Source organism: Panthera onca, chromosome Y, assembly GCF_046562875.1.
Source record: "Panthera onca isolate mPanOnc1 chromosome Y, mPanOnc1 haplotype 2, whole genome shotgun sequence".
Classification (NCBI taxonomy): domain Eukaryota; kingdom Metazoa; phylum Chordata; class Mammalia; order Carnivora; family Felidae; genus Panthera; species Panthera onca.
Window position 1 is genome coordinate 18,616,282 of NC_138358.1, and position 278,628 is coordinate 18,894,909.

At 39.0% G+C, this 278,628-nt stretch overlaps 2 protein-coding genes and 1 pseudogene across 2 annotated transcripts; 2 read left to right on the top strand and 1 right to left on the bottom strand.

Moving 5' to 3' along the window:
* Positions 1-59,995: 59,995 nt before the first annotated feature.
* LOC145714880 (uncharacterized) lies at positions 59,996-63,935 on the bottom strand. The gene is made up of 6 exons (XM_081794411.1): positions 62,152-63,935; positions 61,382-61,459; positions 61,126-61,237; positions 60,888-61,033; positions 60,710-60,794; positions 59,996-60,178 (listed from the first exon to the last, which is right to left on the bottom strand). Exons 1-6 carry the CDS (start codon positions 63,373-63,375, stop codon positions 60,150-60,152), a joined length of 1,674 nt encoding a protein of 557 aa, XP_081650537.1. The 5' UTR covers positions 63,376-63,935; the 3' UTR covers positions 59,996-60,149.
* A 41,134-nt stretch (positions 63,936-105,069) lies between these two features.
* LOC145715077 (cullin-4B-like) lies at positions 105,070-242,980 on the top strand. The gene is given in 20 exon segments (XM_081794660.1): positions 105,070-105,287; positions 108,949-109,064; positions 112,809-112,912; positions 113,172-113,241; positions 115,864-115,937; positions 116,580-116,742; positions 116,843-116,934; positions 118,132-118,233; positions 118,992-119,059; positions 129,421-129,539; positions 154,385-154,577; positions 155,376-155,480; positions 155,951-156,061; positions 185,386-185,471; positions 186,050-186,157; positions 187,272-187,385; positions 208,168-208,273; positions 208,346-208,518; positions 240,790-240,942; positions 242,465-242,980. Coding segments are annotated over 20 exon segments (2,361 nt in total). The 5' UTR covers positions 105,070-105,079; the 3' UTR covers positions 242,561-242,980.
* On the top strand, positions 122,676-124,114 carry LOC145714934 (cyclin-A2 pseudogene; annotated as a pseudogene).
* Positions 242,981-278,628: the final 35,648 nt, after the last annotated feature.

A 278,628-nucleotide genomic window follows, 5' to 3' on the forward strand; every position in this document is an offset into this window, starting at 1 on the left:
CTGAATTTGTCTGGTTGGAACTTTGTGGCAGTTTTTTTGTGTATGTTACTTAAATCATGTTTTTAATTTACAGCCAAGTTTGTTAGCATATAGGACAACAATGAATGATTTCAGGAGTAGATTCCTTAATGCCCCTTACCCATTTAGTCCACTACCCACCCCTTCCACAACCCCTCCAGTAACCCTCTGTTTATTCTTCATATTTAAGAGTCTCTTTTGTTTTGTCCCCTCCCTGTTTTTATATTATTTTTGCTTCCCTTTCTTCATTTTCATCTGTTTTGTATCCCGAAGTCCTCATATGAGTGAAGTTATATATTTGTCTTTCTCTGACTGACTAATTTCACTTAGCATAATACCCTCTAGTTCTCCATGTAATTGTAAATGTCAAGATTTTATTCATTATGATTGTCGAGTAATACCCCAGTGTGTGTGTGTGTGTGTGTGTGTGTGTGTGTGTGTGTGTGAATTCATCCATTAATGGACGTTTGGGCTCTTTCCATACTTTGGCTACTGCTGATAGTGCTGCTATAAACATTGGGGTGCATGTGCCCCTTCAAAAAGCATACCTGTAACCCTTAGGTAAATACCTAGTAGTGCAATTGCTGGGTTGTAGGGTAGTTCTATTTTTAGTTTTTTGAGGAACCTCCATACTGTTTCCCAGAGTGGCTGCACCATCTCGCATTCCCACCAACAATGAAAAAGAGATACTCTTTCTCCACGTTCTCGCCAACATCTGTTGTTGCCTGTGTTGTTAATGTTAGCCATTCTGACATGTGTGAGCTGATATCTCATTGTGATTTTTATTTGTATTTCCCTGATGATAAGTGATGTTGAGCATTTTTTTTTTCATGTGTCTATTGGCCATCTGGATGTCATCTCTGGAGAAGTGTCTATTCGTGCCTTTTGCCAATTTCTTCACTGAATTGCTTGTTCGTTGGGTGTTGAATTTGATAAGTTCTTTATAGATTTTGCATAATAACCCTTTACCTGATATGGCACTTGAAAATATCTTCCCCCATTGCAATTTCTGCCTTTTAGTTTTGCTGATTGTTTCCTGTGCTGTGCAGAAGCACTTTATTCTGATGATGTCCCAATAGTTCATTTTTGCTTTTGTTTCCTTTGTCTCTGGAGACGTGTTGAGTAAGAATTTCTGCGACCAAGTTCAAAGAGGCTTATGTTTGCTTTCTCCTTGACGATTTTGATGGCTTCCTGCCTTACATTGAGGTCTTTCATCCACTTTGAGTTTATTTTTGTGTTTGGTGTAAGAAAGTGGTCCAGGTTCATTCTTCTGCATGTCACTGTCCAGTTTTCCTAGCACCACTTGCTGAAGACACTGTCTTTATTCCATTGGATACTCTTTCCTGCTTTGTCAAAGACTAGTTGGTCATACATTTGTGGGTCCATTTCTGGGTTCTCTCTTCTGTTCCATTGATCTGAGTGTCTGTTCTTGTGCCAGTATCATACTGTCTTGATAATTACAGCTTTATAATAGAGCTTGAAGTCCTGGATTGTGATGCCTCCTGCTTTGTTTTTCTTTTTTAAAGTTGCTTTGGCTATTCTGGGTCTTTTCTGGTTCCATACAAATTTCAGGATTGCTTGTTCTAGCTCTGTGAAGAATTCAGGTGTTATTTCAATAGGGATTGCACTGAATATGTAGATTGCTTTGGGTAGTATTAACATTTTAACAGTATTTGTCTTCCAATACAGGAGCATGGAATCTTTTTCCATTTTTGGTGTTTCTTCTTTAATTTCTTTCATAGGCTTTCTATAGTTTTTAGTGTATAGATTTTCACCTCTTTGTTTACATTTATTCCTAGGTATTTTATGGTTTTTGGTGCAGTTGTAAGTGGGGTCAGTTCCTTGATTTCTCTTTCTGTTGCTTCATTTTTAGTGTATAGAAATACAACCGATTTCTGTCCATTGATTTTATATCCTGCCACATTGCTGAATTCATGGATCAGTTCTAGCAGTTTTTCAGTGGAATATTTTGGATTTTCCATATATAGTATCATGTCATCTGCAAAGAGTGAAAATTTGATCTCCTCCTGGCTAATTTGGATGTCTTTTATTTCTTTGTGTTGTCTGATTGCTGAGGCTAATACTTCCAATATTTTGTTGAATAACAGTGGCGAGAGTGGACATCTCTGTTTTCTTCCTAACCTAAGTGGGAAATCTCACAGTTTTTCCACATTGAAGATGATATTAGGCTTGGGTCTTTCTTTTATGGCTTTTATAACCTCAAGGTATGATAGTTCAATAGGTACTTTCTTGAGGGTTTCTATAAAGAAGCGATGCTGCATTTTGTCAAATGCTTAATCTGCATCTATTAAGAGTATCATGTGGTTCCTGTTCTTTATTTTATTTATGTGATGATTCACATTGATTGTTTTTGCAGATTTTGAACCAGGCCTGAATGCCAGGTATAAATGCCACTTGGTCATGATGTGTATTTTTTTTTTTTTTTTTTTTTTTTTTTTTTTTTTACTGTATTGCTGGATCCGGTTGACTAATATCTTGTTGAGGATTTTTGCTTCCATGTTCATCAGGGAAATTGGTCCACAACTCTCTTTTTTGGGGGGCCTTTGTCTGGTTTGGGAACCAAGGGAATGCTCGCTTCATAGAAAGAATTTGGAGGTTTTCCTTCCATTTCTATTTTATGCAACAGGTTCAAAAGAATAGGTGTTAACTCTTCTTTCAATGTTTGGTAGAAATCCCCGTAGAAAGCCATCTGTCCCTGAACTTCTGTTTCTTTGGGAGATTTTTGATTACTAATTTGATTTCTTTCCAGGTAATGGATCTCTTCAAATTTTCCACATCTCCTTTTTTCTGTTTTGGTAGTTCATATGTTTCTAAGAATTTGTCCATTCTTCCATATTGACCATTTTATTGGCATATAATTGCTCATAATATTCTCTTATTATTGTTTTTATTTTTGCTGTGTTGGTTGTGACTCTCCTTTTTCATTCTTGGTTTTATTTATTTGTGTCTTTCCTTTTTGTTTTTGATCAAAATGCCTAGTGGGTTATCAATTTGGTTAATTCTTTCAAGAACCTACTTCTGGTTTTATTGTTCTGTTCTACTTCTTTCTTTTTTGTTTCAGTAGCATTGATTTCTGCTCTAATCCTTATTATTTCCTGTCTTCTGCTTGTCTTGGGTTTTATTTGCTGTTCTTATTCCAGCTCTGTAAGGTGTAATGTTAGGTTGCATATCTGAGACCTTTCCTCCCCTTTAGGAAGGCCTGGATTGGTATATACTTCCCTCTTATGACCGCCTTTGCTACACCCCAGAAGTTTTGGGTTGTGCTGTTATCATTTTCATTGACTTCCATCTATTTTTTAATTTTTTTTGTTAGCCAATTAATTCTTTAGTAGGATGTTCTTTAGTCTCCAAGTATTTTTTTATGTTTCCAAATCTTTTCTTGTTGATTTTCAGTTTCAGTGCATTGTGGTCTGAAAGTATGCATGGTCTGACCTCAATCCTTTTTGTACTGGTTGAGGACTTATTTGTGTTCCAGTATGTGATCTATTCTGGAGAACATTCTATGTGCACTAAAGGAGAATGTGTATTCCGCTGTTTTAGGATGAAATGTTCTCAATATATCTATTGAGTCCACCTGGTCCAGTGTGTTATTCAAAGCCATTGTTTCCTTCTTGGTTTTCTGTTTATATGATCTGCTCACTGTTGTAAGTGGTGTGTTGAAGTCCCCTACTATTATGATAATATTATCATATTATCAATGAGTTTCTTTTGTTAGTGATTAACTTTTTTATATATTTGGGTGCTGCCACCTTTGGAGCAAAAATGTTTATAAGTGTTGATCTTCTAGGTGGATATACCCTTTAATTATGTTACAATGCCCTTCTTCATCTCTTGTTACAGTTGTTATTTTAAAGTCTATATTGTCTGATGTAAGGATGGCTACCCCGACTTTCTTTGTTTACCATTAGAATGATAGATGGTTCTCCATCCCTTAGCTTTCAGTCTAAATTTGTCTTTAGGTCTCTTGCAAGTGGGTCTCTTGTAAACAGAATATAGATGGATCTTTTTTTCTTATTCATTCTGTTACCTTTTGATTGGGCATTTAGTTATCTGACATTTAGAGTGAGAACTGAAAGATATAAACTTATTGCCATTATGTTGCCTGTAGAGCTGGAGTTTCTGGTGGTGTTCTCTGGTCCGTTACAGTCTTGCTTTTGGTCTTTTTTTTTCTTTTTTTTTTTTCCATCTTTTCTCCCCTCAGAGAATCCCCCTTAAAATTTCTTGCAGAACTGGTTTATTGGTCACGAACTCTGAACTTTTGTTTGCCTGGGAAACTTTAATTTCTCCTTCAATTTTGAATGACAACCTTTCTGGATAAAAAAATTCTTGGCTGCGTATTTTTTCGAATTCAGCACATTGAATATATCCTCTGCTCCTTTCTGGTCTGCCACATTTCTGTGCATAAGTCTGCTGCAAACCTTATCTGTCTTCCTTTGTAGATAAAGACTTTTTTCCCCTTGCTGCTTTCATGATTCTTTCCTTGCTTGAGTATCTTGTGAATTTGACTACAATGGCTTGTTGATGGTCAGGTTTTGTTGAATCTGATGGGAGTCCTATGTGCTTCCTGGGTTTTGATGTCTGTGTCTTTCCCCAGGTTAGGAAAGTTTTCTGCTATGATTTGCTCACATAACCCTTCTACCCCTATTTATCTCTCTTCCTCTTCTAGGACTCCTATGATTCTGGTGTTGTTCCTTTTTAATGAGTCACTGATTTCTCTAATTCTTAAATTGTGCTGTTTTGCCCCAGTCTCCCATTTTTTTCTGTTTCTTTATTCTCCACAATTTTTCCTCTACATCACTGATTTGCTGCTCTGCTTCTTCCATTCTTGCCACCATGGTATCCTTTGAGATGGCAGCCCAGTTATAGCATTTTTTATTTCATCCTGACTAGCTTTTACTTCTTTTATATCTGCAGAAAGGGATCCTAATCTATTTTCAACCCAAGATAGTATTCTTATTATCATGATTCTGAATTCTGGTTCAGACATTTTGCTTGTATCTGTATTGAATAAGTCCCTCACTGTAGTTTCTTCCTGCTCTTTCTTTCAGTGTGAATTACTTCCTTTCATCACTTTGAAGGATGAAAATGCATAAATACAGTTAAAAATATTAAGTTAAAAACATTAAAAACAACACAAAAATCAAATAAATGATGGTAGATCCTAGTTTCGCTTTGGTCTGGTTGTTGAAAGAGCCTGGTAATTATAGAAAAAAAGGAAACATAAGAAATGAAAAAAGGGGAAGGAAGGTTTGAAATTTTGAATAAATAAATACAATGAAATAGAATAAAATGAAATGATGGAAGTAAAATAGAACTTGAAAATTTTCAAAAAAAATAAAATTTGATAAAATTTGAAGAAAATATTTTTAATAAAAATGGAAAATGAAAATAAATTTTTTCTCTCTTGTTTGAAGAAAAAGAAAAGAAACAAAAAAGAGAAAAAATTGAATACATGGACCAGCGAACAGAGTTAAATACAATTGAAATTACCTCGTTTTCAATTAGAAGTCAGACTAGGAAGCACTTTATAGTTCGTAAACCAAGCAGGCAAAGAGATTTGTGGTATTCCTGAAGAGCAAGGTTGGCATAGTTGGGTGGGGCTTAGTGTAAAGACTCTGTTCTCCATGAGATAACGCTGCTTAGCTTACTGGGACTAGATGCTGCTGCTTAGCTTACTGGGGTGGGTTGTTGTGATGCTTGTAGGCGTATAAGTGCATGCATGAGAGGGGGGAAAATCACCCCACCCAGCTACCCACTCTCTGGTTCAGAACTCTTTGTTCTCCCTGGTAAGCAATTGGACACTCATTCTTTGCTTCCAGCTTCTTCCCAATCCCTGCTTTTATAATGTCCATGACCAAGCCATCAGGTTGCCAGGTGGCACCTCCCTCCTGAGTTTTATCTCAGACCTGGCTGTGTGTTTCCACGCCCTCACTTCTGAGGGACTGTGGCTTTGTACCACTTGACCATCTGGGGAAGGGTCTCACCAAGCAATGGCCAGGTGCCAGCCACACACAGGAACTTTACAGGACCATGTTCCTGCCAATGCCAAGAGACAGCAGCTGGATGCCAGCCCACCCCAGAAAAAGTCCAGAGAATGTAGCAGCAGCATTTCAGGGACTATAGAAAATCACAACACACATCTAGCACCAGGCTTCACAATTAACGTCCCTTTTCCAGCACCAGTGAATGTAGTTGTTTCCTGGGGTCTGCCAGGATCTTTGCCTGTGGGGTGGCCACACAGCCTGTACCAAATGTCCATCCAGCAGGGGAACCGCCTCTCTCATGAGGACCAAGTACACTCAGACCTCACTCTCTGCTCCTGGAGATTCACCCTTCCCAGCAGAGGACCACCAGGTATTGAGATTGCTAGATTCTGTGCTTCCCCTGTTTATAGAGTCTTAGTGGAATTTAAACCCTTTCTTTTCTCCTTTCTCCCTTTTTTCTTCAGTGTCCATGGTGTTTCCACTTTTCCACTTTCTTCCCAGCTGTTTTTAGGGGTGTACTTTTCCCCATACTCTCCTCCCATCTCTGTCCCCTCTCTGCAAGTAAACACAGTTCTCTTCCCTCTGCAGCTTCTCACTCCCACACTTCACCTCTCTGCACTGTGTGCCTACTGAGTTCTGTGGTTCAGGTTGTGCATATTGTTGTGTTAATCCTCAAATCAGTTTGATAGTTGTGCAGGATGGTTTAATGTTGATCTGGCTGCATTTCATGGACACAAGATGTCAAAAAGCTTCCAGGCTCTTCCATCATCTTGGCCTCTCTGTTACCCAATATCAGGTATAGATTCTCACCTACCAAGTCTCTCCGATTTCCACCAGAATAACAGAGTGGGGCTGCCAGAGGAGACTGAACAGGAGACTGCTGAATATCAGGCAGATCATGTCTTCTCTCTGTTGCAATTCCTCATTCCTTCACAACCTCACCATTTTACGAAACCGTTGGCAAAAATGGGCCAACGTTGTTCCTGGTCAGGGAGCCAAATGTTACAGAACCTGGTCTGGACCACCCAATGGAAGAACCAAGCAGAACTTGGAGATGTTGGAAACCAGGAGGTTTAATTCAAACTAGCGGGTCCAGAGGAGATTACTCTCCAGAGGTCTGAATTGTGCTTTAGTTTCTGCATTTTTATTGCAGGTGTCTGATTTTGTGCTTACTACTAGATTTCTATGTAACATCCTATACTAAATGAGCATTTGAAAACTAGAATAGCCTCACTTTAGAGATAACAAGTTTCTGCACAATTGACTATGCTATGTTTTATGTTTCCAGAAATGATAAGACCAGATTCCTGATACAATGAAGAACTGACTGATGAAAGAATTTCCATGTTCGTCCTCAGATATCTTCTTTATGGGTTGGTTATGCAATCCAACCAGCTCCCATTTCCCCTATTTTCTAGTATACAAGAACATAAATCTTAGGGTAGGGACTATTGGGACAAATAACCTGCTATTTTATTAGCTTGGTAGCCTCCAAAATAAAGTGGATTTATGTACCCCGACTTTGTGCCAGTCAATATACTGGTTTTAAATGATTGTGTCAAGTTATTCAATTATTAAATATTAATTTAATAAAAGTTATTTACATATTAAATAGTATTATTTATTCATTAAAATCAATATAAATAATATATAAATATTATTGCATTATAATATATATTACATATATCATAATGTATTATTAGTAATATATTATTATGTATATTATTTTTGTATTATTGTAAGGATGCAGATAAAAAAGAACTTTCTTACATTCTTTGGGAATTGAAACTGGAACAGTCACTCTGGAAAGAGTATGGAGGTATTAAATAGTTAAACATAGATCTGCATTTTGAACAAGTAATTGAGCTATTACATTTTTAATCAAGGACACAAAATACAGATGACAAGGACACATACATAAAATATTAGTAGCAGCATAATCAATAACATAGTCAAACTGTGAAAGAGAACTAATGCCCGTTAACAGATGAATGATATATAGTGGAATACTCCTAAGCCATTGAAAACACTGAAATTCTGCCATTTGTAATGACATCCTTGTAGTTATAGTTTATTATGTACATTAAATAAATAAGTCAGACAAAGAAATATACCATATTAATTCACAGGATGTACAAACAATAGGGAAAATGAGCCCTCTTGCATTATGAACATTAATTAAACTCCTACTTCATTTTCATTCTTTCAGTTACTGTGCCAATGATGCTAGAGCAAATGAGAGGGGCAAATGTGGTTGGATAGTACTGGCAGCACTATGTGATATATGTGAAATCTTTACCCTCCTTCTGCTACACTGAAGCACTAAAACACTTCTATAATTAAAGCCATGGAATTAAATCACAACACATATGAGGATGTGAGTGAAAAAAACTTTCCCTTAAATTGTTTGTTTCTGTCACACCCAGGGGTTGAGGTGAGCTTCTTTAACCTACCTGTGTTTGTGGTGTCTGTAATTTCTTTTTTGTGTGTGGTTGACTTCAAGCTTAATAGGATTGTGGTCTGAAAATATGCATGCTGTGAAATCAATCATTTTTTACTTGTCAAGGCTGTTACCTCAATATTCTTCAAATGTGGGGACAGTCTTGTGTGTATTCCCACCATAGTACATTTTAAAGATAGCATCACACTTTTGGTGATGTTATCCCTGTGTTATGAACTTGATATCTGAGATGTCATAATGTACATAGGTGTTTTTTCTCTCACTTTAAGTAATGATAGTTTTCAGTTATATTTTCCTTTCGTTTGAGTTATATAGCTAGCATAATTCAAACTTTCAGGATTAGAATTGAGGTTTTCACTTATATACAACATCAGCAATCAACATAGCAAGTGACCAATTAGATTCGTAGCCATCATCCATCTATCCCATCTTCTACTACATCCCTCCATTAAAACTCAGTTTGTTCTCTATCCTTAAGAGACTCCTTTTGTGTTTCCCTCTCCTTATTTTGAAATATTATTCATGTGTTTATCTGTCTTGTTTCTTAACTTCCATATCTCTAACTCTATGTATCTATGTACCTATGTATCTATGTATCTATCTATGTATCTATCTATCTATCTATCTATCTATCTATCTATCTATCTATATCTATCTATCATCTATCTATCATCTATCTATCATCATCAATCTAGACTATATTATCTATACATGTCTTATCTATATCTATATCAATATATCCATATAGATCTCAACAAATATATTAGGTGTCTCTATATTGCATGGCTTTTCAATGCTGCTAACAATATTGGGATGCATGTCCCCATTCAAGTCTGTAGTTTTGTATCATGGAGGTAATTACTTAAAAGGCCAATACTGGAATGTAGTGGGGTTCTCTTTTTATGTTTTTGTGAAACGTACATACTATTCTTCAGACTGCCAGGCACAATTTGAATTCCCACCAGTCGTGCAAGAGCATTTACCTCTCTCTGCATAGTTACCATAACCTGTTGTTTCTTGTGTTGTTGATTTTAGTCATCCTGACCATTGTGGAGTGGTAACTCACTTGGTTGTTTTTTTTTGTTTGTTTGTTTGTTTTTTTATTTTCTTGAAATGAGAGACGTCAAGCACTGTTCATTTTTCTCCTAGCCATGTGTTTCTTTGTTGTTGTTGTTGTTGTTCGTTTTTGTTTTTGTTTTAGTTGTTATTTTGTTTTGCTTTTTGAAAATATCTGTTCACATCTTCTATTCGTATGTTACCTGTTTTCTTTTGGAATGTGTGTGTTGAGACTATCATTTCTTTATATATTTTGAATAGTAAAATTTCATTAGACATGCCATGTGATTTTTGGCTTCTCTTACTTCATAATCTTCCTTTTAGCCATTTCAATAGTTTCCTATGTTATATAATTGATTTTTGTCTTTTTTAAAGTCCCAATATTTCATGTTTGCTTTTGGATCCCTTGCATGGATGGTGACGTATCTAGTAGGGAGTTACTCAGGGAAAGATCAGAGGTTTCTGTCTGTTCTCCTCTTGAGTTTAAAAGACTCTCTGCTTCTACTTTGGATATTTCATTCATTTTGTATTTATTTTTTGTCTATAGTGTCAGAAAGTGGACCATTTTGATTCCTCTATACATTCACCCTTTTGCCCACCCCATTCATTGAAGACACTCTCTTTTTTCCATTGGATACTCCTTTCTCTGTGTCAGAGATAAATTTATCATACAGTTGTGTGTCAATTTCTGGCGTTATGATTCCATTTCCTTGTTATTTGTGTCTGTTTTTGTTCAGTACAATACTGTCTTGATGCCTAGAGGATTGTAATATAGTTTGAAATACAGAATTGTGATGTTTCCACTTTTGTGTGTCTCTTTTAAAGTATTTCTTTGAACAGTCAGAAAATTTGTTTCCATACTAATTTTAGACTTGTTTAGTTGGGCTCTGTGAAAATGATGGGGGCTTGTTGATGGGGATTACATTAAGTGTGTAGAATGCTTTTACATCATATAGACATTTGAACATTATTAACTTCTAATCTATGAGCATGGAGTGCTTAGTCATTTCTTTTTCCATCTTCAATTTTTTTCAATATTGCTCTATAGTTTTCAGAACATAGAGGTTTTCCCCTCTAATTGTTTTTTTTTTCCTTCTAGTTGTCTTGTGTTTCATACAATTGTAAAAGGGTTGAAATGTGTGATTTCTTTTTCTGCTGGATTCTTATTGGTGTATACAAATGTGATTGGTACCAGCACATTAGTTTTATATCCTTAGGCTTTACTGAAGTCAAGTATCTCTTTATCAATTTTTCATAAATTCTACCAAGTTTTCTACATAGATATTAGGTGGAAAAAAACAGTTATTTTGTGCTACACTTGGAACCTTCCAATATTCCCACCATATATCATGTTTTTTCAGCCAATGATGCCCATTTGTCTAAATTACAAACATCTCACATCCCCAAGATTCCAATGTCAAAGTTACCTCATACCTCTGCTGCACCAGTTTCAACACCAACGCATCAACCATCCTTGTACATCAATCCAATTACATCTTATCTGTTAAGAGACTACTAATTTATGCAAGAGAACAGTGATCCCAGTGAAGGTAAGCATATATAAAAGAAATAGCCCTTATTTTTCTCTATAAAACAGAAACCTACCAGAAACCTTTATTTCTCTTTCTGTGTTTGATGAAAATATAAATCAAAATGGGTTACTATCATATATTTGTCCTTAGAGACTTTCTTCATGGTGGAAATTTAAAAGCAACCAGTTTGAAATTAATTGGCAGGGTTATGTCCTCGGGGAGGTCATAATGGACATAATCAGGTAATAAACGTAGACAGAGCAAGTAGGAAATGAGATAGGATTTAACCCAATATAAAGCAAATGATCTAAAGTGGTATAGTGTTAGAAGAGAAGACAGATCCTGATAAAATATACAAAAGGCAAATACAGGATTAATTTTTATCATTTTTAAGTTACATCACATCTGTGTAGGTACATTACCAGGAATACCTTGAATTAATGGGCCAAAAGGTTTGAAAAAAAAATGTATTTCATGCCTCACAGGAGAGCCTATTCTAGCCAGCCCTGGAACCATTATCTCATAAGTGGAACCATTATCTAATAAGTGGACAGTCAATGATTTGACTGTCTCCCATTTGTTGACACTAGAGGAGCACACTTACAAAATGTGGTATCTTTGAAAACTTAAACCATTGTAGGTCAAGAATGTCCAGGGAATGAAGCTTTGCTATCATACTGGAACATCAAGACTGAAAAATGGTCCACATTTTGATTGCTGAAGCATCATGATAGCATTGAGAGAGGGTTAATGTGTCATCTCCTTTCTGATCATTGCCAAGTGATATAAGTGGCAGACGGAGGAAAGAATCACAATGGTAGTATGCATATTTGTGTACATCAGAAACAGAAGGTCCTCAATTTGTAAGCTTAATCTCTATAGATGGCATTATTGTCTTAACAGTGACTGTATTGTCAGGGAGAGTGACAATATACATTTCAGGAGGGTAGAACAGCACCAGGAAAATTTCTGACTCATCCTACTTTGGGCCTTCCCTTATATATCCTCAGCTCAATGACCATTATATGCTCTTTTCACATTATGTGCCACATAGGGGATGATTTTGACTTTCCTCTATGCAGATTTTCGTATGCAAACATCTAGGTTGTGGGAACACCCTATAACATGACACCTGTGTCTCCAGAGGGGAGGAAACACGTGTGTGTGTGTGTGTGTGTGTGTGTGTGTGTGTGTGTGTGTGTGTGTGTGCTTGAGTGTGTACGGGTGTAACAAGTGCATGTTCTGAATGGTGAGAGAGTGCATTGTTCTGTATCAAGTATGGAATTGGCTTACATATCAGTGGATCACAGCTTTGGATCTCAGGAAATCTCTGGAAAATGAGGATCTCATTGAAGCCAGCAGCAGTCTTTCAGGTTGGTAAGTGAGAGATATGGTTTCTCCCCAGAGAGTAGTTTTCACATCTTACTACAAACCTGATTTGATGTTAGAGATAATATAGTGCAGCCATGAATAGGACCTAGGAGGCACCCACCATCTACAAAATCCTCTAGGGCACTAGATCTTTTGAATGGTATCAATAACTCTTCTCTGTCTCTATCTCCATTCTTAACTGCACTTAGGTTTTGGTTTGGGTATTTTGATGAAATAGCCATAGTTATTTGGCATTGAACCTGGATTTGAAAACAATAACGTCTTGTCTTGCTGCCATCTTCAAAGACTAAAAACAACTAAAAGACATCATTTGGAAAGAAGGGCCCCATCCTAGTCGTGGATGACAAAATCCACCCTTAAACACCATTTGCATCAGAGAAATTACTTCAAGATCCCAGAAGTGTTTCCTTAGCCCTCAGGCTGAGAAGGTGGACCTACATTGTAAATGGTAGTAAAGTGATGTTTTTGTTAATATGCCACTCTCATCATAAAATGCAAAGAACCTGCAGGAAAACTTGTGGCCGAGGATGTTTGTCCTTCATAGATTTGTCAGGAGGCAAGAGACTGTAGGCTAGAGGCACACTTAACTTTCTCACTCCTATAAAGTCAGTAGGCAAAGATGACATTTTATCTGAGCTCTAATCTCAAATGGTTACTGAGAACCCATATTTGATGCCACTTCATTCAGCAGGTTGTATTGACAGGAGAGACACCAGTCAGGGGAATACCACTGATTATATTTGTAAGCAGTGGCAAGGTAGATTTGAAAAGACATCAACTCATAGCTCAAGGGACTGAGGCAAAACATCTTGAGTGGTACAGCCTGTGCTTATATCTTGGTGTTTGGTATAGTAGTAGCTCCACCTGTTTTCATTATTTAGGATTGCTTTGGTTTCTAGGAATCTTTGGTGGTATCTTTAAACACTGTGCATATTCTTCATTGTACTATTGTGAATATCATGGATATTATTTTAAATGTTTTGTATGTATGTATGTATGTATGTATGTACGCATGTATGTATGTATTTTGAAACAGAGTGTGAGAACAGCAGTGGGTTAAGGGTAGAGGGTGATAGAAATAATCTCAAGCAGGCTCCCCACAGTCACTGCATCGTTGGACTTGGGCTTTAACACATGCAGTGAGAGGGTGAACTGCATGAAATCAAGAGTTGAACATTTCATTGACTGGGCCAAAAACGTGCTGGTTATATTTTGATAGGGATTGCCTGAAAACTATACAGGGTACTAGGTAGCATGCCCACTTCAACCTTAATTGTTTTCTCATATCCCAGGGATGGAAAACCTTTCCATTTGATATGGGTGTCTTAAAAATGGTCCTTGAAGCTTTATACTTTTTGGAGTAGAGATCATTCATCTCCTTTGTGTAATTAATACCTATGTATTTTTTACATTTAGTACACGTGCACATGATAAAATGATATTGATATAATTATGTTCTCCTTCAGCTAAATCATTATTGGTCTCTGCCAATGCCACAGACTTCAGTATAGGAGGTATGTATCCCACAAATTCAGTGACCTCATTGATCATACCTAGTGGTTTTTGCTGTTACACTTATGAGAATCTTTTTGGTATTATTATACAGGATAATATAAGATTCACTGGGAGATCATTTTCTTCTTCCTTAACTGTTAAAGTCTTAGAAGTATCTTGTACCTACTGCTGTGGGTGACCCTCCAAGAGAATGCTGTATGAAAGTGCAGAAAGTGGGCATTCTTGTCTTAGAAAATTCAGTCTATGATTTTCACCACTGAGTCCCAGACTACTGGTTTTGTTCCATATATGGCCTGAAATGGACACAGGTGTGTCCTCTAGAGCTAATTTGATCAAATAATTTACCTTATCACTATCTGTTGTAATATTCCATTGATTTAATTTTTTTTTCTTTTGAAGTGGAGTATAATTTGAAAAGGGTCATGAATATTCATGCACACTTACACTCACGAATCAACCCCAACTGATCATGCATAATGATTTTTATCATGTTTTCTGTGGGGGGAGGTCATTACGCTAATGTTTGTTTCAAATGATTATATCTATGTTTTCAGGTAGTTGTGCTTGTGTTCTTTTTTGGTAGTATCACCATGTGGGTTTGGATCAGGGTTTTCCTGACATCATGAAATTAATTTAGAATCTGTGTTCCTCACCAATATTTTGGATTTTATTCAGAATACCAGTTATGAACTAACCCTTAAATATTTGGTAGACTTCACAGGTATGGACACATGGTCCTATGCACTGCTTAATTGGGAGATTTCTGTATACTGGTGGTCATTGCCAGTCAAAGCAGCTAGTTTGCCCACAATTCATGATAAGATACCTTGAAAACTTTTCTCTCCTTGCTCATTGGGTTTTTCAAGATGACTCGTTTGTCAGCTATGTGCATTTCTTCTGGATGGTCCAATATGGTAGCATATATATTTGCACATAATTCTCTTCTAACTCTTGCATTTCTGGATTGTGATTGTTCTTTCATCTCCTAATATTCTATTTACCTCTGTTGGAGTTTTCACTCTGAATATTTTTGATAAAGTAGATTTAAACAATAACACAATAAATTGGTGTACAAAGTCATCAATTTTCTGAAGCTTCTCAGAGGTCCATCTCCAGATTAAAGACTCTTCTACTGTTTTTTATTGTTTAGTATATTCCTCTACTGAAATCTTTCTTGGGGCCCTCTCTCTACTACTCAAGAGCTTTACTGGTTCTTCTGCCTTTGATAGCTATAGGTTGAACATTACCTCCTACATTAGGCTTTGTTCTGATGTGTTCAGGTAGACCTCTATCTATTGCTAACATCTTTTCTCTGAGATGAAACATTTTTGAATTCCAAAGATTTTCAAATATTGTGTTTTCCAGTTTAGTGGTCTCTATGCATGTCTTATTTTCATTAGTCTGATTACATGTAGTCCCAGTCCTTTTTGATAGCATGTTATTTTGCCTCCAAGTTGTGTTCTTCCTGTGTTTTGTTTGTGGTTGATTGATTGCTCTGTATAGCATTGTGTTTGGAGACACTGTAATAAACAAGTTCAATTATTTTGAATTGGCACTGACCAGTTTTCTTGCCGTAGAGGTGATTTATCATTTGAAAAAAATGGTCTATGTGTTCTTGAGAAGAATGTATAATATTACAATTATTGGTTTGATTATGATGAATATATGTCACTAACTTCTGATATGTCATTTGTAAATATCTTTTCCCATTCCATTGGTTGTCTTTTAGTTTTGTTGATTGTTTCTTTTGCAGTTCAGAAGCTTTTTATATTCATGAGGTCCCAATAGTTCATTTTTGCTCTTAATTCCCTTGCCTTTGGAAGTGTGTCAAGTAAGAAATTACTGCAGCTGAGGTCACAGAGGTTTTTTCCTGCTTTCTTTTCTAGGGTTTTGATGGTGTCCTGTCTCACACTCAGGTCCTTTATCCATTTTGAGTTTATTTTTCTGAATGGTCCAGACTTGCTGGATAAAGGATTCTTGGCTGCATATTTTTTTCTGGTCATCACATTGAATATTTCCTGCCATTCATTTCTGGCCTGCCAAGTTTCAGTAGATAGGTCTGCTACTACCCTTTTGTGTTTACCTTTGTAAGTCAGGGCCATTTATCCCTAGTTGCTTCCAGAATTGTCTTTATCCTTGTATTTTGCCAATTTCACTATGATATGTCCAGCACAAGATTCATTCAAGTTTGCTCTGAAGGGTGTTCTCTGTGCCTCTTGGATTTCAGTGCCTGTTTCCTTCTTCAGATCAGGGAAGTTCCCAGCTATGATTTGTTCAAGTACACCTTCAGCCCCTTTTTCTCTACCTTCTTAGTCTGGAATTCCTATGATACAGATATTGTTACATTTGGTTGCATCACTTAGTTCTCTAATTAATCCCTTCATAATCCCTTCATAATCATGGATTTTTTATCTTATTTTTCTCAGCTTCCTCTTTTTCCATAATTTTATCTTCCAAATCACCTGTTCTCTCCACCTTTTCAATCTGTGCTATGGGCACCTCTATTTTATTTTGCATGTCATGCATAGAATTTTTTAGTTCCTCATGACTATTTCTTACTACCTTGATCTCTGTAGCAATAGATTCTCTGCTGTTCCTATGCCTTTTTCAAGCCCAGCAATTAATTTTATGACTATTATTCTAAATTCTTGTTCCATTATATTGCTTAAATTGTGTTGATAAATTTGTTAGTTGTCTCTATTTCCTGGAGTTTCTTTTGAGGATAATTCTTTCTTTTTATAATTTTGGCTAGTCTCTGTCATAGCTCTCAACTGCAGGATACTTCCCCTGTGCTGTCTGGAGAAACTTGTGTTGGTGGGCAGGGCTGCAGTCAGACCAGATGTTTGCCACCAGCCCACTGCTGGGGCCACATTCAGACTGGTGTGACTTTGTCTTCCCCTCTCCCAGGGGCAAGACTCACTGTGGAGTGGTGTGGCCCCTGTCTGGGCTGCTTTCACACTGCCAGGCTTGTGGTGCTGCTTTGATGGGATCTGGCCAAGGACGTATTAGATGGGGTGGATCCACAAGGTGCACAGGGTCAGATGGAGTAGGCTTAGCTAGCTTTGCCATGGGTGGTCCCCTGTGGGAGGGGCCATGCAGCACTGGAAGGGAGCCAGGCCCCTGGGAGTGAGAGATTCACAGAAGTACAGTGTTGGGTATTTGCTCAGTGCAAGCAAGTTCAATGCTGTCAACTGGTTCCCTTTGGAATTTCAGTCAGGGGATGGGAAAGGGAAATGGCACTTGCCGGTGCCTTTGTTCCCCCACCACTGTTGAGCTCTGTCCTTCAGGGCTCAACAACTCTCCCTCCTGGCTTCCTCTCACCCTCCCTGCTCTCTGAGAGCAGAGCTGTTGACTTTTAACATTCTAGATGTTAAGACTGCTGGCTGTCAGAACTCATGGGTCTGGCCCCTCCACTTTTGAAAGCCAGACTTCGGGGGCTCTACCTTGCCCAGCGGGCTGTCCCTCCACCACCTTGGCTCCCTTCTGCCAGTCCATATAGCACACACAGCCTCTCCGCCCTTCCTACCCTCTTCTGTGGGCCTCTTGTCTGTGCTTGGCTGTGGAGAGTCTGCTCTGCTAGTCTCCTGGTAGTTTTCTGGGTTATTTAGGCCTATGTGGGTGGAATATAAGCAATCAGCGGGACAAAGTGAGCCCAGCATCCTCCTACACATCCATCTTCCGAGCCTATTTGAAATATCTTTATTTTAAAGACAGGATTTGATCTATAAAATTGAAGGTGTTCCTGGGAAAATACTTGGACAAATTAATATAAGTGCAAAATGTGGACATGAATCCTATATATTTGCCTTTCCAGATTGAGCCAGAACTACACTACACTACACTACACTACACTACACTACACTACACGACACTATCCATTTTAACTTCCTGTAATCATGTTGAACTAAATCAGATATTACTTTTGACCAGTCCTTATTGAAATTTTTGACCAAATATTCACATTCTAATTTCTCTCTGTCAAATATCATGTGCATTATACTTCTTAGTTATTTTGTGTTTGTCTTTAACTCTTTCTTAATGTTTCTATTCCCATTTGGATTGTTTCTCCCAAGACTGCTGATATACTCTGACTTGCTTATGGTGTGTTGTTATGTGTGTTGATATTGCTCATATTTCAGGAAGCTGTTCTCTCACAGCAGCAAACAGTTTGCATGGTTAGTGTTTGTTCTTAGCAGCTTTCACGAAGCTTAGAGAAAATTACCTAATTGTGTGTCTTAAAAGCAAAGCATAGAAATAGTCTATGTGAATGGACTTTAGGAAATTCAATTCCATTAAAACCAATTCATTACCTATCAATAAATGGTATTTCACAAAGCCATATGAAAAGTAATGAAAAAGTTCATTTATATGTAAAAGTTCACAGATAGGAAATGTTTTCACCTTTTAAACATAATTGCTTTTGCAACCAGCATATTTCATCCACAATCACACCATACACAATAAATTCAGAACACATTACAAGAACCATTCACCATGGTCAATTGGAATCCATCCCTGCATGAAAGGATGACTTAAACTATGTGAATCAATAAAGATGATAACTTAAATTAACAAACAGAAGAAGAGAATCTTGCAGAAGGTCAAAAGTGATACATATGAGGCATATGTGTTTGTTCAATTCCTTTTCTTAAAAAAAATTTTACACCCACTGAAATTAAAGTGATCTGCAAGGTGCACACTTGAACAATGTTACCTAGAAGACTCTCCCACATTTGAACAAATATTACCTTGAATTCACCATGAAGTAATTCAAGAAGTTCAAGAGGCTACATTTGAAAACTCATGAAGGAAGCTATGTGTGCAAAGATATCAAAGCCAGGAAAGGACACTTCCTCAAAATAAACTATATATAAAATTGAAGTGGAGAAGCCCTATCCTTCAAGAAAGTGTATGCAAAGACCCGCAACCAAATAGCACAAACGGGTGTTCTAGGCCTTGATGAAGTGGGATTTATACCAGGATGTATGTAATTATGAGGCAATATATGCACTCCCATCAACGTGAAAGTTCAAAATATTAGAAGGACAGAATAATCCTCTGAAATCTCAAGACATGCAAGAATATTTCTTGCCATAATGACACCTTGTCAGGACATAATCCCAAGTACGTTTAGATGGAACACACATCTATACACTGAAAGCCATAGTGGACAAACCCATGGGCCTATTCTACATGGTGGTAGGAATGGAAAGTATTTCCTCCACAATCAGGAAAGATATCCATGTTGTGTACAAGATCCAATAGCCTGAGGCTGACATTATTACTGAGTAGGTAGTGTATAATATTATTTATTTAAAAAGAAAAAAGATGTTGATATAGGTTCTTGTGTAAAGCAACCTGGAAGCCTGAATATCTAATTAATTGGTGACGTGAAACAAAACCAAAAGGAAAATAATTTCTTCTAACTAATTGAAGAGGGCCCTAGCACAGTTAAATCTTATGAAGACTGAAATTGAATGTAGTTATCAGGGATTGGATCATGTTGAAATGAGAGATTTCATGTTGAAACCTTCTCCTGGGGACTTCAAAAATGGTTGGTAGAATGTTAGTGCTTGTGGACCTCAGATGGAACACACTACCTTCCAATGAACTGTATGTCTGGTAGGGACTGAAATTGTAAATATCCGTGATTTCTCACTTATTCCCATGGAAATCATGTGGATATGAAGGATATCCATTGTCAGAAGTACATAATACGTTTATCAATATTAAGAAACTGAAGAAAGGATATCTAGTCAAAATTTTAGAAATATTAATTCTTCTTCACAACTGTTAACCATCTACTGACCTAATGAAACTTCTTAGAACTTCTTTCTGTGTTACCCAGCAACAAGAGTGATTCTTATTAAATCCAGAATATCCGTTCCCTGCTAAGTGGGTCACAATTCTTCTCCTCCCAATGATCTTCTCCCTTATGTTCTTCAATATGAATTCTGTATTCTAGACAGCTTCCCTGCCTGAGGTGAGATACTTGCAGCTTCATGCTATCTTCTTTGTGTACCAGAAACATGGAAGACAAGACCCACGTCTAAATCCATTACGTCCTTGTCTTTCAGAAGGTATGTAGGCCAACAAAACATGCTATCTCTAATAATAAAACAAATGACCTCCAAAGCCATTAAAAGACAATCTGGCACCTTAATGTATATTGCCAAGTCAAAGAATCCAATTGGAAGGTCTACAATCTTCCTGTAGATGACAAGGTGTCATCTACAATACATGTAGATGATATTTGGGAGAGGACAAATGAAGGAGACAGCAAAAAAATTGAGTTCTTACATGGGCTATGGAAATATATCAGGACAACTTTTAGTGATAAAATTTACTTTCAGGAGACCCTGCCCTACTAGGCAGATATAGCTCTGAATATTTCTTCATTTGACCCTTAAGCTTCTGTAAGAAAAAGTTGGGGGTTCCTCTTTCTCCTGTTGTTTTTCAAAAGCCCTGGTCATATTCTGAAGAATGTGATGGAAAATGTTATTGCATAAAAATAGTAATCCAGAGAGCCAGACCCTATCTTCATGACTACTAACATTAGGTCCAATTTAAAATGTTCTATGTGAAGCTGACAGTTATACGGTTACCATCTTCCTACAAAATGTTTTGGACCAGTGGAATGGGAAAGGAAAACTCAACCTGAAGAGAGTAATGGAAATCTGGCAAAGGGCACAATGAAACTAGCAAATGACATAACTACTAATGGGAAAATCAAGAATTTTAAATGGAAATAAAGCTCTTGAATCTGAAAAGAAAACCAACTCTGAGAACTATGGGTTGGTGTAAAATTTAAGAATTCATTCAGAATAGAAGAACACAAATAACAGCATATCTTTGAACATTGAGAACTATAGGAAGAACAACAAACTCAAGTGTATCAGACGAAGGAAAGAGGACATGGAGGAACTCAAAGAAATGACATATTGGCTTGAAAAATATTGAGGATGTGAATTCTTGTTTTAAATATATGTCATGTTAATGCAAAAGAAGAAAATACTACCCTGAGAGATTAAAAAGGACACAATACAAAGTAAATGAGAAATGAAAGCTTAGTCGCTGTGATTGACCCTAGAGCAATAAAAAGGGTAACAGATATTATTGTAAACAATTTCCTGCACAGCACCATAGGGATAACCCAGAAATAATTCAAAAATTCCTAACAAACTCCATGAAACCAAACTGTATCCTTTAGATGAAGAGATTTTGACAGGCTCAATAACATGGAAGGATAGTTATCATCAAAGATAAAAACCTGCAACGAAGAGGGCCTATGACCAGATATCTATACAGAGGAACTGTTTCCCCCATTTGAGAAAACATTATCTCCAATACAACATGAAATACTCTTAAGCGTTCAAACACTGGGATTCGAAACTCATGGTAAGATGCCATGTATGCAAACATACCAACGGCAACAAAGGTAACTCCCCCAAAGTAAACTATACATAAAAAGAAAGTATAGAGCCACAACCCTAATGAATATGTATGCAAACATTCTCAACCAAATACAGGACACTGCATCTGGGAAAACATTCAGAGGATCTTAGGCCATTATAAGGTAGGATAAATGCCTGTACTATAAGGATGAGTTAACCTATGCAAGCCCATCAATGTGAAAGTTCATTCACATAAAAGGACAGAAGAATCCTTTGAGCTCTCTAGACATCTAGGAACAGCACTTCTGTAATGGCCCCCTGTCAGGACAAAATTACCAACAAGTACGTGTAGATGGAACACAATTTTATGCACTGCAAGCCATATCTTGAAAACCTAAGTCTCATATTCTATTTGGTTGTGAGAAATAGAACGTATATCTTCCATAATCATTAAAAATATCATGTTGTGGACAGTATCCAAATCACAGGACAAATTGGTAAAACACGATATTGTTAATTAAAAAAAAGAAGAAATTACTGATATAGGTCGCTGTGTGGAGGACCTAGAAGTCAAATGTTTTAATAAACTGACCAAATGAAGAAATCATAAAAGGAGCATATTGTCTACTGCCAAACTGAAAAGGGTAAAAGTACAGTTAAATTTATGGAGTCAGACAGTTAATGTAAGACTACAGTGGCTGGGGACATGTCAAAAGGGAATTATTTTCATGGGTACAATATTTCATTATGGTAAGGTAAAAACCCTTTAAGGAAGGTTGGTGATTTTGAACCTGCGATGGATTACAGTAAATAACATTAGACTATATGCTTAACAGTGTTTGAAATTGGAAATAGTATTCATATGTCATTGATTGGTATAGACACCCTGCTGATGTAAAGGATAACTATTTTGTATAGCATGTGATAACCTTCAAAAATTAAATAGCCTAAGGCAACGATATTTTACCAAAATTTTAGAAAAAGGGATTTATCCTTCACAACTGTTCATGCTTTACTGACAACATGGAACTTCTTACAACTTCTGTCAGTGTTAGAAAACAACTAGAGTTATTCTGGTTAAATCCTAAACATCAGTTAACTGCTATGTGGACCACAATTCTCCTTCCATTGCTCCTCTCCCTTATGCTCTTTGAAATGGATTCTATCACAGTGATATCTGGAGAAGTCACCTGGCTGGTATGATCTTTCTTTTCGCTTCCTGATTGTTTCTTTTTGTACCAGAAACATTCATATCAAGATACAAACCGAAATCCATTACACATATCTCTTTTGGCAGATATAAGGTCAAATACAAAGTGCTGTTTCTAATAATGAAACAAATGACCTATGAAGTCATTAAAAGACAGCCAGATATATTAAATTTATATTGCTAAGTCAAAGAAGCCAATTGGAAAGGTTTACTGTCTTCCTGTTGACATTCATGAAGATGATGTTCCAGGAAAGTACAAATGACACAGTAAAATTTTGAGCAGTTACAGGTGTTAGAGTAGGAGGGAAATATGAGTAGGTAAGCAAGAGAATATGTAGGTTTTGAAAGGATTTTAGAAAACGCTGCTGCTGAATACATGAGATGACATTATTCAGCATTTACAGGACGTACTTATAATGGGCAAAGTAAGCCCTCCTACAGTATAAACATGAATTAATAATCCTGATTTTCAGCTCTTTAGTTTTAAAAATAACGGTGTCAAGCTGATGCTAGAATGAAGGTGAGGGGCAACTGTGGTTGGGGTGGTACTGAGAGAATTATCTGAAGTATGTGAAGTCTGTAGCCACTATCTACATTAAAAACACAACACACATGAGCATGGGAGTGGAATGATCTTCCCCATAAATCGTTCATTCTGTCATGTCCAGGGCTCGTCAGGAGAATTATTAAACTTGGTTTCTTCAAGCCAATCCCATCAGTCAAGGTGCACTTCGACTTACCTATCTAAACCAGCTCTTATCTCTGAAAGATTTGTTCTTTTGTTCCTACAGTAAGATTAGTTCTTGATCTAGAAATTGATTGATAAGTTGTTAAATGGACTAGGTTGGTCATTGCTGTTAATATAATATTCACCTTTCTTATATTGAGGCACTTAAATATATAGATGTATAGGCAGATTAAACATCTCTCTGTACATATACACACACCCCATTCATGGTTTTTTTCCCCTAGATTTTTGAAATCATTTGCCATGGACCTTTTCAAGTTTTCAATGGACACTATTCAAATGTATACTTCGAAATGGCAAACACTGTGAGGTTACATAACATATTTGTTATCTGATATACTTACCATTTGTTTACATGGGGGGTAGGTGTGAATATATTTAAGGTCTTCTCTCTTGACATTTTTGTACAATAAAATGCAGTGTTGTTATATAGTCTCATTTAATGCGAGAGTAGACATCATGAAACTATTCAGCGAATAATGAAAACTTATGCACCTTGACTTATGCACATTCCACACATTAAGCCTAGTACTAAATCATAGAAACCACTGTGAGTGTAGAACCACTGACAGTCCATGTTTTCCTCTTTTTGGATGTCATGTGCAAGCAAGATGACATGTCATTTGGTATTTGAGGAGCTTACTTTCATTAGTGTAAATTTTGAAGGTACATCTGTATGGATACAAATGGATAATTTTATTATCTATCTATCTATCTATCTATCTATCTATCTATCTATCTATCTATCATCTATCTATCATCTATCATCTATATATTTATTGGATGGCTTAATAATATTCCCCATTGCTTGAATTCCACATTATCTTTATTTGAGAGCTACTAATAGAGACATTCTTTCTTTCTATATTTTTCATCGTGTTCATTCTGGCAATTTACACTTGAGTGCAGCCACATTCTTGAGACTAGGATATAATTTCCTTGACATCTAAATACAGAGATGGAATAACTAATGTTCTGTAACTGCATGGAGCTACATGAATAGTTACTTCTTTCATGGTTATACATTTTCAATTTTCAAATACTTTGAAAACAGCTTTACCTTTACTCTAAATCATGCCAAATTTGACATGTCTTATTTTATGTTAAGTGATATTGTGACATGTGTGTCATGATATATAGTGTGCTTTTCATCCGCATTTCCCTGATGGGTTGTATTTGGCATTCTTTAGACAACTGTAGAGCATCTGTATCATCTCTTTGGCATTGTCCAATTGCACCTATTATCCAATAGAAAATTTGACCTTTGTTGATTTTTAAAAATTTTTCTTCTTCCCCTTCTTCTTCTTCCTCTCCTTCTCCTTCTCCTTCCTTCTTCTCCTTCTCCTCCTCCTCCTCCCCCTCTTCCTCCTCCTCCTCCTTCTTCTTCTCCTTCTCCTTTCCTCTTTTTCTTATTCTTATTCTTATTCTTATTCTTATTCTTATTCTTATTCTTATTCTTATTCTTTTTCTTATTCTTATTCTTATTCTTATTCTTATTCTTATTCTTATTCTTATTCTTATTCTTATTCTTATTCTTATTCTTATTCTCTCTTCATCATTTGTTGCAGAAACCTATGGCTTCCTAATGTACAGAACATATTTGCAGAGATTCTTTGTTGTTCTTTGGTTTCAGTCTTATGTTCTGTCTTTATCTCAAATGGCTTTGGTTTTGGTTTTTGTTGCATGATTGGTATCTAATGCTGTTCTTTCTTGGCATGTGGTTGTCAGATATTACAAAGCTCATAAGGAAGCAGCTATATTTTCATCGTTGTGTGGTTTTAGAACTTTTGCTGAAAATTTTGGATACATTGAAACAAAGGTCTGTCCATTTATGTATATCTTTCTAAATTGCCTACATTGGTGTTTTGTATTTTGATGTAAACCTTTTATCTTATTGTGAATCTTACTGATAGTTTAGGTATCATTTTGAACATACTTATAAATATGTTTCTTTACTTGTCTTTGGCATAGCAGTTGTTACTATGTAGAAATATTTGTGTTATTCTTGTATTGATACTCTACCTTATCCTTTCCAGAATTTGTTTATCAGTTTGAAACACTTTTGTAGTTTGTTTGTTTCCTGAAAGAGAGGTACCCAGTGGGGAGAGACATAGCTATAGAGGGTCAGAAATTTCTCTATGATGAAAATAAAGAACACAATGTGACTTCAACTCATACTGTGATATCCTGATCTGAGCCAGAGTTGAATATTTAACCGAGTACTTCACACAGGAACCCCATTTCTGAAATTTTCGTTCCTACATCATGTCATCCATTAGCTGAAAGAATTGTACTGTTTTGTGTCATTTTCCCTTTCCTGGAAACATTGTCAGGGATATGTCAATAATATGTCAATAAACATATTGAATAGGATATGTCAATATTGAACATATTGAATAGAATATGTTCTATTGAATAGAATTAGAATATGTTCTAAACATATTGAATAGAATATGTCAATAAACATATTGAATAGGATTGATGGCAGTGTGCCTCTGGGTTTCACCTTTGTTCCAAAGGATCCCTGGGTGTCTTTCAACACTGTATGTGATAAGAGCTATCATTATCAGACCTTTATTATGATGAGGTACATTCCATTAAAGCTAATTTGATGAATGTATCTATAATGAAATAGTAGCATGAAGTCAGATGTTTTCTTTATATCTATTGAGCTCCATTTATGGTTATGCTCTTGGTGTTGTTAATGTGGGTTGTCATGTTTATGGATTCATACCGGTTGAGTAATCTTTTCATGTAGTAATGGACCTCAGCTTATCATGGGTGATGATCCTTGAAAAGTGTGTGAATTCAGTATGTAATATCATATTGTTGATGGAATATTCTGACTGAAAAATTAGTTATAGTTGGATGAAGAGGTCATTCTTTTTCTTTAATTGTTTTAAAGTCTTTCATCATTTTGAGTGTGGATTTGGTAAAATTCCATTTGTTTCTATATAAATAATCAGTTAATGCACTTCAGATTTACTGAAGGTCACTCATGCACTTAAGGTGCAGAATATCAAATTTTGAAAGCTGCATTAAACTAAAAAAATCTATGAAGGATACATACTTGTTGCAGTTATGAAAACATAACAGCCTCCTAAAATGTGTTAAAGATCAATATATTTATTGACTGCTTAAGCCAACCTACAGTGTCTGTGTTACGATAAGGACATGTGGATCTCTTTTGTGTAAATAGGGACAAAGATATACAAAAGAGAAATACAGAAAGAAAAAGAAGGAAAGAAAGAGAGAAAGAGAGAAAGAGAAAGAAAGAAAGAAAGAAAGAAAGAAAGAAAGAAAGAAAGAAAGAAAGAAAGAAAGAAAGAAAGAAAGGAAGGAAGGAAGGAAGGAAGGAAGGAAGGAAGGAAGGAAGGAAGGAAGGAAGGAAGGAAGGAAGGAAGAGGAAAGAAACAAAGAAAGAGAGAAAGAAAGAGAGAGAGAGAGAGAGAGAGAGAGAGAGAGAGAGAGAAAGGAAGGAAGGAAGGAAGGAAGGAAGGAAGGAAGGAAGGAAGGAAGGAAGGAAGGAAGGAAGAAAGGAAGAAAGAAAGAAAGAGGAAGGGAGGGAGGGAGGGAGGGAGGGAGGATGAGAAAGGGAGAAAGGGAGAATGGAAGAATGGGTGAAAAGGAGAAAGAAGAGAGGATTACTTTTGCTGTTTGGGATATGTTGTGATCCCATTCAAATTTTTTGGATGTCTCTTCTAATTCTCTGTATGCTGCTTTTATCTCTTGCTAGGAATTTTTAAAATCCATACAATGTTCTGGGTAGTATATCCATTTTAAATTATTGGTACTTACAATCCTTCAGTGTGGAAATTGTGCTTTTTTGGGTCTCAAAGTATTGTGCTCTCTCAATAGTTTATGATCTGGGGAATAAAGGTCTTTTGCCTGTTGCACAAGTTCCTTCTGAAGAATTTGATTATTTTGGTTTGTATTCACATGACATAGTTTATTCAATTGATCTTTGGGATAATTATAGTTAGTGAGATGAATAACAATTATTCTTAGAAGATTTTTTGGTAACTTTTGTAATGATTTTCACATGATTAATTAATTAATAACTAATTAATTGATATATATAAATATAAAATAAATAAATAAATACAGAAAATAAATACGGAAAATAAATAAATAAAATTACACACACACACACACACACACACACACACACACACACACACAGAGTGGTTGTGAGAGAGGGTAAGGCAGAGATTGAGGGATTTTAAAGCAAGCTACTACAGACTTACCAAAATTCAGCAGAGGGTCTCTATTCAAAGAACCTGGGATTCTGATTTTAGTTGAAATGACGAGTCATCCTCAAATGACTGATTCAGTTACACGCCACAATTTAGGGAGTCTTTTAGAGAGTGTGTTGTCATGCGTACGGTAGTTTTATTCTTCCTTAACCAGCAGATGATTGTAATTACATGTTTTGTGTGTGATCATGATAGGTATAACCTCCGAGGTGAACGATGCGTAAAAGTGGAGAGAGTGGTATTCCTTGTCTTGTTCCTGATCTCCAAAAACCTACTTGCAGAGTTTACCTTTGAGTTTGACATTAGAGGTAGGGTTTCATCTATGACAGGTGCAGGCTTGAGGAATGTTTCATTGAAGCCTACTGTGTGGAGAGATTTTACTTAGAAATTATGTATTCTTTTGCCACATGCTCTTTCTGCACATTGTTTTTGTCTTTTGTTTTGTTAGTGTGGATATCACGTTGATTGATTGGTGAATAATGAAGTGTTCTTATATTCTTGGAATCAAACTCCTTGCTGTCTATTCATGTATTGTTGAATATGTTTTGCTAATATTCACTTTTGGTATTTGCATCTATATTCTTGACAGAAATATGCCTGTAGTTTTCTTTTTTGGTCATGTCTGTATCTGCTTTGGAGTCATGGTATTCTTAACATGCTGAAATGAGTGTAGTTCTATTATTTTCCTCCCACTGCTTTGGAATAGTTTCAGAGAAGGTAAAACGTGTCCTCATGTACACCAAATTTCTGCCAAAAGCATTGTTTTTTTTTTTTTAATTAATGTGTATTTTATTTTTGAGAGAGAGAGAGAGAGGGAGAAAGTATGAATGGGGGAGGTGAAGACAGAGAGACACACACACAGAACTAGAAGCAGATTCTAGGCTTTCAGCCATGAGCACAGAGCTTCGTGTGGGTCTCTAACCAAGGGACCAGGAGATCATGATTTGTGCTGAAGTCAGATGCTTAACCAACTGAGCTACTCAGGTGCCCCAGTGTATTGGTTTTAAATGAGCAAACCCACTTTGTGCAAACAGGAATGACAATTTACATCATGAGAGCCCCAGTTTGAGAACTGAAATAGAAACACTCAAAAACCTTCTGAGAAATTTAAATGACAAAATTATCCTCTTAATTGGGGAAAAGGATAGGCACAATTTTGAAAGTAAATGAATAAACATTGATATGACATAAAGCTAATAGAGAAATATGTTATATAAAATTATCAAATGTCACAGTGATATTTTAAATGCAGGGAATAGTATATAGACAACTTGGGTGATATTCTTTCAAGGTGTTGGTGGCAGATTACAAACCAAAGCTATTATAAAAAACAAAATTGTATAATAATTCTCAATTTTAAAAATTACAAACCTGACAACCAGGAATATATGATAACCTCAAGTTCTCAAAAATCAAGTAGAGGTAAAGCAATGTTCATTCAAAGTGCCTGGCTGCATCACTTACTAGAGTTTAAGACTTTTATCTTGTAATTATGATTGAAGTACAAATAGGCTATAGAGCCTAATAGGAAAAAATACATATTGCAAATAAGATATATAGGGCATTCAATTTGAAAAATAACTTAAAGGCCCAACCCTATTATACCTGAAGAAACTTAATAGGTCCTCTGAAACATTAAAGATGGACTATTTCCCAGAAAGATACCCATGGACATCAGAGACCAGAATAGATGGTTAACATCATACCTTGTCAAGGAATTAACAATTAAAACCACAATGAATGCCACCTCAAACCTGTCTGAATGACTAAATTTAAAAACACAAGACAGAACTGATGTTGGTAAGGATGCGAGAAAAAAAGACCCTCTTTCACTGTTTAGGAATATAAACTGGTGTAAGCCACCCTAGAAATTCTGTGGAGGTATCTAAAGAAAATAAACATAGACCTGAACTATGAACGAGCAATTGTACAATTACATTTTTAACCAAGGAAAAAAATAGAGATGCCAAGTGACACATGCACAATTTTGTTAATAGCAGCATTATTAAAAAAAAAAACATAGCTAAAAGGTGAAAGAGTGCTAATGTCCATCAACAGATGAATGGTATATACTGGAGTTTTACTCAGTCATTGAAAACAATGAAATTCTGCCATTTTCAGTGGTGTGGTTGTCTTTATAATGTAGTATACTACATGAAATAAGTCAATCAGACAGAAAAATATCATGGGGTTTTACAAGTGTGGGACTTAGAAACAAAAGAAATGAATATATGAGAAGAAAAAAAAAAGGACAAGGGGAGTCCCACAAGGGATTCTTAACTATGGAGAGTAAAATGATGGTTAATGGAGGAAGGTTGGTGGGGTCAAGGAAGAATGAGTCATGAAAATTAAGGGAGCCACTTGTTAGGGTGAAAACTTGGTGCTGTATGTCTGAGATAAATAACTAAATTTGACTCCTGAAATCAAAATTTCCCCAAATGTTCACAAAGTGGAGTTTCAAGGTAAATTTCACACAGAGAAAAACCCCATGAATGACAAATATAAACGATATAAAAGTCAACTGATACTCATGTCATTCAAAATGATGTCCAATTCAATATTGCGTCAATGAAGTTATATAAATCTAATAGAAGCTAAATTGTAATAAGTATGTTTTCAATCCGTGAGGTGGAAATTAAAGGTCCGCTGTTAGAGGGATCATGAAAAACTCGGAAATGGGTGCAATAAAAACAACACGTTTCCTAAAAACTAAAGTCTGTGAAGGTACTCAAAGGTAAAACAATTCATGAAACCATAGAAATAGGAAACACAACACAGGAACTCAGTGGTATGGTACCATGTTATGGTGGTAGGGAAATTTAGTGACATAAAGGTATACTTGAAGAAAATGGAAAGATGAAGTAGTAACATATCTTTACACATGGAGGAACAAGGACAATCAAGAATGTCAGAAGAAAGGAAACTACATTTCAGAACACAAAGAAATGACATAATGCCCAGAAAAACTATTCAAACTCTCTTTGAAGTACCTATGAAAATTTCAACCACATGCTAAAATGGACAAAACCATCAGCTCTCCTGACTGAGCAAACTGACATATCAGGCAAAGAAAAACAGAAAGGAAATTGAACTCACAATGACTGTCTGTTGCAACATTCACAGGTTTTCAAGAATTACTGTGAACAATAGCTATACTCCACCACAAGGAATTGCTGAGAAATATTGAGTAAACTCCCACACAGAGTGTACAAATATTATATCTTAAATACATAGAAGACATGAAAAAAAAGGTAAGGAGATTGAATGTCACATGTGGAACCCTTCCTTAGTGGAAAGCCCATGACCAGAATGTATCCTGGTAAATTGTAAATTATTTTTAAAGAACCATTAACGTTAAACCTATGTGCATCCTCCACAAAGTGCAAGATGCTACATTTCCTACCTCATGTTAGGAGGTCTGGTTTGCAATACCAGAACATTACACTAAAAATAAATTAATAAGAGAATGCGTAGAGAGTCATAACATTAAGGAATATCTATTGAAAATGCCTCATAATGGACACCTGAGTGGTTAAGTGATTGAGCGTATGACTTTGGCTCAGGAACTACAGATATATGATCCCCTGTGGGAAGAACATAGAAGACTAATAAACAATGAGGTAAGTAAATGAAGCAGAACACAGGAAATATGTTCTTTGTTACCATACTAAAGATGAATATAGAGCAGTTAAACTTATGGAGAAAAAGTTGTCATCTCTTCTCTTTCTTCACAACTTATTTATGAGGGTCATTTTTCTATGTGATAAATCTGGCTAGGGATTTATCACTTTAATGATTGATTCAGTTTACCTTCAGTTTAGTTGTTGATCTTCTGTTCTGGAAGTTTTTCTCTCCTTATTTCTATATAGTTTATTTTTGCTCTATTCTTTATTGTTTCCTATCTTCTGCCAGCTTTAGCCTTTATTTGCTGTTTGTTTGTTTGTTTTTCTTCACTGATAGGTGTTAGGTTACATTTCCTTTCTGAGCCTTTCTTCATTTTCATGTAGGCATGTATTCTTATATTATACTCTTTTATGACCATATTTCTTCACCCCTAATTTTCAGACAGTTATGTTTTAATTTCTTTAGTTACCTGATATTTTTCAATTCTTCTTTAATTTCCTCATTAAACCATTAATTCTTCAGTAGGATCTTCTTTAACCTTCCTGTGTTTGTGATATCTGCCTTGGGTTTTTCCCCTGTGGTTGACTTAAAGTTTAATAAGATTGTGGTCTGACAATATGCATGCTATAGAATACATTTTTTGAGGGAAGATTGTTACCATGTGGGTGATCTGTAATCAAGAATGTTCCCTGGTCACTTGAAAGGAATGTGTGTTTGTTATTTTAGAAGGAAATGTGAATATATATTTTAAGTCCTTTGTTTCATCAAAACCTTTGCTGACTAGCTTTTTTTTTTTTTTGCCTTGATGATCTGGTTATTGCTGTAAGTGGGGTATTCAAGTGCCCTCTGTTATTATTATTAATTGCTTTATGTATTTGGGGGGTCCTATTGAGGAGCATCAACATTTGGAACTTTTTAATCCTCTAGATGAGTATACTTAATTATGATAGTGCCCTCTTGTTCGCTGTAAGAATAGGGATTCTGGTTTCTTTTGTTGTATATTAGCATAATAGAAATGTTTCAACTTCTCTCTTAACTATGAATGTTCCTTAAGGTGTACAAGTCTCCTGTAAGCACATGTCCTTGGGCCTTGTTTATTATGGATGTTGTTAACCTAGCTTAAATTGGAACAATTAGTCAATTTCCATTCAGAGGGATCATTGGCAGATATGAATTTAAGGCTGTTATGTTAGCTGTAATTTCTGTTTTCTGGTGAAGCTCCTTGTTCATTTCTAATCTAGTTGCTTTTGCTCTCTCTCTCCCACTCAAAAGAGTGTTCTATCTATCTATCTATCTATCTATCTATCTATCTATCTATCTATCTATATCATCTATCTATCATCCATCTATCTGTCTATTTATCTATCTATCTATCTATCTATCTATCTATCTATCTATCTATCTATTATCTATCTATCTATCTATCTATCTATCTATCTATCTATCTATCATCTATCTATCATCTATCATTATCTATCTATCTATCTTTCTATCTATCTATCTATCTATCTATCTATCTATCTATCTATCTATTATCTATCATCTATCTATCTATCTATCTATCTATCTATCTATCTATCTATCATCTATTATTATCTATCTATCTATCTATCTATCTATCTATCTATCTATCTAATCTATCTATCATCTATCTATCTATTATCTATCTAATCTATCTATCTATCTATCTATCTATCTATCTATCTATCTATCATCTATCTATCTATTATCTATCATCTATCTATCTATCTATCATCTATCTATCTATCTATCTATCTATCTATCTATCTATCTATCTATCATCTATTATTATCTATCTATCATCTATCTATCTATCTATCTATCTATCTATCTATCTATCTATCTAATCTATCTATCATCTATCTATCTATTATCTATCTATCTATCTATCTATCTATCTATCTATCTATCTATCTATCTATCATCACCTCATCTGTCAACTATCTATCATCTCTAAATATATCTTGACAAATATATTCATTGTCTCTCCATGGCAAGGTTATGAATTCAATACTGCTAGCAACATTTGGATACAGGTCCCCCAATATATATGTAGTTTTGTAACATGGAAGTAATTACCTAGTAGAGTATTGCTGGAATGTAGGGTAGTTCTGTTCTTAGGATTTGTTGAAACTTTCATATTCTTCTCTAGAAAGGCTGCACCAGCTTGAATTCTCATCAATAATGCAAGAATATTTCACTTTCTCCACATCTCACCACCGCCTGTTTGTTCCTGTGTTGTTAATTTTCATCATTCTGACCATCATGGAGTGGTAAATCATCATGGTTGTTATTTGTATTTACCTGAGATGAGAGTTGTTTAGATTAATTCATTTATGTCCTAAACATCTGTATGTCTTTTCTGGAAAAAAAAATCTATTCATGTATCCTGTCCACATATCACCAGGTGTGTTTGTTTGTTTGTTTGTTTGCTGTTGTTTTGAGGTGGATGTGTGTTGAGATTAATCTTTTAATAGATTTTTAACAGAACAATTTTATCAGATATGTAATTTGTTGTTGTCTACTCCCACTCCATAATCTTCCTTTTGGCTTTTTTTTTATAGGACCTTGTGTTACGTTAGTGATTTTTATCCTTATGAAGTCCCAATAGTTCATGTTTTTCCCCTTGCATGGTGATGTGTCTGGTAGGAAATTCCCAAAGCAAGATCAAAGAGTATGCTGTCTATGTTCTGTGGGATTTAAGTGGCTTCCTCCTTCTCCTTTAGGTCATTCATTGATTTTGCATTTAGTGTGTGTGTGTGTGTGTGTGTGTGTGTGTGTGTGTGTGTGTGTGTGTGTGTTGTGGTGTGGTGTGTCTGAGAGAGGTCACACTTTCATTCCTCTGCGTGTTCACCCTATTGCCCAACCCCATTCATTGAAGAGACTCTCTTTTTCCACTGGGTATACTTTTCTACTTGGCAAAGGTGACCTTATCACACAGTTGTGGAACCACTTCTGGATTTCTGATTCTGTTTCATTGTTCAACATATCTGTTTTTGTCCAGTAACATAGTGCCTTCATGTCTAGAGGACTGTGATATAAATTTAAACTCAGGTTTTGATGCCTCCCCTTGGTGCTATTCTTTCAGAGCATTTCTTTGGATATTCAGGAACATTTTGCTTCCATACAAATTTTAGAGTTGTTTACTCAAGCTCTGCCTTAAATGATAATGAGACGTTGACAGGGATTTCATTAGTTGAGTATATTGTTTTTAGGTATTTTAGACATTTGAACATTGTTAATTCTTCCAAAATATGAGCATAGAATGCTTTGCCATTTCTCTTTCTTCTCTTCAAATTATTTCATATGTGTTCTATTGTTCTTAGAGTATATAAATTTTGCATCTCTAGTTCTTTTCTCTGTGAGGTATCTTCTGTTTCATACAATTGTAAATATTTCCATAACATTCCATAAACGTTTCCACAATATTCTGTTTTAACCTTTGCAGTTCAGAGTTGTGGGTGTTCTTTCAGATCCTTCTGCTGTTCTATTTCTATTTCTTGGAGTTCTCTCTCTCTCAAAGTTTTGCTGAAGTGTTCAGTAATGATTTCAGAAGTAGAATCCAGTTATTCCAGTAATTCTCCTACATATGACACCTAGAGGTCCTCCCAACAATTGTCCTCCTTAATCCCTTTTGCCCGTGCAGCCCAATTACCACACCTCAAACCCCTCCAGCAACCCTCAGATTTTTCTCTGTGTGAGGTGATACTTCATTCTGGTTTTGATTTGTATTTCCCTGATAGTGAGTGATGTTGAGCATTTGTTCATGTGTCTGTTATGGATATGAATATTTTCTTTGGAAAAGTTTCTATTCATGTCATTTGTCTTTTTATTCACTTATTTGTGTTTTGGGTGTTCAGTCTGATATGTTCTTAATATATTTTGAATAGTGTCTCTTTATCTGATACGTTATTTACAAATATTGTCTCTCCTTCCATTGGTTGCTTTTCAGTTTTGCTGATTGTTTCCTTCTCCATGCAGAAACTCATTATCTTGATGATGTCCCAATTGATCACTTTTGCTTTTGTTTACCTTACTTCTGGAGACGTATTGAGTACTTCTTACTCAACTTCTTTTCTGTGGCTGAATTCAAAGACATTTTTCCCTGATTTCTCCTCTAGAATTTTGCTGTCTCCTGTCTTACATTTAGGTCCTTCATCCACTTTGAGTTTATTCTTCTGTACGGTGTAATAAAGTGATACAGCTTCATTCTTTTGTACATCAATGTCCAGTTTTCTCAAAGCCATTTGCTGAAGAGTCTGTCTTTATCACATTGGATATTTCTGCCTGCTTTGTGAAAGATTAGTTGGCCTTACTTTGGTTGGTCCATTTCTGGATTCTCATTTCTGTTCCATTTATCTATATGTCTGTTTTTGTGCCAGTACCATGCTGTCCTGATAATTACATGTTTGTAATACATCATGAAATCCGGAATTGTTATGCTTTCTTTTTCAGGATTGCTTTGGTTATTTGGGGTCTTTTGTGATTCCACACAAATTTCAGGATTGTTTGTTCTAGCTCTGTGAAGAATGCTGGTGTCTTTTTGAGAGGTATTGCATTGAATATGTAGTTTACTTTGGGTAGTATTGACATTTTAATTCACTTTATTCTTCCAACCAATTGGGGTTTTTTCCAGTTTGTGTGTGTGTGTGTATGTGTGTGTGTGTGTGTGTGTGTGTGTGTGTCTTCTTCAATATCTGTCATGAACTTTCTATAGTTTATAGAACTTAACATTTTTCATCTCTTTGGTTAGGTTTATTCCTAGGCATTTTATGGATTTTGGTGCAATTGGAAATGGGATCAATTCCTTAGTTTCTCTTCATGCAGCTTCATTATTAGTGTATAGAAATGCAACTGATTTCTGGGCATTGATTTTGCATCCTGTGACTATGATGGATTCATGGATCAGTTATAGCAGATTTTTATTGGAATATTTTGGGTTTTCCATGTAGAAGATCATGTTGTCTGTGAAAAGTGAAAGTTTGACTTCCTCTTTGCTGATTTGGATGCCCCTTGTTCTTCTCCAATTGCAGAAGGGAGAAATTCCAACACTATGTTGAATAATAGTGATGAGAGTGGATATCCTTGTCATGTTCCTGAACTTAGGGGGAATGCTCTGTTTTTCCCCATCGAGGATGATATTAGTGGTGGGAATTTTTTGTATAGCTTTTATGATATTGAGGTATAACTCATCTATCCCTACTTTCTTGAGGGTTTTTATCAAGTCAGGATGCTGTATTTTGTCAATTGCTTTCTATGCATCTATTGAGAGGATCAGGTGGTTCTTATTCTTACTTTTATTGGTGTTATATATCAGATTGATTGACTTGTGACTATTGAACCAGCCCTGCATCCCAGGTATAAATCCCAATTGATCGTGGTGAATAAATGTTTTAATGTATCACTAGATCCTGTTTGATAGTATCTTGTTGAGAATTTTTGCATCCATATTCATCAGGGAAATTGGTCTGTAGTTCACCTTTTTTGTGGAGTCTCTGGTTTTGTAATCAAGGTAACGCTGACCTCAGGGTACTTGTTTGGAAGCTTACCATTTCTATTTTTGGAACAGATTCAAAAGCATAGATGTTATCTCTTCTTTCAATGTTTGGTAGAATTCCACTTGAAAGACATATGCCCCTGGACTCTTTTGGGGGGATTAATTTTTAAATAATTAATTCAATTTCTTTACTGCTTGTGGATCTCTTCACGTTATCTATGTCTTCCTGTTAGTGTTGGTAGTTTATAGGTTTCTAAGAATTTGTCCATCTCTTCCCAATTTATTGCCATATCATTCATCATGATACTCTCTTATTATAATTCGTATTTCTGTAGTGTTGGTTGTGGTCTCTCCTCTTTCATTCTTGATTTTATTTCTTTGGGTCCTTTCATTTTTCTTTTGATATATCTGACTAAAGGACTATCTATTTGTTTATTCTTTCAAAAACAAGCTCCCCATTTCGTTGAAATGTATGAATTTTTTTATTTCAGTATCACTGATTTTTGCTATAATATTTATTAATTCCTGGCTTCTGCTGTTTTTTTGGTTTTATTTGCTCTTCTTTTGCCAACTCTTTATGGTGCCAGGTTATGTTGTATATATGAGGTCTAGATTGCTGTATACTGCCCTTTTATGATTGCCTGTGCTGCCTCCCAGAAATTTGCTGTGTCATGTTATCATTTTCATTGGCTTCTGTGTACTTTTTAGTTTACTTTTTAATTTATTGGTTAATCCACTCATTCTTTAGTAGAATGTTCCTTAATCTCCAAGATGTATGGTCTTTCCAAATTTTTTCTTGTGGTTGATTCTGAATTCCATAGCATTGTGTTCTAGAAATATGCATATTTTTTCATTGTTAAGGTCTGATTTTTGTACCAGAACATGATCTATTCTGTATAATGTTTCATATTCACTCAAAAATGTGTATTCTGCTGCTTTAAGAGGAAATGCTCTGAATGTATCTCTTAAGCCCATGTGGTCCAGTGTGCCATTCAGCGCCATTGTTTCCTTGTTGATCTTCTGGTTAGATGATCTGTCCTTTGTTGTAAGTGGAGTGTTGAAGTCCAGTACTAATGGTATTGTTATCACTGAGTTTCATCATGTTTGGGATTGATTTATTAATATATTTGGGTGCCTCCACTTTGGGAGTATACATGTTTACAATTGCTAGGTGTTCCTGGTGGAGAAAACCATTAATTATAGTTTACTGGAGTCCTGCAACTCTTAATACCATCTTCATTTTAAAATATAGTTGGTATGATATAAGTATGTCTACTGAAGCTTTCTTGTGGTGACCATTATGTGATGTATGGTTCTGCATCTCCTTCCTTTCAATATGAAGGTGACTTTAGGTATAAGTAGGGTCTCTTTTAAACAGAATCTACATGGATCTTATTTTCTTATCCATTATTTAAAAAAAAAAACAAACTTGAAATTCTTATTTATTTTTCACGGAAAGAGAGAGACAGAGGGGTACAGAGAGGGAAAGAGAGACACAGAGAGAAAGGGAGAGACTGAGGGAGGAGTAGACAGTGAGGGAGACACAGAATCTGAAGCAGGCTCCAGGCTTTGAGCTGTCAGCACAGAGCCTGACACAAGGCTTGAACTCACATACTGTGATATCATGACCTGAGATGAAGTTGGATGCTTAACCAATGGAACCATCCAGAAGCCCCCTTTCTTATCCATTCTGATACAACATGTCATTTGATAGGAGTGTTGAGTCCATTGAATTTAGGGTGAGTACTGAAAGATATTACATTATTTTCACTGTATTGCATGTAGAGTTGGAGTTTCTGGTGGTGTTCTCTGGTCTTTTCTAGTCTTTGTTGCCCTTAGCATTTTTTAAAAATTTTGTCTTGTCTTTTTTCCCTTTTGAGAGTCCCCTTTAAAATTTCTTGTAGGATTGGTTTAGTGGTCATGACTCCTTTAGTTTTTGTTTGTCTGGGATTTCTTTATCCTTCTATTTTGAATGACAGACTAATTGGATAAAGAAATATTGTCTGCAGGGGAACCCGGGTGGCTCATTCAGTTAAGCGTCTGACTTTGGCTCAGGTCATGAAGTAACAGTTCATGAGTTATGCTGACAGCTCAGAACCTGGAGTCTGCTTCAGATTCTGTGTCTCCTTTTCTCTCTGCCCCTCTCCAGCATGCTCTCTCTCTCTCTCTCTTTCAAAAATAAATGAACATTAAAACAAAATAATTCTTGGCTGAAAAAAATTCCATTCAACACATTGAATATATCCTGCCACTCCTGTCTGGCTTGCCAAATTTCTGTAGATAGGTCAGGATGAGAACCTGATCTGTCTTCCCTTTAGGTTAATGTTTTTATCCCTTGTTTCTTTCATCATTCTTTCCTTGTCTGTATATTTTGTGAATTTGACGGTGATATTCTTTATTCATAGCTTGTTCTTGTTGAATCTAATGGGAGTTATGTGTGCTTCTTGGATTGATATCTGTGTCTCTCCCAATATTATGAACGTTTTCTAACATAATTTTCTCACATAAAACTTCTATACCTTTTTCTCTCTCTTCACCTTTTGGGACTCCTATTATTTGGGTGTTATTCCTTTTTAATAAATCACTAAGTTTTCTAAATTTTGTTTGTTGCTATTTTGCCTTAATTTGCCTCTCTTTTTCTTCTTTATCATTTTCCATAATTTTGTCTTCAGTATCGCTGATTCCCTACTGTTTCATCCATCATTGGTGTATGGCATCCATTCCAGTTTACATCTCATTTATAGAATTTTTCATTTCATCCTGACTAGATTTTGCTTCTTTTATCTCTGCAAAAAGTGATTCTATCTTTTTTCACCCAAGCTAATATTCTTATTATCATGATTCTAAATTATATTTCAGACAGCTTGTGTATCTATGTTGATTAAGTCTCTGTCATTTCTTCCTGTTCTTTCTTTTGGGGTGAACTCCTTCATTTTTTTTTTTTTTTTATTTTGGAGGAATGAAATACTTAAAAAATAATATTGAAAACTTAAAAATTTAAAACAACACAGAAAATCAAATGCAGGAAACTACGTCCAAGGTGTGTTTCATTTTGTTGTTGAAGGAAGCTTGCCATATTATAGAAAAAAGGGAAGGAAAAGAAAGGGAAAAAGTATGAAAGTGTTTAAAAATTGGAGAAATGTATACTAAAATGTAATAAGTTAAATGAAGAAAATGAAATATAATGTAAAAAATTACAAAAAATATTTTAAAACACTAAAAAGAAAAAAGAAAAAAAATAATGGTCAATAAAAACAAGTTTTATGTCTCTGTATCCAAGATAAAGAAAAGCAAGGACAAAAAGAAAAATAAACAAATAAACAAATGAAATGAATAGATGAACTAGCAAATAGAATGAAACACAAATTGAGTTGTACCCAATCCCCCTAGAACACAAACTATGTAGCACTCTATAGTCTATACTCTAAGTAGGTGGAGAGATTTGTGGTGGTCCTCCAGAACACGTGCTGGGAGGGCACTAGTGGAAGGGTTTGGTGTAATGGCTCCATTCTTTATTAGGTGGCACGGCTTAGATTACTGGAGTGGTTTGTTGTAGTGAACATGTATGTTTGTGCATGCATGGGAGAGGTGAAAATGGCATCACCAATCTTCTAATTTCTGTCACAGGAAAACTGCACCCTCACCTTGTCAAAACGAGTCAAGCATGCCTCCTTTGTCCCAGGCTTCTGTTTATCCCCTACATCTGCACTGTCTGAGTCCAAACGATCAGCATGTCAGATGTCACCTCCCTTCAGAATTTTATCACAGATGGTGCTATGTTTCCAAAACACTCACTTCTAACAATCCTGCAGTTTGGACCTGCTCCAACCCTCTGGGGGAGTGTCTTGCCACGCAATGATGGAGTTCTGGCTTGCCCCACCAACTTTCTTGCCATTATGCTGTGAAAGATTCAGATATTATAACCAGTTATCAGCTTTCCCCATAAAAAGGTTCCTGTGGTCATGCATCAGCAACAATTCAGAGATTATGGCAAATCACAACACACAGGCAGCACCAGATTTCACTGCATTTTGGCACTTTATTGCAATGCCAGTAAAACATGGTGGTTCTCTGGGGCCCATTGGGAACTTTGCTTATGGAGAGGCTGTATGACCTCCACCAAATGTATGCCAAACATTGGAACCACTTCTCCCCATGTGACTGATGGAACCCTCAACCTCACTGGCTGCTCCTGGGATTTCACCCTACCTCCCAATCAGAGTACAGCCCAGGATTGAGCTCCAGAATTTCCAACTCTGCACTACTCTGTTTACAGAATGTTATTGGTATTGAAACACTCTTCTTTCTCCACATCAATGGTTTTGGGGTCAGGCCTCTGTGAGTGTTTTCACTCTTTCTCTTTCTCTCCAGCTACTTTCAGGAAGAGTGATTTTCCTGAGTGATTCCGATGTGCCACTCTCTCTCCCATTTTCCCAGTCCTCTCTCCACAAAAATGTTCCCTACCCTCCCCAGTTCCTTCTCTCTCCCCCAGTGCACCCTCTACATCACACACCTGACAGTTTCTGTGGCTCAAGTTATGCAGGTTGTTGTGGATATTTGAAATACGGAAGGAGTTGTGTCCTTGTAAGAACATGGAGCTCCTTCCTATTCTACCAATAGTCAAATTGGTGGGGATAGCACAAATCCTCACAAATGAGTTGCTTCAAAGGAATGGAAACCAAATGAAGGATGGTTAAATTTTTGTATATGCAACTTAAATTAGGAGCAACCTGTACAAATGGAAGCACAAATCTGTCATGAGAGTGTGTGAAGGAAATGAAATCATATTTTTATTGTAGAAGAAAAAGGAATTTATGTGTGTAATTTACATAAGTAATTTATGGTAAACACAGTTATTATATAGTTTGCAGCAGTAGATGAGTGGAAATGCATCATGTCATGAGGTAGTTTTGAAAAAAAAATACCTATGAGTTACATAATAGAATGACATTGAAATGGAAGGAGACCAATGGCTTAAAGTATAATGCAGGACTTATAATCAAATGTTCTTAAGATAAGAGGGTTATAGATAAATGCATTGCTTGACATATGCCACTATGAAGGCTAAATTACAATAAGTTCACTACACATCTTCGACTTTCTATTTTCCTTACTTTGTTCTTTCTATCCTTGTTTGTTTCTTTCCTTCCTTCTTTTTCCCCAATTTTCCCCCTTCTTTTTCTTCCTTTTGAATTGTAAATCCCATAGGAGAGATATCTGCTACTCCTTTCTAGAATGCAGATACATTCTGTGTTTTTTTCAGGGTTTGATATTCATGGTAGTATCACTCATATTTCAGGGGACTTTCCTTGTCTTAATATTCAACACAGTTGGTGTAGTTAGAATGTATCCTCAGTTTCATTCAGCTTAGGAAAAATAAACTCACTTTGAACCTTGAGGGCAAGGAATAGACATATTCTGTGTGAGTGGCCTTTAGAAACCCAGTGTCACTAAACTAATTCATTAACTATGAATAAATGGTATTTCAGGTATAGCCACATACAAAATGATGTAAGACTGTAAAAAATTTTAATGATATGAACTGTTGTTCAACTTCAATATAAGTGCTCTTTTATCCATCATATTTTACCACAAATGAAATTGTGCACAATAAACTCAACACATTGCCAGGATCACCCACATGATCAATTGAAATCCAATCCTTCAAAGGATCCAAACTATAAGAATCAATAAATATGACAAACCACATGAACAATCAAAGAGAACCACTTAAAGGTAACAAATGCTACAGACGAGGACTCTTTTTTATTCAACACCTTTTATTTAATTTTTATTAACATTTATTTTTGAGAGACAGAGAGAGCATGAGGAGGGGAAGGGTAGAGGGAGAAGTAGATACAGAATTGGGAGCAGGCTCCAGGCTCTGAGCTCTCAGAACAGAGTCTGATGTGGGGTGGGGCTCGATCTCATGAATCCTGAGATCATGACTTGAGCTGAAGTTGGATACTTAACCTTCTGAGTCACCCAGGTGCCTCAAAACTTTTTATTGATGAAAAAATTCATTAAACTAGCTTAAACCAAATGTTCCTGGCACTCTTTAACATGATGATAATGGAATTTATATTCACATTCAATAAAACCAACACTGATGTTTCCTTTGGACCAAACTTGTCCCTAAGATGTACACACTCATCTATCCATTTCAATTTACTGCTAGGAAAAGGTACCAGAACAATATCAGTAGACAAGAAAACAAAGATGCTGCAAAAAAAGAAAAACACCTGCTCTGTAGATGACATGAACTTATAGGCAGAAAGTCTCAGAGATGTTTCACACCATTAACTAAATTCAGGTAAGTAGAAGACCATGATCAATACTAAAAATCAACAGACTTTCTACCCAGTAAATACTATAACGTCAAATTTATGAGGGGGGAATTATCTTACGTACAATTGCACCCATAAAAATACCTCATCTACAAAGATTAGGCAATGAGTTGAAACCTCTACATAACAAAAAATAGTCCACTTTCAGGCAAAAAATGGACAGACGTTTGTGTCCATGACTTACTGAAACTGTTGTGCAGTGTATTAAAACCATTCAACAACTGGAGAATGTCTTCTTGAAGACATTTTGCTATGTACACATACCCTGTGTGCACTTGCTCAACTTTTCCTTCCACTCAAGGCCTTACAAACACTCAATGTTCTACTCTCTCTTTAGTTTGATTTTTACCACAATTTCATGGACACAGAATCTGTCAGATGATGGTATTCCTTTTTTTTAAAGGCACTCTGTTCAATTTAGGAATATGCATTTACATTCCTCCATGACTTTGGTTGGTTTGATGCAGCATTTGTTTTCCTCACTGGAATTAACACGTTTTGTTGGTCAACATATATTTCTGAATATAGAGGGTGGAGAAATGGATTCAGGTGTGTGTTGGCTCTCAGGATTTTGGTAGACAGAGAAGGAAGCTAAAGAGAAAGTCATCTGAAGTGTCGCCTCAAACATTGTGAGAATCTCCAGGACTCCAAGGTGACAAAGTTTGTGTCCATTGTTGCTGAAGCCTTTGAGAAAATTACTAACAGAACTCAACAATGAAATGCTAGCACCCTCCATATGAGACTCAGACATCTGAAAAATCACATGCAAATCTTTTACTTTAGAGACATGTTTCACACCATAAACACAAATCAAGGCAACATGGGTGAAATGCATGGCTTTAAATGTAAATCCAAAACCCAAGAAACTTCAGAAAAATCTAGGAATATTTTGTGCATATTAGGAAGCCATAAAAACTCCATGAAATAAAACTAATAAAACTTAAAAGAAAACAAGAACAGCCATATTTTCCAATGAGCATTGGGTACAAAAGTCATTTTCCAATCAAAAGAGGAACATGGAAACTAGCAGCTCAGTGAAACAAAGATTTAACCAACTTTCTTGCAAGAGAGGATGTCTGAAGGACAGGCACCCTCTGAGAGATAATAGGCGTCAATTTATCTCCTGGTGTGCATGTCCTTCCTCTGGTTCCTCAATGGCTGAGTACTACAGAGGTTGCAGCCTTTCCTGGACATCACCTATGCACCTGTAAGGCAAAAAGTAGTCTGACTGAAACAAAAATACATTATCTGAAGTGACCCACAGACTTTCATTCCTACTTCCCTTTATTCTATGACCCTTGCCCATTGCAAAGCCCATGGAACAAAGTCCCACAAACTAAGTCTGAGAAAGTAATCCCAGGAAACACGGAGGCAAAACTAAGCACTTGAAAATAAGCCCGAGGAATGGAGATGGGAAGAAAAAGAACCAGGAAAGTGAAGACTCTAAAGGCATGTGACTCCATTGTGTGGGTGGGTGGGTGTGTTTATACATATTTCCAGTATGTTGTAAACCTGTTATTGGACAACACAGCTTTCATTTAGTATTTCTGAAAAGGAATCCCCTACTTCTCACAATCCCTCCTCTTCCTTTCTGTGTTGATTCCATTTTCACTTATATTTCACTTATATTTTCTTCACTTATATTTTCACTTATATTTCCTTCCTTTTTGAAGTCTTGCTCAAACATGTTTAGCAGGTGTTGCCTCTGCTTCTCATAGTTAGTGTTATATTTCAACAATAATAGGTTATTTGGGGCATAAGGCACAACCATTTTTTTATTTATAGCAATGAGTCTTGGACTAGTGCCCTTACACAGGAGATAATGCAGCACGTTAGAGTCATTAAAAGTCCAACTGAGGTTATTAGAGAGGTTAGAATCAAAGTGACCATTCCTTTCCATTTAGCAAACCATTTTTCTAAAATGTCACTTTAAGGGTCGTTGTGCTCAGTTTTATGCTAATTCAGTGGCTAGAGTTGTTAGTGCCTGCACAGACTTGGTGACGGTGCCATCTGGAGAAGTGTTGTTAAGGAGAAAGGTACAACATTGGTCTCCTAATATAACACAAAAGAAAGATTCCCTCTTTCTCTGCTGGCAACATGTATAAGGCTATCCTATTCTTTCATGCCATTTTAGTGGTAGCATCTAACTGACTGGATATTCCTTGAAGTTGAAATTGATAAACATTTCCTAATTTTAGTGTATGTAATTAATCCAGTCCACATTCTTATCAATGGTAAACCACCAGTAGAGTGACGGCTGAAATTCGGCAACTGTCTGATTCCTGGCTTTCAACTCAGTGGAGACCCCCTTGGGACTTGTATTGCACCAATGTACACTCCTACTGGAATAAAAATATCCCTGTAAAGCCCTATGGTTACTGTGAGGATGTCACTACATTTATCAATTTGATGGAATGCCAAGGTGAATGGAATGGCCAATTCCAGTCCAAGTGGGTGGCCACAGGTGAAGTAGGCTCCTATTATAAGTAGGCTCCACAAAAATCTGCTCATGGAATGTGCAAGTTAGAATTGTTGTGGCTCTATTCACCAGTGGCATTTATAATGTGCATGCAGGTCAGCCAATATACCACGTTTGTTGAATTGTTACCCATGACTTGAGAAACAGGAAGAGTGATTCCTTGTCCCTAAGGAGGAAGAGGGAATCACCTTTTGTTCTTCCCTCTGTAGTGTGTGAAAAAGCAATGAGAAGATCATGCAGGTCTCATTTCCCCAGGCATCCTTTACTGATAGAGAGCCATCATGCAACCCATTCCTGCAAGGTCAGTATCCCATCCAAAGGAAAAAGGAACTATTTTCCCCTTTAGCTTTCCTACAGCATAAGCATAACAATTGCTTTTGTTAACCTTCTGCACAGAGAATTGGACCCATTCTACCCAGGCATGAAACGTCTAGATTGCATATCCTGTCTAGATTGCAATGGTTTGTGTCAGGTCTTTGATTTCAACTTTGGTCATCTTCTTTGGATCAATAATGGGAGATCTTAAATACCCTCTTGGACCTGTGGTTAGTCGAGGCATACAAGGGATGAGATTGTCAACGACTGTCCCACTGGGTTGGTTTTTTAAACTTTGACTCCAAATCCATTTGTTCCAGGTACCACACTTGGGTCCTCCTCTGCAGTGAGTGGGCCGTCAATACTTTGAAGCATAAGGTTACACTTTAAGTTCTGGCAATTTTTCAGTGTAATAATGTAGTTCCTTCATTCCCTTTATTTTTTCCTTGGTGAACTGACCCCTTAAGGTGACCTTGGTACACTAGGGATGAGGCACAGGAGTCTGAATTCCTATTTCAGGGAGATTCCCTTGGCAATTTCATCAACAAATCGATTCCCTGCTGTTTCAAAGGAATTTCCCTTCTGATGACATGCTATATGTATTGTGGCTATTTCAATAAGAAGGAAGAGATTTTTCTAAACCTCTTTTATCAGTTCCGCATGAACCAATTCCTTCCCTTTATTATTCATGACACCTCTTTCCTTCCAAATCTTTCCAAAGTGTGTACAATTCCAAAATCATGCTTGGAATCAGTATAGATTGTCCCTTCCTTCCTGAAAGCAGCTTTAAAGTCTGATCAGAGCAAACAATTCACAAGTTTGGGCTGGCCAACTGTTGGGAAATCTCCCTTTCTCTCATACTGATGGTTCTTGTCCATTGACAACAACATACCCATTATTCCTTGTACCAGTGATCATTTGGGAGGACCCTTCTATAAATGACCTTAAGCCCATATGGACTGGTACTGCACTCCAATCTGGTCTGACCTACCGTGATAAATCAATGAAGTCCAAACAACTGTAGCTTAATTCCTCCATGTCATTTGGCTTTCCTGCACTCATAAACCTGGCTGGTTAACACAACTATCTGCAGTCAGGATTAAATCACCTTTCACCAAAACTATGGCCGCATACTTTAGAATTCAATAATAATTTAGCCTATGCCCCACCTCCTGAAGGAAAATAGTTCAGACATGCTGAGAAGTGTTAAATAATAGGTTTTCCCCCAAAGGTTAGCTTCCTGCTCTCTTCTGTTAGGAGGGAAGTGGCTGCTACAGCCTGGACACATTCTGGTCAACCCATAGACACAGGCTCTAACAGCTTGGACATGTATGTAACTGGGTCTTTTCCCTTCCCATTTTTAAATTATAATTTATTATCAAATTGGCTTACATACGACACCCAGGCCTCCTCCTAACAAGTGTCATCCTCAATTCCCATCAGTCATTTTCCCTCTCAGCCTCCCCTTCATCCACCCTCATTTTGTTTTCTGTGTTTAAGTCTCTTGTGCTTTCTCTCCCTCGCTCTCTCTGTAAGTTTTCCCCCCTTCTCTTCCCCCATGGACTTCTGTTAAGTTTCTCAAAATCCACATATGAGTGAAAACATATGGTTATCGGTCTTTCTCTGACTTATCTCAATCAGCATAATACTCTCCAGATCCATCCATGTTGCTGCAAATGGTCATATTTCATTCTTTCTCATTTCCAACTAGTATTCCATTGTATATGTAAACCACATCCCCTCCCCCCACCCCTGCCATCTACTGTCATGAAGAAGTAGAAAGTCTTCTCCAGATGGGGGTTTCCAAACCAGGTCTGCTAATAAAACCTGCTTTAATCTCTTTGCGTATGCAGTTCTTTGTCAGTCCGTTTTAGATTCTGGGGTCTTCCTCCAGTATTATTAGGTATACGTCTTTAGTCCTCTGAGCATAAGACTCAGTCCACAATTTACTATAGCATAATAAGCCCAAAATTTTCCTCAGCTCCCTCTTTTTTGTGTGTGGGCTGTGGTAGTTATTAATTATTCCAGCTTTTCTTTCAGGGTTGATATTTCACTTAGCTTCACTGATAAGATGCACTTAATATTTAACTTCCCTTTCCACAGAGTGCAACTTGCTTTGAAACACCCTAAGCCATTGTTGTCATAGCAAGTTAAGCAAACCTATAGTGGCCTTGGAAACTTTGGTCTGATCTTCCCCTGAAATCAGGAATTCATCTATATAATGTAAGAGTTTTGAGTCCCATGGGGCAAAAGCTTTTATTCTATAGATTCCAGGATTTGACTAAAGTAACTGGGGCCTCATTAAAGCCCTGTGGCAATACCATCTGGTGGTATCATTGCTTAGCGGTATTGTTCAGGGTTCTTTCATTCACAGGTAAAGAGATCTCTGTTCTCTGGGTTTAGGGACAGGCCCAAAGGTATCTTTAAAATCCACGACTCTAAACAATTCACACTTACAAAGAATTATCTGAGGAAGGTATAAAGAATTATGGTCCACAGTGTGTTCTTCCTGAACTGTTTTTTTACTCCCAAGTCTTGCACCAAATCATACAACCCAAGTGGATTTCACACTGGAACTACTGTAGTGTTTTATGAGGACACAAACAATCCTTGACAAGATCTGCAATCCCCCGCTGGAGTCATTTACTTTTCCCTCTACTGGAATAGGAGACTCCTTCAGCATCCTATTTCACCTGGTTGTTTTCAGAAAATTTTATTGGGGGAATTTGAAGTCTGCTCTGTTTCCCTCTTTAACCCTTACCTCTAGATGTTCCCTGCTTTCTTCTTCTTCCTTGAGGAAAGCTATTAGAACTTCAGTTTGGCCTCTCTCAATCCCTATATTCAAGCCCAACTGCATAATGGGGTCTCTGCCAAGGGGCTTGACTCCCACTTCAGGAACGAATACTAAAGACTCATCTGTTTCCAGTCTAAGTTCTTACAGTCATGGCTTCAAATACAGGAACCTGAAATCACTCCCTTTTTACCCATGAAAGCAAAATATTTTCCGGCAAGAATTGTCCTTTGTGGCCTAAACATCGGGAGGAATGGGCTGCTCCACTGTGAAACAAGAAGGTTGTATCTTCTCCCATGGGCCCCATCTTGAAACTTCTCAGATTCCTGGTCTAGCAAAGGGGAACACCTGAACCTCCTTATAAATCCATCAGGGAAGTCACAGTCTCTTCCTTCCTCCATAGGCAACACACCTTTTTAAAGTGGCCAGACTGTCTGAATGTATACCATTGGTTTTCTTCTTCTACTCCTCGCATTCCTCACATTTTATTTTGTTCCATCTGATTCCTCACTTCCCCCAAGGAGTTCTCTATTTCTTCCTTTCCTTTCAATCAACTTATACACAGTGGTTATCATGATCTTTTCTTTCTGTTTTTGCCTCTCTTTGCAAGTACAGTTTGTGCCTCTCAGAGCAATTCTGTCTGCTTCTCATTCCATTTATCCATCTGCAGTAACTTTCTGTTAATATTAGGCCAACTTCTAGTGATAAATTAAGCTTCAGAGCACCCTTCCCACTGGGTCCTCTGGATCTAGGCCTGAATATTTCCTCATTTGATTCCTAAGCCTCTGTAGTAAAGCCATTGGTGTTTCCTTCTCTTATTGCTGTATCTCAAAAATCTTGATGATATTCTGAGATCTTGGAGCTGATCCACTGATACCATGGATTACTAGTGTTCTTAATTCCTGCATCCTAACTCTGTGCCAAGGATCATTATTGTCCCAACCAGAGTCTAGAGTGAAACTTTCATTCAGCTGGCTGTACTACTGGCCAGGTGGGTGCTCTCTCTCTCCCAAATAGATATTGCAGCTCTCTTGGTCACTCCTTATTGCTCTCTGTCAAATGTCATATCCATGATAGACATAAGCTCACCCTAGGAAAAACTATTACGTCCTCAAAACTGATCAACCCGATCTGCCAAACCCAACGGATCATTCAACAGTGGTTTCATTTCCTTCTTGAAATTACTCACCTTACCTGCAGCAAATGACCAATCTAACCTCTCCCTACCCCAAATGGACCTCCCTTAATGGGAATAATGTAGGACCCTTTCATGAGACTCAGGAAGGAAGAGGAGAGTTCTCTATGTCCTTTTTACATTGTTACAGTTACCTCCTGAGATTTGGTTACAAACCAGTGAAGGTGGAAGGTTCCTCATGCCCATGGGAATTCTCTATTTTATTCCCTCCTACCCCTCCTGTGTTGAGCTGGGGATTATAAGAGGAGAGCTACAAGAGAGGGAGTTCTAACACTTATACCTTAGAGATTCCTGTTATTCTCTTTTTTTGTGTGTGTAAAGAGGAAACAGGGAGAGTTCTCAGTGGACAGCAGAGTGTATTCTGTCTCCTCTATTGTACCAGAACTTTTGTAATTCTCATAAAGGACTAGAGCTTTGCAGAACCAGTGTCCTCTGAGCCAAACGAAGACCAAAAAAAAAAAAAAACAGGTTTATTTTTAATTGGGTGCCTCGTTGAAACTAAGCTACAGAATTTGATCATCATACTAGAGTTGGGAGTTGGGAGTCTAGTTAGGAGTTGGGAGTCTAGTTGGGAGTCTAGTCTAGTTGGGAGTCTTTGGGTCATTGATTCCATCTTATTGCTGACAAACTGCCTCTTCAGGGGCGCATAGGTGGTTCAGTCAGTTAAGCATTTGACTCACAGTTTCAGTTCAGGTCATGGTCTCATGGTTTCATGAATTCGAGCCCCATGTCAGGCTCTGTGCTGACAGTGCATAACCTGCTTGAGATACTCTCACTCCCTCTCTCTACCCTTCCCTGCTCATGTTGTCTCTGTTGCTTTCAAAAAATAAATAAAACTTAAAAATTTAAAATAAAAACAAAACAAACTGCCTCTTCAAATGTTCTGTTTTGAAATTGAGCTTTGGAGGATGACCCATTTATAGGACTATAGCCATTGTTTTCTAAGTAGCCTTATTTGATAAGGATGAATGTTTTCATAATAGTCACTTAACGATATTTTGTATGTCTGCAGTGCGAATTACTTTTCCAGCTCCTTAGTTTACCTATTGATATACTGGTGATCTCTCTCTTTGTTATTTGGTGAATCTGAGTAAATATGCCATCAATTTTCCTGGGGTCATCATACATTCAGCTCATATTATCCAAAATCTATTCTAATGCTTGCAGTCCTGTATTTCATTTCCTTATGCTCTAATCAATTTTTACTACCCTCCATATTCTGGTCATGATCTGTTGTAGTTTATTTTCAAATTTCTCAATTGAAACATAAATTTAAATTTTACCTGTTTCTTGACATAGTTCTGTGATGCTAAAACAATTGTGCTAAGAGCAAATATTACTAGGTTCAAAAGAATTTGTTCCCATTCTGCTTTTAAGTTTCTATGTCTCCATGTGTGCTTTTATCTTTCATTCTTTATTGAGGTCAGCATGTACTAATTCATCATTTAGTGCTACATTATTTTCCCATGGATTGTGTCTTTACACACATTTTGTTTTCTGATTGATTTCTATTTTGTAGCATTGCAATTGGGTTGTGCTTTGCACAATAGGATTTCTATCATTTTGATTCATAGGAACTTATTTGGGAACCTTATATGTAAAATATTCTAAGGAAGTGTGCATATGCATAAGAGATTGTTTCACACCATTTTGGGGTGGAATGTGATGTAAATCTGCTCAGTATGGTAAAAGGTGACACTCCCAGCCCTGTATTATTGTTGTTTCTCAGTATGCATGACCTAAACATTGATGTGGCTAAAGTGTGATTTTTTTTTTCTATTCATGTGTCCCTTTGGCTTGTATTCTGTATTTGATTGATTGTTTTGTTGTTGGTTCAGGAATAGTTCACATTGTCTTGTACTTCCTGTTGGACTATTCTGTTACAAATTATGGATTGTTATTCTATGTCTGTGGTTGCAGTCTATATTTTGATTTATCTACCTAATCTATGTATTGCTAACCTACCTTCCTGTTTGCTTTTGTTTGCATACTACATATTGTCCAGTCCTTCCTCCTTTGTATACACATGTTTGTTTAGGTATGAAAAGAGACAATTCTAATAGCTTTTAGAAGAGTATGGGGTGATCTGGGTGGTTCATTGGTTAAGCATCTGACCTCAGCGCAGACAATGAACTCTGGGTTCAGGAGTTTGAGCCATGTGTTAGGCTCAAAGCCTGGAGCTTGCTTTGGATTCTTTGTCTCCTTGATGCCCCTGCCCTGCTTACAGTCGGTCTATCTCTCTCTCTGAAATATAAATTAACCTTAAATAATAAATTAACCTTAAATAATTAGAAAAATAAGACTATTGGTGGGTTGGATATAATCCATCATCCTTTGTCATTTAGTAATGCCAGCCTTCCATTAATATTCAATTGTAGGTTTATTTATTGAATATTATTAATATTCAATTCTAGGTCATTTAGTAACACCAGTCTTCCATTAATATTCAATTCTGGGTTTATTACTGAGGATGATGGGATTATTCATAATGCTTGGCTAACTAAATTGTAACCTGGAGATTTATGGTGGGTGACTTAAACTTGGGAGGGGTTTCCGTCTCTTGAAATGCCTGCCTGCAAGGTGTTATCACATTCTTTGAAGAATTCCTTTATCTATACATTCTATACAAAGTTTAGCAAAACAATAGGATACATAGACCCCTGCTGCCTATCTCTGATTTGATTAGTCTCTTCGGACTGTAGACCTTTGAGTGTGTGTGTGTGTGTGTGTGTGTGTGTGTGTGTGTGTGCAAGCATGCACATGGTTGGAGACTGTGTAACCCAGATGGAGTGTGTGTGTCTTCCTATTCTCTAACTAAGGGCAGGGGCATGCTTACCTCAAAAGATAGCAGTGTGTGTCCAAATTCCTCTCTTTTATGGAATAACTTGAAAAGGTACACAGGCTATGAATGTCAGAGTTGGGTGTGTGGACCCACTATATGCCCAGTTTCACAGCTAATTGTTTCCTTCCAGTATCTGCTCTGAGTGAAGGGTGCTTGAAGTTCGTGTAGCCTGGGGAAACTTGTTTAGTGTCCCCACGTAACACAAGAGAGCAACCCAAAGGCCACCTTTGGTTCAGACGTGGAGAAGGCAGCTGTAACTATCCAAGTCACCCCCCAAAATCCACTCATATCAGAAGCTGTGCGTTTGAGCCTAGACCACACCCAACCCAGTGTCCAGGTACCTTTCTCCCTGCTCCCTTTCCTCTCCTCGCCTCCAGGGGGCCATCGCCCTGAGGCACCCTGCTCTCAGTGCTGCTGCACAACAGCCCAAGCCAACACCACCAGCACAAGGAAGGATACCGCCTGGGCCCAGAAGCCAGGGATGTGCTTGATGACGGCCCTTCTGTGATCCAGGTGAGAAATCCGCCTCCGAAGAATCCTGCGCTTCAGCCGCCATAAGGCCCTGGAATCCTGGGCATTCCCAGCGCTGATCTCCAGCTGAAGACGCTCCAGCGCTGCCAGCGGGTCCTGGGCTGAGGCAGGACGCAGCGCTGGCTCTTGCTGCTGCAGCGGCTGTGAGAGCTGGGGCCCCTCCTCCGCCTCTGCATCTGCCTGGCGCTTCTCCTCTTGCTCCTGAATCTCCTCCTGCTGCTGTCTCTCAACTTCCACCTCCTCCTCCTCGTGCATGTCCTCTGCTTCTGGCTTGGCTTCCTCAGAATTCTCCTCTCCAGCCACCTCATCCTTGGTCGCCTCGCCGTCCTCTTCCTCCTCCCCGATCACCACCTCAGCCGCCACCATTCCGTCATCCAATATCAGCACCAATTCCTCCGCTGGGCTTGCCACCTGTATCTCACACCCGGCCTGGGGTTCCTGCACAGGATGGGTGCTTGCCGCCCCTGAACCTGGGGACTGAGGCCAGCCCACGCCCTCCAGCGCCCCTGCATTCCCGCGGGGCCGGGACTCTCCACCTTTCGCATCCGGGACGATCAGGGCCCAGGGTCGGCGGGAATCTCCGCTTTGTCCGGACCGCGACACGCTGGCCATGACGCTCGGCCCCGGCCCCAGTGTAGCTAGGGCAGCCTCAGGACAAGGACAGGAAACGGCAGCAGGTGGGGGGAGCCTTGGCCGCAAGACCATGAGCTCCCTGAAGCCTCCCGCCGCAGCCCGCCAAAGTTGAGCGCAGGCGCACAGGCTCTGGGATTTGAGGACTCCGCATTGGCTGTGGCTGCTGTGGAGGAGGGGCCGAGACAGAGGCAGTGAAGAGTGTGCGCATGCGGCCTGGGGGCGAAGTGGTTCCAGGGCAGGTCAGGCCAGCTGGCCAGGTTCGGGGAGCAATCAGTTGCAAGACAGCAAGACAGGGTGCTGGCCGCCAGCAAGCGCGCGCCAATGGCCGGTCCAGGCTCTGGAGCGAGTGCCAAGGTGCCAGCGTGGCCCCCGTTTGCCGCATGTCCTCTTCAGCGCTGTCACCTTCCAGGCCTCACTTGCGAGGTCCCCGGTATCGCGCAGTCTGTGGTCGCTTGTACACCCTTTCCCCAGAGGCCTCACTACGGGCACCAGAGCATTCAGCACAGGATCGTCCACGCCGTGAGCCACTCCCTGCTCCGTCCCTTGCCCCTTCTTCATGAAGCTGGGGCAAGGCCTGGAGAAGTCCTTAGTGTCACGCCTACCGGGGCCACATGGCCGTCCGCACGGTATCTCCTCCTTGGCCGTCAGGCTGAGGGCGGCGGTAAGATGGGTGCCCACCCAGAACCAGTGACACCCACCCTAGACCCACCCCACCGCCATGTCCTTGCAAGAAAACAGCTCAGTAGACCTCACTGCACTGCAATTCAGAGCAAAGAACAACCCCCAGAGCACCATCTGCCACTGGTGCCCTACTGATCTCCGTACAGAGCGCCAGGGAGATGGGGTAGTAGGATTTAGCAGCTTGCTCCGGTCCTGAAATCTAACCTTCCACTAAAAGGAGGACGACTCCAACCACGCAGGGCACGTAGGGGCCCTTCACCGAGAATTGCAAACTTGTCTGTGTCTGTCTCTGAGAAAGCCCTGTGCCTGCTTTCACTAGTACACACAAAAGCAGACGAGATCCCTTCCCATTTCCCAGGCACCAACAAGAATTCTGAAGAAGCATGCACCCAGACACAGATGGTCCACTGAGAGAGACAGCGAAAAAGAGACACACAGAGAGACAGAGCTATAGAGGGAGAGAGAGAGACACGTGCTAGCAGAGCAGATGAAGGAAGGACGAGTGGAGGGGAAGACCGGCCTGGAGAGGGAGAGTCCGGGGAGATTGGCGGGAGAGACAGGGAGGAGGAGCAAGACAAGAAGAGACAGAGGGGCACCTATTACAAGGAAGACAGGCGGAGACAGGGGGAGGCATTAGTGATGGAGAGGAGGGAGACGAAGACAAAGAGAGCTGGAAGGAAAGTGGGAGGGAGGGACAGGAAGAAGACAAGGGAGGGGGAGGTAAGGAGAGGGTAGGAGGAAGGAGAGCAGGGGCAGCCGAGGCGGAGACAGGTGGGCTGACTCTGAAGACAGGGCAACTGCAGTGTGCACTTTCACCTGGTGAAATTCACCTGTGCAATTTGCACAGAGATGAATGCTGTACAGTGGTCAGCCCTCAGCACAAAAGGCACCGCTCCCACCTGGACCTTAAGGGCAGTCTGAAACGATCGCTGAACTAGAAGGAAGCTGCAATGAGGTCATTGGGGGTGAGGAAGAGGGCACCGCAGGGAAGAAAACAAGGACCCGTTCCCCACAGGGCTGCTGGAAGCCCTGCACTTACCAGCAGGAGACAGGAAACGGGACTGCCGGAAAGACACAGCAGAGATTTAGGCAGAGCACGTGCGGGAAGAAATCACGTCCCAAAGCTCGGCAAATTCAAGCAAAAGCAGAGGCTGCACATCCATGAATGTGAACGCTTTCCGAGTGGAACCAACGAAGTTCTCACAGATGCCCAGGAAATGTGCTCAACTCTGAGGCCCCCTCGCCTCTGGCAAGCTTCTCATCCAAAGCGACTCATCACAGAGAAAGGGTGGACCGTGAGCAAAAGAGCCAAGGTCTCCTTCGGATCCCCGGACGCAGACAGGTGATCCGCCCAGTAATTTCAAGCCAACGTATGGTGATAAAGGTTACCTTCCACCACAGTGATGGAGGAAACTCGCACCCGAGGGGAGGACAATGAGTGAGAACCGCATCCCAGGCTATAAGCTAAGGACAGACCATCAAGCTGTATTGGAAGGTCACGAGACCGTGACTCAAATGTCTGTACAGACACAGAGCGTCTGCAGAAGCACGAGGGCTGGATAGTTGTAAGCAGGTAGCAGGATTTCTAAGTCTGGGCTGCCTGTATGATACGAAAGGCTAACACGTGCAAGCAGAGCTATGCCCATGTGATGCGGATCAGCCTCCTGAGGCGGTACTTTGTACCCTGTGGAGGACCTGGGAGACGCATGCAGGCGGGCTCCTTGTGCACCTCTGCCACCAGGCACACATGTGGGAAACGTAGGGCCAAAGGGTTTGCCGCCGGGCTTAGTGTGGCTCACCCTTCTGCGGGTGCATTGAGCATCAGTGCAGAAAGCACTGGGCTCACTGAAAGAAGCCAGCCCCTGACAGAAGCACAGTGGTGGTGAGCCCTGCCTGATGGATTCCTGAGGAGACTAAAGGAGTTAAAGGCATGCAGTCCACCAGAGAGTAGAGTGGTGCTAATCAGGGGAGGGTGCGATGAGGAGGTGTCGGGGCTCGGGTGTGAAGATGCAGTCATGCCATGTGCATGAGTTCTGGAGATCTAACTTGCACAGGGCAGCCGTAAGCAATGCTTCGCCGCCTCGTCAGAATTCTCAGAGGCAAGTGCTCTCACCACAAACAAAGAGGGGTCGCTGAGAAATGTCCCGGTGAAGGTGGCTGGACGGAGCGCTTGCACGTGAAGGATACGGGCACATCCGTCACTGCCCGTTGTGTCCCTCAGGCACGCACTAGTCCTGGTGGACTAAGCTGAGCTCAGAACCCAGCAGTCAAAGGTGTCAGCCTCGTTCCTGCAAACATGAATCAGACTCCCAGGTAGGACGTAATGGACAAATTAGGGACCAGAACACACAGGAGGCACACGGAAACGAGACACACACTGGCAGGGGGAAGTCTCTCCCAGCCAGGAACATGCCACGTGGCAAAAGAGTAAGTGGGAAAACATTGCCGGTCCGCTTTTCACAATTTACGCCTGCATCTGCAACGTGCAGGCCAGTGACGTTTGAGCCCCTCGGGCGCAGAGGGTTTGAAAACAGAAGGACAGAAAATAGAGGTGTGACGGAATGCTCACAGCAAGCCAGCTGCATTTGGGGACATTAACTGGCTGGCAGTGAGTGCATGGCCAATCCTCTGACGAAGGTCCTACAGGCACGGAAGGATTTCTGGCTCCTGGAACATAGAACAGAACACGCAGAAGCCCCTCCACCTGACAGCAGGACAGCAACTGGATCTGTCAGTGGAAGAAAGGGGTTGAATGCAGAGGGAAGCACACTCAAGCGCAGAAGCATACACCAAAGACAAGACAGGCCACCAGAGCCACAGCTGACCCAACACACAGGTGTGCAGAGACGAAGGCGGTTACACGGGTACAGCTGTGCCCACTTAGGCCAGGCAAGGAGGCATCACCAGAGAGGTGTCGGCACAGGCAAAGCCAGGAAAAGACACAAACACGCCAGGGCTCACTCAGGGAGACAGAGGAGCACAGGCAATGCGAGACATTTCCTGTGAACAGAGAACAACGTGACGATCCCGACAGGCCAATGAGACACGTGTGGTTCAGAGACATGGAAGTCAGAAGGCTCCTGAATTGCTGAGGGTGTCCTCTCTCGAGGGACAGCACTCTGGAGCCCACACACGCTGATGTTGGGGTGGAAGAGGCCGCTGGGCAGCAGATACAGTTGTGCAGGGGGTTTAGCAGCTCCTGGACCCTAGGGCTCCCCGGGGAGAGCTGCGGATACGGGAGGACACCCGGGGATGCCGGGTGTGCAGCATGAGGGCTGTAATCCCTCGGACACAGAGCACCGAGGCCTCTGCCCACGGACCTCAAGTGTCCACACTTGAGGGTTTGGCTCTGGGTGCCGTAGTGTATTCCACACCCACACTTTGTCCGTACCTTGTCTTTGGGACAGGCCGGGCGGAAATGTCACCCTGGCCCCTAAGGAGGTATTGGCTGGAGATATTAACATGTGGGGGACCCTGTGTTCACCTGTCCCCTAAAGTGTTCCTGCTCGGCAAGACCTATCAAGTAACGGCCTGCTTGTGCAGGAAGATGCCCCAAAGGGCCCAGCCTCATGACCACTGAGGCCGTATTCCCACTGCACAATCACTGGCCATACTTTCTTTGGATGTTCACACCCAAAGACTCGGGTCAGCACTGGGAGCTTTTCCAGGGTACCCTGACATTTACCCATCAAGCAGCTGAGAAGACGTGCCTCTCCAGCCAGTGTGCAGACAGCAGCGAGAGAAAGGCCTGCCTTCCCTTCTAGAGAGTGCGACAGCCTCTGCCCTGGAAGAGGTAAGGCTTGGTCGCACAGATCCTCAACTCCACAGCGTGCTGACACCCCGCTGACCATGTTGTCTGCATATGATAGGGGCAAGAGGCCTCCATGCATTGGGACTGCCCACGCCTTCTCTGGAATAGACCCACTGCAGAGAAGGCTCTTGTACTGCAGAGCTGTGCAGTGGGGATCCTGGGGAGCTTGGGAAGCTTGGGAGACAGGAATATTAGTGTCGGGATGTCAGTGTCAGGCACGCTGTGCTGGGGGCCGTGTTACATGGGGATACAGAAGAGCCTGCGATGGACAAGGCTGAACTCTGTCTACTGCACTGCTCGCACGGTGGAGCTTTTGCCCCATCCCTAGCACAGACATCTCTGGCAAGCAGCCATCTGCTGTGTAAGGAGTATCCCAGCACTCACGTCTTTGCAGGTGAGGCTCGTCCCAGTCCTTTCTAAGCTCCAGGCCTGCCGGGGACCTCTGCACAGAATGCTAAGGCCTCACAAGTCCATCGTTCCCTATGTGGCTGAGGCAGCCTTTGTCCTGGCACTCAGGCAAAGGAACACAGGCTGCCTGGGACGAGGCGACCTCCCTGAGCGCCTGCTGGTGTTTGCACTTGGGAGTCTTCTCACAAGTCTCACATGGCGTGTTGGACACACGGCTTAAGCCTGTGGACACAGAGGAAGAGCATCACCCGACTCATCACGGCTGATGATGAGAGGGCAGAGGGCACACGGGAGAGGTTGGCGTGTTCGTGCCCTTGAAGAGCCCCACCTCCCCGCGACCCTCCCCTCTGTTGGCTTGCAATCTGGGCCACCCATTCGTAACCAGAGGTCTTTTCAGAAACAGCAAAGTTCACACAAGGGCATCAGCACTAGGACTCCTTCAGGAGTCTTGTGTGTGTGTGTGTGTGTGTGTGTGTGTGTGAGAATAAGTGAAGCGGTGTTTGGGAGGCTCAGCTTCAGGAAGTGGAACCAGAAAAGTTGGCTGTGATTTTGGAGTTGCGTGAGACTGTAGTGGGCTGTTTTCTCTGCAGTGTGTATGTTGTCCCTGTCAACTCTGCCCGAAGCAGAACTTCATCGGTCTTACCCACCCACTCTGCCTCTGGTCCCTCGGTTCCTTCCCCTGGACACCAATCTTACAACCTGCTCACAATCCCTCAAATATGTGTGGCTGGTCCTGAGATCCTGACCTTGTCCACAAGACAGTCTGCATTGGTAGACGTCTGAAAACCAGAGGGTAATCAACCCTGGGAATTCCTCCCTGTGTGGCGGTTCAGTCAACATGACTGAGGGTGTCCCCATGCGGGATTCTGGGGGCACCATCATGGACATGCCCAAACCCTGAATATTGGACATCCCTGGCCTGTGCTGGCCTCTCCATTTCCTTGAATTTCCTCATTTTCACAGGAAAGCTATGAACCTGGGCACTAGGCTTTCTCTCAGGTTTGTGCCCTGGCCTCCCTCACTCAAGTCCCCATTGCTTCAATCTTACTGACCTCACATGCAATCCCAATGTGTGACCCATCCCTACGGACAATGTCCTACGTCCCGCCCTTCCTTGGAACTCCAATGTGCAGGCACAGAACACTTACACCTCTGGACAGCCGCATGTATACATGGACACGCCCCAGAGCAAACCTGAGAGGAAGACACACACAAACACTTCATGCTGTTTATCTCCCATTCTATATTTCTTCAAATGTATTGGACCCCCGCCCTGCGCCACGTGTCACCACCACCCTTGTCCTTATTTCATGGCCAGGAGAATCTTGTGGACCATCGGCGAGCATCGGAAGGGTTTCCACTGGGGTCGATGAAGTGCGACGCTCCTTCATACTCTTCTCAAGATCGTGCATATCCCTGGGATATATGGGTACACACAGACAGACAGACAGACAGACAGAAACACACACACACACACACACACACACACACACACACACACAGGACAGGTGAGAGTCTTATCTTGGCCCTGAGTAAGGTTGCTTGAATGTTTCCAAACGGAAAGTAGGATGGGAGGGTGTGATAAGCTGTGCCAAAGCTGACAAGGGGATCCAGAAGCCAGACAACATGTGGGATGGTGGTAGGAGGCCTGAGGGTGGGGTTCAAGGTCCGGGAATGACAGTTGTCACCGTGCTATCTGATGAGCCAGCTTTGGTTGTCCCGCTTTGCTCATTCTTTTTGTCTAGCCCCCTTCCCACCTTCAGGCTCCCCAAAGGGGCAAAGCCTCTTGGACACGTTACTTCTTAAGACTCCCTGTCTCAGGCTGATGCCCTTTTGACCTGGGGTCACCTCCTGTGCCGCTGTGAGTCTCGGTGCCTCCATGCAGAAGAGAATTGTGCCCTGGACCCCACGACACACATTTCCGTGCCCACACCCTTGGCTGCTCACCTCTTTCCCTCTCAGTTCTCTCTCCTGGGGCCTCCTTCATCTTGAAATACGGCAGGGGGTTGGGCCAAAGATCCTCTATGATTATCTGGTAGGGGAGACAGGCCAGGCCTCAGGTAGCTATCCCACGCAGTGGGGGAACCCATGAAAATCACCTCCCTTCCTTGTTACAGGGCCCCACCTCAGCAATCCTGCTAGAGCCGGCAAAGCTGTGGTCAGAGAACCAGTTGAAGAAGTTGAGGCTGCTGTTGTCATGCCTGCGTCTGTAGGCCTCCTGTCTGTACCTTGGGTGCCACTGGATGGGACTGGAATGAGACGCCCTATACCCTGCAGGAAGACGCGTATGTGAGAAGGCGCCAGAGAACTTATCACATTCAACCCTCCACCCACGGCCGCCCATGCAGTCAGTGGACACTTACCATCAAGGCCTAGGACATACTCCTTCGTAACGACTTCATTCTGGAAGTAGGAGTTCTTGCCAAAAAACAGCAGGATCTTCCGGCATTCCCTGGGAAACTTGTGTTCCTCCACCTGCCGTGGTACAGTGGGGCAGAAATGTGAAATCTTGTTCCAGGAGACCCGCCCTCCCCTGAGGAAGGAACACATCACTTCTCCCCACCACCTCCCCTCCCCACACAGCCAGCCACCCACACCACCTCCCACTCCCAGGCCGACCTTCAAATTGGTCATGTGGCGAAGCATGCTTTCATCGGGCTTACTACTCAGGGCTGACATCTGAGGGTGGTTCACAAACTGCCGCAGGTCAAAGAGCCTTCAGGTGCTGGGCGTGAGAGAGCTCGAACCAGAGAACCAGTGTGGACAGCATCCAGGCGTCCTCCCCCCGGGACTGGCGTCCTCCCCCAGGGTCTCAAGCCCTCCCCACAGGCTGCGTCCAGGCCCACGGGGTCTCAGGATCGCGCAGGGCTCTGCTAGACACGCACAGGAGGCTGTGCATGCCCAGACGCCCGCAACCACGCCTAGCTTTGTGTGCTCGTGAGGACACTGAGGACGCTTACTTCCACACAGCCAGACAGCACACATCCGGTCTCGCGCCGACCAGTGGGCATTCACATCGCCTTCCCCGCAGCAAGATGCTTAGCGGGACCCAGAAACGTGCCCCCACGCGGCTTTGTGTGGGAGGAAGCCCTCGGTCATTTCCCGGACCTGGCCTGGACCTCAACCGCCACGCCCCACTCTCCCAGCGCTGTTTCCGTGCCAGGTGCGACGTAAAGCACACATGCCTCCCCCACCCCGGCACTGCCCTCCTCCCACACTCATTGCAGAGCCAGGACCACCGGATGGGATCACGTTTGCACGTTCCCGGCCACTGGAGCGCGGCTTAGCTCCAGTCCCTGTCCTGGGTTCCTCTAAATGTCACCGCCCTTTCCTTCCTCTTGCGCAAGCCCAGCCCCCTCTGGACCCTCCACCAGCAGCAGGAAGGATACAGCCTTGGCCCAGAAACCACGGATGCCCTGGATAAGGGCACCTCTCTGCTGCAGATGACGCTGCCGCCTCTGCCATATGCTGGGTTTGAGTTGAGAGTCCTCCCGGCTGGCATGTGTATTCAAGGGCTGCACCTCCGTCTGAAGAGCCTCGAGCAAGGACAGGAAAGGATGTAGGCTTGCACTCATCTGCGTCTCTTCCTCCTGCTTCACGTGCAGCTCCTGTGCGTTCCCCAGGCACCAGCCACCTTGCTCCTTCCACTTTGGTTCCTCCTTCTCCTGCTCCTCAGCTCCTGCTCTTCGTGCCCCAGCTCCATCTCTTCCTTCTCCTCCTTTCCCAGCTTTGCCTCTTCCTCCTGCAGCTCTTCTTGTAAATCCTGTTGCCCCTGCTCCCCCGCTTCCTGCTCCGCAACTTCCCTTAACTCTTCCCCATCCTCCTCCTAATCTCTCTGCTCCTGATCCTCCCCCTTCTCTTTCTGCTCCTTTTGTAAGGCCTCCTGCTCCTCCTGCTGCTGCTCCTGCCCCTGCTCCTCCTCCCCCTGATCGTCGGCTTTTGACCTTCTTCCCCCTCCTTCTCCTCTTACTCCTAATCCTTCTGTTCCTGTTCCTCCTCCTACTTCTCCTCCTCCTACTTCTCTTATGATCCTGCTCCTCCTCGTCCTCCTCCTCCTCATGAAAATCATCTTCCACATCCTCATCCTCATCCTCATCGTCATCCTCCTCCCACTCCTCCTCCTCTTGAAAATCATCTTCCTCATCCTCGTCCTCATCCTCGTCGTCGTCCTCCTCCCATTCCTCCTCCTCCTCCTCCCATTCCTCCTCGTCCTCCTCCCGCTCCTCCTCCTCCCCCTCTTCTTGGTCCTTATCCTCCACCTCCTCTTCCTCCTCCTGTCCCTCCTCTACATAATTATCCTGCTCCCCCGCCTGTCCCTCGTCTTCCTCATGCTTCCTCTGGTCATCCTTCTCATCTGCAAGAACGTGTATTTCTGTGGCCGCCGCCTCAACTCCCTCCTCCACCAGGCCCAACAGCTCCGCCACCGATATTATGTTGTCCACCAGCAGCTTCAAATCCTCCCTTCGGCCGGACACCTCTGTCTCACGTCGGACCGGATATTCTTGTGCACTTCGGGGCATTCTGGCCCCGACACCATCGTCGTGTGGCGCCTCAGTCGCGTCCAGGAATACTGTATGCCCTCGAGCCCGGGTCTCTTGACTACCGCCTTCCATGACGAACGCGACCGCAGTTTACGGGGCACTGCCACATTTTCCAGACACTACATCCTTCGCCATGTGGAGCTGGCCCAGGACCGCAGGTGGGGCAGATTCAAACGAAGCGGCAGGAGGTGAAAGCACGGGCCTCCCTCACCAGACCCAGTCAGTGGAGCCCTGACGACAATGGCTGACAACGCCCTCCCGCCTTCTGCCGTGGACCAAGGGCCCAGGGGGCGCATGCGCACAGGCGCTGTACCCAGGAAGCCACGGCGGTGGCTGTCGCTGTGGTGATGCTGCCGCAGAGGCCTTTGTGGTGAGAGAAGTGCGCATGCGGCTCTGAAGCTGAGGGCGTTGCAAACCACGCCCAGACTCCCAGCCTGGCTCCAGGACCAATCATGAGGACGGCAGTGGGCGTGGCGTCGGCGGCCCCACCTTTCAGGGCGGTGGGAATCTGCTGCGAGCGTGTAACGGCACACAGTGAGCCCCGGGCTTCGGTAGTGCGGCGCCTCCAGGGGCCTCCAACTTAGCCCTCTGCGTGCCCTGTTTGGCCTCTGTCAATGAAAAGGGGACTTTCACATTCCCCCCCCCCCCCCCTCGGCGTCCCGTACGGCCTGGGCACGAGGCTATCTACACACACGGGAAAAGGGGGACCTCCACGCTTTTCACGTTTACACCCCCACCTTTGGTCATCGTGCCCATAGTCTGGCAAATCCACTGAGCGGGTCAGCGTAGCTGTCCGTGAAACGCATTTCAGCTGTGCGCCCGCTGTCTGCACCCTGGTTTGCATCTGGTCTGCCTCCTTTGCATACGCCCTACGTCCATCCCTACTCCAAGAAGACATGTATGTCATGACAGCAGGCTAGCAGTGCACCCGCTAGGGCACACTGTTCCCGCTAGGGAAAACTCTTGTCACTCGGTGACAAGAGGTGTGTGACATGGAGAGGACACCACCCTAGGGGAGGCTGCCTATCATGCGCGATCCCAGGAGCAAAGGGATGGCACTCTCTGAACTTTGGCACTTGAACCACCCCGGTACGCACCAAATCAGGAAAGCCCCCAGTCTCTTTCCTTTGCTCCCCAACGGCCTACGCACACTCACTCAGGCACAAAGATGCACGGCCACGCGGCACGTGGACACAGACACGCACACGCTGCCAGCGCAAACGCCGGGTCTCACGCAAAAGTACTCAAAGGCGCCAGCCACGATACACTCACAGACACTCTAGTGGACCTCTGCACTCACACGTGCCCTCTGTCACATCCCGCTCGCGAGGCTAGCTCCTTCCCACGACTCACACTTGCTTTCCCCCCTCACACAACACATGCATTTGTGCTGGCGGCCAAAGCTGGCTGAAAACTAGGGCAGATTCAGTATCTCCATTGGGTCAAGGAAGCTTGCACTGAGACGCCAAGGAAAGACAGCCACAACTGATACCAACCTTCCAGTACCGACAAAACTGGAATGTGGCAGGTGGAGAAACACCAGCCACGACTAGGTTCCCAGCCTATCGACCCCTGCGCTCACCTCAGCCCCTCTCAACCCTGGGGAGTGTCTTGGGTTTCAGTACCTCCCAGCTGGCTGCAACCTACAGGGCAAGGGCCAAGGGACTGACCTTTCACGGTTCACATGTATACCCAGCTTGTGTGGGCTGCCTGGAGGCAGTCACGGCTTGGGAGGTCTGGATGTGCTCTCACCCCTGTTACTTGTGTGTTTCTTTGCGTGTTCCCCCGAAGCCCTGTGCCGTCAGCAGCCTACTATGTCCATATGGACATGCACGGCACACGGGAGCCCAGATGAACTCATACGGTACAAGGACTGGACAGAGAAAGAGAAAGAGAGACGGAGGTGGGGTGGGAGGAAGCGTTCTGAAAAGAAAACTATCACAGAGACAAAGAGACAGACAGAGACCAGAGGGATACCGAAGGAGGCAGAGGAAGGAGAGTAAGTCACAACTGGAGATAGCCACAGGGAGGAAGTGTGTTTGTACGTGTTTGTACGTGTGTGTGTGTGTGTGTGTGTGTGTGTGTGTGTGTGTTCATTTATGAATGAGCGTCAGTATCTGGGACTGAGAGAAGGGGTGTTGCTGTGATTCCTGGACCCTTGAACGCCCTCTTCCAGCAGAATGGAGGCCTGGTATTGTCAGGAATGTCAGTGTTTTGCGGACCATGACTCATGCGGTTTGGGGCCCTAGCCCAATCTCAGGCTAGGGACACAGAGCACAAGGAAAGGGAACTTGAGGCATGAGGCTCCAGACTAGGCCCTCAGGTGGAGTGTCCAGGCCCAAGGCTTTTACATGCCTGCTGCCTCCTTCCGGAGCCCACTAGCATTTGGGAAGCATGCCCACGGCCCTGTGGCCCTTCGGACACTGCAGTGGCCCTGGCTGACGTGCAGGTGGGGCAGAGGCAGAGGCAGAGGCAGTGAACTTTGTGACCATGTGTCCTTGGGGTGAAGGAGCTCTGCCTAGGTGAGCAGTGGGCTGCTGTTCAGGAGCAATCAGCAGGAGGGCAGTGGGCGTGGCTCCGGCAATTGAGCCCCTGCCTCCCCTCCCAGGTCCGGAGCCACTTCTCTGCCTCCCCCTCCAGGGTGGCCTCCCTTTTTGCTACATGTCCTTTTCAGGTTTGTCACCGACCAGGTCTGTCCTGTGGGATAGCTGATGTTGGAGAACGGGTACTACAGATCTCACCCCTTTGGGGAGGAGCCAAGATGATGGCAGACAGCATGGAAGCTTCTTAAGTGTCTCGCGTGCATGAAATACAGCCAGACCAACACTAAACCATCCTACCCACCCAGGAAACTGACTGGAGGATTAGCACAGCAATCTGCATATCCTGAACCACCGAATTCAGCAGGTACGTGGCATGCAGAAGTGAACTTGGAGAGCGAGGAGGCATGGGAAGGGAGGTGCTTTTGTGCGCGGAGAGGCGAAGGAGACTGGGCAGGTGGAAGCGGGGGCAGAGCATACAGGGAACCCACCCATCCCCAAAGCAGGTGGAGAGAATGTGGAAAATTGGACGTGGCCGCACGGACTAAACTGAAATGGGAGAAAGGAGAAATAGGAGGGTTTAAATTCCATTCAGACTGTAAACGGGGTGCGCAAAGTCTGCAAATCCGCAGTTCTATGCCTGGCAGTGCTGTGGTGGGAAGGGCTAATTCTCAGGAACAGGGTCGTGTAGGAGGTTCTCAGGCCACTCAGAAAAAGGTGGTTCCACTGCTGGAAAGACATTTGGTAGGGACTGTTGAAGCCACCTGGTCCATGCACACCCCATTTGCTGGTGCTGGAACAAGGTCGTTAAGTGTCGTGAAGTCTGGTGCCAGATGTGTGTTGTGGTTTTCCATAATCCCTGAAATGCTGCGGTTACACTGACTTGCAAACTTTTTGTGGGGCGGGCTGGCATTGGTCCATAGTGTCGGAGCACTGGCAGCAGCAGGGCCCAGCAAGCGTTCCTAGGTGCAGCCTACGTTCAGCCATTGCTCATTCGGCCATTGCTCGGTGAGACCCTTCTGCAGAGGGACGGGACGGGTCAAAGCCGCAGTCCTTCAGAAGTAAGGGGCCCGGAAAACCAGCGCATCTGAGACGCAACTCAGGAGAGAGGTACTCCCTGGGGCCTGGTCACGGAGAATGCAAAAGCGCGCAGTGGACAGAAGCTGAAGACAGAGGACGGGTGTGTGATTGCTGATCCAGGAGAACAGACTGGGTAGCTGGACGGCGCCATTTTCACCGCTCTTGGGCATGTGCATATGCACCAAGGAGAGTGGCAACAATCCACCCCAGTGGGCTGGCAGCGCCATCTAGTGGACAACAGAGCGGTTACACGGAGCCCCGCCTAGCTGGGCCACCTTCGCTCTCAGCAGCACAAGTCTCACACCCGGCTTAGTTTATGGACTATAAAGCGGTACATAGACTGACTTCTAGGAGAAAGAGAAATAATTTCAGTCCTACTTCAATCTGTTAGCAGGTCCATCGATTCAATTTCCTCTCTTTCTTTCATTCCTTTTTTCCTTTTCTCTTTTACGCTGTTTTTTGAATACAGCAAGAGAGAAAACTCATTTTTATTTTCAATTCTCATTAAATATGTTTTCTTTAATTTATATTACTGTTTTGTACTTTTGCGTACTTTTTTTCAAATTCTATTTTACTCCCAATATTGTATTTTAGTGTACTTCAGTTTATTCACCTTTTCAATGTTTCAAACGTTTTCCATTTTTCTTTGTTTTCTTTTTTCTCTTTTTCGTTTCTTTTCTTGTTCTTGATTGCAGAAGGTGAAAATTTTCATTTTCACTTTCACTTTCCTTTAAAATAATTTTTTCACTTTTTGCTATATGTTTTGCTTTATGTAATTTTTTCCAAATTCTATTTACTTCCATAATGTATTTTAGTGTACTACAGTGTATTCCCTTTTTCAGATTTTCAAACTATTTCCTTTTTTTCCTTAGTTTAAATCTTTTTTCTCTAATTCGTTTCTTTTCTTTTTCTTGAATACAGAAAGACAAAAGATACATATTTTTTAATTTTTACTAATTTTCTTTAACTTTTTCTACTTTATTCTGTATTTTTTGTGTATATTTTGTGTATATTTTTGTGTATATTTCACAAAATCTGTTTTACTCCCATCATCTCATTTTAGTCTACTTCAGTGTATTTTTTTTTTCAAATTCTCAAACGATTTCTCATCTTAAAATTTTTATTATTTTTTTCTTATTTTTCCTCCCCCTGTTTTTTTCCTCAACTGTATCAAACCATTTTCAACACCCAGACAAAACATGCCTAGACTCTAGCATCATTTTTCTACTTTTTCTATTCACGTGCTTAATTTTTTAATATTAATATTTAATTTGAATTTTTTTCATTTAAGTTTTTCTACCTCATGAATTCCTCTTCTCCCCTCAAAATGACAAAAGGAAGGAATTCAGCTGAAAAGAAAGGGCATGAAGAAACGACAGCCAGAGATTTAACCGACACAGATGCAAGCAAGGTGTCTGACGCAGAATTTAGAATCACGATTGTAAGAATACTAGCTGGAGTCCAAAGGAGTTTAGAGTCCCTTTGTGCAGAGAAAAAATGAAGTAAAAACTGGCCAGAATGAAATGAAAAATGATATAACTGAGCTGCAGTGACGGCTGGATGCCGCGGCGTCAAGGATGGATGAGACAGAACAGAGAATCAGCAATATAGAGGCCAAACTTATGGAGAATATGGAAGCAGGAAAATCGAGGGAGCTTAAGGAAAAGAGCACGACTGAAGAATTAGAGAAATCAGTGACTCATGCCAAAGGAACCAGATCTGAATCCTAGGGGTACCAGAAGAGGAAGGGAGACAAATAGGGGTAGAAGGGTTATGTGAGCAAATCGTAGCAGAAAACTTTGGTAACCTGGGGAAAGACACGGACATCAAAAACCAGGAATCACAGAGGACCCCCCATGGGATTCAACAAAAACAACCCTCAGCAAGGTATATCACAGTCAAATTCACAAAATACTCAGGCAAGAAGAGAATCATGAAGGCAGCAAGGGAAACAAGTCCCTAAACTACAAGGGAAGACAGACCACGTTTGCAGGAAACCTATGCACAGATACTTGGCAGGCATCAAAGGAGTGGTAGGACATACTGAAAGTGCTGAATAGGAGAAATACGCAGCCAAGAATTCTTTATCTAGCAAGGCTGTCATTCAAAATAGAAGGAGAGAGAAAAAGTCCCCAGACAAACAAAAATTAAAGGAGTTTGTGGCCACTAAAACAGTCCTGCATGCAATTTTTAGGGGGACACTCTGAGGGGAGACATGATGAATATGAATATATATTCAATATATTCATAATCATATAACCACCAGAAACTCCGACTCTACAAACAACATAATGGCAGTAAACTCATATCTTTCAGTTCTCGCTCTAAATGTCAATGGACTCAATGCTCCAATCAAAAGACATAGGTTAACAGAATGGATAAGAGAACAAGATCCATCAATATGCTGTTTACAAGAGACCCAGTTTACATGTAAAGACACCTTCAGAGTGAAAATAAGGGGATGGAGATCCATCCGACATACTAACGGTCAACAAAAGAAAGCCAGTGTAGCCATACTTCTGTCAGACAATCTAGACATTAAAATAAAGACTGCATCAAGAGATGCAGAAGAGGCTTATATCATAATCAAGGGGTCTACCCTCCAAGAAGACCTCGCACTTGTAAACATTTATGTGCCAAATGTGAGAGCACCCAAATATATAAATCAATTAATCTCAAACATTTTAACTCATCGGTAGTGATACCATAATAGGAGGAGACTTCAACACCCCATTCACAGTAATGGACAGGTAGATCATCTAATGAAAAAATCAACAAGGAAACGATGTCTTTGAATGACACATTGGACCAGATGTGCTTAACAGATATATTCAGAATATTTCAACCCAAAGCAGCAGAATATACTTTCTTCTCCAGTGCACATGGAACGTTCTCCAGGATAGATCATATACTGGGACACAAATCAGCCCTAAGTACGTACAAAAAGGTCGAGATCATACCGTGCATATTTTCAGACCACAACACTACGAAACTCGAAATCCACCACAAGAAACAATTCTGAAAGGGAACAAATACTTGGAGAATGAAGAACATCCTCATAAAGAATGAGTGGGCTAACCAACGGTTTAAAGAGGAAATTGAAACGTATACGGAAGTCAATGAAAATGATAGCACCACAACTCAAAACCTCTGGGATGCAGCAAAGCCGGTCAGAAGAGGAAACTATCTAGCAAGCCAGGCTTTCCTAAAGAAGGAAGAAAGATGTCAGAGACACAGCAATCGTTAGATATTCTTGACAGTTAGACCCTTTAATTATGATATGCTTCCCAACTTCACCTCTTCTTATAGTCTTTGGTTTAAAGTCTAGTTTGTCCAATATAAGTATGTCTACCCTAGATTTCTTTTGAGGTGCATTAACTTGATAGATTGTTCTCTATCTCATCACTTTCAACCTGCATGTGGCTTTACATATAAAATGAGTCTCTGGTAACCGGAATATGGATAGTTCTTATTGTTTAATCCATTCTGTTACTTTGGTTCTTTTGTTTGGAGCATTTAGTAGTGCATTTATAGTCAGATTATCAGTAGATATGACTTTACTGCCATTGTAATTACCTGTAAACTTGTCATTTCTGGAGGTTTTCTCTGTTCCTTTCTAGACTTTGTTGTTTGTGTTCTTTGCTTCCTCACTCAAAGAGTTTCCTTTAATATTTCCTGCAGGTCTGGTTTAGCGGTCACACCTTCATTTAGTTTTTATTAGGGGGACTCCTTATCTCTTATCAGTGCTTCCATTATGAATAGAGTATTTTTGGTTGAATAGTTTTCCCATTTAGCAGTTGAATATATCCTGCAGCTCATGTATGGCCTACTAACTTTCTGTGGACAGATTTGCTGTGAATTTGATTTGTCTTCCTTTGTAGGTTTAGGTGTTTTTTTTGTTTGTTTTCTTGTTTGTTTGTTTCTTTGTCTGTTTCTTGGTTTTTTTGTGTGTTTTTTTTTTCTTCCTACTTTCAGGATTCCTTCCTTTTCTCTATAGTTTATAAATCTGACTCCGATATATCTTGGTGATGGCTCGCTTTGGTTTAATTTAATGGGAGATCTGTGAGCTTCTTGCCTTTCAATGTCTATGACTTTCCCCAGATCAGGGGTGTGTTGGGCTATAATTTGCTGAAATAAGTGTTCTGCACTTTTTTCTCTCTGCTCAACTTCTCAGACTCCAATGAAATAAATTATATTACTTTAATGAGTCACTGAGTTCCTTAAGTCTACATTTGTGATTCAATTATTTCCTTCCCTCTTCTTTTAAGATTCATTATTTTCCATACTTTTTATCTTTTATATCACTGATTCCTTCCCCTGCTTCATCCATCCCCATTGTCATGGCATCCATTCATGCTTGCATCTCAGTTATAGCTTTTAAAATTTCAGCCTGCCTCGACTTTAGTTCTTGTACATCTGCAGCAAGGATTCTCTGGTGTGTTTTATGCTTTTTTAGGATAGCAAGTATCATTATGATTGTTTGTTTTATTTTTAAAAATCTTGGATGATGATGGATGATGATGACGATGAGGAGGAGGAGGAGGAGGAGGAGGAGGAGGAGGAGGAGGAGGAGGGTGACGACGATAACAATGATTTGAGAGAGAGCATGAACAATTGGGTGAAGGGGCAGAGATAGAGGGAATGAATCTTTAGCAGCCTCAATACTTAGTGTGGAGTTCAACATAGGGCTTGATTCTATGACCCTAGGATCATTATCTGATCCAAAATCAAGGGTCAGACATTCAACTAACTGAGCTACCCAGGCACCCTGATTGTTGTTTCCAATTCTGGTGAAGACATCTTATACCTGCATTGATTAAATCCCTGGACATTACTTCTTCTTTCTGTTCTTTCTTTCAGGCTTCTTGCAGGATTCCGCTTCTTAATCAGTACACTTGTTTTGAGTGAGGGTTTTGTGCTGGTGTTCTGGGGGACGGTGGTTATGTTGAGCTTAATCTCATGCCTTAGTAGAGATGCACCTGTGAGGTGCACAGGGGTGAGTCCTGGTGTAGGTGGCTTTAGTAGCCACTTATTGGCACTGTTTAGCTCACCGAGGTCAGTCACTGATGATCGGTGGGGCAGGAAATGGCATCTCCCTGGTTCGTCATCCCTGGAATGGAGAGTTTGTCCTTGCCATTTTCTGGGAAGCTATCTCGGTAAAGCAAACAATCACCACTCCTGTGTACCTGGCTTTCATAAGATCCTTTCCCTCACTCTGTGCCTGAGTCCTTCTGCCTGCCAGGCAGCATAGTATCCCCATGCTTTATCTCAGGGACACGCTGGATGCCTAAACTCCAAATAGTAGGGACTCCCGCATCAAAGAACACTGCTTAATCTCACCACCCTTTTCCCATTTTCCAGTTCATCCCAGGAAAGTGATTGATGGCCACACAGTTTGGAATTCGTGGCAAATTGCAGCAGAAGGCCAACAACAAAGCTTGATGGCCTCAGCCACTGTCTCTGCTTCTACATCTGGGAACAGTGTGGCATGTTGGAGCCATGAGTTTTTCTCATGAGGGAGGCCTTGCTGCCATGCCCCAATGCACTGAAAGAAGGGGAACCTTTTCTACCTGTGCGACAAAGGGGACCGTGAAGCCACGCTGTCTGCACCTGGGTCACTGCCTTCCTTCCCCACAGTGAAAAAGTCAGGCAGGCATAACCCTGGTGATGGCAGACTTGTAAACTTTCAGATTTTGTGCTTTGCTGCGTAAAGGAACTTGTGGAAATCTTTATAAGCAGGGCTCCATCCACAGCATCGACAGTTCTTCTCTGCTCCAAATCAGCTCTACACAGCTCCTATCTTCCATGAGGTGGACATTTTTCGACTTGTTGACTTGCAGTTTTGTTCTCTTAGCTCCCAGGTTGATTTCCTGGGTGTTCGTAATGATTTGATATTTATCTAGCTCTGCTGAAGGACCATACGAGCTTAGGGTCCCCCTGCCCCTCTGCCCCTCTGCCAACTTAACTCATCCTAGGGAGTTCACATGAATGAAATCATGACTATGCAGTCTTTTCTTGGATTTCCTACATAATCATGCTGTCTTGGAAAACTTACACTTTTGTTTCCATCTTTCCAGTCCCTATGCCTTCAATTTCTTTTCATCCTCTTCCTAGTTGTCTAGTGGTTATCCTTAGCATTGAGCATATATACTCAATTGTATTAAATATCAAGTTACTCAATGACTGAAAATAAACGAGCAATTAAAAAAGCATTAGTCCTAATTATTCCTCTCTTGTCTAACGTGCCATATGTGACCTCCATGGCATTGGTATGTTAAAATTATAATCAGTGCTGGTTAGATATTCCCATCTGTTCACCAATTTCTTTGTTTATGATTGCTTTTGATTCAACTCCTTCATTCTGGACGCAATTACTGTCTTCCCAAAGGGCTCCTTTTCTATGTTCTTTATCTGAAAATGTCTTTGTTCTGTCCTTATTGTCAAGTGGTGGGTTAGTAGACACAGAGTTACCAATTGACCATTATAGTCTATCAGCACCTTGAAGAGAACATTTTACTGTTTTTGATCTTTGTTGAGAAGTATGGCATTTGTTGGTCTAATTGTAGATGTTTTATCATTTAATTTCTGTTTTCTCTTCTAGTGCCGTTTAAGGATCTCTCCATGGGTCTGAAGTTGCTGCATTTTCACTAGGGTAGGTGTGAATCTACTCAAGACTCAGTGTACTTTCGCATTCTGAGGTCGCACTTATTTCATCAACCCTGGAAAAATTTCAACGTCACTTCAAATGTCAAGATTTTCACAGTCTGTATTCCACTGAAATGCCTGGAGACACACACAGAGCCTTCTCATTCTATTTTCAAGGCCTTGTAAGTGCTTCCATGTTTCAAATTATCTTTATCTTCCAGGCTCTGTTTCAGGAAACTTCTTCATATTTACCCCCTATCTAGCTAGCCACCTAACACTACTATACAGTTTTATACTTCAAAAATCATATTTCTTGATATTGCCAAATGTTCCATGGTGGAGGGAACAAAATCCCTCCCAGTAGACCCCTGAGTTTAAGGTAATGAAAGGCCCAGGATGTTATCATATACTGATCCAATGCAATTTTATTTAATATTTTCCTCAAAATCCTCCCAACATGCCATAGCATTCATTACCCAGGGCCTTTGGCAACCTGAAACCCCGAGGTTCTCAATGGGGAGGAATTTTACCCCAAGGATATTGGGAAATGTCTGAAGATTTATTATCTCAACACAAGGGGAGAGGAAGCACCCCTTGCACCAAGTGGGTAGAGGCAACAGATGGGTATACACCTCTTACAAGGCACAACATACTCCCCCACCCCCAACAAATCTCGCCCAGAATGTCATTGGCGCTGATTTTGAGAAATCCTGTTCTATCCCAACCAATTATAATGCCTTAAAGATCTCTAAGCTCTTGACATGATTATTTTTCTGTGTGTATACGTGGGCTTATTTAAAATCTAAGTTTCAACTTAGAGTTTGTTGCATGCATTGTTGCTTGCACCCGAGTGTTTGCAGCATTCAAATATTTTTTATTCCTAACTTTATTTTTTGAAAGTGTATGCACGCAACATGTTTGCCTACACATTTCAGAAACTGAAAGGCTTCAAAGAAAGGAAGTTGTTTGCAGAAAAATGTAGAAGAGGAGAATAAAACGTCAGACACACCCTGAAAACAAATAGGTTTTATTTTAGATGATCACAACAATATTATATGTATGTAGGACATTTCTTCAAGAAATTTTTTGGCAGCCATTGCAAACAGTAGGACCTTCATTCACACCTTTCATTGGGGGATGTTTGCGTACAGTCATGGGTTTCACTTTACTCCTCTGTTTCGTGGAAAATGTTCCACAGAAGACATGGCAGCACTTATTAGCGAGAGGGTGGCAGTTGTGATTCCTAGTGGGAATACATAGGAGAAGCGTTTCCTTATCAGCATTTCTTTTCCAATGGGAAAACTAAGTGGGAAATCAAGGGTGGTTTGGCCATAAAAATCCACAGCAAAATTCCAGCTCGCTGTAATTGCAGTACAACTACAGCTACAGATGAGAAAGAAGGCAGAGACGTTGTAACACAATCGAAGGAAATCTGGGTATGGGGCATGGATCCAGCGGACCACAAGTGCCACTGAACCAAAAGTCAGGACTACGGAATTCAAAGAATTTGCCAACAATATCAGGCCCTGCCCATGCCAGATTTCATCTGAAATGACCCAGCTTCCATTGATCCTGCCATACATAGGCCACTCAAGAATTGCACCAGAGATGCTACATTTTTGAAAGTAGAAAGCTTCCCAAAGTCCAATGTACACAATGGAAACAATGTTGCTGTTAAACTCCCACACGCGCCAGGATCTGCTGTTGGCTAGACTGATGCCAAAAGCCCAGGCCAGATAACTGAAAAACAGGCCCATCAGTTTGAGGTACAGGTGCTTCAATTCCAGTTGATGGATGACAGGGTAGAGGCATCATGAAATCAAAGCAGGAACACACCAAAGAGAAAAAAGAATCAGAATGAATGAGTCACAGTTCCGAAAGTGCTCAATATTTATGTCTTGCCCTTCTGGTCTACGCGTCATATTTGATAGTCTCATATATGTATTCGCTTTCAATTAGTGTTCTAAATGTTTATGTAAGGATAAAATGACCCCGGTGACGGTATAAATTTACATGCCATTCTGGGAACACAGTGTGACATATCTCTCAACCACCAAACTGTTCAATATCTCTTGTCTAGCAACTCCAATTCCAGGACTTTTGCCAAGTTATTGCTAAGAGTTTGCAAAAATATACATAGAGAGATGTGGTTTTTTTTCCCAGCACTGTTTATCAGGGAGAAAAATTGGAATTAAGTGAATGTCTACAAATAGAGGAATCATTAACTAAATTATAGTACATCAAGGATTATAGTGAAATATTACACGACCATTACTAAGAAGGAGTGAATCCGTGTAAATGACCTGAAGAAACCTCCATGGGAAAGCAAAATGAAAAATAATCCATATGGTATGACAATCTGCGTCAAAAGAAAACACACAACTTTCTTTATATATCTGCAAGTATAGATATGTGCATACGTTTTTGAAAGTTTAGAAGGATGCACACAAAAAGAGGAACCCTGATCAACTGACAGAAGTAGAGAATTTCCTTCTTATTTTCATATTTTCTATAATCTGTATGGTGCATAGTTTTAAATGGAAAACAGAATAAACATAACCTTGATGATCTGTAACATGTTGCACACAACAAATCATGCTAAGGGTGCCTGAGTGGCAGAGTCAGTTGTCGGACTTGTGATCCCAGCTTAGGTCTTGATCTCAGGGTCATGAGATGAAGCCCCGCATGGCTCCTCCACTGGGCACAGAGCCTACTTAAAAAAATTCATGCCTATTTACTTTTTCTTAATCCATCCCTTGCTTAAAACTCTCCCTTTAGACGTTGGCTTCTTTTAAGGGTACAACTTAAAAATAGCTTGGTGTGTTTTGCATGAAGCAAATATCTCTTACAAAGCAAAATCTAGATTGTGGCCCAACCTGTTTGCATCTGTTTCAGTTTTAATCCTTGGAGTTCGTGGCAAGGATAATCAGAAAATGATACTCCTAGGGCTTCTCCCTCTGCTGATTAGCAGAAAGAATGAGACAGAGAGGAATGCTCAGAGTGGAATGCTGAGTGGGAAACATAAACAACCACCCACGTAGAAGAGTTTTAGGACCCTCCAAACTACATCTCCTTGCTATGAAGCCTGATATCCCCAACACTGTATCCTCTCTGTTCCATAATCTTCTGGGGAATGCACTTCCTCATTGCATGAAAGCAGCAGTTTTAGTAAAATTAGAAAGATGAGTTTGGAGCTGACGGCCAGTTTGATGACCTCACTCTCCAGGAATGATATTTCCTTGCCCATAGAGGTCTGAGCGAATGGTCCATAAGACCAAGGAGTTTTGACAGCATGAAGAATCAGGACGAAGCATGTTACAAATGCAGAAAAGTATGCCAGTTCAAGGAAGTTTGGGTGCATCTGTGTGTGGAACCAGTGGAATGAGAACATGTTTTTCCTGATGATCAAATTTTAAACACTCCCTGTATCTTATGTTAACATATTACCCATATGCCATGTAGAAGGACTCCAGTGTGCAGAAGCTTAAAGAATGGTAAATATTCTTCGTAGCAGCAGGAAATTTTAAACTGGAAGGGGAAAATGTCAAGCCAACCTTCAAAGATCCACAAGGAGAGACGAACAACCTATAGTAAAAAAAAAAAAAGCTACAATTAATGTAGAGTTTGGGGCTCCGAAGAAAGCCCAACATACCCTGCCTCTTACCAAATGTTTATTATACATAGCTTGCATTTTGTAAAGGTCATTGCCTATTGCAGATAATTCACATTAACACATTTCAATTCTCATAGCAGCCCAATGATAGATATAGAGTTATGACCCCCATTTTTGAAACGAGGGGCTTGAGCTCCGAGAGGTTGAGTAACTTACTCTAGGTCACACAGACATAAATGGCAAAGCCAGACTCTAGAGCTCTTGGTGTTGACAGAGTTATTCATGGCTCTCCTGATACCAGATGGCATTTATTCACATCCAAAGAGAATAAAAAATACAGGTGCCTAGACAGCTCAATCCCTTAAGCGTCTGACTCTGGATTCATCTCAGGTCATACATGATCTCACAGTTTGTGAGTTCAAGCCCCACGTGGAGCTCTGTGCTGGCAGTGCAGAGACTGCTTGTGATTCCCTCTCTCTCCCTGTCTCTGCCTCTCCTCTGTTTTTTCTGTCTCAAAACAAATAAGTAAACTTAAAAAACATAGACAATTTCTATGTCAATTATAATAGTGGCCCATATTTTATGTCCCATAAAAAATGAAGCTGAATCTTGAAGGACAGCAACATATCGGAAAATAAATTACAAGCTTAGTCAACAATGTGCATTGCTGGTGGGAATGTTAAATAGCACAGCCACTGGGGAAAACAGTACAGAGATTCCTCAAAAATTGAAACTTAGGATTGCCATGTGGTGCAGCCCTTCCACTTCTGGATATGTATAACCAAAAGAAGAGAAAGCAGGAACTCAAATAGATATTTGCCCACTCATGTCCGTAGCAACATTATTCACAAGAGCTTGCGTGGAAACAACACAGATTCCCGTCAGTGGATGAACGGATAAGCTAATGTGGTCTATCCATATCCGGAATGATATTCAGGCTTCTACAAGAAGGACATTCTGACACCTGCTACAACACGGGTGAACCTCAAGGGCATTATAACGAGGGAAGTAAGTCAGACAAAAAGAACAAATACTCTATGGTTCTACTTCTATGAGTAACCTAATCAAACTCATAAAGACAGAAAGTTCAATAGTGGATGGCAAGGGGACTTAGTGTTCAATGGGTACCGAGTTTGTTTTGGAACATGAAAAAATTCTGGAGATGGATGGTTGTGAGGGTTGCACAACAACGTGAATGTCGCCAATGCTGCAGAACGCTTCAAAATGGTTAAATGAAAAATTCTTTGTGATAGATATTTTATTACCATAAAAAGTGACACAAAAAGCAGGTATTTTATAAAAAAACAAAGCAAAGTTGTGTTCAATCTATCGAAGAAATGACACCCCGTGGTTTGGCAACACCGTCCCTGCATTTCTAAGTTACAAGCAGTTAACGTTTACAAGTTTGCTTTCCCACAAACACACAGCCATATCACTGTGGCATGGAAAGACAGGTATGATGTCGGGGATGCCATTACCCCATATTGTGAGTTTTCATTCATAATCAAAGTGATACTGAAATAAACTCAGTTTTAAAAGCCGACGGCATAGACACTAGTAGGCCGTGGTAAAAATGTGAAGATGCTGGGTTATGTCAGAACAACAGGGGCCTGGACTTAACTTTCTTTGTTGGACCATCCAGTGAATGACATGTAAGCTCTTCACAGATGAGATGAAATGATTAAACTAAAATGACCCCCAAGATGTCTCAAGGCTCTCCTTGACCAGGGAAAAAGATAAAGCACGTTAGTTTCCCTACTGTGGCAAAAAAAAAAAAAAAAAAAAAAAAAAAAAGCCTTTCTAAGGACACACAGAGTAGTAGTAGCTGCCAAACTGTAAGGGAAATAAGTCAAATTATTCTTGGGGTGCCTGGGTTGCTCAGCTGTCAGAGCCTGTGACTCTTGATCTAGGCTTGTGAGTTCCAGCCCCACATTGGGCCTACAGGTGATTTACCAAACAAACAAATGTCCTTCTTTTTCCATGACTACAAGTGCGGATCTGTGAATTATGAGTGCCAGGTACATTCCAAGAGATGCTATAGAGCACCAGAGCAGTGAAACACCACTTGGAGAGGTGTTTCTAGAAGAGAAATTTATTTTTGGAGGACCTACATCAAAATAATCACTGTACTTCATGAGAGTCTTAAGTCGGAAAACTATAAGAAGGTTCATATTGAATTGGAAGAAAGATGTGTCATGACAGGAGCCAAAGTTAGGGCCAACAGGAATGCACCTTCCTTAAGCTTCCGTGGACAGGGATGCATGGATAGATATTGACGTAGGTCTCATATGTGGCCTCTTTCTGTTTTGTTTCAGTTGGAAAGATCGGTTCTATTCTCCCCCCTTTTGTTGCCAGCTATGCTTATAGTTGTAAACTTATATAATTTTAATCTAAGGCTATGATCAAAATTATCAAAACTCACACAGTAAGCATGATATTAAAGTGAACCAGAGCCAGAACTGTGCAGAGAAGAGACACAAGGGTAGAAAGATTTATAGCAAATAGGGAGAGTACAGAGAAACTTACACTATCATTTTTTTATTTCTTTTTGTTTCATACTTTACTTGCAGTGTAATTTACAAAGAGTAAAAAATACTCCCCTTCAATGTACAGCTCAGGGAAGATTTACCTATTTCCCACAGTAACTTCCATTTAAAGGAAAAGAATATTCCAGTCCCCCAAACCTCTTTCTTGACTCTTGCTAGTCAATAGTCAAGTCAATAGTAGGCCTGCCCCCCCCCCACCACCCATGTGTAAACAACTAATCTAGTTTCCTCTACCATAAATGTGTTTGCATATTATTTTTAAATTTTTAACGTATATTTATTTTCGAGAGAGAGACACACAGAGCGTGAGCAGGGGAGTGTCAGAGAGAGAGGGAGACACAGAATCCAAAGCAGGTTCCAGGCTCTGAGTCGTCAGCACAGACCCCAGTGTGGGCCTCCAAACCACCAACCATGATATCATGAGCTGAGCTGAAGTTGAACGCTTAACGGACTGAGCCACCCAAGTGCCCCTGTTTGCGTATTCTTAAACTTCACATATATGGAAACACACGGAATGTAACGTATCTTCGCTGTCAGCTTTCTTTTGTTTGGCATACCGTTTGTGAGATTCACCTGTGCTGTCGAATGCATCATCACTTTGTTCATTTTTATTGTTGCATAGTATTCCGTTGTTTGGCCACACCCAATTTGTGTACCCATTCTTCTGTAGATGAATATCTGGGTTGTCTCCAGTTTGGGGCTATTAGGGGGATGAGTTTATTAATATTTTAAAAATAAAGCATATATTTCCTTTATAAGTCAACTCATTTGCTCAAGCAGCAGTTAGGAAATCTGTGTTTTGTAGAATTAGATTTTTTTTTTGAGAGGGAGAGAGAGAGGGAGAGAGAGGGAGCTAGTGTGAGCTGTGGACGTGTAGAGAGTGAGTGGTAGAGGATCCAAAGCAGGGTCTGTGCTGACAGCAACAGGCCTGATGCAGGACTCAAACTCACGAACCTTGAGATCCGATCCTGAACTGAGACAAAGTCAGATGCTCAACCAACTGAATCAGCTAGCTAGCTGCCCCTGCCTGTAGAGTTAGTTTTCTAAAGAAATGTGGCAAGTCAGGAATCTAGACGGACTTTTAACACTTCACAGACAACCCACACACTATTTGCTGCTCCCCTGTTTGGGGGGAGGCTTTTAGAAGAGGAGAAAGCCAGGAAAGACAGGTGGATGGAAACTTGTATTCTCCACAAGACTTGTGTCATTCTTGCAGAGAAAAAGCATATATCCTAGAGAAATATGCAGAGGGCATTGAGTTGGGGTGTGGAGTCTCTGATAGCACCCTGAGTCATGTGAATAATAGCTTTTGGAGCATAAAAATAACTACCCCGCAGATAATTCTATTATTGTGTCGACTACTATGTTGGAGGACCGTCAAAAGACCTCAGATTTCATCCCAGCTCATCCTCTGACCAGTGACAAGCCACTTAGAATCTCTATATTTTGATCCCTCATGTGGAGGATGGGAGCCACCTGCCCCACATCCTTTCTGTGCCACAGGAACTCTGTGCTTCCCGGTGCTTAGGCAATCAAGCACATTCTCCAGGGCTACCAGACAGAGAAAGGTAAAAGTAATTCATGAACCATGAAACATCAAGTCACTGGGCATTATGATAACTGTCACCTCCTGGTGTTTCCTCGGAACCTGAGCTGGGACTACTGGAGAGGATGAGGAGTTGCCAGCACTAGCCTGTGCTACCTTCCCTGCCTTGGTCAGGGAGTGCTGTCACTCTTATGTGGCTCCCTATTTCCCAGTCTCAACAACAAATATTCTGGCACTTTCGATTTCGTCTCCAGCCCAAATGCCATATGGAATCCCTCTTGCTCCTGATTACCTTGGAAGGATATCCATGAGGGAGAAAGAATGTAAGAAATGCCCCCAGCCCTCATAGCATCCTCTGGTACCTAAGTCAGTGCTAGATACATTCCCATGTCTAATACACAGGATATATTCTTTTTGCTTATTCCTGTAAAAAATAATCGTTCCAAGAGGTAATTTGGGAGGTCTTGAAACTCATTTTTCTCCTTTTCTTCTTTTACCCATCTCCCCCAAGGCAAACCCAGCCATGGCGATCCCCTTGCTTTATGTATCTAAAGTCCTTATGATCCACTGGGTTGTTCTCTCTTGAGACTGCAGGCAAAAGAGCTTCAAACACCCACCAAACACCCACCAAAGGCAATTCAGCCACTCCCCTGTGACCAACAGGTGGCAGGTGTGTCACTCTGTTGGTGGTCACCGTCTCCTGTGAGAGAAGTGGGTTGAGGCAGCCTTTTCTCATAAGCATGTCTTCTACAACCTTATGTTTTCCAAGTAACCTGCGGCATGGATCCTCTTAATTTACACAACTCCGCTTTAGAAGCCCCTATCTGTGAAGTTGGCCTTAATTAGACTTATTACGGTGGAAGGTTTCGTTGGGGGAAACGTGATGTTTACCCGGAAGCCGCTGTACAAGCCATTACAGTTTCCTGGAGAATATGTGGGACTCAGGCCTAGGCCACCCTGAAAGTCTGAATGGGCCTCAGACTTGCCATCATGTCTTTTCAAAGACGTGGGAAGGGAGCCAGGAACTCTTTAACTAAAGGAAAAGGATGGGATTTTCTCCCATTGCCCACTACTTGAGAGCTAAGGGTGTCATGTAAGTAACGGTCAGCAGAAAAATATGAGAATGCTATTAGAATTTTACAAAATCTCAGGGGTGACTGCGTGGCTCAGTTGGTTAAGCATAAGTAAGTCTTTTGCTCAGGTCATGACCTTGTGGTTTGTGAGCTTGAGCCCCATGCCAGGCTCTGTGACATCTCAGGGCCTGGAGCCTACTTCAGATTCTGTGTCTTTCTCTCTCTCTCTCTGCCCCTCCTCAGCTTGAACTCTGTTTCTCTCTCTCTCTCTCTCTCTCTCTCTCTCTCTCTCTGTGTGTGTGTGTGTGTGTCTCTCTCTCTCTGTCTCTCTCTCTCTCTCTCTCCGTCTCTGCTAAACATTAAAAAAATGTTTTTGTTTTTTTTCCAAAATCTGCATCAAGAGGAAGAATTTGTTGCCCAGAAACCATAATACAAAGCCTAAAGGCAAAGTGCCTGTTTAACATTCTACCAGAGCACTCAGCCCGCTTGGGTCTACAGGCAGTGTTTTTGGAAAATATATTTAAACAGCTGATAGACTTATGTTGCCACGGGGAAAAAAGTTCAAACACTATGCCGTCAAAGACTTAAATATTCTTTGGAAAGAAGGACATTCGATGTTAGCCCTCTGATTTCTCTTCTGTGAATTTTGCGTGGGCCATAGACTGTCGCTTTAGACTAAAGTGAGTATGTCACCTTCATTTTAATGTTTAACCTATTAAAACCTTGTTTTTTCAGTCATTCATTTAGTTTAATTGAGGTCATTTAAACATCTGAAGAGTGTGAATCCTATTAGCAACCAAGCAGCACAAGTAGAAGGTAGAAGTCTTATATACTCGGTATCATCAAGGCTCTTGGTTAAATGTTTTGGTGGCACTTTGCATGTGAAAGATACCCAATGAATTTTTGGTGAAAGAATTCATCAGTGGGTGAAGGACTGTCTTAAGCATGATTCTGGAATGCAATCCAATAGAAGGGATTAGAAGTTACCCTGGGAGCCGAAGCTGACTAGGCCACCTATAGAGTTTGGGAGAAGAAGTCCACAAAGGTCATACCTATTGGGGAGGGTTCTGGAAGAATATATTTAAATTTGTATAAACAAGACCTATACTCCTAATACAACTTAAAAATAATTACATTAACAGTTGTATTGATATCACCAAAAGAGAAGAGATATTTCCCGCCCCAAACCACACACACACAAATAAAAGTGCTGACTAGAAAAAGCAAATATGAACTGAATGTCTAAGAATGAGTGAGACTTAGCATATGTCCCTACTCCAAGTCCTACTCCAAGATATCTACTAAGAGAAATAAAAGTGCATTCGTTCATAAATCCAAATGCAAGTGTGTATAGTACCTTTCTCCGTAATTGCCTCATTCTGGAAACAACTCAGTGGGGGAGAAAAACTATCTTAAACAATCCTCAAGAAACAAAGTAGATGGATGTCTGGGTGGCTCAGTCAGTTGAGCACCCAACTCTTGATCCTGGATCAAGATCCCAGCATCCTGGAATCAAGCTATGCATCAGAGCTCTGTACTGGGTGTGAAGCCTGCTTGAGATTCTCCCTACCTTTGTCCCTCTCCTTCGTTCATGCTCTCTCTCGTGAAACTAAAAAAGTAAGTAAATATGGGTTCTGTGTGACTCAGTTGTTTAAAAATCCAGCCCTTGTTTTCAAATCATGGCTCATGAGTACAAGCCCCACGTCGGGTTCCACACTGACAGTGCAGAGCCTGTTTGGGACTATTTCTCTCCTCTTCTCTCTGCCCTCCACTGCTCATGCTCTCTTAAAATAAATACGACTTTCAAACAAAAATAACCTGAAAGAGAGGAAAAGACATACCATGTTCCTGAGTTTCAGTGCGGTGAGTTCTATTAAGCTGTTTTCTGGTAAGGACATGGCGGAGGAGAAACATGGCATGTGGAGAAACACCAGCTATGACTAGGTTCCCAGCCTCCTCAGTTCCTACCCTTTCTTCAGACCCTCTCAACACTGGGCAGTCCCTTGGGTTTCAGTACCTCCCAGCTGGCTGCATCCTACAGGGCAAAGGGAAAGGGACTGACCTTTCACAGTTCACATGTATACCGAGCCTATGTGGGCTGCCTGGAGGCGTTCACAGCTTGGGAGGTCTGGATGCGCTCTGACCCCTGTTACTTGTGTGTTTCTTTGGGTGTTCCCTTGCAGCCCTGTGCCATCAGCAACCTACTATGTCCATATGGAAACCCAGATGCACCGATACTGTCCAAGGACAAGACAGAGAAAGAGAAAGAGAGAGAGAGGTGGGGGAGGGAGGAGCGTTCCCTAAAGAAAATGACCCCAGGGACTCAGAGACAGAGAACAGAGGAATATTGAAGGAGGCAGAGGAAGGAGAGGAAGTCACAACTAGAGATAGCCACAGAGGGGAGTGTGTGTTGCTCTGTGTGTGTGTGTATGTGTGTGTGTGTGTGCGTGCGTGCGCGCGCGTGTGTGTGTGTGTGTGTGTGTGTGTGTGTATGGATGAGTGAAGGGTCTGAGAGAAGGGGTGTTGCCACGATTCCTGGACTCTCGAACGCCCTCTTCCAGCAAAATGGAGGCCTAGGATTCTCAGAAGTCTCAGCGTTTTCTGGAACATGACTCATTCGCTTTGGGGCCCTAGCCCATCCTCAGGCTAGGGCCATACAGCACAAGGAGTGGGAACGTGAGGCATGAGGCTCCAGACTAGGCCCAGCAGGTGGAGTGTCGAGGCCCAAGGCTTTTACATGCCTGCTGTCTCCTCTGAGCCCACCGGCATTTGGGTAGCATGCCCACAGCCCTGTGGCCCTTAGGACACTGCTGTGGCTGTGGCTGTGGCTGTGGCTGTGGTGGAGGTGGGGGAGAGGCAGAGGCAGAGGCAGTGAGCTTTTTGACCATGTGTCCTTGGGGCGAAGGAGCTCCGGGCCACACCCAGACAGTTGGCTACTGTTTAGGAACAATCAGCTGGAGGGCAGTGGTTGTAGCTCCCGCAATTGAGCCCCTGCCTCCCCTCCCAGGTCTGGAGCAGGTTCTCTGCCTCCCCCTCCAGGGTGGCCTCCCTTTTTGCTACATGTCCTTTTCAGCCTTGTCACTGACCAAGTCTGTCCTGTGGGATATCTCATATCGGAGAACCCGTGCTACAGATCTCACCTCTTTGGGGAGGAGCCAAGATGGCAGACAGCGTGGAAGCGTCTTAAGTGTGTCGTGTGCATGAAACACAGCCAGACCAACACTAAACCATCCTACATACTTAGGGAAGTGACTGGAGGATTAACACAGCAATCTGCATATCTTGAGCCACAGAATTCAGCAGGTATGTGGCATGGAGAAGTGAACTTGGAGAGTGAGGAGGGGCAGGAAGGGAGGTGCTTCTGTGTGTGGAGAGGCCAAGGAGACTGGGCAGGTGGAAGGGGGGCAGAGAATACGGGATACCACCCGTCCCAAAAGCAGGTGGAGAGAACGTGGAAAATGGAAATGGCAGCAGGGACTAAACTAAAAAGGGAGAAAGGAGAAAGGAGAGGGTTTGAATTCCATTAAGACTGTCAACATGGGGAGCGCAATATCCGCAAATCTGCAGTTCAAAACCTGGCGGTGTTGTGGTGGGAAGGGCACATTCTCAGGAGAGGGTTCGGTGCAGGAGGCTCTCAGTCCACACGGGGAAAAGTGGTTCCACTGCTGGAAGGACATCTGGTAGAGACGGTTGAAGCCACCTGCACCCAGCAGACCCCAGAACATGGCCACATTCGTTGGTGCTGGAAGAAGGTCATTAAGAGCGAAGCCTGTGTGTTGTGGTTTGCCATAATCCCTGAAATGCTGCTGCTACACTACCTCGTAAACTTTTCTGGGGTGGGCTGGCCTTGGGCCTTAGTCTCTGGGCACCAGCAGCAGCAGGGTCCAACTAGCATTCCTAGGGGCAGCCAATGTTCAGCCATTGCTCATTCGGCCATTGCTCAGTGAGACCCTCCCGCGGAGGGGCGGAGCAGGTCAAAGCCGCAGGCCTTCAGAAGAAAGGGGCCACGGAAAACAACCACATCTGAGACAAAACTCAGGAGAGAGGTACTCCCTGGGGCCTGGTCACGGAGAGTGCAAAAGCGGGCAGTGGACGGAAGCTGGAGACAGAGGACAGTGCACGATTGCTGACCCAGGAGAACAGACTAGGTACCTGGGTGACACCATTTTCACCACTCTCGTGCATGTGCATACACGGCAAGGAGAGCCTCAACCATCCACCCCAGTGGGCTGGCAGTGCCATCTAGTGGAGAACAGAGCGGTTACACTGAGTCCCTCCCAACTGGGCCACGTTTGCTCTCAAGACCACAAGTCTCACTGCCGCACTGGGGAGTCCTTAGGTGTTGCTACAACAGCGGCCACACCGCTGTCTACAGGGTTTCTCCTCTTTGCCTTCACGGTGGGGACCAGGATGCTGTGGGCGCCACCAGGATCCAGGGTCACTCGCCGCAGCCCCACCCCACCTCCATGGCCTTACATGAAAGGAGCTAATAGAAAATTTTGCGCTGACATGAGCAAAGAGCACAGCCCGGACAAGTTCCGGCACCTGGTGCCTGACTGGACTCCTTACGGAGCCCCAGTGAGGTTGGGAGGTAGTGTTTGGGGATACCAATGTTCTCTGGTCCAACACTCTAGCTTTCAACAAAAATGAGGATGCCCGCAAAGAGGAACTCTCGTGGAGAGACCAGAGCCTCCTATGGACAACGCAGAAGTATGTCTACTTCTCTGCTTGCACAATAGGGCTTTTGCCTCTCCCTAGGCAGAGGCATGTGTGGCAAGCTGCCTTCCGCTGTGGAAGGAGCACCCCAGCGCTCACCTTTTCCAGGGTGAGGTTTTCCCTGGTGCACTGTGAGTTCCTGGATTTCCCAGGACCTCTGCACAGAAGACGAAGGCCGCAGAAGTTTCTTGGTGTCTACATGAGGAACCAGCCTGTGTCTAGTCAAGTAAGCCGCGGGGACACAGGTTGCCTGGGACAATGCTAGATCAATGAGTTCCTCTTGTTGGTGTTTGCGCTTGGGAGTCTTCCCTCACATGGCGTGTTGGGCAAAGGGCTTAAGCCTGTATAACATAGAGGAACAGCAGCATCCAACTCATCATGAGAGCAGAGCCCCCCGTCCCCACGACCCTGCCCTGTGTCCACTTGCACTCTGGGCCACCAGTTCCTAACCTGAGACCATTGCAGACACAGCGGACCTCTCTCAAGGGCATCAGCACTACCACTCCTTCAAGAGTCCTCCTTGTGAGTGTGAGTGTGAGACGGAGTGACTGTTTGTCTCTATGGTGTGGTTGTGTGTATGTGGGTAAGTACCTGACAGTCAGTGAAGCAGTGTGTGGGGGGCCCGAGTTGAGGAAGGGGGACTAGACATTTTGGGTGTGTTTTTGGAGGTGCGTGAGGCTCTAGTGGCTGTTTCCTCAGCAGCGTGTACTCTCTCCCTGTCACCTCTGCCTGAACCAGAACATCATCTGTCTTACCCACCCACTGTCCCTCTGGTCCCACGGTTCGTTCCCCGGGACACCAATCCGACAGCCTGCTCAGGCTCCCTCAAATATGGCTGGTCCTGAGATGCTGACCTTCTCTCCAAGACACTCTGCATTCACAGCTGCCTGAAGACCACAGTGGAATCAACCCTGGGAACTCCTCCCTCTGTGGCGGTTCAGCCAACGTGCCTGAGGACGTCACCACGCGGGATTCTGGGGGCACTCCCATAGTCCTCTCGAAACCCTCAGTCTTGGACATCCCTGGCCTGTGCTGGCTTCTCCCTTCCCTTGAAAAGGCGCACTTTCCCAGGAAAGATTTGAATCTGAAAACTGGCCTTTCTCTCAGGTTTTTGCCGTGTCCTCCCTCACTCAACTCCCTCTTGGTTAGATCTTGATGTCCTCACATGCGGTAGCAAAGTGCGACCCATGCCTATGGACAATGTCCTAGTCCTGCCATTCCTTGCAATTCCAATGTGCAGGCACAGAACTCATACACCTACAGACAGCTGCATGTATACGCCGACACACCCCAAACGCTACACAAGCAGGAAACCCACACAAACCCTTCATGCTGTTTATCTCCCATTCCATGTTTGTTCAAATGTATTGGAACCCCTCCCTGCCCCACGTTTCACTGCCACACTTGTCCTTATTTCATGAGCAGGAGAATCTTGCTGACCATCTGCGTGCATCGGAAGGGTTTCCACCGGGGGTGGGGAAGTGTGATGCTCCTTCATAGTCTTCGCAAGATCTGGCAGATCCCTGGAATATATCACACACACACACACACACACACACACACACACACACACACACACACTCACACTCACACACACACACACACACACACACACTCAACAGGTGAGTGTCCAATATTGGCTATATTGAACGCTGCTGGAGTGTGTCACACCAACAACGTGATGAGATGGGGTGGTAAACTGTGCCCACGGTGACAGGTGGCACCACAGGTCAGCCAGCATGTAAGACGGCGTTAGGAGTCCTGAGGGTGGGGTTCATGGTCCTGGAATCACAATTGTCACAGGGGTATGTGATGACCCAATTTTGATGTCCAACCTGCTCCTTCATGTTGCTTAGCCACTGCCCACCTTCAGCCTCCCCAGTGACACGAAACTTCGATGTCACTTCATGTCTGAAGACTCCGTGTCCCAGGCAGACGCTCTTTAACCTAGGGTCAATCCCATTCGTCCTGCGAGGCTCACATTCCCCATGTGGAACACAACCGTGCCATGGAACTTGCGGGACACATTTCAGTGCCCATTCGCTCCTCTGCTCACATGTCTCCCTCTCAGTTCCCAATCCTGGGGCCTTTGTCCTCTTGAATACTGCAGGGGTTTGGGCCAATGTTCCTCTATCGTGATCTGGCAGGGGAGACAGGCCAGGGCTCAGATCTGTATCCCAAGCAGCTGGAGAACCCATCAAAATCACCTCCCTTGTCACAAGGCCCCACCTCAGCACTCCTGCTAGGGCCGGCAATGCTGTGGGTCCTGAACCTGTTGAAGGAGGGGAGGCGGCTGTTGTCGTGCCTGTGTCCTTATTTGGGTAGCACTGGATGAGACGGAATGAGACGCCGAAAGCCCTGCAGGAAGACGCGTAGGTGAGGAGGCGCTGGAGGCCTCTTGCTAGAAAGGGTAAGGGCATCCTGCATAGCAACGACTTCATTGTGGAAGTAGGAGTTCCTGCCAAAGAAGAGTGGGATCCTGCAGCAATCCCAGGAAGCTTGAGTTCCTCCAACTGCTGGCATACAGTTCGGGCACAAGGTGAGATCTTGTTCCAGGAGACTTGCCCCCACCTGAATTCAGAAATACATCTCATGCCCTACCACCTTCAGTCCGCAGCCACCCATTCCCCAACACAGCTTCCAGCTCTCCAGCCAGCCTTTCAGGTTCCACAAGGAGCGAAGGACGTCCTCAGCTGTTTCCTGTTCCGTGCTGACATCTAGGGGGGTTCCCAGCCTGGCACTGCTCTCACCCGTCCTCCCCCAGGGACTCACGTCCTCCCCACAGGCTGCCCCTAGGCCCACGGGGTCTCAGATTTCTGCAGGGCTCTGCTACACACCCACGGGAGGCTGTGCATGCCCAGACACCCCCATCCACGCCTATCCTTGTGTGCTCATGAGTACACTGAGCACGCTTACTCACACACAGCCAGACAGCACACACCTGGGCTCACGCTGACCACTGGGCATTCACACCGCCTTCCCCGCAGCAAGATGCTTAGGGGACCCAGAAGCGTGCCCCCACGCTGTTTTGTGTGGGAAGAAGCCCTGGGTCTAGGCCCCAGTCTGGCCTGGACCTCCACACCCAGTCCCCACGGCCCCAGTGGTGCTTCAGTGCCAGGTGGGACCTAAAGCACACATGCTTACACCGCCCCTGCACTCCCCTCCCCCCACACTCATTCCAGAGCCAGCACCATTGGATGGGATCCCCTTGGCACGTTCCTGCCCACTGGAGCGGAGGTTTTCACCACTCGCTGTACTACATTCCTGTAAATGTCACCTACCTTTCCTTGCTCTTGCACAAGCCCAGTCCCATCTGGACCGTCCACCAGAAGCAAGAAGGACACAGGCTTGGCCCAGGAGCCATGGAAGCCTGGGTAAGGGCACTCATCTGTTCCCTATTTCGCTCATGCCTCTCCTCTCCCTACTCCTCCCCCTCCTCCTACTCCCCCTCCGCCCCTTCCGCCTTCTCCTCCACCTCTTCTGCTACTGCTCTTCCAGCCCTGGCTCTATTTATCTCCTCCTCTTCTCTCTGCTCTCCTCCTCCTCAACCTCTTCCCCCAGCTGCTCCTGCTCCTTTGCCTCAGGCTCTTCCTCCTCCTTGTCTTGGACTCCCTCCTCCTCCACTTGTTCCCTCTCCTGCACCCAATCAGTCATCTTCCTCCTCCTCCTGTAACTCCTTTCAATCCTCTTCCTCCATCTCATCCTCCTCATCCTTCTCCTTCACGTCTTCCTCCACCTCCTCCAAATCTTCCTCCTCGGCCTCTTCATCCTTCTGCTCCTCCTCTTCTGCTACTGCTCTTCCAGGCCTGGCTCTATTTATCTCCTCCTCTTCCCTCTTCTCTCGTCCTCCTCAACTTCTTCCCCCAGCTTCTCCTGCTACTTTGGCTCATGCTCTTCCTCCCCCTTGTCCTGGATTCCCTCCTCCTCCACTTGTTCCCTCTCCTGCACCCAGATATTCTCTCCCCCTCCTCCTCCTCCTCCTCCTCCTCCTCCTCGTCCTTCTCCTTCTCTCCCCCCTCCTCCTCGTCCCCCTCCTCCTCCTGCTCCTCCTGTAACTCTTCCCTAACTCTTCCTCCAACTCCTCCACTGCCTCGTCATTCTGCTGCTCCTCTTCTGCTACTGCTCTTCCAGCCCTGCCTCTATATGTTCTCCTCCTCCTCTTCCCTCTGTTCTCATCCTCCTCAACATCCTCCCCCGATGCTCCTGCTCCTTTGGCTCCTGGCCTCTTGCTACTTGTCCTGGACTTCCTCCTCCTCCACTGTTCCTTCTCCTACACCTAGTCATTCACTCCTTCGTCTACTTTCTCCCCTCCTCCTCCTCCCCACACCACCTACTCTGTCCTCCTCCCCTCCTCCTCTCCTGTCATCCTCCTCTACCTCCTCCCCCTCCTCCTCCTGGTGCTCCTCCTCTAATTCCTCCCACCCCTCTTCCTTCAACGCCACCTCCTCGTCCTCCTCCTCACCTCTTCCTCCTCCCCCCTCCACCTCTTCCTCCTCGGCCTCTTCATCCTTCTGCTCATCCCCTTCTACTACTGCTCTTCCAGCCCTGGCTCTATCTTTTCTCCTCCTCGTCTTCCTTCTGCTCTCATCCTCCTCAACATCCTCCCCCAATGCTCCTGCTCCTTTGGTTCCAGACCTCTTCCCCCTTGTCCTGGACTTCCTCCTCCTCCACATTCCTTCTCCTACACCCAGTCATTCACTCCTTCTTCTCCTCTTCTCCCCTCCTCCTCCTCTCCTTTCTACCTCCTCTCTCCTCCTCCTCCTCTCCTCTCCTCCTCCTCTCCCTCCTCCCCCTCCTCCTCCTGATGCTCCTACTCTAATTCCTCCCACCCGTCTTCCTTCAACGCCACCTCCTCGTCCTCCTCCTCACCTCTTCCCCCTCCCCCTCCACCTCTTCCTCCTTGGCCTCTTCATCCTTCTGCTCCTCCTCTTCTGCTACTGCTCTTCCAGCCCTGGTTCTCTCTTTTCTCCTCCTCCTCCTCTTCCCTCTGCTCTCATCCTCCTCAACACCCTCCCCCAGTGCTCCTGATGCTCCTTCAGCTAGAACTAAGGGCCTGAAGAGTTCTCTCTGGTCAGGACATGGCATGGGCGGGACTTTGTGCTGGTCTTCTGGGGAAGGGGCATGCACATTCTGTGACTGAGGCTAGCATGACTTAAAAGGGCAGTTCCACCACAACGCAAGGTGTGGGACCTGTTGTATCATTCATTTAGCAGCTAGTTCAACTCTGCGCTTCTTCCCTCATACAGCTGTGTGTTTATGCTGCAGGGATAGGGAGGGAAATGATTCCAGCCAGTTACCTTGTTTCCAGAGAGGAATCTGCATGAATGTTACCTCACAGTGATTCTATCCAAGAAGAGTGAATAATCCCCACTGTGTGCCCTAGGCATGCCTTAGATCACACTAACTGCCTACTCTAGTAGTAGGGCAGTGCCCTCAGGGCTCTATCCCAGCCCAGTATTCTGACCTATGAAACCCCAAGCTCCAAGCTCCACTGGTTGTAAGAACTCTTGAAAATCAGCCTTTCTTTTTTTTCCTACCAATGGCTTTGAGGAACCATCCTGCTTTTGAAATCCCCGATGTGCTCCTCTCCCCCTCTCCCTTCCTCCCTCCCTCGCTCCCTCCCTCCCTCCCTCTCTCCCTCCCTCCCTCTCTCTCTTTCTCTCCCTCCATCTCTCTCTTCCTCTCCTTCCATCTCTCTCTCTCTCTCTCTCTCTCTCTCTCTCTCATTCTTCTCTGTGACCAGGGATCCTTCCCCTCTGTAGCATCCACAATTCATTTCGCCCAAACCACATCTCTACACTTCCTACCTTCCTCGATGTGGCTTCTTCTGTCTCTAGGGGTGGAGTTTGTTTTGTCAGTCATCCAGCTGTTTTCTGGGGGTATTTAGGATGATATGATAATTATACAGTTGTGTTTGTGGGACAAAACTAGCCTAGGGTTTTCCTACACTGATGCCATCTTCTAACATTTTTGTGTTTTTAAAAGAAGTTTATTTATTTTGAGAGAGAGAGGCAGAGACAGTGGGGACGGGGAGAGAGAGAGAGAGAGAGAGAGAGAGAGAGAATCCCAAGCAGGCTCCGCACTGTCAGCCTGGAGCCCCATATGCGGCTCGATCTCATGAACCCAAGAGTCAGATGCTTAACGAACTGACCACCCAGGTGTCCCTGATATTTTTGTCTTTTAATCTTTACACTAGAATTGTGTTAGTAACCGTCGTGTTATATGCCACAGTTTTTGCACTTCAGTATAAACTTGCTTTTAGCTGTGTTTTTATATTACTTTTAGTCCCCTTAGTGAATAATGAATGTCCTTATATCTCTGCTTAAAGAACTCTTTTTAACATTTCTCCTAAGGCAAATCTAGTGGTGAATTCTCTCACATTTGTGTTACTAGGAAAGTTCTTATCTTTCCATTTCTGAAGAGTATATGTTCTAGATAGAATATTCTTGATTCTGCTGTTTATGCTCTTTATTGGATATTTATTTTATTCATTGAACTATTTAGTTCCAGAATTTGTTTGGTTCTTTTTTATGACACCTATCTCTTCACTCAATTTTCATTTTTGTTATGAGGTTTTTGATTTGTTGCCTTGTCCTTGTGGGGTTTTGGTAGCCTATTGACTTTCTTAACAAAGTGATTTTTGAATTCTTCTCGGTTAAAACCACGTGTCTCTTCTATGCCTTTAAGTTGGTTACAACAGTTTATTGTGCTCTTCTGGTTTGTCATGGGTCCTTATTTTTCATGTTCCTAGAAGTTTTGCATTGTTTTATTGCCATTGGAAATAGCAGCCACCCCTTCTACTGTTTACTAACTGTATTCAGTAGGGAGACACCGTCTTTGAGCCCTGCTAGAATTTCTGAAGTTTCCTTAGACCTTATGGATACACCTTCTCCGTTCTTGTTGCTCTCTCCTAAGGCAGACTTCTTTTTTTTTTTTTTTTAATATGAAATTTATTGTCATATTGGTTTCCATAAAACACCCTGTGCTCATCCCAACAGGTGCCCTCCTCAATACCCATCACCCACCCTCCCATCCCTCCCAGCCCCCATCAACCCTCAGTTTCATCTCAGTTTTTAAGTGTCTCTTATGGCTTGGCTCCCTCCCTCTCTAAACTTTTTTTTTTTTCGTTCCCCTCCCCCATGGTTTTTTGTTAAGGTTCTCAGGATCCACATAAGAGTGAAAACCTATGGTATCTGTCTTTCTCTGTATGGCTTATTTCACTTAGCATAACACCCTCCAGTTGCATCCACGTTGCTACAAAAGACCATATTTCATTCTTTCTCATTGCCACGTAGTATTGCATTGTGTATGTAAACCACAATTTCTTTATCCATTCGTCAGTTGATGGACATTTGTGCTCTTTCCATAGTTTGGCTATTGTTGAAAGTGTTGCTGTAAACGTTGGGGTACAAGTGCCCCTATGCATCAGCACTCCTGTATCCCTTGGGTAATTTGCTAGCAGTGCTATTGCTGGCTCATAGGGTAGATCTATTTTTAGCTTTGTGAGGAACCTCCACACTGTTTTCCAGTGGCTGCACCACTTTGCATTCCCATCAACAGGGCAAGAGGGTTCCCGTTTCTCCACATCTTCTCCAGCATCTCTAGTCTCCTGGTTTGTTCATTTTAGCCACTCTGACTGGCGTGAGTTTGTATCTCAGTGTGGTTTTGATTTGTATTTCCCTGATGAGGAGCGATGTTGAGTGTCTTTTCATGTGCCTGTTGGCCATCTGGATGTCTTCTTTAGAGAAGTGTCTATTCACGTTTTCTGCCCATTTCTTCACTGGATTATTTGCTTTTCGCGTGTGGAGTTTGGTGAGTTCTTTACAGATTTTGGATACTAGCCCTTTGTCCGATATGTCATTTGCAAATATCTTTTCCCGTTCTGTTGGTTGCCTTTTAGTTTTGTTTATTATTTCCTTTGCAGTGCAGAAGGAACTGTTTGTTTGTTTGTTTGTTTGTTTTTGTTTGTTTTTGTTTTGTTTTGTTGTTGTTGTTTTTAAAACTCATGAGGTCCCAACTGTTTATTTTTTATTTTAATTACCTGCCCTTTGGCGATGTGTCAAGTAAGAAATTGCTGCGGCTGAGGTCAGAGAGGTTTTTTCCCTCTTTCTCCTCTAGGGTTTTGATGGTTTCCTGTCTCACATTCAGGTCCTTTATCCATTTTGAGTTTATTTTTGTGAATGGTGTGAGAAAGTGGTCAAGTTTCATCCTTCTGTGTGATGCTGTCCAGTTCTCCCAGCACCATTTGTTAAGGAGACTGTCTTTTTTCCATTGGATGTTCTTTCCTGCTTTGTCAAAGATTAGTTGGTCATACATTTTAGGGTCCGATTCTGGAGTCTCTATTTTATTCCATTGGTCTATGTATCTGTTTTTGTGCCGATACCGTATGCTCTTGATGATTACAGCTTTGTAATAGAGGCTGAAGCCTGATATTGGGATGCCTCCCACTTTGGTTATTTTCTTTAATATTACTGTAATATTAGGGGTCATTTGTGGTGCCATACACATTTTAGGATTGCTTGTTCTAGCTTAGGGAAGAATGCTGGTGCAATTTTGATCGGGATTGCAGTGAATGTGTGGATAGCTTTGGGTAAGTGTTGACATTTTAACAATATTTGTTCTTCCAATCCATGACCACGGAATGTTTTTCCATCTCTTTGTATCTTCTTCATTTCCCTTCATAAGCTTTCTATAGTTTTCAGCATACAGATCTTTTACATCTTTGGTTACGTTTATTCCTAGGTATTTTATGACTCTTGGTGCAGTTGTGAATGGGATCAATTTCTTTATTTGCCTTTCTGTTGCTTCATTATTAGTGTATAAGAATGCAACTGATTTCTGTACGTTGATTTTCTATCCTGCAACTTTGCTGAATTCATGTACCAGTTCTAGCAGACTTTTGGTGGAGTGTACTGGCTCTTTTATGTAGAATATCATGCCATCTGCAAAAAGTGAAAGCTTGACTTCATCTTTGCAAATTCTGATTTGTGCCTTTGATTTCCTTTTTTGTCTGATTGCTGATGCTAGAACTTCTTACTATGTTAAACAACAACAGTGAGGGTGGACATCTCTGTCGTGTTCCTGATGTCAGGTGGAAAGCTCTCAGTTTTTCCCCACTGAGGATGATATTAGCTGTGGGATTTTAATAAATGGCTTTTATGATGTTTAAGTATGTTCCTTCTATGCCGACTTTTCTGAGGGTTTTTATTAAAAGGATGCTGTATTTTGTCAAATGCTTTTTTCTGCATCGATTGACAGGATCATATGGTTCTTATCTTTTCTTTTATTAATGTGATGTATCACATTGATTGATTTGCGAATGTTGAGCCAGCTCTGCAGCCCAGGAATGAATCCCACGTGATCACGGTGAATAATTCTTTTTAGATGCTGTCAAATTTGAGTTGCTAGTATCTTGTTGACAATTTTTGCATCCCTATTCATCGGGGATATTGGCCTGTAGTTCTCTTTTTTTGCTTGGTCTCTGTCTGGTTTAGGAATCAAAGTAATGCTGGCTTCATAGAATGAGTCTGGAATGTTTCCTTCCCTTTCTATTTTTTGGAAAAGCTTGAGAAGGATAGGTATTATCCCTGCTTTCAAAGTCTGGTAGAATCCCCCAGGGAAGCCATCTGGTCCTGGACTCTTATTTGTTGGGAGACGTTTGATCACTGATTCCACTTCTTTGCTGGTTATGGGTCTTTTCAATTTCTTCCTGTTTGAGTTTTGCAAGTGTGTGGGTGCTTAGGAATACGTCCATTTCTTCCAGGTTGTCCAGTTTGTTGGCATATAATTTTTCATAGTATTCCCTGATAATGGCTTGTATTTCTGAGGGATTGGTTGTAATAATTCCATTTTCATTCATGATTGTATCTATTTGAGTCATCTCCCTTTTCTTTTTGAGAAGCCTGGCTAGAGCCTTATCAATTTGTTTATTTTTTTCAAAAACCAACTCTTGGTTGCATTGATCTGCCCTACCGTTTTTTGAGATTCTATATTGTTTATTTCTGCTCTGGTCTTTATTATTTCTCTTCTCCTGCTGGGTTTGGGGTGTCTTTGCTGTGCTGCTTCTAGTTCCTTTAGGTGTGCTGTTAGCTTTTTGTATTCGGGATTTTGTCTTGTTTCTTCAGATAGGCCTCGATAGCCATGTTTTTTTTTCTTCTCAGGACTGCCTTTGTTTGCTGCATCCAAAGGGTTTGGATTGTTGTATTTTCATTTTCATTTATTTCCATATATTTTTTAATTCCTTCTCTAATTGCCTGGTTGACCGATTCATTCTTTAGTTGGGTGTTCTTTAACCTCCATGCTTTTGGCGGTTTTGCAGACTTTTTCCTGTGGTTGGTGTCAAGTTTCACAGCCTTGTGGTCTGAACGTGTGCATGGTATGATCCCATTTCTTTCATACTTAGTAAGAGCTGTTTTGTGACCCAGTATGGGATCTATCTGGGAGAATGTTCCATGTGCACTTGAGAAGAAAGTATATTCTGTTGCTTTGGGATGTAGAGTTCTAAATATATCTGTCAAGTATATCTGATCCAATGTATCATTCAGGGCTCTTGTTTCTTTATTCATCCTGTGTAGATGATCTGCCCATTGTTGTAAGTGGAATATTAAACTCTCCTGCAATTACCACATTCTTATCCTTAAGGTTGCTTATGTTTGTGATTCATTATTATATATACTTGTGGGCTCCTGTTTTGGGCACATAGACATGTGCAATTGTTAGCTCTTCCTGATGGATAGACCCTGTAATTACTATATAACGCCCTTCTTCATCTCTTGGTACAGCCATTAATTTAAAGTCTAGTTTGTCTGATATAAGTATGGCTACTCCAGCTTTCTTTTGACTTCCAGTAGCATGATAGACAGTTCTCCATACCCTCACTTTCAGTCTGAGGGTGTCCTTAGGCCTCAAATGAGTCTTTGTAGACAGCAAATAGATGTTTGTTTGTTTGTTTGTTTGTTTGTTTGTTTGTTTTTAATCCATTCTGATACTCTACGTCTTTTTGTCAGAGGATTTAGTCCTATTACATTCAGTGTTTATTATAGAAAGATATGGGTTTGGAGTCATTGTGATGTCTGTAGGTTTCATGCCTGTAGTGCTGTGTCTGGTACTTTGTGGTCCATGCGACATTTCTCTCACAGAATCCCCCTTAGGCTCTCTTGTAGGGCTGGTTTAGTGGTGATGAACTCCTTCAGCTTTTGTTTGTTTGGGAAGTCTTTTATCTCTCCTTCTATTCTGAATGACAGGCTTGCTGGATAAAGGATTCTCAGGGGCAAATTTTTTTTCTGTTCATTACATTGAAGATTTCCTGTCATTCCTTCCTGGCCTGCCAAGTTTCAGTACCTAAGTCTGCCACCAGTTTTATGGGTCTCCCTTTGTAAGTCACAGCCTGTGTAACCCTAGCTGATTTCAGAATTTTCTCTTTATACTCGTATTTTGCCAGTTTCATTATGATATGTCATGCAGAAGATTGATTCAAGTTACGTCTGAAGGGAGTTCTCTGTGCCTCTTGGATTTCAATGTCTTTTTTCTTCCCCAGATCAGGGAAGTTCTCAGCTATGATTTGCTCAAGTACACCTTCAGCCCCCTTTCTCTCTCTTCGTCTTCTGGAATTCCTATTATACGGATATTGTTCTGTTTGATTGCATCACTTAGTTCTCTAATTCTCCCCTCATACTCCTGGATTTTTTTCTCTCTCTTTTTCACAGTTTCCTCTTTTTCCGTAATTTTATCTTCTACTTCACCTATTCTCTCCTCTGCCCCTTCAATCCATGCTATGGCCGCCTCCATTTTATTTTACACCTCATTTATTGCATTTTTAGCTCCTCATGACTATTTCTTAGTCCCTTGGCCTCTGTAGCAGTAGATTCTCTGCTATCCTCTATGCTTTTTTCAAGCCCCGTGATTAATTGTATGACTATTATTCTAAATTCACTGTCCGATATATTGCTTAAATCGTTTTTGATCAATTCGTTAGCTGTCACTACTTCCTGGAATTTCTTTTGAGGAGAGTTCTTCCATTTTGTCATTTTGGGCAGTCCCTGTGGTGGCTCCCAACTGCAGTGCACTTCCCCTGTGCTGTCGGGAGTAACTTGTGTTGGTGGGCGGGGCCACAGTCAGACCCGCTGTCTATCCCCAGCTCACTTCTGGGGACACAGTCAGACTGGTGTGTACCTTTTCTTCCCCTCTCCCAGGGGCAGGACTCACTGTGGAGTGGGGTGCCCCTGTCTGGGCTACTTGCACATTGCCAGGCTTCAGTGGGATCTGGCGTATTAACTGGGGTGGATCCACGAGGTGCACAGGGGCAGGCGGGGCAGGCTTAGCGCACTTTGCTGTCAGGGGTTCCCTGTGGGACGGGCCCTGCAGCACCAGAAGAGAGGCAGGCCAATCAGAGAGATGGATCCACAGAAGCACAACGTTGGGCATTTGTGGGTGCAAGCAAGTTTGGTGATGGAAACTGGTTCCCTTTGGAATTTCGGCTGGGGGATGGGAGAGGGACATGGTGCTTGCCAGTGCCTTTGTTCCCCACTGAGCTGAGCCCTGTCTTCCTGGACTCAGCAACTCTCCTTCCTGGTGGCCTCTCGCCCTCCCCGCTCTCTGAGAGCAGAGCTGTTGACTTTTAACATTCCAGATGTTAAGTCCTCCTGGCTGTCAGAATGCACACAGTCCAGCCCCTCCACTTTTGCAAACCAGACTCAGGGGCTCTGCCTTGCCAGGCAGGCTGCCCTCCACTGCCCGGGCTCCCTCCCACCAGTCCGTGTAGCACACACCGCCTCTCCACCCTTCCTACCTTCTTCCTTGGGCCTCTTGTCCATGCTTGGATCCAGAGAGTCCATTCTGCTAGTCTTCTGGCGGTTTTGTGGGTTATTTAGGCCGATGTGGGTGGAATGTAAGTGATCAGCAGGATGAGGTGAGCCGAGTGTCCTCCTACGCTGCCATCTTCCCTATTCCTCCTAAGGCTGGCTTCTTAAGATTGTATGCCTTTTCTTGATCCTACCACCAACCAGACGTTGGGCTAAAAAAACTTCTTTTTTGTTTTCCGAAAGGCATGATGCTAAATTCCACTTAGTGGTTTGGTTCATTGCAGTCTGTAGAGTCAGAGCTCCGTTCTGCACATACTCAATTGTTGTCTGCAACGTATGGTGCTCTTATCGGGAGCATACACAGGAAGCCGGCCACTAGGTGGTGGGTGGGTGTGGGTGAGGTATGCAGAGGCTTGGTGGTTCCTTTGGGCCAGTTGAGGATTTGTGGGTGAATCATCACCCATGAGCATTGTTTCTTGATAGAGTCTACGGTGTGGTCAATAGAATCCACATCACTTTAATACCTTCAGTGTTCTGTCATCCTGCCAACGTTTTTCCAAACAGCTCACCAAACAGCTCGTGAATCAGTACGCTGGATCAGATGAAAGAGAAATGAGGCTCTTTGGCAGTATCCCACAAAGTTGGGGAAACTGAGTATATACTCCCATGGTTTCATTCTTTTCTTGGTCTTACACTGAGTTCGTTGGGGGAGAAGAGATATAATCTGTTCCTCTTACCCTCTCTAATATATCCAAACTTGTGTTTCATTTGTTTAAGTATGTGGTAGAACTTTTTCTCTGGCCTTCCATAAATGTTTCTTTCCAGTGATCACTTATCTAAGACAGTGTTTTTCAGGGTCCTGAACTTCAGCTAAAGCAGTTCACAGGACACAGACTACAGCCAGGTCTGAGGTCTGTCTGCATATTGCCTGACACTTGGTTAATCAAGACCCTCCTGGGTCCCTTGATATATGGTGGGGGATCCAATGTCTCTTACAGAAGCACTTTTGTGTATGGATAGATGCCAGTTTTTTTGTGAATGAGGGAAGAGAACAAAACCAAAAGATGACTTATTCAGCCATGATATTGATGTCAGTCCTAACCACTTTTAAATGTACAATTCTGTAGCATTAAGTACATTTAAAATGTTGAACAACAGTAACCACTATGCATTCACAGAGTTATTTCATCATTCCAAACAAAGCCTACGTACCCATTCAAAATAATTCTACAAACTGATAAAAAGTAAAAAAAAAAAAAAATTATAAATATATATATATACAGAAGTTACCCTTGATACAGATACCCAATGACCATTCACAAGGGAACATTTATAAAGACTGTGAAGTTCACTTATTCTGGAATCTTTTACACGAGGTAAGTGGCTGATAGTCCAAACTATGTCTTTTCCCACCTTGGATAAGTCAAACTGAGAACCAGTATTAGTACTGTTTTGTCAGATTCTTTTGTGGCCAAAGAGTGTAAGACTAGAGTGCGGTGGAAAGATTAATGAATGGGTGTTTGTGTTGGTCTACTAAAAAAGGTTGGATCAAAATATCCTATTACTTAGGTGGCAGATAATTCGATTATAGTAAATCTGACAGAGCATGGAGGTAAGATATTCTGATAATATCAGCAAGCCAAAGAGGTTATGTAATTGTGGCAGTATATAACAGATAAAAGAACCTGATAAGATTCCCAAAGGATTAAAAACTTGGTTGTAGGATTTCTGGAGAGTATGGGCATATATACGATACATAGAAAGAAAAATCAAGTTTCTACCTAACTATATAATTAGTACAAGGTAGTATAGTTGTTTCTTGCTCAAAATCATGTTGCAGCTTACCAACATCTGTTAAAATTGGAAGCGGAAAATATACATATTTTAGATTTTGTTAAGAGGAAGCGAGAGTTTTACCATTTATTAATTATACAAAGAAGAGGAAATGGTGGTGTCTTTCTTTTGTTTGGATTCTGAGGAAAGAGACAGTTTAAGTGGCATTTTATTCTCCCTTTGACCTGGTCAGAGAAGAAATGAAGCTCACTATTTAGAGCAATACATTGCTTTACTGAAAGTAAGTTAAGGTAAATTGTTGAAAATATGAAAATAATTGTCCAAGGATAGAAACATGTCTATCCCTGACTGGAGAATACTGTTGACTCACTGTAACCTTTATTTAAATCTTGCAAATTCATCCTTCTGGAGAACACTCATTTACGGAACTCTCTAATATCTACCTCTATCATCTAAACATAAAGAAGATCAATAGGTCATTGTTAAGGGACATTAATACTAATGGTTTAAGATAGTAGCCAAACATTTCTAGTAGATTTAAAGCAAAATCAGTTGTTTTACAATCTGCCCCTTTTTTACTCTTTGTGAATCATCGGGATCAGTATTTCAATCCGTCTTTCTTAAGGCTTAATGATTCACTTCATTTAGCAAATGTTGATTGTAGTAAGTAGTATTCTATGGAATGAGTATGTACATGGTAATAGAAGACACAAAAGTGCTTATGAATCTCATATTTCGTACTGCCTTTGCTGTCATAATTTTTCATCACTACATGTAAAAAAATCAAAGTTTTTCTACAGTATTGTAAGAACAGGTAAATTTTCTTCCATCAGACTATAAACAAAAGTAACCTATTTATCTTTCTTGCACTTCTCTCAAGTTCTAGTGAAGAACTGAAATAATTAGTGTTTCTACACCTCATAGGATTGGCAACAACATTAAACGAACTAACTTCAAGGAAGCACTTAATGTAGTACTTGGCACTGTGTTATTGTTTATTATACTAAGTCCTCTGTAGCTACAAAGGAGAGTGGGCCTGAAGGCATTTAAATAATTGATAGAATTGTTAAGGTTAGTAAAACACACACACACACACACACACACACACACACACACACACACACACAAATGAGTTAGGTGAAAAAAGGTAGTCAAAAATATTTTTTTTACAAATTTATTTAGATTCCAGTTAGTTAATATAATGTATAATATTAGTCTGGTGTACCTCATAGTAATTGAAATATGTTTGATAAGTAAATGTCGGTAGTGGGCATATGTCTAGTTAAGGTTTGTTTAAATGTATTAACTTTCATTAATTTAGAGGATTTAGCAACACAATGTAGCAATATAAAAGGTGAAAGTACCAGTTACCAAAAGCCATTCACAGATGTGCAAGGGGGAATGGAATAACTCAGAATATGAGCTAAGCCTTACAGCAAAATAGAATTAAGAAGAGAAATTCATTTTCATCTATGCATCTACACCAAAATTAATAATGTTCACTTTATGCATTCTACATAGAGGTTAATTTAAATAAAAGTACCAGGACTTACAGCATAAAAAAACAAACAAACAAACAAACAAACAAAAAACTAATCAGAAAAAAATAATTCCTTCCGTAGGAACTTTATAGCTTTAATAAAGCTGGTTAACGGTTATTTTTCCCTACATCGTCATTGACAGCTTCTGACAGCTTTTATACATTGCTTTAAAGGCCGTGGATGGAACGGCTTGACGAGTTGGCCTCCCAAGGAAAGGATATACAAGATTGATACATTTATGCTCCACATTCAGATTACTTAAATAACTGCATACATTTGAGGGCTAAGCGATCTACTGCAATCTGCTAAGAAAAATGTTTTTTTTCCACGCAGGGTTAATTGATCTTGTATTTCTCTACAATATCTTTCTCCGGACATGGCTCTAGCTCCTTTTCTCTTTTGCCTGGCAGCGCAGAGGGTAGTTGTGCTATGCAAGCGAACGTCATAATCAGAATTTTGGACTCCGTCATTTCCGGTGGAGACATCTTGAGGTGTCGCATCGCGAGACGGCGAGGCTGTGGGGGACGTCAAGCGTCGTTTCTGAGTACTTTCTCCGGTTTCAGAGAGGCAAGTACTTTGCACCAAACAACCAGAAAATGTGTAAATTATTACTGGTTTCTTATGCCTTGATCGTAAGGGTGCCGTGTTGCTGTTTTAGTTCTAGCAGTCAGGAGGCTTCTAGCGTCGATTTTGTAACCGGAATTCTGTGTGAATGTATGTTGCCTATTTCTACCATTGCGTCTCTCTCTGTCTCCCTAAACTTCTCTCATGTTTTTCCGTGATTTCGGAGGGATATCCAAAATATCCATGATTTTTTAAAGTCCCTGTTTATTTGTGCCTAACTCATTATGTAGCGTAATTTGCCTTGCTTTTTATTTTCTTTTACAGGCTTTCCCCTTCATTTTCTTACATACCTCTTTTTGACTTTGTTCTTACCTTTAATCCTTCATTAAACTTAACTCTTTCCACCCATGTGTGTGTTTTTATTTATTTTATCATTTAGCACCTTGGGTATCCTACTTGCTAGATTTTCTGGACCTTTATAGTGAATGTTCCATGAGAGTGCAGAGCTTTGTCTCTTATTTGCTGTATATTACAAACGTCTGTATAGCTAACCGTGATGTAAAGTGGTACAGAGTAAACAAATGTATTATATTCTGGCTTTTCTGGCTTTCTGTACTTCACTTCTTGTCTCATTGATTTCTGTCTCTTAGCTGTTTCTGTGGTTTGTGTTTGTGTTTGTGTTTCTTTTCCCCCCTCAGGTAAGCTCTGTGTTGCAGGAGGTTGTGAAATATTCTGATATAGGTGCCTTGTACGTTTTTTTTTTTTCTTTTGCAGTTTGTATTTACATTGTGTTCTCTTTCTGTCTCCCTCTTTTTCATTTTTTCCCCTCTGTTTCCCAGTTTTCTCTTGTTTTCTAATCTCTTGTGTTTCCTTCCCATGTTTGCCCTTGCATATTCCAAAACACTTTTACAACCATTTTGTCATTTGCCACTATGCTGTACTGAAACTCACTTCTTACTTCAGCAGTCTCACTTTTTCCCTTTGTGCTTGGTTACTTTCCTCTTTTTCTTTTGACGATTATTCATTTTTTCATTCTCTTCATTTTCACAATATTTCATCTCCTCATCTGGTCATTAGTGTTTTGACTATTTCTCAAGAGATTATGACTACCTGCTGATGGTCTCCCTGCATCTGCTTCCATGTAGTGTTAAGAAAAAAAATGAGTAAAATATAGGAACAAGGGTCAGGAATATTACTAAATGCTCTTCGTGTTTGTCTCCTTTTGCTTCTTTTTCCTGTCACCAAAACTTCTTAAGTCTTCTACTAGATAAAATTATAAACTTGAATTTTCTTGGATTTCATAGGACTTAATGTGAAAATGCCTCAGGAAGACTCATCATCATCTGCAGCTGCTGCTGCCTCTCAGAAACAAGAACAACTTAAAAACGGAAAGTTGATAGTTTTCTCTGTGGCTGCAGACCATCACAACAATGACTTCACTAAAGCCCCAACAACTCTGTCTAGTTTTGCCAGTAACATGCTTGGCACTGGCTCTGTCAAGAAGTTGGTAATCAAAAACTTTAAAGGTAACTTAATGATAATTTTTTTAAGATTTCAGTTTTAGCTTTTCATACCCTGTTGCTGCTTTTTTACTTTAAATTCAGAGAGATACAGTTAATATTTTTCGAGGTAGTTAATTTTTACAAGATTAGGAACATTGATTTTACACTCTGAAGACCTGAATCCTGGCCCCAGTTTAACCATGGAGTGACTCGAGACCTTTGGAAAATTACTCCACTCTTCAGTACTTTGTTTCTCTCTAAAGTACATTTATGCCCTCCCTTACTGTTTGAAATACTCTAGGTTGCCACACCGTTGTAGAATACATTCTCTTCCATCTTTTTAGTGAGTGGATCTGTAATATTACTGAGAAAAGTTCTTACATGGGGAGTCCAAAGGCAACAATTTAAATTTTTAATAAGTTACAGAACAGGTGGTAAAAAATTGTGCATTTGGACATAAACAGTGAAACCATAATAAGATCCTTTATTAGGAGTAGATTTTAAATTTTGAAGAGATATTAATATAAAAATTAAAACTCATGATAATCATTGGTTTTTCATACAATTTTTATAGAATTAGCGTAATTTTTCATATAATATTTTCATATCGAATTCATAAAACAGAATCCTTACATGGTATTTTGGCATTTTATAAACCAATGTTTTTGGTATCTTGTCAAGATTCTCATTTTTTAGTTTACAGGTTTTAAAGGGCATATTCCAACCCCGTTGCCATCTTTAGTTGTCAAGAAAAAAATTAACTTTTTAAAATTTTAATTAATATTATTTAAAAACTTTTGAATTCAGTTATTTTCTGCTCAAAAAATAGTTTTGTAAGTAAATATCAAACAATCCAAAATTTATGAATAAGACCTCAAATTTTCTAGAACTTTTCAAAAGTAAATGTTTGTAACATTTTGCCCCTTGGTGTTTTGCTTTTTACCTTTTCGCCTTATCCAGAACCTAGTGCATGCTAGATTTATTATGCAGAAGTTTGACTTTAGATTGTTGAAGTTTCAAAAAGCAATCTTACTTTAGTGGCCAAGTAAGATTTCAAATAGCATGAATTATTTGAATTCATGTTATACTCATGCATTGTTGCATAGATTGAAAAATTTACTTTTTCCAATCTTTTTTGGTATATTTCAGCATTAGGGTGAATTTAAGGAACTGAAATGCTTTGGTCTGTGCATATGTTTTTCATTGTTTTAGTCAATATTACTAATTTGATCTGGGTTCTCATACTCAGGGCAGAGCTATATCAAGTATCTCTTAAAGTTATTTAAATAATTTTGACTGTTTTTTAAGTTTATTTGTTTTAAGACAGAGAGCACAAGCAGGGAAGGGGCAGAAAGAGAGGGAGAGGGAGAATCCCAAGCAGACTTCCCACTATCAGCACAGAACCTGACACAGGACTCGAATTCATGAAGCATGAAATCATGACCTGGGCCAAAATCAAGAGTTGGAAGCGTAACCAAGTGACCCACCCAGTTGCCTCTACAAATTTAATACTCCTACGTAAAGGATATACAACATTTGCGGTTCTGTCTCATGTATTAAAATACTACAAATAAACTTAGAAAATATTCTGTTTTAGTGGGATGGAATATTGAAATAGTTCTGTAGATCATCATCATCCGATATCTGACTTTCAGGTGTTTTTGCTAACTTTTTTATATAAACTAGATTTGAAGCAACACTCATATTCCTTTTTCCGTGACATAATTAATAATGCTTTTCAGATTTTTAAAATAACTCATTTATTTCAGGGTAAAGTTTGTATTAAATTCTGCATAGAAGGAATGGTTACCATCTTGGATAATAGTAAATTTTTTTGAGAGAGAGAGAGTGAATGTGGTACAAAGAAAAATAAACTTAATATTATATATATATACACATATATATATATATGTAATTATAATTATATAATATATATTATATATAACATAACTTTGTGTATTTTATATATAAACCCTAATATATATGTTAATATATATTATATATAATGACTAATATAATCATATTAATTATATTAATTATATTATATTAAACATAGTGTAAATTTAGTTATATATAATTATTAATGGATATTAATAACTAATATATAATATATATTATATATAATGTAATTTTATATATATTATATATTGGCCTATATAGTTTCCCTTCCGAAGGGCCCACATCTTGGTTTTGATTGTTTTCTACCTCAGTTAATTTGTGCTTAATTTTGTATTATTTTTCTTCTTATTTTAGATTCACTTTATCTTTGCCAGCTTCTTAAGTATAACCTTATCATTTATTTGCAAGATTATTTTTGTTTAGTAATTTAAACATAAAAGTTTCTTGTTTTTTGTTGAGACTTTCTTTTACAAATTTTGTGCTGATATTTTTACTGAGGAGAAATTCACAAAGAATAAATTGGACGTTAACTTTTAAAGTATACAGTTGTACACTTAGCACTTGACGGTATTATGTAACTACTGCCTCAGTTTAATTGTGAAATATTTTAATAGGTAGAAAATGAAAACCTATGTTCACAAGCATTATGATCTCTCTGCCCCATTCCTTTTCCTTTCATTTCTGTCCTCTCTCTACGAGGCAGTCAGCTCTCTGATTTCTGTCTTTATAGATTTGCCTCTTCTGGATGTTTCATTCTATAATCTTTTTTGTGCCTGGCTGAGTTCAGTTAGCATAGTGTTTTTGAAGTTCATTCAGGTTGTAGTATGTGTGAATGCTTCATTTTTATGGCTTAAATAAAATCCTATCATATGGATGTACATAGTGCCATGAACATTTATATACACTATTTTGTATGAATACCTGTTTTTAATTCTTTTGGATATACACTAGGAAGGGAATTGTGGGGTCATATGGTAATTTTATGGTTAATGGAAGAACTGCTAAATTTTCCACATTCTCCATACAATTTTATGTTCCTACCAGAGAAGTATAAGCGTTCTAGTTTTTCCACATCCTCTAAAAAACTTGTTATATCCTTCCTATTAAGTATAAAGTCGTATGTCATGATTTTGACTTGTATTAATCTATTACTATGTTGGGCAGCCTTTCATGGGTTACTTGGCCGTTTGTATATGTTCTTGAAAGTATCTGTTCAAATCTGCTGCCTAGTTATTAATTGGTTGATATTCTTTTTTGTGGATGAATTGCAACAGTTTTTTTTTTTTTTATTCTGGATGCTTCATGTTTACCAGTTATTAGGAAATATTTTATTGTATCCTGATGGTTGTGTTTTGCTTTCTTTATTCCTTACCTTTGATCCACAAAAATTTCACATTTTAACTTAATGAACCCCAATACATTATCTTCTGTCACTTATGTTTTGGTGTCATGTGTGAATTTACTGCAAGGTCCAAGGTCACGAAGATTTATCCCTTTGTTTCTTACTAAAAGTTTTATAGATTTTGCTTTCGTATTTACATTTATGTCTTTGATCCATTTTGAATTGTGTTTTGATTATGACACTGACTTCGTTCTTTCATATGTGGGTATCTTGTCGTAGTACCATTTGCTGAAGTGACTATTCTTAACCCACTGAATGGCCTCAACAAGCTTTGTTTAAAATAAATTCATTATATTATAAATGTGTGAGGATATGTTACATGTTCTAGTATTTTGACATTGTCTCCCAAACAGTTAATGCTATAAACTTTCATTTATTTATTAGATAAACCCCTGCCACTGGAAAACTACACTGAAGAAACATGGCAAAAGTTAAAAGAAGCTGTACAGGCTATCCAGAATAGTATCTCTGTTAAGTACAGCTTGGAGGAACTCTATCAGGTGTGTGTTACTTTTGGATACAGGTATTCACTAATCATAATGGAATCAGGGTTTATAGTAATAATTGAATTATAATTCCTTGGATAATTTTTATCATCATGCATCGTAATCATGGGATCTACCAAGATTACAATCATGCAGTACACTTTGTGTATTTATGTTTGATTGATTTACTTAGTTACAATTATGTTGTGTATAATTTTGTACTTTTATGCATATATTCTTATTGTTCAGGGTATTTTATTTTATTTTATTAATTTTTAAATTTTAAATATAATTTATGATTAAGTTGGCTAACCCACAGTGGATGCAGTGTGCTCTTGGTTTTGGGGGTAGGTTCCTGTGATTCATTGCTTACGTACAGCACCCAGTGCTCATCCCAAAAAGTGCCCTCCTCAGTGCCCAATAACCCATTTTCCCCTCTCCCCTAGTGCCCCAATAAACCCTAGGTTTGTTCTCTGTATTTAAGAGAGTGTGTAACTATTTTTTCCCCTACCCTTACCCCATGGTCTTCTGTTTAGTTTCTCAAGATCCACACATGAGTGAAAACATATATATATGTCTCTTTCTCTTATTGACTTGCTTCACTTGGCATAATACCCTCCAGTTTGACTTGCTGCACTTTGCATAGTACCCTCCAGCCCCATCCACATTGCTGCAAATGGAAGGATTTCATTCTTTCTCATTGCCAACAAATATACGTGTGTGTGTGTGTGTGTGTGTGTGTGTGCGCGCGCGTGCGCACACGCGCGCGCACGTGCATGTGTTATGTATATTATATATGTTATTAGTATATTAATAATACTAATTTTATTATTATATTACATATTATTATATTACTATATAATATAACCTTTTATATATAATTTGTATTATATTATATTATCCATTTATCAGTTGATGGACGTTTAGGCCCTTTCCATAGTTTGGCTATTGTTGAAATTGGTGCTACAAACATTGGGGTACATGTGCCCCTGTGAATCAGCACTCCTGTATCCTTTGAATAAACTCCTAATCGTGCTATTGGTGGGTCATAGTGTAGTAGTATTTTTAATTCTTTGAGAAACCACCACGTTGTTTTCCAGAGCAGCTGCACCAGTTTGCATTCCCACCAACAGTGCAAGAGGGTTCTTGTTTCTCCACATCCTCGCCAGCATCTGTAGTTTCCTGAGTTGCTGATTTTAGCCTCTGTGACTGGTATGAGGTGGTATCTCACTGTGGTTTTGATTTGTATCTAGCTGATGATGAGCGATGTTGAGCATCTTTTCATGTGTCTGTTGGCCACCTGGATGTCTTCTTTGGAAAAGCGTCTATTCATTCATTCTACTCAATTCTCCAGATTACTTGTTTTTCACATGTTGAGTTTGCTAAGTTCTTTATAGGTTTTGGTTACTAACGCTTTATCCAGTATGTCGTTTGCAAATATCTTTTCCCTTTCTGTTGGTTGCCTTTTAGTTTTGTTGTTTCCTTTGCAGTGCAGAAACTTTTTATCTTCATGAGGTCTTGATAGTTCAGTTTTGCTTTTAATTCCCTTGCCAAGAGATACAGGAGTGCTGAGACATAGGGGCACTTGTACCCCAATGTTTATAGCAGGACTTTCAACAATAGCCAAATTATGGAAAGAGCCTAAATGTCCATCAATTGATGACTGGATAAAGAAATTTTGGTTTATATACACAATGCAATACTACATGGCAATGAGAAAGAATGGAATATGGCCTTTTGTAGCAACGTGGATGCAACTGGAGAGTGTTGCTCCTCTTGGCTTGTTGTTCCTCCCTTGGCTTTGGAGACCTGTTGAGCATCTGAGGTCAACGAGGTTGTTGCCTGTTTTCTCCTCTAGGATTTTGATGGTTTCCTGTCTCACAGTTGGGTTTTTCATCCATTCTGAGTTGTTGTTGTTGTTTTTTTTAATGTATGGTGTAAGAAAGTGGTCCAGTTTCATTCTTCTGCATGTTGCTGGCCAGTTCTTCCACCGCCATTTGCTAAAGAGACTGTCTTTTTTCCAGGGGATACCCTTTCCTGTTTTGTCAGAAATTAGTTGGCTATACATTTCTGGGTCCAATTCTAGGTTCTCTGTTCTATTCCAGTGGTCTGTGTGTGTGTTTTTGTGCCAGTACCATACTGTCTTGATGTAGTAAATGCTGAAGTCTAGGATTGTGATGCCTCCTGCTTTGGTTTTCTTTTTCAACATTACTCTGGCTGTTTGGGGTCTTTTGTGGTTCCATACACATGTTGGGATTGGCTGTGCTAGCTTTGAGAAGAATGCCAGTGCAATTTTGGATGAGGTTACATTAAACATGTAGATTGATTAGGGTAGTATTGACATTTTGACAATATTTATTCTTCCAGTCCATAAGCGTGAAATGTTTTTCCATTTCTTTGTGTCTTCTTCACTTTCCTTCACAAGTCTTCTATAGTTTTCAGCATACACATCTTTGTAGACTACATCTTTGTATAGACTATCTTTGAGTAGACTACGTCTTTGGTTAGGTTTATTCCTGGCTATTTTATGATTCTTGGTGCAATTGTAAATGGGATTGATTTCTTGATTTCTCTTTCTTTTGCTTCACGATTGGTGTATAGAAATGCAACTGATTTCTGTACATTGATTTTGTGTCCTGTGACTTTGCTGGATTAATGTATCAGTTCAAGCAACTTTTTGGTGGAGACTTTCAGGTTTTCCATGTTAGAGTATTATGCCATCTGTGAAAAGTGAGTTTGACTGACTCTTTGACAATTTTTATGCCTTTCATTTCATTTTGTTGTCTGATTGCTGATGCTAGCACTTTCAGCACAATGTTAAACAACAGTGGTGAGAGTGGACATCCCTGTCATGTTCCTGATCTCAGGGGGAAAGCTATGTTTTTCCCCACTGAGGATGGTACTGGCTGTGAGGTTTTCTTATATGGCTTTTATGATGTTCCATTGTTCAAGTTATTTTAGTTAAATGTAATTTAGCCTGGTCCTGTACATGTTTTTTCTTAGTTTAAAAAGAACCTAGGCATGCTTATGTAGCTCTGACAATTAAGCCTCCAAAAGGCTCTATTACTGAAATGTAGCATACTTTTTCTTTATTAAATGTGCCTTTGGTCATAAAGTTTTGGTTAGACTCTAGAACTCTTATAATGTTGATTCTGAACATTCTTGCCAGATGAATTCTTTGTTTTATGAGGAGTGAGAGCTTTGCACTATTGGTGACTTCACTGCAGTGGTCAGTAGGGTGTATTTTAATATAAACAAATGGTTTGTTTTATTGTTTGTTATAGGAATTGAAAGTCACACTTAATAAGATTGTGTTTCATTGTATTGTACACATTTTTAAAATGTATTTTCTAATTTTAAAATTTTAAAGAAAGATTGTAATCTTTTAAAAATTCTGAAAATTAAGACGTGGTTTAACGTATGGTTTGAACAGCTAATTTCAGAGAATTATTTTTAAATTAAAGAAAGCTGATTACTATGAATGTCTTGGTGCTTAGAATTACTCATAAAGAATGGGTTTGTACATACTGATTGAGATGGAAGACTTTAAATTCATTTTCTTAGGGTTCAGATACTGCAAATTTTGAAATAGCTTTTCATCATTTAATAGTCATGAATATATTCATGACATTCCTATTCACTTATTAATTCATATAAAATAAGTTCACAATCAGTGGTCCGTATATAATCAACAGTTGTAGACAAAGTAACTTTATTTTGCATTTTTTCAACTTAAGCACAAAAATTTCATTTTTTCAGAGTGTTGAAAACCTTTGCTCCTACAATTTATCTGCAAACTTGTATAAACAGTTGAAGCAGCTTTGTGAACACCACCTCAAAGCACAAATTCATCAATTCAGAGAGTATCCTTTTTTTTCCTCTTTGAGTTGTTTCCTGTCTTTTGTCAAATTTTCCATGTCAGTATCTATCAAGTGGAATAATTTACTTGGTATATGGGATTAATGTTATTTTTGTTCTCTTTGTGTTCTGTTTAAGACAGACATCCTTGGACCTGAGGTTATCATTAAGCAGTTTTAAATACTGTCTTTTAGAAGTCATATCTTCCGTTTGCAGAATGTGTGTTAATGTTAGAATATAAAGTTTTTCTTAACATTACCTCATGGATTCTGTGGATAATGGCCCTTTTCTAAAGAAAATGGATAAATGCTGGCAAAATCATAGCAGACAAATAGTAGAGTATAGAAATTATATTTTTAGTTCAGAGAATTATCATGGAATGTGTTAAATGGTTCTGTAAATGAAAAACTTCAAACTGTAGTTAGCCCATACTTTATTTAAAAGCTTCTGGAAGTACTTTTATGGTAGACCAAAATTTTCAGTTCTTTAACGTTTTAATTTTAATTTATTTATTCGCTTACAATTAGGTGTTTTTTTCCAAACAGATAATTATACTTTAGATGTAATTGAGTTTAACATTAATAGGAGCTTAAACAAGAGGCACAAAATGTATGTCAGATTTAGTCTTACTAAATAGTGTGTGAAATTAGTAATTTATCATCTGAGTTTTGAATATATGGAGGAATGTGTAGTAGAGCTATAACAAAGCTATACTAAATAAGATAGATAAACCTGTAAATGCTTCAACACAAAATATGTCTATATTTTGAAAATGAAAATATGTAAATTGTGTTTGCTTTTCTATTTGGCAGAATAAAGCATAAGGTAATATGATATGTTGATACTATTATTAGATTTAAAAGTTTATTTAAGGTATAAAAACAAAACTGCAGTGAGTTTAAATCTTCACTAATGGAAAACATTTCTCTCAGTTTCATATGTAAAGAATAAAAACTAGAATAGACTAAACAGTTCAATAAAATGGTGATACTGAAGAGTTTATATTTTTAAAATATAAAAGGAGGTCCCCACATGAATCATGACATGAAAGTATTTATCTAATTGGTTTTAATGAATTGCCAAGCATATTGGCTGATTTAGTTCTTTGTATTTGGAGTTGTTATTCTCACTCATTCGGACAATAAGATGTGTCCTAAGTCATTGATGGCTCCCACATCCCATCTTTCTAGTTTTCTTTGTTTAAAAAAGTAATTGTGGGTCTTGGTTAAAAATGAGGGCTGTAATCCATACAAATACCAATTTCTTTTAACCTCCCCAAAAGTGTTAACATGGCAAAATTCTCTCAACAGCATAATAACCCCTTCCCACAACATTTCCAGATGTCCTCTGTAGTGTTAAAAGAGGAATCAGCAAAAGAGGTGCCATAAATGTTTTAAGTTAGAAGCAAAAAAAAGTAGACATTTTCTAAAAACAGTGTATTTATGGCTACAGTTGTTGCTGATGTTAATTGTACAAGCATATTTTAAATCCTACACAGTTGATTACACCATTTATAATGATGGTGAACTTGCCACAAAATTAAGTGTGTGTGAAATAATATGCCATGCATGTTGATTATTCCATGCAATATGTAAAAATCATTCTGAAAAATATTTCCTGGAAAATTCTTACTCTTTTAAGATGTAGTTCAAAGGTTATCATTTCTTTCATGCTTTCTAGGCTATTCCACTCTGGCTTTTATTCCACCCTAGTTTTCTTTTGCTTCTCATTTGCTTTCTCCCATCTCTTTGTATTATAGCACTTAAAAGCATGTTTGTAATATAGCACTTAAAAGGTGTGTTTAAAGCATTAATGCTCTATTTCCTTTTGTAGATTATGAATTCTTTACCAAGTTTTTTGGTATAATAGAGTCATCACATTGTGCAAGTTTAAGATGTACAGTGTGATGATTTGGTAACGTCTGTATACTGCAAAATGATTACTACGGTAGAATTAGCTAATACCTCAATTACCACTTTTCATCATTACCATTAACTTTTTGTGGTGATAACAGTTAAGTATCTGTTCTATTAGCAACTGCCAAGTATCTTTCCAGCACATATGGTGATTAACTTCATCACCATGCTTACATTGGATCTCCAAAATTTATTCATATTACAAGTGAAAGTTCATGCCCTTTGGTAATTTATTTTAAAATTTAAATGATTAAAACCTTATTTCTTTACAAATTAATTACATTTTCATTAATATATTAGTATAACTTGAATTTAATACCTAAAGTTTTGTCAGTTTAATTTTTTAGTACGGTAAGTATTAGCAGATACTTACACTGGTGATAATTCTTTGCTTTCATCAGTACTTTTTAAAAATATGAAGGGGACTTGAGACAATAATGTGTGAGAACTGCTCTTCTTATATATGCTCACATCGCAGTTAATTTGTACATAGCCAGTATATTCATAATAAAGAAGTTTGTACATAACCAGTATATTCATTATAAAGAATTCTCTTCCTGCTGTGTGTGTTTTTAAATAAAAGCGGTGAAATGTTATATTTGTACCCGGCCTTGGTCTTCGTAAGTATTGCTGTTAATTTTCCATATTTCCTCTTCTTTTATGGTACAGCTCTGTCTTATATTTTCAGTCTGCTGAAAATGTATATGTAGGTGTTTTTCAAAGATGTGTTGAGCAGACTATACTTACCACTAATATTCATATATCGGCAGTTTTTACATAAAATAACCCATTAATAAATTTTCTTTATATATTTCTATTAATCTTTATTATTTAAGAACTAGCAGCGTAGAAAAGAGTGAAAAATTTGAAAGGTTATCTTTACCAGAGAAATAAATACATTATTGCCCATGTTTGATTGATAAGAATGTTATAAATTATGTGCTTTTCTTAAGAGTTAAGTTTTTATTTGATGGGATGATAATTTAACCAAAAAATCTTTGAGACGTAGTGTTTTACCTTTATTTTTTTATTTCTAACAGAGCATGATTAGGAACATTTTTCTGTTCCTAGATAGAACTTATGCGTTTCAAATTTTGATGTTGTCTTCAATTTGGTAAGATACAAATAATTACTTAAAACACTGTTACATGTGATTTATAATCACCTCCTTTATCTTCTGAGAGACAACACAATAAGAGAAAAATCATTTTCAAAATGTGTATTTCTTTGTATCCTAAAACTTTGACTTTTTTAAAATGATATTTGAGTACATGGTAACACAGTTTTAAGTGTTACTTTATAATTTACCTCAATTTAAAAACATGTCTTAATTAGGAAACATACTAGTTCTAGAATCTAATCTAGGACACTGAATCCCATTTGAAATACTTCGTTATAAAACACTAGAAGGTCACTAAGTTGATATTAATGTCGATATTATTCATACCATTGTGCTTATTATGAAGGCTAAAAATCTAGGGCCAGTTTAGAAGCTTTAGCGTCCTAAATTTTGCTTAATTTTTAAGAAATTACTGAATTATACATGTCATCCACTGTGCCTTATTTACACTGAAATCTTATTTAGTGATTTCAGACCATCAAAAAACAAAATAGAAATATTTATCCAACTGTAGATACAGTGAATTTAACATCAAGTTATATTTTGTTTCGACTGGGAAATGCATTATATACACAGAAGTGTAACTGATGGGGAAAATATAAGCCAAAATTTAGGCAGATTTTTTGTTTGTTTTAGGGATATGGGCCTTGAATTATTTAAATCATATATAATTTGTGATCAGAATGTTCGTAGCAGGACCATAGATGGAATTCTTGTGTTGATTGTGAAAGAAAGAAATGGCGAAACGGTTGATCGATGTCTTATTCAAAGGCTTGTAACTATGCTTTCTGATTTGCGGGTAAGTAATTCCTTAACTTTCATTAAATTGAAACTGATTTCTAATGTCATATCTTAAAGATAACTTTTAACTAAGTTTCTTTTATATATTCCATTATTAGATTTACCAAGAATCTTTTGAGAGTAAATTCTTAGAAGAAACAAGCAAGTTCTATGCAGCAGAGGGAAGGAAGCTAGTGCAAAAAAAAAAGAGGTATTTGAGATCAAGATGATAATTATAAATTCTTTCAATATCCATAGAAAAGATTATTAAAATGTAAAGAACCATGTTTCTTTATAATTCCTATAAATTTTGACAAACCTTTCTTCCTGACAATTTTTTATTCTTTTTTTTCTTTTTTGGTCAGTTATGCTAAAGATTTGTCTACTTTGTTGATCTTTTCAAAGAAGCAACTCTTGGTATGGTTAATTTTTTTTCTATTGTTTTTTTTTTTTTTTCATTTCTCTCTCATTAAATTCTATGCTAAATATTGTTTCTTCATTTGCTTTCGTTTTACTTTGTCTTTTTCCAGTGTCTTTAGATAGGAAGTAGGTTTTTTTTTAAAGTTTATTTTGTTTTGAGGTCTTTGTTTTTCTGATGTAATTATTTATAACCATAAATTTTCTTCTAAATAATGTGTTAGCTGCCATATTAAGTTTAGGTATGTTCTAGCCCCGTTTTCACCTATTTTAAGGTACTTTGTAGTTTCTCTTTGATTTCTTCATTGACACCTTGATTATTGAGAAATGTGTTGTCTAATTTCCACATATTTGTGACTTTCTCAAATTTTCTTATTTTCCCATGTTTCACTCCATTTTGATGAATGAGCACAGTTTTTATAATTTCATTCATTTAAAATTTATTTGCTTGTTTTGTGAATTGATGAGGTCTGTCTTGCAGAATATTCTGTGTGCACTTTGAGCAGAAGTGTATTCTGTTGTTGAGTGGAGTGTTCTATAAATACTTTTTCGTGTTTAGTGTTGTTAAAGTATTATGTTAACTTGCTGGTTTCTGTCTGAGTACTCTATCCATTATTTTGGATATAATATATGTCCTTTTATATATCATGTACATTCTGTATGTACTGTGCATCATAGATCTGTATGTAGTCAAGTCATCAGCTTTTGTTGAATTTTCAGTGTTTCTCTTCATTTATAACAGCCCTTTGCTTCATGTATTTTATATTTTTGTTTGGTTATATTAAATTTTCAAACCATGGATTCCAGTTACAAGCTGTAACCAGTTTAATAATTCTTGACATTCTGACTTGATAGAAACAAAATGACCATATAGCTGTGCCTTTCAAGGTTATGACACTAAATTGATTTAAAAGAGGAATGTTTTTGTTTGCTTGCTACAAAAACTTTGTAACTTTCGTTCTTTAAGTCCCATGATTCTTAAAATAGGAAGGTAAAAATTTTATTTTCAGATTCCTGGGTGTCTTTACCACATCAAGAAGCTCCTAGAAGGAGAAGTAGACAGAGTTAGAACCTACCTATGCCTTAACACACAGTAAGAATTACATATTTTGTATTTGTATATGTAATTTCTATATACCATATTTATATACACTTTGATTTTGCTTTACTTAGATCAGAAATTATCAGGGACACCTGGGCGGCTTAGTCAGTGAAGCATCTGACTTCACCTTGCCTCAGTTCATGTCTGTGCTGATAGCTCAGAGCATGGAGCCTGCTTTGGATTCTGTGTCTCCCTCTTTCTCTGCCCCTACCCTGATCGTGTGCATGCTTTCTCTCTCTCACTGTATCTCAAAAATAAATGTTAAAAAACTTTTAAGTTGTCGTATGATAGGATTAAATAATATAGTTCTTCACCTTTTTTGCTTAGTTCCTGCCTTTCTCCTTTCTTCATTTGTATCAAAAAGATGGGAAAGCCTGACAAATAAAAATTTCTTCGTAAGTTTATTTTTTAGTTTTTTGGATGAGTGGGAAACTTTAGAAAATTTGTTGTTGGTCTTGTTTAATTAGAGGTAAAATAGTAATTTTTATGTAAACTAGATGTTTATTATTATCACATAATTTTCTGTAGTTATGTAATGATAATTATAACTCTGAAATCAGAAGTTCATGCAATGAAATTCAGTCTCCTGAAGACCAGACTACAAATCTTATGGCACTCATACATGCATAACAATGTAAAACAGAAATCAGGACAGATGACAATAATATATGCAGCAGGGTTTTGGAAAACCGTTTTAACTCTCCATTAGGAGAATCTTGCAGTGATTCTAAACTCGTTTTTTTAAACAGGAAACAACTGGTCACTATGCTAGAAAAGCAGCTTCTAGGTGAACACTTATCAGCAGTTCTTCAGAAAGGTAAATGAGAATATGTATGTTTTGAGAAGGCATTATTAAAGAAAATAATTTTATTTTTTTACATTTTTAAATGATTTTAATTATTAATGCATTCTGTGTGTAAGTCTTCCTTTAAAATGATTGATAAAACCAGATACAATTTTTTTCTCATTCTCTCATTTGCCAAAGCAGTTTGTGTCATGTAGTATATTCAGGGTTTTTTTATAAGAATACTAAATGAGAGTTACACATATACCTTGAGATAGTAATGTGCTCAAGCTTTATTTTTGGCTGATGTTTTAAAAATAGTCTGTATTGTTACCTTTTTTTCTGGTGTTTTAAAATTTTAGATTGTAGGTTAGGGCTGTTGAGCACATGTTTTGCTTCTGGTATTTTCCCTTTTCTTCACGTAAAGGCAACATTTGTTCAACAAATTTGTGATGAGCTTTTGCTTCTTGGTGCAAAATAAATGGATTCAATACAGGACATAATTTTTTAGAAAACCTTATTAAATGAGTGCATGTAAACTAAAACCTAACGTTGAAAAGAAGTACATTATTGAAAGGAGAGTCTGTGTCTAGTGACCTCCCACGAGGAAAAGATTTAGGCATGATCATAAACAGGGAATCCTGGTGTTGCTGAAGTATACTTAACAAGGCTTTAGGGAATAGTGAATGTTAGTTTAAACTGGAGAGAGTAAGTGTAGTTGATCACATTGGCCTTTTGAAAAATTGGATTATATTCTAGATATGATTAAAATCTTCTTGAGCACAAAGAGCATGTAGGAGAATATTGTAGTAACTTTTTAGACAGATGGAGCCTTGATTTTATGGTTGAAGAAGGGAGAATGTCATATTAATTAAGGTAATTTTATTCTTGGGAAAGGACTTTTTCGTATGTTAATCCAGAGTATTCTATAATTTTAAGTTTTATTCCTGTCCACAGTATACATTTGGTTATTATTTTTCCTTATCACTTGAAGTGCCTTGTAAATAAATTAAATACATAAAATTTAACTATATTTTAATTTATCTTATTTCATCTCTTTCCATCTCATTTCATTCCATATCATTTAATCTCATTTCATTTCACTTGAAGAGAGAGTGACCCTGATGAGAGGGCCAAAGGGAGAGAGAGAGAATCCTAAGAAGGCTCTACACTTGTTGTTGAACCTGACACAGGCTCAGTCTCATGAACCTGGGATCATGACCTGAGCCAGTGAAACCCAGAGTTGGATGTTCAGCTGACTGACCCAACCAGGCACCCCTAACTATTTATTTGACAACAGAAATATAGAGTGGGGAGAGCACCAGTACTGTGAATTTTTCTATTAGAAGGAAATTCATATCATCAGAAAGGTATTTCAGATATTTGAAATTAAAATGAAATAGAGTCAGAAGAACTCATAATTTAAAATTTTTCTATCATCTTATTTTTTTTTTTATTTTTGGAATATGAATGCAGCTGGGTGAGGTGTCCAGGACCACCCTCAAGTTCAGCAATTTGCTAAAAAGTACTCCCAAGAATTCAGAAAAGATAATGATGAACCATGTAAGTTGAAATCATCAAAGAGAAGAGGATCATAGAACAAAGTCCAGGCATGAACTTTCAGTGGTCTTCTCCCACTAGGGTTGTACGGACAGAGCTTAACTCTCCTAGAAATTGTGATTGAAAGCATGCATATAGTGTTGCCAAGTAGGGAAACTCACATCACATGGATGACTTTCAGCATGACTGATCTTAGTGTCCAGTCCCTTCAGAGATCAGGCTGGTATTTCCTGGCCCAAACCCCCCACCATGAGTCACATTTTACCATGAACTGTGTAGCATGGCCCATTGCCCCCCAGTAAATAAAATTTTATCCTGCGTGGTATTCAGAGAGTTTACTGATTACCTTCCAGAAGCTGTATAAAGGCCAGACTTTTCTTTAAGCAAGAGATATCCTTTACTGCACAATAATAGAATGGAATTAGATAAAATTAAAATAATTGTGTTTCTAATCTTGGTCTTAGAATAGAGTGATACTGTAAGCCCCCCATATGACTTACGGACATTTTCACTCTTCTAGGAAACATCTTTGGGATGGGTTTCTACAGGTACAACAGGTGTTTGTCCTTGAAAACCAGTGGGTTTTGTTTGTTTGTTTGTTTGTTTGTTTGTTTGTTTGACTTACTAAATAGATTATTGTTTCTGTGGTAACAGAAAAATGTGCATATCTACAAGGCTTTCCACATAGTTTGTGAAACACCTGAATTAAGGAGAGGATTCTCAGTAAGAATGAGGAAATGTTTTAGTTTTTTCACTGCTGAATGGACAGATGGACATATATTGGATTGGAGAAAATTTGTGAACTCTTGCTTATTAGTGGAAAGAAAAATTCTTGTTTATTAGGATTCCAGATAGTAGTAAACTTCACGGATGCCTATTTATGGGTTAACCATCGTGTACATTATCTGTATCCTTTCATACCTACATCTCTTCTGGGCTTGCAGTCCTCGCAATAATTAAGCCGATGGTCAGGGAACGAAGACTGATTCTAACATGGATGTTAGGCAGACATTTCAGAAGACAAATCACCCATTAGAACATTAGGTATCCCCGAGAAGTTACGAACTAGGGGTGATTTCTGGATCATCTTAATACAAATATTCTTACAAATCTTGGCTTATTTATAGGATTTCCTTATTTAAAATTAAATTTCTCCTTAGAAATGTTATAGGTCCATTGTATCTCAGGCTTTCAGTTGAAGCATTTGTAATTATGTGCAGTCTTATGTAGATCCTCACATTTATATTAAATAAATGCATTTTTAGTAACTTTTTCTAGCTAAAATGAAGTCCCATATCTTCCCCTACCTTCAGTATTCACTAAATACTGACTGAAGATATTTAGGGTACAATTTACTGCAAAGTGAAGGTTCAGAGAAATGGTTGGATCCAGAGAAAACAAAACAAAACAAAACAACAAAACAAAACAAAACACCCATCCCATGAGTTCATCTACACAGAGGCCACAATAATGGCAAAAATTAAAAGATAAAAGTCTTTCAAGATTCTAGGATATGTGCTGCTGAAATGAGCACAATCTTTCAACATTCTGAAGAAAATTGTTTTCCAAACCAGAAAGTCTACAAGATGCAGCCTTGTTTTATTAATCTAAAATTATGTCTGAGAGATATAGGAAGTATACATTTATAAGCCAACAGTGAAATACCATTACTTCCGATTGTAAGTTTCCTCTTTTGATAAATATACATAACTTAAACTTCACCGTTTTAACTACTTTTAAGCATACATTTCAGTGGCAGTAATTTCATTCACAATATTTGGAGCCATCAGTACCATCCACCTGCGGAACCTTTTAGGAATAGGAATCCTGTATGAGCTAAACAGTGCACTCTAAATATTTTGATGCTTGCATTTTAACTTGTTAACTATTTTCAGTATAGATGTAGTTACAGTGCAGAAGATATGGCAAGTGTCTCTGAAAATGCCTTATTGAGTTATTTGGTGTATTAACTACCTGAACTGCAGGAACAGCCAGCTGCCACTCCAGTGGGCTGCTTGCTGCGTCTTGGAAGCATCTTTATCCCTGCACACTGCTTGCATATGCCTTTTGCAACCTCCTTGGTACTGCGTTATCCTTAGCGGGCAAGCTGCCTAGAGATGGGGCAGCTGGATGTGGCTGGAGTGTTTCTTGGCCTGGGAAAGAGTACACACTGCTTTGCGCCACAGACTTATCCCACCAAGATCCCAGAAGCTGTGATGTTGGGCAGCTCCATGCCCAGGCCTAGAACCAGAGGGGCTGCTGATAACTGTAGCACATGGCAATCCAAGAGGACCAGAAGAACATCAACCAAGAGAAGGTGGTGCCTGCTCAATAAACTTGGGAAGGCGTGGCTGTACTGAAGGCCAGGAACCATGCTTTGCGGTGTCACAGCAAAGGCCCAAGACACAACAGATTGCGCCTCTTAAGGATCTTCCTATGCATGATGAACATGCTGCTGTACCTCCCTGGGAAGCAAACAGTAAGCATCCTCCATTTACCAGGCGGATAAAACACAAGAATAGACTGAAAAAGGCCAGATGAATCTAAAAAAAAAAAAAAATCATGAAAATGTGCTGGCTTTCAATTTAGCTTTTACTTTACCTAGACCAAGAGAACCACTGGTATCTCTTGATTATCCAATGGATAATAGTTTTGAGTCACCACGCATTACGGACATATCAATTGTACTAGAAGATGGAAACCCAATGAATGTTAAAGAAGTCCTGGATTATCATGAGGATATTGACACATACCTTAGGGAAATGGAGATTAAATGTAAACCTAAAGGGGCACCTGGGTGGCTCTGTCAGTGAAGCGTTAAGTGTCCACTTTGGGCTCAGGTCATAATCTTGCAGTTCATTAGTTCGAGACCCGCTTAGGTCTCTGTCCTGACAGAGCAGAGCCTGGAGCCTACTTCGGATTCTGTGTCTCCCTCTCTCTCTGCCCCTCCTGCACCTGTGCTCGGTCTCTCTGTATCTCAAAAATGAATTCAGTGTTAACATTTTTTTTTTTAAATGCAGGCCTCAAGTGGGTTACATGGAGAAATCTGTAAGACCTAATAAACAGTTTTCTGTGCTTGTGGACTGGTTTAAATAGGAGAATAGTACAAAGCACAGAATGAGACCCTGCATTTGGCTGTGAACTACATTGATAGATTTCTTTCATCAGTGTCTTTGTGCAGGAAATCTTCACCTTCTGGGCACACTTCTATGCTGTTAGCCTCAAAGTTAGAAGAAATATACCTACTTGCACCAACAGTAAATCAGTTCTCCACCATAACTTGTCCACCAGCAGTCTGCAAACTGCAAAGTTGAAAGTTTAGCAATGTTTCTGTGAGAATTAAGTTTGATAGATACCATACCTAAAGTATTTGCCATTACTAGAGCAGCCTTTCATTTCACACTCCACACAGCCACAGGACAAAGCTGCCCTAGATAATGAGTTCAAAAGACTGGAACTAATATCCTGGAGTTGGTGATACGTCTGTGGGTCCATGTCTGGGTTCTCTCTTCTGTTCTGTTGATCTGAGTGTCTGTTCTTGTGCCAGTGCCATACTGTCTTGATGATTAGAGCTTTTAGTATAGCCTGAAGTCTGGGATTGTGAGGCCTCCTGCTTTGGTTTTCTTTTTCAAGATTGCTTTGGCCATTCAGGGTATTTTCTGGTTCCATACAAATTTTAGGATTGTTTGTTCTAGCTCCGTGAAGAACGCTGGTGTTATTTTGATAGAGATTGCATTGAATATGTAGATTGCTTTAGGTAGTATTGACATTTTAACAATATTTGTTCTTCCTATGGAGCATGGAATCTTTTTCCATTTTTTTTTTTTTGTGTCTTCTGCAATTTGTCTCATAAGCTTTCTATTGTTTTCAGTGTATAGATTTTCTACCTCTTTGGTTAGATGTATTTCTAGGTATTTTATGGGTTTTTGGTGCAACTGAAGAGGGGATCAATTCCTTGATTTGTATTTCTGTCGCTTCACTGTTGGTGTATAGGAATGCAGTTGATTTCTGTGCGTTGAGTTTATATCCTGCAACTTTGTTGAATTCATGAATTAATTTTTGTAGTTTTTGGTGGAATCTTTTGGGTGTTCCATGTAGAGTATCATGTCATCTGTGAAGAGTGAATGTTTGACCTCCTCCTGGCTGATTTGGAAGCCTTTTATTTCTTTGTGTTGTCTGATGGCAGAGGCTAAGACTTCCAATACTATGTCGAGTAACAGTGGTGAGAAAGGACATCCCTGTCTTGTTCCTGACCTTAGGGTCAGGAATTTTTTCCCCATTCTCTCAATTTTTCCCCATTGGGTCGTTCATATATGGCTTTTATGATTTCGAGGTATGCTCCTTCTATCCCTACTTTCTTGAGGGTTTTTATCAAGAAAGGATGCTGTATTTTGTCAAATGCTTTCTCTGCATTTATTGAGAGGATCGTATTATTCTTGTCCTTTCTTTTATTGATATGGTGAATCATGTTGTGTTGTGGATATTGAACCAGCCCTGCAATCCCCGGTATAAATCCCACTTGGTCATGGTAAATAACTTTCTTAATGTATTGTTGAATCCAGTTGCCTACTATCTTGTTGAGGATTTTGCATCCATGTTCATAATTTTTTTAATGTATTGTTTTAGTGTATTTAATGTATTTTTTCATGTATTGTTGGTTAATACCTTGTTGAGGATTTTGACATCCATGTTCATCAGGGAAATTGGTCTATAGTTCTCCTTTTTAGTAGGGTCTCTGGTTTTGGAATCAAGGTAATGCTGACTTCATAGAAAGAGTTTGGAAGTTTTCCTTCCATTTCTATGTTTTGGAACAGCTTCAAGAGAATAGGTGTTCAGTCTTCCTTAAATGTTTGGTAGAATTCCCCTGGAAAGCCATCTGGCTCTGGACTCTTGTGTTTTGGCAGATTTTTGATTACTAATTCGATTTCCTTACTGGTAATGGGTGTGTTCAAATTTTCTATTTCTTCCTGTTTCAGTTTTGGTAGTGTACATGTTTCTAGGAATATGCCCACTTCTTCCAGATTGCCCCTTTTATTGGCATATAATTGCTCGTAATGTTCGCTTATTATGGTTTTTATTTCTGCTGTGTTTGTTGTGATCACTCTTCTTTCATTCTTGATTTTATTTATTTGGGTCCTTTTCTTTTTCTTCTTGATCAATCACTCTAGTTTATCAATTTTGTTAATTCTTTCAAAGAAGAAGCTTCTGGTTTCATTGTTCTGTTCTACTGTTTGGTTGGTTGGTTGGTTGGTTGGTTGGTTGGTTGGTTGTTTTCGATAACATTAATTTCTGCTCTAATCTTTATTATTTCCTGTCTTCTGCTGGTTTTAGGTTTTATTTGCTGTTCTTTTTCCAGCTCCATAAGGCGTAAGGTTAGGTTGTGTCTCTGCGATCTTTCTTCCTTCTTTAGGAAGGCCTGGATTGCTGTGTACTTTCCTCTTATGACCTCCTTTGTTGCATCTCAGAGGTTTTGGGATGTGGTATTATCATTTTCATTGACTTCGATATGCTTTTTAATTTCCTTCTTAACTGCTGGGTTAGCGCATTCATTCTTTAGTAGGATGTTCTTCAGTCTCCAAGTATTTGTTACCTTTCCAATGTTTTTTTTCTTGTGGTTGATTTTGAGTTTCATAGTGTTGTGGTCTGAAAATATGCACGGTGTGATCTCTATACTTTTGTACTTACTTAGGGCTGATTTGTGTCCCAGTATATGGTCAATTCTGGAGAACGTTCCATGTGCACCTGTGAAGAATGTATATTCTATTGCTGTAGGATGAAATGTTCTGAATATATCTGTGAAGTCCATCTGGTCCAGTGTGTCATTCAAAGCCATTGTGTCCTCCTTGATATTTTGATTAGACGATCTGTCCATTGCTGTGATTGGGGTGTTGAAGTCTCCTACTATAACGGTATTACTATCAATGAGTTTCTTTATGTTTGTGATTAATTGAATTAAATATTTGGGTGCTGCCTCATTTGGCGCATCAGTGTTTACAATTGTTAGGTCTTCCTGGTGGGTAGACCCCTTGGTTATGACACAATGCCTTTTCTGCATCTCTCGATACATTATTTATTTTAAAGTCTAGATTGCCTGATAGAAGTGTGGCTATTCTGGCTTTCTTTTCTTGACCATTAGCACGATAGATGGTTCCCCATCCCCTTTTCAATCTAAAGGTGTCTTTAGGTCTCAAGTGTGTCTCTTGTAAACAGCATATAGATGGTAATTGTTTTCTTACCCATTCTGTTACCGTATGTCTTTTGATGGGAGCATTGAGTACATTGACATTTAGAGTGAGTACTGACAGATACTAATTTATTGCCATTATAAAGCTTGTAGAATTGGAGTTTCTGATGATCTTCTCTGGTTCTTTCTTTCTTGATTTTGGTATGTATGTATGTACGTACATATGTACGTATGCATGTGTGTGTGTGTGCATATATATGTGTGTGTGCGTGTGTATATATATTTGTATATATGTATACATATACGTGTGTGTGTACGTATATATGTATGTGTGTGTGTATACATACATTTTTTTTTTCATCTTTTCTCCCCTCGGAGAGTCCCCCTTAAAATTTTTTGCAGGGCTGGTTTAGTGGACACAAACTCCTTTAATTTTTGTTTGTCTGGGAATCTGTATCTTTCCTTTTATTTTGAATGACCATCTTGCTGGATAAAGAATTCTTGGCTGTCTATTTTTCTGATTCAGCACATTAAAATATCCTGCCACTCCTTTCTGGCCTGCCAAGTTTCTGTGGATAGGTCTGCTGCAAACCTGTTCTGTCTTCCCTTACAGTTTAGGGACTTTTTTCCCTTGCTGCTTTGATGAGTCTCTCCTTGCCTGACTGTTTTGTGAATTTGACTATGATATGCCTTGTTGAGGGTCAGTTTTTATTGAATCTAATGAGGTTCCTCTGTGCTTCCTGGATTTTGATGTCTGGGTCTTTCCCCAGGTTAGCAAAGTTTTCTGCTGTGATTTGCTCACTTAACCCTTCTACCCCTATTTCTCTCTCTTCCTCCTCTGGGACCCCTATGATTCTGATGTCGTTACTTTTTAATGAGTCACTGATTTCTCGAATTCTTAAATCGTGCTTTTTTGCCTTAATCTCCCTCTTTTTCTCTGCTTTTTTATTCTCTGTAAATTTGTCGTCTATATCGCTGATTCTCTTTTCTGCCTCATCCATGCTTGCTGCCCGTGCATCCATCCGTGATCACAGCTCAGTTATAGCATTTTTAATTTAACTCTGGGTATTTTTTTACTTCTTTTATCTCTGCACAAAGGGACTGTAGTCTATTTTGGACTCCAGCCAGTATTCATATTATCGTGATTCTAAATTCTGGTTCAGACGTCTTGCTTGTATCTGTGTTGGTTAAATCCCTGGCTGTCGTTTCTTCGTGCTCTTTCTTTTGGGGTGAATTCCTGATGAATTCTGTGGTTCAGGTTGTGCAGAGTGTTGTGTTAATCCTCCAATCAGTTTTGTAGGTGTGTAGGATGGTTCAGTGTTCATCTCAACAATAATATTTTATAATGTAAATTGAAAATAGAGATTTGTAAATAATGAGGCCCCAAATGTGGAAAACTAAGATATTTTTCTATTCAAGTCCTATCTTTGGATTTAAGAAATGTTTCACTACCAAAGTCCTACTTGTCTTTAAAACATTGATATATAATTTACATGTCATAAAATCAGTCTGTTTTAACACACATATTTGATTGGTTTTTAGTATATTAATGACAATGTGCAGTCATTGCCCCTGTGCAGTTTAGAACAACTTTTTAATGATTGACAGTTTTCAGTTTACCGTGACAGTTTTAATGCTTAGAAATGCCAGTAAAAAATCTACAACCGAATATGTCATCTGTTATAGCTTTTTTCATTTTCTGTTTTTATAACGAATTTAAATTTGAACAGAAAACGATTTATACTTCACATAAACCATAATAATAAATGGTAAACTGGTAGTATGGATTGATTAAAAAGGTAGGAATTTATCAACACAGTTACTGGGAAGTGAGAGGTGAACTAAAATAGCATAGTTTTTAGATCTCCAAAGTTGACGAATGCTGAAAAGTTATTAATTTATAAATTGGCAGATACTAGCAAATTATGATATTTTATTAACCTTAGTTTCTTTATTTTATATGTTCAGTATGGTATATATATTTCTAGGATAGAGTTGGCAGAAAGTTTCTTTGGACGGTGAGGGTTCTTCAGGTAATGTCGAATAGAGAAAAGCAACGTGTCGATAGTGATGTATTCTGATGCTGAACACGTGGCTTTTTAGAAGCAAATATATTGCTATATGTCTTTTGCATTCTGGGGTTTTTATGCTTGTTTATTTATTTATAGAATGATTATATTTGTCCATGTATTTGGGTATATTGTATACCTTCCTGTTCTTATGTAAAAATCAGTATCTGGCACTTAATCAGATATTTAATGTGTCTAATTAAAGTTCTATTTAAAATCTGTAATTTTCTAATTCATGCACAGTAATATCTATATTACAAACTTATTTACTATAAATTTATGTGATGTATGTTTTGCGGCAATAATACGAAATACACAGTGGTTTACAAGACAGCATTTATGACAGTGGAAAAACAAATAGTCCAGAGGAATAAATTACACTCTTTTTTCTGCCATCCATCTAATTATTTCTTAATAAACACTTACTGATACGACACTTACTTGCAAAGTTTAGGACTGTAGCATTTTTAATCCAGAGTAAATGTCTTGAATGTAACAATCTCAAATTAATGTATCATTTAACGTATATCTGAGGTGGGTATTTGTATTGCTAATTTTGCTTTCATGTTTCTAATATTCAGGCTTAAGCTTTCTTCTTGATGAAAATAGAATTGAGGATTTGTCTTTAGTCTACCAAGTATTCAGTAAGATAGAATGTGGCTTTCAAGTTCTTCTCCAGCATTGGATTGAGTATATCAAGGTATTTATTTAAAGAAGATGCTGCATTAAGTAATTTAGATTATTTACGGCTAATTTTTCCCCCTTTAATAATGTATTGTTTTTAATTTAGAACTTTCTATCTTTAAGAAATGTTTAACTTGAAATTGATGAAGAATCTATGCTCTAAGCCTTCTTGAAACTCTTATTTCTCTGTATATGTAAAGTCTTGCTCCCCCAAATAATACTTGCATTTTGAAGGGGAAGAGTGGGGACATTATTTACTGGTGTAACATTTTCTTTTAGTGCCTCACATTTCTTTTACCACCTTAAATTTCTACTCTTCTGTTTAATAACAAGAATTTGTTATTGAAAAAGTCTGTAAGCATAAATTGTCTCAGAGAAACAGCGGGGAGAGAGTCCTCACCAGCCGAGTGTCCTCGTAAGTTCAATGTTTTTCAGTGAGTAATTAACTAATGTTTTGTAAGTGGTAGACTAACATGAAATTTATTATTTTAACCATTTAGAGATAGGAAATTGGGTGAAATTTAGTTAATTCTTAGATACAAACAATAGACGTAGAGACGGACAGAAAGTAGCTTAATAGATGCCAGAGGCTAAGAGGGGAAATGAAAGGAGCAGCTGCGTAAGTGTTGCTGGTTTCCACAAGCATCCTCCCTATTTAGCTCTGGAATATGTTCATGACTTTTTACAGAATCCTAGTACGCATTGAGCAGTCACTTTACTTACCTTCTCCCTGGAGGCTTTGGCAATTACTAATCAACTTTCTGTGAATACTGATTTTTCTGTTTTGGTTATTGCCTAGCAATTAAATCGTATGATACGTGGGTTTTTGTTTCTGCATTCCTTTACACAGGATGATCTGTCATCAATGTTATAGGAGTCTTTTATCATTTTTGGTGTCAAAATAATATTCCACTGTATATCTGTACTGCATTTCGTTCATCAGTTTGTAACTGGATGCACACTTGGATTGTTTCCACCTTTTGATTCCCACCTTTACTATGGGGGGGGGGACAGGTATTGGGAATTGTTCTTAATTTAAAGTTTTATATAACTTCCAGTTAGTTAGCATACACTATAATATTAGTGTCAGGTGTACAGTATAGAGATTCAGTCCTTCTGTACAATACATGTGCTCATCACAAGTACCTATCTAATGCCCATCACCTATTTAAGCCATAACTACCTCCCTTACCACCTCTCTTCTATTCTCTAGAGTTAGAAATCTATTTCCAGTCTGTTTCTCTTTCATTTCTGCCTTTGCTCATTTGTTTAGTTTGTTAAGTTCTACACGTGGTTGAAATCATATGGTATTTCCCTTTCTCTGACTAACTTATGTTGCTTCTAGCTCCAAACATGTCATTACAAATGGCAAGATTTTATTCTTTTTTATGGCTTATATTCCATTTTGTATGTAGATCACTACATTCGTTTAATTTTTTAAGTTCTTTTTAAATTTAAAATTTTAAATTTAAATTTAAATTTTTTAAAAAATTAAATTAAATTAAATTCTTTTAATTTTTTAATGTTTATTTTTGAGAGAGAGAACACAAGTTGGGGAGGGGCAGAGAGAGGGGGAGACAGAATCTGAAGCAGGCTCCAGCCTCTGAGCTGTCAGCACAGAGCCTGATGCAGGGCTTGAACTCACAAATTGCGAAATCATGACCTGAGACAAAGTCAGATGTGTAACCGACTGAGCCACCCATGCTTCCCTACATATATAACTACTTTTTTACTCAAAGTTGGTGAACATATGGACAGTTTCCATATTTTGCCTGTTATAAATAATAATAATAATAATAATAATAATAATGATAATAATAATAATAATAGTAATAATAAATGCTGTAAACATTGGGGTGCATGCATCACTTTGAATTAGTGTTTTTGTATTGTTTGGGTAAGTACCCAGCAGTGCAGTTGCCGGATTATATAGTCTATTTTTACCTTTTTGAGAATCTGCATACTGTTTCCTAGAGTGCCTTCACCAGTTTTTTCTCTTTCTCTCTTTCTTTCTCTCTTTTTCTCTCTCTTTCTCTCTGTCTCTCTCTCTCTCTTTCTTTCCCTCCCTCCCTCCCTCCCTTCCTTCCTTCCTTTTCTTTATTTCTTTCCTTCTTTTCCTTTCTCTTTCTTTTCTGCTTTTTCTTTCGTTTTGATTGCTGAGGGTATGACTTTTACTACCGTGCTGAATGACATTAGTGGAGAGTGGACATCCCTTTCTTGTAAAGGGAAAACTATCAGTTTTTCTTCATTGAGGATGATTCTAGCTATGTGTTTTTCATAATTGTCCTTTTTTTATGTTGAAGTATATTCCCTGTAAATATTCTTTATTAAGGATTTTTATCATGAGTGGATGGTTTGGTTTTTTTTTTTTGGCAAATGCTTTTCTGTATCTGTTGAGATGATTATATGGTTCTTATCCTTTTCTTTATTAATGTGGAGTGTCATGTAGATTTGTGAATATTGAGCCAACCTTGAAACCCAGGAATAATCTGGTGAATGATTATTTTAATAAATTGTTGGATTATATTTGCTAGTATTTTATTGCGAAGTTTTGCATCCATGTCCATCAGGGATGTGGCCTGTAGTTCTCTTTCTCAGTGTAGTCTTCCTCTTATTTGGAATCAAGATAAAGCTGGTCTCATAGTATGAGTTTGGAAGATATCCTTCCTTTTCTTTGTTTTGGAATAGTTTGAGAAGAATAGGTATTAACTCTTTTATTTTTTTATGTTTTTAATATGAAATTTGTTGTCAAATTGGTTTCCATACAACACCCAGGACTCATACTCAGTACCCATCACCCACCCTTCCCTCCCTCCCACCACCCCTCCCTCCCATCCCCCATCAACCCTCAGTTTGTTCGCAGTTTTTAAGAGCCTCTCATATTTTGGCTCCCTCCCTCTCTAACCTCTTTTTTATTTCGTCCCCTCCCCCGTGGTCTTTTGTTAACTTTCTCAGGATCCACATAAGAGTGAAAACATATGGTATCTGTCTTTCTCTGTATGACTTATTTCACTTAGCATAACACTCTCCACTTCCATCCACAATGCTACAAAAGGCCATATTTCTTTCTTTCTCATTGCCACGTAGTATTCCATTGTGTATACAAACACAACTTCTTTATCCATTCGTCAGTTGATAGACATTTGTGCTCTTTCCATAATTTGGCTATTGTTGAAAGTGCTAGTATAAACATTGGGGTAAAAGTGCCCCTATGCATCCAGCACTCCTGTATCCCTTGGTATTAACTGTTTTAAATGTTTAGTATAATTCATCTGTGAAACCGTCTGTCCCTAGACTTAGTTTATTTGGAAAGTTTTTGATGACGGATTCAGTTTCTTTTTGGTTATTGACCTGCTCAGGTTTTCACTTTTTTGTGTTTGTTTTTCATTTTCGCAGCTTATGTTTCAAAGAATTTATCTATTTCTTCTAGTTTGTCCAATTTTTTGGCCTATAGTTTTTCTAATATTCTTTTTTTTTTAAATAATTTTGTGGCGTTGGTTGTTATTTCTCTACTTTTATTTGTGATTTTATTTATTTGGGTCCATTCTTTTTTCATTTTGATAAGCTTGGCTAGCGGTGTATCTTCTTTTTTTTTCGAAGAACTAGCGCCTGGTTTCATGGAGTTGTCTGATTTTTTTCTATATCATTTATTTCTGCTCTGGTCTTTATTATTTGCTTCCTTCTGTTGGCTTTAAAACTGCTTTCGTAGTATCCCAAAGGTTTTGTACTGTTGTGTTTTCATTTTCATTTGTTTCCATGTATTTTTTTTTATTTCTTCCTTAATTTCCTTTTATTGGAGAATTTAGTCAACTTACATCCAAAGTAATTATTGATAAATATGTACTTAGTAACATTTTGTTGCTTTTTTTGTTTCTGGACATTGTGTCTCTGTCACTTTTGATATCTCCTTTGCTCTCAAGGAGTCCCCTTTAATATTTCTTTTAGGGCTGGTTTAGTTTTATTTGTCTGGGAAACTAATTTGTCAAATTCCTTTAGTTTTATTTGGGAAACTCTTTATCTGCCCCTCTCTTCTGAATGATACCTTCCTGGATAGACTATTCTTGCCTGTAGGTTTTTCCCATTCAGTATATTGTATATATCATCATTCCATGGCCTTCTGGCTTGCTAACTTTCTGTTGAGAGATCTGCAGCTAGCCTTCTGGGTCTTTCCTTGTATAGTAGGGACTTTGTTGTCTTGCTGCTTTCAGGATTTTTTAATGCTATATTTTGCAAGTTTAATTGCAACATACCTTGGCGTTGTCCTGATCTTGTTGGTTTTGATGGGGATTCTCTGTGTTTCCTGAATCCTGGATTTGCATGTCTGTTTCCTTCCCCACATTAGGGAAGTTTTGAGCTATTATTCCTCAAATAAATTTTCTTCCCCCTTTTCTCTCTCTCCTTTTTCTGGAACTCCTATAATATGGGTGTTACTACATTTGATGGAGTCACTGAGTTCTTGAAATCTATTCTCATGTTCCGTAATTATTCTTTCTTTTGTTCAGCTTTATTATTTTCCATTTTTCTTCTCTAGGTCACTAAGTTATTTATTTCCTCATTCCAGTGCACTGTTCATTATATGAAGTGGGTTTTTAATCTCATCTGTTGCATCTTTCATTTTTGATGGATTCATTTTTAACACTTTTATCTCTGTGGTAAGGATGTCCCTGAGGTCTTCTGTTGTTTTGAATCCCAGCTTGTTTCCTTACAGATGTTCTAAATTCTCCATCAAGTATGTCATTTATATCTGTTTCACTTAGATCTCTACTTGCCTTATCTTGTTCTTTCATTTGGAATAAATTCTTCCATGTTCACATTTTGTCTTCATTTCTGCCTCCTTCTCTGTGTTATAAAACACACTTATGGCTCCCTATCCTGAGAGTCGTGGCTTTATGAAGAAGAGGTCATGTAGTACCCAGGGCCTGCCACTTTAGGGAGGGTCTCCACTGTGCTGTGAGTACTTTGCCATTGTGTAGTACTCCTCTGTCTTTCTGACATATCTCCAGAGGCTGCTTTTGGTCTTTGGAAAGAATGTGGTGTGTGCTCTGGTATGCTTGTGACGTGAGGGCCGACGCCACTTTTACCAGAGCTGAAGCCTTGCAGGACTCTCTGGTTGGGAGATGTGGTGTGGGCAGGGGTTTATGCTGATTTTCTGTGGGAGGACCTGGCATGCCACACTGGGACTGAGGCATGCTTGACTGAGAAAGGTGGTCTTGTCATAGTGTAGGGGTGTGCAACTTGGTGTAGCAAGTTAGGCAGTCATTGTAGGTTCCAGTTGGTTCTGGGTTTATGGTGAGGACTGGGGAAAGGAAATGAGGCTAGCCAGATCCTTTGTTCCTAGAGAGGTATCTGTGTGAATGCTGAATGCTGCCTCTCAGGGATAAACTCCAATAAGAGTGACTGAATAATGCCCGCGCCCCTCCCTCCCCATGCCTCAGGTGACCTTCTAATCATTGTTTCCATGCCATCTACCTGCAAGTTGTTTGCCTGTATTTTCTCCAGGAGCAGTGCAGTACCCCTGGGCCCCATCTCAGCCAGCTGCTCCGACCTTTAATATTTGAGCCCCATTGGTTGCAAGAACTCAGAAAATTCAGACCCTCATTTTCCCACACAGTGGTTTTGGGAGTCTTCCTCTGTAGCTCCATTCTCTCATTCTTCTCTGGGACCAGGACCTCTGTAGCACCCTCTTTCCATTTCTACCCTAAACCACATCTCTGCACTTTCCTCCTTACTCAGTGTGGCCTCTTCTCTCCCTCTAGTTGTGGAGTTTGTTCTGTGAGTTTTCAGGTCAATGTCTGGGATATTTAGGATTACTTGATAACTATCTAGTTGTGTTCCTGTGTTGATGGGAGCCTGAGGTCCTCCTGCTCTGCTTCTGTCTCCCTCCAAGATTGGGAATAGGTTCTTAGGAACTTTTGTATTTACATGAGATATACAAATATCCCTTGATATTGTTTGAATAAATGGTGTTTTCAGTGCATACCTGGAAATGGAATTGTTCTGTCATATTCTAAAAAGTGGAATTGCTATGTTACATTGTAATTGAATAATCATTAGACTGTTTTCCACGGAGGTGTAACATATTTTATTGCCATGGTGCTGTTTTCCATTTTCTTCCATTTGTTGAAAAGGTTGAAGATGTACTGGAATTCATTTTTTTTTTTATGTCTTTGTTGTATTTGGAGGAAAAAGGCATCTGCATCCTGTGCTTTCCTTTGATTACAGTTTTTTTTTTTTTTAACTTGACTAATCTCTTACTTTAGGTCTATTTAGCTTATTTCTTTTTTCCACATTGGTAGATTTTGTGCTTCTCAAAATGGGTCCCTGTCCATCTAGGTTATCTAATTTGTTGTTGTGAAATTGTTTACTCTTTGACCAACATCTCTACATTTCCTCCAACTCCAACTTCTGGAAATCACCGTTCTACTCTATATTTCTTTGAGCTCTATTTTTTAGTTAGGTTCCACATATACATGATACCGTAAAGTATTTTTCTTTATGTCTCTGGCTTATTTAACTTAGCATATATCTTCCAGGTTCATCCGTTTTTTGCAAATGGCAGGATTTTCTTCTTTTGTTTAAGTTACTTATTCATTTTTAAGTTATTTATTTAATTTATTATTTATATTTATATTTATATTTATATTTATATTTATATTAATATATATTTAAATATTTATTTATTTATTTATTTATTTATTTATTTATTTACTTACTTACTTACTTACTTATTTCAGGCTCCCATCAACACAGGAACACAAGTAAATAATTATCAAATAATCCTAAATATCCCAGACATTGACCAGAAAACTCCCAGAACAAACCCCTCCCAAACAGAGGGGCCATCTGGATGGCCTCTTTGGGAAAGTGTCTTTTGTCATGTCTTTTGCCCATTTCTTCACTGGATTATTTGTTTTTTTGGTGTTGAGTTTGATGTTGTTTATACATTTTAGATATTACCCTTTATGTCCTTTGCAAATACCTTCTTCCATTCCACTGTGTTCCTTACAGTTTTGTTGATTGTTTCCTTTGCTGTGGAGAAGATTTTTATCTTCGTGAGGTCCAGTAGTTCAGTTTTGTTTTTGTTTCCCTTGCCTCTGGAACAATATCTAAGAAGTTGGTGCAGCCAAGGTCAAAATGGTTGTTGCCTGTGTTTCCTTCTAGGATTTGATGGCTTCCTGTCTTACATTTGGGTCTTTCATCCACTTGAGTTCATTTTCATGTATGTTGTAAGAGAGAGGTCCAGGTTCATGCTTCTGAATGTTGCTGCTGTCCAGTTTTCCCAACACCATTTGCTGAAAAGACTGTCTTTTTTCCACTGGATACAATTTCATGTTTGTAAAAGACTAGTTAGCCATACATTTATGGGTCCGCTTATGGGTTTTCTTTCCTAATCCATTGATCCATGTGTCTGTGTTTGTGCAGTACCATACTGTATTGATGATTACAGCTTGGCAGTATACCTTGAAGTCCAGAGTTGTGATACCTCTAGTTTTGGTTTTCTTTTTTATTTTAACATTACTTTGATTATTTGGGGTCTTTTCTGGTCCTGTAAACATTTTAGAATTGTCTGTTCTAGCTCTCTGAATGTTTCTGGGGTTAGTTTGATAGGGATTGAATTGACTGTGTGGATTGCTTTGGGTAGAATCGACATTTTAACAATATTTGTTTTCTCAGTTCAGGAGCATGGAATATTTTTCCATTTCTTTGTGTTTTGTATTTCTTTTCATAAACTTCCTATACGTTTCATCATATTGGATATTTTACCTATTTGGTTTGGTTTATTCCTAGGTATTTTATGGTTTTTGGAGCAATTGTATACGGGACTGATTCCTTGATTTCTCTTCTGCTTTATTATTGGTGTATAGAAATACAGCCAGTTTCTTTGCATTGACTTATATCTGGCATCTATGCTTATTCCAGTCAGTTTTAACAGTTTTTGGTGGAGATTTTCAAGAGTTCCACATAGGGTATCATGTAATCTGTGAAAGTGAATTTTGACTTCGTTCTTGCCAGTTTGTATGCCGTCTATTCTTTTTTGTTGTCTGATTGCTGAGGCATGCACTTCCAACACTATATTGAACAACAGTGGTGAGAGCGGACATCCCTGTCATGTTCCTGACTATAGGGGGAATACCCTAAGTTCTTCCCCATTGAGGATGATAATAGGTGTGGATATTTTGTTTATGGCCTTTATATTGTTGAGGAATGTTAATTCTATCTCTGCTTTTGAGTTTTCATTAAGAAAAGATGTTGTATTTTGTCAAACGCTTTTTCTGCATCTGTTGAGAGGATCATATAGTTCTTATCCTTTCTCTTTTTGATGGAGTGTATCACATTGAGATAATTGCAGATAGTGAGCCAGTCTTGCAGTCCAGGAATAAATTCCACTTGATCATGGTGAATAATTCTTTTAATATATTATTGCATTTGTTTTTCTAGTGTCTCGTTGAGAGTTTTTGCATCCGTGTTCGTCAGGGAAATTGGTCTGTAGTTTTCCTTTTTAGTGTTTTTTGTTTTTTAGGGTTTTAAAATCTAGGTGATGCTGGATTCATAGAATGAATATGGACGTTTTCCTTATTAACTCTTCTTGAAATGTTGGTAGAATGCCCTTGAGAAGCCATCTGTCTTTGGACTTTTGGTTTTTTGGGAAATATTTTATTACTTACTCAGTGTCTTTACTGGCTGTGATTTTGTTCAAATTTTCTATTGCTCTTTCAGTGTTGTTAGTTTGTGTCTTTATTGGAATTTGTCCATTTTTTTCCACATTGCCCAGTTTGTTGGCATATAATTTCTTATAATAGTCACTAATTATTATTTGTGTGTCTGTGGTGTTGGTTGTGATACCTCCTCTTTCATTTGTGGTTTTGATCTCTCCTCTTTTATTTGTGACTTTATGTATTTGGGTCCTTTCTGTTTTCTTTCTGGGCTTTATCAATTGTGTTAATTCTTTCAAAGAACCAGATCCTGGTTTTGTTGATCTGTTGTACTTTTTTTGTTATTTCAGTACCATGGATTTCTGCTCTAATCTTTATTATGTCTCTTCCTCTGCTGGATTTTGAGCATTATTTCTTTTACCCAACTCCTTTAGGTGTAAGGTGTTTTTGAGATGTTTCTTCCTTCTTTAGGAATCTTTGAATTGCTATGTGCTTCCTGCATCCCAGAATTTTGAACTGTTGTGTTTTCATATACTTAGGCTTCCATATACTTTTTAATTTGCTTTTTAATTTGGTCGTTAATTTCTAGGTTAACCCTTTGATTCTCTCCCTCTCTCTCAAGTTATATATATAACTTGAATTCTTTTTATAAAAATATAATTTATGAATTCTCTTTATATCTTATGTATTTGTATTTATATGTTTATATAAAAAATATATATTTTTACACATTTATATTTATTTATACATACGTGTATAATTGTATTTATATACATATACATACATATATATGTACGTACATTATTTATACATATATGTATACAATGTATTTTTAAATTGATATCTGTACAATACCAGTGCTCATCCCAACAGGTGCCCTCATCAATGCCCATGACCCACTTTCCCCTCTCCCCCACCCCCAATCAACCCTCAGATTGTTCTCAGTATTTAAGAGTCTCATGGTTTACCTACTTCCGTCCCTGTAACTTTTTTTGCCCCTTCTCATCACCCATGGTCTTCTGTTAAGTTTCTCAGGATCCACATATGAGTGAAACATAATGGTATTTGTCTTTCTCTGCCTGACTTTATTTCACTTAGCATAATACTCTCCAGCTCCATCCACCTTGCCACAAATGGCCAGATTTCATTCTTTCTCATTGCCAAGTAGTATCCCATTGTATATGTAAACCACATCTTCTTTATCCATTTGTCAGTTGACGGACACTTAGGCTCTTTCCATAATGCGGCTGTTGTTGAAGGTGCTGCCATAAACATTGGGGTCCAAGTGCCCTTATGCATCATTACTCCTGTAACGCTTGGGTAAATTCCTAGCAGTGCTTTTGTTGGGTCATAGGGTAGTTCTAGTTTTCATTTTTTGAGGAACCTCCACACTGTTTTCCACAGCAGCTACACCAGTTTGCATTCCCACCGACAGTGCAAGAGATTCCCATTTCTCCACATCCTCTCCAGCATCTGTAGTCTCCTGATTTGCTCATTTTAGCCACTCTGACTGGAGAGAGGTGGTATCTGAGCCTGGTTTTGATTTGTATTTCCCTGATGAGGAGTGACATAGAGCATCTTTTCATGTGCCTGTTGGCCACATGGATGTCTTCTTTAGAAAAGTGTCTATTCATGTCTTCTGCTCATTTCTTCACTGGATTATTTGTTTTCCAGGTATGGAGTCTGGTGAGTTCATTATAGATTTTGGGTACTAGCCCTTTGTCCCATACGTCATTATAAATATCTTTTCCCATTCCGTTGGTTGCCTTCTATTTTTGTTGATTGTTTCCTTTGAAGTGCAGAAGCTCTTTGTCTACACGAGGTCCCAATAGTTCATTTTTGCTTTTAATTCCCTTCCTTTTGAGATGCATTGAGCAAGAAATTGTTGCAGCTGAGGTCAGAGAGGTTTTTTTCCTGCTTTCTCCTCTAAGGTTTTGATGGTTTTCTGTCTCACAGTCAGGTCCTCCACCCATTTTGAGTTTATTTTTGTGAATGGTGTAAGAAAATGGTCTAGTTTAATTCTTCTGCATGTTTCTGTCCAGTTCTCCCAGCACGATTTGTTAAAGAGACCGTCTGTTTTTCATTGGATATTCTTTCCTGCTTTGTCAAAGATTAGTTGAGCATGCATTTGTAGGTCCAGTTCTGGGATTTCTATTCTATTTCCTTGGTCTATGTGTCTGTTTTTGTGCCAATACCATACTGTCTTGTTGATGACAGCTTTGTAGAGGCTAAAGTCTGGGATTGTGATGCCTCCCACTTCAGTCTTCTTCTTCAATATTACTTTGGCTGTTCGGGGTCTTTTATGGTTCCATACAGATTTTAGGATTCCTTATTCTAGCTTTGAGAAGAATTTAGATTGGGATTGGGATTGCATTGAATGCGTAGATTGCTTTGGGTAGTATTGCTTTGGGTAGTATCGACATTCCAACAATATTTATTCTGCGAATCCATGAGCTCGGAATGGTTTCCATTTCTTTGTATCTTCTTCAGTTTCCTTCATCAGCTTTCAATAGTTTTCAGCATACACGTCTTTTACATCTTTGGTTGGGTTTATTCCTAGGTATTTTATGATTCTGGGTGCAATTGTGAATGGGTTCAGTTTCTTTATTTCTCTTTATGTTGGTTAATTATTGGTGTATAAAAATGCACGTGATGTCTGTACATCGATTTTGTATCCTGCGACTTTGCTGAATTCATGTATCCATTCTAGCAGCCTTTGGTGGAGTCTCTTGGGTTTTCCTTGTAGAGTATTATGTCATCTGCAAAAGTGAAAGCTTGACTTTAACTTTGCCACTTTTGTTGCCTTTGGCTTCCTTTTGTTGTGTGATTGCTGATGCTACAACTTCCAACATTACGTTAAATAACAGCGGTGAGAGTGAACACCCCTGTCCTGTTACTGATCTCAGGGGGAAACCTCTCAGTGTTTCCCCATTGAGGATGATATTAGCTGTTGGCTTTTCATAAATGGCTTTTATGATGTTTAAGTATGTTCCTTCTATCCTGACATTTCCGAGGGTTTTTATTTAGAAAGGATGCTGAATTTTGTCAAATGCTTTTTCTGCATCGATTGGCAGGATCATATGGTTCTTTTCTTTTCTTTTGTTAATGTGATGTATCCCATTGATTGATATGCGAATGTCAACCAGCCCTGCAGCCCAGAAATGAATTCCACTTGATCATGGTGAATAATTATTTTTATATACGGTAGAATTTGATTTGCTAGTATCTTGTTGAGAATTTGTGCATCCGTATTCATCAGGGGTATTAGCCTGTAGTTTAGTTTTGTTTTGTTTTGTTTTGTTTTGTTTTGTTTTGTTTTGTTTTGTTTTGTTTTGTTTTTGCTGGATCTCTGTCTCATTTGGGAATCAAAGTAATGCTGGCTTCATGGAATGAGTCTGGAAGTTTTCCTTCCCTTTCTATTTTTTTTGAACAGCTTGAGAAGGGTATGTATTATCTCTCTTTAAATGTCTTGTAGAATTCCCCTGGGAAGCCATCTGGTCCTGGACTCTTATTTGTTGGGAGATTTTTGATAACTGATTCAATTTCTTTGCTGGTTACGGGTCTGTTCAAGTTTTCTATTTCTTCCTGTTTCAGTTTTGGAAGTGTGTGGGTGCTTAGGAATATGTCCATTTCTTCCAGGGTATCCAGTTTGTTGGCATAACATTTTTCATAGTATTCCCTGATAACTTCATGTGTTTCTGAGGGACTGCTTGTAATAATTCCATTTTCTTTCATGGAATGAATGAAATTTTTATCTATTTGGGTCGTCTCCCTTTTCTTTTTGAGAAGCCTGGCTAGAGGTTTATCAGTTTTGTTTATTTTTCCAAAAAAAACCAACTCTTGTTTGCATTGATCTGCTCTACAGTTTTTTTAGATTCTATATTGTTTATTTCTGCTCTGATATTTATTATGTCTCCTCTTCTGCGGGGTTTGGAGTGCCTTTGCTGTTCTGCTTCTTGTTTCTTGAGGTATGCTGTTAGATTTTGTATTTGGGATTTTTCCTGTTTCTTGCGAGAGGCCTGGATTGCAATGTATTTTCCTCTCAGGACTGCCTTCACTGCATCCCAAAGCATTTTGATTGTTGTATTTTCATTTTCATTTGTTTCCGTATATTTTTCAGTTCCTTCTCTAATTGCCTGGTTGACCCATTCATTCTTTAGTAGGGTGTTCTTTAACCTCCATGCTTTTGCAGGTTTTCCAGACTTTTTCTTATGGTTGATTTCAAGTTTCCTAGCATTATGATCTGAAAGTGTGCATGGTATGATCTTTATACTTACTAAGGACTGTGTTGTGACCCAGTATGTGATGTATCTTGGAGAAAGTTCCATGTGCACTCGAGAAAAAAGTATATTCTGTTGCTTTGGAATGCAGAGTTCTAAATATATCTGTCAAGTCCATCTGATTCAATGTATCATTCAGGGCCCTTTTTTCTTTCTGATCCTGTGTAGATGATCAATCCATTGTTGTATGTGGGGTATTAAAATCCCCCTGCCATTATCACATTCTTATCAATAAGCTTGCTTATGTTTGTGATTCATTGTTTTAGATACTTGGGGGCTCCAGAATTTGGTGCATAGACATTTACAATTGTTAGGTCTTCCTTATGTATAGACCCTGTAATTATTATATAATGCCCTTCTTCATCTCTTCTTGCAGGTTTCAATTTAATGTCTAGTTTTTCTGATATAAGTATGGCTACTCATGCTTTCTTTTGACTTCCAGTAGCATGATAGTTCTCCATCTTTCAATGTCACTTCAATCTGAAGGTGTCCTCAGGCCTAAAATGAGTCTCTTGTAGATAGCAAATAGATGGGTCTTGTTGGTTTTTGTTTTTTTTTTATCCATTCTGATACCCTGTGTTTTTCCATACATTCAGTGTTATTTTTGAAAGATACGGGTTTAGAGTCATTGTGTTACTGGTAGGTTTCATGCTTGTGGTGGAGTCTCTGGTCCTTTGTGGTCCTTGCCACATTTCACTTACCGACTCCCCCTTAGGATCTCTTGTAGGGCTGGTTTAGTGGTGATGCATTCCTTCATTTTTTGTTTGTTTGTTTGGGAAAACCTTTATATCTCCTTCTATTCTGAGTGACAGACTTTCTGGATAAAGATTCTTGGCTGCATATTTTTTTCTGTTCATCACATTGAAGATTTCCTGCCATTCCTTTCTGGCCTGCCAAGTTTCGGTAGACAGATCAGTCACGAGTTTTATCGGTCTCTCTTTATATGTTAGAGCATGTTTATTCCTAGCTGCTTTCCGAATTTTCTCTTTATCCTTGTATTTTGCCAGTTTTACTGTGATATGTTGCGCAGAAGATCAATTTAAGTTATGTCTGAAGTGGGTTCTCTGTGCCTGTTGGATTTCAATGCCTGTTTCCTTCCCCCGATCAAGGAAGCCTCAGCTATGATTTGTTCAAGGACACCTTCAGCCCCTTTCTCTCTCTTCTTCTTCTTCTGGAATTCCTATGATATGGCTATTGTTCCATTTGATTGCATCACTTAGTTCTCTAATTCTCCCCTCATAATCCTGGATTTTTTCTCTCTCTCTCTTTTTCTCAACTTTCTCCTTTTCCATAATTTTATCTTCTACTTCCCCTTTTCTCCCCTCTGTCTTCAGTCTGCTCTGTGGCTGCCTCCCTTGTGTTTTACACTTCATTTAGAGCATTTTTAATTCCTCATGACTATATTTTAGTCCCTTGATCTCTGTAACAATAGATTCTCTGCTGTCTTCTCTGCTCTTTTCAAGCTAGCAATATTTATGACTGTTATTCTAAATTCTTGTTCAGTTATGTTGCTTAAGTCGGTTTTGATCAATTCATTAGCCGTCTCTACCTCCAGGAATATCTTTTTAGGAGAATTCTTCTGTTTCCTCATTTGGGGTATTTTACTGTCCCTTATGCATTTTAAAAGCTTGTTGTGTGCTCTGCACCTGCGAGCACTGCTATGTTAAAGGAGGGTCATACACTGTCCAGGGTCTGGCCCTTCAGGAGGTGTTTTCTGGAGATTGTTACTCGCTCTGTGTTGTTGTGACTTTGGTTATTTTATTACCCTACTGATAGTGATATTTTAAACCCTACACCAGGCGTGCTTTGATTTGTTCCTTTGAGTAACCTATAAAGGAAAACAGACAAACAGGAGACAAAACCACTCAAGCACAGAAGAAACAAACAAACAGCACAAAGAAACAAATAAGAACAAAAAACTAAAGACTGAAAAAACAAACTGAAAATGACCCACTAGAATTAAATTAGAGAGTGGAGGCGTTGATGATGGAAGAGCACATACAAGAAGAGAAATGATAGGAGTGTGGGAAGAAGAAAAACTAAACGTTGACTAGGCAGAGAGACTAAAAGGCTTAATCCATAGAGAGAAAGGAAAATAAAGGAGGAGGCAGGGAAACGAAACGAAGATAGTTACCCAGACAGAGAAACTATATGGCTTGATTATTCCAGAGAGAGAGAAAGAAATGTAAAGAAGGAGGTGTAGAACATGTATCAAGACAATGGATTAAATATGTCTGTTTAGACAAACCAATAAACAGAGTAACCAGCCTAGGGGAGGGAAGAGATAAGGAGGAGAAATGGAGGTGGGGGGAGAATATATCTTAAATACCCAGAATTGATCTAGAGTTAATCCAGGCAGTGTTGAAGTGCTTGTCGGGGGGAGTTTTCCACAGGGTCTGTGCCGCTCTGGTGGTTACCCAGTGCTGAGGAGTGTGGTTTGGTATAATCGGGACCCAGCTCCCTCCACTGTGGGCCCCAGGGGTGATCCTTGAGGCCCTGCCTTGATGGTGGTGGTGGCGGGGCGGGGGGGGGGGTGGGGAATGGCAATCCCCCAGTCTCTTCTCCAGGGACCAGACTCAGTGGACTTTGTTTGAGTCCTCCTTACTGTGCCGCTGGCATAGATGGGGCGGTCCTTCTTGCTCCACTAACTCCCCCGACCCTGTGCTTGGCTAGGATTCAAAGTCCTGCTTCCCTGCGCTCTGGCACTGGGGAAGCGCCTCTCAGTGTGCTCCAATATGTGGCTCCAGCTGGGTTTGTGCCGCCACGCTTCAGGGAGGACTGCTTTTTCCTACTGCGGACTGAGCCACCGCCCTTGCAGACTCAGGCAGACACAGGCAGGCTTTGTCTTTACCACAGCACTCCAGGGAGACAGCCGCCTTTTCCTACTGCAGACTGTGTCCTCAGCCTAGCCACTGAGCCTGGGGGTGGCAGCTGCAGGCAGGCTTTGTACTATCGCTCAGCCCTCCAGGGAGGGAACCACTTGGTCCCAGCTGGGGACTGAGCCCCTGATTAACCACCACACCCAGGCCTTGGCTGCCCTCCTCCCCCTGTCCGGGAACAGGGAGCCAGACCCAGTCCGAAGAAAACCCCACATTTAGAGATCAGATCCCTCTCCATCTCAGTCTGAGGTCTTTCTCCTGTCTGGATATGGTCCTACACTTCCCTAGCTGCTCTTTCCTTTCCCTTTGTCTCTCCGCAGAAGGGGGTCCCTCCCCTCCATGCCCACGTGGGCTTTTTTTTTTATCTCCCTCAGTTCACAGTCACCCACATGTTTTTCTCCAACTTTCAAATTTTCTTCCTGGTAGATTCAGCCTCTTTTCCTCCAGGCTTTGGTGTTCAAAGTCCCTCGGCTTGTGCACTTCTTTGTTTGAGAGTCGCAGGAAGTATGGATCTGCCTACTTCTCCACCATGTTGTCCCCTCCTCCCCTAAGCCATTGATTCTTTAGGATGTTCTTTAATCTCCAAGTTTTGTGGTTGCACCAAATTTTCCTTGTGGTGGATTTTGTGTTTCATACTGTTGGGATCTGAAAAATATGCATGGTCTTAACTCGGTATTTTTTTTTTTTTTGTATCTCATGAAGGCTGATTTGTAACCCATTATGTAATCTGTTCTACAGAATGTTCCATGTGCACTTGAAAAGAATGTGTACTTTGCTCCTTTAGGATGAAATATTCTGAATGTATCTGTTAAGTCCATCTAGCCCAGTGTGTTATTCAAAGCCATTGTTTCCTTCATTTTCTGCTTGGATCATCTGTCCATTGATGTAGGTTGAGTGTTAAAATCCCCTCCAATTACGGTGCTTTTCTCAACGAGTTTCTTATATTTGTAATTAAAATTTACATATTTGGGTGCTGTCACACTGGTGGCATAAATATTTACAATTGTTAGGTCTTCTTGATGAATGGTACCTTAATTATAATTCACTTCATCTCTTTTTATAGTTTTTGTTTTAAGATCTAGTTTGACATAAGTACGCCTACTCCAGCTTTCTTTTAATGACCATTAGCTTGATACGTGGTTCTCCAGTCCCCTTCTTTCAGTGTGTAGGTGTCTTCAGGAGCAAAATGAGTCTCTTGTAGGCAGTATACAGATGGGTCTTGTTTTTTTATCCATTCTGATAGCATACGTGTTTTTATTGGAGCATTTTGGTCCATTTACATCTAGAATAATTATTGAAAGGTATCAATTTAGTGTCATTGTGTTACTCATAGAAGTGTTATTTTTGTGATGATCTCTGTTCCTTTGTAGTCTTTGTTGATTTGGTCTTTTTATTTTGTTTTGATTTGTTTTTTCTCCATTCAGAGTCCCCCTTAAAATTTCTTGCAGGGCTGATTTAGTGGTTCACAAACTCATTTAAGTTTTTGTTTTTATGGGAAACTCTGTATCTCTCCTATTCTGAATGACAGTTTTGCTGTATAAAGAATATCTGGTATTCAGCACATTTAATGTATCCTTTTACTCGTTTCTCGTCTTCCATGTTTCTGTGACATACCTGCTGGGAACCTGATATGTCTTCCCATGTAGGTTAAACACTTTTCCCCTTGCTGCTTTCAAATTGTTGTCTTATATTTTGTGATTTTGACTATGATATGCATTTGTAATGGTCAGTTTTCCTTGAATGTAATGGGAGTTCTTGGTGCTTCTTGGATTTTTATGTCTGTCCTCCAGATTAGGGAAGTGTTCAGATACAATTTGCTCCTATAAACCTTCTGCCCATTTTCCTGTCTCTTCATCTTCTGGGACTCCTATGATTCAGATGTCATTCCTTTCTTAATAAGTTATTGGTTTCTCCAAGTCTTTGTAGCGATCTTTTGGTTTTGTTTACCTTTTTTCCCTGCTTAATTATTTTCCATAATTTTATCTTCTGTATGCTGTTTTGCTTCATCCATTCTCGGCTGTCACGGCATTCATTTGAGATTGCATCTTGGTTAGCGAATTTTTAGTTTTGGGCTGCCTAGGTTTTAGTTCTTTTATTTCTGCATTAAGGGATTGTCCTGTGTTCTATGCGTTTGTTTTTGTTTTTTTTTTCGACTCAGCTCGTATTCATATTATCATGATTTTAAAATCTAGTTCAGACATTTTACTTATACGTGTATTGATTAAATCCCTGCCACCATTTTTTTTTCCTGTTCTTTTTTGGGGGTGAATTCCTGCGTCTTGTCATTTTAGAGGAAGAAAAAATTTAATAAAATAAAAAATTTAAATTAAAAATTTAAACACGAAATAAATAAAGGAATCTAGATCCTAGGTGTGTTTTGGTCTTCTTGTTGAGGAAAGCTTAATAGGATAGAGTAAAAAAAGAAAGGGAAAAAGTTAAAAAATTAAAAACTAAAAAAAAAATTAAATAATAGAGTAGAATAAAAATTTTAAAAATAAAAAATAACTTGTTTCTGATATAGAAATAGAAAAATAACACAAACAAAAACAGAAGGAAAGAAAATCAACAAATAAATGAAACAGCAAACAGCAAGAAACCTGAATGAAGTTACATCTAGTTTCCCTGGTGCAGAACACTATAGTCCGTAGTCTAATAAGAAGGTAGAAGGAATTTGTGCTGGTCTTCTTGAGGATGTATATGGAGAGCAGTTAGCAGGGCTTGGTATAACAGCTCTGTTCTCCACTTGATGGCACTGCTTAGCCTACTGGGCTTGATCTGTGTGTGAGTTTTCACATGCTCTAGAGGAGAAAAATGGCTTTATTCAGTTGCCTAGTCTCTGGAAGGCAAACTTCACGCTCTCACATCCCACAGTCAAGCATCCTTCCTCTGTCTGGTGCTTTTGTCCACTCCCCACCTCTACTCTGGGTCCAAGATACCTGCCTGCCAGGTGGTGTCTCCTTCCAGACTTCTATCTCAGATGGGGCTGTGTTGAAAACCCCACAGTTCAGAGACCCTGGTGGCTCTGGGGTCTGTTTGTACTGATTCTCTGGGGCAGTTCCCTTTGAGCAATGGCCAGTACCCTGGCTCAATGACAAGACACTCATGTGATTGTGCAGCAGTGGATATTTAGAGTTAATGGCATATTCACAACATACAGCTGGTGCCCGTTTTCACCGCACTCTGGTATCTTTGTTCCAATACCAGCAAATGTGGCTGCTCTCCAGGGTCTGCTGGGACTTTTGCTTATGGGGAGGCTGTATGGCTTCTACCAAATGTCCTCCAAGCAGGGGTGCCACTTTTCCCCGTGTGGCACGTGGACCCATCAGACCCCTCTGTCTACTCGTGGACGTTCTCACCAGAGCACTGCCAGGTACTTTCTCACCAGAGCACTGCCAGGTATTAAGCTTCAAACCTCAGACACTGTGCTCCACTGTTTATAGAATCCTGTGGTATTGAAACCCTCTCATTTCTCTCCATCAGTGGTTTTGGGAAACAGAATATTGGTCCAGTCCTCTCTGAGTTTTTTCACTCATTTTTTTCTCTTCAGCTACTTTCGGGCGGGGGGGTGGGGGTGGTTTTCTTGCATGATCCTGATATGCTACGCTGTCCCCTTTTCTCTTTTCTCCCTTCCTTCCACATAGGAGACTCTGTGGCATCTCTCCGCTGGTTAATCTCTCCATACAATGTACCTGCTAAGTCCTCTGTCTCAAATTATGCAGACTATTGCATTAATCCTCAGATCAATGCCGTAGGTGTTCAAAATGGTTTGATGCTCATCTTTGATGCTCATCTAGCTGCATTGCATGGATGAGACAGGGTGTGTTGGTGTAGGAGCTGCTTTGGAGGAATGCCTGCTACGTGAGGAAGGTTGGATGGAGTGGATCTACAGTGGAACTTGGAAGCAGGGGAACCAGATGGCAGGGGAACTCTTTCCCTCGGAGGCAGGGGAACTCTTTCTGATAGAAAGATAGGTGCAGAGTGTTCACACTAGTTCCTATAAATGTCTGTGTATCTCGACCGGGGAATGGGAAAGAAATGGCATCTGTTAACACTTACGTTCCTGGCATAGCATCCTAAAATTTCTGCTCCACTCCCAGGACGTATTCTGAGGTTAGTAAATAAATCTCCTTCACATATACCTCAGGCTCTTTCAGAAGTCCTGCTTCTGTGCTATATCTTATCCAGGTTATTGTTTATACTTGCTCTTCAAGATAGAGACTCAGTTTCTTTCTTTCTTAGAGAAAAAGAGAGCATGAGTGAGGTGAGAAGCAGAGGAAGAGAGAGAATTTAAGCAGGCTCCACAGTTAGTGCTGAGCCTGACACAGGACTCAGTCTCATGACCTCAGAGATCATGGCCTAAGCCAAAATCAAGAGTCAGATGCCCAACCAGCTGAGTCACAAAGGCACAGCAGACTCAATTTATTGCTACTTTCTGGCTCTCCTGTAACTGAGACGACTGATTTTTAAAAATACCTGGAGTTAAGCCCATGTACATAGTAGCTAAAAGTTGAGATCCAGTGGCTTTCAAAGCTACAAGTTATAGTGAGTTATCTTCTAGTGCAGGTCTCCTGTGCTGTGGGTGCCTAGTATGTGCCTGCTCTTCTTCCTTCTCCATGCTTATGGTGTTCTTCCATTTTTTGGTTAGTCTCACCAGAGGTTTGGTCCTAATAAAGTCTTCGTTCTCCTATGTTTTCTGCTTTGGCCTCATCTGTGATAAACTGGAAAATATTTATGCCAGTCTTTGTGTAATTTTCAGATTAGTTCCACTGATGTGGCTGTTTTCTTGGTGTGTCTTTGGGGTGAGGTGAGCTGGGGATCCTCCTACTCCACCATCTTCCCAGGACTCTCACAGATTGTTTCTTATGCTTGATTGAATGTGTTGTTTAAACTCTCTGCTGAATTTTTCAAAGCAGTAATTGCATTCCTTAGCTCTAGGTGTTCTAGTTTGGTTTTAAAATCATTTCTCTATTTGTGTTGATTCTCCCATTTATGTAATTTTTCCTGTTTTCATTCAACTTCATTAAAAACTTCCTGTGGTGTTGTCACATGCCCCTTGTTCCTTGTTCTTTTATTGTCGTGTGTGAGACCTGCGTATTTGAAAGTGATGAGCTCATACAAGGTTAACAAGTGTACTTTGGTGGGAAGATTTTTACCAGTCCATCTATATGAGGTTTCTGAACAGGCCAGCGTAGAACATCGATGGGTGATTAGGGCTACTTCTGGTGTGTCTGCTCAGGCAGGGTTACCACCAACACTGAGGACAGGCTGGACTTGCATCAGGGCACATCCATTGACTATTCCGAGGGCTGCTGAGATGCCTCTGTGGTTAGGCGAAAGACAGGATGTGCTCCTTTGCCAGGATTGGATTTACTGTGCGGCTACGTAGCGTTGTATGCTGGGCTTCATGATCAGGAGAGGCCACCAAGTGGGAATCCATTGTCAGGCAAGACCATTCGCTGGGCTCTCTACCTTTGCCACTGGTTGAGTGGGACCACCAGCTCTTTTACCTGGCTGAAGTGGTGTTTCAGATTGTGCACTGCATTAGGTGAGAGGAGTATTAGACCAGAGCCACTGTGTGTTGTTTTTCAGCAGAGTGGCTGACCAGTCTCCCAGATAAGATAGTTAGATTTAGGTTGGTGGCTAGCTTTGTGATTGGGCGGAGTCAAAGTCTGTGCCACATGGTCAAGTTTCCGGGATGACTGGGGCTTCAAGTTATAGTCTGTGGGTCAGTGGGCAGCTTGCCTGGTTTTCTGCCCAGAAGGGTCACAGACCCAGCTCCAAGCCAAACCAAATCACTGGTTGGTGACCTCAGCTGTACTCCTTACTCAGTTGCATTTGCTTGTGTGGGTGCTGTCTGGGATGCAATGCCTCTGCCATAATCTGACCTTTGATTATTGTGAGCTCTGTGTCCTTCTTTGTGACTAGCTTACACATGGTCCAGCCTTTACCATAGGTGGTCTGTCAGTGTTCCCTACACAGTAGTTTTCTTCCTGGGGCCACCCATGAATACTGGCAAAGCTAAGTGTCAGCCTTAAACTATCTTTTTACCACTGGAAAAACTAGGTCCAGAGTACATCTCTCAGTGTGGTACTATTCCGGCCTGGGGGAGGACAGTATGTATGTATAGTCAGTGTGAAATTGCTGACATTACTGTTTGATGCAGCTTTTCCCAGTTTTTGTGCTTCTAGAAAGGAGCACTTCAGACTCACCCAGGAGGTTCTAGGGTTTTCAAAAGTGTGTTCTTGTGTTGCCAAGTTTTCTTCTCAAAATTTTCTATAGAATAGACTAGACTGTTGCTTGTTAATCCATGTTTTTATGTGGAGAGACCGGGGTCCAGGACCACCTATTCCAGAGTGTTGCTGATTTCATTATCATTTATCAGTTTTGTTTATATTTGCTGTGAAGCATTCGGTTTTATGATCCTGACTTTTCATTTCAGTTTTCATTTCCTTTCATTTTCTTGATTTTATCTTTTGATTTGTTTCTTCTGTACTTCCCATGCTAGTTTTGTTTAGTTTTCTCTCCTTTTTCTGGTTCCTTGAACCGTAAAGCTAGCGATTTGATTTGAGGTCTTTCTCATGTAAGCATATATGGATGTAAATTTCTCTCTCTTGCATCGTTTTATAAATTTTGGTATATGGTGTTGTAATTTTCATTTGTGTCTGTTTTCTGATTTCCTACGTGACTTGTTTGGCTGTTAAAGAATGTGTTTAATTTGCACATAATTGCAATTTTCCACTTTTTCTTTCTGAAAATCATTTCTGGTTTTGTCCCATTGTGGTGAGATAATATACTTTGTGTGATTTTAATCTTTTACATTTTATTGCAGATAGTTGTGTGGCCTAAAATCCTGAGAGTGTTCTGGGTGAATTTAAGAAAAATGTACATTCTGATGTTCTGTGGATTATTAATATATCTGTTAGGTCTAGTTTAAATGTTGTTTTGTTGTCTATTTTTTCTTTATGTTTGTCCACTTGTTATATCAGTTTATTAAAGCGGGCCAGTAAAGTATCCCACTATTGTACAACTTCCTCCCCCGTTTGTGTGAATTTTTGCTTCAGAAGGTTTAAAGCTCTATCTTAGAAATTGTTCTATTTCTTGACAAATTGACTCTTTTTTAAAAGTAATCTCTATACTCATTGTGGGGCTTGAACTAAAAGCCTGAGGTCAAGAGTCAGGTATTCTACAGACTAAGCCAGCCAAGCACCTCTAAACTGACCCTTTTTAAAATATAATATTTTTCTTTTTCTACTGTAACAAAGGCAAGTTTGTCTAATAGGGGTATAGCCACTGCAGCTCTCTTTTATTACGACTTGTGTGATATTACGACTTGTTCCTTCCTTTTTCTTTGAATATTATTTGTGTCTTTGGATCAAAAGGGAGTCCAAGTAGTAGATTAGGTTTTCAAAATTTGTTTCGCCAGTATCTACCTTTCAACTGGGGAGTTTATTCCATGTACACTTAATTATTGACAAGAAAGGCCTTCTGCCATTATAATGTTTGCTTTTTATGTGTCTTATGTGTATATAAAAGTTCTTTCATTACAGCCTGATTTTACTGCTGACTTTTTCTAGTGCACTCCTTAGATTCATCTCTGATTTAATTGTCTGTGTATTTTAAAATTCTTTTGTTATTGATTGATTTGGGGATTGTAAGGAGAATCTTTTTTATTAAATATAGTTTGAAATTGGGGCGCCTGGGTGGCTCAGTCGTGGTTAAGCGGCCGACTTCGGCTCAGGTCACGATCTCGCGGTCCGTGAGTTCGAGCCCCGCATCGGGCTCTGTGCTGACAGCTCAGAGCCTGGAGCCTGTTTCAGATTCTGTGTCTCCCTCTCTCTCTGCCCCTCCCCTGTTCATGCTCTGTCTCTCTCTGTCTCAAAAATAAATAAACGTTAAAAAAATTAAAAATAATCAAAATCTCTAAAAAAATATATAGTTTGAAATAATAATGACTTAGGTTCAGTAGTATGCAAAAACTCTGCTGTATACAGTTCCATTCCTTCATGTTTATGCTTTTGTCTCACATTGAATCTCTACACATCCATGTTTATGAAAATAGGTTTACGTTCGTTGCTTAATACATTTGTCTCCTAAATCATATATAGTAACAAGGAATTATAATCTATACTTAGAAGAAACTGGCCTTTATATTTATGTGTGCTAATACATTTACAAATGTTTTTGTTCATTTTTAATATGTCTTCAAACTATTACCTGTTGTTCTTTTATTTCAACACTAAGAAATCCCATTAGTTTTTCTTAGAGGGCAGGTCTACTAGCAAAGAACTATCTCAGCATTTGTTTATCTTCTTATTTCCTAATTTTTCTTCACTATTAAAGAATGTTTTTTCTAGATATAGAATTTTTGGTGACAGTTTTTCCGCCCAGCACTTTAAAGAGGTTATCCTGTTGCCTCTTGACTTTCACACATATAATGGGGTTTATTACTATTGAGGATCCATTGAATTGCTTCTCTTAACTGCCTCTAAGAACATTTAGATGTTGAAGGTGAGATGTCAAGAAGTTGTGTTATTTCATAGTTTCTTTCTTCATTAAGTGTTTTCCCTAGTTTTAAGTTCCTGATTTTATTCCAGAATTTGGAAAATTTGATACTGACAAGTTTTGATAGCTTTATGATTCTTTTAATGCAATCCATTTTTGGTGATCGCTTTCACTTCCCTTTCTACCTCTTTTTTTTTTTTTTTTTTTTTTGGTTTTTGTTTTGTGTATTTTCAGATACTTTTCTTCTGCTATATGTCCCTGTTACTCTATACACTCACCCTCCTTTTTGATTTATTAGGCACCATAGACTTGCATTTCTGATATGTTTCTAAATAATTCTCCACTCAGATGAACTTTTGATTTACATGTATTTATGTTGGCTTCGTTTCCAGATTATCTTGTCTTTATCTAGAAATGAATTTTTCTTTTGAGATTTACTGAATATTTGCATTTCTGAGATTTCCTTGTAAATGATGTAAAATTTTCTATTAAAGGTGTTTTACTTGCTGTGTAAATACAATAACCTGACTTACTTTTATTTTCCAGAAATTTGGTAGCAGCATAGTTATTAACCCTACGAAAGATAAGACAATGGTGCAAGAGCTTCTGGATTTTAAAGATAAGATAGATTTTATTATTGAAGCGTCTTTTCTGAAAAATGAGAAAATTATTGTTGCTATGAAAGGTGCTTTTGAAACGTTTATTAATAAAAGACCTAACAAACCAGCTGAGCTTCTAGGTATGGTTTTCAATTTTACGCAATATGTATTTTATTTTTTATTTTGTTGTTTTAAATTATGTAACAAGAGTTCAGTTTGACCTCCTGATTGGTCATAATGTTGCCAGATTGACTACCAATGTTTGTAATAAACTATTTCTCTCAACTTTAGCGTTCACAAGACTTTGTTCCTTTGTTTAATAGTAACCCAGCCCTTTGGAAGCTCATGTGTCTTTAGCGTCCTATAAAATTATCAGTTTCTCTTATCAGTAGATAAGACTCATTTTAAAATAAATGAAAGCTTTCCTTACTCTCATGAAACCTAATGATTTTATATTATAAGGGATATCTTTTTGCTGACATAAAAACTTGAAACACAGTATCAATTTGATTGTTCAAGAAACCTGAAACACATTATCAATTTGATTTTTCAAGAACAATAAATTATTTAGATGAGTACAATCAACATTTAATAAGTCCTTAAGACTTTGGGGTTAATATAATCTCAGTTTCATGCAATATCTCGCAATATTTTGTTTTTAAAAATAGATTAGGGGCATGGTAGTGAGGAAATGACTATATTGTAATATTTGATCATTGAGGTTATAGAAATATAAAAATATCAGTGTAGAACTTACAGGAAGTAATTTATCTTTTTCTGCCACTCATCTGTCCGTTAACTCATTTATTCATTTTTTGTTTCATGAAAATTAATGCACCTCACTCTGGGGGAAAGTATTTGCTTGAATAAATGGTTTTTGTTCATATACATATTTGAAAATATAGCATTACTTAGAAAATTATTTTTTTACATTTTAGCAAAGTATGTGGATTCAAAGCTCCGTACAGGTAACAAAGAAGCTACGGATGAAGAACTTGAAGAATTATTAGCTAAAGTGGTAATTTTATTTAGGTTTATTCATGGTGAGTAATTTGGTTTAAATGTCTATTTAAAAGTTTTAAAAAATGGTAACATTGGGGAAGTATAAAGCACTAAGTGCAAATCCCAACCTAAATTGAATTCAAATAATGTTTTCTGGTGGTAAAACTGATAACTTTAAAAAGCTAACAATTCAGTGGCAATAAGTACGTTCACATGATTGTGCAGCCATCACAATTACTTAATCTCAAAAATTTCAGTATAAACTCCATACACATTAAGCAGTCATTTGTCATTTCCTTCTTGCCTTCAGCTTCTGGAAACCAAAAATTTGACTGCTCTCTATATGAACTTAAGTGTTCCGAGATACTTTATATAAGTGCATTCAGATAATACGTAACCATCTGTTTCACTTGCTGTTTTCAGATGTATTGAATATAGTGTCTCATTTAATTTTCTGCCATTTTGCATTTTCCATCTTTGGCATTAAGGTGTTTTTCCTTAAATGTCACAGAGAAAGATGTTTCTGAAGCCTTCTACAAAAAAGATTTAGCAAAACGTCTCTTACTTGATAAGAGTGCTTCAGTTGATGCAGAAAAGTCAATGCTGTGCAAACTTAAACAAGGTGTGTGTCTTGACAGGTATATTGTTTGTTTCAGTCATATTTTTTGAGGGGGGGGGGCTTTTGTGCTTCATGAATCTGGGTGGAGAACTATGATTTCATTTCAGTGTTTACCTCTCATTTGGTAAGAGCTTGTTCTACACATCATTTTACAAACTACTAATTTAATGTGGTTATCCAAAAGTGTATGCACTCATTTGGCAGCTCTGTCATCATCCTTATGTGTTCCCACAGGCAGGTTATTTTAAGATTTGTATTTATAAATTTAGGATATTGGCTAAACTCTGGATAAGGTGGGATCATCTCACAAACATAAGTAAAAAGTAAGAGAAGCATGAAGATGTATAAAAAGGCAATTTAACCTAGTCAGAAAATTGAGGACAGTTTCTTTAAGGAAGCATGATTGAAATACAATGTGGAGATACAGAAATGTTGACGATGATAGCAGAAGTTAGTCCGTGCTAGAAAGAGTTTAGCAATTTGAAACGCTGGGGAATCAGAATAATCAGAGAAGAACACACAAGAGCTGTCATAAAGGCTAAACTGAAAAGTTAATAGGTGTAAGATTTTGCGTGACCTTGGAGACCTTGTCTGTGATAACTGTTTTGTACCCTGGAAGCAGGATTATTTAAACAATTTGAAATAAGTTGTAGAAGTACTAATTTCTTTGTTTTTTTCTTTGTATTTTTTTCAGGTTTTTATTTAAATTTCAGTTAGTTCAAATACAGTGTAATAATAGTTTCAGGTGTACAATTTAGTGAGTCATAATTTCCATACAACACCCACGGCTCATCAAAATAAGTGTCCTTTTTAATCCCCATTACCCATTTAAGCCATCTCGCACCCACCTCCCCTTCCGGTAACCATCATTGTGTTCTCTATAGTGAAGAGTCTGATTTGCCATCCGTCTTTTTTTTCGTCTTCTATGTTTATCTGTTGTGTTTCTTAAATTCCACACACTAGTGAAATTATACAGTATTTGTCATTCTCTGACTTCATAATCCACTCTAGCTCCATACATGTTGCTGCAAATGGCAAAATTTCATTCATTTTGATTGCAGACCACCCCCCCCACACACACACGTGAAGGGGGTGGGGGGGGGGGAGAGAGAGAGAGAGAGAGAGAGAGAGAGAGAGAGAGAGAGATCTTTATCCATTTATCTGTCAGTGGACATTTGGATGCTTTCCATAATTTGGCTATTGTTGATAGTGATGCTATAAATATAGGGGTTCAGGTATCCATTCAAATCAGTAGTTTTGTATCCTTTGGGTAAAACCTATTAGTACACTTGCTGGATCAAGGCAGTTCAGTTTTGAAGTTTTTGAGAACTTCCACACTAGTCTCCAGATAGACTGCACAAGTTTGCATTCCCATGAGCAGTGCGAGAGGGTTCCCTTTTCTCTGCATCCTCACCGATACCTGCTGGGTTTTGTTTTTTTTTTTAGTTGTTAGTTTTAGCTATTATGACTGGTGTGAGGTGGTATCTCATTGTGGTCTTGCTTTGTATTTACCTGATGATGAGTGATGTTGAGCATCTTTTCCTGTGTATGTTAGACATAAGGATGTCATCTTTGGAAAAATGTAGATTCCTGTCTTTTACCTGTTTTTTAACTGAGCTGTTTTTCTGGTGTTGGGTTGTATAAGTTCTTTATGTATTTTGAATACTCACTGTTTAGCATGCATGTATTTTTGCTAACATTTTTCCCGTTCCATAGAATGGAAATGGGAAATTCTGATTTCCCATTGGAAATGCTGATTATTCCCTTCACTGTTCAGAATGTTTTTTTTCTGTATGAAGGTCCAATAATTTATTTTGCTTTTGTTTCCTTTATTTCTGGAGACATATCTAGTAAGAAGTTGCTATGGCTGAGGTCAAAGGGTTTGCTGCTTGTGTTTTTTTTTTTCTCTAGGATTTTGATGGTTTCATGTCTCATGTAGATCTTTCATCCATTTTGAACTTATTTTTGTGCATGGTGTAATAAAGTAGTCCAGTCTCACTCATTTACTTGATGCTGTCCAGTTTTAACAACACTACTTGTGGAAGAGATTGTTTTTTCCCCATTGGATAGTATTTCCTGCTGTGTCAAAGACAGTTGACCATGTACTTGTGGGGTATATTTCTGGGTTTTCTGTGGTGTTTCATTAATACATGTGTCGGGGTTTTTTTGTTGTTGTTGTGTTGTTTTGTTTTGTTTTGTTGCCAGCACCATGCTGTCTTGATTACTACAGGCTTTGCAATACAGTTTGAAGCCAGAATTGTGATGCCTACAGCTTTGCTTTTCTTTGTCAGGATTTCTTTGGCTTTGGGGATCTTTGTGATTACATATAAATTTTGGTATTGTTTGTTTAGGCTCTGAAAAATGCTGGTGGTATTTTGATTGGGATTGCATTAAATATGTATATTGCTTTGGGTAGTATACACATTATAACAATGTTTGTTCTTCTAATCCATGAGCATGGTATGCCTTTCCGTACGTTTGTGTCTTTTTCAATTTCTTATATCAGAGCTGTATAGTTTTCAGAGTACAGATCTTTTATGTTTTTGGTTACCTTTACTCCTAGGTATGTGGTGCAGTTATAAATGGGATCAATTCCTTTGTCTCTCTTTTTGCAGCTTCGTTATTCGTGTATAGAAACGCAACAGATTTCTGTACTTTGATTTTGTGTCCTATGACACTACTGAATTCATTTATCAGTTCTAACAATTGTTTTGGTAGATAGAGTCTTTGCGTTTTCCTACGTAGGGAATCATGTCATGTGCAAATAGTGAGTGTTTGACTTCTTCCTTGCCAATTTGGATTCATTTTGTTTCTGTGAATTGTCTGACTGCTGACGCTAGGGCTTCCAGTACTATGTTAAATAAATATGGTGACAGTGGACATGCCTCGTTCCTGATTATAGAGGAAAAGCTCTCAGTTTTTCCCCATTGAGATGATACTAGCTGTGGGTCTTTCTGGTATGACCTTTATTATATTGAGGCATGTTCCATGTATCCCTACTTTGTTGAGGGTTTTTAACATGAATGGGTATTGTATTTTGTCAAATGCTTTTTATGCATTTCTGGGAAGCTCATATACTTCTCTTACTTTCTTTTATTAATGTGGTGTATCACATTGATTGATTTGTGAATAATGAGCTTACCGTTGCAGCCCACGAATAAATCCTCCTTGATCAAGTTGAATGGATTTTTAAATATATTGTGATACTCCATTTGCTAGTATTTTATTGAGATTTTTTGCATTATATTCATCAGGACACTGGCCTATAGGTCTCTTTTTAGTGGAGTTTTTATCTGGTTTTTGAGTAAGGTAACACTGGCTTCATACAATGAGTTTAGGAGTTTTCTTCCATTTCTATTTTTTTTAATAGTTTGAGCAAAATAGTTACTAACTCCTCTTTCTGTGTTTGGTAAAATTCCCTTACAAAGCCATGTGCCTCTGGACTTTTATGTTTTGGAAGATTTTTTATTACTCAGTTTCTTCACTGGCTATTGGTCTCTTCAGTTTTTTTGTTTTTTTTTTTCATTTATGTTTCAGTTTTGATAGTTTTTATGTTTCTAGGACTGTATCCATTTCTTCCAGATTGTCCAACTGGTTGGAATTTAATTTTTCATAATACTCTTTTTTATAATTTCATTTCTGTGTTATTTGTGATCTCTCCTCTCTCACTGATTATTTCATTTATTTGTGTCCTTTCTCTTTTCTTTTTTTTTTTAACTTTTTTTTTTTTAACGTTTATTTATTTTTGAGACAGAGAGAGACAGAGCATGAACGGGGAAGGGGCAGAGAGAGAGGGAGACACAGAATCGGAAGCAGGCTCCAGGCTCCGAGCCATCAGCCCAGAGCCCGACGCGGGGCTCGAACTCACGGACCGCGAGATCGTGACCTGAGCTGAAGTCGGACACTTAACCGACTGAGCCACCCAGGCGCCCCTCTCTTTTCTTTTTGATAAGTCTGGCTAGGGGTTTATCAATATTGTTTTTTAGAAGAACCAGATCCTGGTTTCATTGATCGGTTTGTTCTACTGTTTTTATTGTTTTTTTTTTTTTTCATTTGCATATAAGTTATTTCTGCTTTAATCTTTGTTATTTCCTTCATTCTTCAACCTTTATTTGCTGTTCCTTTTCTTGCTCCTTTAGGTGTAAACTTAGGTTTTATATTTGAGACTTTTTTTGCTGTTTGACATAGGCCTGCATTGCAGTATTGTTCTGTTAGGACTGCTTTTGCTCCTTTTAACGTTCTAAACTGCCCTAGTTTCATTTTCATTTGCTTCCATGTATTTTTTTATTCCTTACTTTGCCTATTTAATCCATTCATTCTTTAGTAGGATGTTCTTTAGCCTCCATGTATTTGTTGTCTCTCCAAATATTTTCTTATGTTTGGCTTCATGTGTCATAGCATTATGGTCAGAAAATATGCATTATATGATGTCATTCTTTTTGTATGTGTTGAGACCTGACTTGTGACCCAGTATGGAATCTTTTCTGGAGAATGTTCCATATGCACTCAAAAGGAACGTGTGTTCTGCTGTTTTAGGATGAAATGTTGTGAATATATCTGTTAAGTTCCTCTGGTTCAGTGTGTCATTTAAAACCATTGTTTCCTTGTTGATTTTCTGGATAGATGATCTTTCCATTGCTGTAAAAGTGGGATGTTAAAGTCCCTTGGTACTATTGTATTTTTGTCAGTGAGTTCCTGTATGTTTGCTGTTAGGTGGAGTATATATTTGGGGGAGCCAGTTTAGGGCATAAACATTGACAGTTGTTAGATCGTATTGTTGAATAGGCCCGTCTATATGATACTGTGTTTTCATTGCTTGTTAACAATCTGTGGTTTAAAATCTAGTTTTTCAGGGGCACCTGGGTGGCTCAGTTGGTTGTGCGTCCAACTCTTGATTTCAGCTCAGGTCATGATCTCATGCAGAACCTGTTTTGGATCTTCTGTCTCCCTCTCTCTGCCCCTCCCTTGCTTGTTCTCTCTCTCTCTCTCTCTCTCAAAAACAAATAAACATGAAAACATTTAAAAAAATACCTAGTTTTTCTGACATAAGTATTGCTGCTCCAACTTTCTTTTGATATCCATTTCCATGAGAAACTTTCCTCCATTCCTTCATTTTCAGTCTGCAGGTGTCTTTATGTCTGAAATGAGTGATTCTTTTTCATGAGCGAGTATTATACCATTGTATTTATATACCATTGTGCCTTTATTGATTCATCAGTGAATGGACATTTGGGCTCTCTGTATAACTTGACTACTGTTGACAGTGCTGCTGCAAAGATAGGAGTGCATGTATCCCTTCTATCAGTACTTTTGCTTCCTTTGGGTCAATACCCAGTACTGCGATTGTTGGATCATAGGGTAGTTCTGTTTTTAATTTTTTCGGGGAACCTCTATTTTGGTCTCTGTAGTGGCTGCCCAAGTTTGTATTACCACCAACAATGGGAGAGGGTTTCCCTTTCTCCACATCCTTGCCAATACCTGCTGTATCTTGTATTGTTGATTTTAGCCATTGTGACAGATGTGAGGTGGTATCTCATTGTGGTTTTGATTTTTATTGCTCTGATGATGAGTGATGTTGAGCATCTTTACTTCTGTCTGTTGGCCATTTATATGTCTGCTTTGGGAAAATGTCTTTTCATGTTTTCTGATTTTTTAATTGGTTTGTTAATTTTGGTTTTGAGTTTTATAAATTCTTCACAGATTTTGAAAATTAACCCTTGAGCAGATATGTCATTTGCAAGTATCTTCTTCTAATCCATAAATTGCCTTTTCATTTTGTTGATTATTCCCTTTGCTGTGCAGAGCCTTTTGTCTTCATGAAGTCCAGATAGTTTCTTTTTCCTTTTGTTTCTCTTGTCTCAGAGATATATTTAGTTAGAAGTTGCTATGGCGAAGGTCAGAGAGGCTACAGTCTGTGTTATCTTCTTGGATTTCCATGGCTTCCAGTCTCATGTTCAGACCTTTCATCCATTTTGAATTTATTTTTATGGATGGTGTAAGAAAGTGGTCTAATTTCATTTTTGACAACACTAGTTATTGAAGAGACAGGTATTTTTTCCCCATTGGGTAGTATTTCCTGCCTTGTCAAAGATTAGTTGACCTTATAGTTGTGGCTTCATCTATGAGTTTTCTGTTCCCTTGATCTTAGTGTATGTTTTTGTGCCATCACCATACAGTCTTTATTGCCACACCTTGGTAATATGACTGTAAATCAGGAATTTCAGTTCTTCCAGCTTTGCTTTTCTTTTTCAAGACTGCTTTTACTGTTTGTGGTCTTATGTGGTTCCATACATATTTTGGGATTGTTTAGTGTAGCCCTGTGAATAATGCTGTTGGTATTTTGATAAGAATTGCATTAAGTATAGATTACTGTGGTGGTATAGACATTTTAACAGTATTAGTTTTCCGGTCCGTGGGCATGTAATGTGTCATTTCTTTGTGTCAGTTTTAGTTTCTTTCAACAGTGTTTTACAGTTTTTTCAGGGTACAGGTCTTTCACCCCCTTGGTTCGGTTTATTCCTGGGTATCTTACGACTTTGGATGTAATTGTAATGGGAGTTATTTCTTAATTTCCCTCTGTGTTGCTTTCATTATTGGTGTTTTGAAAAGCAACTGATTTCTGTGTGTTGATTTTGTATCCTGCAGCGTTACTGTATTTGTAAATCAGGTCTGGAGCATTTTGGGTTTTTTTTTTTTTTTTTCATATAGTGTATCACGTTATCTGTAAATGGTGAAAGTTTTACTTATTACTTACTTATGGAATAACTTTATTTCTTTTTTTTTTATTTGATTGGTCTCACTAGAACTTTCAGTACTATGCTGAATAAAAATGGATAGAGTAGATATCCTTGTCCTGTTCCTGAAGTTATGGGAAAAGCTGTGATATTTTCCCAGTTGAGATAGATAGCAGCTGTGGGTTTTTCATATTGGTCTTTATTATGTTGGGGTATGTCTCCTCTAAATCTACTTTGTTGAGGGTTTTTATCACTAGTGAATGCTGTAGTTTTTGAAAGGAGTCAGTCATATGGTTCTTATCCATTCTCTTATTGATGTGATGTAGCACATTGTTTTGCAAATATTGAATCACCCTTGCAGTGCCAGGAATAAATCCCCCTTGACTGTGGTAAATGATTTTTTTAAATGTGTTGTTGTATTTGGTTACCTAGTATTTTAATGAAGATTTTTGCATCTGTGTCCGTAAGGGATATTGGTCTATAGTTCTCTTTTTCAGTGGCGTCTTTATCTGGTTATGTTTTCAGGAAAATACTGGCTTCATAGAATGGATTTGGAAGTTTTCCTTTCTTCTATGTTTTTTGGCATAGTTTGGGAATAGGTTTGTACTCTTCACTCAGTTTTTGCTAGAATTTGCCAGTGAAGCCATTTGGTCCTGCACTTTTATTTGTTGGGAGATCTTTTATTGCTGATTCAGTTTCCTTGCAAGTTTTCTATGTCTTACTGTTCAACTTTTCTTACTATAGAAGTGTGGGTAGTTTATGTCTGTAGGAATTTATCCATATTATCTAGGTTGTACAATTTGTTGGCCTTTAGTTTTTCATAATAGTTCTTTCATAATTGCGTGTGATTTCTGTGGTGGTGTTTCTTGTTTCTCGTTTGTAATTTTTTTTATTTTCTTTGTGGGAGTTCTTGCTTTCTCTGTTTGGTAAAGTCTGGCTAAAGACTTGCTAGTTTTTTCAGAGAACCAACAACTCATTTAATTGATCTGATGTACGTTTTTTTTTCATTTCTGAATACTTTAATTGTCTCATGTTTATTATTTTAGCTGGCTTCAGGCTTTACATTTCCCCCCCTCGTCCCTTTAGTTGTAAGGTTAATTTGTGTATTTGAGCTTTTTATTTCTTCTTGAGGTAGATCTGTTGTATAATATAATTCCCTCTTGGGACTGCCTTTTCTACATCCCAGAGGTTTTGAACTGTCATGTTTTCATTTTCATTTGTTCCCATGTATTTTTTAAAATGTCTCCTTTGATTTCATGGCTGACTAATTCATTGTTTAGTAGAGGGCCCTTTAATCTCCATGTATTTGTGGTCTTCCTGGATTTTTGTTTTGTGGTTGACTTTAAGTTTCATGAAAAGTTGCATAGAATCATTTAACCTTTTTGTGTTTATTGAGACTTGATTTGTGTCCTAATATGCAATTTATTCTGGGGAGTGTTTCACGGGCACTTGAAAAGAATGTGCATTGTGCTGTTTTAGATTGAAATGTTCTAAAAATATACATGTTAAGTCCATCTGGTCCAGCGTGTCATTCAAAGCCATTGTTTCTTTGTTAATTATCTGCTTAGATGATCTGTCCATTGATGTGGGCTGCTAAAGTCTCTTACTATTGTTGTCTTGTTATCAGTGTATTCAGTTATGTTATTATTTTTTAACATTTGGGTTCTCGCAACTTGGCTTTAGTAAACTCCTGGAATGACAATGCTAGCGGATTAGGTGACAAGTATCTGTGGATCCCTGCCTCCTGTCTCTGTGCCTGTGCTGGAGAGCATGGAAGAAAAATGGGACCTACCAGGTCCTTTGTCTTCAGTATTCCCCAGCATGTTCCAAAATCACTATCAACAGATCTTTCTGCTTCCCTAGTATTGTATAAACTGCCATTTTATGTTATCTCTCCAAGGGCATTGTCCTTAAGGGCATTGACCAGCTATCACTCATCCTCTCAGTTCACCCAGTGCTGCTGAGTCATCTGACCTCTATAGGTCCAGGCTCTAAGTCCCACTTGTATAAGTTGACAGAATTCAGCCTGTCTGGTGTTTAAAGCCAAATGTTATGGGGTAAGTCCTCCCCATGTCAGCTCCCTGGTGTGAAGGCCTATTTCTCTACCCTCTGCACATGCAGCACCATCCTACCTGCAGGCAGCCTCCTTCCATCTTTCTGACCTTCCTGTGCTTTCAGATGCAGTTTTGTGTCTGTAGTTAGCTGTGGAGTTTGTTGTCCAGTCTTCAGGTCACTGTCTGCTTTATCGACTTGGATGTGGATGGCATCTAGTTGTAAATGTGGGATGAAGTGAGTTATGAGTCCTCCTATAGGGTCCTCCTACTCTGCCATCTTTAATGCTCCTCCCTAGAACAGTTTTTTGCTGAAGTGTTTGGGATTTTCTGTATGTAAGATCACATCATATACTTAAAATGACAGTTTTGCTTCCTTCTTCCTATTTTGATGCCTTTCTAAAATGTCTCTTAAGTAATTGCTCTGGCTAGGTCTTCCAGTACTGTATTGAAAGAGTGCTGAGTGTGGGCACCATTTTCTTGCTCCTGAGCACAGAGAAAGAAACTTGGAGGAATTTTAAAGTTGAATGTGAGCTCTGATTTCTTCTAGATGGCCTTAATGAGATTGAGGCATATTCTTTCTACACTCAATTTGTTGAGGGTTCTTACCACGATAAACTGTACTTAATACGTCAGATGCTTTCTCCGCATCTGCTGAAATGATCACACATGATTTTAATTTGTCATTCTATTTGTCTGTCACATTTATTGTTTCCTTATTTGGAACTGTCTTCACATTCCAAGGATAAATCTCACTGGTCATGGTGACTGATCCCTTAAATGTGTTGGTGAATTCAATTTGCCAGGATTTTGTTGACAAATTTTGCAATATATGGAAATTGGCTTAAACTTTAATTATTATATACATGTTGGTATACATGTAAATACATATTTTTATATTTTTATATTTTTATTTTACTTACAGTTATTTATTATATATATGTAAGTATACATGTAGATGTATATTTTTATATTTTTCTTTTATTTAAAATTATTTCCTTTCTTTGACTTTAGATTCCATTATCACATACATAAAACTGTTGATGTTATTTATATTAGTATACTATATAATTAATTGGTTGACATCATTTTGGATTAAAATTATGGGGTTGCATATCAGCTTCATTAACTGGATATTCAGATGTCTCCGAAAGTTTGGGAAGTCCTCGGCCATTGCTTCTTTATGCTTTGCACCCTCTCTGCGTCTCTTCTTCTTCTGGAACTCCATTGCATTGATGAGCAGATTGTTTCTCTTAATGCTGTTCAATTTGTAAGGTCCAGGCTGTGAGCTGTCAGCACAGAGACTGATGCAGGGCTTGAACTTAACAGACTGCGAGATCCTGACGTGAGCACAGTCAGATGCTTAACCAATGAGCCACCCAGGAATTTTTCAATTCAGTTACTGAATGTTTGAAATGGGAGTTTATTCTTAGTTCATTTTTAGCTTTTCTATCTCTGCGGTGATTGTCTTCTTTTCTTCATGCATTCCTTTTTTTTTTGTTTTTGTTTAGTTTTTACATTTTTAACTCATTGACAATGCTCATCGCACTTATTTTAAATTCTTTGCTAAGTAGGTTTTATTCCTTTCAGTTTTGTTTTGGGGGATTGCTCTTTTTTTAGTTATTCTTTTTTTTTTTCAGATTATTACTTCTTTTTTTCCCCAAATTATTATTTAAATTCCAGGTAGTTAACATACAGTGCATTATTGGTTTCAGGAATAGAATTCAGTGATTCACCACAACATGGTGCTCATCACACCATGAGCTCATCAACATGGTGCTCATCACACAAGTGTCCTTCTCAATACCCATCACCCATCTAACCCATTCCCCCCACCACCTCCCTCCATCAAATTGCAGTCTGTACTATTTTTAAGAGTCTTTCATTGTTTTTCCCCTCCTTTTGTTTTCTTTCTTCCACTTCGGTAGGGTCATCTGTTTTCTTTCTTAAATTTCATATATGAATGCAATTATGTGGTTTTAATATTTCTGTCTTTCATTTAACATAGTATGATCTACCTCCATCCATGTCACTTGCAAATGACAAGACTTAATTATTTTTTATCACTGAGTAGTATTTCATTGTATATATATCCCACATCTTCTATATTCTTCATTCATGGACATAGCTCGAGAGCTATTTCCATTGTTTGGGTACTGGTGATGCTACTGCTATAAAATTGTGGTGCATGTACCCCTTTGAATCAGAATTTTTGTATCCTTTGCATTGTTAGATGGTGGTATAGTTCTATTTTTAATTTTTTTAGTGTTTGTTTATTTTTGAGAGAAAGACAGAAAGTGAGTGGGGGAGGGGCAGGGAAAGAGGGAGACACAGAATCCCAGGCAGGCTCCAAGCTCTGAGCTGTCATCACAGAACCCAGTGTGGGGATTGAACCCATGAGCAGTGAGATCATGGCCTGAGCTGAAGCCAGATGTACCAGCTGAGCTACACAGGTGTCCCTAATTTTAATTTTTTGAAGAGCTTCCATATTGCTTCCAGAGTGGCTGCACCAGGTTGCATATCCACCTTCAGTGCAAGAGGGTTCCCCTTTGTCCACATCATCAACAGTATCCGTTTCCCGAATTGTTCATCTTAGCCATTCTGACAGGTGTTAGAAGGTGTCTCATTTTGGGGTTTGATTTGTATTTCCCTTGTGATGAGTGCCATTGAGCATCTTTTCATGTGTCGGTTAGCCATCTTTATCCAAAAAAGATAACCAGATATCTTCTTCCAAAGAAGACACTTAGTCTTCTTGTCCTCTACCCATTTCTTAATAGGTTATATTCTTTTTGGATGTTGAGCTCGATAAGTTCTTTATAGATAACCCTTTATCTGATATGTCATTTGCAAATATCCTCCCATTCTGTAGGCTGCGTTTTAGTTTTGTTGATTGTTTCCTACACTATGCAGTTTTCTATCTTGATGAAGTCCCGGTGGTTCCGTATTGCTTTTGTCTCCCTTGCCTCCAGAAATGTGCCTAGAAACAAGTTGCTACAGCTGAGGTCAAAGAGGTGGCTGCCTATGTTCTCCTCTAGAATTTTTATGGTTTCATGTTTCACATTTAGCTCTTTTATCCATTTGAAATTATATTTGTGTACAGTGTAAGAAAGTGGTACACTCTCATTCTTCTGCATCTTGCTTTCCCATTTGCCAACACCATGTGATAAAGGGACTTTTTCCTTTGGATATCTTTCCTGCTTTGTCAAAAATTAGTTAACCATACTATGGTTGTGGGTCTGTTTCTCGGTTTTCTATTGTGTTTCATTTATCTGTGTGTGTGTTTGTGCCCGGACCTTAACTGTTTTGATGACGAAAGGTTTGTAATACAAGTTGAAGTCTAGTTGTGATGCCTCCACCTTTTCTTTTCTTTTCTTTTCTTTTCTTTTCTTTTCTTTTCTTTTCTTTTTTCTTTTCTTTTCTTTTCTTTTCTTTTCTTTTCTTATTCCGGATCTATGACTGTTTGGGGTCTTCTCTGGTACTGTACACATTTTAGGAATATTTGCTCTAGCTCTGTGAAAAGTCCTGGTTATTTTTATATATATATATATATATATATATATATATAATATATATATATATATATATATATATGTATGTATGTGTGTATATACACACACACACACACACACACATACATATATGTTACATATATACAAATATATACATACATATATTTACAATATATATAAATAAATATATATTATAAATATATGTATATATATTTTAAATATATCTATATTTAACATCTTAACAGTATTTTTGGTTCTCTTTCCTTTTCATTTTTTAAATTTTCATCCAAATTCGTTAGTGTATAGTGCAACAATGATTTCAGGAGTAGATTCCTTAGTTCCCCTTACCTATTTAGCCCATCCCCCCTCCCCAAGCCCCTCCCATAACCCTCAGTTTGTTCTCCTTATTTATGAATCCCTTATGTTTACTCCCGCTCCTTGTTTTTATATTATTTTTGTTCCCCTTTCCTTATGTTCATCTGTTTTATGTCTTAACAGCCCTCATACGAGTGAAGGCATATGATTTTTGTCTTTCTCTGACTAATTTCACTTAGCATAATACCCTCCAGTTCTAGCCACATAGTTGCAAATGGCAAGATTTCATTCTTTCTGATGGCCGAGTCATACCCCGTTGTATGTATATACCACATCTTCTTTATCCATCCATCCATCGATGGGCATTTGGGCTCTTTCCATACTTTGGCTGTTGCTTACAGTGCGGCTATAAACATGGGGGTGCATGTGTCCCTTCGAAACAGCACACCGTATCCCTTGGATAAATGCTTAGCAGTGCAATTGCTGGGTCATACAGTAGTTCTATTTTTAGTCTTTTGAGGAGCCTCCATACTGTTTTCCAGAGTGGCTGCACCAGCTTGCATTCCTACCAACAATGCAAAAGTGATTCTCTTTCTCTGCTACCTCACCAACATCGGTTTTTGCCTGAGTTGGTAACGTGACTATACTGACAGGTGTAAGGTGGTATCTCATTGTGGTTTTGATTTGTATTTCCCTGATGATGAGTGATGTTGAGCATTTTTTCATGTGTTGGTTGGCCGTCTGGATGTCTTCTTTGGAGAAGTGTCTACTCATGTCTTTTGCCCATTTCTTCAGTGGATTATTTGATTTTTGGGTGTTGAGTTTGATAAGGTCTTTGTAGATTTTGGATACTAACCCTTTATCTGATATGTCATTTGCAGATATCTTCTCACATTCTGTGGGTTGCCTTTTAGTTTTGCTGATGGTATCCTTCGCTTTGCAGAAGCTTTTAATTTTGATGAGGTGCCCGTGGTTCATTTTTGCTTTTGTTTCCCTTGCCTCTGGAGATGCATTGAGTTAGAAGTTGCTGCGGGCAAGATCAAAGAGGTTTTTTCCTGCTTTCTCCTCGAGGATTTTGATGGCTTCCTTTCTTCCATTGAGGTCTTTCATCCATTTTGAGTTTATTTTTGTGTATGGGGTAACAAAATGGTCCAGGTTCATTCTGCTGCGTGTCGCTGTCCCGTCTTCCCAGCACCACTTGCTGAAGAGACGCTCTTTATTCCATTGGATATTCTTTGCTGCTTTGTCAAAGATTAGTTGGCCGTTCATTTGTGGGTCCATTTCTGGGTTCTCTTTTCTGTGCCATTGATCTGAGTGTCTGTTCTTGTGCCAGTACCATACTGTCTTGATGATTAGAGCTTTGTAGTGTAGCCTGAAGTCTGGGATTGTGAGGCCTCCCGCTTTGGTTTTCTTTTTCAAGATTGCTTTGGCCATTTGGGGTATTTTCTGGTTCCATACAAATTTTAGGATTGTTTGTTCTAGCTCTGTGAAGAATGCTGGTGTTATTTTGATAAAGATTGCATTGATTATATAGATTGCTTTGGGTAGTATTGACATTTTAACAATATTTGTTCTTCCTATGGAGCATGGAATCTTTTCCATTTGTGTGTGTGTGTGTGTGTGTGTGTGTGTGTGTGTGTGTGTGTGTCTTTTCAATTTCTTCCATAAGCTTTCTATTGTTTTCAGTGTATAGATTTTCTACCTCTTTGGTTAGATTTATTCGTAGGTATTTTATGGGTTTTTGCGCAACTGTCAATGGGATCGATTCCGTCATGCCTCTTCCTGTCGCTTCATGCTTGGTGGATAGGAATGGAACCGATTTCTGTACATTGACTTTATATCCTGCAACTTTGCTGAATTTATGAATCAATTCTAGCAGGTTTTTGGTGGAATCTTTTGGGTTTTCCATATAGAGTATCATGTCGTCTGTGAAGAGTGAATTTTTGACCTCCTCCTGGCTGATTTGGAAGCCTTTTATTTCTTTGTGTTGTCTGATGGCAGAGGCTAAGACTTCCACTACTATGTTGAGTAACAGTGGTGAGAGTGGGCATCCCTGTCTTGTTCCTGACCTTAGGGGGAAAGCTCTCAGTTTTTCCCCATTGAGGATGATATTAGCGCTGGGTCATTTATCCATGGATTTTTTCGATCTCGAGGTATGCTCCTTCTATCCCTACTTTCTTGAGGGTTTTTATCAAGAAAGGATGCTGTATTTTGTCAGATGTTTTTTTCTTAGTCTCTTGAGAGGATCGTGTGGTTCTTGTCCTTTCTTTTATTGATGTGATGATTCACATTATTTGTTTTGTGGATATTGAACCAGCTCTGCATCCCAGGTATAAATCCCACTTGGTTGTGGTGAATACTTTTTTTAAATGTATTGTTGAATCCAGTTGCCTACTAGCTTGTTGAGGATTTTTGCATCCATGTTCATACTTTTAAATGTATTCTTTTAATGTATTTAATGTATTTTTAATGTATGGTTGGCTAATATCTCGGTGAGGAATTTTGCGTCCATGTTCATCAGGGAAATTGGTCTATAGTTCTCCTTTTTAGTGGGGTCTCTGGTGTTGGAATCAAGGTAATGCTGACTTCATAGGAAGAGTTTGGAAGTTTTCCTTCCATTTCTGTGTTTTGGAACAGCTTCAAGAGAATAGGTGTTCACTCTTCGTTAAATGTTTGGTTGAATTCCCCCGGAAAGCCCTCTGGCCCTGGACTCTTGGTTTTGACAGGTTTTTTATTACTGATTCAATTTCCTTACTGGTAATGGGTGTGTTCAAATTTTCTATTTCTTCCTGTTTCAGTTTTGGCAGTGTATATGTTTCTAGGAATATGTCCACTTCTTCCAGATTGCCCCTTTTATTGGCATGTAATTGCTCGTAATGTTCGCTTATTATGGTTTTTATTTCTGCTGTGTTTGTTGTGATCACTCTTCTTTCATTCTTGATTTTATTTATTTGGGTCCTTTTCTTTTTCTTCTTGATCAATCACTCTAGTTGTTTATCAATTTTGTTAATTATGTCATAGAAATAGCTTCTGGTTTCATTGATCTGTTCTACTGGGTGTTTTTTTTTTTTTCTGTTTTGTTTTGTTTCTTTTTTTTTTGTTTGGTTTTTTTTGGTTTCGATAGCATTGATTTCTGCTCTGATCTTTATTATTTCCTGTCTTCTGCTGGTTTTGGGTTTTATTTGCTGTTCTTTTTCCAGCTCCTTAAGGCGTAAGGTTAGGTTGTGTCTCTGAGATCTCTCTTCTTTCTTTAGGGAGGCCTGGATTGCTGTATACTTTCTCCTGATGACAGCCTTTGCTGCATCCCAGAGGTTTTGGGTTGTGGTATTATCATTTTCATTGACTTCCATATACTTTTTAATTGCCTCTTTAACCGCTGGGTTAGCCCATTCATTCTTTAGTAGGATGTTCTTCAGTCTCCAAGTATTTGTTACCTTTCCAAATTTTTTTCTTGTGGCTGATTTAGAGTTTCATAGCATTGTGGTCTGAAAATATGCATGGCATGATCTCGATCTTTTTGTACTTACTTAGGGTTGATTTTTGTCCCAGTATATGCTCTATCCTGGAGAACGTTCCAAGTGCACTGGAGAAGAATGTATATTCTGTTCTTTAGGATGAAATGTTCTGAAGTCCATCTGGTCCAGTGTGTCATTCAAAGCCATTGTTTCCTCATTGATTTTTTGATTAGATGATTTGTCCATTCCTCTGATTGCAGTATTGAAGTCTCCTCCTGTTTTGGTATTATTATGATGAGTGTCTTTATGCTTGTGATCAATTAATTTATGTATTTGTGTGTTGCCACATTTGGTGCATAAATGTTTAGAATTGCTAGGCCTTCTTGGTGGATAGGCCCCTTGATTATGCTATAATGCCCTTCTGCATCTCTTGATACAGGATTTATTTTAAAGTCTAGATTGTCTGAGAAGTGTGGCTACTCCGGCTTTCTTTTGTTGAACATTAGCATGATAGATGGTTCTCCATCCCCTTATTTTCATTCTGAAGGTGTCTTTAGGTCTAAAGTGGGTCTCTTGTAAACAGCACATAGATGGATCTTTTTTCTTATCCATTCTTTTACCCCGTGTCTTTTGATTGGAGCATTGAGTGCGTTGATGTTTAGAGTGACTACTGAAAGATACGAAATTATTGTCATTGTGTTTCTTGTAGAGTTGGAGTTTCTGGTGGTGTTCTCTGGTCCATTCTAGTCTTTGTTGGTTTTGGTCTTTTTTTTTTTTTTTTTTCATCTTTTCTCCCCTCAGAGAGTCCCCCTTAAAATTTATTGCAGGGATGTTTTAGTGGTCACAAACTGTAATTTTTGTTTGCCTGGGAAACTTTTTCTCTCTCCTTCTATTTTGAAGGACAGCCTTGCTGGATAAAGAATTCTTGGCTGCATATTTTTCTGATTCAGCACATTGAATATATCCTGCCACTCCTTTCTGGCCTGCCAAGTTTCTGTGGATAGGTTTGCTGCAAACCTGATCTGTCTTCCCTTGTAGTTTAGGGACTTTTTTTTCCCTTGGTGCTTTCATGAGTCTCTCCTTGCCTGAGAGAGAATGTCCTCCTTTGTCTCTCCTTGTGAATTTGACTATGATATGCCTTGTTGAGGGTCATTTTTTGTTGAATCTAATGGGGGTCCTCTGTGCTTTCTGGATTTTGATGTCTGTGTCTTTCCCCAGGTTAGGAAAGTTTTCTGCTATGATTTGCTCACCTAACCCTTCTACACCTATTTCTCTCTCTTCCTCTTCTGGGACGCCTATGGTTCTGATGTTGTTCCTTTTTAATGAGTCACCAATTTCTCTAATTCTTCAGTCGTGCTCTTTTGCCCTGATCTCCCTTTTTTTCTGCTTCATTATTCTCCATAAGTTTGTCATCTATATCCGTGATTCTGTGTTTTGCGTTGTCCATCCTTGACGCCACAGCATCCATCTGTGATTGCAGCTCCGTTATAGCATTTTTAATTTCATTCTATTTTTTGCTGCTTTTATCTCTGCAGAAAGGATTTCTAATCTATTTTTGACTCCAGCCAGTATTCTTATTACCGTGATTCTAAATTCTGGTTCAGACATCTTGCTTGTATCTGTTGGTTAAATCCCTGGCTGTTGTTTCTTCGTGCTCTTTCTTTTGGGGTGAATTCCTGCTGAATTCTGTGGTTCAGGTTTTTCAGATTGATGTGTTAATCCTCCAATCCGTTTTCTAGGTGTGCAGAATGGTTTAGTGTTGGTCTGATTGTATTTCATGGACTCGAGATACACAAAAAACTTCCATGCTGTCCCCATTCCTGGTTATATTTTAGTAGGGGTTACATTAACTGTATAGATTGCTTTGAAATTTTAACCATGTTTGTTCTCCAGTTCATGAGCATGGAATGTTTTTCAAATTCTTTGTGTCATCCTCAATTTTTTTCACCAGAGCTGTATAGTTTTCAGAGTACTGGTCTTTTACCTCCTTAGGTACAATTATTCTTAGGTGTGTTATGTATGGTTTTGGTGCATTGAAATGGGATCAATTCTTGGATTTCTTTTTCAGCTCCTTCATTGATGGTATGGAGGAATGCAACAGACTTCTGCATGTTTATTTTATATCCTGTGACTTTGCTGAATCATATATTAGCTCTGCCATTTGGTGGAGACCTTTGGGTTTTCAACATAAAATATCATGTTGTCTTCATATAGTGAAAATTTGAATTCTTCCTTGCCAATTTGGATGCCTTTTATTGCTTTCTGTTGTCTTGTTGCTGAAGCTAAGATTTCTGTACTATGTGAAATAGTAATGATGGGAGGGATATCGTTGTCTTTTTCCTAACTGTACAGCAAAAGTTGGCAGTTTTTCCCCATTGAGGATGATATTAACTGTGGGTCCTTTGTATACAGCCTTTATGATGTTGAAGTATGTTCCACCTGTCACTACTTTGTTGAGGGTTTTTGTCACAAAAGAATGCTGTATTTTGTCTAATGGTTTTTCTGCCTCTGTTGACAGGATAATAGGGTTCTTCTCCTTTCTTCTGTTAATGTGGTGTATCACGTTCATTGATTTGCAGATATTGAACCAGCCCCATAATTCGTGTTAAATAACTCTTCTAATGTGCTGTTGGATTTTATTTGCTAACATCCTGTTGAGAATTGTTGCATCCATGTTCATCAGGGGTACTGGCCTGTAATTCTCCTTGATGGTGGGGTCTTTGTCATTTTTGGAACCAAGGTAATGCTGGCTTCAGAGAATGAGTTTAAAAGTTTCCCTTCCATTTCTGTTTTTGTTTTTTGTTTTTGGTTTTCTGGAACAGTTTGACAAGAGTTGGTATTAACTCTTCTTTAAATGTCTGGTAGAGTTTCCCTGGGACGGCATTTGGCCCAGGACTCTTGTTTATTGAGAGATTTTTGATCACTAATTCACTTTATTTGTTGATTTTGGGTCTGTTAAAAGTTTCTATCTCTTCCTGTTTCGGTTTTGATAGTTTATATGTTTCTAGGAATTTTTCCATGTGTTCCAGATTGCCCAGTGCAATGGCATATAATGTTTCATAATATTCTCTTGTAATTGTAGTTTTGTGGTGTTGGTTGCGATTTCTCTCTTTCCATTCATGATTTTATTTATTTGGGTCCTATGTCTTTTCTATTTAAGTGGCTAGGGACTTATGGATTCCGTTAATTCTTTCAGAAAACCAGCTCTTAGTGTCCTTCATCTGTTCTGTGATTCTTTTTGTTCGTTTCTATATTGTTTATGTCTGCTCAGATATTTATTATTTCCCACCTTCTGTTGGCTTTAGGCTTTATTTGCTGCTCCTTTTCTAGCAACTTTAGAAAAGGTTAGGTTGTATACATGGGACCTTTCTTGCTTCTTGAGATAGACCTGAATGAATTGCAGTGTGCTTCCCTGTTACGACTGCCTTGGCTGCATCCCAAATTTTGGATTGTTTTTTTTTGTTTGTTTGTTTTTTCATTTTCACTTCTGTTTCCTTTTTGATTTCCTCTTTAATTTCCTGGTTAGCCGAGTCATTCCTTAGTAGGATGATAACTTAAGGTCCAGATAGTTGAGGACTTTTCCAAAGTTTTTATTTTGGTTGATTTTGAGTTTTATAATGTTGTGGTTTGAAAATATGATACTGCATCTAAGATCTTAATGTTTTGGTACTTGTTGGGGGCTGATTTGTGACCCAACATGTGATCCATTCAGGAGAATGTTCGTATGTGCCTTAAAAAATGGGCGTTTTGATGCTTTAGGGAGAAATGTTCTGAATATATTTGTTAAGTCCATTTGGTCCAGTGTGTCATTCAGCGCTGTTGTTTCCTAGTTGATTTTCTGCTTGCAAGACTGTGATTTCCTGTTACCCCCAGAGTATGCCTGCAGCATACTAATACATAAGCTGTGGTGTTTGCCTCTTTTTAGTACCTTCCAAACTGTACTTCCACACTGACGGTCTTTTTGGTACTCTAATTCAGATGAAACTTCACCACTCCCTCATGTACCCTCCAGACAGCCACAATACTAGATGTATGGCTTACACTTTTGTTTTTATCCCACAGAAGGAGCTCTGTTCCCACAGAAGTTGCATCATGGTATGCTGGCTAGTAGCAGAGGAATTTGCAAAATGTCATGAGTTTTCCTACCCGTTTTTCTGGTCTGTTTATTCTCCACTAACTCATGTGTTGTATCTTCTGTACTGTATAGTTCTTACAAAGGTATCTTGTTTTGAATGTTGTTATGTCCATGTGTCTAATTGGTGGTCTGAATATCCCTAGTCTGTCATCTTTCTGATGCATCTTTAATATTTCAAGTTGTATTTAGATTTAATTTTTGACCTACTGTGTGCTCTGTGCTGGAAAATATTCCAGTGCCATTGGAAAGAATCTGTCATCTACTCCTTGATGACTCATCTCTGCATCTTTTGGGTTTGTTGATATATTGCATTCTTTTTTTGTTGTTGTTGTGTATGTGTGTGTGTTCTACTTCTTTAGTAGTCCTTTATCTAATTGTTCTATGTATTATTGAAAGCAGAATATTGATGGCTTCCTTTGTAATTTTAGGATTATGTACTTTGTGGCTCTTGGTTATGTGTGTATTTTCATTTTTATATAGTTTTAATGGCTTTGCCTGTTATTAATATATAATGTTCTCTGTTGCTAGTTATAATTTTTTATGTAAACGCCGTTCTGTAGGATGTAGTGTAGTTAGTCACCCAAGTTTGCCTATATTATCAGCATGAAATACATTTTTCCATTATTTCCTTCAACCTACACTTCTTTAAAAAGGGTGTTTTATATACATCATGGATGGATGATTTCTTAAATGCATCTGTCAGTCTCTGCTGTCTGTTGAAGAGTTTATTATACTTACATATACATTATTTATAGCATGGTTTTGAAAATATATATTGTTGTCAAGTTGGCTAACATACAGTGTGTAGAGTGTGGTCTTGGTTTTGGGGGATAGATTCCCTTGGTTCATCACTTACATATAACACCCAGTACTCATCGCAACAAGTGCCCTCCTCAGTGCCCATCACCCATTCCCCCCTGCCCAGTAACTCTTAGTTTCTTCTCTGTATTTAAGAGTTTCTTATGGTTTGCCTCCCTCCCTTTCTGTTTATAACTATTTTTGCTCTTCCCTTCCCCCCTTGCCCGCCTTCCCCCTTTCAAGTTCCACATATGAGTGAAAACATCTGATATCTGTCTTTCTCTGACTGACACATTACACTTAGCATGATACCCTTCAGTTCCATCCTTGTTGCTGCAAAAGGCAGGATTTCATTCTTTGTCATTGCCAAGTAGTGTGCCATTGTATATATAAACCAAATCTTCTTTATCCATTCATCAGTCGGTGGACATTTAGGCCCTTTCCATAATTTGGCTATTGTTGAAAGAACTGCTGTAAACATTGGAGTACATGTGCCCCTATGAATCAACACGTCTGTATCCTCTGGATTAATTCCTAGTAGTGCTATTGTTGGGTCGTGTTAGTTCTATTTTTAATTATTTGAGGAACCTCCACACTGTTTTCCAGAGCAGCTGCACCAATTTGCATTACCACCAACAGTGCAAGAGGGTTCCTGTTTCTCCACATCCTCACCAGCATTTATAGTTTCCTAATTTGTTCATTTTAGCCACTCTGACCAGCGTGAGGTGGTATCTCTGTGTGGGTTTGATTTGCATTTCCCTGATGATGGGGGGACACTAAGCATCTTTTCATGCTTCTGTTGGCCATCTTGGTGTCTTCTTTGAAAAAGTGTCTGTTCATGTCTACTGCCAGCTTCTGCACTGGATTATTTGTTTTTCATGTGTTGAGTTTGGTAAAGTTCTTCATAGATTTTGGATACTAATCTTTTATCCTGTACATCATTTGCAAGTATCTTTTCCCATTCCGTTAGTTGCCTTTTGGTTTTGTTAATTGTTTCCTTTTCGGTGCAGAAACTTTTTATCTTGATGATATCCCGGTAGTCCTTTTTGCTTTTAATTCCCTTGCCTTTGGAAATGTATGGAGCAAAAAATTGCCGTCTGTGGCTGAGGTCAAAGAGCTTGTTGTCTCTAAGGCAAACTCTCTAAGGTTTTGATGGTTTTATTTCTCATATTTGGGTCTTTCAACCATTTTGAGTTTATTTTTGTGTATGATGTAAGAAAGTGGTCCAGTTTCATTCTTCTGCATATTGGTGTCTAGTTCTCCGAGCACCGTTTGCTAAAGAACTGTCTTTTTTCCATTGGATACTCTTCCCTGCTTTGTCAAAGGATAGTTGGTCCTACATTTGTAGGTCCAATTCTGGAGTCTCTATTCTACTCCATCGATCGATGTGTCTGTTTTTGTGCCAGTACTGTACTATGTTGATGATTACAGCTTTGTAGTAGAGGCTAAAGTTTGGGATTTTTGTGCCTCCCCCTTTGGTTTTCTTTTTTAACATTACTTTGGGTATTTGGAGTTTTTGTGGTTCCGTAAAAGTTTCAGGATTGTTTGTCCTAGCTTTGATAAGAATGCCAGTGCAATTTTGATTGAGATTTCATTGAATGTGTAGATTGCTATGGGCAGTATTAAAATTTTAACAATATTGTTTTCTTCCAATCCACGAGCATGGAATATTTTTCCATCTCTTTGTGTCTTTTTCAGTTTCCTTTATAGGTTTTCAATAGTTTTCAGCATACATATTTTTTACATCTTTGGTTAGACTTATTTTTATGTGTCTTACGGATCTTGGTACAATTGTAAATGGGATCATTTTTTTTTTTAATTTATTCTGTCGCTTCCTTACTGGCATTGTATAGAAGTGCAAATGATTTCTGTACATTTTTATACCCTGCGATTTTTCTGAATTCATGTATCAGTTCTAGCAGCTTTTTGGTAGAGTCTTCCAGGTTTTCCATGTCGAGTAATCATGTCATCTGCAAAAGTGAAACTTTGACTCCTTTTTCTCCAATTTTGATGCCTTTTATTTCATTTTGTTGTCTGATTGCTGATGCTAGGACTTCCAAAACTATGTTAAACAACAGTAGTGAGAGTGTACATCCATGTACTCCTGAGCTCAGGGGGGAAGCTGTCAGTTTTTCCCCACTGTGAGGATGATACTAGTTATGGGGTTTCATATATGGCTTTTATGATGTTAAGGTATGTTCTTTCTATCCCGACGTTCTTGGGGGTTTTTGTTAAGAAAGTATGCTGCATTTGGTCAAATGCTTTTTTGCATCTATTGATAAGATCATACGGTTATTATCGTTTCTTTTATTAATGTCATGTGTCACATTGATAGATTGTCAAATGTTGAATGAGTCGTGTAGCCCAGGAATGAATTCCACTTGATCATGGTAAATGATTCTTTTTATATGCTGTTGAATTTGATTTGCTGGTATCTTGTTGAGAATTTTTGCATCTGTGTTCATCAGGGATATTAGCCTGTAGTTTTCCTTTTTTTGTAGGGTCTCTGTTGGGTTGGGGAATAAGGTAATGCTGGCTTCAGAGAATGAGTCCAGAAATTTTCCTCCTGTTTCTGTTTTTTGGATAGCTTGAGAAGAATAGGTATTAAATGTGCTTTAAATATCTGCTAGATTTCTCCAGGGAAACCATCTGGTCCAGGCTTTGTATTTGTTGGGAGATTTTTGATAACTGATTCAATTTCTTCACTGTTCACATTTTCTACTTCTTCCCATTTGAGTTTTTGTAGTATGTGGGTGTCTAGGAACTTGTCCATTTCTTCCAGAGTGTCCAGTTTTTTTGGCATATAATTTTTTATAGTATTCTCTGATAATTGCTTGTATTTCTGACGGGTTGGTTGGGATAAATCCATTTGCTTTCATGATTTTATCTATTTGGATCCTCTCTCTTTTTGAGAGGTCTGGCTAGCGGTTTATCAATTTTGTTTTGTTTTGTTTTATTTTGTTTTTAATCTGCTCTTAATTTGATTAAGAAATTAAGATGATCTGGATTTTTGTTTTTGTTTTTGAGTTCTATATTGTTTACTTCTGCTCTGATCTTTATTATTTCTCTTCTTCTGTTGGATTTAGGGTTTCTTTGTTGTTCTGCTTCTAGTTCCCGTATGTGTGCTGTTAGATTTTGTATTTGGGTTTTTATTATTTCTTGAAATAGGTCTGGATTGCAGTGTATTTTCCTCTTAGGACTGCACTGCTACATCCCAAAGCATTTGAACCGTTACTTTTCATTTTCATTTGTTTCCATATTTAAAAATATTTCTTCTTTCAATGTCCATTTGACCCATTCATTCTTTAGTAGGATGTTCTTTCATCTCCATGCACTTGGGGGGTTTTCCAAACTTCATCCTGTGGTTGATTCCAAGTTTCATAGCATTGTGACCTGAAATGTGCTGGTATGATATCAATTCTCTTATATTTATTGTGGGCTGTTTGTGACGCATTATGTGAACTATCTTGGAGAATGTTCCCTGTGCACTTGAGAAGAACGTATATTCTGCTGCTTTGGGATGAAAAGTTCTGACTATATCTGTGAAGTACATCTGGTCCAGTGTATCCTTCAGGGCCACTGTTTCTTTATGGATTGTCTGCCTAGATGATCTGTCCCTTGTTGTAAGTGGAGTGTTAAAATCCCCTGCAGTTACCACACTGTTACCAATACGATTGCTTAAGTTTGTGATTAGTTGTTTTATGTATTCGTGTGCTTCTGAATTCAGTGCTTAAACATTTATAATTGTCAGTTCTTGACCCCTTAATTGTAATATAATGTGTTTCCTCATTTCTTGTTACAATCTTTAGTTAAAATCTAGTTTTTCTGATATAAGTATGGTTACTCCAGCTTTCTTTTGACTTCCAGTAGCATGACAGATGGTTCTCCATCCCCCACTTTCAATCTGAAGGTGTCCTCAGGTTTAAAATGGGTCTCTTGTAGACCGCAAATAGATGGGTCTTGTAGACCGCAAATAGATGGGTCTTCTTTTTTTATCCATTCTGATACTTTATGTCTTCTGTTTGGAGCATTTAGTCCATTTACATTAAGTGTTGTTTTTGAAAGATATGGATTTAAAATCACTGTAATTTGTAGGTTTCATGCTTGTAGTGATGTCTCTATTCCTTTGTGGTCTTTGCACCTTTGCACTCACAGTCCTTTTGCAGGGCTGGTTAGTTGGTGATGAACTCCTTCAGTTTTTGTTTGTCTGGGAAAACCTTTATATCTCCCTCTATTCTGAATGACAGGTTTGCTGGATAAAGGATTTTTGGCTGCATAGTTTTCTTGTTCATCACATTGACTGTTTCGTGCCACTCCCTTCTGGGCTAGAAAGTTTTAATAGGTAGGTCTGTTGCTACCTTGTGTTTATCCTTGTAGGTTAGGGCCCATTTGTTCCTAGCTGCTTTCAGTTTTCTCTCTTTGTATTGAATTTTGACAGTTTCACTATAATATGTCATACAGAAAATTGATTCTTACTCTATCCGAGGGGAGTTTTCTGCGCCTCCTGCATTCCAGTGTGTGTCTCCTTCCCTGTATTGGGGAGTTTCTCAGTAATGATTTGTGCAAGCACACCTTCTTCGGCCCCTTTCTCTCTCTCTTCTTCTGGAACTCCTGTGATGCGGATATCATTATGTTTCATTGAATCACTTAGTTCTCTTAATTCTTCCCTGGTGGTTGAGAATTTTTTTTATCTCTGTATTTCTCAGTTTCATCTTTTTCCATAATTTTCTCTTCCATTTCACTTATTCTCCCTTTGTCTCTTAGTCACTACCTCTAGATTATTTTGCACCTTATTTACAGCATTTTTAATTCATTATGTCCATTTTTTAGTGCCTTCATCTCTGCAGCAGTGGATGTCTAATGTCTTCTGTGCGTTTTTGAAGCCCGGCGATTAACCTTACAATTGTTACTGTAAATTCTTGTTCAGTTACATTGTTTCTATCTGTTTTGATAAAGTGTTTAGCTATCACTTCTTCTTGGAATTTCTTTTGAGGAGAATTCTTCCGTTTCATCATTCGGCTAGTTTTCTGTCTCTTATGTGGTTGAAAAACTTGTTACGTGCTCTGCACTTGTGAGCGCTACGATATTATAGAAGGATTATACCGTGTCGAGAGCCTGGCCCTACATGACATGTTTTTTGGAGAGTGTTACTTGCTGTCTGTTGTGGTGACTTTAGTTGCTTTGTCTCCCTTCTCATAGTGATGTTTTGGACCTTCCACCAGGTTTTCTTTGATTTGTTCCTTGAAGTAGCCCTGGAAAGGAAAACAAACAAAAAGAAACATAAAGCAATAACAAACAAAGAAAAACAAAAAAGAAACAAAGCAAAAGCATGAAAACAAAACATAAACAAAATCAAAAAACTATAAACACTAGCTACAACGAAATAACACTAGCTAAACTAAATGGGCAGTGTTGATGGCGTAGGCCTTATCCCATACAAAGAGAGAAGTGACAGGGGCGGGAGAAAAGAAAAAAATAAATAAAATTGACCACACAGAGAAATTTAATTATTGCTTGTTAAGGAATCTTGCCAATTTGATGTTTACTTTCTGTGCATTTTGTGTCTTCTGTTTCACAGTTTCTCCCTTATTGTTTCATTTTGTGTTTAACTGAATTCATTTTGTGCTTTGAATTCTTTCTCACACAACGTTTTATCTACATCTTTTATTTTCCTAAGTGTTCCTTTGGAAATAGAAATGAGTATCTTAGGGGCACCTGGGTGGCTCGGTCAGTTAAGTGTACAAGTCTTTTTTGCGCCTAAAGTCATGCACTCTCAACAGTTCACACATTGAGTCCTGTGTGGCTGTCTGTAGAGCCTGCCAGAGATTCTGTCTCTCCCTTTCTTTCTGTCTGTCCCCTCTCTTGCATGGTCCCTGTCTTAAAATAAATAAATAAACTTTATAAGAAATTAGTATCTTAAACTTACAAAGTGCAGTAGTTCAAATTAACAGGAACTGAGATCTGATATTACCCCAAAATTTTAGTCCTGTATTTTAGTCCTGTATTTATGTTATTACAAAAGTTATCTTCATATATTGCGTGGCCAATATCATATATAGAATATGTATGTATATACATAATATATAAATATAAATGTAGTATTTGTAATATGTACTTTTATGATATATTTATATATTTCATGATATATTTATAAGACTCTATGTAAATTTAATAAATATATAGTATGAAAATTATTGCAAAAAGCATATATAATGTACCATGTAATATATAATAATATAGAAATGTATATGTAATGTATGTGAAATATGTGTATGTGTAATAAATGTAACTCTGTGTGTATGTTATGCATGTGTTTATGCTATATATAGTACATTATGTACAGTTGTGGATATACTTGTAATGTATATTATGATAAATATTGCTTTCTTCAATGAATCATGTAGGAAATAGAGGAGTTCCAAGCCAAAAATATAATACTGCTGGGTTTATATTTACCTATGTAGCCTCCTTTATCAGCGTTCCTTATTTCTTCTTAGACCTTTGATATACCATCTGTTAAGCTTGAAAAGTCTTCCTTTATCATTTCTTGTAGGACAGAGCTAACTGAATCCAGCCCCTCACCATTTTTGGTCTTACTGTCTCTTTCATTTTTGAATTACTTTTTAGGAATATAGATTTTGTATTTGAGGTTTTTCCCTTTTATTAGTTATATTGTCCCACTGTCCCGGTTTTTTGGAGATATCAGTCATATTATTGAGTGTTCTTTTATGAACAAATCATGTTTATCTAGGTGTTTTGAAAATTGTCTTTAGACATTTTTATTATAATGTGGTGCAGTGTAGAACTGCTTGAATTTAACCTATTTGGAGTTAATTCAGCTTCTTGCATGTGTAGGTTATTGTCTGCCATTTAATATAGCAAGTATTATTTCTTCCCATTTGTCACTATTTTATCTCTGAGCTTCGCTAATTATACATTGGCACACTTAACCCATGTCCGGAGGTATTATATTTTCTGCTTATTTTTCTTCATTGTTTTTCTTTGTGACTGTCACATTGGATGCTTTTATTTGATTGGTTTTCATGATTATGTATAAGATAGTGGATTTATAGTCATTTTTGTAAGTCTAATGTCTACACTCCCTCCCAAAGAGTTTCTGTTAATTTCTTTTTCTTATAAATTGCCATATTTCCGTACTTTCTGTATGTCTTACAGCTTTTGTTAAAAATGGCAATTTTCCATCTAAATAAAAATAGTATTCCTTTTTTGGGATATCTCTGAAGTATCTATTACTGTAGTTTAGACCAGTGCTAGTTATTTTATGTTTTACTAATAAATGGTAACTCTAGAAAGAAGATATTCTCCCTGTCCAGCCTTTGTTGTTGCCTCTTGTGAGCTGAAGTTGTCCACTTGTTTTGTGATTTTCCTACCATTTTTTCAGAGTATATTTTCTCTGGTGTGTGGTAATGAAGGCTCCTTTGAATTATCTCAGTAGGTACTGGTAACGGACAGATTTTCTGAAACCCTTGAAAAGAGAAAAAAACACACACAGACAGACACAGATAGGATAAGGGAAAAGAAAAAAGAAGGAAAAAGAAAAGCTTATATTGGTCTTTTAAAATTGGTTCTGTGTTAGGTAATTTTTTTTTTTTACTCTCAGTTATGATAATGTTTTCTTAGTAGCTTTTCTGTTCTGCTTTCACTGAGCCTGAATTTAAAGAGGTAAAATAATGAATTTAAAGAGGTAATAATTTGACACAATTTTTTCTTAACGTGCCTTCTGACTTGGGCTTATGAGTGGCCTTACTAGGCCATACAAGTGAGCCTACTAGATTTCCTTAACTTGCCTGTGCTTTTCATATTTATTATTCCTGAATATTCCACTTTCTGGCTTTACCTCCTAGTCTGTCGGCATGTATAATTTTTTCCCCAATGGTTATTTGTGTTTCAGAGAGGAAAAGTGTACTTATTTGTCTGTGAATGTTTTTGGCAAGCTTGCTTTGTATGGATGCTCACACAGATAAGAGTTGAGTCAGTTACTCTAGGTTACCTAAATCCAGTCCAAACATGATTCGTTGGGAACCAGGAACTCACAGTAGAAGCACAAACAGTCATGTACAGGATTTTTTTTGAACAGGAAAATGGGTAGAATTTGACTGAGGTAAAATACCATATGTACTATATTCTGGTTAAATATTCACTTGGTTGATAAGAACCTTTGGCTATCTCTTAGAACTTTGATGAGGCATATTCTTGACACTTTCCCAAGATTTATCAGTGTTTATTTCAGGGAAAAGGACTCTTGTAGTTCCCTGCTTGGTGGTGTTCTCCAATGCCACCTATAATTGGTTGTTTTAAATATTTTACAGAATGTGGAACTGCTTTCACTAATAAACTTCAAGGAATGTTTAAAGATATGGAGCTTTCCAAAGATATCATGATTCAGTTAAAACAGGTATTCCTAGCCTAAGAGATTTTTTAATGTAGTATAAAGTTCTTGAATGGTTTGGTTCCCTTAAGATTTATACTTACATTAGAGACATATTAAAGGAAGTTTAAATAAGACTCCACTTTTTGTGTTTTTTGAAAGAAAGTTCATACTTTTATAACCTTCCCACCGCATATTTAAAGAACTGATTACAACATATTTTGAGTAACCATTTTTATTTTTTTTTTACTCTTACTTGGCTTTCCATTGCTTTGCTATGTACATTTTAGTTTCAGTATTTTTGACTCTGTGTGTATCTTTTTCATAATTTTCTTCAGATCATTTGAGGTAAGATGGATTTTTTAGAAAATACAGTGGAAGCTTAATTCTATGTTTAATTAATTGAGGCAACCAGACTGCACGTTCTTGGTTCTTTTCAAGCATTTTATTAAAATGAAAATGTCTGTTTCATTTAAATGCAGGTTGTATTTTCAATGAGTAATTTATTACTCAGATTAATTTTAGTAATGCATTTCTAATATAGAGTTATAGCTATGTAAGAGTTTCAAAATTCTTACATTCATTACATCACTACGTTTTTGCAGTATACGAAGAACCAAAATATACCAGGAAACATTGATTTAACTGTGAATATTCTGACGATGAGTTTTTGGCCAACCTATATCCCTAAGGAGATCCAGTTACCCCCAGATGTAAGAAATTCACTGTTTACATTATTATATTATATAGTAGATTAATTTTCAAGTACCTTTTAATCTTTTTTAATTTTTTTGTAAAAGTTTTTAATGTTTATTATTTTTGAGACAGAGACAGAGACACAGACAGAGCATGAGTAGGGGAGGGGCAGAAAGAGAGACACAGAATCTGAAGCAGGCTCCAGGCTCTGAGCTGTCCTCACAGAGCCCAATGCTTGGCTCGACCTCACGAACCATGAGATCAGGACCCTGGCCAAAGTCAACACTTCACTGACTCAGACACCCAGACACCCAGGCACCCCAGCCTTTACTCTTTAATAAGTCTTTAGGCCATACTTTACGTTCATATAAATGTCTCCTTAATGTTCTCTGTTTTGAAATGTAGTCATACAGTTTTTAGGGGGGCACACAGGTAAAATAGTTCAGTGTTAAATAATTCAGTAGTTCATAGTTTAAATAGTCTGTCTTTTTCATGTAGTCAGTTGTAGATTTTGAATCGACCAGCCTGGCTTCCTTTTGCTTTTATGCTTTGCATTTACTGGTATTGACTTCTATTTCTCTTACTGTGTATCAGTAAAAATATTTACTCATGTACCACATAAACATATGATAGAAAAAGTCATCAACAAATCACTCAGTATCTATTGATTGCTCCACTTAGTAATCATGGAAACCCCTCTCCAACTGCTACCGGTTTTTAGCTTTCTTACCATACAGCTTTGGTTTTAGCTTTCTCTTCTCCATAAATCAATTACCCATCCTGTTGGTTGTTCCTCTTACCGGGACCTGGTGGCACCTCAGTTGCAATTATCTTTACTTTCTTTCTCCATGGATTTATTTAATTTGTATAATTGTATTGCCATATTGGTGGATTTCCTGTAAGTTACTGAATGCACTACAGTTGAACTAGAAGAATCAACAGAGGTTGTTTCCTTGTTTCAGAAGTCTTTTTGGCCCCCACCCAGTCTTTTCTCCACAGAAATGTGTTACATACCCTTGGGGAAACCATGCATGGTCATGACATATGTTTTTAAATATAATATTCTAGGGCTGCAAGTAGGACTTTGATTGGTATACAGTATATCAATTTTTCTTTATTTCTTTCCTCCAGATGGAAAGACTTCAGAAAAATTTCAAGAATTTCTACTTAAGCAGACACAGTGGCCGGAAACTTCAGTGGCAGTCAACTCTTGGACGTTGTGTTCTTAGAGCTGAATTTAAAAAGGCAAGCAAATGATCTTTAAGATAGCATTTTACTTAGACTTCTAAGTTATAACAATTTTACCTTGATAAAGAATATTTACTTTAAATTTTATTTATTTTGAGAGAGAGAGAGAGACACACAGAGAGAGAGAGAGAGAGACAGAGACAGAGAGACAGAGAGACAGAGAGCACGAATGGGAAGAGGGGCAGAGGATAAGAGGAGGAGAGGGAATCCCAAGCAGGCTCTTTGCTTTCAATGCAGAGCTAGATGTGGGTCTCTGTCCTAAAAACAGTGGGATCAGGAGTCAGATGACACTTAACCAACAGAACCACCCATGGTCCCTGATAAAATATATTTTTAATACATACTTTATGGAGAAAGCTCATTTGTTGAATAATGGTGTGTTTATGCATTATGAGTATGCTGACAGATCAATCATTTGTGTATAAGTGAATTTTTAAAACATAGTACTTGCCATTTTTATCTCTGTGATACCAGTGCACATTGTTTGATCTCTGATGTCTCAGAATCCCAATCAGTCATCATTAGAGCCCTGGGATGTTAACCACCCGGGACTCACATAGCTAATGGACGCATGCACTGAGTTTGAGGCAATGGTGTGATGTTGTTATGACATAGTTGAGTGAACTGTTTTATTAAAACTATTTCTCAAGATTGAAAAAGAAAAAAGACCAGTACAAAAGCTCCTGGATTGTGTGGAATAGAGAAACACAGTAACATTCTGATGCGATGGCATAAATGAAGCACAGAAGAAAAATGTAGACTGATATCCCAGAGATCATTTCTTGATGTCTAGTGTGTAAGGAGCTGTTGGGATATAATAGGCGATGAACTCCCTTTGTGTCTAGTGGCATCCATTGTTGGAACTTCTGAAATAATGACACAGGAATTGGCTGGATGTCTCCTCGTATCCAGCGGCTTTGACTCTTACCCTGTGTTGTAGGTTGAAAATTGGGCCCCAAAGATAAGTCCGTAAACTTACTATGCTTTGGAACTAACGTTTCTATATTTTGAAGAAGGTTTTTGCAGATGTGGTGAAAGACCTTGAGCTGAGGAACTCATCCTGGACTATATGATGGGCCCTAAAATCCATATCAACTTTCCTTATGAGAGAGAGGCTTGGCAAGCTTATACACAGAAATCCACATACAGGGTGCCCGCCCCTTTGCCCCCCCCCCCACCCCCGAGACAGAGAGACAGAGAAAAGAAACAGAAAGAGAAGGGTGATGTAAAGATAGAACCTGAGGCTAGAAGATATTCTGAACCCTCTGAAGAGACTAAAGTCCTGCTACACCTTGATTCTTACCCAAGGATGCTGATGTGAATTTCTGGCCTTCAGGCTTGGAGAAAATACATTATTTGTGTCTTTTTAAACCACGATGTGTGTGGTAAGTTGTTACAGCAGCCACAAGAAGTTATACATCCTCATATGCACTTTACTGTGTGACTTAGTTTTTTCATAGATGGCCCAGGCACTGACAATCTATACATAAGTATGTCCAACATGTTTTAGTCAGCATTCAAAGAAGAGACTGAACCTGTTCCTTAGTGTCGAACTTCAGTATGGCGCCTCCGTGATCAAAGTATTAATGGATGAGAAAAGAGGTTTTGTTTTTAATCCTGCCTCTGCCGGTTTGGGGGTGGCCTTGCTGAAAGGTAATAACTAAAGTTTGATACAAGCAGAGGGAAAGAAACACATGTTTATGTTTATGTAATGACAATTAGATGCTTATGGTTCTCTACAATAACATGAGATTCACTTGATTCCCCCAAGGTAAAGTTGGGCCGAAATGATTTAAATTCTCAGGCTACACCTGAGTATTTAATGTTACTGGAGGAATTGAAGCAAGATAATAACTAATCATAACTAATTTTTCATGTATATGTGTGAATTCTTTATTACTTTTGGCCCTTAACACACGTGGAAAACTCAGTATATGCCAGTAGAACAAGTGAAATAGTACAGAGCTGTAGTTAAAAATTAAAAAAAAAATAATCTCAGTCCTTTCACTTCAGAATCCTGAAATGAATAAACAAGTTTATATACAACCATGTTGTTTTATGTGATGATGCAAACATGTAACACTTAGTTTTGTCTCATTTTACTGATTATTTACTGAGATTACTAGTGTACATGTCACACTGCTACTTCTTTTTATCCCTCTAATGGATTCATCATGAGCATCTATGCTAATTAAACTATGAAGATACCGTTTTTAATTGTTCTCTGTTATAATTCTTCTTAATATTTCAAATGATCTTCAGGGGCAAAAATCCCCAATTAGAGAACAGTAAGCATTGTTTGTAATACAATTGAAAAGGGAATCATGAAAGACTATATTTTCCTGAGTAGTTAAATGCTGATAATACCACACAGAAACAGTTTTCTTGTGATTAGGCACGTATGTTTTGGCTTTGATTTTTGAGAGTGCATATTTTCTATCTGTTTTTAAGTTGACTTATTTTGAGAGAGATGGAGGAGAGAACAAGCAGGGGAGGGGCAGAGGGAGAGGGTGAGGGAGAGGGAGAGGGGGGAAGAGGATCGAAAGTGGGTTCTGTGGTGACAGCAGAGAGCCCAGTGCTGGGCTCACACTGATGTGCCACGGTGATGACTTCAGCATAAACCCGATGCCTAACTGAGCTACCCGGGCCATCCTGAGAAAGCATATTTTCAAAACAGCTCCTCGTTTCATAAGAAAGATTCTTTTTTAGAGAGAGGACAGAGAAGGAGGGAGGGAGGGAGGGAGGGAGGGAGAGAGAGAGAGAGAGAGAGAGAGAGAGACAAAGACAGAGACAGAGAAAGAGAAAGAGAAAGAGCAAGAAGGAGAAGGGCAGACAGAGAAGGAGGGAAAGAATCTTAAGCAGGCTCCATGCCCAGCAAAGAGGCTTATGTGGAGATTCATCTCCTAACCAACCTTGTGATCATGACCTGACCCAAAATCAATAGTCGGATTCCTAATTGACTAAGCTACCCAGGTGCACCTCACCCCCTATTAAAAAAGATTCTAGCGTAGACAGCACATACATTCTCTTTAATTGAACAGGGTTAGAATCATAGCAAAATTGAACAGAAGGTACAGGGTCCCTCATTATGAACAACTCCAACCAGAGCAGTACATTTATTACAGTTGTTAGTATTCCATTGATGCATAATTATTTCTGAAATCCCATAGATTATTTTAGTGTTCAAGGTTGGCATTTTATGGGTTTGGACAAGGTATTATGACATGTATTATGTAGACTAGTTTCAAGTCCCTAAAATTCCTCAGTGTTCCACTTGAATTCCACATGTATTTTTACTTTATAATTTTGTGAATACATTATTTTTTTCAGAAGAGTTACATTTTCCCAGTAAAAAAATGTAAATGATGGTTTTGTTCCGTGTTTGTTTTTGTCTTATATAGAAAATTACACACATTTGACTCTTTACTAGGAAAATACCGTTCATCATTGTAGAGCATTTGACACAATATTCTAATGATGTAAAAGAATCAGCTCTTCTTAATTACTTTGGAAGTTCATGTAATCTTAACCAAATTTGTGAACTATATTGGTATCAATAAAACCTTAACATTTTTTTTAAGTTCATCTGAAAGAATATGTATGAGTAGTAAACAGCGAAATTCTAAGAGCAATAGGGAAAGTAGTTCTAGAGCCTATTTTTCATTACCATGATATAAATGATGCCCCTTGGAATATAGTAAATAATATTCATTTTTTCTAGAAATTTCCTATAGAAATATTCATTGCACCATATCACTGTTGACTCCAAGTACCTTTTTTTTTTTTTTCCAAAAATTTCTGAGGATGCCTTTCTCTAACATTTTGATTTGGGTTCCTAAGATTAAATCAAGTTATGATTGAGCTTTTTTTTTTCTTTTAAAACAATGAGAAATTAGAAGCTCTCAATAGGAAGCCATATTTGATAGGAGAAAAGAAGAATAGAGAAAATGAAGTATTTGAAATAAAGATTAATCAAAGAAACAGTTGAATAAAAATGTTGAGAATTGAATATGATTTATACATTGCAAAAGATTTACTCTGGTATTTTAATTTAAAAAAAAGATAAACTAGACCCCATCAAAGTATATTGTCATGAAATCTTAGATAAGAGACACAGAAAAATTTGTAAAGCCTTGAGAGAGTGAGAAACTAAAACTCATAGAATGTATGACTGGAGGCTACAAGGCATCTGATTGCTCAGTAGCAGGAACTTGAATATGATTACATTGTCTTCAGTTCTCTAAGGAAAATGATGTCCAGGTGCAATTTATGTGCTTAAGAAAATAATTATTCGGATATATACATGAAATTGTCCTATATCAGGCACACAAAGTCATAAAAATATAATTTCCATCTATTCTGTCTCTGGGAACTTTAGGAAATGTACTGCATCAAAATGACCGATTATAAGACAGATGTCATAATACGGGAATGGACATCCATCTGTGGAAACACAAAGGGAATCCATAGGGAGCCGGTGTGTTCAGAGGGTGTTGGAAAGATTGCCTTCTAAAAGATTGAATAAACTCAGTTATGGCACTGTAGATAAAATGTAAATAACCTTCTGCATGGTTAGAGCTTTTTAAACACATTTTGCTTAGACTAGATCAAAGAATAAGTCTGTCTTAAGACTTAAATGATGTCTGTATACCTAGAGTATTACCTGTGTGGAATTAGTTACCTTTTATATTTCAGAAGCAAGGATTTAGACTGTGATTATGGAGATGTTCCAGAATTTTAAGATTTCTGACTCTTACTGTTCTCCTGGAGACTGTTATCAAGGAGTAATAATTTTCATTGGAAAGTATTTGCTTCTCTCCCTGTCTTGGTGTAGGGCAGAGGTTGTTGCATATATAAGTCGTCACATTACCTTCTTCAAAGTTTCATCCCAAGATAAGCAAGGGTTGGGAGGAAAGGGAACTAGTGCAGTTTTTGATGGAACTCATAATTAGTATATCCATATCTATGGAAATCTGCATTCAGTATAACCTGAATAATACATGATATTATTAATATATAATAATATGAATGTAGGTGTTAAAAATTGTTTCTACATTCTGGTTTGTTTGAATACATTTGAAAGGAAATAGTACCTTTCTTGAAAGCTTGATGATGTATTGATATATGGAAAAGAAAAACAATATAAAAAAGTATTTAGCAGTAAATGCAAATTATAGTTATAATCAGCTACAATCATGATCCTGATACATAATCACCATATGTTATTTTTTCAGCCATAAATATAATTTACCTGTTTCAATATATATTTACTTAGCTGTATAACTTTGAAATTTCATCATTTTCTTTGAGAGTGGTTTCTAAATTGTGTAAGATTCACATGCCACAAAAGCTGGATCTATTCCTGTTTTGGACCAAAGTCTGAAGAGCATGGAAAAACATTAGAGAGAAAGACATAACTGGAGAATGGGGGATAAAAGGGAATGGAGAAGACTGGGGTAACAAAAAGTAAAGGCCTTTGGGGCTTCTGGGCGGCTCAGTTGGTTAAACGCCTGACTTTGGCTCAGGTCCTGATCTCACAGTTTGTGAGTTCAAACCCCACGTTGGGCTCTGTGGTGACAGCTCAGACAGAGCCTGGAGCCTGCTTCAGATTCTCTGTCTCTGTCTGTGCCCCTCCCCCTCTTGCGCATGCACTTGCTGTCTCTCAAAAATTATAAAACATAAAAAATTGTTTAACATAGAGGGCTTAAAGTTGGAGGAATGGAAATATCTGAATTTGAAGCAGGAAGAAAAGAAAATTGGTGGGGGAAACTGGAGGGAATCAAGATATAATAAATAAGCTGGCCGTTGAAACCAGTTAAAGTTTATAGTCTGACATCTAACTGTAGAGTTAAATGTTGACTATGGGCTTCTCCTTTGTGGCTTTTATTATGTTGAGGTATGTTCCCCCTCAGCCCACTTTGTTAAAAGTTCTATCAGGAATGGATGTTAACTATTTTCAAGTGCTTTTTTTTTTCCCAACTGTTAGAGGTGATCATGTGATTTGCATCTTTGATTCTGTTAATGTGATGTGTGACACTGATCGATTTCCATATGTTGACTCCTCTTTGCAATCCAGGGATGAATCCCATTTTATCATGGGAAATCTTTTTAAGAAGCTGTTAAAAATTCAGTTACCTGGTATTTAGCTGAGAAATTTTGCACACATATTCAAGGGCTATTGGCCTGTAACTTTCTTGTTATTATAAAGGTAAGAACGTTGGCCTAGTGAAATGAGTTTGGTAATGTTTCCTCACCTTCAGTTCTTTTGAGAAGATGAGAGTTTGAGTTTGAGAAGTTTGAGAATAATTGGCACTAATTCTTTGGATAGTTTTCCTCTTGTGAAGTCGTTAGGTTTTGGATTTTCTTGGTAGATAGGTTTTTGGTTAGCTATTCAATGTCCTTACCACTAGTTCGGTCTGTTCAAGTTTTTGTTGCTTTATGTTTCTTTGGTGGTAAGCTGTATATTTCTAGAAATTCAGTTAATTCTTACAGGTCGTCCAATGTCTTGGTGTATGATTGTTCGTAGATGTCTCTGTGATTCTTTGTATTTCTGTGGTATCTGTTGCAATGTCTTCTCTATAATTTTGTGTTCTCTCTCTTTCTTTGTTAGTGTATAAGAGGTTTGTCAGTTTTATTTTTTCAAAGGACCAACTTTTTGTTTTGCTAATGTTACTTAATTTTTTTTTTCATTCTCTTTCACGTATTTCTGCTCTGATATCCATTATATCCTGCTAACTTGGTCTTAGTTTTGGTTTTTCTGCTTTCTTCCAGTGTAATATTAGGTTAACTTGAGATACTACTTAATGTAGACATTTATTGCCATTAAGTTCCCTCTAACTTCTGTTTTAGGTACAGCCCTTTTAGTTTTGTTACATTTGTTTCCACTATCATTTGTCTCGAGTAATTTAAAAATGTCTCTCTCCTTTTTAGTTTTTAATCCATTAGTTAGTCAGGGTTGTGTCATTCAATTCCCATGTATTTGTGAATTTTTCTTTTGCCACTGATTTCTAATTTGATACCATTGTGGTCAGAAAAGAGACTTGGTGTAATTTGTGTCTTTTTGCAGTTTTAGAATTATTTTTATGGCATGCATGATCTGTCCTAGAAAAGATTCTTTGTATGCTTAACTCAGTAGTTTCGTTTGTTTTGTTTTTTGTTTTGTTTTGTTTTGTTTTTCAAATCTGTCTCCTAATTGATTTTCTGTCTGGATGAACTCTCTGTTTTGAAAACAGTGTATGAAAAGAAAGTTCTTAACTATTACTGTGTTGTACTTATTTCTCCTTTTAGTTCTGTCACTGTTTGCTTAATAGACTTAGATGCTCCAATGTTGACTGCATATATATATTTTAAACTGTTACATTCTTGATTGATTGGCCCATCGTTGTATAACATTTTGTCTCTCTGTCCATTTTTGGCCTAACGTGTATTTTGTCTAAAATAAATAGAGCTACCCTGCTTTCTTTTGGTCACCATTTGCTTGAAATATCTTTTTATGTCTTTTATCTCTCATTCTGTATATGCTGTGAAAGCTAAAATGTATTTTGGTATCCAGCATATCATTGGATCTTATTTTTTCGCCTCTCTGTTATTATTGATTATACATTATATTGATTATATTGTTTATATATTGATTATAATTATCGCTTGTTTGGAGACTTAGTTTTTTAAGTAAGTGTAAAGTAATTAGTGATTGATAAGGACTTAGTATTGCCATTTCATTGTTTTCCAAATGTTTTACAGATCTTTCCTTCTTGCATGCCCTTTGTGTTTGACAAATTCTTTTAGTGGTGCTTTCATTCCTTATCCTAATGCCTTATCTATCTGCTACATGTTTTTCCTTGGTGGTCACCATGTGGTGTTTACCATTGTGTATTAAACTGATAACATATTGATAACATATTGATAGTAATTTTTTTTGTTTTTTTTATTTTTTTTCAACGTTTTTTATTTATTTTTGGGACAGAGAGAGACAGAGCATGAACAGGGGAGGGTCAGAGAGAGAGGGAGACACAGAATCGGAAACAGGCTCCAGGCTCCGAGCCATCAACCCAGAGCCTGACGCGGGGCTCGAACTCACGGACCGCGAGATCGTGACCTGGCTGAAGTCGGACGCTTAACCGACTGCGCCACCCAGGCGCCCCAATAACATATTGATAGTAATTTTATACTTTTAGCTCTCTCCCCTCACATTTGGATTATTAATAGTTACAATTTACATGTGTATTCAATAACAAATTAATACATCTTGATTATTTTTAATATTCATGTTTGTGAACTTTATTTTAGAATGCTGAATTAAGCACTGTCATTACAATATTAGAGGATTTTCTTTGGTAAAGTATTTTCAATTACCAGGACATATCGTAAATTCTTATGTTTTCATGATATTAATTGGCATGTTTTATTTGGGATTGAAGAACACCATTTAGAATTTCATATAACGTAGATCCAGTGGTGATGAACCACTTCTGCTTTTGTTCAGGAAGATCTTTATGTCCTCCTTATTAAAAGGAATAACTTTGCTACTAATAGCATTTTGGTTGAAAGTTTATTTCACTACTTTGTGTATATCATGCCACTCTCTCCTGGCTTTCAAAATCTTGGTGAGAATTCTCGTATTCTTTTTTGGGCTCATTTAGATATTATGAGTTATTTTTCTCTTGTTGGTTTCAAAACTCTCTTTATTTTTGAAATTTGATAATGTAACTACAATGAATCTTACTATAGTCCTGAAAAGGTTCAACCTATTTGGGATTCTTTGGGTCTGGATGTACATATCTCTTGCACAGTGTAGGAAGTTTTCAGCTCGTATTCCTTAAATATACTTTCTGTCCCAGTGTCTCTCTCCTCTCTTTCTGGGATTCCTATAATCCTAGATCATTGATTCTCTATTCTGTGTGATGAGATGGCTGTTGAAGCTCTAATCTGAATAATTCAATCAGTCATTGTGTTATGCCACTGGAGAATTTGTTTTTTCTCTTTAATGGTTTCTGTATTTTTGTTGAACATACGTGTTTCATGTATTGTTTTCTTAATTTTCTTTTGTTGTCTTTCAGGATGTTTTTGTAGTTCAGTGAACTTCTCTAATAGTTCAGGATTATTCTGAATTCTTTGTCTTAGAGTTCATTTCTTTCACATCAGTTATTGGAGCTTTGTTTAGTAGCTTTTCATGGTGTAATGTTCACTGTATTAGTCACAATTCTTGATTCCTTGAATTACTACCTACACATTAGACTAAGCAGTTTCCTCTTACAGACTCCACTGGTTTGTTTTGGCATGGGGAGACCCTCACCAGGCAGCTCAGCTAGGTGTACTGAAAACTTCAGCTGTTAGCATATATGGGCAAAAAGGCTCAGTGTTGGGAAATTAGTAGGACACGGACCGTGCTCTGAGAATGGTGTGTACCATGGAAAACATTACGAGATCATAGAGTATTTTTTCTTTTTTTAATTAAAATTTTTTTAATTATTTTTTTTTAATTTTTAAATTTTATTTAAATCTAAGTAGGTTAACCTATAATGTAATAATGATTTCAGGAGTAGAATTTAGTGATCCATCAATTAATATTAATGTAAATGCCCATCCCAACAAGTGTGCTCCTCATTTCCCATCACCCACTTAGATAATTCCCCCAAACAACACCCCTGCAGCAACCCTCAGTTTTGTTCTCTGTATCTGAGAGTCTCTTACGGTTTTCCTCCGTGTTTTTATCTTATTTTTCTTTTTCCTTCTCTATGTTTCCTTGTTTTGTTTCACATGTAAGTGAAATCATACAGTATTTATCTTTCTCTGACTGACTTATTTAGCTTAACATAATACACACCAGTTGCATCCCAGTTGTGGCAAATGGCAAGACTTCATTCTTTTTTCTGCATCACAAAGGAGTGTTCCATTGTGTGTGTGTGTGTGTGCGCGCGCGCACGCGCGCGCGCGTGTGTGTGTGTGTATACATATGTATACATATATACAACGTCTGTTTTAATGTTAATGTCACTTGATGGACATTTGGGCTCCTTCCATAATTTGGCTATTGTTGATAGCACTTGTCATAAACATTGTGGCTCACATGCTCCTTGAGATCAGCATTTTTGTATCCTTTGGATAAATACCCAGTAGTGAAGTTGCTGGGTTGTAGGGTAATTCTATTTTTATTTATTTGAGGAACCTCCATACTGTTTTACACAGTGGCTACATCAGTTTGTATTCCCACCATCAGTGCAAAAAGGTTCCCCTTTCTCTGCATCCTCACCTACATCTGTTGTTTCCTGAGTTGTTCATTTTAGCCATTCTGATAGGTGAGATGGTATCTCAGTGTGGTTTTGATTTGTATTTCCCTGATGATGCATATTGTGGAATGTTTTTTCATGTGTGTGTTATCCATCTGGGTGTTTTCTTTAAAAAAGTGTCCATTCATGTCTTTTGTCCATTTCTTTATTGGATTATGTGTTTTTTGGGGGTTGAGTTTGATAATTTCTTTATGGATTTTGGATACTGTCTCTTTATCTGATACGTCATCTGCACCTATCCCCCAATTCTGTTGGTTGCCTCTTTTAAAACTGATTATTTATGTATCTTGAGAGAGGGCGGAGAGAGAAAGAGCAGAGAAGGGGCAGAGAAAGAGAGGAGAGGGTCCCAAGCCGGCTCCATGCTGTCAGCACAGAGCCCAATTTGGGGCTTGATCTCACAAACCAATTGCAAGATCATGACCTGTGCTGAAACCAGGAGGAGGATGCTTAACCATCTGAGCCACCCAGGTGTTCACCCTGCCATTAGTTGCCTTTTAATTTTGTTGATTGTTTACTTTGCTGCGCAGAAGGCTTTTATCTTGATGAGGTCCCAGTAGTTCATTTTTGCTTTTATTTCCCTTGCCTCTGGCGATGACCAGTAAGAAGTTTCTGCAGCCAAACAAAAAGGGGTTGTTTCCTATTTTCTCCTCTAGGATTTTGAGGGTCTCCTGTCTTACATTTAGGTGTTTCATCCAGTTTGAATTCATTTTTGTGTGTGGTATGAGAACATGGTGTAGGCTCATTGTTCTACATGTCACTGTCCAGTTTTCCAGTCACCATTTGCTTAAGGCACTGTCTTTTTACTTCGGATATTCTCTCCTGCTGTTCCAAAGATCAGTTGGCCATAACATTTGTAGGTTGATTTATGGGTTCTCTATTTTTTTTAAGTATGAAATGTATTGTCAGATTGGTTTCCATACAACACCCGGTGTTCATCCCAACAGGTGTACTCCTCAATACCCATCACCTACCCTTCCCTCCCTCCCATCCCCCATCAACCATCAGTTTGTTCGCAGTTGTTAAGAGTCTCTTATGGTTTGGCTCCCTCTCTCTCTCTACTTTTTTTTTCCTTCCCTCCCCCATGGTCTTCTGTAAGTTTCTCAGGATCCACATAAGAGTGGAAACATATGGTATCTGTCTTTCTCCGTATGGCTTATTTCACTTACCATGACACTCTTCAGTTCCATCCATGTTGCTACAAAAGGCCGTATTTCATTCTTTCTCATTGCCATGTAGTATTCCATTGTGTATATAAACCACATCTTCTTTATCCATTCATAAGTTGATGGACGTTTAGGCTCTTTCCATAATTTGACTATTGTTGAAAGTGCTACTATAAACATTGGGGTACAATTGCCCCTATGCATCAGCACTCCTGTATCCCTTGGGTAAATTCCTAGCAGTGCTATTGCTGGGTCATGGGGTAGATCTATTTTTTCATTTTGTGAGGAACCTCCACACTGTTTTCCAGAGTGGCTGCCACCAGTTTGTAGCCAACAGCGCAAGGGGGTTCCCGTTTTTCCACATCCTCTCCAGCATCTATAGTATCCTGATGTGTTCATTTTGGCCAGTCTGACTGGCATGAGGTGGTATCTCAGTGTAGTTTTGATTTGTATTTCCTTGATGAGGAGCAACGTTGAGCATCTTTTCATGTGCCTGTTGGCCATCTGGATGTCTTCTTTAGAGAGGTGTCTTACTGATGTTTTCTTCCCATTTCTTCGCTGTATTATTTGCTTTTTGGGTGTGGAGTTTGGGGAGTTCTTTATAGATTTTGGATACTGACCCTTTGTCCGATATATCATTTGCCAATAATCTTTTCCCATTCCGTTGGTTGCCTTTTAGTTTTGTTGATTGTTTCCTTTGCTGTGCAGAAGCTTTTTATCTTCATGAGGTCCCAGTAGTTCATTTTTGCTTTTAATTCCCTTGCCTTTGGGGGTGTGTCAAGTAAGAAATTGCTGGGGCTGAGGTCAGAGAGGTTGTTTTTTTTTTTTTTTTCCTGCTTTCTTCTCCAGGATTTTGATGGTTTCCTGTCTCACATTCAGGTCCTTTATCCATTTTGAGTTTATTTTGGTGAGTGGAGTAAGAAACAGGTCTAGTTTCATTCTCCTGCGTGTTGCTGTCCAGTTCTCCCAGCAGCATTTGTTAAAGAGACTGTCTTTTTTTCCATTGGATCTTCTTTCCTGCTTCGTCAAAGATTAGTTGGCCATACTTTTGTGAGTCCAATTCTGAAATCTACATCCTATTCCATTAGTCCATGTGTCTGCTTTTGTGCCACTACCATACTGTCTTGATGATTATAGCCTTGTAGCAGAGGCTAAAGTCTGGGATTGTGATGCCTCCCACTTTGGTCTTCTTATTCAGTATTACTTTGGCTATTTGGGGTCATCTGTGGTTCCATACATTTTTAGGATCCTTTGTTCTAGCTTTGAGAAGAATGCTGGGGCAATTTTGATTGGGATTGCATTGAATGTGTAGATTGCTTTGGGTAGTATTGACATTTTGACAGTATTTATTATTCCAATCCATGAGCACGGAATGTTTTTCCATTTCTTTGTATCTTCTTCAATTTCCTTCATAAGCTTTCTGTAGTTTTCAGCATACAGATCTTTTACATCTTTGGTTAGGTTTATTCCTAGGTATTTTATGCTTCTTCGTGCAATTGTGAATGGGATCAGTTTCTTTATTTGTCGTTCTGTTGCTTCATTACTAGTGTATTAGAATGCAACTGATTTCTGCACGTTAATTATGTATCCTGCAGCTTTGCTGAATTCATGTATCAGTTATAATAGACTTTTGATGGAGTCTCTCGGGTTTTCCATGTAGAATATCATGCCATCTGCAAAAAGTGAAAGCTTGACTTCATCTTTGCCAATTTTGATGCCTTTGATTTCCTTTTGTTGTCGGATTGCTGATGCTACAGCTTCCAACACTATGTTGAACAACAGCGGTGAGAGTGAACATCTGTGTTCCTGTTCCCAGGGGGGAGAGCTCTCAGTGTTTCCCCACTGAGAATGATATTAGCTGAGGGCTTTTCATAAATGGTTTTTATGAAGTTTAAGTATGTTCCTTCTATCCCAACTTTTCCGATGGTTTGTATTAAGAAAGGATGCTGAATTTTGTCAAATGCTTTTTCTGCATCGATTGACAGGATCATATGGTTCTCCCCTCCCCTCCCCTCCCCTCCCCTCCCCTCCCCTCTTTTCTTTTCTTTTTTCTTCCCTTTCCCTTTCCCTTTCCCTTTCCTTTTCCCTTTCCCTTTCTCCCTTTCCCTTTCCCTTTCTCCCTTTCCCTTTCTCCCTTTCCCTTTTCCCTTTCCTTTTCCCTTTCCCTTTCTCCCTTTCCCTTTCCCTTTCTCCCTTTCCCCTCTCCCTTTCCCTTTCTCCCTTTCCCTTTCTCTCTTTCCCTTTTCCCTTTCCCTTTCCTTTCCCTTTCCCTTTTTCCCTTTCCCTTTCCCCCTTTCCCTTTTTTCCCTTTCCCTTTTTCCCTTTCCCTTTCCCTCTCCCTCTCCCTCTCCCTTTTTCCCTCTCCCTCTCCCTTTTTCCCTCTCCCTCTCCCTTTTTCCCTCTCCCTCTCCCTTTTTCCCTCTCCCTCTCCCTCTCCCTTTTTCCCTCTCCCTTTTTCCCTCTCCCTCTCCCTTTTTCCCCTCTCCCTCTCCCTCTCCCTTTTTCCCTCTCCCTCTCCCTTTTTCCCTCTCCCTCTCCCTTTTTCCCTCTCCCTCTCCCTTTTTCCCTCTCCCTCTCCCTTTTTCCCTCTCCGTCTCCCTTTTTCCCTCTCCGTCTCTCCCTCTCCCTCTCTCCCTCTCCCTCTCCCTCTCCCTTTTTCCCTCTCCCTCTCCCTCTCCCTCTCCCTCTCCCTCTGCCTCTCCCTCTCCCTTTTTCCCTCTCCCTCTCCCTCTCCCTTTTTCCCTCTCCCTCTCCCTTTTTCCCTCTCCCTCTCCCTCTCCCCCTCTCCCTCTGCCTCTCCCTCTCCCTGTCCCTCTCCCTCTCTCCCTCTCCCTCTCTCCCTCTCCCTCTCTCCCTCTCCCTCTCCCTCTCCCTCTCTCCCTCTCCCTCTCCCTCTCCTTCTCCCTCTCCCTCTCCCCCCTCTCCCTCTCCCTCTCTCCCTCTTCCTCTCTCCCTCTCCCCCTCTCCCTCTCCCGCTCCCCCTCCCCCTCCCATGTATCACATTGATTGACTTGAGAACGTTGAACCAGCCCTGCAGCCCAGGAATGAATCCCACTTGATCATGGTGAATAATCCTTTTAAATGCTGTTGAATTCAATGTGCTGGTATCTTGTTGAATAATCCCTTTAAATGCTGTTGAATTCGAATTGCTGGTATCCATAGTCATCAGGGATATTGGCCTAGTGTTCTCTTTTTTTGCTTGGTCTCTGTCTGGTTTAGGAAACAAAGTAATGCTGGCTTCCTAGAATAAGTCTGGAAGTTTTCCTTCCCTTTCTATTTTTTGGAAAAGCTTGAGAAGGATAGGTATTTTCTCTGCCTTAAATGTCTGGTAGAGTTCCCCAGGGAAGCCATCTGGTCCAGAACTCTTACGTGTTGGGAGATTTTTGATGACTGATTCAATTTCTTCACTGTTTATTGGTCTGTTTCTGTTTCTTCCTGTTTGAGTTTTGGAAGCGTATGGGTGCTTAGGAATTTGTCCATTTCTTCCAGGTTGTTCAGTTTGTTGGCATATAATTTGTCATAGTATTCCCTGATAATTGCTTGTATTTCTGAGGGATTGGTTGTAATAATTCCATTGTCATGCATGATTTTATCTATTTGGGTCATCTCCCTTTTCTTTTTGAGAAGCCTGGCTAGAGGTTTATCAATTTTATTTTTTCAAAAACCAACTCTTGGTTGCCTTGATCGGCTCTACAGTGTTTTGAGATTCTATATTATTTATTTCTGCTCTGGTCTTTATTATTTCTCTTCTCCTGCTGGGTTTGGGGTGACTTTGCTGTTCTGCTTCTAGTTCCTTTAGGTGTGCTGTTAGATTATGTATTTGGGATTTTCTTGTTTCTTGACATAGGCCTGGATTGCAATGTATTTTCCTCTCAGGACTGCCTTTGCTGCGTCCCAAAGCGCTTGGATTGTTGTATTTTCATTTTCATTTGTTTCCATATATTTTTCAGTTCCTTCTCTAATTGCCTGGTTGACCCATTCATTCTTTACTAGGGTGTTCCTTAACCTCCATGCTTTTGGTGGTTTTCCAGACTTTTTCCTGTGGTTGATGTCAAGTTTCATAGCCTGTGGTCTGAAAGTGTGCTTGGTATGATCTCAATTCTTTTATACTTATGAAGGGCTGTTTTGTGACCCAGTATGTGCTCTATCTTGGAGAATGTTCCATGTGCACTCGAGAAGAAAGTATATTCTGTTGGTTTGGAATGCAGAGTTCTAACTATATCTGTCAAGGACCCTTCTTTCTTTATTGATCCTGTGTCTAGATGATCTATCCATTGTTGTAAGTGGAGTATTAAAGCCCCCTGCCATTACCGCATTCTTATCAATAAGGTTGCTTATGTTTGTGATTCGTTGTTTTACATGTTTGGGGGCTCCAGAATTTGGTGCATAGACATTTATAATTGTTAGCTCTTCCTGATGGATAGACCCTATAATTATTATATAATGCCCTTCTTCATCTCTCGTTACAACCTTTCATTTAAAGTCTAGTTTGTCTGATATAAGTGTGGCTACTCCACCTTTCTTTTGACTTCTGGTACTAGGCTAGTTCTCCATCTTTCAGTCTCATTTCAATCTGAAGGTGTCCTCAGGCCTAAAATGAGTCTCTTGTAGACAGCAAATAGATGGGTCTTTTTTTTTTTTATCCATTCTGATACCCTATGACTTTTGTGTGGAGCATTTAGTCCATTTACATTCAGTGTTACTATAGAAAGATAGGGGTTTAGAGTCATTGTGATGTCTGTAGTCTCATGCTTGTAGTGATGTCTCTGGTACTTTGTGGTCGTTGCAACATTTCACTTACAGAATCCCCCTTAGGCTCTCTTGTAGGGCTGGTTTAGTGGTGATGAATTCGTTCAGTTTTTGTTTGTTTGGGAAAGCCTTTCTCTCTCCTTCTATTCTGAATGACAGACTTGCTTGATAACGGATTCTCGAGGGCATATTTTGTCTCTGCATCACATTGCAGATTTCCTGTCATTCCTTTCTGACCTTCCAAGTTTCAGTAGCTAAGTCTGCTACTAGTCTTATGGGTCTCCCTTTATATGTTAGAGAGAGTTTATCCCTAGCTGCACTCAGAATTTTCTGTTTACCCTTGCATTTGCCAGTTTCGCTATGGTAGGTTGTGCAAAAGATCGATTCAAGCTACATCTGGAGAGAGTTCTCTGTGCCTCTTGGATTTCAGTGCCTTTTTCTTTCCCCAGATAAGGGAAGTTCTCAGCTGTGATTTGTGCAAGTACATCTTCAGCCTCTTTCCTCTCTCTTCCTCTTCTGGAATTCCTATTATATGGATATTGGTACGTTTGATAGCATCACTTAGTTCTCTAAGTCTCCCCTCATACTCCTGGGTTTTTTTCTCTCTCTTTTTCTCAGCTTCCTCTTTTTCCATAATTTTATCTTCTAATGCACCTATTCTCCCCTCTGCCTCTTCAATCCGAGCTGTGGTCGCCTCCATTGTATTTTGCACCTCATTTAGAGCATTTTTTAGCTCCTCCTGACTATTTCTTAGTCCCTTGATCTCTGTAGCAATAGATTCTCTGCTGTCGTCTATGCTGTTTTCAAGCCCAGTGATTAATTTTATGACTATTACTCTAAATTCTTGTTCACTTATATAGCTTAAATTGGTTTTGATAAATTCGTTAGCTGTCGTTACTTCCTGGAGTCCTTTGAAGAGAGTTCTTCCGTTTTGTCATTTTGGATAGTCCCGGGACTGGCACAGAACTGCAGGGCACTTCCCCTGTGTGCTGTGTGGAGTAACTTGTGTTGGTGGGCGGGGCCGCAGTCAGACCGGATGTCTGACCTCAGCCCACCGCCAGGGGCCACAGTCAGACTGGTGTGTACCTTATCTTCCCCTCTCCCAGGGGCAGGACTCACTGTGGAGTGGAGTGGCCCCTGTCGGGGCTACTTGCACACGCCAGGTTTGTGGTGCTGCTTCAGTGGGATCTGGTGTATTAGCCGGGGTGGATCCGCAAGGTGCATGGGGCAGGAGGGGCAGGCTTAGCTCGCTTTGCTGTCAGTGGTCTCCTGCGGGAGGGGCCTTGCAGCACTGGGAGGGAGGCAGGCAGGCAGACCCGTTGGAGGGATGGATCCACCAAAGCACAGTGTTGGGCATTTGCCAGGTGCAAGCAAGTTCGGTGACAGGAACTGGGTTCCCTTTGGGATTTCAGCTCGGGGGGGGGGGGGGAGAGGCAGATGGCGCTTGCCAGCACCCTTTGTTCCCAGGCCGAGCTGAGCTCTGTCTTCCGGGGCTCAACAACTCTCCCTCCCAGTGTCCTCTCACCCTCCCTGCTCTCCGAGAGCAGAGCTGTTGACTTTTAACATTCCAGATGTTAAGTGCCACTGGCTGTCAGAACTCACGTAGTCCAGCCCCTCCGCTTTTGTAATCCAGACTCGTGGATTCACCTTGCCAGGCGGGCTGCCCTCCACTGCCCTGGCTCCTTCCCACCAGTCCGTGTAGCGCGCACCTCCTCTCTGCCCTTCCTACCCTTTTCCGTGGGCCTCTTGTCTACACTTGGCTCTAGAGAGTCCATTCTGCTAGACTTCTGGTGGTTTTCTGGGTTATTTTAGCAGATGTGGGTGGAGTCTAAGTGATCAGCAGGTCGAGGTAAGCCCAGTGTCCTCCTACATCACCATCTTCCAGTTCTTCCATCTGGGCTCTCTGTTTTGTTCCATTGATCTGTGTGTCTGGTTTTGTGCCAGGACCATACTATCTTGACAATTACAACTTTGTAATAAAGCTTGATGTCCAGAATTGTGATGCCTCCAGCTTTAGCTTTATTTTTTTTACATTACTTTGGCTGTTTGAAGTCTTTCCTGGTTCCAGACAAATTTTAGAATTGTTTGTTATAGCTCTGTGAAGTGTGCTGATACTACTTCAATAGGGACTTCTATGAATATGTAGATTGCTTTGGATAGAATTGATGTTTTAATAGCATTTTTTCTTCCAATCCATGAGCATGGAACCCTTTTCCATTTCTTTGTGTCTTCTTTAATTTCTTTCATAAAGTTTCTATAGTTTTAAAGATTCAGATCTTGTACCTCTTCAGTTAATTTTATTCCTAGGTATTTTATGGTTTTTAGTGCAATTATAAATGGCATTCCTTTATTTTTCTTTCTGCTGCTTCATTATCGGTGTGTGGTAATGCCATTGATTTCTGTCCATTGATTTTATATCTTACAGCTTTGCTGAATTCATGTATCATTTCTAACAGTTTTTTGGTGGAGTCTTTTGGATTTTTCCATGTAGAGTAGACGAGTGAAGGTTTGAGTTCTTCCTTGCTGATTTTGATGCTTTTTATTTCTTTCTGTTGTCTGATTGATGAGGCTAGGACTTCCAACCCAGTGTTGAACAGCAGTAGTGAGACTGGACATTCTTGTCATGGTCTTGACTGTAGGGGAAAAGGTCTCGTTTTCCCCATTGAGGATATTAGTCTTTTATGATGTTGATATGTGTTCCTTTTATTTTTACTTTCTTAAGAGTTTTTTTTTTTTTTGTCAAAAAAGGGTGCTGTATTTTGTCAGATGCTTTTTCTGCACCTACTTAAAGGATCATGTTGTTCCTGTCATTCCTTTTATTAGTATGTTTTATCACGTTGCTTGATTTGTGAGTATGGAACCAATCCTGCAGCCCAGGAATAAATTCACTTGCTAGTGGTGAATAATTTTTTAAATCTGTTGTTGGATTTGGTTTTCTAGTATCTTGGGAATTTTTGCATTTATATTTACCAGGGAAATTGGTCTGTAGTTCTCCCTTTCCATGGGATGGTGTTTGTTTTTCTGTATCTTATTTCACTTACAGTTACGCTGTCAAGATCCATCTTTGTTGTCAGAAATGGCGTAATTCTCTCTTTTTTATTGATAAATAATATTCCATTGTTTCTGTATTATTATTTTTTTAAACTCTATTTATATATCTCTATACTGATCTTAACCTGTGTGTCTGTCATACCTATCTTACCTGTCTGTGTAAGCTAATCTATCACATTTTCTCTATACATTTTTCTGTTCATTGACACTTAAGTTGTTTCCATGTCATGGCTACTGTAAACAGTCCTGCAAAACAGCAGGTGCACATATTTCTCTGAGGTAGTGATTTTATTTTTTTCTTTCAACTATATCCTTAGAAGTAAAATTGCTGAATTGCATGTTAGTTCCATTTTTAATTTTATGAGGAACTTCCCTTTTGGATTTTCTATTTCCCTAACTAATGATGTTTTATACAGTTTTCATGTAGTTGGTCATTCACATAGCTTCTTTGGAAGAATGACTATCCAGGCCCTATGCCTATTTTCATTTGGATTTATTTTGGATTTTTTTTTCCTGTTGAGTAGTTATGAGTACTGTATGTATTTGTATATTACTCCTTATTAGATAGATGGGTTTGCAAGTATTTCCTGCCATTCTATAGGTTACCTTTTATTTTCTTGAAATGAAGAATGAATGAATTTATTTACTTTCCTGCACAAAAACTTCCATTATGATCTGGTCTATGATATGTTTGTTTTTTGTTTATTTATTTCTGAAATTTATTTTAATTCAAGTTAGTTAAAATAGCATAGTATTGGTTTCAGGAGTAGAATTCAGTGAATGATCACTTACGTATAACACCCATAGCTCACCCTGACAGTTGCCACCTTTAATGCCCATCCATCATCTAGTTAGCCCATGCCCCCACCCTACTGCCCCCAACAAACAAACCCTCAGTTTGTTCTGTGTATTTAAGAGAACTGTATTTACGGTTTGTCTCCCTGTCTGTTTTGATCTTATTTTTCCTTCCCTTCCTCTGTGTTCATCCTTTGGGTTCGTAAACGCCAAATCATATATTTTGGTATCATATCCAAAAAGTTGTTGTCAAGACCAGTGTCATGGAGTTTTCCCCTTATGCTTGAAACTTCAGATTTCACCTTTAACATTTAATTAATTTAAAGTTAATATTTGGAATGGTCTCAAATAGGAGAACAATTTTGTAATCTTTATTGTTACTGTCAGTGAATAGTGACTGAAAGAAGCATCTGGGAAATTGTTTACCCACTTTTAGTACCTTGATTATGAGTGGTGATAACACAAATATTTTTTCTGGGTTTTAAATATCTAATGTATTGTTAGTTCTAAAGTGGAAAGTATGTTTATTTATTGTGGAAACAGCCAATGCTGTTTTTTTCTGTTAATGTCTGCCACTTTTAGCTCTATTTTGACCTCAACAGGACTCAAGTTTCAATTACTATTAATATTTTAATATAATAAATAGCGAGGATTTTAGGTAGCTAAAATCATACCTACATCATCATTAAATTGGTATTTTTCTATAAGAAATTAATAGAATGTTGCTTTTAACAGGGCAAAAAAGAACTCCAGGTAACCCTTTTCCAAACATTGGTGCTGTTGATGTTTAATGAAGGAAATCGGTTCAGCTTAGAAGAAATTAAGGTGGCTACTGGAGTAGGTAAGTATTGATTGTAATTGTTTAACTCTGTGCTGTAATAAAAATGCTAAACATTTTTTTTTTCTCATTCAGAGGATAGAGAACTTAGAAGAACTCTACAATCATTAGCTTGTGGCAGAGCTAGAGTTCTTATCAAAAGTCCCAAGGGCAGAGATGTGGAAGATGGTGATGTATTTTTTTGTAATGAGGAATTCAAACACAAACTCTTCAAGATAAAGATCAGTGAAATCCAGATGAAAGAAACGGTACTTTTTTTCTCACTTTAATGTCACTTTAATTTTCTGATGCCTTTTAAGAAGTCTTTTTTTTTTTTTTTTTTTTTTTTTTTTTGGTTCAGTAGTTAGAATAATATGTTTTTTGTGTTTTGGTAAAAAACATAAAATTTTACCATCATGAGCATTTTGAAGTGTATGGTTCAGTAATGTTAAATATATCTACACTGTGTGCAACAGATATGCAGAACTTTTTCATTTCAAAAAATAGAAAATTTGTTTTAACAAGACTCTGTTTTCTTCATACCCCAGCCTTGGTAAATAACATTTTTATTTTATTTTAGTTGAATATGACTAATTTTGGTACTTTATATAAGAAGAGCCATAAGTATTTCAAGTATGTGTCTTTTTGTGACTGGCGTAATTCACTTAGCATAATGTCCTCAAATTTCATTAAAATACGTAGCTACAGAGCAAGTAAAAGGATTTTTTTTCATTTACAGCTGAATATTCCATTACATGAATATGTCACATTTTGTTTATCCATTCATTCACTGATGATCATTGGGTTGCTTCCACCTCTTGGCTGTTGTGAATAATGATGCTGTGAATATGAGTGTACATGCCTGTACAGAGATACAAGTATCTCTGAGGCTCCGCTCTTAATTGTTTGGACATTTGGCCAGAAGTGGGTGTGCTGGATCATAGAGTCATTTTATTTTAATTTTCTTTTGGGGAACCAGTATACTGTATTCCATAGAATTTTCTAAGTTTTACAGTCCACCACCAGTGCAGAAGAATACCAGTTTCTCCACATATTTGGCAAAAGTTATTTTCTCTCTTGATATTATTATTATTGTTAGTAGTAGTAGCAGTCGTCGTCTTAGTATTAGTATTAGTATTTATATTTTTATAGTAGATATTCTGCTAGGACAAAAAAGTGATATTATCATTTTGATTTGCATTCTATGAGAATTTATAAGTTTGAACAACTATTTATGTGCATTATGGCCGTTCGTATATCAATATTGGAAAAAATGTGTATTCAAGCACTTTGCCTTTTTTTTTAATTTGAGTTATTTAATATTTTTGTTGTTTAATTTTGGGAATTATTTATACCTCTGAGATATTAATGACTTATATGTATATGATTTACAAATATTTTCTCATTCTGTAGCATGCTTTTCAACTCTTGATTTTATCCCGTGATGCACAAAAAAGTTTAATGTAGTAACATTTGTCTGTTTTGCTTTTACCCGTGCTTTTTGTCAAATCCAGTCTCTTGAAGCTTTTTTCCTGTTTCCTTTGAGGAGTTTCTGTTTGTGTATTTGTCTTCTTTGTTTTGTTTTGTTTTCTGGTTTTAATTAAATTTAATTTTTGTGTGAGTTAAATGTCCACTTTCATTCTTTTGCATGTGAATATCTATTGAACCATTTTTTATTAAATTTTAACTTTTAATCCCGTTGTAGCTGACATACGTTAGAATATTAGTTTCACGTAGACGGTATAGTAAGTCAGCCCTTCCACACAACACCCAGTGCTCTTCCAGATGCCCTCCTTAATTCCCAACACCTATATATCCGATTCCCACAGGCACCCACCCGTCCTCTGGAAACCATCAGTGTGTTCTCTAGAGTTAAGAGTCTGTTTCTTGCTTTTTTTCTTTAACTTGTTTGTTTTATTTCTCAAATTTCACAAATGAGTGAAATCATACAGGATTTGTCTAGCTCCATCCATGTTGCAAATGGCAAGATTTTATTCTTTTTTAGGATTTCTGGTTGTGTGCGTGTATCACATCTTCTTTATGCTTCCCTGGACACTTGGGTGACTTCCTTAATTTGGCTTTTGCAAATAATGCTTCAAAAAACAGGGCTGCACGTATCCCTTTGAGCTAGTGTTTTGGCATTTTGGGGTAAGTACCAAATTGGTGCATTATAGGGTAGTTCTACTTTTGACTTTCTGAGGTATCTCCTTACTGTGTTCCAAAGTAGCTACACCAGTGTAAGAGAATTCCCCTTTCTCTGCATCTTTATCAGCACCTGCTTTTTCTTCTGTTGTTGTTTTTTTTTTTTTTATTTTAGCCATTGACTGTTTTGAGGTGATATATCATTGTAGTTTCGATTTGTATTTCTCTTGATGATCTATGATACTGAGCATCTTTTCACGTGTCTGTTGGCCATATGGATGTCCTCTTAGGAGAAATATCTGTCCAAGGTTTCTGCCTATTTTTAAATTGGATTATTTTCTGGATGCTGAGTTGTATCAGTTCTTTACATGTTGTGAATACTAACCCATTATCAGTTATGTCATCTGCAGTGATGTTATTGTGCCATTGAGTACATTGTCTTGTAATTTGTTAATTGTTTTCTTTGGTATGCAGAAGGTTTTTATTTTGATGTAGTCCCTATAGTTTGTTTGTTTGTTTGTTTGTTTGTTGTTTGTTTTCCCTTGACATAGGAAACCTCTCTGGAAAGCCCATGCTCTCTCTATGATTTTTATGGTTTCAAGTCTCATTTTTAGGTCTTTAATTCATTTTGAATGTATTTTTGTGTCTTGGGTAAGAAAGTGGTTCATTTTAATTCTTTTTCATGTCCCTGACCAGTTTTTCCATCAGTATGTATTGAAGAGACTTTACATATTCTTGCTTCCTTTGTTGAATATTAATGTATGTATGGTTTTATTTCTGGGTTTTCTGTTCTTTTTGCTCTGTTTCTTTTTGTTCTGTTCTTTCTACTTTTATGTAATTTCCTTGCTGTATTGATTATTACACTTTTATAATATAACTTAAAATCTGGAATTGTGATACCTCCAACTTCGTTCTTCTTTTTCGAGATTGCTTCACGTATTTGGGGTCTTTTGTGCTCCATATAGATTTTAGGATCATTGGTTTCAGTCCTATGAAAAATGCTCTTGGTATTTTGATAAGGGTTGCATTAAATGTAATGCATTTACATTGTTTAGGTTTTGGTTTTGGTTGTTTAGGATTTTAACAATATTTCTTCTTGCAATCTATGAGTATGGGATGTTTTTCCGTTTCTTTGTGTCCTCTTCAGTTTCTTTCATAAGTGTTTTGTGTTTTCAGAGTACAGGTCCTTCACCTCTTTGGTCAGGTTCATTCCTAGGGACTTAATTATTTTTCCTGCAATTGTAAGTGGGAGTATTTTCTTAAATTTCTCTTTCTGTGACTTCGTTTTTAATGTATTTAAATGCAGCCTTTTCTGTAGGTTGATTTTGTATCCTGCAACTTTACTGAATTCATTTATCGGTTTTAGTAGTTTTTTTCATGGAGATTTTAGGGTTTTCTGTATACAGTACCTCATGTCATATGCAAATAGTGAAAGTTTTCCTTCTTTACCAATTTGTATGCCTTTTGTTTTTGTTGTTGTTGTTGTCTGATTGATGTGGCTAGGACTTCTAAGTACTAATTTGAATAAAAGTGGTAAGAGTGGGTTATCCCTGTCTTGTTCCTCAACTCTCAGTTTTTCCCCATTGAGTATGAAGTTTGTTACAGGTTTCATAGGTGACCTTTATATGTTCTCTCTAAAGCTATGTTGTTGAGGGTTTCTATCATGAATGAATGTTGTACTTTGAGAATGCTTTTTCTTCATCTGTTGAAATGATCGTATGGTTTTATATTTTCTCTTGTTAGTGTAACATATTCCCTTGATTGATACGGGAATATCAAACTATCCTTCATCCTGGGAATGTATTTAACTTGATCATAGTGAATGATTTTTTATGTATTATTGAATTTTGTTTGCTGTTATTTGGTTGAGAATTGTTGCATCCATGTCCACCAGGGATATTGGCCTGTAGTTCTCTTTGTGTTGTCTTTCTTTGGTTTTGGATTCAGGGTAATGCTGGCCTTAATAGAGTGAATTGGGAAAGTTTCCTTCCATTTCTATTTTATGGAATAGTTTGAGAAGAAGTGGTATTATCCTTCTGTTTTGATAGAATTCACTTATGAAACCATCTTGTTCTGGAATTTTGTTTGTTGAGAGTTTTTAGATTATTGAGTAATTTCATTGATAGTAATCAGTTTGATCAAATTTTCTATTTCATCCTATTTTCAGTTTTGGCATTTTACGTTTCTCATAATTTATCAGTTATTTCTACAGTGTCTAATTTGTTGGCATATGATTTTTCATAATATGGTCTTCCAGTTGTTTCTGTGGTGTTGGTTATTATTTCTCCTTTGTTGTTTGTGGTTTTGTTAATTTGAGTGCTTTTTTTTATGGGTCTGGTTAGATATTGATCCATTTTGTTTATCTTCTCAGAGAATAAGATCCTGGTTTCACTGAACGGTTTGTTTTTTTTTCTTGTTGAACACACTTGTATCCTTTATACATTGAGGGGTGTTCAGTATTGTTCAAGATCATTTGACCATATATGCAAGTATGTTTTCTTTCATCTTCTGTTTCTATTTCATTGTCTATATTTCTCTGCCCTTTTACCATACTATTTGTATTACTATAGCTTTTGTAATATTGTGTAAAATCACAATGGGGGTCATCCATTGTTTTCTTCCTTGTTCTTTTCTTCTTTGTTCTTTTTTCATTATTCATTTTACTTTTAAAATCACATGATTTTAAAATCGTTTCTTATTTCTGCATCTGCAAAAATTTGATTTAGAATTTTGATAGGCATTACAAAGTATCTGGAGATGGATTAGGTATTATTGATACCTTAACAATATTCACCTAGTTGATGAATATGGGATGGATTTCCATTTATGTCTGTCATATGTATTTCTTTTAGCAATATTTTGTAGTTCAGTGGGTGTCTTTTACCAATACTCCACTAGTTTAACTCATAACTGTTGTTTTTACTTTTGATGCTTATGAAAGTGGTACATTTCTTTATTTCTTGTTTCTCCATTTTTACTAAGGTACAGTTGACAGTTAAAACTTGTATGATTCGTGCTGTACACTTGATGTTTTGACATAAATAGACATTGTGGAATAATTGCCATAATAAGGCTAATTTGACATATCCTTAAATCTCTCTCATATGTTAACTTTTTTGTGTGTGTGATTTTAGTGGTAAGAATATTAAATTACACTCTCAGTAAATCTCAAGCATGTCATACAACAGTTGTTAAGTATATTTAACATTGCTCTATATTTAATATGTAGGACTCATTCATCTTGCATAACTAAAACTATTTTTTTATTTCATGGGAACATGACCTGAGCTGAAGTCGAGTCAGACTTTCAACCACCTGTACTACCCAGGTATCCCCCACCCCATCTGTCCTTATCAACATTTTATTGTTTTGTGTGTCACATCTTTAATTTTAATTCATTTTGTGTATGACTTGAGCTAAGGGTCCAGTTTTATTCTGTTATAGATGGATGTCCCGTATTCCCAACAGTTATGGAAGAGATCCCTTTTCCCCACTGTGTTTTCTTGGCCTCCTGGCATAGTCTTGTGTTTTAGGGTATTTAATGGTCTGTCAGTTTTATTCTGTTGGCATATATCTCTTTTTATTCCAGTGTTGTAGACTCGTAAGTCTGAAGTTCTCTCTTGGCCAGCAGTAGAGCAGATTCAGGATGAAAAGTAGAGATGGCTAATGTCCAGGAAATGACAAGATCCCCGAATAAGGGTCCTTGCCCCGTATTTATTATTATCAGAAAGCTTACAAAAGTGATGGACACGCAGAAAGAGAGAGTGAATCTGTGAACATAAACTCATGGCATGAGGAGAAGGGGTTTTTGAAGATATCGGTGTTTGGGTTTGGGTCAGTATAAAACAAAATCATGGCGCCAGGCAGATGGATGTTAATGGCAGACAGGAGGTACCATGTCTGTTTATCTTAGCTAGCCTAGGGGATAAGACAGATAGAGCATGCAACCTCAGGGTTAACAAGGCACCTTTTCTTTTGCTAACCAGCTCCACTTTGGGCAGCTTAACCAGCATAGCAGGAATCTGTAGCCCCGTATACCTGTTTACCCAATTTGGTCCTTCTTTCCTATGAAAGCAGCTCTCTGCTGTAGTACTAAATTGGGGGACACTTTTACCCTGAATGCTTAATCTTGTTTAACTCATATAACTTTGTATTGGGAGCCTTTGCCCCCTCTCTGTTCTGGGGGCCTTTACCCACCCCTGCTCTATCCTCAGGTCCTAATCTTGTTTACCCAAGGTTGGGTGTGATCATGTTATGGCTTTGTAATTCTTTATGCCTTGTTAACCCATGGTGCAAGCCCAGGGAGTTCCTAAGTTTAATCCTCAAATTCCAGTATCCTACTATTTTGATTAGAGTAGTTTTTAGTATGTTTTGATCAGGGAGAATCATAGTGTTATCTCGGTGTTCTTTTTATTTTTAAAAATTTTTATGTTTATTCATTTTTGAAAGACAGAGAGAGACAGAGCAGGGGTAGGGCAGAGAGAGAGGGGGACACAGAATCTGAAGCAGGCTTCTGGCTCTGAGCTGTCAGCACAGAGGCCAGTACAGGGCTAGAACCCACAAACTGCAAGATCATGACCTCAGCTGAAGTCCAGCATCCAACCAACTGAGCCACCCGGGAGCCCCTAGGTGTTCTTAATATTTCTTAAATATTCTGGGTCTTTGTGGTTTCAAATACCTTTTAATAGGCTTTTTTTCTCTTTCTGTAAGACGTGACATTTTGATTTTGCTAGAGATTGCTTTGAATCTGAAGGTTGCTGTGGGTAGTGTGGACATCTTAATAATAAGTCTAACTTTTCAGAGACACAGGATGTCTATTTATTATAAATGTCTTTTGTGAGTTTTTCTAGTGCTTAGTATACAAGTCTTTCATCTCCCATTTAATCGTAAGTATTTAATTCTTTAATTACTTTTAAATTTGAATATAATTGACACAGTATTACTTTAGTTTCAGAATTACAACTCAGTAATTCTGCAACTCCGTATATTATGCTGTGTTCCACCACAAGTATAGGTATTATTTGACATCATACAATGCCATTACAGTGGCTTTGACTGTGTTACTTCTGCTGTGTCTTTCATTCTTATGAATTATTCATTCCACAACTGGACACCTGTGTGTCCTGCTCCCTTTCACCCAGTTTGCCCATCCTACCCATTCTCCACCCTCTTGCAACCTTGAATTCTCTGTGGAATTTATAGGTTTGATTCTGGCTTTTTGCTTTTTAATGCATTTGATTTTTAGATTTCACCTGTGAGTAAAATCATGTGACATTTGCCTTTCTCAGTGTGACTTATGATACTTAGCATAATATCCTCTAGTTCCATCCCTGTTGATAATGGCAAGAACTCATCCTTTTATATGGCTGAATACATGTTTATATACATACACACACCACATATTTCTTATTCATTCATCTATCAGTGGACACTTAAGTTACCTCCATATCTTGCTATTGTAAATCATGCTGCAGTAAACATAGGAATGCACGTATCTTTTTGAATTAGTGGTTTTTTTTTTTTCCTCCTTTGGATAAATACCCTATAGTAGAAATACTAAATCATACGGAATTAATATTTTAACCTGTAAAGGCACGTCCATGCTTTTTTTTTTACAGTGGCTGTACCAAATCATATTCCAACCAACAGTGTACAAAATTTCCTTTTTCTACATAATCTCACTGATAACTTATTTTTGGTCTTTGTTTCTGTCTTTTCTGATAGGTGTAATATATTTTATGGTGGTTTTGGCTTGCATTTCCCAGATGATCGGTGATTTGGGCATGTTTTCATGAGTCTTGGCCTTCTGTAGGTCTTCTTTGGAAAAATACCTATTCATTTCCTTTGACCATTTTTTAATTGCGTTTCTTTTTTACTGTTTTCATCATATATTTTGGATACTAAAACCTTATCAGATATATCATGACTCTTTTCCTGTTCAGTACATTGCCTTTGCATTGTGTTGATGGTTTCCTTCAGTGTGCAAAAATTTTAATTTTTCATGTAGTCCCAATAGTTTGTTTTGGCTTTATAATAATATTACTCTTGCTAGAGGAGATAAATCTAGCAAAATGTTGCTTTGGCCAATGTCAAGGGAAGTTACCACCTATGCTCTATCTATCCTAGGATGTTTATGCTTTCAGGTCTCATGTTTAGCTCTTTAATTCATTTTGAGTGTATTTTTGTGTATAGTGTAAGAAAGCGGTCCAGTTTCTTTATTTTACATGCAGTTACCCAGTTTTTTGAGCACGTTTTATTGGAGAGACTTGTCTTTTCCCTATTCGCATGTTCGTGCCTCTTTTAGAGGCATATGTTAATTGGCCAAATAATTATAGGTTTATTTTTGGGATTTATTCTGTTCTCTTGATCTGTATTTCTGTTTTTGACCCAGTATGGTACTCTTTTGATTACTACATATTTGTTACATATCTTAAAACCTGGGATTGTGATAGCTTTGTTTTGTTTCCTTTTTTTCTAAAGATTGCTTTAGCTATATGAGGTCTTTTGTGGTTTGAAGACATTTTAGGATATTTTGTTCTACCTCTGTGAAAATATATTTTGATTTCATTATATTTCTTTAAATCTGTAGATTGCTTTGGGTAGTGAAGGTATTTTAACCATATTTATTCTTCCAGTCCTATGAGTATGGAATGTTTTTCCATTTCTTTGTCTCCTCTTCAACTTTTTTAGGGTTCTCTGTTTAGTGTTTTTTGTTCTGTGTTTTTCAGAATTCAGGACTTTCAGGCTAAGTTTATTCTTAGGTGTTGTATAGGTTTGGGTTGCAATTGTAAATTGAATTATTTTCATAATTTATATTCTACTTTGTTATTAGTTACAAACAGTGCAATTTTATGGGTATTGATTTTGTGTCTTGGCACTTACCTAATTCACTAATTACTTCTAATCATTTTTGGTGGAGGCTTTAGGATTTTCTTTCTTCATTACCAATTTGGATGCCTCTTATTTTCTTTTCTTTTGTGATTGCTGCAGCTAGAATGTCTTCTTTTTTTTTTTAATTTTTTTTAACGTTTATTTATTTTTGAGACAGAGAGAGAGAGAGCATGAACAGGGGAGGGTCAGAGAAAGAGGGAGACACAGAATCCGAAACAGGCTCCAGGCTCTGAGCTGTCAGCAGAGAGCCCGATGCGGGGCTCGAACTCATGAATCTTGAGATCATGACCTGAGCTGAAGTCGGATGCTTAACCAACTGAGCCACCCAAGCGCCCCTGCAGCTAGAATTTCTTATGTTAGGCTAACTAAAAGTGTTGAGCTCCTAGCTGCCTAGAAGAAAAGCTTTGTTTTTCCCTATTCAGTGTGTTGATAGCTGTGTTTTCTCATAGATGATGTTTTATATTGAAGTATGTTCTCTTTAAACTGACTTTCTTGGGAGTTTTTTTCATAAATACATATTGAATTTTGTCAGAATTTTATGCATCTATTGAGGCAATCATACGATTTTTTTCGATCAATTTTTGATGTGTTGGGTATGACATTGACTGATTGCAAATATTGAACTATACTTGCATCTCTGGAGTTAATCCTTCCTAATTGTAGTAAATGATGTTTTTAATGTTTTATTGAAGGTAGTTTGCTAATGTTTTGTTGAGGGTTTTTGCCTCTGTTTATCAGGTATATTGGCCTGTAGTTTTCTTTTTTTGGAGTGTCTTTGGTTTGCATCAGGGTAAACCTGGCCTCATAGGATGAATTTGGAAGCATTTCTTCATCGTACGTGGTTTTTTTTTTTGGGGGGGGGGGCATAGTTTGAGAGTAGATATTAACTATTATTTAAATGTCTGGTAGAATTACCCTGTGAATCCATCTGATCCTGGGATTTTAATTTTTGGTAACTTTTAATTAACAGTTCAATTTCATTACTACTACTTGGGCTGTTAAATTTTCTGTTTCTTCCTGATTCAGTCTTGGAAGATGTTTTTAGGAATGTATCCATTTGCTCTAGGTTGTTCATTTTGTTGGGATTTTTTCATAACATTCTCTTATAATTCTTTATATTTGTGTCGTATAAGTTCTGTTTTGTTTCTCATGTTATATATTGGGTCCATTTTCTCTCTCCTATGCTCTCTTTCCCTTTTTGGTGAGCCTGGGTAAGGGTTTATCAATTTTGTTTATATTTTCAAGGATCCAGGCGTGGATTTACTTATTTAAACTTTCTGCTGTTTTCATAGTCTTTATTTTACTGATTCTGGTCTGCTTTATTTGTTTATTTGAGCTTTTTCTTATTTATTGAGGTAGTCTTGTGTTGCTATATATTTCCCTCTTAATACAGCTTTTGCTGTGTTCAAAAGATTTTGGATCATTTTGGTTTCATTTTCATTTGTTGTCACATATTTTTGTATATCTTCTTTGATTACTCTGTTGACACATTTAGTATCCTCTTGTTTAACTTTTGTGTGTTTGTGCTTGTGCCAGTTTTTTTTTCTTGTGATTGCTTTCTGGTTTTATCTTGTGGTTGGAAAAGTGGCATGATGTAATTTCAGTCATTTTAAATTTATTGAGATGTGTTTTGTGTTCTAACATCTGTGTATTCTGGAGAATGTTCAATGTGCCCTTGGAAATAAGGTGTGCTCTGTTATTATATCTTTTAAAGTCCATCTGATTCAGTCTGACATTGTTTTCTTACTGATTTTCTTCTTGGATGATCTTTCTATTGATGTAAGTGGGTGTTGAAGTCACCTACTATATTGAATTGCCATCAGTTTGTCTTTATGTCTGTTAATATTTGCTTTTTGTATTCAAGTGCTTCATTGTTGCGTGCATAGATATTTTCAATTGTTACGTGCTCTTATTAGGTTGATCCCTTTATCATTATGCGATGCACTTTTTTTCTTTTGCTGTAGTCTTTGTTTAAAGTCTGTTTGGTCTAGGGCACCCCAGATGGCTCAGTCAGTTAATCTTTCAACCTAGGCTCAGTTCATGATCTCACTGTTCAGGGGTTCGAGACCCGCGTTGGGCTCTGTATTGACAGCTCAGAGCCTGCAGCTGGCTTTGGATTCTGTGTTCCCCTCCCCCCCGCCCTCTCTGTCTCTGCCCCTCCCCGACTTGTGCTCTGTCTCTCTTTGTCTCTTAAAAATAAATAAACATTAAAAAACTGTAAAAACGATAAAAAAAAATAAAGTCTATTTCATCTGATATTAGTATTTCTACCCAGGCTTATTTTTGCTTCTATTTGTATAATTATTTTTTCCCAGCACTTCACTTACAGTCTGTATGTATCTTTAGGATTGAAATGACTCTTTTCTAGGCAGCATATGGACTAACCTTTTTAAATTCATTTTGCAACCCTTTGTCTTTTGATTGGAGTGCTTACACTGTTTACATTTAAAGTAATTATTGACAGAGATACCTGGGTGGCTTAATCATTTAAATATCTGATTCTTGATCTCCTCTCAGGTTTTGGACATAGTCATGAGTGCAAGCCCTGCATTGGTCTCTGAGCTTGGCATGAAGCCTATTTTACTTACTAGCTAACTAAGTTTATTGATACCTTTGTATCTGTTGCTATTTTTATTAGTTTCTTGATTTTTTTTTTTTTTTTTAGTTTTTCTCTGTTTCTGTTTTCTTGTCTTGTGCTCTTTGTGATTGGCGAATTTTTGTAGTGATATATTTGCCTTTCTTTTCTCTTTATTTTTTTTGTATCTCTCATAGGTTTGTAGTTTGTGGTTACAAAGAGGTGTACTATAAGGTCCTATGTAAGTAGAAGTCTGTATTAATTTTATAGTCATTTAAGTTGAAACACATTAATTTTTTTTTATTTTTACCTGTCTCTTACCATTGTCCATTCATTCTCCAACATTGTCATATGTTATGTGTTTTAATTCAGTGTCTACTTATAGCCGTTTTTTTTTTTTTTTCACTGAAAGAAGCCTGCTTAACGTTTCTCTTATGGCTGGCTTTGTGGTGATAAACTCATTTGTTTGGCAAATTCTGTCTCTCCTTCAAATCCAAATTATAATCTTGCTGGGGAAAGTATTCTTGATCGTAGTTGTTTTGTTTTGATTTCCCTTCAGCACTTTGAATATATCATGCCACTACTTTATGGCCTGAAAAACCTGTTGAAAAATCTGCTGGTTAGCCTTGTTAGTTTTCCCTATATTACAGGTAACTTTTCATTTCTATATTGCTGCTTTTGACATTTTCGCTTTATCTTTATTTTTTGATATGTCAATTATTATGTGTGTGGTATAGAGCTTCTTTGGCTCATCTTTGTGTGAGCTTTTTGGATTTGGAACCTGTTTAATTCCTTATGTGAGAAAATGTTTCTGGTATTATTTTGTTCAAGTAAGATTAACACACCTCTCTCTCACATTCTTCTCTGAAACCCCAATAATGTAAATGTTTGTTCCCTTGATATTGCCCATCCAAGATATATCTTAATCTATACTCATTTTTAAAATCTTCTGTCTTTTTGCTGTTCAGCCTGAATGTTTTCCATTACTTTCTTAGATCACTGGTACATTCTCCTAACTCCTCTGATCTACTGTTGATTCCCTGTCATGTTTTTGTTTTTTAGTTTCATTTATTGTATTCTTCATTTTTGATTGCCTCTCTTTAATATTTTCTGTCTCCTTACCGAGTCTCACTGAAATCTTTCACTGTTCTTTTGCAGCACCATGAGAATCTTTATGATCATTACTTTAAATTCTTTATCAGGCATATTGCTTTTCTCCGCTTCATTTGGTTGTTCTTCTGAAATTTTGTTGTTCATTCTGTTGGATAACGTTTCTCTGTCTTCGCATTCTGCTTGACTTTCTGTGTTTGTTTTTTGTATTTGGTGGAACAACCACTTCTTTTATTTTTTTTCTTTTGAATAGTTCCTTCTAATCTTGAAGAAATGGTCTTCTGTATAGTTGTCCCTCATGTAGACTGTGTAGTTGTTGACTTTTGCTGGCTGGCTAGAGCTATAATTTGCATGATTTGTAGTGGCACCCCAAAAGAACTACCATAGCTGATTTGGTCACAGATCCGTGTGGCCTCTAGGCTCTCCACACACTGGGTGTCCTCACAGAACAGCAAAAACTAAAGTGGGTCAAAGCCAGGTGTCCTATGGCTCTACAACCAGAGGGCTCCTTAGCATGATAGCTGAATATGAAGTAGGTGTTATTTGGAATGTAGCAGGACCCTCTGTATTAAATACACCCTCACAAGACAGCTGAATTTGAGATTCGTCCTCGGGAACTCTGTGCAGGGGATGCCTTTGCAGTTCTGCTGTAGCTAAAGCATTGTACAGGCAGGCCATGATGTTCTTGAGCTCTCAGCACAGAGGGTGCCCTAGTTAGATTGCTGAAAGTAAATTGGGGTGGGGGATTTTCTACACACAGAAAGTACTTTGGCAGGATCACTGAAGTGGATGTAGACTTGAGTATGCCAGGACTTTTCCACACAGACGGTGTACTCTTATGGTGACTGGAACTGATGCTGGCACAGGCTGAGGTTCTGGGGCACTTTGTGCTTAATGGGACAGCTGGACCTGTAGCAGACATTAGCTGAGAGGTCCCAGAGTGCCCCCGCCACCAGTAATTCCCTTGAAATCCACTTGAAGTGTAAGTGGTGCATGTCCTGGAGTATTCAGTGGTGCTTTGCTACAGTTTCACCTTTTCACGAAGTCTAGAAGTGTAGTAAGAATTAACCAGGAATATTCCAATATTCCTTTTGTAGGATGGCTGGGACTGGTATGGGTTGTTTCCCTGGGGCTCACTCAGGCAACAGACTAGTTAGGGTACCCTGGCAGCACTGTTATGTGCTCTCAAGATGGAGGGGGAGTATAGACATATCTGTCAACCTCTCCTCCCCGGAGAAAATTCTAGTAGGTCCACTTGCTATTTGGAGGAGTTCTAAGGGTGGTTCTCTAGTGCTAGTTGCTCTTTTAAACCACTGGATTTTAATTTTGTTTTTGTTTTTGTGTTTTAATATACCCAAGTGTGACTATGTCTGGAAATAGACTAGTTTAGACCTGGAGTTTGCTAAAGCAGTAAGCTTGTTATGGCATCCCTACTCATCTCTGGTTTGCACTTTCAAAGTGGGATGTAAACCATGTTTCTGTCCAGTTTCTCTGACCCAGAAGGAGTTTTAGCAAGTCCTCTGCCATTTGGCAGGGTTCTAGGGCTGTCTCTGTTATAAACTAGTTGTTGTTTAAAACTGCAGCTGTGTTCTGTGCCCAAAGAGGTTCTGTTTAATTTTTCTTTCCCCAACAAGGGATGATGGGGAAGAAACCCCATGCCTCTCTTTGAGAGTCCTTTCTCTGTTTGGTGTTACAAGGCCAAAAAACAATATCAAAGCCTAGTATTCAGGAGAACAAGCCTTATTTGTAATGGCCACAGCATGGAAAAGTGAGAACTGAGTTCACAAGTCAACTTCTCTTTTATGGTGAATTTGGGGTAGAATTTTATATCTACGTTTCTTGGAAACATTTTTCTAGATGTGTCTTTTGAGGCAGGGGGAACAAAAGCAAAAATAAACTATTGGGACGTCATCAAATTAACAAGATTTTGCAAAGCTACTGAGTGGGAGAAGTAATTTATAAACCTTCATATGTTTGTTAATGATATGTACAGTAAGGGGTTAATATCTCAAGTATGTAAAATAAAAGTATGTAAGGAATTATACAACTCAAACTCTACAACTCAACACCAAAAAAGCAAAGAATACAAATAAAATATGAGCAGAAGAACATTTTTCCAAAGGAGACGTACAGATGATTAACAAACACATGAAAAAAGTCTGAACATCAGTCATCATCAGGGAAGTGCAAATCAAAACCAAAAATCAATTAGAGATCACCTCTTACCTGTCAGAATGGGTAAAATCAAACACACAAGAAACAACAAATATTGACAACGAGGTGGGAAAAAGAGAATGCTCAGGCAGTGTTGATAGAAATGCAAACATACATCCATTATGGAATTTCCTCAAAAAATTAAAAGTAAAATTACTCAAGGAGGCATGGAAGATGGTGTAGGAGGATGGTGGGCTCACCTCGTCTTGCTGATCATTTAGATTCCACCCATTTCTGCCTAAATAACCCAGAAAACCACCAGAAGACCATCAGAATGGACTCGCCAGAGCCAAGCATAGACAAGAGGCCCACAGAAGAGGGTAGGAAGGGCAGAGAGGCAGTGCGCGTCACAGGGCCTGGCGGGAAGGAGCTGAGGTGGTAGAGGGGCAGCTCGCCCAGCGGGGTAGAGCCCCCGAAGTCTGCCATGCAAAAGCAGAAAGGTCAGAATCTGTGATTTCTGACAGCCAGTGGAACTTAACATCTGGAGTGTTAAAACGCAACAGCTCTGCTCTCGGAGAGCGGGGAGGACGAGAGGACGCTGGGAGGGAGAGTTGTTGAGGCCCAGAAGACAGAGCTGAGCTCGGCCTGAGAACAGAGGTGGTGGCCAGCACCATTTCCCTATTCCCATCCCCCAGATGAAATTCCAGAGGAAACCAGCTCGCGTCACTGAACTTGATTGCACCGCGCAGAAAGCCCAACGCTGTGCTTCTGTGGATCCATCCCTCCGGTGGGCCTGCCTCCATTCCAGTGCTGCAGGGCCCCTCCCTCCTGGGACCACCAGTGGCAAAACTAGCTTAGCCTGTCCCTCCTGCTGTTGTGAACGTTGCAGATCCACCCCCGCTAATGCATCCTTGGCCAGATTCCATGGAACCAGCACCACAAGCCTGGCAGTGTGCAAGTAGCTCAGACAGGAGCTGGACAGCTCACTGGACAAGTAGCCCAGACAACAGCAAGACACACCACTGCACACTGAATACTACCCCTGGGGCAGAGGAAGATAAAGAACACACCAGTCTGACCGTGGCCCAAGTGGTGGGCTGGGGGCCGACTTCAGGTCTGACTGTGGCCCCACCCACCAAAAGTTACTCCGGACAGCACAGGGTAAGTTCCATGAAATTTTGAACTACCAGGGGAACTACCCAAAATGACAAAACGGAAGTACTCTCTTCAAAAGAAACTCAGGAAGTAGCGACAGCTAACAAGTTGATCAGAAACTGATTTAAGCAATATAACTGAACAAGAACTTAGAATAATAGTCATAAAATTAATCACTGGGCTTGAAAAAAGCATAGAGTACATCAGAGAATCTATGGCTACAGAGATCAAGGGACTAAGAAATAGTTGTGAGGAACTAAAAAATGCTATAAATGAGGTGCAAAATAAAATGGAGGCGGCCATAGCATGGATTCAAGCCGGAGAGGAGACAATAGGTGAATTAGAAGATAAAAATATGGAAAAAGAGGAAGCTGAGAAAAAAAAAAATCCAGGAGTATGAGGGGAGAATTAGAGAACTAAGTGATGCAGTCAAATGGAACAATATCCCTTCGTAGGAATTCCAGAAGAAGAGAGAGAGAGAGAGAGAGAGAGAGAGGGGCTGAAGGTGTACTTGAACAAATCATAGCTGAGAACTTCCCTGATCTGAGGAAGGAAAAAGGCACTGAAATCCAAGAGGCACAGAGAACTCCCTTCAGATGTAACTTGAATTGATCTTCTGCATGACATATAGTGAAACTGGCAAAAAACAAGGATAAAGAGAAAATTCTGAGAGCACCTAGGGATAAACGGGCCTTAAACATACAAAGATAGACACATAAGAGTAGTAGTAGACCTGTCTACTGAAACTTGGCCAGCCAGAAAGCAATGACAGGAAATCTTCAATGTGGTGAACAGAAAAAATATGCCCTCAAGAATCCGTTATCCAGCAAGTCTGTCATTCAGAATAGAAGGAGAGAGAAAGGCTTTCCCAAACAAACAAAAACTGAAGGAACTCATCTTCACTAAACCAGCCCTGCAAGAGATCCTAAGCGGGACTCTGTGAGTGAAATGTTGCAAGGACCACAAAGTTCCAGAGACATCACTACAAGCATGAAACCTACAGACATAACAGTGACCCTACACCCGTATCTTTCAAGATTAACACTGAATGTAAATGGACTAAATGCTCCGACAAAAAGACATAGAGTATCAGAATGGATAAAGAAACAAGACTCATCTATTTGCTGTCTACAAGAGACTCATTTTAGACCTGAGGACACCTCCAGATTGAAAGTGAGGGATGCAGAACTATCTATCATGCTACTGGAAGACAAAATAAAGCTGGAATAGCCATACGTATATCAGACAAACGAGACTTTAAATTAAAGGCTGTAACAAGAGATGAAGAAGGCCATTATATAATAATTACAGGGTCTATTCATCAGGAAGAGCTAACAATTAGAAGTGTCTACGGACTGAATGTGGAAGCCCCCAAATACATAAAACAGTGAATCACAAACATAAGCAAACTTATTGATAAGAAAGTGGTAATTTCAGGGGACCTTAATACCCACTTACAACAATGGATAGATCATCTAGACACAGGATCGATAAAGAAACAAGGGTCCTGAATGATACATTGGATCAGATACACTTGACAGAAATATTTAGATCTCTGCATTCCAAACCAACAGAATATACGTTCTTCTCGAGTGCACATGGAACATTCTCCAAGTTAGATCACTTAACTGGGTCACAAAATAGCCCTTCATAAGTATAAAAGAATTGAGATCATACCATGCATACTGTCAGACCACAAGGCTATGCAACCTGACATCAACCACAGTTAAAAGTCTGGAAAACTGCCAAAGGCATGGAGGTTAAAGAACACCCTACTAAAGAATGAATGTGTCAACTAGGCAATTGGAGAAGGAATTGAAGAATATATGGAAACAAATGAAATAAAAATACAACAGGCCAATGCTTTGGGATGCAGTGAAGGCAGTCCTGAGAGGAAAATACATTGCAGTCCAGGCCTATCTCAAGAAACAAGAAAAATCCGCAATACAATGTCTAATAGCACGCCTAAAGGAAATAGAAGCAGAATAGCACAAAGACACCCCAAACCCAGAAGCAGAAGAGAAAGTATAAAGATCAGAGTCGATATAAGCAATATAGAATCTCAAAAAACTGTAGAGCAGATCAATGCAAACAAGAGTTGGTTTTTGAAAAAATAAACAAAATTATTAATTCTCTAGCCAGGCTTCTCAAAAAGAAAAGGGAGATGACCCAAATAGATACAATCATGAATGAAAATGGAATCATTACAACCAATCCTTCAAATACAAGCAGTTATCTGGGAATACTATGAAAAATTATATGACAACAAACTGGATAACCTGGAAGAAACAGACAAACTCCTAAGCACCCACACAATTCCAAAACTCAAACAGGAAGAAATAGACTTGAACAGACCCATAACCAGTGAAGAAATTCAATCAGTTATCAAAAATCTCCCAACAAAGAAGAATCCAGGAGCAGATGGCTTCCCTGGGGAATTAAACCAGACATTTAAAGCAGAGAATATACCTACCCTTCTCAAGCTTTTCCAAAAACTAAGGAAGGAAAACTTCCAGACTCATCCTATAAAGCCACCAATACGTTAATTCCCAAACCAGAGACCCAGCAAAAAAAGAGAACAACAAACCAGTATCCCTGATGAATATGGATGCAAAAATTCTCAATAAGATACCAGCAGGTTGAACTCAACAGCATATGAAAAGAATTATTTACCATGATCAAGTGGGATTCATTACTGGGCCTCAGGGCTGGTTCAACATTTGCAAGTCAGTGTGATACATCACATTAACAAAAGAAAAGAAAAGAACCATAGGATCCTGTCAATCGATGCAGAAGCAGCATTTGACAAAATTCAGCATCCTTTCTTAATACAAACCCTCAAGAATGTCGGGATAGAAGGAACGTACTTAAACTTCATAAAAGCCATTTATGAAAAGCCCTAAGCTACTGTCATCCTCAGTGGGGAAACACTGAGAGCTTTTCCCCCTGAGATCAGGAACACAACACGGATGTTCAGTCTCACCGCTGTTGTTTAACATAGTGTTGGAAATGCTAGCATCAGCAATCAGACAACAAAAGGAAATGAAAGGCATCAAAATTGGCAAAGATGAAGTCAAGCTTTCACTTTCCACAGATGACATATTATATGTGGAAAACCTGATAGACTCCACCAAAAGTCTCCTAGAACTGATAAATGAATTCAGCAAAGTCGCAGGAAACAAAATTAATGTACAGAAATAAGTTGCATTCTTATACAGTAATAATGAAGCAACAGAAAGACAAATAAAGAAACTATCCCATTCATGATTGCAGCAAGAAGCATAAAATATCTACGAATAAACCTAACCAAAGATGTAAAAGATGTGTATGCTGAAAACTTTAGAAAGCTTATGAAGGAAATTGAAGATGATACAAAGAAATGGAAAAACATTCCATGCTCATGGATTGGAATAATAAATATTATTAAAATGTCAATACTACCCAAAGCGATCTACACATTCAATGCAATCCCAGTCAAAATTGCACCAGCATTCTTCTCAAAGCTAGAACAAAGGACCCTAAAAATGTATGGAACCGCAAATTACCCCAAATATTATAGTAATATTAAAGAAAGTAACCAAAGTGGGAGCCATCACAATCCCAGACTTTAGCCTCTATTACAGAGCTGTAATCATCAAGAGAGTAGGGTATTGGCACAAAAACATGCATAGACCAATGGAATACAATAGAAACTCCAGAATTAGACCCAAAAAAGTATGGCCAGCTAATCTTTGACAAAGCAGGAAAGAATATCCAATGGAAAAAAGACAGTTTTTTTTAACAAATGTTGCTGGGAGAACTCGACAGCAGCATGCGGAAGTATGAAACTAGGACAGTTTCTTACACCATTCACAAAAATAAACTCAAATTGGAGGAAGGACCTGAATGTGAGAGAGGACACCATCATAACCCTGGGGGAAAAAGCAGGAAACAACTTCTTTGACCTCAGCTGCAGCAATTTCTTACTCTACATGTCTCTAAAGACAAGGGAATTAAAAGCAACAATGAACTATTGGGACTTCATCAAAGTAACAAGGTTCTGCAATGCAAAGAAAACAATCAACAAAACTAAAAGGCAACCGAGAGAATGGGGAAAATATTTGCAAATGGTGTATTGGATAAAGGGTTAGTATCTAAGTCTGTAAAGAACTTACCAAACTCCACACCCAAAAAAACAAATAATCCAGTGAAGAAATGGGCAGAAAATGTGAATAGACACTTTTCCAATGAAGAAATCCAGATGGCCAACAGGCACATGAAAAGATGCTTAACATCACTCCTCATCAGGGAAATACAAATCCAAACCACACTGAGATATCACCTCACACCAGAGTGGCTAAAATGAACAAATCAAGAGACTATAGATGCTGGAGAGGATGTGGAGAAACGGGAACCCACTTGCACTGTGGGTGGGAATGCAAACTGGTGCAGCCACTCTGGAAACAGTGTGGAGGTTCCTCATAAAATCAAACATAGATCTACGCTATGATCCAGCAATAGCACTGCTAGGAATTTACCGAAGGGATATAGGAGTGCTGGTGCATAGGGGCACTTGGCACCCCAATGTATATAACAGCACTTTCAACAATAGCCAGATTTTTGAAAGAGCCTAAATGTCCATCAACTGATGAATGGCTAAAGAATATGTGGCTTATATATACAATGGAATACTACATGGCAATGAGAAGGAATGAAAATACGGCCTTTTGTAGCAGCATAGATAGAACTGGAAAGTGTTATGCTAAGTGAAATAAGTCATACAGGAAAGACAGATACTATATGTTTTCACTCTTATGTGGATCCAGAGAAAGTTAACAGAAGACCATGGGGGAGGGGAAGGAAAAATAAAGTTAGAGAGGGAGGGAGCCAAACCATAAGACACTCTTAAAAACTGAGAATAAACTGAGGGTTGATCAGGGTGGAAGGGAGAGGAATGTGGGTGATGGGCATTGGGGAGGGCACCTGTTGGGATGAACACTGGGTGTTGTATGGAAATCAATTTGACAATACATTTCATGTTAAAAATAACAAAATAAAATAAAATTACTATATGAACTAGGAATTCCAGTGTTGTCTTTACCCTACAAATTTGGAAAGATTTATGCACCTCTGTGTTTATTTATGTTTATTTCTGCATTATTTACAACAGTCAAGATACAGAAGCAACTGGAGGGTCCATCAATAGATGAATGGGTAATGATGTGACACACATAAACACCTACACGTGAATGTTATTCTGCCATAAAAAAGAACGAAATCTTGCCATTGCAACCATATAAACGGAGCTAGAGTGTAAAATGTTAACGTGAAATAAGAGAAACGTGAAATAAGAGAAAGACAAATACCATATGATTTCCACAAGTTATATGAGGAATTTAGGATACAAAGCAAATGAACAAAGAAAAAAAGAGATTCTTCATCAGAGAGAATATTCTGATGGTCACCAGTGAACAGTTCAGTGGAAGAATGGGTGAAATTGGTGAAGGGGATAAAGGAGTACACTTAATGTGATCAGCACTGAATAGTGTATAGAATTGTTGAATCATTATGCAATACACCTGAGACTAATTTAACACTGTGTTAGTTATACTGGAATTTTAAAGAATTACAGATAACATTAAAAAAAAAATTCCCCTTGATTTCTTCTTTAGTCCATAGTTTGTTTTTTTTTCCTTAAGGAATGTGTAGCTAATTCCCATCTATTTGTAAGTTTGCAAGCTTTACAGTTGTTGATATATTGTTAATAATCATTGTGATCAAATAAGTACTTGATATGTCAGTCTTACTAAATTTGCTAAAATGTGTTTGTGGTCTATCATATCGTCCTGAAAAATATTCTATATGTATTTGAAAGAAATGTGTAATATACTACTATGGATGGAATGTATTTTTCAAGGTCAGTGTTTTCCTCTCAGTGTTCTGTTTGTATGATTTATTCACTGCTGGAAGTGGTTTTGAAGTGCACACTATTATTATTTATTATATCTTATTCTCTGTTTTCCTTTAGTATCTATTTTTTCCTTCAGATCTCTATTTACCTAATATATGTAAATGATCTGATCAATCTTGAATGTGTATATATTTGTCAATGTTGTATCTTCTTAATGACTTGTCTACTTTATCATTATCTGACACTGATTGGTTTCTTGTTACCATATTGGCTTATTCTGTGTGTGTTGCTTGATATTAATATAGCTACTTTGTCTTTCTTTTGGATTCCTGTGTATGGAATAACTCCACTTAATATTGTATCTAAGTCTTTAAATTGAATGGAATCTCTTGAAGGCAGAAAATAATTGGGTCTTATTTTCAATCTCTTCCACTTTGTAGATTCGAAAATTCAATCCATCTATATGCTGTTTATTGATACATACTAACTAATGCCATCTTGCTAATTGTTTCTGGTAGTGCTATAGTACCATTGGTCCGTTTTTCATCTATTACTGTCTTACCTTTGAGAATGGGTGATTTTTTACAGTTACATTGTCTGATTTTCTCTCTTTGTGAAACTAGTGTGGGTTTTTGATTAGTAGTTAATGGGCTAATATAAAATGTCTTGTAGATGTAACAGTAAATAATTCTATTGACAGTAACTTAAATTAGCATAAAACACTACCTGTTTAATCTGTCTTACTTTACTGTCATCGTCTGTCACAGATTACTCATTTGATTGGTAATTATTACAAAATTACAGTCACTGAAGTTATTTTTTTAATTTAAATTTTAGTTAACTTGCAGTGCAATATTGGTTTCAGGAGTAAAATTCAGTGATTTATAAACAACACCCAGTGCTCATCACAACTTCCATTTTAATACCCATCACCCATCTAGCCCATCTCCCACCCACATCCCTCCATCAACCCTCAGTTTGTTCTCTATGATTACATTTCTCGTGATTTGTTTCCCTCTCTTCTCTTTCTCCCCACCTTCCTATCTGGTCTTCTTTTCTATCTTAAAATCTACATATGAGTGAAATCATATGGTCTGTCTTTCTCAGAATTATTTCACTTAGCATAATACCTTCTAAGTAATGTTCCATTGTACATACATACTACATCTGTTTTCTTTTTTAATTTAAATGTTTATTTTTCAGAGAGAGAGAGAGAGAGCGCGCACAAGCAGGTGAAGGCCAGAGACAGAACGAGACACAGAATCTTCAGGCTGCAAGCTGTCAGCACAGAGCCTGACATGGGGCTTGAACTCACGAGTTGTGAGATCATGACCTGAGCCAAAGTCTGACGCTAAACCAACTGAGCCATCCAGGCACATCTGTACCACATTTTCTTTATCCTTTCTTTCATCAGTCAGTGAAACTGACTTGGGCTTTCTCCCTAGTTTGGCTTTATAATAAGCTTGGCTATAAACATAAGGTTTCATGGACCCCTTTGAATTTTTATTTTTGTATCCTTTGTATCCTTTGGGTAGTTCTATTTTTAGGTTTCTGAGGAGTTTCCATACTGTTCTCCAGAATGGCTACACAAGTTTGCTCTCCTACCAAGTGCAGGAGGGTAGTCCTTTCTCTGCATCTTCACCAACCCCTGTTGTTTCTTGTGTTAATTGTAGCCACTCTGACAGGTGTGAGGTGGTATCTCATTGTGGTTTTGATTTGTACTTCCCTGGTGATGAGGGATGTAGAACACCTTTGCATGAGTCTGTTCACCTTCTGGATGTGATCTTTGAATAGTTTGTATTGATGTCTTCTTCCCTTTTCTTAATTGAGTTGTTTGTTTTTTGGGTGTTGAGTTTGATGATTTCCTTACAGAGTTTGGATACTAACCCTCATCAGATACATTGTTTGCAAATATCCTCTCCTATTCCATTGTTGTAGACTCTGGGTCTGGAGCTCTTTCTCGTCTAGCAAGAAAGCGGGATGCAGGATTAAACTATGAGAGATGGCTAATGTCAGGGAGAAGACAAGAGCCCTGATTAAGAGTCCTTGCTCCATTTTTTTAGGATCTGAAGGCTTACAAACATTGTAATGGACATACACAAAGAGACAATGAGACTGTTAACATTAACTCATGGACATGAGGAAAAGAGGGTTTTGAAGATCTGTGGGGTTAGGGGTTTGGGCTAATACAAAACAAAACCCTGGCGCCCAGTGGCCAGGCAGAAGGTTGTTTACAGCAAACATGAGACATGGCCTCTGTTTACCTAAACTGGTTGAGGGGACAAGAAAGAGCATGCTACGTCAGGGTCAACAAGGCACCTTTGTTTTGCTCTTTAGCTCTGGTCTGGGCAGCTTCACCTCACAGTGATTTATCTCCCTATTTACCTGTTTACCTAGTTTACCTAATGTGGTCCTTCCTTCCTGAGAAAACAACTTTGTGCTATAGTACTAAATTGGGGGGCGTTTCTGCCCTGTATACCTAATCTTGTTTACCTCATATACCTTTGTTCTATATTTGGCCTTTGCCTCACCCTCTCTGTACAGGGGGCTTAGCCCCACCCTCCTTATGCTAATTACCTAATCTTATTTACCCAGACTTGGGTGTCAGCATCCTGTAGCTTTATAGTCCTTTATGCCTTGTTAATCCATCAGTGCAAGCCCAGGGAAATCCTGAGCTTATTCCCCAGGTTCCATAAGCTTCCTTTTAGTTTTGTTGATTGTTCCCTTTTGCTCTGCACAACCTTTTTATCTTGTTGAACTCCCATTAATTAGTTCCGGTTTGCTTTTGTTTTCCCTTCCCTTCCCTTCCCTTCCCTTCCCTTCCTTTCCCTTTCCCTTTCCCTTTCCCTTTCCCTTTCCCTTCCCCTTTCCCTTTCCCTTTCCCTTTCCCTTTCCCTTTCCCTTCCCTTCCTTTTTCCTTTCCTTTCCCCTTTCCTTTCCCCTTTCCTTTCCCCTTTCCTTTCCCCTTTCCTTTCCTTTCCCCTTTCCTTTCCTTTCCTTTCCCCTTTCCTTTCCTTTCCTTTTTCCTTTCCTTTTTCCTTTCCTTTTTCCTTTCCTTTTTCCTTTCCTTTTTCCTTTCCTTTTTCCTTTCCTTTCCTTTTTCCTTTCCTTTCCTTTCCTTTCCTTTCCTTTCCTTTCCTTTCCTTTCCTTTCCTTCCCTTCCCTTCCCTTCCCTTCCCTTCCCTTCCCTTCCCTTTTTCCTTCCCTTCCCTTTTCCCTTCCCTTCCCTTTTCCCTTCCCTTCCCTTTTCCCTTCCCTTCCCTTTTCCCTTCCCTTCCCTTCCCTTTTCCCTTCCCTTCCCTTTTCCCTTCCCTTCCCTCCCCTTTTCCCTTCCCTTCTCCCTTCCCTTTTCCCTTCCCCCTTCCCTTTTTCCTTCCCTTCCCTTCCCTTCCCTTTTTCCTTCCCTTCCCTTCCCTTCCCTTTTTCCTTCCCTTCCCTTCCCTTCCCTTCCCTTTTTCCTTCCCTTCCCTTCCCTTCCCTTTTTCCTTCCCTTCCCTTCCCTTCCCTTCCCTTTTTCCTTCCCTTCCCTTCCCCCTTCCCTTCCCCCTTCCCTTCCCCCTTCCCTTCCCCCTTCCCTTCCCCCTTCCCTTCCCCCTTCCCTTCCCCCTTCCCTTCCCCCTTCCCTTCCCTCTTCCCTTCCCCCTTCCCTTCCCCCTTCCCTTCCCTTCTCCCAACCCCATTTGTTGAAGGGACTGTCTTTTTTCCATTGGATATTCTTTCCTGTTTTGTCAAAGACGAGTTAATCATATAATTGTGGGTCTCTTTCTGGGATTTCTGTTCGATTTTGTTGATACACATGTCTGTATTTTGCGCCAGTACCATACTCTCTTGATGACAAAAACTTTGTAATCTTGAAATCTGGAATTGTGATACCTCCAGTTTTGTTTTCCTTTTTCAGGATTGCTTTGGCTATCTGGGGACTTTTCTAGTTTCATTTCTGGTGGTTTTGATAATAGCAATTCTGACAGGTGTGAGGAGATACGTCATTGTGGTTCTGATTTTCATTTCCCTGATGATGATTGATGTTGAGCCTTTTTTCCTGTGTCTCTTAACCATCTGAATTTCTTCTTTGAAGAGATATCTGTTCATGCCCTCTACCCTGTTTTTAGTTGGATTGATTGTTTGCATGTTTGTGGATACTGAGTTGTGTGAGTTCTTTATGTATTTTAGCTATTAATCCCTTACAGTTGTATCACTTGCAAATATATAAATTCCCTGAGTCAGTAGTGTCTTTTTATTTTGTTGGTGGGGTTTTGGTTGTTGTTTGTGTTTTTAGTTTTTTTTTTGTCTTTTTTTTTTTTTTTGCCATGGAAAAGAGTTTTAGTTTGATTTAGTTTCATTTGTTTATTTTTGCTTTTGTTCACTTTTCTGAGGAGGCAGATCAAATATATGTATATACACACACATTGCTAAGACCGATGTCAGGGATTTCTTCTAGTGGTTTTCTTCTAGTAGTTTCCAGTCTTATACTTAACTCATTAATCCCCTTTTAGTTTATCTTGTATATGATGTAAGCAAGGAGTCCAGTTTCAACTTTATTTGCAAGTAGCTGTTGAGTTTTCCCAACAACATTTGTTGAAGAGCCGGTCTTTCCCCAGTGTTTATTCTTGCCTCCTTTGCCAAAGACTAATTTACCTGTGTTAACATGGGTTTATCCCTGGGCTGTGTATTCCATGTATCTGTTTTTGTGCTAGTACCACCCTACTTTGATAACATATCCTTATAGTATAGTTGGAAATAAGAAAGCCTGATATCTCCAGCTTGTACTTCTTTCTCAAGATTTCTTTGATCATTCAAGGTCCTTTGTGGTTCCATATACATTTTAGGATTTTTCCCCCTAGTTTTCTAGAAGATACCATTGTTTTCAATAGAGATTGTATTGAATCTTTAGACTGCTTTGGGTGGCCAGGATATTTTAATAATATTTTTTTTTCGGTCCAGGTGCATGGTGTATCTTTCAATGTATTTGTGTCATCATCAGTTTCATTTACCAATCTTACAGTTCCTTTCCTCTGCTCCCTTTTTAGTTGGATTGCTTTTTTTTTAATGCTTACATTTATTTTATTTGTGTTTTGTGTGCAATTGTCAGTGGATTGTTTTCTATTTTTTATAGTTAACTAATATTGTATAGAACATAACACATAACTGGCTTGTAAATTGACTGAACTCATAACTTAGTTTTAATCATATTTTGCTGGAGTCCTTAGGGTTTTCTCCATATAGTATCATGTTGGTTTATGTAAATAGTGATAGTTTACTTCTCTTATAATTTGATTGCCTGTGTTTCTTTTTCTTATCTTATTGCTATGGCTAGGACTTCCAGTACTGTGTTAAGTAATAGCGGTGAGAAGGCATTCTTGTCTTATTCCTGATCTTACAGGAATAAGTTTCACCATTCAATGTGATGTTAGCTGTGTGTTTGTCATTCATGGTCTTTATTACGTTGAGGTACATTTCTCTCTATCCACCTTGTTGAGAGTTTTGGGCACAAATAAGTTTTGGATTTTATCAGATGCTTTTCCAGCCTCTGTTGATATGATCATGATTTTTGCCACTCCTTGTTTTCTTTGTCATCCATTTTAAAAATATTTTTCCTCGCCTTTATTTTAGAGAGAGAGAGAGAGAGAGAGTGGGGAGAAGATATAAGAAGAGAGAGAGAATCTTAACCTCAACCAACTGAGACACCCACATGCCCCATCATGCATTTTCAGTGTGTTTTGTTACAGTGATTGATATGCAGATGTTGAACCACCCATCCTGAATCTCTTAAATAAATCGCACTTGATCTTTTTCTACGATTCTTTTAATGTATTGTTGCATTTGATATGATAATATATTGTTGAGGATTTTTATATCTGTATTCATCAGGAATATTGGCCTATAATCCCTCTAACTTTACAGCAAAAAACAAGTGGATAGTCTTCAAAATACAACTTTTATTGAGTTGAGCTAAATCTAAAGAGAGGCAAAACACAAGTACAGACTCACGTTAGCCTAAAAGGAAGTAACCTCTATACCTGTGGGTATGATATTTTAACATACTGCTAAAGGCTTGATAAAATTACTATGAGATATAAAATACATGGAAATGAAGACACAGTAGGAGTTCACATTTATCCTACAGATCTCAGTAAGTGAGAACTCAGAGGAAAGGTTACACAGAAACCAGAGAGAGCTCTCCCCACGCAAGTTTCACTGCAAGAAATGCCTGGACTCTTCTTTTACAAATAAAATCCTAAACCACCAGGGGGAAACAGTAAACATTTAACTTTTGACATAGTAAAGGGAAAATGTAAGAGAAAACTTCTCTTAACTATAAAGAAGTAGAAAAGTATTGTACACTTAAGCCTTTTGAAGACATTTAGCAATTGCAGTGGGATAAAATGGAATAAAAGGGGCTACCTTCAAGACACAGGCACAAAAGGCTAACTTAAGTTTGACGGTGAGTCAGAAAAACAGAATGATCCCTTCCTTCTCCATCGCTGTGCTTTAGCAAGTAAAGAGTAAGACAAATGACAGTGTTACTGCTGGGGGTAGAACAAACTGCTGGGGGGAAAACAAAAGAATTGAGAGAGATACCCAGGAATGGAAGAGTCTTGGTAGAAGTCAAGGATTAACAGGAGACATTAATTCCACCTCTATGGTAGAGCAAAACAAAGATAAAGTAAGTTCGGATGCAGTGAAATGGCTAAGACAGGTAACATCACCTCTTCACTCAAGATGAGAAGCAGAAAAAGCTGAAAAGCTCTACCATGGTAGAAAGGAAGCCAGATGAGACGGTGCCCAGCTTCCCTAGTTGTGCAAGACTTTGGTAAAGAAATCCATCTTTTTTCCTAGTAAAAGTAAGTTTTACCTATTTTGCAAGTATTTTCAAATAACCAGCTTGTTTCACTGATTGTCTGTTTTATTCTTTGTTGTGTTTGTGTCTGATCTTATTATTTCTTTCCTTCCACTGGCTTGAGTTTACTTTTCTTTTTCTGGTTTCTTACGTTATCAATTTGAGATCCCCCTCTCTCTGTTAGGTGTGCATTTATAGCCTTAAATTTCCCTCTGAGCACTGCTATGCAGCATTCCATGGTTTTATTTTTGACTTCCTATTCTTTCTGATTCTTTTCTAAATATCTTCTGTTTCCCCTGATGATTTAGTTTTTAGTCTATTGGATATTTAAGCGTCTGCTATTTATATCCTTGTCATTTTCTTGATTGATTGATTGATTGTAGAAAATATTTTTAATGATTTTGCTCTCCTAAAACTTATTTTAAGTGACATTTTTTGTCCTAACATATGGTTTGTTCTGGGAAACATCCCAAGTGACCTCACAAAACTGTATTACTGCTTTGTTACCTGGTGTACTTCTTTCCTTTTTTTTTCTAAATTTTTTTAACGTTTATTTATTTTTGAGACCGAGAGAGACAGAGCATGAACGTGGGAGGGTCAGAGAGAGGGAGACACAGAATCTGAAACAGGCTCCAGGCTCTGGGCTGTCAGCAGAGAGCCCAACGCAGGGCTCGAACTCACAGACCGCGAGATCATGACCTGAGCCAGAGCCCGCCACTTAACCGACTGAGCCACCCAGGCGCCCCTCTTTTTTTTTTTTTTTTTTAAAGAGAGAGCACAAGCAGCAGGAAGGGGCAAGGTAGACAGAAAGAGAGAGAGAGAATTTTAAGCAGGTTCCACATCCAGCATGGAACCAAAAGCAAATGTCAGTCTCGGGGTGAAAGGCAAGATCATGACCTGAACTGAAATCAAGTGTCAAGTGGCTAACCAACTGAGCCACCTAGGTGGCCTCAACTTTGTTCCCTTTTTTATACATGAGTAATTTTACAGCAATCCACTGACGGACATTTGGGTTATTTTGTTGCTTAGGGTGTTTTATATATGCCTGTTAAATCTATTTGCTTATAGTGTTGTTTACATCTCCTATATCTATATTAATCTTTTATCTAGATGTTCTGTGTATTATTGAAAGTGTGGTATTAAGTCTCGAATAATTATTTTCAAATATTTTCTCACATAATTCTCTCAGCATTTGTTTCATTTTATTTTGTGGCCCTTTGGTATATATATGTTTAGGATTATTTTATTTTCCTGATGAATTGAGCATTTCATCAATGTAAATATCCTTTGGTCTCTTGTAAGTTTTTTACTTACAATTGAATATATATGTGTGTATGCATATATATGTGTGTATGTACTTATATTTGTGTATCTATGTATTTATATATATCTAGACATTATATATGCATATGTATGTGTATGTATATAACTGTATATATATTCCAGTTCACAGACTCTTAACAATATAAAAACATAAAAAATATAAAAAATAAAGAGTAATCTAGATAACAAATAAAGAACTTGATGGGGCGCCTGGGTGGCTCAGTCGGTTAAGCATCCGACTTCGGCTCAGGTCATGATCTCATGGTCCATGAGTTCAAGCCCCGCATCGGGCTCTGTGCTGACAGCTCATAGCCTGGAGCCTGTTTCACATTCTGTGTCTCCCTCTCTCTCTGCCCCTCCCCTGTTCATGCTCTGTCTCTCTCTGTCTCAAAAATAAATAAACGTTAAAAAAAAGAACTTGTGTAGATATTTCTTGAGAGAAGTTATTCAAATGGTACACAGACACATGAGAGAATGCTCATCATCATTGGTCTTCACATATACCTAAGTCAAAATTACAGTGAGATTCCACATTACTCCCAGATGGCTTGAATCGACAAATCAGATACAAAGAGGTTTTTAAAAGAAATATGAATCCTGTGCATTTCTGGTGTGAATATGTAGTATTGCAGCATCTGTGCAAAATAGTTTGAGATTTCTCAGTTAAACTCAGAGTGACCATTTGACTCAGCTATTCTCATTAACCATTAAAGAGAAAAAAATATATGTCCACTGAAGCTTGTCACAAGAATTTCTTGCAGAATTACCTATAGTAGCCAAAATGGAAATAACCCAGATGTCCATCATTGGATAAATGGATAAGTAAATTGTATTGTACACATACAATGAAATATTACTCATATATACAAAAGAAACAAAGTACCAATACATCCTTCAGTAAGAATTACCCTTCATTATGTATAAAAAGCATTATTTATGTGTATAGAAGTATTTTGTGTATAAAACCTTATGCTAAGTGACAGAAGGCAGACATAACAGGCCAGTTATAGTATAGTTCTTTCCATTATATTTGAAAAGTCATAAAATCCATATTTAAGAAGAGTAGTGGTAACCACATCATGAGTGAATGGGAAATGATGAAGGGTTACTTAATGTGCACAGGGTGTTTTCTTGAGTGGCAAAAATGTTTTGAAACTAGAGAGAGAGAGTGGTTGCACAACATTTTGAGTATGCTTAAATGCTTCCAACTGTATATTTAAAATTTTTAAACCATTTTAAAATTGTTAATTTTGTATTTTGTGATTCCACTTCAATAAAAAATGTATGTCTGAATGGTAGAAGATAAAGTAAGATAGTTTTATTAGACATAGTGTATTTAAAGCTTTACTGGTAAAACAGGAGTTGAGATCATCTTAAAAATGAGAAGTATAAAATGAGCATTTAAGAAAATCTAATGATGAAAGCACACACAGAAAATGAAGTAGTAAAAATGAAGAAAATACTGACAAATTAAAAATAAGCAACTCTTGCTTTGAGAATTTGGAAGGCTTTATTTGGAATTTGGAACCCAGAAGGCAATTCAAAAGATTCTATATTCCTGGAAACTCAGATGATTTGGAGGATCACTGTTGAAGGTTTAGGATATGAATGAAAAAATATTTGCAGTTAGAAGTTCAAAAAAATTTTTTTTTTTTTTTAGAATATACGTATAGGGTGCCTGAGTGGCTCTGTCCGTTAAGTGTCTGACTTCAGCTCAGGTCATGAGCTCATGGTTCCTGAGTTCAAACTCCCCGTAGGGCTCTGTGCTGACAGCTCAGAGCCTGGAGCCTGCTTAAGATTCTGTGTGTCTCCCTCTGTCCGCCCCTCCACCGCTTGCACTCTGTCTCTCGCATTGTCTCAAAAATAAATAAGCATTTTAAAAAATTCAAAAAAATAATATACATATGAAAATTAAAAAAAAAAACCAAACTTCGTTACACATATCCTTTTCCAATTGCCAGAAGTTAAAATAAGAAAAGTCTCTGAAATATATGATTTAATGTAAAGTAAAATAGAAAATAAAGCTTTAGCTTGAATAAATAGAATAATTGTTAATGGAGTAATTTTATATGTACAAGATAAGTTTTACTTTGTATCTATGACATGACATTTAAATATCGTATCTTGAAACCTATAACATAGAATTGCAAGAGCGTGTTTATTACCACCGAAGTCATACAACTAACTTGTTTAAAAGAACTGCTCAAATCATAGCACGATGCTTTCCTATTAATAGCTTTTCTGGTTAAAAGGACTCTAAAATTGAGGATGACTTAATACAAACTTAAATCCAAAAAGTGTAGTATATAAAAGGTTTGCGATAGAAGCAAAAGTGAATTATATATCGTTTCTGTTACTGGTTTTACAAAAAGTGATCTTTTGAAACCTTTAATTTTCATAACAGTTTAATTATTATTGAAATTTTACGTATTGTCATTTTAACTTTTAATTATTTTCATTAGATAGAGGAACGTACCATCACCACACAGAGAGTTTTCCAAGATCGACGATATCAGATTGATGCTGCAATTGTTCGCATTATGAAGATAAGGAAAACACTTACCCACAGTGTACTTCTCTCAGAATTGTATAACCAGCTAAAATTTACACTACAGGTAAACAAATCTACCAAAAATCCAGTGGCATTGAGTACTTTTGAATAAAACCATAGGTTTATACGGTAATTTCAAGTAAAAATTTATCTATGATATGGAGTAAAACTTGTGAGTGTGATTATCACAGGACTTAGGTCCCTTTTTGTGTTATGGTTTACTGGATTAGGTTATTAAATTTTATCAGTTTTATAAATAAAAAGTTGTAACATTTTGAAAGGTAACACAAAAAAATAGAAAAAGAAATTAGTCTCATGATCTATTTTAAGTATTTTCACTGTACCTCCATGGTTTAGATTCACTTCCTTGATGTATCTTCTTGATGAAGTACAGTTAGAAGTTGCCTTTATTTGCACTGCTTATGAGCAAATACTTCACAGTTCCTAGCAGAGTGGCCTTTGGTCTTACTATGATAGTCCTTTGTCTATTTTTACATCTTATAACGGTTGATCTTTGTGACATTATTAAATACTACAACCTAACAAATTGTTAACAATATTTGGCAAATTACCGCTTACTTAGCCATTTTCAAAAAGTCTTTTTAAACACAATATGTAGCTAATTTGTCTGATTCTTATAGGTTAGACATTTTAATAACTTTTTTCTGCCATAATTATTAAAAATGTCAAGCTATTGGTTCGTATGTCGTCATAAAATAAAATGAAAATTGTAGTTTTGTGTATCCTAAGTAATCAAAATAGAATTGCTACAAACACTTCGATTTCTAGTCTAGTGTTTATGGCTTGGTTCACAAAGCCTGTCAGCTATGATTTTTTTCAATCCTGCTTCGTCTCATATCTTTCTCATTTTCTGACTCTTGCCAAACTCTTTACATAACGCGTGTACCTCCACTTCCTCACGGAGGGTGATAATATTAACAACTCACTCAAATGTTACTAAGACAAAAGAGTTTCCTGAAGCATATAGTAAGTGCTAAGGAATTATTAGCTGTAGCTGCTACTTTATCAATGTTGTGATTTTTAAAATTTAAAAGCCGTTTTTTCCTTTGAGGAAAAAAAAAAAAAAAACTCTTCGAGTTCTCTGCAGTGCTCTACACATGGCTCAACTGGGGTGCTTATTATTTAGTAAATTATAGAATTACTTTCTTTAATGTGATTTCTGGTGAGTGCAATCCGTACACCAAAACTAACCATGTGCCTAATAGAAACATCAGTGCCTAGGGTATTGGCTGTCTTCTATATTTTAGAGCCCTCCTTATGGGGAATAGTTAATGAGTATAACTTCTTTTTTATTAAAGAAATTGAAAGTATGATTTTTTACCAAAATGCATCCCAGATGCATTTTATTCTATTCTTTATGTATTAGTTGTACTTTATTCCTAGTTAGCACCTTTCTAATGTATTTCGGATTTGATTATAGTAATTTTTTAGTTAAGAAATTTATTGTTTCCTGAAAATTATGAATAATAAAAATATGAGATACAAAATGTGATATATTTAGGATGAGAGTAGAAAATAAAATGCTGTGATTTCATTTTTATTAACATTAATAATTTATTTTGTAGCCTTCTGATCTGAAGACGAGAATAGAATCTTTAATTGACAGAGACTACATGGAAAGAGATAAAGAAAATCCAAATGAGTACAAGTATATTGCATGAACTTCTGGCCTTACTATTTCTACTTATAGTAGTTGACTCATAGTCCTGTTAATTGATTAAAATATTCCACTGACACATGAATAAAAGCGGTGCATTAAAATACAAATGCAGAATTAAATTTTCATCAACATTCTCAGTTAAAGTATACAGTTTTCTGAATGACATGTATTTTTAATGTTGCTATTAAACTATACATAATGATCTAAAACTCCCTGGAAAATTTCGTAATGTTTACTGTCTGTCCTTCATTTCAGTATATATTGATTACATGTAGTATGCATTAGTTTAATAAAGAATAAGTTTCATAAAAAGCAACATATATCCATAAATATTTAAGTGTAAAATCGCACTGTGAATTATACATCTGGATGATTTAAACTCTATTTCAAATTAAGTATTAAAGCCATTTATTTGTCCTTATATTGGTTTTTCTGTGTATTTGTCCTTATGTTGGTTTTTCGGTGTGAAATTAATCATATAACAATTTACTATTAACATATGTAAACCATGTTAAAATTTAACCTATAATAGAACAATCATTTTAGACATCTCTAAAACATTTAGTTCAGCTTATATTTATATATTTATATATGTATGTGTATATATATATATATAAAATATATAAATTTTTGTCGTGTTTATTTTTGAGAGAGAGAGAGAGAGAGAGAGAGAGAGACCGAAACAGAGCGTGAGTGGGGATGAGCAGAGAGAGAGGGAGACACAGAATCAGAAGCAAGCTTCAGGCTCTGAGCTATCAGCACAACCATGATGAGGGGCTTAAACCCATGAACCCTGAGTTCATGACCTGAGGTGAAGCCTGACACTTAACCACCTGAGCCACTGAGATGCCCCAATGTCAGCTATGTATTTAAACTTGTACTAAATTATATTTGTACTAAATATATATATTTTTTTTACATAAATGTACATATATATGTACTAAATATATATATAAACATATACATATAAACATATATATAAACGTATATATATATATATATATATATATATATATATATATATGTAGGTATATGTGTGTGTGTATATATATTTTTACATATATATACATGTGTGTGTATTTGTACTAAAATCTAATATTAAATTTGTCATTTTAATGACATTGTCTTTCATTTACAGTTTTTGGCTTGTAGTCTGTTTTGTCTGACAGTGGTTGGTGTCCCTGCCAGTTTTTAGTACATGTTTGCATGTACTATGTGTTGTATCCTTTTATTTTAGCTTGTGTGTGTCCTAAGGTGAAACATGAGTTTCTTATGGATAATATATAGTTGGAGACTTTTATTTAGGGAAATTTAAGTAATATACATTTAATTAATTACAGGTGTAAAATTGCTATTGCTATTTTCTTAATTATTTTCTGTCTTGCAGCTTGTTGTCCTTTCGCACCTTTTTTGCCTTCCCTCATGTTTCACGTATATTTTTGTAGTTACGTGATTTCATTCCCTTCTCATTTCTTTTTCATATTCTTTAGAGGTTTCCTTTTTGGTTAATGTTGCAATTATATGAAAAATCTTAAAATTAGTTTATTTTAACTGATATAAGTTTACCTTTCAAACACATGTAAAATATACTCTTTCACATTTCTGACTTATATACTTTTTATTACTTCTGTATTCACTATGTATTTTACATGGATCCATTAGAGTCACCTGGGTGGCTCCATCAGTTAAGCATCCAACTGTTGATTTTGGCTCAAGTCATAACCTCATGGTTCATGATTTTGAGTCCCACATCTGGCGCTATGCTGACAGTATGGAGCCTGCTTGGGATTCTGTCTCTTTCCCTCTCTCTGTCTGCACTTCCCCCACTTACTTTCTCTGTCTCTCTCAAAAATAAATAAAAAAATTATAAATACAGATCCATTAATCTAAATTTTTAATTGCATTATGCTTTTGTTTTTTTAAAGTTCTGTGTTACACTAACGTGGTTTACCCTTACATTGTAATATTCCAGAGTTCTGTGTTTTCTGTAAGTTTAACTTAACCTGGAAGAAATTTGAAGAACTACCATCACCATTTTGTAGTTCATGTCAGGCGGTGAATGATGTCAGCTTTTTATCTGGAAATGTATTAACTTCTCCTGAATTTCAGAGAATTATTTTGCCAGATATAAAGTTCTTAGTTGTTAGCATTTTTCTTTCAACACCATAATATATCATCCCACACCCTCTAAACTACATGGTCTCTGTTGAACATTCTATGAATACTTTTTTTTTTTTTTTTTTTAATTTTTTATTTTTGGGACAGAGAGAGACAGAGCATGAACGGGGGAAGGGGCAGAGAGAGAGGGAGACACAGAATCGGAAACAGGCTCCAGGCTCCGAGCCATCAGCCCTGAGCCTGACGCGGGGCTCGAACTCACGGACCGCGAGATCATGACCTGGCTGAAGTCGGACGCTTAACCGACTGCGCCACCCAGGCGCCCCTGAATACTTTAACAGTAGTACACCTGTGGGGCGCCTGGGTGACTCAGTTCATTGAGAATCCAAATTCAGCTCAGGTCATGATTTCCTGATTCTTGAATGCGAGCCTCACATTGGGCTCTGTGATGACAGTTTGGAGTCTGGATGTGCTTCAGATTCTGTGTTTCCCTCTCTCTGCCCCTTCCCTGCTCATGCTCTGTCTCTCTTCTCTGTACACATTAAAAAAAAAAAAAAAAAGAGTACACTTGTATATGACAAGTTGCCTTTCTCTTCAGCCTTGGAGATACGATCTTTCTTTTTTCTTGTGTCTTTTGACAGTTGACTTGTGATAAATATTTGTATAGATAGGTGTTAGGGATTTATCCTGGTTGGAGTTCAGTGAAATTTTTAATTTTACGTTAATTTTTCTAATGTTTGAGGATTTCTTGGCATTTCTTCAAACCTTCCAACACCCACATTCTTCTTTGTGACTTTCATAATACATATTTTGTTCTGCTTGATTGTGTCCCATTAGTCCTTTGGATATACTTCCCTTTTCTTTCTTTTTTTTTTAAGTTTGTTCATTTATTTTGATAGAGGGGGAGCAGAGAGAGCCCAGAGGGGAGAGAAAGTCTCAAGCAGCCTCTGCACTCTCAGCACAGATCCCAGCGCAGGGCTCAAACTCACAAATTGCAAGATCATGATAAGACGCTTAACCGTCTGAGCCACCTAGGTGCCCTCACTTTTCTTCATTCCTTTTTTCTTTTTTGTATCTCTGCCTAAGTTATTAGAAAAGTTTTTACTTTGAGCTTATTTTTGTTTCTCAGTATATGTATGTGTTAGAAATCACCACAGTATGTAGGTGACATTCACCATCACATGTTGAGCACTTTTTATCTTATGGTAAGAACTGTTAATATTTATTCCATTAGCAACTTTCAAATATACAATATGTTATAATTAACTGTAGTCACCATAGTGTGCATTATATCCACAGGACTTATTTATGTTATAACTGGAAGTTTTCACCTTTTCACCACCTCCACCTATTTCGTCCCCCACCCCAAATACTTTATTTGGCAACCACTAATGTCTTCTGTATGAGTTTGTGGGTTTTTTTCTTCCCTTTCTTCATCTTTTTAAGAGTTTAGATATAAAATACAACAAAAATATTAAAAAAATTGGCATTTTGTTTTCACTTAACATGGTTATGTCTACTGATCCATTCTGTCACAGAAAGCAGGATTTCCTTCCTTTTTTATGGCTCAGTAAAATATAATGTACATTTATATGCACATTTATTTTTATACATGCATGTGTTTATGTTTGTACTTATATCAAATTTCCCTGTCTCTTTCTCTGTCGATGGGTTCTAGGTTGTTTCCATAGTTTGCCTAGTATAAACCATGCTGCAGTGAATATATGGTGCAGATAGAAAATAAAATAAAATATAGCTTTTATTTCCTCAGATACAGAGCCAGAAGGGGAATTGCTGCATGTTGGGGGAGTTAGATTTTTGATTCTGGGAAATTCTATATTGATTCCCAAAGACTGTAGAGTCCACATTCACAATGACCACTCACAGCGTTTACTTTTCTCCACATTCTAACCAACACATGTTACTTTTGACTTTTGGTAGTAGTTTATCTAATAGGCTTGAGGTGTTATCTCCTCGTGGCTTTAATTTGCATTTCCCTCATGATGAGTAACGTTGAACATCTTTTCATGAACCTCTTGGCCATCTATGTGTCTTCTTGGAAAAAATGTCCACTAAGATCCTATGCTCATTTGTTAATAGTTTTTGTTTTCAGTATGGACCTGCATGCATATGATATGTATAATATATCCTAAAATACATATGTAAATTATATGTATATTATTTGGGGGAGATATTAACCCCTCATCTGATACCTGACTTGCAAATATTTTCTGCCATTCACTAATTTGCCTTTTATAGTTGATGGTTTTGTTTCCTGTTACTTTAGTACCACTTGTTTAGAATTATCTTTTTTTTTTTTTTTTTTTTTTTTTTGCCTCTGCTTTGGTTCACATCTAAATATTCATTACCAAGAGTGACATCAAGGTGCGTACTGCCTGTTTTTTTCTAGATGTTATGGTTTCAGGTCTTATGCTCAAGTCCTAATCCATTTTGAATTGATATTTATGTGTGATGTTTAGGCAGTGGTCCAGTTTCATCATTTTGCAAGTGACTGTTTCATTCTTTTAGTACCATTTATTGAAGAGATTATTTTGTTCCCATTGCACATTATTGATTCCTTGTTGTAAATCAGTTGATGATAATGTGTGTGGGTATTTTTGCAGACTTTCTATTCTATCATACTTAACTTGATTACTGTAACTTTGTCATATTATTTGAAATCGGAAAGGGTGATGCCTCCAACTTTGTTTTCCTCAGTATTGCTTTGGCAACTCAGAAATGTTTATTTTATATATTTTACAATATTTCTAGCTCAGTGAAAAATGACACTGACATTTTAATAGGAATTGAGCTGAATTCATAGATTTCTTTGGGTAGTGTAAACAACTTTACAATACTTATTCCTCCAGGCTATGAGATGGTATACCATTCTGCTTGTAGTGGCTTCAGTTTTACTCATTAGTGTCTTACAGTTTTAAGAGTATATAGGTCTTTGACGTCAGATAAGTTTATTTGTAGGTATTTTTCTGGATGCAGTTGTAAATGGGGTTATTTTCTTAATTTTCCTTCCTGATAGTTTGTTTTTAGTGTATAGAAACAAAGAGGTTTCTGCATATTAATTTTTGCAACTTAACTGAATTCATTTTTTGTCTGTTAGTTTTTTTGTGTGACTCTTCAGGGCTTTCTACACATAGTATCATGTCATCTGAAAGTGGTGATAGTTCACTTCAATCTGGACATGGTTATTTCTTTCTTTTGTATCTTTGCTGTAGCTAGAATTTCCAAGAATAAAGATGGTGAAAGTGGGCATTCTTGTCTTGTTCCTGTTTTTAAGGAAATATTTTCGGTATTTCATCAGTGAATATGATCTTAGCTGTTGGCTTTGGCATTATTATGGCTCTTTCTTCTGTGCCATTTTTTGAGAGTGTTTATCATGAATCATCACTGAATTTTTTTAAATCATTTTTTTCTGGAACTAGACAACATTATGTAACTTGTATGGTTCATTTTCTTAAGTTGTGTGTCATGTTATGTGATTCACAGATGTTGAACAGTTTTTGTATCACTAAAATAAATCCCACATTATGATCTTTTTCATTGCTGTTGAATTTATTTTGTGAATGTTTTGTTCAGGATATTTGCATCTATATTCATTAGGGATGTTGTCCTTCAGTTTTCTTATCTTGTGGAAACCATGTATAGTTCTGGTTTTAGGGCAATGGTGACCTTATAAAATGTTTTAAAAATACTCTCTTCCTTTGTATTTTTTGGAAAAGTTTGAGAAGCAGTCATGTTAATTCTTTCAATGTTTGGTAGACTTGAGCAGTGATACTGTTTGGCTCTGGATTTTTCTTTTCAGGGAGTTTTTGATTACTCATCGGTGTTCATATTTTATGCTTTATCATGATACTGTTCGTATATTGTATAATTTAGGTATTTATCATTTCTTTTCTGTCCACAAAATTGTTATGTGTAATTGTTCAGAATAGACTTTTATGATTCTTTGTGTGATGTCAGTTATAGTGTCTCCTTTTTCATTTACGATTTATTTTGTGTTTTTTATTTGTTTGATTTTGTGAATCAAACTTAAGATTTGGCTTTAAAATAGCAGAGCTCAGTTTATTATATTGATTCTTTCTGTTGCTAAGAGTGGGATGAGAAAGGAAGGAAGCATTGGTTCTTTTTTTTTAATCTTTTTTTAAACCTTTATTTATTTTGGAGACAGAGGGAGACAGAGTATGAACGGGGGGAGGGTCTGAAAGAGAGGGAGACACAGAATCTGAAACAGGCTCCAGGCTCCAGCCGTGACACAGGGATGAAACTCACAAACGGTGAGATCATGACCTCAGCCGAAGTTGGACGCTCAACTGACCGAGCCACCCAGGCGCCCCAAGAAGCATTGGTTCTTAATTGCTGCCACAGTCGGGAATTACAGGACACCAAAATGCAAGTAAAGCAGAGCAAAGTTTTATTATAATACACTTCAGGGTAGGAGCACGCTAGTCAAAAGAGACTGGCCCAGAGAACTCCAGGGTTTGGGCTTATGTCAATTTTGACGTGGGGGCGGGGTGGTCATAGGTTTGTAACATTTATGACTGACAGGCCTGGGTTATATAATAATTAGCCAGGTAAGCATGTCCTTTAGGGGGCTGTATTTGAAATGCCTGCATGGGTAGGAAACTGCAAATTTTCTCTAATTTAGAAAAAGTGATACAAGAACAAGTCAAATAAGAACAAGTGGACTGCTTTTGTGCACAAGTACAACAAACATAACAAATTTAACTCTTCCTCTGTGGGGATGTTGGATCCAAAGGCCCACTGCCAGATGGGTGGAACGCGTGACTTCTGGGCTGTCCTTGCTTGGTCCTGTTACCAAAACATCTAAGGTCCATCCTTCTGCCACTCATGCCTAGTTTCCTGCCTATTGTATGTGAGTATTTATAGCTTTCATTTCTATTCTGGTCTCTATTTCCGGACTTCTAATAACTTGGGACTTATTTTGTTCTTTTTCTAACTATTTGAGCTTTAGGTTGAGTTAGACTGGTTATTTGAGATTTTTCTTGTGCCTTAATGTAGGCCTTTATCACTTTCCTCTTAGAACTGCTTTTGCTTCATCCCATAATTTGTGGTATTTTGTATTTACACTTCCATTTGCCTGAACAAGTTATTTTTTTCCTTCTTTGACCCACTAGATACTCAGTTGCATAGTGCTCAGTCATCACATTTCAGAATTTTTGAACTTTCTTTTTGTAATTGATTTCTAATTGCATACCACTATTGTCAGGGTATATGCTTGATGTAGTGTCAATATTATTAAATTTGTAAGAATTCTTTAGTGGCCTTACTTCACTTCATCCTGGGAATGATCTGTTGGACTTGAGAAGAATGCATAATATGTAGAATGCTTTTGGGTATAGTGTTCCGTATATATCTGTTAAGTCCATTTTGTTTAATGTGTTGTTTAATTTTTTATTTTATTTTATATTTTCTTTTTATTGATTTCCTGTCAGAATGGTTTATGTCTTGATGAAAATAAGGCATTACGTCATATGCTATTAGTGTAGTTCTACCAGTCTATATCTGGTTTTGTGTCAAATCTGCATTTGGTGTCAAATCCAAGAAATCATTGCCAACAATAATTTGTCAGAGGCTTTCCCAATTTTCCTCTTATGAATTCCACAGTTGTAAGTGTTACTTCACAACTTGCAGTTTATTTTTATGTTTGATGTATGGCATGGGGCCAAATTTATTATTTTGTAGGCTCACATCCACTTCTCAACACCATGTGTTGAAGAGACTGTCCTTTCACCAATGTGTATTCTTACCTCCTTTGTAGAACCCATTGTTTTGGTGTGTGTCTGGATTCTCAATTGTGTTCTCAACTCTATTCTATTCCATATTGTTTAGATTATTATAGCTTTGTGATATGTTTTTTGTGCTGACATATGAATTTTAGGGTTTTTCTTTTCTTTAAAAACCAGCCCAGTGATGCCAGCCATGGCAGGTTTCTCAAGCCTGTCTGTGGGGAGGGTGTTGGAGTAACACATATTGTAATTGGCATTTCCTGGTGAATTGCTCTTTCAATTATTTAACCGTGTCCTTTGTCTCTCAAAAAAATTATCTGATGTCTTTTTGTCTATATAAACATAGCTGCTTGTGCCCTCTTTGGCTTATTTTTTTTAATATTTTTTCATCTGTTCACACCCAACCCATGTGTCTCCTTAAGTGAAAGTTCGTGCCTTATTTGGCAAAGATCCCAGACATAAATTCTTCTTGATCATGTTTATGATGTTTTAATATCCTGGGGATTTTTGTGAATAAAGTTGACATATAACACTCTTTAAGGTATATACAATGTGTTTGTTTCACTTCTATATTGCAAAATTATTAACAGTATAGCATTTGCTAAAGCTGCGACTCATCACATAATTCTTTTTTTTTCTTTTTTTTTTCTGGTGAAAATGTATCTACACTTAGCAACCTTGACATATAATAATATAATATATAATATAATACAATATAATATAATATATACATTATAATACATATAATATAATATTATTATCATACATTAGTGTCAGCTATAATCACAGTACTCTTCTTGTATCACCCATATCTTAGTCATCATATAAACAGGAATTTTGCAAACATTTACCAACACTCTCAATTCCTCAATTCTTGAGCACCCAATAAGTAGCAAAATGGTTTCTACTCTGTTTCTGTGAGTTCTTAGAAGCTATATATAAGTGATATCATACAGTCTTTAAGTTATTCACTTACCAGCACACACTTATGTTTTATCCACATTTTTGTAAATATCAGATTTCCTTCCTTCTCATGGATGAATAATATTCCCATATATGTACCCAATATCTATATAATTAATACATTATATAATTAATAAACTTTCTAAAAATAAATAATTAATGAATTGGCAGTGTTTAGGTTGTATCAATTTCTTGACTATTGTGAATAATGCATAATTTTTGATATTGATATCACAATTTTTTCCCATGTTGGAGGGATACAGACAATTCTTAAAGTTTTTGTTTAAATACCAGTTAGGTAACATACACTATAACATTAGTTTCAGGTGTACAATATAGTGATTCAACACTTCCATACACCTGGTGCTCATTACAAGTGCACTCCTTAATCCCCATCACCTATTTACCCACCCCCTACCCACCTCCCCTCTAACCATCAGTGTGTTCTCTATAGTTAAGAGTCACTTTCTTGGTTTGCCTCAATCTTTTTTTTCCTTTTCCTAATTGGTTTCTTTCTTAAATTACACGAATGAGTGAAATCATGTGGTATTTGTCATTCGCTGACTGACTTATTTCACTTAGAATTGTGTCTAGCTCCACCTGTGTCATTGCAAATGACAACATTTCTTTTTCATGCCCAAGTAGTATTCCATTGTCTCTATATGTGTTTGTGCATCAGTGTGTGGTGTGTGTGTGTGTGTGTGTGTGTGTGTGTGTGTGTGTGTGTGTGCGCATATATCCACTTCAGTCAGTGGATGCTTGGTCTCTTTCTATAATTTTTCTATAATTTAGCTATGTTGATAATGCTGCTGTAAACATCCAGAATGTATGTGTCCCTTAAATTAGTATTTCTGTATTCTTCAGGTAAATACATAGTAAGTAGGACGTAGTAAATGCGTAGTAAGTTAGTGACATTGCTGAATCATAAGACAGTTCTATTTTTTTAACTTGAGAAATCTTCATACTATTTTCCAGAGTGACTACCCCAGTTGCATTTTCACCAACAGTATAGGAGTGTTCCTCTCTCCCCACATTCTTTCCAAAACCTGTTGTTTCTGTGTTGTTAATTTTAGCCATTCTGACAGGTGTAAGGTTGTATACCATTGTACTTTTGATTTACATTTCCCTGATGATGAGTGATGTTGAGCATCTTTTCATTTGTCTGACCATCTGGATGTCTTTCTGGGAGAAATGTGTGCCCAAACTTATGTCCCTTTTTAAATGGATAATAGGTTTTTAGATGTTGAGTTTTAGAAGTTTTTATACATTTTGGATATAAATCCCTTACTGGATTTGTCATTTACAAGTATTTTCTCCTATTGTGTAGGTTGCCTTTTAGTTTAGTTGATTATTTAATATGATCTGGAGTTTTTACTTCGATGTAATCCTAAAATTTATTTTTACTTTGTTTCCGTTCCCCCAAGAGACATACTTAGAAAAAAGTTGCTGTAACCTGCATTAAGTGATTATTGCTTGTGTTCTCTGTAGGATTTTTATGTTTTTAGGCTTCACATTTGGGCCTTTTAATCCATTTTGAATTTATTTTGTGTGCGGCATAATAAAGTGGTCCAGTTTCATTCTTCTGATGTTGCTGTCCAGTTTTCCAAACACCATTTGTTGAAGAGACTTTTTCCTATTGTATATTCTTCACTGGTTTGTGTAAGATTAATTGGCAATATAGTTCTAGGTTCATTTCTGGGATTTTTGTCCTCTTCCACTGATCTATGTGTCTATTTTTGTGCCAGCATGATTCTGTCTTGATCAAGATACTTCTAACATAACTTCAAGTCTGGAATTATGATGCTTCCAGCCTGCTTTGGCTATTCAGGGTCTTTTATAGTTCTATACAAATTTTATGTTATATATGTTTTATATATATACAAATTCTATACAAATTTATATTATATATGTTATATGTATATTAATATATATTATATATATTAATATATATAATATATATATAATATTATATATATATATATATATATTATATATATATAAAACAATGCTTTATTTTACAAAATGCTTTTTCTACATCTATTGACAGGGTCATATGTTTCTTGTCCTTTCTCTTATTAATGGGGTGTATCGCATTGATTGATTTGCAAATATTGAAAGAGCCCTGCTGCCCAGGAATAAATCCCACTTGATCATGATGAATTATTATTTTAATGTATTGTTGAACTTTATTTGCAAGTATCTTGTTGAGCATTTTTGCATCCAGTTTCATCAGGGACATTGGTCTGTAATATCTCTTTTTTAATGAGGCCTTTGGTTTAGGAATCAAGTTCTAGAATGAGTTTGGAAGCTTTCCTTCCACTTCTATTTTTTGGAACGCTTTAAGAAGAATACTTATTATTCTTTAAATGTCTAGTAGAATTCCACTTGGAAGCCATCTGACGCAGGGCTACTCTTTGTTGGGAGATTTTTGATAACTGATTCATTTCTTTGCTGGTTTTATGGGCCTGTTCAAATTTTCCATTTTTTCCGGTTTCAATTTTGGTAGAGTGTGAGTTTCTAGTAATTTCTACATTTCTTCCAGATTGTCCCGTTTGGTAGCATATAATTTTTCATAGTATTCTTTTATAATTTCTTGTATTTCTGTAGTGTTTTTTGTGATGTGTCTTTCATTTGTGATTTTATCATGTTGGGTCCTCCCTTTTTTCTTTTTGAGAAGTCTGTCAAAGGAGTTATAACTTTTGTTTATTCTTTCAAAAAACCAGCTTTAAATGTCAATGATCTGTTCTGCTGACTCTTTGTGTGTTGTATCTGTATCACTTATTTCTTGTCATAGATTGTGGGTCTAAAGTCCTCTTTTGACCAGCAAAAGAAATGGATGCAGGATGAAAAATGAGAGATGGCTAATGTCCAGGAAAAGACAGTTGCCCCAAATAAGGGTCCTTGCCCATATTTATTAAGATCAAAATGCTTACAAACATGATGGGAGTGCACAGAAAGACAATGAATCTGTGAACATGAACTCATGGGCTTGAGGGCAAAATGGTGTTTGTGGTTTGGGTCAATAAGAAACAAAATCCTGGCACCAGGCAGATGGGCAGATGGATGTTAACGGCAGACAGGAAGCACAATGTCTGTTTATCTTAGCTAGCTTAGGGGGTAAGATAGAGGACACAACCTCAGGGTTAACAAGCCACCTTTTCTTTTGCTAGTCAGCTCCACTCTGGTCAGCTTAACCCACAGTGCAGCAGTCTGTACCCCCATTTACCTGTTTACCTAACTTGGTCCTTCCCTCCTGCGAAATCATCTTTATGCAATAGTATTAATTGGGGGGCCCTTCCACCCTGAAAACCCAATCTTGTTTATTTCATATACCTATGCACTGGGTGCCTTTCCACCTCTCTATTCTTTCTGCCTTTGCACCTCCCTATTCTGGGGTCCTAGCTTTGTTTACCCAAACTCCAGTGTGAGCATCCTATGGCTTTGTACTTCTTTATGCCTTGTTGACCCATTGGTGTAAGTCCAGGGGATTCCTAAGCTTTCCCCCTACAATTTCTGCTCTAACCTTTATTATTTTCCTTTTTCTGCTGGTCTTGGTCCTCATTTACTTTGGGTGTAAGGTTATGTGTTTAGTACCTTTCTTGATCTTGATATAGGACTAAATTGCAAGATACTTCTCTCTTAGGAGTGATGTCGCCAGATCCAAAGAGTTTGGACTGTTGTGTTTTCATTTTCATTTGCTTTTGTGTGTGTGTGTGTGTGTGTGTGTGTGTGTGTGTGTGTGTGTGTGTGTCTGTTTAATTGCTTCTTTAATTTCCTGGTAAACCCATTCATTTTTAGTAGAATGTTCTTTAATCTACATGTTTTTGAGGGATTTCCAAAATTTGCCTGTGTTCTCCTATAGGCTTCTTATGGTTTCAAGCCTCACATATCGGCCTTTTAACCCATTTGAGTTTATTTTTATGTGTGATATAAGAAACTGGTCCAGTCTCATTCTCCTGCATGTTGCTGTGTAGTTTTCCAACACCATTTGTTGAAGAGACTTTTTCCTATTGGATATTCTTTGTGGAAGATTAATTGACAACGACATAGTTGTAGATTCATTTCTGGGATTTTGGTTCTCTTCTACTAATCTGTGTGTCTATTTTTGCACCAGCATCATTCTGTCTTGATCAAGACAGCTTTCTAACATAACTTGAAGTCTGGAATTGTGATGCTTCCAGCCTGCTTTGGCTATTCGGGGTCTTTTATAGTTCTATACAAATTTTATGATTGATTGTTCTAGCTCTGTGAAAATTCTTTTGCTGACTTGAGAGGAATTACATGAAATGTATAGATTGCTTTGGGAAGAGTAGACATTTTTTTTCTATTTTCTTTTAATTTATTTAAGTTCAAGTTAGTTAACATACAGTGTAGTATTGGTTTCAGCAGCAGAATATCAGGAGCAGAAATTCATCTCTTGCATATGACACCCAGTACTCATACCAACAAAGGCTCTCTTTAATGACCATCACCCATCTAGACCATCGCTCACCCACTTCCCATTCACAATCCTCATTTTGTTCTCTGCATTTAAGGGTCTTTTATGATTTGCCTTCCTATCTGTTTTTATCTTATTTTTCCTTCCCTTCCCCTATGTTCATCTGTTTTCTTTCTTAAATTCCACATGTGAGTGAAATCATATCATATTCTATTTGTCAGTCTCTTACTTCCCTTAGCATAATACAACCTAGAACCATCAATGTTGTTGCAAGAGGCATGATTTCATTATTTTTCATCACTGAGTAGAGTGTGTGTGTGTGTGTGTGTGTGTGTGTGTGTGTATGTATGCATGTATGTGTGTGTACTGTGTGTATGCTATATATAGAGAGACAGTATATATTCCACACCTTCCATATATATACCATTGTGTATGTGTGTGTGTATATACACACACACACATACATATATGTGTATATATATATGTAAACACATACACTATATATATATATATATATTTTTTTTCAACATCTTCTTGATCCATTCAGCAGTTGATAGACATTTGGGCTCTGTCTGTATTTTGGACATTATGGACAGTGTTGCTGTAAACATTGGGGCACAATGTATCGATTCAAATAAACAGTTTTGATCCCTCAGATAAATACCTAGAAGTGCAATGGCTGTATTGTAGGGTGGTTATATTTTCAAAATTTTTAACGTTTTATTCATTTTTGAGAGACAGACACAGAGCACAAGCAGGGGAGGGGCAGAAGGAGAGGAAGGCATAGATTATAAAGCAGGTTTCAGGGTCTGAGCTGCCAGCACAGAGCCCGACATAGGGTTCAAACTTACAAATTGTGAGCGAGAACATGATCTGAATCAAAAGAGAAGCTCAAACGACTGAGCCACCCAGGTGCCCCTGTTTAAAAATTTTTGAGTAACCTACCTACTTTGTTCTTCACAGTGGATGCACCAGTGTATGTTCATACCAATTTCACATCTTCACCAGCATTTGTTGTGTCGTCAGTTGTTATTTTAGCCATTCTGACTGGTGGGACATTGTATCTCAGTGTGGTTTTGATTTGTATTTCCTTGATGATGAGTGATATTGAGCATCATTGCATGTGTCTGTTAACCATCTGGATGTCTTCTTTGGATAAATACCTATTCATGTTTTCTGCCCATTTATTCATTGGGTTTTTGTTCTTTGAATGTTGAGTTTGATAAGTTCCTTACAGATTTTGGATACTAACCCATTTTCTGATATCTCATTTGCAAATATCGTCTCCCATTCCATCAGTTGCCTTTTAGTTTTGTTGATTGTTTCCTTTGCTGTGCCAAAGCATTTTTACCTGATGAGATCTCACTAGTACATTTTTGCTTCTATTTGCTTTTCCTTTGAAAACACATCTAATAAAAATTTGCTGTGGCCAAGGTAAAAGAGGTCACTTGCTGATTTCTCCTCTAGAATTTTGATAAATGTATAATTTTTCTTGTGGTTGATTTCAAGTTTCATAGCATAGTTTTTATAAATGTGCATGGTATGATATAGATCTTTTTATACTTGTTGAGGGATGATTTATGACCCAGCGTGTGATCTATTCTGGAAAATGTTCTATGTGCACTTGAGAAGAATGTGTATTCTGCTACTTTAGGATAAAATATTCTGAATGTGTCAGTCAAGCCCATCCAGTCCAGTTTGTCATTTATATCTGTTATTAATTGATTTATATATTTTTCTGCTTCCACTTTGGGAGTATAGTTACAATGCTTAACTCTTCTTGATGGATTGATTCCTTTATTATGATGTAATACCCTTCTTCATCTCTTATTACAGTCTTTGTTTTAAAATCTAGCATGTCTAATATAAGTATGGCTACTCTGGCTTTCTCTTGATCTCCATTGGCATGAAAGATGGTTCTCCATCCTCTCACTTTGAATCTGAACGTTTTAAGATCTAAATAGAGTCTTCTATAGGTAGCATATAGATGAATATTTTTTAATGCATTCTGATATATTGTGTCTTTTGATTGGAGCATTTAGTCCATTTACATTGAGTGATTTCGAAAGGTAGAATTCAGTGCCGTTGCATTACCTGTAGCTGTGGTGTATCTGGTGATGTTTTCTGTCCTTCGTAGCCTTTGTTCCTTTGGTCTTTTTTCTTCATGCAGAGAGCCCCCCTTAAAATTTCTTGCAGGGCTGCTTTAGTGGTCATTAACTTCTTTCGTTTTCGTTTGTCTGGGAAAGTCCTTACCTCTCCTATTCTGAATGACAGCTTTGCTGGATAAAGGATTCTTGGTTTCATATTTTTTGTTCCTATTCAGCACATTGAATACTTCCTGCCACTCCCTTCTGGCCTGCCAAGCTTCAGTGGACAGGTCTTCTGTTAACCTTCTTTTGTCCCTAGCTGCTTTCAAATTTTTCTATTTTTGTATTTTGTAAACCTCGCTATATGTCATTGTTGACCTGTTTTTATTGATTGTGAAGGGGATTGTCTGTGTCACTGTGCCTCTTTGACTTCAATCCCTTTTCCTTCACAGATTAGTGAAGATCTCAGCTGCGATTTCCTCAAATAAGCCTTCTGCCCCCATTTCTTGCTGCTGCTGCTGCTGCTGCTGCTGCTGCTGCTGCTGCTGCTGCTGCTGCTGCTTCTGGGATTAGTATGGTATGGAAATTGTTTTTTGTCATGGAATCACTAAGTTACCTAAGTCTTCCCTTACATCTAATGGATTTTTTTTTTAGCTTCATTACTTTCCATAATTTTATCTTCTAGTTCACCTATTCTCTGCTTCTTCAATTCTCATTGTGACTGATGCAGTTGTTTTTTCATCTCCATCCTACTATTTTTTCATTCATCCTGACTAGTTTTTAGATCTTTGCTCTCTGCAGCAAGGGTTTCTCTGGTGTCTTCTATGCTTTTTCAAGTCCAGCTAGTAGTCTTATGATTGTTGTTCTAAATTCTTGTTCAGATATATTGTTTACATATGTTTGCAACAAGTCTCTTCTGTGATTTCTTCCTGGCATTTCTTTTGGAGAGAATTTTTCCATGTTGCCATTTTGACTAAATTTCTGTCTTTTGCATGTTTTGAAAGCTTGTTATGTTTCCTTCATCTAAGAGTACTGCTATGTTGGAAGGTGACATACACTGTCCAGATCCTGGCACTTCAGGAAGTGTTTCTGGTGTTTGCTGTGTGCACTGTGCTGTAGTGTGTTGTCTGCTCTTTGCCACTTGTCCGTGCTCTGCAGAGCTCCTTGGTTGCAGTGGGGAGTATTTCGACATTCAACTAGGTGTGCTTTCATGTGTTCATTGAAGTGAAAATAACCCTGAAAACAAAGGGTGGGGAAGCCTGATTCCATAAAAACAGAAAAGGAAAGGGAACAGAAACAAGCAAACAAACATAGAATCAAAAAAACTTTGGGGAAATGCTCTCCCTGTGTGTCCTACCCTTTCTCTCTCTTCTCAGTGACCACAACTTCCTCCCTTCCACAGAACCTGGGCCCTGTTTCTTCCCTACACCATGTCTCCACAAGCCCTGCTTTCTGAAGTTTGACTTCTGCTCTCGCTTACACCGGGAATTTTTTCTGTCGTTCTTCAGGACGATTTCTGAAATACTTAAGATGAATTCAATTATCTAGCTGTGTTCATAGAACGAGGTGGGCCTAGGGTGCCATCGTCTAACCCCCTAACTAAAGACTGGGGTTTTAAAATCCAGTTTGCTTGGCTGTGGTAGAGCCCCCAAGGAAATTGGGATGCTCTTGGAAAAAGGCAAGGTAATAGCCTGGGAATATACAGCAGGGAAGCAGTGATCTGAAGAGCACATGAAGCACACAGTGGGGAGATTAGGTGCTTGTATTAGAGAGTGCCCCAGAAAAGGGGTGCTCACAGAGTGGCCCCCCTGCAAACAAAAGGACTAACAGGTATCATTTCCCTTCACTACCTTTCAGCATAAGCAAAGGGCCACTTGCAGTAACTAGTGCAGCATCAATATATGCTAGCTAACTTCCTTACACTAGCCCCCCCCCCCCGCCCATACTCCAAGGGAACAACACCTTCCCAATCATTCTTCATTGAATCCTAGTGGGTTGAGCCTGATTAAACCTCATTGTGACTGATGTCTCAAACCCCTGCCAACAACTGACTCATGGCACAAGAGTCTTGTAAGCCCTCATTTTATCATTTATCAGGTATCATTGTATAAGTGGACCAGAGCAGAACTATTTAGAATGTGTCACATTCAGGCCGTGGACCAGATGTTGAAGCAAAGACAGCCTCTAAATATGACTTATATAAAGGATGGACTGGCTAGAGAACAATACAACACATATAGCACACATTGGAGAACCTTCTGAATGTGCTAGGCCCTAGCGAATAGGGAGAACTACACAACAATGCACTATAAGATCTGTTCTTCATTAGGTTAAAACCCTCTGGAAATAGAGACATAGCTTACTAACTTTCATCAATATGAACAAAAGAGAAAAGAAAATTATGCAGAATTAGAATAGACTTGGGGAACTCAGTGACTCCACAAAATATTATAATATTCATTAATATTCACATTATAGGAGTCCCAGAAGAAGAGATAGACAAGGTGGAACAAAATTTATTTGAAGGAATCAAAAGCTTAAGACTTCCTTATTCTGGGTAAGGAAATATATCCATATCCAACAGGCACAAGAATGCCCAACAAAATTCAGCAAAGCAGACCTGCATCAAGGAATAGTGCAATTAAGTTGGCAAAATATATTGATAAAGAAAAATTTTAAATCAGAAAATCCAAAGAAGTAGAAGTGAATTCCAGCAAGGCTATTGGGGTTTTTCAGTAGAAATATGGCAAAACATAAGGGAGTGGCATGTTATATTCTAAATGCTCAATGGAAAAAAATCTACAGCCAACAGTATTCCATCCACAAGGCTAACTTTTAGAATAGGTGAGAGAGAGTTTCACAGACAAAAGTAAAGGAATTTATGACCACTAAGCCAGACCTTCCGGAAATATTAAAGGGGACTCTGAGGAGAACAGGAATGACCAGAAGTGACAGTCTCAATGTAGGAAACACAGAATTAGAAAAACTGAATATTTCTGTTAAAAAGCCCTCAAGGAACTCACAAAATAAAACATGCAAAACGTAACATGTATCTAAAATGTAAGGAATGCAGGAATAAAGAATGAATTTAATTTAAATTACCGCCAACTTAGGCAGATGGAAGCCTAAGACAAAGAAAGGGTGATTGAGCACATATCTGTGAGGGAACAAACTTCCTGTACCAGAAACTATAGAGAGCAGGACGAAGCCATCTTCACATCTAGCACACCCACACTGATTTACCCCAGGGAGCTAAGCGTCACCACCAAGTGAAGAATGGAACTTTTACACCCACCAGCGCCCTCCATGCACATCCCCCAGAAGACAAGCACATTTCTCTTTCACTTACTTAGTATATGGACCATAGAGAGTGTGCTGCAAAGTTTTAGTTCTCAGTACTGGATCTAGCTTCCTATGGATTTAATTTTGTTTGCTTATCCATTTGTTCATTTTATTTACTTCTGTTTTTCTGTATATTACTTTTTTTTTATTCCTGGGATACTGAAAGAACAAATATTTTTATTATATTTTATTTTCTTCATTTTAGAGTCCATTGTTTTAATTTTTTAATTTTTATTTTTTAAATTTCTCTTTTCTCTCTTTTCGCTCTTTTCTGTCAAGCTTCTCTCAACAAAGTAAGGAGACCAAAACAAATTGAGAATCCAGTATCCTTTGTTTGATTTTTAATATTTATTTGCTTGTGTGTTTGTTTGTTTGTTTGTTTGTTTGTTTGCTTTTAATGTGTAGAGTTTATTTCTTCCTCCAAAATGATAACATGGAAGAATTCATCCCAAATGAAATAAGAGGAAGAAATGACAGCTAGGGATTTAATCAACACAGATGTAAGTAAGATGTCTGAACTGGAATTTAAAACCACGATTAAAAAATAACTAGCTTGGGTTGAAAAAAAAAAAACCTAGAACACTAGAGGATCCCTAGGGATAAAAAGTAAAATCTAGTCAGGCCAAAATTAAAAATAATACGAAAATACAATCTGGAATATATGCTATGACAGCGAGGATAGATGAAGCAAGGCAGTGAATCAGTGATAAGAAGATAAAATCATGGGAAACACTGAAGCAAAAAAAAAAAAAAAAAAAAAAGGAGAAAAAAAGGCAAAATATATGCAAGACTTAGAGCATTCAGTGACATATTAGAGAGGAATAACATTTGTATCAAAGAGGTCTAGACGATGGAGAGACAAGGGTCAGATGGTTTGTGTGAGAAAATAATAGCAAATACTTCGGGAATCTGGGGGAAGAAACACACATCAAAATGCAAGAAGCACAGAAAACTCCCGTTAAATTTAACAAAAACCAACCATCTCCAAGGCATGTTATAGTCAAAGTCACAAAATACACAGATGGGGAATGAATTATGAAAGCAAGGGTGAGATGTGTCTTTAACCTACAAGGGAAATCAGATCAGGTTACCAGCAGATCTATCCACAGAAATGTGGCAAGCCAAAAAAGAGTATCAGTAAATATTCAATGTGCTGAATGGAGAAACTCTGCAACCAAGGATTTTTTGTCCAACAAGGCTCTCCTTAGGAATACAAGAAGAGATGGAGCGCTTGGGTGGCTCAGTTAGTTAAGCATCTGAGATTGCCTCAGGGCATGATCTCATGTCCTGCATCGGGCTCTGTGCTGACAGGTTGGAGACTAAAGCCTGTTTCGGATTATGTGTCTCCCTCTCTCTCTGACCCACCCTGTTCATGTTCTGTCTCTCTCTGTCTCAAAAATAAATAAACGTTAAAAATTTTCTTAAAAGGAATACATGAAAAGATAAATACCCAGACAGAAACTAAAGAGATCCATGATCATTAAACCAATCCAGCAAGAAATATGAAGGGGGATTATTTAGAGAAACAAAGCAAAACAAAATGTACAAAAGCAACAAAGACTAGAAAAGACCAGAGAACATTAAAAAACAAAAAAAAAAAACAAAAACAAAAAAAAATCAAGTCTACACACAACTCAATGACACTAAATTCATACTGTCCAATAACTGGCCATAGCAAAAATTAGAAATAGCACAAATAATTGGAGAATACAGAACATTGCACTAAAGAATGAATGGGTTAACCAAGGAGTTGAAAAGAAATTAAACAAAAAAAAAGATGACAATGAATATGAAAACACACCAGTCCAAACCTTTTGTGCTACAGCAAAGGAAGTCTTAAGAGGAAAATATGTTGCAATGCAAGCTTCCCAAGAAGCAAGAAAGTTCCCAAATATATATAACTTAATCTAAAGGAACTAGAAAAGGAACAATAAAGCCCTAAATCAGCAGAAGAAAAGAAATAATAAAGACTAGAGCAACGATTAAAAATTTTGAAATTTAATTTAAAAATCAGTAGAATACATCAATGAAACAAAGTGGTTCTTAGATTCACAAAATTGATAACCAGCCAGATAACTAGCCAGATTTATCAAAAAGAAAAAGGAAAGAACCCAAATTATAACATAACGATGGAAAGAGGAGAGATCACAACCAACATCCCAGAAAGATAAATGATAATAGAATATTATGAGCAATTATGTGCCAACAAAATGGGCAATTTTGAAGAAATAATTCCTAGATACATATAAACTACCAAAAAGAAAATAGGAAGAAACAGAAATTTTGAACCTACCTATACCAGTAAAGAAATTGAATCAGTAACCAAAAATTTCCCAACAAGGGGCCCCTGGGTGACTCAGTCAGTTGCCTGTCTGACTTCAAATCAGGTTATGAGCTCATAGCTCATGGATTCATGCCCCACGTTGGGCTCTGTGCTGAAAGTTAAGAGCCTGTAGTCTGTTTCAGGTTCTGTGCCTCTCTCTCTCTCTCTCTCTCTCTTTGTGCCTCCTCTATAGCCCTCTCCCTCTCCCTTCCCTCCCTCCGTCTCCCTCCCTCCCTCTCTCCCTCTCTCTCTCTCTCTCTCTCTCTCTCTCTCTCTCTCTCTAACTCTCTGAAAAATAAACATTAAAAAATGTCCCCCACAAAAAAGTCCAGAGCCAGATGGCTTCCCAGAAAAATTCTACCAAACATCTAAAGAAGACTTAATGCCTATTCTTTTCAAGATGTTCTACAAAAATAAAAATGGAAGTACACCTTCCAAATTCATTCCATGATACCAGCATTACTTACCTTGAATTCAAAATCAAAGTCCCAACCACAAAGTACAATTAAGTCCAATTTCCCTCATGAACCTGGATGCAAAAATTCCCAACAAGGTACTAGCAAGTCAAATGAAACAATACATTAAAAAGTTATTTACCAAGATCAAGTGGGATTTATTCACGGCCTGCAGCGTGGTCCAACATCTGTAAATCAATCAACATAATGCACCACATTAATAAAAGAAAGGATAAGAAACACATGTTCCTATCAATAAATGCAGAAAAAGCATTTGACAAAATACAACATCCTTTCTTGACAAAAACCCTAAAGAGAGTATAGATAGTATGTATCTCAAATTATAAAGACCATATATGAAAAAAAACACAGCTAATATCATCCTCAATGGAGGAAAACTGAGAGATTTCCTCCTAAAATCAGGAACATGAAAGGAATGTCCACTCTCACCACTGGTATTCAACATAGTGCTGGAATCCTGGCCTCAGCAGTCAGAAATCAAAAAGAAATAAAAGGCATCCAAACTGGCAAGGAAGAAGTACAGGTTTCAGTCTACAGAGATGAAAAGATACTCTGAATGGAAACCCAAAGGACTCAACCAAAAAAACTGGTTAGAATTCATACATTCAGCAACGTTTCAGGATATAAAATCAACATACAGAATTTGGCTGCATTTCTATATACCAATAATGAAGAAGCGGGAAGAAAAATCAAGGAATGGAACCCATTTAGAGTTACACCAAAAAAACCATAAGATACCTAGAAATAAACCTACCAAAGAGTCTTGTAAAATATCTGTATGCTGAACATTATAGAAAGCTTATTAAATAAATTGAAAAGGTCAGAGGGGAAGATGGCGACATAGGAAGATACTGAGCTCACCTCATCCTGCTGATCGCTTAGATTCCACCCACATCTGCCTAAATAACCCAGAAAACTGCTAGAAGACTAGCAGAATGGACTCTCCAGAGCTGAGCATAGACAAGAAGGTATGAAGGGCGGAGAGGTGTTGCACGCTACACGGACTGGCGGGAGGGAGCCAGTGCGGTGGAAGGGCAGCCCACCTAGCAAGGCAGAGCCCCCCGAGTCTGGCTTGCAAAAGCAGAGGGGGTGGACTCTGTGAGTTCTGACGGCCAGCGGGACTTACATCTGGAATGTTAAAAGGCAACAGCTCTGCTCTTGGAGAGCGGGGACACTGGGAGGGAGAGTTGTTGAGCTCCAGAAGACAGAGCTCAGCTCAACATGGAAACAAAGGCGCTGGCCAGCGCCCTTTCCCTCTCCTATTCCCCAGCCGAAATTCCAAAGGAAACCAGTTCCCGTCACTGAACTTGCTTGCACCGTGCAGAAAGCCCAACACTGTGCTTCTGTGGATCCATCCCTCCAACAGGCCTGCCTCCCTCCCAGTGCTTCAGGGCCCCTCCCTCAGGGCACCACCAATGGCAAAGTGATCTAAGCCTACCCCTCCCACCCCTGTGCATCTTGTTGATCCACCCCCATTAATACGCCCTTGGCCAGATCCCATGGAACCAGCACCACAAGCCTGGCAGTGTGCAAGTAGGCCATACAGAGGCCACACCACTGCACAGTGAGTATTATCCCTGGCACAGGGGAAGATAAGGAACACAGCAGTCTGACCATGGCCCAAGCGGTAGGCTGGGGGCAGACTTCAGGTCTGACTGTGGCCCCGCCCACCAAAAGTTACTCCAGACAGCACAGGGTAAGTTTCATGAAGTTTTGAGCTACCGCAGGAACTACACAAAAGGACAAAATGGAAGAACTCTCTTCAAAAGAAACTCCAGGAAGTAGCTACAGATAAAAATTGATCAAAACTGATTTAGAATTAACTAAACAAGAATTCACTAAACAAATAACTGAACAAGAATTTAGAATAATAGTCATAAAATGAATCACTGGGCTAGAAAAAAGTATAGAGGGAAGCAGAGAATCTACTGCTACAGAGATAAAGGGACTAAGAAATAGTCATGTGGAACTAAAAACTGTTACAACTGAGGTGCAAAATAAATTGAAGGCGGCCATAGAATGGATTCAAGAGACAGAGGAGAGAATAGGTGAGTTAGAAGATAAGATTATGGAAAAAGTGGAAGCTGAGAAAAAGAGATAAAAAAATCCAGGGATATGAGGGGAGAATTAGAGAACCAAGTGATGCAATCAAATGGAACAATATCCCTTTCATAGGAATTTCAGAAGAAGACAGAGAGAAAGGGGCTGAAGGTATACTTGAACAAATCATAACTGAGAACTTCCCTGATCTGGGGAAAGAAAAATGCATTGAAACCCAAGAGGCACAAGAGAACTCCCTTCAGACATGACGAATCGATCTTCTGCATGACATATCATAGTGAAACTGGCAAAACACAAGGATAAAGAGGAAATTCTGAGAGCAGCTAGGGATAAACATGCTTTAACGTATAATCAGAGACCCATAATACTAGTGGCAGACTTAGCTACTGAAACTTGGCCGGCCAGAAAGGAATGACAGGAAGTCTTCAATGTGATGAAGAGAAAAAATATGTTCCTGAGAATCCTTTATCCAGCAAGTCTGTCCTTCAGAATAGAAGGGAAGATAAAAGTCTTCCCAAACAAACAAAAACTGAAGGAATTTATCACCACTAAACCAGCCCGACAAGAGATCATAAGGGGGATTCTGTGAGTGAAATGTTGCAAGGACCACAAAGTACCAGAGACATCACTACAAGCATGAAGCCTACAGACTTCACAATGTGTCTAAACCCATATCTTTCAATAATAACACTGAATTTAAATGGACTAAATGCTCCAACCAAATGTCATAGGGTACCAGAATGGATTAAAAAAAAAAAAAAAAAGGACCCATCTACTTGCTGTCTACAAGAGACCCATTTAGGCCTGAGGACACCTTCAGATTGAAAGTGAGGCGATGAAGAACTATGTATCATGCTACAGGAAGACAAAAGAAAGCTGGAGTACCCATATTTGTGTCAGAAAAACTGGACTTTAAATTACAGGCTGTAACAAGAGATGAAGAAGGGCGTTATATAGTAATTACAGGGTCTATCCATCAGGAAGAGCTAACAATTGCACATGTCTATGTGCCCAAAACAGGAGCCCGCAAGTATATATAATAATGAATCACAAACATAAGCAACCTTAAGGATAAGAATGTGGTAATTGCAGGAGAGTTTAATATTCCACTTACAACAATGGGCAGATCATCTACACAGGATGAATAAAGAAACAAGAGCCCTGAATGATACATTGGATCAGATATACTTGACAGATATATTTAGAACTCTACATCCCAAAGCAACAGAATATACTTTCTTCTCAAGTGCACATGGAACATTCTCCCAGATAGATCCCATACTGGGTCACAAAACAGCTCTTACTAAGTATGAAAGAAATGGGATCATACCATGCACACTTTCAGACCACAAGGCTGTGAAACTTGACATCAACCACAGGAAAAGGTCTGGAAAACCTCCAAAAGCATGGAGGTTAAAGAACACCCAACTAAAGAATGAATCGGTCAACCAGGCAATTAGAGAAGGAATTAAAAAATATATGGAAATAAATGAAAATGAAAATACAACAATCCAAACCCTTTGGATGCAGCAAACAAAGGCAGTCCTGAGAAGAAAAAAAAACATGGCTATCGAGGCCTATCTGAAGAAACAAGACAAAATCCCGAATACAAAAAGCTAACAGCACACCTAAAGGAACTAGAAGCAGCACAGCAAAGACACCCCAAACCCAGCAGGAGAAGAGAAATAATAAAGACCAGAGCAGAAATAAACAATATAGAATCTCAAAAAACGGTAGGGCAGATCAATGCAACCAAGAGTTGGTTTTTGAAAAAAATAAACAAATTGATAAGGCTCTAGCCAGGCTTCTCAAAAAGAAAAGGGAGATGACTCAAATAGATACAATCATGAATGAAAATGGAATTATTACAACCAATCCCTCAGAAATACAAGCCATTATCAGGGAATACTATGAAAAATTATATGCCAACAAACTGGACAACCTGGAAGAAATGGACGTATTCCTAAGCACCCACACACTTGCAAAACTCAAACAGGAAGAAATTGAAAAGACCCATAACCAGCAAAGAAGTGGAATCAGTGATCAAACGTCTCCCAACAAATAAGAGTCCAGGACCAGATGGCTTCCCTGGGGGATTCTACCAGACTTTGAAAGCAGGGATAATACCTATCCTTCTCAAGCTTTTCCAAAAAATAGAAAGGGAAGGAAACATTCCAGACTCATTCTATGAAGCCAGCATTACTTTGATTCCTAAACCAGACAGAGACCAAGCAAAAAAAGAGAACTACAGGCCAATATCCCCGATGAATAGGGATGCAAAAATTGTCAACAAGATACTAGCAACTCAAATTTGACAGCATCTAAAAAGAATTATTCACCGTGATCACGTGGGATTCATTCCTGGGCTGCAGAGCTGGCTCAACATTCGCAAATCAATCAATGTGATACATCACATTAATAAAAGAAAAGATAAGAACCATATGATCCTGTCAATCGATGCAGAAAAAAGCATTTGACAAAATACAGCATCCTTTTAATAAAAACCCTCAGAAAAGTCGGCATAGAAGGAACATACTTAAACATCATAAAAGCCATTTATTAAAATCCCACAGCTAATATCATCCTCAGTGGGGAAAAACTGAGAGCTTTCCACCTGACATCAGGAACACGACAGAGATGTCCACCCTCACTGTTGTTGTTTAACATAGTAAGAAGTTCTAGCATCAGCAATCAGACAAAAAAGGAAATCAAAGGCACAAATCAGAATTTGCAAAGATGAAGTCAAGCTTTCACTTTTTGCAGATGGCATGATATTCTACATAAAAGAGCCAGTACACTCCACCAAAAGTCTGCTAGAACTGGTACATGAATTCAGCAAAGTTGCAGGATAGAAAATCAACGTACAGAAATCAGTTGCATTCTTATACACTAATAATGAAGCAACAGAAAGGCAAATAAAGAAATTGATCCCATTCACAACTGCACCAAGAGTCATAAAATACCTAGGAATAAACGTAACCAAAGATGTAAAAGATCTGTATGCTGAAAACTATAGAAAGCTTATGAAGGGAAATGAAGAAGATACAAAGAGATGGAAAAACATTCCGTGGTCATGGATTGGAAGAACAAATATTGTTAAAATGTCAACACTTACCCAAAGCTATCCACACATTCACTGCAATCCCGATCAAAATTGCACCAGCATTCTTCCCTAAGCTAGAACAAGCAATCCTAAAATGTGTATGGCACCACAAATGACCCCTAATATTACAGTAATATTAAAGAAAATAACCAAAGTGGGAGGCATCCCAATATCAGGCTTCAGCCTCTATTACAAAGCTGTAATCATCAAGAGCATACGGTATCGGCACAAAAACAGATACATAGACCAATGGAATAAAATAGAGACTCCAGAATCGGACCCTAAAATGTATGACCAACTAATCTTTGACAAAGCAGGAAAGAACATCCAATGGAAAAAAGACAGTCTCCTTAACAAATGGTGCTGGGAGAACTGGACAGCATCACACAGAAGGATGAAACTTGACCACTTTCTCACACCATTCACAAAAATAAACTCAAAATGGATAAAGGACCTGAATGTGAGACAGGAAACCATCAAAACCCTAGAGGAGAAAGAGGGAAAAAACCTCTCTGACCTCAGCCGCAGCAATTTCTTACTTGACACATCGCCAAAGGGCAGGTAATTAAAATAAAAAATAAACAGTTGGGACCTCATGAGTTTTAAAAACAACAACAACAAAACAAAACAAAAACAAACAAAAACAAACAAACAAACAAACAAACAGTTCCTTCTGCACTGCAAAGGAAATAATAAACAAAACTAAAAGGCAACCAACAGAACGGGAAAAGATATTTGCAAATGACATATCGGACAAAGGGCTAGTATCCAAAATCTGTAAAGAACTCACCAAACTCCACACGCGAAAAGCAAATAATCCAGTGAAGAAATGGGCAGAAAACGTGAATAGACACTTCTCTAAAGAAGACATCCAGATGGCCAACAGGCACATGAAAAGACACTCAACATCGCTCCTCATCAGGGAAATACAAATCAAAACCACACTGAGATACAAACTCACGCCAGTCAGAGTGGCTAAAATGAACAAACCAGGAGACTAGAGATGCTGGAGAAGATGTGGAGAAACGGGAACCCTCTTGCCCTGTTGATGGGAATGCAAAGTGGTGCAGCCACTGGAAAACAGTGTGGAGGTTCCTCACAAAGCTAAAAATAGATCTACCCTATGAGCCAGCAATAGCACTGCTAGCAAATTACCCAAGGGATACAGGAGTGCTGATGCATAGGGGCACTTGTACCCCAACGTTTACAGCAACACTTTCAACAATAGCCAAACTATGGAAAGAGCACAAATGTCCATCAACTGACGAATGGATAAAGAAATTGTGGTTTACATACACAATGCAATACTACGTGGCAATGAGAAAGAATGAAATATGGTCTTTTGTAGCAACGTGGATGCAACTGGAGGGTGTTATGCTAAGTGAAATAAGCCATACAGAGAAAGACAGATACCATAGGTTTTCACTCTTATGTGGATCCTGAGAACCTTAACAAAAAACCATGGGGGAGGGGAACGAAAAAAAAAAAAAAAGTTTAGAGAGGGAGGGAGCCAAGCCATAAGAGACACTTAAAAACTGAGATGAAACTGAGGGTTGATGGGGGCTGGGAGGGATGGGAGGGTGGGTGATGGGTATTGAGGAGGGCACCTGTTGGGATGAGCACAGGGTGTTTTATGGAAACCAATATGACAATAAATTTCATATTAAAAAAAAAAAAGAAGTCTGCCTTAGGAGAGAGCAACAAGAACGGAGAAGGTGTATCCATAAGGTCTAAGGAAACTTCAGAAATTCTAGCAGGGCTCAAAGACGGTGTCTCCCTACTGAATACAGTTAGTAAACAGTAGAAGGGGTGGCTGCTATTTCCAATGGCAATAAAACAATGCAAAACTTCTAGGAACATGAAAAATAAGGACCCATGACAAACCAGAAGAGCACAATAAACTGTTGTAACCAACTTAAAGGCATAGAAGAGACACGTGGTTTTAACCGAGAAGAATTCAAAAATCACTTTGTTAAGAAAGTCAATAGGCTACCAAAACCCCACAAGGACAAGGCAACAAATCAAAAACCTCATAACAAAAATGAAAATTGAGTGAAGAGATAGGTGTCATAAAAAAGAACCAAACAAATTCTGGAACTAAATAGTTCAATGAATAAAATAAATATCCAATAAAGAGCATAAACAGCAGAATCAAGAATATTCTATCTAGAACATATACTCTTCAGAAATGGAAAGATAAGAACTTTCCTAGTAACACAAATGTGAGAGAATTCACCACTAGATTTGCCTTAGGAGAAATGTTAAAAAGAGTTCTTTAAGCAGAGATATAAGGACATTCATTATTCACTAAGGGGACTAAAAGTAATATAAAAACACAGCTAAAAGCAAGTTTATACTGAAGTGCAAAAACTGTGGCATATAACACGACGGTTACTAACACAATTCTAGTGTAAAGATTAAAAGACAAAAATATCAGGGACACCTGGGTGGTCAGTTCGTTAAGCATCTGACTCTTGGGTTCATGAGATCGAGCCGCATATGGGGCTCCAGGCTGACAGTGCGGAGCCTGCTTGGGATTCTCTCTCTCTCTCTCTCTCTCTCTCTCTCTCTCTCTCTCTCTCTCTCCCCGTCCCCACTGTCTCTGCCTCTCTCTCTCAAAATAAATAAACTTCTTTTAAAAACACAAAAATGTTAGAAGATGGCATCAGTGTAGGAAAACCCTAGGCTAGTTTTGTCCCACAAACACAACTGTATAATTATCATATCATCCTAAATACCCCCAGAAAACAGCTGGATGACTGACAAAACAAACTCCACCCCTAGAGACAGAAGAAGCCACATCGAGGAAGGTAGGAAGTGTAGAGATGTGGTTTGGGCGAAATGAATTGTGGATGCTACAGAGGGGAAGGATCCCTGGTCACAGAGAAGAATGAGAGAGAGAGAGAGAGAGAGAGAGAGAGAGAGAGAGAGAGAGAGAGAGAGAGAGAGAGAGATATGGAAGGAGAGGAAGAGAGAGATGGAGGGAGAGAAAGAGAGAGAGGGAGGGAGGGAGAGAGGGAGGGAGGGAGGGAGCGAGGGAGGGAGGAAGGGAGAGGGGGAGAGGAGCACATCGGGGATTTCAAAAGCAGGATGGTTCCTCAAAGCCATTGGTAGGAAAAAAAAGAAAGGCTGATTTTCAAGAGTTCTTACAACCAGTGGGGCTTGGAGCTTGGGGTTTCATAGGTCAGAATACTGGGCTGGGATAGAGCCCTGAGGGCACTGCCCTACTACTAGAGTAGGCAGTTAGTGTGATCTAAGGCATGCCTAGGGCACACAGTGGGGATTATTCACTCTTCTTGGATAGAATCACTGTGAGGTAACATTCATGCAGATTCCTCTCTGGAAACAAGGTAACTGGCTGGAATCATTTCCCTCCCTATCCCTGCAGCATAAACACACAGCTGTATGAGGGAAGAAGCGCAGAGTTGAACTAGCTGCTAAATGAATGATACAACAGGTCCCACACCTTGCGTTGTGGTGGAACTGCCCTTTTAAGTCATGCTAGCCTCAGTCACAGAATGTGCATGCCCCTTCCCCAGAAGACCAGCACAAAGTCCCGCCCATGCCATGTCCTGACCAGAGAGAACTCTTCAGGCCCTTAGTTCTAGCTGAAGGAGCATCAGGAGCACTGGGGGAGGATGTTGAGGAGGATGAGAGCAGAGGGAAGAGGAGGAGGAGGAGAAAAGAGACAACCAGGGCTGGAAGAGCAGTAGCAGAAGAGGAGGAGCAGAAGGATGAAGAGGCCAAGGAGGAAGAGGTGGAGGGGGAGGGGGAAGAGGTGAGGAGGAGGACGAGGAGGTGGCGTTGAAGGAAGACGGGTGGGAGGAATTAGAGTAGGAGCATCAGGAGGAGGAGGGGGAGGAGGGAGAGGAGGAGGAGAGGAGAGGAGGAGGAGGAGAGAGGAGGTAGAAAGGAGAGGAGGAGGAGGGGAGAAGAGGAGAAGAAGGAGTGAATGACTGGGTGTAGGAGAAGGAATGTGGAGGAGGAGGAAGTCCAGGACAAGGGGGAAGAGGTCTGGAACCAAAGGAGCAGGAGCATTGGGGGAGGATGTTGAGGAGGATGAGAGCAGAAGGAAGACGAGGAGGAGAAAAGATAGAGCCAGGGCTGGAAGAGCAGTAGTAGAAGGGGATGAGCAGAAGGATGAAGAGGCCGAGGAGGAAGAGGTGGAGGGGGGAGGAGGAAGAGGTGAGGAGGAGGACGAGGAGGTGGCGTTGAAGGAAGAGGGGTGGGAGGAATTAGAGGAGGAGCACCAGGAGGAGGAGGGGGAGGAGGTAGAGGAGGATGACAGGAGAGGAGGAGGGGAGGAGGACAGAGTAGGTGGTGTGGGGAGGAGGAGGAGGGGAGAAAGTAGACGAAGGAGTGAATGACTAGGTGTAGGAGAAGGAACAGTGGAGGAGGAGGAAGTCCAGGACAAGTAGCAAGAGGCCAGGAGCCAAAGGAGCAGGAGCATCGGGGGAGGATGTTGAGGAGGATGAGAACAGAGGGAAGAGGAGGAGGAGAACATATAGAGGCAGGGCTGGAAGAGCAGTAGCAGAAGAGGAGCAGCAGAATGACGAGGCAGTGGAGGAGTTGGAGGAAGAGTTAGGGAAGAGTTACAGGAGGAGCAGGAGGAGGAGGGGGACGAGGAGGAGGGGGGAGAGAAGGAGAAGGACGAGGAGGAGGAGGAGGAGGAGGAGGAGGAGGGGGAGAGAATATCTGGGTGCAGGAGAGGGAACAAGTGGAGGAGGAGGGAATCCAGGACAAGGGGGAGGAAGAGCATGAGCCAAAGTAGCAGGAGAAGCTGGGGGAAGAAGTTGAGGAGGACGAGAGAAGAGGGAAGAGGAGGAGATAAATAGAGCCAGGCCTGGAAGAGCAGTAGCAGAAGAGGAGGAGCAGAAGGATGAAGAGGCCGAGGAGGAAGATTTGGAGGAGGTGGAGGAAGACGTGAAGGAGAAGGATGAGGAGGATGAGATGGAGGAAGAGGATTGAAAGGAGTTACAGGAGGAGGAGGAAGATGACTGATTGGGTGCAGGAGAGGGAACAAGTGGAGGAGGAGGGAGTCCAAGACAAGGAGGAGGAAGAGCCTGAGGCAAAGGAGCAGGAGCAGCTGGGGGAAGAGGTTGAGGAGGAGGAGAGCAGAGAGAAGAGGAGGAGATAAATAGAGCCAGGGCTGGAAGAGCAGTAGCAGAAGAGGTGGAGGAGAAGGCGGAAGGGGCGGAGGGGGAGTAGGAGGAGGGGGAGGAGTAGGGAGAGGAGAGGCATGAGCGAAATAGGGAACAGATGAGTGCCCTTACCCAGGCTTCCATGGCTCCTGGGCCAAGCCTGTGTCCTTCTTGCTTCTGGTGGACGGTCCAGATGGGACTGGGCTTGTGCAAGAGCAAGGAAAGGTAGGTGACATTTACAGGAATGTAGTACAGCGAGTGGTGAAAACCTCCGCTCCAGTGGGCAGGAACGTGCCAAGGGGATCCCATCCAATGGTGCTGGCTCTGGAATGAGTGTGGGGGGAGGGGAGTGCAGGGGCGGTGTAAGCATGTGTGCTTTAGGTCCCACCTGGCACTGAAGCACCACTGGGGCCGTGGGGACTGGGTGTGGAGGTCCAGGCCAGACTGGGGCCTAGACCCAGGGCTTCTTCCCACACAAAACAGCGTGGGGGCACGCTTCTGGGTCCCCTAAGCATCTTGCTGCGGGGAAGGCGGTGTGAATGCCCAGTGGTCAGCGTGAGCCCAGGTGTGTGCTGTCTGGCTGTGTGTGAGTAAGCGTGCTCAGTGTACTCATGAGCACACAAGGATAGGCGTGGATGGGGGTGTCTGGGCATGCACAGCCTCCCGTGGGTGTGTAGCAGAGCCCTGCAGAAATCTGAGACCCCGTGGGCCTAGGGGCAGCCTGTGGGGAGGACGTGAGTCCCTGGGGGAGGACGGGTGAGAGCAGTGCCAGGCTGGGAACCCCCCTAGATGTCAGCACGGAACAGGAAACAGCTGAGGACGTCCTTCGCTCCTTGTGGAACCTGAAAGGCTGGCTGGAGAGCTGGAAGCTGTGTTGGGGAATGGGTGGCTGCGGACTGAAGGTGGTAGGGCATGAGATGTATTTCTGAATTCAGGTGGGGGCAAGTCTCCTGGAACAAGATCTCACCTTGTGCCCGAACTGTATGCCAGCAGTTGGAGGAACTCAAGCTTCCTGGGATTGCTGCAGGATCCCACTCTTCTTTGGCAGGAACTCCTACTTCCACAATGAAGTCGTTGCTATGCAGGATGCCCTTACCCTTTCTAGCAAGAGGCCTCCAGCGCCTCCTCACCTACGCGTCTTCCTGCAGGGCTTTCGGCGTCTCATTCCGTCTCATCCAGTGCTACCCAAATAAGGACACAGGCACGACAACAGCCGCCTCCCCTCCTTCAACAGGTTCAGGACCCACAGCATTGCCGGCCCTAGCAGGAGTGCTGAGGTGGGGCCTTGTGACAAGGGAGGTGATTTTGATGGGTTCTCCAGCTGCTTGGGATACAGATCTGAGCCCTGGCCTGTCTCCCCTGCCAGATCACGATAGAGGAACATTGGCCCAAACCCCTGCAGTATTCAAGAGGACAAAGGCCCCAGGATTGGGAACTGAGAGGGAGACATGTGAGCAGAGGAGCGAATGGGCACTGAAATGTGTCCCGCAAGTTCCATGGCACGGTTGTGTTCCACATGGGGAATGTGAGCCTCGCAGGACGAATGGGATTGACCCTAGGTTAAAGAGCGTCTGCCTGGGACACGGAGTCTTCAGACATGAAGTGACATCGAAGTTTCGTGTCACTGGGGAGGCTGAAGGTGGGCAGTGGCTAAGCAACATGAAGGAGCAGGTTGGACATCAAAATTGGGTCATCACATACCCCTGTGACAATTGTGATTCCAGGACCATGAACCCCACCCTCAGGACTCCTAACGCCGTCTTACATGCTGGCTGACCTGTGGTGCCACCTGTCACCGTGGGCACAGTTTACCACCCCATCTCATCACGTTGTTGGTGTGACACACTCCAGCAGCGTTCAATATAGCCAATATTGGACACTCACCTGTTGAGTGTGTGTGTGTGTGTGTGTGTGTGTGAGTGTGAGTGTGTGTGTGTGTGTGTGTGTGTGTGTGTGTGTGTGTGTGTGTGATATATTCCAGGGATCTGCCAGATCTTGCGAAGACTATGAAGGAGCATCACACTTCCCCACCCCCGGTGGAAACCCTTCCGATGCACGCAGATGGTCAGCAAGATTCTCCTGCTCATGAAATAAGGACAAGTGTGGCAGTGAAACGTGGGGCAGGGAGGGGTTCCAATACATTTGAACAAACATGGAATGGGAGATAAACAGCATGAAGGGTTTGTGTGGGTTTCCTGCTTGTGTAGCGTTTGGGGTGTGTCGGCGTATACATGCAGCTGTCTGTAGGTGTATGAGTTCTGTGCCTGCACATTGGAATTGCAAGGAATGGCAGGACTAGGACATTGTCCATAGGCATGGGTCGCACTTTGCTACCGCATGTGAGGACATCAAGATCTAACCAAGAGGGAGTTGAGTGAGGGAGGACACGGCAAAAACCTGAGAGAAAGGCCAGTTTTCAGATTCAAATCTTTCCTGGGAAAGTGCGCCTTTTCAAGGGAAGGGAGAAGCCAGCACAGGCCAGGGATGTCCAAGACTGAGGGTTTCGAGAGGACTATGGGAGTGCCCCCAGAATCCCGCGTGGTGACGTCCTCAGGCACGTTGGCTGAACCGCCACAGAGGGAGGAGTTCCCAGGGTTGATTCCACTGTGGTCTTCAGGCAGCTGTGAATGCAGAGTGTCTTGGAGAGAAGGTCAGCATCTCAGGACCAGCCATATTTGAGGGAGCCTGAGCAGGCTGTCGGATTGGTGTCCCGGGGAACGAACCGTGGGACCAGAGGGACAGTGGGTGGGTAAGACAGATGATGTTCTGGTTCAGGCAGAGGTGACAGGGAGAGAGTACACGCTGCTGAGGAAACAGCCACTAGAGCCTCACGCACCTCCAAAAACACACCCAAAATGTCTAGTCCCCCTTCCTCAACTCGGGCCCCCCACACACTGCTTCACTGACTGTCAGGTACTTACCCACATACACACAACCACACCATAGAGACAAACAGTCACTCCGTCTCACACTCACACTCACAAGGAGGACTCTTGAAGGAGTGGTAGTGCTGATGCCCTTGAGAGAGGTCCGCTGTGTCTGCAATGGTCTCAGGTTAGGAACTGGTGGCCCAGAGTGCAAGTGGACACAGGGCAGGGTCGTGGGGACGGGGGGCTCTGCTCTCATGATGAGTTGGATGCTGCTGTTCCTCTATGTTATACAGGCTTAAGCCCTTTGCCCAACACGCCATGTGAGGGAAGACTCCCAAGCGCAAACACCAACAAGAGGAACTCATTGATCTAGCATTGTCCCAGGCAACCTGTGTCCCCGCGGCTTACTTGACTAGACACAGGCTGGTTCCTCATGTAGACACCAAGAAACTTCTGCGGCCTTCGTCTTCTGTGCAGAGGTCCTGGGAAATCCAGGAACTCACAGTGCACCAGGGAAAACCTCACCCTGGAAAAGGTGAGCGCTGGGGTGCTCCTTCCACAGCGGAAGGCAGCTTGCCACACATGCCTCTGCCTAGGGAGAGGCAAAAGCCCTATTGTGCAAGCAGAGAAGTAGACATACTTCTGCGTTGTCCATAGGAGGCTCTGGTCTCTCCACGAGAGTTCCTCTTTGCGGGCATCCTCATTTTTGTTGAAAGCTAGAGTGTTGGACCAGAGAACATTGGTATCCCCAAACACTACCTCCCAACCTCACTGGGGCTCCGTAAGGAGTCCAGTCAGGCACCAGGTGCCGGAACTTGTCCGGGCTGTGCTCTTTGCTCATGTCAGCGCAAAATTTTCTATTAGCTCCTTTCATGTAAGGCCATGGAGGTGGGGTGGGGCTGCGGCGAGTGACCCTGGATCCTGGTGGCGCCCACAGCATCCTGGTCCCCACCGTGAAGGCAAAGAGGAGAAACCCTGTAGACAGCGGTGTGGCCGCTGTTGTAGCAACACCTAAGGACTCCCCAGTGCGGCAGTGAGACTTGTGGTCTTGAGAGCAAACGTGGCCCAGTTGGGAGGGACTCAGTGTAACCGCTCTGTTCTCCACTAGATGGCACTGCCAGCCCACTGGGGTGGATGGTTGAGGCTCTCCTTGCCGTGTATGCACATGCACGAGAGTGGTGAAAATGGTGTCACCCAGGTACCTAGTCTGTTCTCCTGGGTCAGCAATCGTGCACTGTCCTCTGTCTCCAGCTTCCGTCCACTGCCCGCTTTTGCACTCTCCGTGACCAGGCCCCAGGGAGTACCTCTCTCCTGAGTTTTGTCTCAGATGTGGTTGTTTTCCGTGGCCCCTTTCTTCTGAAGGCCTGCGGCTTTGACCTGCT

Bases quoted from the DNA above. Each gene is read 5' to 3' on its own strand.
- LOC145714880 (XM_081794411.1), bottom strand. From the start codon at position 63,375: ATGGAAGGCGGTAGTCAAGAGACCCGGGCTCGAGGGCATACAGTATTC. The intron at 61,460-62,151 runs GTATCCTTCCTG...GACCTGCGGCAG, and splicing joins GTGGTTTCTGGGCCAAGGCT to TTTGTGAACCACCCTCAGAT. The intron at 61,238-61,381 runs GTCGGCCTGGGA...GTACCACGGCAG, and splicing joins GCCACATGACCAATTTGAAG to GTGGAGGAACACAAGTTTCC.